Source organism: Carcharodon carcharias, chromosome 23, assembly GCF_017639515.1.
Source record: "Carcharodon carcharias isolate sCarCar2 chromosome 23, sCarCar2.pri, whole genome shotgun sequence".
In the NCBI taxonomy this organism is placed as follows: Eukaryota; Metazoa; Chordata; class Chondrichthyes; order Lamniformes; family Lamnidae; genus Carcharodon; species Carcharodon carcharias.
Genome location: NC_054489.1, coordinates 49049665 through 49310077, shown reverse-complemented (window position 1 = coordinate 49310077; position 260413 = coordinate 49049665).

Genomic DNA, 260413 nt, shown 5'->3' with positions numbered 1-260413 from the left:
GTTTGCCCTGTTGTGTGTTTGCTCTGTTGTGTGTGTGCTCCGTTGTGTGTTTGCTCTGTTGTGTGTGTATGCCCTGTCGTGTGTGTTGGCCCTGTCGTGTGTGTTTGCTCTGTTGTGTGTTTGCTCTGTTGTGGGTTTGCTCTGTTGTGGGTTTGCTCTGTTGTGGGTTTGCTCTGTTGTGTGTTTGCTCTGTTGTGTGTGTTTTCCTTGTTGTGTGTGTTTGCTCTGTTGTGTGTGTTTGCTCTGTTGTGTGTGTTTGCTCTGTTGTGTGTGTTTGCCTTGTTGTGTTTGTTTGCTCTGTTGTTTGCGTGCTCTGTTGTGTATTTGCTTTGTTGTGTGTGTTTGCCCTGTTGTGTGTGTTGTCCCTGTTGTGTGTTTGCTCTGTTGTGTGTTTGCTCTGTTGTGTGTGTATGCCCTGTTCTGTGTTTGCTCTGTTGTGTTTGTTTGCCCTGATGTGTGTGTTTGCTGTGTTGTGTGTGTTTGCCCTGTTGTGTGCTTGCTCTGTTGTGTGTTAGTCTTGTTGTGTGTTTTTGCCCTGTTGTGTGTGTTTGCCTTGTTGTGTGTGTTTGCTTTGTTGTGTGTTTGCTCTGTTGTGTGTTTGCTCTGTTGTGTGTGTGCTCTGTTGTGTGTTTGCTCTGTTGTGTGTGTATGCCCTGTCGTGTGTGTTGGCCCTGTTGTGTGTTTGCTCTGTTGTGGGTTTGCTCTGTTGTGGGTTTGCTCTGTTGTGGGTTTGCTCTGTTGTGTGTTTGCTCTGTTGTGTGTGTTTGCCTTTTTGTGTCTGTTTGCTCTGTTGTGTGTGTTGGCTCTGTTGTCTGTTTTTGCTCTGTTGTTTGTGTTTGCCCCGTTGTGTGTTTGCTCTGTTGTGTGTGTTTGCTCTGTTGCATCTGTTTGCCCTGTTGTGTGTTTGCTCTGTTGTGTGTGTTTGCTCTGTTGTGTGTTTTTGCCCCATTGTGTGTTTGCTCTGTTGTGTGTGTTTGCTCTGTAGTGTGTGTTTGCTCTGTTGTGTGTGTTTGCTCTGTTTTGTGTGTTTGCCCCCTTGTGTGTTTGCTCTGTTGTATGTCTTTGCTCTGTTGTGTGTGTTTGCTCTGTTGTGTCTGTTTGCCCTGTTGTGTGTTTGCTCTGTTGTGTGTGTTTGCTCTGTTGTGTGTTTTTGCCCCGTTGTGTATTTGCTCTGTTGTGTGTTTTTGCTCTGTTGTGTGTTTTTGCTCTGTTGTGTGTGTGCTCTGTTGTGTGTTTGCTCTGTTGTGTGTGTTTGCCCTGATATGTGTGTTTGCCCTGTTGTGTGTTTGCTCTGTTCCTTGTTTGCTCTGTTGTTTGTTTGCTCTGTTGTGTGTTTTCTCTGTTGTGTGTGTGCTCTGTTGTGTTTTTGCTCTGTTGTGTGTGTTTGCCCAGTCATGTGTGTTTGCCCTGTTGTGTTTTTGCTCTGTTGCGTGTTTGCTCTGTTGTTTGTTTGCTCTGTTGTGGGTTTGCTCTGTTGTGTGTTTGCTCCGTTGTTTGTGTTTGCCTTGTTGTGTGTGTTTGCTCTGTTGTTTGTGTTCTCTGTTGTGTGTTTGCTCTGATGTGTGTGTTTGCCCTGTTGTGTGTGTATGCTCTGTTGTGTATTTTCTCTGTTGTGTTTGTTCGCCCTGATGTGTGTGTTTGCCCTGTTGTGTGTGTTTGCCCTGTTGTGTGTTTGCCCTGTTGTGTGTGTTTGCTTTGTTGTGTGTTTGCTCTGTTGTGTGTTTGCTCTGTTGTGTGTGTGCTCCGTTGTGTGTTTGCTCTGTTGTGTGTGTATGCCCTGTCGTGTGTGTTTGCCCTGTTGTGTGTTTGCTCTGTTCCTTGTTTGCTCTGTTGTTTGTTTGCTCTGTTGTGTGTTTGCTCTGTTGTGTGTGTGCTCTGTTGTGTTTTTGCTCTGTTGTGTGTGTTTGCCCAGTCATGTGTGTTTGCCCTGTTGTGTTTTTGCTCTGTTGCGTGTTTGCTCTGTTGTTTGTTTGCTCTGTTGTGTGTTTGCTCTGTTGTGTGTTTACTCCGTTGTTTGTGTTTGCCTTGTTGTGTGTGTTTGCTCTGTTGTGTGTTTTCTCTGTTGTATGTTTGCTCTGATGTGTGTGTTTGCCCTGTTGTGTGTGTATGCCCTGTTGTGTATTTTCTCTGTTGTGTTTGTTCGCCCTGATGTGTGTGTTTGCCCTGTTGTGTGTGTTTGCCCTGTTGTGTGTTTGCCCTGTTGTGTGCTTGCTCTGTTGTGTGTTAGTCTTGTTGTGTGTTTCTGCCCTGTTGTGTGTGTTTGCCTTGTTGTGTGTGTTTGCTTTGTTGTGTGTTTGCTCTGTTGTGTGTTTGCTCTGTTGTGTGTGTGCTCCGTTGTGTGTTTGCTCTGTTGTGTGTGTATGCCCTGTCGTGTGTGTTGGCCCTGTTGTGTGTTTGCTCTGTTGTGTGTTTGCTCTGTCGTGGGTTTGCTCTGTTGTGGGTTTGCTCTGTTGTGTGTTTGTTCTGTTGTGTGTTTCCCTTGTTGTGTGTGTTTGCTCTGTTGTGTGTGTTTGCTCTGTTGTGTGTGTTTGCTCTGTTGTGTGTGTTTGCTCTGTTGTTTGTGTTGGCTCTGTTGTGTGTGTTTGCTCTGTTGTGTGTGTTTGCCCTGTTGTGTGTTTGCTCTGTTGTGTGTGTTTGCTCTGTTGTGTGTTTTTGCCCCATTGTGTGTTTGCTCTGTTGTGTGTGTTTGCTCTGTTGTGTGTGTTTGCTCTGTTGTGTGTGTTTGCCCCGTTGTGTGTTTGCTCTGTTGTGTGTGTTTGCTCTGTTGTGTGTTTTTGCCCCGTTTTGTGTTTGCTCTGTTGTGTGTGTTTGCTCTGTAGTGTGTGTTTGCTCTGTTGTGTGTGTTTGCCCTGTCGTGTGTGTTTGCCCAGTTGTGTTTGTTTGCCCTGTTGTGTTTGTTTCCCTGTCATGTATTTGCCCTGTTGTGTGTGCTTCCCTGTCATTTATTTGCCCTGTCATGTATTTGCCCCGTCATGTGTTTGCCCAGTCATGTGTGTTTTTCGCTGTCATTTGTTTGCCGTGTCATGTGTTTGGTTTGTCATGTGTGTGATTGCCCCGTCATGTGTTTGCCCTGTTGTGTGTGTTTGCCCTGTTATGTGTGTATTTGCCCTGTCGTGTGTGTTTGCCCTGTTGTATGTGTTTGCTCTGTTGTGTATTTGCTCTGTTGTGTTGTTTGCCCTGTTGTGTGTGTTTGCCTTGTTGTGTGTTTTTGCCCTGTTGTGTGTGTTTGCCTTGTTGTGTTTGTTTGCTCTGTTGTGTGTGTGCTCTGTTGTGTGTTTGCTTTGTTGTGTGTGTTTGCCCTGTTGTGTGTGTTGTCCCTGTTGTGTGTTTGCTCTGTTGTGTGATTGCTCTGTTGTGGGTTTGCTCTTTTGTTGGTTTGCTCTGTTGTTGTTTTGCTCTGTTGTGTGTGTTTGCCCTGTTGTGTGTGTTTGCCCCGTTGTGTGTGTTTGCCATGTTGTGTGTTTTTGCCCTGTTGTGTTTTTGCCCTGTTGTGTGTGTTTGCGCTGTTGTATGTTTGCTCTGTTGTTTGTCTTTGCTCTGTTGTGTGTTTGCTCTGTTGTGTGTGTTTGCCCTCTTGTGTGTTTGCTCTGTTGTGTGCGTTTGCCCGTTCTTGTGTGTTTGCCCTGTTGTGTGTTTGCTCTGTTGTGTGTTTGCTCTGTTGTTTGTTTGCTCTGTTGTGGGTTTGCTCTGTTGTGTGTTTGCTCCATTGTTTGTTTTTGCCTTGTTTTGTGTGTTTGCTCTGTTGTGTGTTTGCTCTGTTGTGTGTCTTTGCCCTGTTGTGTGTGTTTGCCCTGTTATGTGTTTGCTCTGTTGTGAGTCTTTGCCCTGATGTGTGTGTTTGCCCTGTTGTGTGTGTGCTCTGTTGTGTGTGTGCTCTGTTGTGTGTTTGCTCTGTTGTGTTTTTGGTCTGTTGTGTGTGTTTGCTCTGTTGTGTGTGTTTGCTCTGTTGTGTTTTTGCTCTGTTGTGTGTGTGCTCTGTTGTGTGTTTGCTCTGTTGTTTGTTTGCTCTCTTGTGTGTATGCTCTGTTGTGTTTGTGCTCTGCTGTGTGTTGGCTCTGTTGTGTGTGTTTGCCCTGTCATGAGTGTTTGCCCTGTTGTGTTTTTGCTCTGTTGCGTGTTTGCTCTGTTGTTTGTTTGCTCTGTTGTGGGTTTGCTCTGTTGTGCGTTTGCTCCGTTGTTTGTCTTTGTCTTGTTGTGTGTGTTTGCTCTGTTGTGTGTTTTCTCTGTTGTGAGTTTGCTCTGATGTGTGTGTTTGCCCTGTTGTGTGTGTATGCCCTGTTGTGTGTTTGCTCTGTTGTGTGTGTTTGCCCTGATGTGTTTGTTTGCCCTGTTGTGTGTGTTTGCCCTGTTTTGTGCTTGCTCTGTTGTGTTAGTGTCTTGTTCTGTGTTTCTGCCCTGTTGTGTGTGTTTGCCTTGTTGTGTGTGTTTGCTTTGTTGTTTGTTTGCTCTGTTGTGTGTTTGCTCTGTTGGGTGTTTGCTCTGTTGTGGGTTTGCTCTGTTGTGGGTTTGCTCTGTTGTGGGTTTGCTCTGTTGTGTGTTTGCTCTGTTGTGTGTGTTTGCCTTGTTGTGTGTCTTTGCTCTGTTGTGTGTGTTTGCTCTGTTGTGTGTGTTTGCTCTGTTGTGTATTTGCTCTGTTGTGTGTGTTTGCCTTGTTGTGTCTGTTTGCCCTGTTGTGTCATTGCTCTGTTGTGTTTTTTTGCCCTGTTGTGTGTGTTTGCCTTGTTGTGTGCGTGTGCTTTGTTGTGTGTTTGCTCTGTTGTGTGTTTGCTCTGTTGTGTGTGTGCTCTGTTGTGTGTTTGCTCTGTTGTGTGTTTATGCCCTGTCATGTGTGTTGGCCCTGTTGTGTGTTTGCTCTGTTGTATGTTTGCTCTGTTGTGGGTTTGCTATGTTGTGGGTTTGCTCTGTTGTGTGTTTGCTCTGTTCTGTGTGTTTGCCTTGTTGTGTGTGTTTGCTCTGTTGTGTGTGTTTGCTCTGTTGTGTGTGTTTGCTCTGTTGTGGGTGTTTGCCCCGTTGTGTGTTTGCTCTGTTGTGTGTGTTTGCTCTGTTGTGTGTTTGCTCTGTTGTGTGTGTTTGCTCTGTTGTGTGTGTTTGCCCTGTCGTGTGTTTTTGCCCAGTTGTGTGTCTTTGCCCTGTTGTGTTTGTTTCCCTGTCATGTATTTGCCCTGTTGTGTGTGCTTCCCTGTCATTTATTTGCCCCGTCATGTATTTGCCCCGTCATGTGTTTGCCCAGTCATATGTGTGTTTCGCTCTCACTTGTTTGCCGTGTCATGTGTTTGGTTTGTCATGTGTGTGTTTGCCCTGTCATGTGTTTGCCCTGTTGTGTGTGTTTGCCCTGTTATGTGTGTATTTGCCCTGTCATGTGTGTTTGCCCTGTTGTATGTGTTTGCACTGTTGTGTATTTGCTCTGTTGTGTAGTTTGCCCTGTTGTGGGTGTTTGCCTTGTTGTGTGTGTTTGCCCTGTTGTGTCGTTGCTCTGTTGTGTGTTTTTGCTCTGTTGTGTGTTTGCTCTGTTGTGTGTGTTTGCCTTGTTGTGTGTTTGCTCTGTTGTGTGTGTTTGCCCTGTTTTGTGTGTTTGCCCTGTTGTGTGTTTGCTCTGTTGTGATTTGCTCTGTTGTTTGTTTGCTCTGTTGTGTGTGTTTGCTCTTTTGTGTGTTTGCTCCATTGTTTGTGTTTGCCTTGTTTTGTGTGTTTGCTCTGTTGTGTGTTTGCTCTGTTGTGTGTCTTTGCCTTGTTGTCTGTGTTTGCCCTGTTGTGTGTTTGCTCTGTTGTGTGTGTTTGCCCTGACGTGTGTGTTTGCCCTGTTGCGCCTGTTTGGCCTGTTGTGTGTTTGCCCTGTTGTGTGTTTTCTTGGTGTGTTGTTTGCCCTGTTGTGTGTGTTTGCCTTTTTTTGTGTGTTTGCTTTGTTGTGTGTTTGCTCTGTTGTGGGTTTGCTCTGTTGTGTGTGTTTGCTCTGTTGTGTTTGTTTGCTCTGTTGTTTGTGTTTGCCTTGTTGTGTGTGTTTGCTCTGTTGTGGGTTTGCTCTGTTGTGTGTGTTTGCTCTGTTGTGTTTTTGATCTGTTATGTGTCTCTGCTCTGTTGTGTGTGTTTGCTCTGTTGTGTGTGTTTGCTCTGTTGTGTGTTTGCTCTGTTGTGTGCATGCTCTGTTGTCTGTTTGCTCTGTTGTGTGTATTTGCCCTGTCATGTGTGTGTGCCCTGTTGTGTGTTTGCTCTGTTGCGTGTTTGCTCTGTTGTTTGTTTGCTCTGTTGTGGGTTTGCTCTGTTGTGTGTTTGCTCCGTTGTTTGTGTTTGCCTTGTTGTGTGTGTTTGCTCTGTTGTGTGTTTGCTCTGTTGTATGTTTGCTCTGATGTGTGTGTTTGCCCTGTTGTGTGTGTTTGCCCTGTTGTGTGCTTGCTCTGTTGTGTCTTAGTCTTGTTGTGTGTTTCTGCCCTGTTGTGTGTGTTTGCCTTGTTGTGTGTGTTTGCTTTGTTGTGTGTTTGCTCTGTTGTGTGTTTGCTCTGTTGTGTGTGTGCTCTGTTGTGTGTTTGCTCTGTTGTGTGTGTATGCCCTTTCATGTTTGGTTGCCCTGTTGTGTGTTTGCTCTGTTTTGTGTTTGCTCTGTTGTGGGTTTGTTCTGTTGTGGGTTTGCTCTGTTGTGTGTTTGCTCTGTTGTGTGTGTTTGCTCTGTTGTGTGTGTTTGCTCTGTTGTGTGTGTTTGCTCTGTTGTGTGTGTTTGCCCCATTGTGTGTTTGCTCTGTTGTGTGTGTTTGCTCTGTTGTATTTTGGCTCTGTTGTGTGTGTTTGCTGTGTTGTGTGTGTTTGCCCTGTTGTGTGTTTGCTCTGTTGTGTGTGTTTGCCCTGTTTTGTGTGTTTGCCCTGTTGTGTGTTTGCTTTGTTGTGAGTTTGCTCTGTTGTTTGTTTGCTCTGTTGTGGGTTTGCTCTGTTGTGTGTTTGCTCCATTGTTTGTGTTTGCATTGTTTTATGTGTTTGCTCTGTTGTGTGTATGCTCTGTTGTGTGTCTTTGCCCTGTTGTGTGTGTTTGCCCTGTTGTGTGTTTGCTCTGTTGTGTGTGTTCGCCCTGATGTGTGTGTTTGCCCTGTTGTGCCTGTTTGGCCTGTTGTGTGTTTGCCCTGTTGTGTGCTTTTCTTGTTGTGTGTTTTTGCCCTGTTGTGTGTGTTTGCCTTTTTGTGTGAGTTTTCTTTGTTGTGTGTTTGCTCTGTTTTGGGTTTGCTCTGTTGTGTGTGTTTGCTCTGTTGTCTTTGTTTGCTCTGTTGTTTGTGTTTGCCTTGTTGTGTGTGTTTGCTCTGTTGTGTTTTTGGTCTCTTGTGTGTGTTTGCTCTGTTGTGTGTGTTTGCTCTGTTGTGTGTTTGCTCTGTTGTGTGTGTGCTCTGTTGTGTGTTTGCTCTGTTGTGTGTGTATGCCCTGTCATGTGTTTTTGCCCTGTTGTGTGTTTGCTCTGTTGCGTTTTTGCTCTGTTGTTTGTTTGCTCTGTTGAGGGTTTGCTCTGTTGTGTGTTTGCTCCGTTGTTTGTGTTTGCCTTGTAGTGTGTGTTTGCTCTGTTGTGTGTTTTCTCTGTTGTGTGTTTGCTCTGATGTGTGTGTTTGCCCTGTTGTGTGTGTATGCCCTGATGTGTGTTTGCTCTGTTGTGTGTGTTTGCCCTGATGTGTTTGTTTGCCCTGTTGTGTGTGTTTGCCCTGTTGTGTGTTTGCTCTGTTGTGTGTTTGTCTTGTTGTGCATTTCTGCCCTATTGAATGTGTGTTTGCCTTGTTGTGTGTGTTTACTCTGCTGTGTGTGTGCTCTGTTGTGTGTTTGCTCTGTTGTGTTTTTGGTCTGTTGTTTGTGTTTGCTCTGTTGTGTGTTTGCTCTGTTGTGTGTCTGCTCTGCTGTGTGTTTGCTCTGTTCTGTGTTTTTGTCCTGACATATTTGTTTGCCCTGACATATGTGTTTGCCCTGTTGTGTGTTTGCTCTGTTGCGTGTTTGCTCTGTTATTTGTTGGCTCCGTTGTGTGTTTGCTCTGTTGTGTGTGTGCTCTGTTGTGTGTGTGCTCTGTTGTGTGTTTGCTCTGTTGTGTGTGTTTGCCCTGTCATGTGTGTTTGCCCTGTTGTGTGTTTGCTGTGTTGTGTGTTTGCTCTGTTGTGTATTTGCTCCGTTGTTTTTGTTTACCTTGTTGTGTGTGTTTGCTCTGTTGTGTGTTTTCTCTGTTGTGTGTTTGCTCTGATGTGTGTGTTTGCCCTTTGTGTGTGTTTGCCCTGTTGTGTGTGTTTGCCCTTTTGTGTGTGGTTGCCCTGTTGTGTGTTTGCCCTGTTGTGTCCTTGCTCTTTTGTGTGTTAGTCTTGTTGTGTGTTTCTGCCCTGTTGTGTGTGTTTGCCTTGTTGTGTGTGTTTGCTTTGTTGTGTGTTTGCTCTGTTGTGTCTTTGCTCTGTTGTGTTTTTGGTCTGTTGTTTGTGTTTGCTCTGTTGTGTGTTTGCTCTGTTGTGTGTCTGCTCTGTTGTGTGTTTGCTCTGTTCTGTGTGTTTGCCCTGACATATTTCTTTGCCCTGACATATGTGTTTGCCCTGTTGTGTGTTTGCTCTGTTGCGCGTTTGCTCTGTTGTTTGTTGGCTCCGTTGTGTGTTTGCTCTGTTGTGTGTGTGCTTTGTTGTGTGTTTGCTCTCTTGTGTGTGTTTGCCCTGTCATGTGTGTTTGCCCTGTTGTGTGTTTGCTCTGTTGTGTGTTTGCTCTGTTGTGTATTTGCTCCGTTGTTTTTGTTTGCTTTGTTGTGTGTGTTTGCCCTGTTGTGTGTTTTCTCTGTTGTGTGTTTGCTCTGATGTGTGTGTTTGCCCTGTTGTGTGTGTTTGCCCTGTTGTGTGTGTTTGCCCTGTTGTGTGTGTTTGCCCTGTTGTGTGTTTGCCCTGTTGTGTCCTTGCTCTTTTGTGTGTTAGTCTTGTTGTGTGTTTCTGCCCTGTTGTGTTCGTTTTCCTTGTTGTGTGTGTTTGCTTTGTTGTGTGTTTGCTCTGTTGTGTGTTTGCTCTGTTGTGTGTGTGCTTTGTTGTGTGTTTGCTCTGTTGTGTGTGTATGCCCTTTTGTGTGTGCTTGCCCTGTTGTGTGCTTGCTCTGTTGTGTGTTAGTCTTGTTGTGTGTTTCTTCCCTGTTGTGTGTGTTTGCCTTGTTGTGTGTGTTTGCTTTGTTGTGTGTTTGCTCTGTTGTGTGTTTGCTCTGTTGTGGGTTTGCTCTGTTGTGTGTGTTTGCTCTGTTGTGTGTTTGCTCTGTTGTGTGTGTGCTCTGTTGTGTGTTTGCTCTCTTTTGTGTGTTTGCCCTGTGATGTGTGTTTGCCCTGTTGTGTGCTTGCTCTGTTGCGTGTTTGCTCTGTTGTTTGTTTGCTCTGTTGTGGGTTTGCTCTGTTGTGTGTTTGCTCCTTTGTTTGTTTTTGCCTTGTTGTGTGTGTTTGCTCTGTTGTGTGTTTTCTCTGTTGTGTGTTTGCTCTGATGTGTGTGTTTGCCCTGTTGTGTGTGTTTGCCCTGTTGTGTGTGTTTGCCCTGTTGTGTATTTGCCCTGTTGTGTGCTTACTCTGTTGTGTGTTAGTCTTGTTGTGTGTTTCTGCCCTGTTGTGTGTGTTTGCCTTGTTGTGTGTGTTTGCCCTGTCGTGTGTGTTGGCCCTGTTGTGTGTTTGCTCTGTTGTGGGTTTGCTCTGTGGTGGGTTTGCTCTGTTGTGGGTTTGCCCTGTTGTGTGTTTGCTCGGTTGTGTGTGTTTGCTCTGTTGTGTGTGTTTGCCCTGTTGTGCCTGTTTGGCCTGTTGTGCGTTTGCCCTGTTGTGTGTGTTTGCCTTTTTGTGTGTGTTTGCTTTGTTGTGTTTTTGCTCTGTTGTGGGTTTGCTCTGTTGTGTGTGTTTGTTCTGTTGTGTGTGTTTGCTCTGTTGTGTGTGTTTGCCTTGTTGTGTGTGTTTGCTCTGTTGTGTATGTTTGCTCTGTTGTGTGTGTTTGCTCTGTTGTGTGTTTGCTCTGTTGTGTGTGTGCTCTGTTGTGTGTTTGCTCTCTTTTGTGTGTTTGCCCTGTGATGTGTGTTTGCCCTGTTGTGTGCTTGCTCTGTTGCGTGTTTGCTCTGTTGTTTGTTTGCTCTGTTGTGGGTTTGCTCTGTTGTGTGTTTGCTCCTTTGTTTGTTTTTGCCTTGTTGTGTGTGTTTGCTCTGTTGTGTGTTTTCTCTGTTGTGTGTTTGCTCTGATGTGTGTGTTTGCCCTGTTGTGTGTGTTTGCCCTGTTGTGTGTGTTTGCTCTGTTGTGTATTTGCGCTGTTGTGTGCTTACTCTGTTGTGTGTTAGTCTTGTTGTGTGTTTCTGCCCTGTTGTGTGTGTTTGCCTTGTTGTGTGTGTTTGCCCTGTCGTGTGTGTTGGCCCTGTTGTGTGTTTGCTCTGTTGTGGGTTTGCTCTGTGGTGGGTTTGCTCTGTTGTGGGTTTGCCCTGTTGTGTGTTTGCTCGGTTGTGTGTGTTTGCCCTGATGTGTGTGTTTGCCCTGTTGTGCCTGTTTGGCCTGTTGTGTTTTTGCCCTGTTGTGTGTGTTTGCCTTTTTGTGTGTGTTTGCTTTGTTGTGTTTTTGCTCTGTTGTGGGTTTGCTCTGTTGTGTGTGTTTGTTCTGTTGTGTGTGTTTGCTCTGTTGTGTGTGTTTGCCTTGTTGTGTGTGTTTGCTCTGTTGTGTATGTTTGCTCTGTTGTGTGTGTTTGCTCTGTTGTGTGTGTTTGCCCCGTTGTCTGTTTGCCCTGTTGTGTGTGTTTGCTCTGTTGTGTGTTTGCTCTGTTGTGTTTTTCTGCTCTGTTGTGTGTCTTTGCTCTGTTGTGTGTTTGCTCTGTTGTGTGTGTTTGCTCTGTTGTGTGTGTTTGCTCTGTTGTGTGTGTTTGCTCTGTTGTGTGTGTTTGCCCCGTTGTGTGTTTGCTCTGTTGTGTGTTTGCTCTGTTGTGTGTGTTGGCTCTGTTGTGTGTGTTTGCTCTGTTGTGTCTGTTTGCCCTGTTGTGTGTTTGCTCTGTTGTGTGTGTTTGCTCTGTTGTGTGTTTTTGCCCCATTGTTTGTTTGCTCTGTTGTGTGTGTTTGCTCTGTTGTGTGTTTGCTCTGTTGTGAGTGTTTGCTCTGTTGTGTGTTTTTGCTATGTTTTGTGTGTTTGCTCTGTTGTGTGTGTTTGCCCTGTCGTGTGTGCTTCCCCAGTTGTGTGTGTTTGCCCTGTTGTGTTTGTTTCCCTGTCATGTATTTGCCCTGTTGTGTGTGCTTCCCTGTCATTTATTCGCCCTGTCATGTATTTGCCCCGTCATGTGTTTGCCCAGTCATGTGTGTGTTTCGCTGTCATTTGTTTGCCGTGTCATGTGTTTGGTTTGTCATGTGTGTTGTTGCCCTGTCATGTGTTTGCCCTGTTGTGTGTGTTTGCCGTGTTATGTGTGTATTTGCCCTGTCGTGTTTGTTTGCCCTGTTGTATGCGTTTGCTCTGTTGTGTATTTGCTCTGTTGTGTAGTTTGCCCTGTTGTGTGTGTTTGCCTTGTTGTGTGTGTTTGCCCTGTTGTGCCGTTGCTCTGTTGTGTGTTTTTGCTGTGTTGTGTGTTTGCTCTGTTGTGTGTGTTTGCCATGTTGTGTGTTTGCTCTGTTGTGTGTGTTTGCTCTGTTTTGTGTGTTTGCCCTGTTGTGTGTTTGCTTTGTTGTGAGTTTGCTCTGTTGTTTGTTTGCTCTGTTGTGGGTTTGCTCTGTTGTGTGTTTGCTCCATTGTTTGTGTTTGCCTTGTTTTATGTGTTTGCTCTGTTGTGTGTATGCTCTGTTGTGTGTCTTTGCCCTGTTGTGTGTGTTTGCCCTGTTGTGTGTTTGCTCTGTTGTGTGTGTTTGCCCTGATGTGTGTGTTTGCCCTGTTGTGCCTGTTTGGCCTGTTGTGTGTTGGCCCTGTTGTGTGTTTTTCTTGTTGTGTGTTTTTGCCCTGTTGTGTGTGTTTGCCTTTTTTTGTGCGTTTTATTTGTTGTGTGTTTGCTCTGTTGTCTTTGTTTGCTCTGTTGTTTGTGTTTGCCCTGTTGTGTGTGTTTGCTCTGTTGAGTTTTTGGTCTCTTGTGTGTGTTTGCTCCGTTGTGTGTGTTTGCCCTGTTGTGTGTTTGCTCTGTTGCGTTTTTGCTCTGTTGTTTGTTTGCTCTGTTGAGGGTTTGCTCTGTTGTGTGTTTGCTCCGTTGTTTGTGTTTGCCTTGTTGTGTGTGTTTGCTCTGTTGTGTGTTTTCTCTGTTGTGTGTTTGCTCTGATGTGTGTGTTTGCCCTGTTGTGTGTGTATGCCCTGATGTGTGTTTGCTCTGTTGTGTGTGTATGCCCTGTCGTGTGTGTTGGCCCTGTTGTGTGTTTGCTCTGTTGTTGGTTTGCTCTGTTGTGGGTTTGCTCTGTTGTGTGTTTGCTCTGTTGTGTGTGTTTGCCTTGTTGTGTGTGTTTGCTCTGTTGTGTTTGTTTGCTCTGTTGTGTGTGTTTGCTCTGTTGTGTATGTTTGCCCCGTTGTGTGCTTGCCCTGTTGTGTGTGTTTGCTCTGTTGTGTGTTTGCTCTTTTGTGTGTTTCTGCTCTGTTGTGTGTCTTTGCTCTGTTGTGTGTGTTTGCCCTGTCGTGTGTTTTTGCCCACTTGTGTGCGTTTGCCATGTTGTGTTTTTTTACCCTGTCAAGTATTTGCCCTGTTGTGTGTGCTTCCCTGTCATTTATTTGCCCTGACATGTATTTGCCCCGTCATGTGTTTGCCCAGTCATGTGTGTGTTTCGCTGTCATTTGTTTGCCGTGTCATGTGTTTGTTTTGTCATGTGTGTGTTTGCCCTGTCATGTGTTTGCCATGTTGTGTGTGTTTGCCCTGTTATGTTTGTATTTGCCCTGTCGTGTGTGTTTGCCCTGTTGTATGTGTTTGCTCTGTTGTCTATTTGCTCTGTTGTGTAGTTTGCCCTGTTGTGAGTGTTTGCCTTGTTGTGTGTGTTTGCCCTGTTTTGTCGTTGCTTTGTTGTGTGTTTTTGCTCTGTTGTGTGTTTGTTCTGTTGTGTGTGTTTCCCCTGTTGTGTGTTTGCTCTGTTGTGAGTTTGCTCTGTTGTTTGTTTGCTCTGTTGTGGGTTTGCTCTGTTGTGTGTTTGCTCCATTGTTTGTGTTTGCCCTGTTGTGTGTGTTTGCCCTGTTCTGTGTTTGCTCTGTTGTGTGTATTTGCCCTGATGTGTGTGTTTGCCCTGTTGTGCCTGTTTGGCCTGTTGTGTATTTTTCTTTTTGTGTGTTTTTGCCCTGTTGTGTGTGTTTGCCTTTTTGTGTGTGTTTGCGCTGTTGTGTGTTTGCTCTGTTGTGGGTTTGCTCTGTTGTGTGTGTTTGCTCTGTTGTGTTTATTTGCTCTGTTGTTTTTTTTTGCCTTGTTGTGTGTGTTTGCTCTGTTGTGTGTTTGCTCTGTTGTGCGTTTGCTCTGTTGTGTGTGTTTGCTCTGTTGTGTGTGTTTGCTCTGTTGTGTGTTTGCTCTGTTGTGTGTGTGCTCTGTTGTGAGTTTGCTCTCTTTTGTGTGTTTGCCCTGTGATGTGTGTTTGCCCTGTTGTGTGCTTGCTCTGTTGCGTGTTTGCTCTGTTGTTTGTTTGCTCTGTTGTGGGTTTGCTCTGTTGTGTGTTTGCTCCTTTGTTTGTTTTTGCCTTGTTGTGTGTGTTTGCTCTGTTGTGTGTTTTCTCTGTTGTGTGTTTGCTCTGATGTGTGTGTTTGCCCTGTTGTGTGTGTTTGCCCTGTTGTGTGTGTTTGCCCTGTTGTGTATTTGCCCTGTTGTGTGCTTACTCTGTTGTGTGTTAGTCTTGTTGTGTGTTTCTGCCCTGTTGTGTGTGTTTGCCTTGTTGTGTGTGTTTGCTTTGTTGTGTGTTTGCTCTGTTGTGTGTTTGCTCTGTTGTGTTTGTGCTCTGTTGTGTGTTTGCTCTGTTGTGTGTGTATGCCCTGTCGTGTGTGTTGGCCCTGTTGTGTGATTGCTCTGTTGTGTGTTTGCTCTGTTGTGGGTTTGCTCTGTTGTGGGTTTGCTCTGTTGTGTGTTTGCTCTGTTGTGTGTGTTTGCCTTTTTGTGTGTGTTTGCTCTGTTGTGTGTGTTTGCTCTGTTGTGTGTGTTTGCTCTGTTGTGTGTGTTTCCCCCATTGTGTGTTTGCTCTGTTATGTGTGTTTGCTCTGTTGTGTGTTTGCTCTGTTGTGTGTGTTTGCTTTGTTGTGTGTTTGCTCTGTTGTGTGTTTGCTCTGTTGTGTTTGTGCTCTGTTGTGTGTTTGCTCTGTTGTGTGTGTATGCCCTGTCGTGTGTGTTGGCCCTGTTGTGTGATTGCTCTGTTGTGTGTTTGCTCTGTTGTGGGTTTGCTCTGTTGTGGGTTTGCTCTGTTGTGTGTTTGCTCTGTTGTGTGTGTTTGCCTTGTTGTGTGTGTTTGCTCTGTTGTGTTTGTTTGCTCTGTTGTGTGTGTTTGCTCTGTTGTGTATGTTTGCCCCGTTGTGTGTTTGCCCTGTTGTGTGTGTTTGCTCTGTTGTGTGTTTGCTCTTTTGTGTGTTTCTGCTCTGTTGTGTGTCTTTGCTCTGTTGTGTGTGTTTGCCCTGTCGTGTGTTTTTGCCCACTTGTGTGCGTTTGCCATGTTGTGTTTTTTTACCCTGTCAAGTATTTGCCCTGTTGTGTGTGCTTCCCTGTCATTTATTTGCCCTGTCATGTATTTGCCCCGTCATGTGTTTGCCCAGTCATGTGTGTGTTTCGCTGTCATTTGTTTGCCGTGTCATGTGTTTGTTTTGTCATGTGTGTGTTTGCCCTGTCATGTGTTTGCCATGTTGTGTGTGTTTGCCCTGTTATGTTTGTATTTGCCCTGTCGTGTGTGTTTGCCCTGTTGTATGTGTTTGCTCTGTTGTCTATTTGCTCTGTTGTGTAGTTTGCCCTGTTGTGAGTGTTTGCCTTGTTGTGTGTGTTTGCCCTGTTTTGTCGTTGCTTTGTTGTGTGTTTTTGCTCTGTTGTGTGTTTGTTCTGTTGTGTGTGTTTCCCCTGTTGTGTGTTTGCTCTGTTGTGAGTTTGCTCTGTTGTTTGTTTGCTCTGTTGTGGGTTTGCTCTGTTGTGTGTTTGCTCCATTGTTTGTGTTTGCCCTGTTGTGTGTGTTTGCCCTGTTCTGTGTTTGCTCTGTTGTGTGTATTTGCCCTGATGTGTGTGTTTGCCCTGTTGTGCCTGTTTGGCCTGTTGTGTGTTTGCCCTGTTGTGTATTTTTCTTTTTGTGTGTTTTTGCCCTGTTGTGTGTGTTTGCCTTTTTGTGTGTGTTTGCGCTGTTGTGTGTTTGCTCTGTTGTGGGTTTGCTCTGTTGTGTGTGTTTGCTCTGTTGTGTTTGTTTGCTCTGTTGTTTTTTTTTGCCTTGTTGTGTGTGTTTGCTCTGTTGTGTGTTTGCTCTGTTGTGCGTTTGCTCTGTTGTGTGTGTTTGCTCTGTTGTGTGTGTTTGCTCTGTTGTGTGTTTGCTCTGTTGTGTGTGTGCTCTGTTGTGTGTTTGCTCTCTTTTGTGTGTTTGCCCTGTGATGTGTGTTTGCCCTGTTGTGTGCTTGCTCTGTTGCGTGTTTGCTCTGTTGTTTGTTTGCTCTGTTGTGGGTTTGCTCTGTTGTGTGTTTGCTCCTTTGTTTGTTTTTGCCTTGTTGTGTGTGTTTGCTCTGTTGTGTGTTTTCTCTGTTGTGTGTTTGCTCTGATGTGTGTGTTTGCCCTGTTGTGTGTGTTTGCCCTGTTGTGTGTGTTTGCCCTGTTGTGTATTTGCCCTGTTGTGTGCTTACTCTGTTGTGTGTTAGTCTTGTTGTGTGTTTCTGCCCTGTTGTGTGTGTTTGCCTTGTTGTGTGTGTTTGCTTTGTTGTGTGTTTGCTCTGTTGTGTGTTTGCTCTGTTGTGTTTGTGCTCTGTTGTGTGTTTGCTCTGTTGTGTGTGTATGCCCTGTCGTGTGTGTTGGCCCTGTTGTGTGATTGCTCTGTTGTGTGTTTGCTCTGTTGTGGGTTTGCTCTGTTGTGGGTTTGCTCTGTTGTGTGTTTGCTCTGTTGTGTGTGTTTGCCTTTTTGTGTGTGTTTGCTCTGTTGTGTGTGTTTGCTCTGTTGTGTGTGTTTGCTCTGTTGTGTGTGTTTCCCCCATTGTGTGTTTGCTCTGTTATGTGTGTTTGCTCTGTTGTGTGTTTGCTCTGTTGTGTGTGTTTGCTCTGTTCTGTGTTTTTGCTCTGTTGTGTGTGTTTACTCTGTTGTGTGTGTTTGCCCTGTCGTGTGTTTTTGCCCAGTTGTTTGTGTTTGCCCTGTTGTGTTTGTTTCCCTGTCATGTATTTGCCCTGTTGTGTGTGCTTCCCTGTCATTTATTCGCCCTGTCATGTATTTGCCCCGTCATGTGTTTGCCCAGTCATGTGTGTGTTTCGCTGTCATGTGTTTGCCGTGTCATGTGTTTGGTTTGTCATGTGTGTGTTTGCCCTGTCATGTGTTTGCCCTGTTGTGTGTGTTTGCCCTGTTATGTGTGTATTTGCCCTGTCGTGTGTGTTTGCCCTGTTGTATGTGTTTGCTCTGTTGTGTATTTGCTCTGTTGTGTTGTTTGCCCTGTTGTGTGTGTTTGCCTTGTTGTGTGTGTTTGCCCTGTTGTGTCGTTGCCCTGTTGTGTGTTTTTGGTCTGTTGTGTGTGTTTCCCCTGTTGTGTGTGTTTGCCCTGTTGTGTGTTTGCTCTATTGTGTGTTTGCTCTGTTGTGTGTTTGCTCTGCTGCGTCTGTTTGCCCTGTCGTGTGTGTTTGCCCTGTTGTGTGTTTTTGCCCTGTTGTGTGTGTTTGCCCTGTTATGTGTGTGTTTGCCTTGTCGTGTGTGTTTGCCCTGTCATGTGTGTTTGCTCTGTTGTGTGTTTGCTCTGTTGTGTGCTTTTGCCCTGTTGTGTGTGTTTCCCTTGTTTTGTGTGTTTGCTCTGTTGTATGTTTGCTCTGTTGTGTGTGTGTTTGCCCTGTCGTGTGAGTTTGCCCTGAAATGTGTGTTTGTTCTGTTGTGTGTGTGCTCTGTTGTGTGTGTGCTCTGTTGTGTTTGTTTGCCCTGTTTTTTGTGTTGGCCCTGTTGTGTGTTTGCTGTGTTGTGTTTGTTTGCCTAGTTGTGTGTGTTGGCCCTGTTGTGTGTTTGCTCTGTTGTGTGTTTGCTCTGTTGTGGGTTTGCTCTGTTGTGTGTGTTTGCCTTGTTGTGTGTGTTTGCACTGTTGTGTGTATTTGCCCTGTTGTGTGTGTTTGCCCGGTTGTGTGTGTTTGCCATGTTGTGTGTATTTGCCCTGTTGTGTGTTTGCCCTGTTGTGTGTGTTTGCTCTGTTGTGTGTCTTTGCCTTTTTATGTGTGTTTGCTCTGTTGTGTTTTTGCTCTGTTGTGTGTTTTCTCTGTTGTGTGTGTTTGTCCTGTTGTGTGTTTGCTGTTTTGTGTGTGTTTGCACTGTCGTGTGTTTGCTCTGTTGTGTCTGTTTGCCCTCTTGTGTGTTTGCTCTGTTGCGTGTGTTTGCTCTGTTGTGTGTTTTTGCCCCGTTGTGTGTTTGCTCTGTTGTGTGTGTTTGCTTTGTTGTGTGTTTGCTCTGTTGTGTGTATTTGCTCTGTTGTGTGTTTTTGCTCTGTTGTGTGTGTTTGCCCTGTCGTGTGTGCTTGCCCAGATGTGTGTGTTTGCCCTGTTGTGTTTGTTTCCCTGTCATGTATTTGCCCTGTTGTGTGTGTTTCCCTGTCATTTATTTGCCCTGTCATGTATTTGCCCCGTCATGTGTTTGCCCATTCATGTGTGTGTTTCGCTGTCATTTGTTTGCCGTGTCATGTGTTTGGTTTGTCTTGTGTGTGTTTGCCCTGTCATGTGTTTGCCCTGTTGTGTGTGTTTGCCCTGTTATGTGTGTATTTGCCCTGTCGTGTGTTTTTGCCCTGTTGTATGTGTTTGCCCTGTTGTGTGTTTGCTCTGTTGTGTGTGTTTGCCCTGTTGTGTGTTTGCTCTGTTGTTTGTGTTTGTTCTGTTGTGTGTTTGCTCTGTTGTGTGTGTTTGCCCTGTTGTGTGTTTGCCCTGTTGTGTGTGTTTGTCTTGTTGTTTGTTTTTGCCCTGTTGCGTGTGTTTGTCCTGCTGTCTGTGTTTGCCCTGTTGTGTGTGTTTGCTCTGTTGTGTGTTTGCCCTGTTGTGTTTGTATGCTCTGTTGTGTGTTTGCCCTGTTGTGTGTGTTTGCCCTGTTGTGTGTGTTTCCCTGTCATGTATTTGCCCTGTTGTTTGTGTTTCCTTCCCAAATATTTGCCCTGTTGTGTGTGTTTCCCTGTCATGTATTTGCCCTGTCATGTATTTGCCCTGTCATGTGTTTGCCCTGTCATCTGTGTGTTTCCCTGTCATGTGTTCGCCCTGTCATGTGTTTGGTTTGTCATGTGTGTGTTTGCCCTGTCATGTGTTTGCTCTGTTGTGTGTGTTTGCCCTGTTATGTGTCTGTTTGCCCTGTCGTGTGTGTTTGCTCTGTTGTGTTTGTTTGCTCTGTTGTTTTTTTTTGCCTTGTTGTGTGTGTTTGCTCTGTTGTGTGTTTGCTCTGTTGTGCGTTTGCTCTGTTGTGTGTGTTTGCTCTGTTGTGTGTGTTTGCTCTGTTGTGTGTTTGCTCTGTTGTGTGTGTGCTCTGTTGTGTGTTTGCTCTCTTTTGTGTGTTTGCCCTGTGAATTGTGTTTGCCCTGTTGTGTGCTTGCTCTGTTGCGTGTTTGCTCTGTTGTTGGTTTGCTCTGTTGTGGGTTTGCTCTGTTGTGTGTTTGCTCCTTTGTTTGTTTTTGCCTTGTTGTGTGTGTTTGCTCTGTTGTGTGTTTTCTCTGTTGTGTGTTTGCTCTGATGTGTGTGTTTGCCCTGTTGTGTGTGTTTGCCCTGTTGTGTGTGTTTGCCCTGTTGTGTATTTGCCCTGTTGTGTGCATACTCTGTTGTGTGTTAGTCTTGTTGTGTGTTTCTGCCCTGTTGTGTGTGTTTGCCTTGTTGTGTGTGTTTGCTTTGTTGTGTGTTTGCTCTGTTGTGTGTTTGCTCTGTTGTGTTTGTGCTCTGTTGTGTGTTTGCTCTGTTGTGTGTGTATGCCCTGTCGTGTGTGTTGGCCCTGTTGTGTGATTGCTCTGTTGTGTGTTTGCTCTGTTGTGGGTTTGCTCTGTTGTGGGTTTGCTCTGTTGTGTGTTTGCTCTGTTGTGTGTGTTTGCCTTTTTGTGTGTGTTTGCTCTGTTGTGTGTGTTTGCTCTGTTGTGTGTGTTTACTCTGTTGTGTGTGTTTGCCCTGTCGTGTGTTTTTGCCCAGTTGTTTGTGTTTGCCCTGTTGTGTTTGTTTCCCTGTCATGTATTTGCCCTGTTGTGTGTGCTTCCCTGTCATTTATTCGCCCTGTCATGTATTTGCCCCGTCATGTGTTTGCCCAGTCATGTGTGTGTTTCGCTGTCATGTGTTTGCCATGTCATGTGTTTGGTTTGTCATGTGTGTGTTTGCCCTGTCATGTGTTTGCCCTGTTGTGTGTGTTTGCCCTGTTATGTGTGTATTTGCCCTGTCGTGTGTGTTTGCCCTGTTGTATGTGTTTGCTCTGTTGTGTATTTGCTCTGTTGTGTTGTTTGCCCTGTTGTGTGTGTTTGCCTTGTTGTGTTTGTTTGCCCTGTTGTGTCGTTGCTCTGTTGTGTGTTTTTGGTCTGTTGTGTGTGTTTCCCCTGTTGTGTGTGTTTGCCCTGTTGTGTGTTTGCTCTATTGTGTGTTTGCTCTGTTGTGTGTTTGCTCTGCTGCGTCTGTTTGCCCTGTCGTGTGTGTTTGCCCTGTTGTGTGTTTTTGCCCTGTTGTGTGTGTTTGCCCTGTTATGTGTGTGTTTGCCTTGTCGTGTGTGTTTGCCCTGTCATGTGTGTTTGCTCTGTTGTGTGTTTGCTCTGTTGTGTGCTTTTGCCCTGTTGTGTGTGTTTCCCTTGTTTTGTGTGTTTGCTCTGTTGTATGTTTGCTCTGTTGTGTGTGTGTTTGCCCTGTCGTGTGTGTTTGCCCTGAAATGTGTGTTTGTTCTGTTGTGTGTGTGCTCTGTTGTGTGTGTGCTCTGTTGTGTTTGTTTGCCCTGTTTTTTGTGTTGGCCCTGTTGTGTGTTTGCTGTGTTGTGTTTGTTTGCCTAGTTGTGTGTGTTGGCCCTGTTGTGTGTTTGCTCTGTTGTGTGTTTGCTCTGTTGTGGGTTTGCTCTGTTGTGTGTGTTTGCCTTGTTGTGTGTGTTTGCACTGTTGTGTGTATTTGCCCTGTTGTGTGTGTTTGCCCGGTTGTGTGTGTTTGCCATGTTGTGTGTATTTGCCCTGTTGTGTGTTTGCCCTGTTGTGTGTGTTTGCTCTGTTGTGTGTCTTTGCCTTTTTATGTGTGTTTGCTCTGTTGTGTTTTTGCTCTGTTGTGTGTTTTCTCTGTTGTGTGTGTTTGTCCTGTTGTGTGTTTGCTGTTTTGTGTGTGTTTGCACTGTCGTGTGTTTGCTCTGTTGTGTCTGTTTGCCCTCTTGTGTGTTTGCTCTGTTGCGTGTGTTTGCTCTGTTGTGTGTTTTTGCCCCGTTGTGTGTTTGCTCTGTTGTGTGTGTTTGCTTTGTTGTGTGTTTGCTCTGTTGTGTGTATTTGCTCTGTTGTGTGTTTTTGCTCTGTTGTGTGTGTTTGCCCTGTCGTGTGTGCTTGCCCAGATGTGTGTGTTTGCCCTGTTGTGTTTGTTTCCCTGTCATGTATTTGCCCTGTTGTGTGTGTTTCCCTGTCATTTATTTGCCCTGTCATGTATTTGCCCCGTCATGTGTTTGCCCATTCATGTGTGTGTTTCGCTGTCATTTGTTTGCCGTGTCATGTGTTTGGTTTGTCTTGTGTGTGTTTGCCCTGTCATGTGTTTGCCCTGTTGTGTGTGTTTGCCCTGTTATGTGTGTATTTGCCCTGTCGTGTGTTTTTGCCCTGTTGTATGTGTTTGCCCTGTTGTGTGTTTGCTCTGTTGTGTGTGTTTGCCCTGTTGTGTGTTTGCTCTGTTGTTTGTGTTTGTTCTGTTGTGTGTTTGCTCTGTTGTGTGTGTTTGCCCTGTTGTGTGTTTGCCCTGTTGTGTGTGTTTGTCTTGTTGTTTGTTTTTGCCCTGTTGCGTGTGTTTGTCCTGCTGTCTGTGTTTGCCCTGTTGTGTGTGTTTGCTCTGTTGTGTGTTTGCCCTGTTGTGTTTGTATGCTCTGTTGTGTGTTTGCCCTGTTGTGTGTGTTTGCCCTGTTGTGTGTGTTTCCCTGTCATGTATTTGCCCTGTTGTTTGTGTTTCCTTCCCAAATATTTGCCCTGTTGTGTGTGTTTCCCTGTCATGTATTTGCCCTGTCATGTATTTGCCCTGTCATGTGTTTGCCCTGTCATCTGTGTGTTTCCCTGTCATGTGTTCGCCCTGTCATGTGTTTGGTTTGTCATGTGTGTGTTTGCCCTGTCATGTGTTTGCTCTGTTGTGTGTGTTTGCCCTGTTATGTGTCTGTTTGCCCTGTCGTGTGTGTTTGCCCTGTTGTGTGTATTTGCTCTGTTGTGTTGTTTGCCCTGTTGTGTGTGTTTGTCTTGTTGTGTGCGTTTGCCCTGTTGTGCGTTTGTTCTGTTGTGTGTGTTTGCTCTGTTGTGTGTGTTTGCCCTGTTGTGTGTGTTTGCCCAGTTGTGTGTTTGCTCTGTTGTGTGTTTGCTCTGTTGTGTGTGTTTGTCCTGTTGTGTGTTTGCTGTTTTGTCTGTGTTTGCACTGTCGTGTGTTTGCCCTGTTGTGTTTGTATGCTCTGTTGTGTGTTTGCCCTGTTGTGTGTGTTTGCCCTGTTGTGTGTGTTTCCCTGTCATGTATTTGCCCTGTTGTTTGTGTTTCCTTCCCAAATATTTGCCCTGTTGTGTGTGTTTCCCTGTCATGTATTTGCCCTGTCATGTATTTGCCCTGTCATGTGTTTGCCCTGTCATCTGTGTGTTTCCCTGTCATGTGTTCGCCCTGTCATGTGTTTGGTTTGTCATGTGTGTGTTTGCCCTGTCATGTGTTTGCTCTGTTGTGTGTGTTTGCCCTGTTATGTGTCTGTTTGCCCTGTCGTGTGTGTTTGCCCTGTTGTGTGTATTTGCTCTGTTGTGTGTTTTTGCCCCGTTGTGTGTTTGCTCTGTTGTGTGTGTTTGGCTTGTTGTGTGTTTGCTCTGTTGTGTGTGTTTGCTCTGTTGTGTGTTTTTGCTCTGTTGTGTGTGTTTGCCCTGTCGTGTGTGCTTGCCCAGTTGTGTGTGTTTGCCCTGTTGTGTTTGTTTCCCTGTCATGTATTTGCCCTGTTGTGTGTGTTTCCCTGACATTTATTTGCCCTGTCATGTATTTGCCCCGTCATGTGTTTGCCCATTCATGTGTGTGTTTCGCTGTCATTTGTTTGCCGTGTCATGTGTTTGGTTTGTCTTGTGTGTGTTTGCCCTGTCATGTGTTTGCCCTGTTGTGTGTGTTTGCCCTGTTATGTGTGTATTTGCCCTGTCGTGTGTGTTTGCCCTGTTGTGTGTTTTTGCCCTGTTGTGTGTTTGCTCTGTTGTGTGTGTTTGCCCTGTTGTGTGTTTGCTCTTTTGTGTCTGTTTGCTCTTTATTGTTTTTGCTCTGTTGTGTGTGTTTGCCCTGTTGTGTGTTTGCCCTGTTGTGTGTGTTTGTCTTGTTGTTTGTTTTTGCCCTGTTGCGTGTGTTTGTCCTGCTGTCTGTGTTTGCCCTGTTGTGTGTGTTTGCTCTGTTGTGTGTTTGCCCTGTTGTGTTTGTATGCTCTGTTGTGTGTTTGCCCTGTTGTGTGTGTTTGCCCTGTTGTGTGTGTTTCCCTGTCATGTATTTGCCCTGTTGTTTGTGTTTCCTTCCCAAATATTTGCCCTGTTGTGTGTGTTTCCCTGTCATGTATTTGCCCTGTCATGTATTTGCCCTGTCATGTGTTTGCCCTGTCATCTGTGTGTTTCCCTGTCATGTGTTCGCCCTGTCATGTGTTTGGTTTGTCATGTGTGTGTTTGCCCTGTCATGTGTTTGCTCTGTTGTGTGTGTTTGCCCTGTTATGTGTCTGTTTGCCCTGTCGTGTGTGTTTGCCCTGTTGTGTGTATTTGCTCTGTTGTGTTGTTTGCCCTGTTGTGTGTGTTTGTCTTGTTGTGTGCGTTTGCCCTGTTGTGCGTTTGTTCTGTTGTGTGTGTTTGCTCTGTTGTGTGTGTTTGCCCTGTTGTGTGTGTTTGCCCTGTTGTGTGTTTGCTCTGTTGTGTGTTTGCTCTGTTGTGTGTGTTTGTCCTGTTGTGTGTTTGCTGTTTTGTCTGTGTTTGCACTGTCGTGTGTTTGCTCTGTTGTGTCTGTTTGCCCTCGTGTGTGTTTGCTCTGTTGCGTGTGTATGCTCTGTTGTGTGTTTTTGCCCCGTTGTGTGTTTGCTCTGTTGTGTGTGTTTGGCTTGTTGTGTGTTTGCTCTGTTGTGTGTGTTTGCTCTGTTGTGTGTTTTTGCTCTGTTGTGTGTGTTTGCCCTGTCGTGTGTGCTTGCCCAGTTGTGTGTGTTTGCCCTGTTGTGTTTGTTTCCCTGTCATGTATTTGCCCTGTTGTGTGTGTTTCCCTGTCATTTATTTGCCCTGTCATGTATTTGCCCCGTCATGTGTTTGCCCATTCATGTGTGTGTTTCGCTGTCATTTGTTTGCCGTGTCATGTGTTTGGTTTGTCTTGTGTGTGTTTGCCCTGTCATGTGTTTGCCCTGTTGTGTGTGTTTGCCCTGTTATGTGTGTATTTGCCCTGTCGTGTGTGTTTGCCCTGTTGTATGTGTTTGCTCTGTTGTGTATTTGCTCTGTTGTGTTGTTTGCCCTGTTGTGTGTGTTTGCCTTGTTGTGTGTGTTTGCTCTGTTGTGTGTGTTTGCCCTGTTGTGTGTGTTTGCCCGGTTGTGTGTGTTTGCCATGTTGTGTGTATTTGCCCTGTTTTTTGTTTGCCCTGTTGTGTGTGTTTGCTCTATTGTTTGTGTTTGCCTTTTTATGTGTGTTTGCTCTGTTGTGTTTTTGCTCTGTTGTGTGTTTGCTGTTTTGTGTGTGTTTGCACTGTCGTGTGTTTGCTCTGTTGTGTCTGTTTGCCCTCTTGTGTGTTTGCTCTGTTGCGTGTGTTTGCTCTGTTGTGTGTTTTTGCCCCGTTGTGTGTTTGCTCTGTTGTGTGTGTTTGCTTTGTTGTGTGTTTGCTCTGTTGCGTGTGTTTGCTCTGTTGTGTGTTTTTGCTCTGTTGTGTGTGTTTGCCCTGTCGTGTGTGCTTGCCCAGTTGTGTGTGTTTGCCCTGTTGTGTTTGTTTCCCTGTCATGTATTTGCCCTGTTGTGTGTGTTTCCCTGTCATTTATTTGCCCTGTCATGTATTTGCCCCGTCATGTGTTTGCCCATTCATGTGTGTGTTTCGCTGTCATTTGTTTGCCGTGTCATGTGTTTGGTTTGTCTTGTGTGTGTTTACCCTGTCATGTGTTTGCCCTGTTGTGTGTGTTTGCCCTGTTATGTGTGTATTTGCCCTGTCGTGTGTGTTTGCCCTGTTGTATGTGTTTGCTCTGTTGTGTTGTTTGCCCTGTTGTGTGTGTTTGCCTTGTTGTGTGTGTTTGCCCTGTTGTGTCGTTGCTCTGTTGTGTGTTTTTGCTCTGTTGTGTTTGTTTGCCCTGTTGTGTGTGTTTGCCCTGTTGTGTGTTTGCTCTATTGTGTGTTTGCTCTGTTGTGTGTTTGCTCTGCTGCGTCTGTTTGCCCTGTCGTGTTTGTTTGCCCTGTTGTGTGTGTTTGCCCTGTTGTGTGTGTTTGCCCTGTCATGTGTGTTTGCTCTGTTGTGTGTTTGCTCTGTTGTGTGTTTTTGCCCTGTTGTGTGTGTTTCCCTTGTTTTGTGTGTTTGCTCTGTTGTATGTTTGCTCTGTTGTGTGTGTGTTTGCCCTGTCGTGTGTGTTTGCCCTGAAATGTGTGTTTGTTCTGTTGTGTGTGTGCTCTGTTGTGTGTTTGCTCTGTTGTGTTTGTTTGCCCTGTTTTTTGTGTTGGGCCTGTTGTGTGTTTGCTGTGTTGTGTTTGTTTGGCCTGTTGTGTGTGTTGGCCCTGTTGTGTGTTTGCTCTGTTGTAGTGTTTGCTCTGTTGTGGGTTTGCTCTGTTGTGTGTGTTTGCCTTGTTGTGTGTGTTTGCTCTGTTGTGTGTGTTTGCCCTGTTGTGTGTGTTTGCCCTGTTGTGTGTGTTTGCCATGTTGTGTTTGTTTCCCTGTCATGTATTTGCCCTGTTGTGTGTGTTTCCCTGTCATTTATTTGCCCTGTCATGTATTTGCCCCGTCATGTGTTTGCCCATTCATGTGTGTGTTTCGCTGTCATTTGTTTGCCGTGTCATGTGTTTGGTTTGTCTTGTGTGTGTTTGCCCTGTCATGTGTTTGCTCTGTTGTGTGTGTTTGCCCTGTTATGTGTGTATTTGCCCTGTCGTGTGTGTTTGCCCTGTTGTGTGTATTTGCTCTGTTGTGTTGTTTGCCCTGTTGTGTGTGTTTGTCTTGTTGTGTGTGTTTGCCTTGTTGTGTGTGTTTGCCCTGTTGCGTCGTTGCTCTGTTGTGTGTTTTTGCTCTGTTGTGTGTGTTTGCCCTGTTGTGTGTGTTTGCCCTGTTGTGTGTTTGCTCTATTGTGTGTTTGCTCTGTTGTGTGTTTGCTCTGCTGCGTCTGTTTGCCCTGTCGTGTTTGTTTGCCCTGTTGTGTGTGTTTGCCCTGTTGTGTGTGTTTGCCCTGTTATGTGTGTGTTTGCCCTGTCGTGTGTGTTTGCCCTGTCATGTGTGTTTGCTCTGTTGTGTGTTTGCTCTGTTGTGTGTTTTTGCCCTGTTGTGTGTGTTTCCCTTGTTTTGTGTGTTTGCTCTGTTGTATGTTTGCTCTGTTGTGTGTGTGTTTGCCCTGTCGTGTGTGTTTGCCCTGAAATGTGTGTTTGTTCTGTTGTGTGTGTGCTCTGTTGTGTGTTTGCTCTGTTGTGTTTGTTTGCCCTGTTTTTTGTGTTGGGCCTGTTGTGTGTTTGCTGTGTTGTGTTTGTTTGCCCTGTTGTGTGTGTTGGCCCTGTTGTGTGTTTGCTCTGTTGTAGTGTTTGCTCTGTTGTCGGTTTGCTCTGTTGTGTGTGTTTGCCTTGTTGTGTGTGTTTGCTCTGTTGTGTGTGTTTGCCCTGTTGTGTGTGTTTGCCCTGTTGTGTGTGTTTGCCATGTTGTGTGTATTTGCCCTGTTGTGTGTTTGCCCTGTTGTGTGTGTTTGCTCTATTGTGTGTGTTTGCCTTTTTGTGTGTGTTTGCTCTGTTGTGTTTTTGCTCTGTTTTTTGTTTGCTCTGTTGTGTGTGTTTGTCCTGTTGTCTGTTTGTTGTTTTGTGTGTGTTTGCACTGTCGTGTGTTTGCTCTGTTGTGTGTGTTTGCCCTGTTGTGTGTTTGCTCTGTTGTGTGTGTTTGCTCTGTTGTGTATTTTTGCCCCGTTGTGTGTTTGCTCTGTTGTGTGTGTTTGCTTTGTTGTGTGTTTGCTCTGTTGTGTGTGTTTGCTGTGTTGTTTGTTTTTGCTCTGTTGTGTGTGTTTGCCCTGTCGTGTGTGCTTGCCCAGTTGTGTGTGTTTGCCCTGTTATGTGTGTGTTTACCCTGTTGTGTCGTTGCTCTGTTGTGTGTTTTTGCTCTGTTGTGTGTGTTTGCCCTGTTGTGTGTGTTTGCCCTGTTGTGTGTTTGCTCTGTTGTGTGTTTGCTCTGCTGCGTCTGTTTGCCCTGTCGTGTGTGTTTGCCCTGTTGTGTGTGTTTGCCCTGTTGTGTGTGTTTGCCCTGTTATGTGTGTGTTTGCCCTGTCGTGTGTGTTTGCCCTGTCATGTGTGTTTGCTCTGTTGTGTGTTTGCTCTGTTGTGTGTTTTTGCCCTGTTGTGTGTGTTTCCCTTGTTTTGTGTGTTTGCTCTGTAGTATGTTTGCTCTGTTGTGTGTGTGTTTGCCCTGTCGTGTGTGTTTGCCCTGAAATTTGTGTTTGTTCTGTTGTGTGTGCTCTGTTGTGTGTTTGCCCTGTTTTTTGTGTTGGCCCTGTTGTGTGTTTGCTGTGTTGTGTTTGTTTGCCCTCTTGTGTGTGTTGGCCCTGTTGTGTGTTTGCTCTGTTGTGTGTTTGCTCTGTTGTGGGTTTGCTCTGTTGTGTGTGTTTGCCTTGTTATGTGTGTTTGCCCTGTTGTGTGTGTTTGCCATGTTGTGTGTATTTGCCCTGTTGTGTGTTTGCCCTGTTGTGTGTGTTTGCTCTGTTGTGTGTGTTTGCCTTTTTGTGTGTGTTTGCTCTGTTGTGTTTTTGCTCTGTTGTGTGTTTGCTCTGTTGTGTGTGTTTGTCCTGTTGTGTGTTTGCTGTTTTGTGTGTGTTTGCACTGTCGTGTGTTTGCCCTGTTGTGTGTTTGCTCTGTTGTGTGTGTTTACCCTGTTGTTTGTTTGCTCTGTTGTTTGTGTTTGTTCTGTTGTGTGTTTGCTCTGTTGTGTGTGTTTGCCCTGTTCTTTGTTTGCCCTGTTGTGTGTGTTTGTCTTGTTGTTTGTTTTTGCCCTGTTGCGTGTGTTTGTCCTGCTGTCTGTGTTTGCCCTGTTGTGTGTGTTTGCTCTGTTGTGTGTTTGCCCTGTTGTGTTTGTATGCTCTGTTGTGTGTTTGCCGTGTTTTGTGTGTTTGCCCTGTTGTGTGTGTTTCCCTGTCATGTATTTGCCCTGTTGTTTGTGTTTCCTTCCCAAATATTTGCCCTGTTGTGTGTGTTTCCCTGTCATGTATTTGCCCTGTCATGTATTTGCCCTGTCATGTGTTTGCCCTGTCATCCGTGTGTTTCCCTGTCATGTGTTCGCCCTGTCATGTGTTTGGTTTGTCATGTGTGTGTTTGCCCTGTCATGTGTTTGCTCTGTTGTGTGTGTTTGCCCTGTTATGTGTCTGTTTGCCCTGTCGTGTGTGTTTGCCCTGTTGTGTGTTTTTTCTTGTTGTGTGTGTTTGCCCTGTTGTGCGTTTGTTCTGTTGTGTGTGTTTGCTCTGTTGTGTGTGTTTGCCCTGTTGTGTGTGTTTGCCATGTTGTGTGTTTGCTCTGTTGTGTGTGTTTGCTCTGTTGTGTGTTTGCTCTGTTTTGTGTGTTTGCTCTGTTGTGTGTGTTTGCCCTGTTTTGTGTGTTTGCCCTGTTTTGTGTGTTTGCCGTGTTGTGTGTTTGCTCTGTTGTGTTTTTGCTCTGTTGTGTGTTTTTGCCCTGTCGTGTGTGTTTGCCCAGTTGTGTGTGTTTGCCCTGTTGTGTTTGTTTCCCTGTCATGTATTTGCCCTGTAGTGTGTGTTTCCCTGTCATTTATTTGCCCTGTCATGTATTTGCCCCATCATGTGTTTGCCCTGTCATGTGTGTGTTTCGCTGTCATTGGTTTGCCGGGTCATGTGTTTGTTTTGTCATGTGTGTGTTTGCCCTGTCATGTGTTTGCCCTGTTGTGTGTGTTTGCCCTGTTATGTGTGTATTTGCCCTGTTGTGTGTGTTTGCCCTGTTGTGTATTTGCTCCTTGTGTTGTTTGCCCTGTTGTGTGTGTTTGCCTTTTTGTGTGTGTTTGCCCTGTTGTGTCGTTGCTCTGTTGTTTGTGTTTGCTCTGTTGTGTGTGTTTGCCCTGTCGCTTGTGTTTGCCCTGTTGTGTGTTTGCTTTGTTCTGTGTTTGCTCTGTTGAGTGTTTGCTCTGTTGCGTGTGTTTGCCCTGTCGTGTGTGTTTGCCCTGTTGTGTGTGTTTCCCTGTCATGTATTTGCCCAGTTGTGTCTTTCCCTGTCATGTATTTGCCCTGTTGTGTGTGTTTCCATGTCATGTATTTGCCCTGTCATGTATTTGCCGCGTCATGTGTTTGCCATGTCATGTGTGTGTTTCCCTGTCATGTGTTTGGTTTGTCATGTGTGTGTTTGCCCTGTCATATGTTTGCCCTGTTGTGTGTGTTTGCCCTGTTGTGTGTGTTCCTCTGTCATGTATTTGCCCTGTTGTGTGTGTTTCCTTCCCACATATTTGCCCTGTTGTGTGTGTTTCCCTGTCATGTATTTGCCTTGTCATGTATTTGCCCCGTCATGTGTTTGCCCCGTCATCTGTGTGTTTCCCTGTCATGTGTTCGCCCTGTCATGTGTTTGGTTTGTCATGTGTGTGTTTGCCCTGTCATGTGTTTGCTCTGTTGTGTGTGTTTGCCCTGTTATGTGTGCGTTTGCCCTGTCGTGTGTGTTTGCCCTGTTGTGTGTGTGTTTGCTCTGTTGTGTTGTTTGCCCTGTTGTGTGTTTTTGCCTTGTTGTGTGCGTTCACCCTGTTGTGAGTTTGCTCTGTTGTGTGTGTTTGCTCTGTTGTGTGTGTTTGCCCTGTTGTGTGTGTTTGCCCTGTTGTGTGTTTGCTCTGTTGTGTGTTTGCTCTGTTGTGTGTGTTTGCTCTGTTGTGTGTTTGCTCTGTTTTGTGTGTTTGCTCTGTTGTGTGTGTTTGCTCTGTTCTGTGTGTTTGCCCTGTTTTGTGTGTTTGCCCTGTTGTGTGTTTGCTCTGTTGTGTTTTTGCTCTGTTGTGTGTTTTTGCCCTGTCGTGTGTGTTTGCCCAGTTGTGTGTGTTTGCCCTGATGTTTTTGTTTCCCTGTCATGTATTTGCCCTGTCATGTATTTGCCCCATCATGTGTTTGCCCTGTCATGTGTGTGTTTCGCTGTCATTTGTTTGCCGTGTCATGTGTTTGGTTTGTCAAGTGTGTGTTTGCCCTGTCATGTGTTTGCCCTGTTGTGTGTGTTTGCCCTGTTATGTGTGTATTTGCCCTGTCGTGTGTGTTTGCCCTGTTGTGTATTTGCGCTGTTGTGTTGTTTGCCCCGTTGTGTGTGTTTGCCTTGTTGTGTGTGTTTGCCCTGTTGTTTCATTGCTCTATTGTGTGTGTTTGCTCTGTTGTGTGTGTTTGCCCTGTTGTGTGTGTTTGCCCTGTTGTGTGTTTGCCCTGTTGTGTGTTTGCTCTGTTGTGTGTTTGCTCTGTTGTGTGTTTGCTCTGTTGCGTGTGTTTGTCCTGTCGTGTGTGTTTGCCCTGTTGTGTGTGTTTGCCCTGTTATGTGTGTGTTTGCCCTGTCGTGCGTGTTTGCCCTGTCATGTGTGTTTGCTCTGTTGTGTGTTTGCTCTGTTGTGTGTGTTTGCCCTGTTGTGTGTGTTTGCCTTGTTGTGTGTGTTTGCTCTGTTGTGTGTTTGATCTGTTGTGTGTGTGTTGGCCCTGTCGTGTGTTTGCTCTTTTGTGGGTGTTTGCACTGTTGTGTGTTTGCTCTGTTGTGTGTGTTTGCCCTGTTGTGTGTTTGCTCTGTTGTTTGTGTTTGCTCTGTTATGTGTTTGTCTTGTTGTTTGTTTTTGCCCTGTTGCGTGTGTTTGTCCTGTTGTGTGTGTTTGCCCTGTTGTGTGTGTTTGCCCTGTTGTGTGTGTTTGCTCTGTTGTGTGTTTGCCCTGTTGTATGTGTTTGCTCTGTTGTGTGTTTGCCCTGTTGTGTGTGTTTGCCCTGTTGTGTGTGTTTCCCTGTCATGTATTTGCCCTGTTGTGTGTTTCCCTGTCATGTATTTGCCCTGTTGTGTGTGTTTCCCTGTCATGTATTTGCCCTGTCATGTATTTGCCGCGTCATGTGTTTGCCATGTCATGTGTGTGTTTCCCTGTCATGTGTTTGCCCTGTCATGTGTTTCGTTTGTCATGTGTGTGTTTGCCCTTTCATATGTTTGCCCTTTTTTGTGTGTTTGCCCTGTTGTGTGTGTTTCCCTGTCATGTATTTGCCCTGTTGTGTGTGTTTCCTTCCCACATATTTGCCCTGTTGTGTGTGTTTCCCTGTCATGTGTTTGCCCTGTCATGTATTTGCCCCGTCATGTGTTTGCCCTGCCATCTGGGTGTTTCCCTGTCATGTGTTCACCCTGTCATGTGTTTGTTTTGTCATGTGTGTGTTTGCCCTGTCATGTGTTTGCTCTCTTGTGTGTGTTTGCCCTGTTGTGCCTGTTTGCCCTGTTGTGTGTTTGCTCTGTTGTGTGTGTTTGCCCTGACGTGTGTGTTTGCCCTGTTGTGCCTGTTTGCCCTGTTTTGTGTTGGCCCTGTTGTGTGTTTTTCTTGTTGTGTGTTTTTGCCCTGTTGTGTGTGTTTGTCTTGTTGTGTGTATTTGCTTTGTTGTATGTTTGCTCTGTTGTGGGTTTTCTCTGTTGTGTGTGTTTGCTCTGTTCTGTGTGTTTGCTCTGTTGTGTGTGTTTGCCTTGTTGTGTGTGTTTGCTCTGTTGTGTTTTTGGTCTGTTGTGTGTGTTTGCTCTGTTGTTTGTTTGCTCCGTTGTGTGTTTGCTCTGTTGTGTGTGTGCTCTGTTGTGTGTTTGCTCTGTTGTGTATTTGCTCTGTTGTGTGTGTTTGCCCTGTTGTGTGTGTTTGCCTTGTTTTGTGTGTTTGCTCTGATGTTTTTTTGCTCTGTTGTGGGTTTGCTCTGTTGTGTGTTTCCACCGTTGTTTGTGTTTGCCTTGTTGTGTGTGTTTGCTCTGTTGTGTGTTTGCTCTGTTGTGTGTGTTTGCCCTGTTGTGTGTGTTTGCCCTGTTGTGTGTTTGCTCTGTTGTGTGTGTTTGACCTGATGTGTGTGTTTACCCTGTTGTGCGTGTTTGCCCTGTTGTGTGTTTGCCTTGTTGTGTGGTTGTCTTGTTGTGTGTTTCTGACCTGTTGTGTGTGTTTGTCTTGTTGTTTGTTTTTGCCCTGTTGTGTGTGTTTGCGTTATTGTGTGTGTTGCCTCTGTTGTTTGTTTGCTCTGTTGTGCGTTTTTGCTCTGTTGTGTGTGTTTGCCCTGTTGTGTGTTTGGCCTGTTGCGTCTGTTCTCCCATTTGTGTGTGTTTGCCCAGTTGTGTGTGTTTGCCCAATTGTGTGTGTTTGCCCAGTTGTGTGTGTTTGTCCTGTTGTGTGTGTTTGCCGTGTTGTGTGTGTTTGTCTTGTTGTTTGTTTTTGCCCTGTTGTGTGTGTTTGCGTTATTGTGTGTGTTTGCTCTGTTGTGTGTTTGCTCTCTTGTGTGTTTGCTCTGTTGTGTGTGTTTGCCCTGTTGTGTGTGTTTGCCTTGTTGTGTGTGTTTGCTCTGTTGTGTGTTTGCTCTGTTGTGTGTGTGTTTGCCCTGTCGTGTGTTTTTGCCCTGAAATTTGTGTTTGCTCTGTTGTGTGTGTGCTCTGTTGTGTGTTTGCTCTGTTGTGTTTGTTTGCCCTGTTTTTTGTGTTGGCCCTGTTGTGTGTTTGCTCTGTTGTGTGTTTGCTCTATTGTGTTTTGGCCCTGTTGTGTGTTTGCTCTGTTGTGTGTTTGCTCTGTTGTTGGTTTGCTCTGTTGTGGGTTTGCTCTGTTATGTGTTGGCTCCGTTGTGTGTGTTTGCCTTGTTGTGTCTGTTTGCTCTGTTCTGTGTGTTTGCCCTGTTGTGTGTGTTTGCCCTGTTGTGTGTCTTTGCCATGTTGTGTGTATTTGCCCTGTTGTGTGTTTGCCCTGTTGCGTGTGTTTGCCCTGTTGTGTGTTTGCTCTGTTGTGTGTGTTTGCTCTGTTGTGTTTTTGCTCTGTTGTGTATGTTTGCTCTGTTGTGTGTGTTTGCCGTGTTGTGTGTGTTTGCCCTGTTGTGTGTTTGCTCTGTTGTGTGTGTTTGTCCTGTTGTGTGTTTGCTCTTTTGTGGGTGTTTGCACTGTCGTGTATTTGCTCTGTTGTGTGTGTTTGCCCTGTTGTGTGTTTGCTCTGTTGTTTGTGTTTGCTCTGTTATATGTTTGTCTTGTTGTTTGTTTTTGCCCTGTTGCATGTGTTTGTCCTGTTGTGTGTGTTTGCCCTGTTGTGTGTGTTTGCTCTGTTGTGTGTTTGCCCTGTTGTCTGTGTTTGCCCTGTTGTGTGTGTTTCCCTGTCATGTATTTGCCCTGTTGTGTGTTTCCCTGTCATGTATTTGCCCTGTTGTGTGTGTTTCCCTGTCATGTATTTGCCCTGTCATGTATTTGCCGCGTCATGTGTTTGCCATGTCATGTGTGTGTTTCCCTGTCATGTGTTTGCCCTGTCATGTGTTTCGTTTGTCATGTGTGTGTTTGCCCTTTCATATGTTTGCCCTGTTTTGTGTGTTTGCCCTGTTGTGTGTGTTTCCCTGTCATGTATTTGCCCTGTTGTGTGTGTTTCCTTCCCACATATTTGCCCTGTTGTGTGTGTTTCCCTGTCATGTGTTTGCCCTGTCATGTATTTGCCCCGTCATGTGTTTGCCCTGCCATCTGGGTGTTTCCCTGTCATGTGTTCACCCTGTCATGTGTTTGTTTTGTCATGTGTGTGTTTGCCCTGTCATGTGTTTGCTCTCTTGTGTGTGTTTGCCCTGTTGTGCCTGTTTGCCCTGTTGTGTGTTTGCTCTGTTGTGTGTGTTTGCCCTGACGTGTGTGTTTGCCCTGTTGTGCCTGTTTGCCCTGTTTTGTGTTGGCCCTGTTGTGTGTTTTTCTTGTTGTGTGTTTTTGCCCTGTTGTGTGTGTTTGTCTTGTTGTGTGTATTTGCTTTGTTGTATGTTTGCTCTGTTGTGGGTTTTCTCTGTTGTGTGTGTTTGTTCTGTTCTGTGTGTTTGCTCTGTTGTGTGTGTTTGCCTTGTTGTGTGTGTTTGCTCTGTTGTGTTTTTGGTCTGTTGTGTGTGTTTGCTCTGTTGTGTGTTTGCTCTGTTGTGTGTTTGCTCTGTTGTGTGTGTGCTCTGTTGTGTGTTTGCTCTGTTGTGTATTTGCTCTGTTGTGTGCGTTTGCCCTGTTGTGTGTGTTTGCCTTGTTTCGTGTGTTTGCTCTGATGTTTTTTTGCTCTGTTGTGGGTTTGCTCTGTTGTGTGTTTCCACCGTTGTTTGTGTTTGCCTTGTTGTGTGTGTTTGCTCTGTTGTGTGTTTGCTCTGTTGTGTGTGTTTGCCCTGTTGTGTGTGTTTGCCCTGTTGTGTGTTTGCTCTGTTGTGTGTGTTTGACCTGATGTGTGTGTTTACCCTGTTGTGCGTGTTTGCCTTGTTGTGTGTTTGCCTTGTTGTGTGGTTGTCTTGTTGTGTGTTTCTGCCCTGTTGTGTGTGTTTGTCTTGTTGTTTGTTTTTGCCCTGTTGTGTGTGTTTGCGTTATTGTGTGTGTTGCCTCTGTTGTTTGTTTGCTCTGTTGTGCGTTTTTGCTCTGTTGTGTGTGTTTGCCCTGTTGTGTGTTTGGCCTGTTGCGTCTGTTCTCCCATTTGTGTGTGTTTGCCCAGTTGTGTGTGTTTGCCCAATTGTATGTGTTTGCCCAGTTGTGTGTGTTTGTCCTGTTGTGTGTGTTTGCCGTGTTGTGTGTGTTTGTCTTGTTGTTTGTTTTTGCCCTGTTGTGTGTGTTTGCGTTATTGTGTGTGTTTGCTCTGTTGTGTGTTTGCTCTCTTGTGTGTTTGCTCTGTTGTGTGTGTTTGCCCTGTTTTGTGTGTTTGCCCTGTTGTGTGTTTGCTCTGTTGTGTTTTTGCTCTGTTGTGTGTTTTTGCCCTGTCGTGTGTGTTTGCCCAGTTGTGTGTGTTTGCCCTGATGTTTTTGTTTCCCTGTCATGTATTTGCCCTGTCATGTATTTGCCCCATCATGTGTTTGCCCTGTCATGTGTGTGTTTCGCTGTCATTTGTTTGCCGTGTCATGTGTTTGGTTTGTCAAGTGTGTGTTTGCCCTGTCATGTGTTTGCCCTGTTGTGTGTGTTTGCCCTGTTATGTGTGTATTTGCCCTGTCGTGTGTGTTTTCCCTGTTGTGTATTTGCGCTGTTGTGTTGTTTGCCCCGTTGTGTGTGTTTGCCTTGTTGTGTGTGTTTGCCCTGTTGTGTGTTTGCTCGGTTGTGTGTGTTTGCTCTGTTGTGTGTGTTTGCCCTGTTGTGTGTGTTTGCCCTGTTGTGTGTTTGCCCTGTTGTGTGTTTGCTCTGTTGTGTGTTTGCTCTGTTGTGTGTTTGCTCTGTTGTGTGTTTGCCCTGTTGTGTGTGTTTGCCCTGTTGTGTGTGTTAGCCCTGTTGTGTGTGTGTTTGCCCTGTCGTGCGTGTTTGCCCTGTCATGTGTGTTTGCTCTGTTGTGTGTTTGCTCTGTTGTGTGTGTTTGCCCTGTTGTGTGTGTTTGCCTTGTTGTGTGTGTTTGCTCTGTTGTGTGTTTGATCTGTTGTGTGTGTGTTGGCCCTGTCGTGTGTTTGCTCTTTTGTGGGTGTTTGCACTGTTGTGTGTTTGCTCTGTTGTGTGTGTTTGCCCTGTTGTGTGTTTGCTCTGTTGTTTGTGTTTGCTCTGTTATGTGTTTGTCTTGTTGTTTGTTTTTGCCCTGTTGCGTGTGTTTGTCCTGTTGTGTGTGTTTGCCCTGTTGTGTGTGTTTGCCCTGTTGTGTGTGTTTGCTCTGTTGTGTGTTTGCCCTGTTGTATGTGTTTGCTCTGTTGTGTGTTTGCCCTGTTGTATGTGTTTGCCCTGTTGTGTGTGTTTCCCTGTCATGTATTTGCCCTGTTGTGTGTTTCCCTGTCATGTATTTGCCCTGTTGTGTGTGTTTCCCTGTCATGTATTTGCCCTGTCATGTATTTGCCGCGTCATGTGTTTGCCATGTCATGTGTGTGTTTCCCTGTCATGTGTTTGCCCTGTCATGTGTTTCGTTTGTCATGTGTGTGTTTGCCCTTTCATATGTTTGCCCTGTTTTGTGTGTTTGCCCTGTTGTGTGTGTTTCCCTGTCATGTATTTGCCCTGTTGTGTGTGTTTCCTTCCCACATATTTGCCCTGTTGTGTGTGTTTCCCTGTCATGTGTTTGCCCTGTCATGTATTTGCCCCGTCATGTGTTTGCCCTGCCATCTGGGTGTTTCCCTGTCATGTGTTCACCCTGTCATGTGTTTGTTTTGTCATGTGTGTGTTTGCCCTGTCATGTGTTTGCTCTCTTGTGTGTGTTTGCCCTGTTGTGCCTGTTTGCCCTGTTGTGTGTTTGCTCTGTTGTGTGTGTTTGCCCTGACGTGTGTGTTTGCCCTGTTGTGCCTGTTTGCCCTGTTTTGTGTTGGCCCTGTTGTGTGTTTTTCTTGTTGTGTGTTTTTGCCCTGTTGTGTGTGTTTGTCTTGTTGTGTGTATTTGCTTTGTTGTATGTTTGCTCTGTTGTGGGTTTTCTCTGTTGTGTGTGTTTGCTCTGTTCTGTGTGTTTGCTCTGTTGTGTGTGTTTGCCTTGTTGTGTGTGTTTGCTCTGTTGTGTTTTTGGTCTGTTGTGTGTGTTTGCTCTGTTGTGTGTTTGCTCCGTTGTGTGTTTGCTCTGTTGTGTGTGTGCTCTGTTGTGTGTTTGCTCTGTTGTGTATTTGCTCTGTTGTGTGTGTTTGCCCTGTTGTGTGTGTTTGCCTTGTTTTGTGTGTTTGCTCTGATGTTTTTTTGCTCTGTTGTGGGTTTGCTCTGTTGTGTGTTTCCACCGTTGTTTGTGTTTGCCTTGTTGTGTGTGTTTGCTCTGTTGTGTGTTTGCTCTGTTGTGTGTGTTTGCCCTGTTGTGTGTGTTTGCCCTGTTGTGTGTTTGCTCTGTTGTGTGTGTTTGACCTGATGTGTGTGTTTACCCTGTTGTGCGTGTTTGCCCTGTTGTGTGTTTGCCTTGTTGTGTGGTTGTCTTGTTGTGTGTTTCTGACCTGTTGTGTGTGTTTGTCTTGTTGTTTGTTTTTGCCCTGTTGTGTGTGTTTGCGTTACTGTGTGTGTTGCCTCTGTTGTTTGTTTGCTCTGTTGTGCGTTTTTGCTCTGTTGTGTGTGTTTGCCCTGTTGTGTGTTTGGCCTGTTGCGTCTGTTCTCCCATTTGTGTGTGTTTGCCCAGTTGTGTGTGTTTGCCCAATTGTGTGTGTTTGCCCAGTTGTGTGTGTTTGTCCTGTTGTGTGTGTTTGCCGTGTTGTGTGTGTTTGTCTTGTTGTTTGTTTTTGCCCTGTTGTGTGTGTTTGCGTTATTGTGTGTGTTTGCTCTGTTGTGTGTTTGCTCTCTTGTGTGTTTGCTCTGTTGTGTGTGTTTGCCCTGTTGTGTGTGTTTGCCTTGTTGTGTGTGTTTGCTCTGTTGTGTGTTTGCTCTGTTGTGTGTGTGTTTGCCCTGTCGTGTGTTTTTGCCCTGAAATTTGTGTTTGCTCTGTTGTGTGTGTGCTCTGTTGTGTGTTTGCTCTGTTGTGTTTGTTTGCCCTGTTTTTTGTGTTGGCCCTGTTGTGTGTTTGCTCTGTTGTGTGTTTGCTCTATTGTGTTTTGGCCCTGTTGTGTGTTTGCTCTGTTGTGTGTTTGCTCTGTTGTTGGTTTGCTCTGTTGTGGGTTTGCTCTGTTATGTGTTGGCTCCGTTGTGTGTGTTTGCCTTGTTGTGTCTGTTTGCTCTGTTCTGTGTGTTTGCCCTGTTGTGTGTGTTTGCCCTGTTGTGTGTCTTTGCCATGTTGTGTGTATTTGCCCTGTTGTGTGTTTGCCCTGTTGCGTGTGTTTGCCCTGTTGTGTGTTTGCTCTGTTGTGTGTGTTTGCTCTGTTGTGTTTTTGCTCTGTTGTGTATGTTTGCTCTGTTGTGTGTGTTTGCCGTGTTGTGTGTGTTTGCCCTGTTGTGTGTTTGCTCTGTTGTGTGTGTTTGTCCTGTTGTGTGTTTGCTCTTTTGTGGGTGTTTGCACTGTCGTGTATTTGCTCTGTTGTGTGTGTTTGCCCTGTTGTGTGTTTGCTCTGTTGTTTGTGTTTGCTCTGTTATATGTTTGTCTTGTTGTTTGTTTTTGCCCTGTTGCGTGTGTTTGTCCTGTTGTGTGTGTTTGCCCTGTTGTGTGTGTTTGCTCTGTTGTGTGTTTGCCCTGTTGTCTGTGTTTGCCCTGTTGTGTGTGTTTCCCTGTCATGTATTTGCCCTGTTGTGTGTTTCCCTGTCATGTATTTGCCCTGTTGTGTGTGTTTCCCTGTCATGTATTTGCCCTGTCATGTATTTGCCGCGTCATGTGTTTGCCATGTCATGTGTGTGTTTCCCTGTCATGTGTTTGCCCTGTCATGTGTTTCGTTTGTCATGTGTGTGTTTGCCCTTTCATATGTTTGCCCTGTTTTGTGTGTTTGCCCTGTTGTGTGTGTTTCCCTGTCATGTATTTGCCCTGTTGTGTGTGTTTCCTTCCCACATATTTGCCCTGTTGTGTGTGTTTCCCTGTCATGTGTTTGCCCTGTCATGTATTTGCCCCGTCATGTGTTTGCCCTGCCATCTGGGTGTTTCCCTGTCATGTGTTCACCCTGTCATGTGTTTGTTTTGTCATGTGTGTGTTTGCCCTGTCATGTGTTTGCTCTCTTGTGTGTGTTTGCCCTGTTGTGCCTGTTTGCCCTGTTGTGTGTTTGCTCTGTTGTGTGTGTTTGCCCTGACGTGTGTGTTTGCCCTGTTGTGCCTGTTTGCCCTGTTTTGTGTTGGCCCTGTTGTGTGTTTTTCTTGTTGTGTGTTTTTGCCCTGTTGTGTGTGTTTGTCTTGTTGTGTGTATTTGCTTTGTTGTATGTTTGCTCTGTTGTGGGTTTTCTCTGTTGTGTGTGTTTGTTCTGTTCTGTGTGTTTGCTCTGTTGTGTGTGTTTGCCTTGTTGTGTGTGTTTGCTCTGTTGTGTTTTTGGTCTGTTGTGTGTGTTTGCTCTGTTGTGTGCTTGCTCTGTTGTGTGTTTGCTCTGTTGTGTGTGTGCTCTGTTGTGTGTTTGCTCTGTTGTGTATTTGCTCTGTTGTGTGTGTTTGCCCTGTTGTGTGTGTTTGCCTTGTTTTGTGTGTTTGCTCTGATGTTTTTTTGCTCTGTTGTGGGTTTGCTCTGTTGTGTGTTTCCACCGTTGTTTGTGTTTGCCTTGTTGTGTGTGTTTGCTCTGTTGTGTGTTTGCTCTGTTGTGTGTGTTTGCCCTGTTGTGTGTGTTTGCCCTGTTGTGTGTTTGCTCTGTTGTGTGTGTTTGACCTGATGTGTGTGTTTACCCTGTTGTGCGTGTTTGCCTTGTTGTGTGTTTGCCTTGTTGTGTGGTTGTCTTGTTGTGTGTTTCTGCCCTGTTGTTTGTGTTTGTCTTGTTGTTTGTTTTTGCCCTGTTGTGTGTGTTTGCGTTATTGTGTGTGTTGCCTCTGTTGTTTGTTTGCTCTGTTGTGCGTTTTTGCTCTGTTGTGTGTGTTTGCCCTGTTGTGTGTTTGGCCTGTTGCGTCTGTTCTCCCATTTGTGTGTGTTTGCCCAGTTGTGTGTGTTTGCCCAATTGTGTGTGTTTGCCCAGTTGTGTGTGTTTGTCCTGTTGTGTGTGTTTGCCGTGTTGTGTGTGTTTGTCTTGTTGTTTGTTTTTGCCCTGTTGTGTGTGTTTGCGTTATTGTGTGTGTTTGCTCTGTTGTGTGTTTGCTCTCTTGTGTGTTTGCTCTGTTGTGTGTGTTTGCCCTGTTGTGTGTGTTTGCCTTGTTGTGTGTGTTTGCTCTGTTGTGTGTTTGCTCTGTTGTGTGTGTGTTTGCCCTGTCGTGTGTTTTTGCCCTGAAATTTGTGTTTGCTCTGTTGTGTGTGTGCTCTGTTGTGTGTTTGCTCTGTTGTGTTTGTTTGCCCTGTTTTTTGTGTTGGCCCTGTTGTGTGTTTGCTCTGTTGTGTGTTTGCTCTATTGTGTTTGTTTGCCCTGTTGTGTGTTTTGGCCCTGTTGTGTGTTTGCTCTGTTGTGTGTTTGCTCTGTTGTTGGTTTGCTCTGTTGTGGGTTTGCTCTGTTATGTGTTGGCTCCGTTGTGTGTGTTTGCCTTGTTGTGTCTGTTTGCTCTGTTCTGTGTGTTTGCCCTGTTGTGTGTGTTTGCCCTGTTGTGTGTCTTTGCCATGTTGTGTGTATTTGCCCTGTTGTGTGTTTGCCCTGTTGTGTGTGTTTGCTCTGTTGTGTTTTTGCTCTGTTGTGTGTTTTTGCTCTGTTGTGTGTGTTTGCCCTGTTGCGTGTGTTTGCCCTGTTGTGTGTTTGCTCTGTTGTGTGTGTTTGCTCTGTTGTGTTTTTGCTCTGTTGTGTATGTTTGCTCTGTTGTGTGTGTTTGCCGTGTTGTGTGTGTTTGCCCTGTTGTGTGTTTGCTCTGTTGTGTGTGTTTGTCCTGTTGTGTGTTTGCTCTTTTGTGGGTGTTTGCACTGTCGTGTGTTTGCTCTGTTGTGTGTGTTTGCCCTGTTGTGTGTTTGCTCTGTTATGTGTTTGTCTTGTTGTTTGCTTTTGCCCTGTTGCGTGTGTTTGTCCTGTTGTGTGTGTTTGCCCTGTTGTGTGTGTTTGCCCTGTTGTGTGTGTTTGCTCTGTTGTGTGTTTGCCCTGTTGTATGTGTTTGCTCTGTTGTGTGTTTGCCCTGTTGTGTGTGTTTCCCTGTCATGTATTTGCCCTGTCATGTATTTGCCGCGTCATGTGTTTGCCATGTCATGTGTGTGTTTCCCTGTCATGTATTTGCCCTGTCATGTGTTTCGTTTGTCATGTGTGTGTTTGCCCTTTCATATGTTTGCCCTGTTTTGTGTGTTTGCCCTGTCGCGTGTGTTTGCCCTGTTGTGTGTTTGCTCTGTTCTGTGTTTGCTCTGTTGAGTGTTTGCTCTGTTGCGTGTGTTTGCCCTGTCGTGTGTGTTTGCCCTGTTGTGTGTGTTTCCCTGTCATGTATTTGCCCAGTTGTGTCTTTCCCTGTCATGTATTTGCCCTTCTGTGTGTGTTTCCATGTCATGTATTTGCCCTGTCATGTATTTGCCGCGTCATGTGTTTGCCATGTCATGTGTGTGTTTCCCTGTCATGTGTTTGGTTTGTCATGTGTGTGTTTGCCCTGTCATATGTTTGCCCTGTTGTGTGTGTTTGCCCTGTTGTGTGTGTTCCTCTGTCATGTATTTGCCCTGTTGTGTGTGTTTCCTTCCCACATATTTGCCCTGTTGTGTGTGTTTCCCTGTCATGTATTTGCCTTGTCATGTATTTGCCCCGTCATGTGTTTGCCCCGTCATCTGTGTGTTTCCCTGTCATGTGTTCACCCTGTCATGTGTTTGGTTTGTCATGTGTGTGTTTGCCCTGTCATGTGTTTGCTCTGTTGTGTGTGTTTGCCCTGTTATGTGTGCGTTTGCCCTGTCGTGTGTGTTTGCCCTGTTGTGTGTGTTTGCTCTGTTGTGTTGTTTGCCCTGTTGTGTGTTTTTGCCTTGTTGTGTGCGTTCACCCTGTTGTGAGTTTGCTCTGTTGTGTGTGTTTGCTCTGTTGTGTGTGTTTGCCCTGTTGTGTGTGTTTGCCCTGTTGTGTGTTTGCTCTGTTGTGTGTTTGCTCTGTTGTGTGTGTTTGCCTTGTTGTGTGTGTTTGCCCTGTTTTGTCATTGCTTTGTTGTGTGTTTTTGCTCTGTTGTGTGTGTTTGCGCTGTTGTGTGTGTTTGCCCTGTTGTGTGTTTGCTCTGTTGTGTGTTTGCTCTGTTGTGTGTGTTTGCTCTGTTGTGTGTTTGCTCTGTTTTGTGTGTTTGCTCTGTTGTGTGTGTTTGCTCTGTTCTGTGTGTTTGCCCTGTTTTGTGTGTTTGCCCTGTTGTGTGTTTGCTCTGTTGTGTTTTTGCTCTGTTGTGTGTTTTTGCCCTGTCGTGTGTGTTTGCCCAGTTGTGTGTGTTTGCCCTGATGTTTTTGTTTCCCTGTCATGTATTTGCCCTGTCATGTATTTGCCCCATCATGTGTTTGCCCTGTCATGTGTGTGTTTCGCTGTTATTTGTTTGCCGTGTCATGTGTTTGGTTTGTCAAGTTGGTGTTTGCCCTGTCATGTGTTTGCCCTGTTGTGTGTGTTTGCCCTGTTGTGTGTGTATTTGCCCTGTCGTGTGTGTTTGCCCTGTTGTGTATTTGCGCTGTTGTGTTGTTTGCCCCGTTGTGTGTGTTTGCCTTGTTGTGTGTGTTTGCCCTGTTGTTTCATTGCTCTATTGTGTGTGTTTGCTCTGTTGTGTGTGTTTGCCCTGTTGTGTGTGTTTGTCCTGTCGTGTGTGTTTGCCCTGTTGTGTGTGTTTGCCCTGTTGTGTGTGTTTGCCCTGTTATGTGTGTGTTTGCCCTGTCGTGTGTGTTTGCCCTGTCATGTGTGTTTGCTCTGTTGTGTGTTTGCTCTGTTGTGTGTGTTTGCCCTGTTGTGTGTGTTTGCCTTGTTGTGTGTGTTTGCTCTGTTGTGTGTTTGATCTGTTGTGTGTGTGTTGGCCCTGTCGTGTGTTTGCTCTTTTGTGGGTGTTTGCACTGTTGTGTGTTTGCTCTGTTGTGTGTGTTTGCCCTGTTGTGTGTTTGCTCTGTTGTTTGTGTTTGCTCTGTTATGTGTTTGTCTTGTTGTTTGTTTTTGCCCTGTTGCTTGTGTTTGTCCTGTTGTGTGTGTTTGCCCTGTTGTGTGTGTTTGCCCTGTTGTGTGTGTTTGCTCTGTTGTGTGTTTGCCCTGTTGTATGTGTTTGCTCTGTTGTGTGTTTGCCCTGTTGTGCGTGTTTGCCCTGTTGTGTGTGTTTCCCTGTCATGTATTTGCCCTGTTGTGTGTTTCCCTGTCATGTATTTGCCCTGTTGTGTGTGTTTCCCTGTCATGTATTTGCCCTGTCATGTATTTGCCGCGTCATGTGTTTGCCATGTCATGTGTGTGTTTCCCTGTCATGTGTTTGCCCTGTCATGTGTTTCGTTTGTCATGTGTGTGTTTGCCCTTTCATATGTTTGCCCTGTTTTGTGTGTTTGCCCTGTTGTGTGTGTTTCCCTGTCATGTATTTGCCCTGTTGTGTGTGTTTCCTTCCCACATATTTGCCCTGTTGTGTGTGTTTCCCTGTCATGTGTTTGCCCTGTCATGTATTTGCCCCGTCATGTGTTTGCCCTGCCATCTGGGTGTTTCCCTGTCATGTGTTCACCCTGTCATGTGTTTGTTTTGTCATGTGTGTGTTTGCCCTGTCATGTGTTTGCTCTCTTGTGTGTGTTTGCCCTGTTGTGCCTGTTTGCCCTGTTGTGTGTTTGCTCTGTTGTGTGTGTTTGCCCTGACGTGTGTGTTTGCCCTGTTGTGCCTGTTTGCCCTGTTTTGTGTTGGCCCTGTTGTGTGTTTTTCTTGTTGTGTGTTTTTGCCCTGTTGTGTGTGTTTGTCTTGTTGTGTGTATTTGCTTTGTTGTATGTTTGCTCTGTTGTGGGTTTTCTCTGTTGTGTGTGTTTGCTCTGTTCTGTGTGTTTGCTCTGTTGTGTGTGTTTGCCTTGTTGTGTGTGTTTGCTCTGTTGTGTTTTTGGTCTGTTGTGTGTGTTTGCTCTGTTGTGTGTTTGCTCTGTTGTGTGTGTGCTCTGTTGTGTGTTTGCTCTGTTGTGTATTTGCTCTGTTGTGTGTGTTTGCCCTGTTGTGTGTGTTTGCCTTGTTTTGTGTGTTTGCTCTGATGTTTTTTTGCTCTGTTGTGGGTTTGCTCTGTTGTGTGTTTCCACCGTTGTTTGTGTTTGCCTTGTTGTGTGTGTTTGCTCTGTTGTGTGTTTGCTCTGTTGTGTGTGTTTGCCCTGTTGTGTGTGTTTGCCCTGTTGTGTGTTTGCTCTGTTGTGTGTGTTTGACCTGATGTGTGTGTTTACCCTGTTGTGCGTGTTTGCCCTGTTGTGTGTTTGCCTTGTTGTGTGGTTGTCTTGTTGTGTGTTTCTGCCCTGTTGTGTGTGTTTGTCTTGTTGTTTGTTTTTGCCCTGTTTTGTGTGTTTGCGTTATTGTGTGTGTTGCCTCTGTTGTTTGTTTGCTCTGTTGTGCGTTTTTGCTCTGTTGTGTGTGTTTGCCCTGTTGTGTGTTTGGCCTGTTGCGTCTGTTCTCCCATTTGTGTGTGTTTGCCCAGTTGTGTGTGTTTGCCCAATTGTGTGTGTTTGCCCAGTTGTGTGTGTTTGTCCTGTTGTGTGTGTTTGCCGTGTTGTGTGTGTTTGTCTTGTTGTTTGTTTTTGCCCTGTTGTGTGTGTTTGCGTTATTGTGTGTGTTTGCTCTGTTGTGTGTTTGCTCTATTGTGTGTTTGCTCTGTTGTGTGTGTTTGCCCTGTTGTATGTGTTTGCCTTGTTGTGTGTGTTTGCTCTGTTGTGTGTTTGCTCTGTTGTGTGTGTGTTTGCCCTGTCGTGTGTTTTTGCCCTGAAATTTGTGTTTGCTCTGTTGTGTGTGTGCTCTGTTGTGTGTTTGCTCTGTTGTGTTTGTTTGCCCTGTTTTTTGTGTTGGCCCTGTTGTGTGTTTGCTCTGTTGTGTGTTTGCTCTATTGTGTTTGTTTGCCCTGTTGTGTGTTTTGGCCCTGTTGTGTGTTTGCTCTGTTGTGTGTTTGCTCTGTTGTTGGTTTGCTCTGTTGTGGGTTTGCTCTGTTATGTGTTGGCTCCGTTGTGTGTGTTTGCCTTGTTGTGTCTGTTTGCTCTGTTCTGTGTGTTTGCCCTGTTGTGTGTGTTTGCCCTGTTGTGTGTCTTTGCCATGTTGTATGTATTTGCCCTGTTGTGTGTTTGCCCTGTTGTGTGTGTTTGCTCTGTTGTGTTTTTGCTCTGTTGTGTGTTTTTGCTCTGTTGTGTGTGTTTGCCCTGTTGCGTGTGTTTGCCCTGTTGTGTGTTTGCTCTGTTGTGTGTGTTTGCTCTGTTGTGTTTTTGCTCTGTTGTGTATGTTTGCTCTGTTGTGTGTGTTTGCCGTGTTGTGTGTGTTTGCCCTGTTGTGTGTTTGCTCTGTTGTGTGTGTTTGTCCTGTTGTGTGTTTGCTCTTTTGTGGGTGTTTGCACTGTCGTGTGTTTGCTCTGTTGTGTGTGTTTGCCCTGTTGTGTGTTTGCTCTGTTGTTTGTGTTTGCTGTTATGTGTTTGTCTTGTTGTTTGCTTTTGCCCTGTTGCGTGTGTTTGTCCTGTTGTGTGTGTTTGCCCTGTTGCGTGTGTTTGTCCTGTTGTGTGTGTTTGCCCTGTTGTGTGTGTTTGCCCTGTTGTGTGTGTTTGCTCTGTTGTGTGTTTGCCCTGTTGTATGTGTTTGCTCTGTTGTGTGTTTGCCCTGTTGTGTGTGTTTGCCCTGTTGTGTGTGTTTCCCTGTCATGTATTTGCCCTGTTGTATGTGTTTGCTCTGTTGTGTGTTTGCCCTTTTGTGTGTGTTTCCCTGTCATGTATTTGCCCTGTCATGTATTTGCCGCGTCATGTGTTTGCCATGTCATGTGTGTGTTTCCCTGTCATGTATTTGCCCTGTCATGTGTTTCGTTTGTCATGTGTGTGTTTGCCCTTTCATATGTTTGCCCTGTTTTGTGTGTTTGCCCTGTTGTGTGTGTTTCCCTGTCATGTATTTGCCCTGTTGTGTGTGTTTCCTTCCCATATATTTGCCCTGTTGTGTGTGTTTCCCTGTCATGTGTTTGCCCTGTCATGTATTTGCCCCGTCATGTGTTTGCCCTGCCATCTGGGTGTTTCCCTGTCATGTGTTCATCCTGTCATGTGTTTGTTTTGTCATGCGTGTGTTTGCCCTGTCATGTGTTTGCTCTCTTGTGTGTGTTTGCCCTGTTGTGCCTGTTTGCCCTGTTGTGTGTTTGCTCTGTTGTGTGTGTTTGCCCTGACGTGTGTGTTTGCCCTGTTGTGCCTGTTTGCCCTGTTTTGTGTTTGCCCTGTTGTGTGTTTTTCTTGTTGTGTGTTTTTGCCCTGTTGTGTGTGTTTGTCTTGTTGTGTGTATTTGCTTTGTTGTATGTTTGCTCTGTTGTGGGTTTTCTCTGTTGTGTGTGTTTGCTCTGTTCTGTGTGTTTGCTCTGTTGTGTGTGTTTGCCTTGTTGTGTGTGTTTGCTCTGTTGTGTTTTTGGTCTGTTGTGTGTGTTTGCTCTGTTGTGTGTTTGCTCTGTTGTGTGTTTGCTCTGTTGTGTGTGTGCTCTGTTGTGTGTTTGCTCTGTTGTGTGTTTGCTCTGTTGTGTGTGTTTGCCCTGTTGTGTGTGTTTGCCTTGTTTTGTGTGTTTGCTCTGTTGTTTGTTTGCTCTATTGTGGGTTTGCTCTGTTGTGTGTTTCCACCGTTGTTTGTGTTTGCCTTGTTGTGTGTGTTTGCTCTGTTGTGTGTTTGCTCTGTTGTGTGTGTTTGCCCTGTTGTGTGTGTTTGCCCTGTTGTGTGTTTGCTCTGTTGTGTGTGTTTGACCTGATGTGTGTGTTTACCCTTTTGTGCGTGTTTGCCCTGTTGTGTGTTTGCCTTGTTGTGTTGTTGTCTTGTTGTGTGTTTCTGCCCTGTTGTGTGTGTTTGCTCTGTTGTGTGTGTTTGCCCTGTTGTGTGCTTGCCCTGTCATGTGTGTTTTGCCTGTTGTGTGTGTTTCTCTTGTTGTGTGTTTTTGTCCTGTTGTGTGTTTGCCCTGTTGTGTATGTTTGCTCTGTTGTGTGTGTTTGCTCTGTTGTGTCTTTTTTCCCTTTTGTGTGTGTTTGCCCTGTTGTGTGTTTGATCTGTTGTGTGTTTTTACTCTTTTGTGTGTGTTTGCTCTGTTGTGTGTTTGCTCTGTTGTGTGTGTTTGCTCTGTTGGGTGTGTTTTCCCTGTTGTGTGTGTTTGCTCTGTTGTGTGTGTTTGCCCTGTCATTTGTTTGCTCTGTTGTGTGTGTTTGCCCTGTTGTATGTTTGCTCTGTTTGTGTGTGTTTGCTCTTTTATGTGTTGGCTCTGTTGTGTGTGTTTGCCCTGTTGTGTGTTTGCCCTGTTGTGTGTTTGCTTTGTTGTGTGTGTTTGCCCTGTCATTTGTTTGCTCTGTTGTCTGTGTTTGCACTGTTGTGTGTTTGCTCTGCTGTGTGTTTTTGCTCCTTTATGTGTTTGCTTTGTTGTGTGTGTTTGCCCTGTTGTGTATTTGCTCTGTTGTGCGTGTTTGCCCTGTTGTGTTTGTGTTTGCCCTGTTGTGTGTGTGTTTGCCCGGTGGTGTGTGTTTGCCCTGTTATGTGTGTTTGCCCTGTTGTGTGTTTTTCTTGTTGTGTGTTTTTGCCCTGTTGTGTGTGTTTGTCTTGTTGTGTGTATTTGCTTTGTTGTATGTTTGCTCTGTTGTGGGTTTTCTCTGTTGTGTGTGTTTGCTCTGTTCTGTGTGTTTGCTCTGTTGTGTGTGTTTGCCTTGTTGTGTGTGTTTGCTCTGTTGTGTTTTTGGTCTGTTGTGTGTGTTTGCTCTGTTGTGTGTTTGCACTGTTGTGTGTTTGCTCTGTTGTGTGTGTGCTCTGTTGTGTGTTTGCTCTGTTGTGTGTTTGCTCTGTTGTGTGTGTTTGACCTGTTGTGTGTGTTTACCCTTTTGTGCGTGTTTGCCCTGTTGTGTGTTTGCCTTGTTGTGTTGTTGTCTTGTTGTGTGTTTCTGCCCTGTTGTGTGTGTTTGTCTTGTTGTTTGTTTTTGCCCTGTTGTGTGTGTTTGCTCTGTTGTGTGTGTTTGCCCTGTTGTGTGCTTGCCCTGTCATGTGTGTTTTGCCTATTGTGTGTGTTTCTCTTGTTGTGTGTTTTTGTCCTGTTGTGTGTTTGCCCTGTTGTGTATGTTTGCTCTGTTGTGTGTGTTTGCTCTGTTGTGTCTTTTTTCCCTTTTGTGTGTGTTTGCCCTGTTATGTGTTTGATCTGTTGTGTGTTTTTGCCCTGTTGTGTGTTTGCTCTGTTGTGTGTGTTTTTCTTGTTGTGTGTTTTTGCCCTGTTGTGTGTGTTTGCCTTGTTGTGTGTATTTGCTTTCTTGTATGTTTGCTCTGTTGTGGGTTTTCTCTGTTGTGTGCGTTTGCTCTGTTCTGTGTGTTTGCTCTGTTGTGTGTGTTTGCCTTGTGTGTGTTTGCTCTGTTGTGTTTTTGGTCTGTTGTGTGTGTTTGCTCTGTTGTGTGTGTTTGCTGTGTTGTGAGTTTGCTCTGTTGTGTGTGTGCTCTGTTGTGTGTTTGCTCTGTTGTGTGTGTTTGCCCTGTCATGTGTGTTTGCCCTGTTGTGTGTTTGCTCTGTTGCGTGTTTGCTCTGTTGTTTGTTTGCACTGTTGTGGGTTTGCTCTGTTGTGTATTTGCACCGTTGTTTGTGTTTGCCTTGTTGTGTGTGTTTGCTCTGTTGTGTGTTTGCTCTGTTGTGTGTGTTTGCCCTGTTGTGTGTGTTTGCCCTGTTGTGTGTTTGCTCTGTTGTGTGTGTTTGACCTGATGTGTGTGTTTACCCTGTTGTGCGTGTTTGCCTTGTTGCGTGGTTGTCTTGTTGTGTGTTTCTGCCCTGTTATGTGTGTTTGCCTTGTTGTGTGTGTTTGCTCTGTTGTGTGTTTGCTCTGTTGTGTGTTTGCTCTGTTGTGTGTGTTTGCTCTGTTTTGTGTGTTTGCCCTGTTGTGTGTTTGCCCTGTTGAGTGTTGGCCCTGTTGTGTGTTTGGCCTGTTGCGTCTGTTTTCCCAGTTGTGTGTGTTTGCCCAGTTGTGTGTGTTTGCCCCATTGTGTGTGCTTGCCCAGTTGTGTGTGCTTGCCCTGTTGTGTGTTTGCCCTGTTGTGTGTGTTTGTCTTGTTGTTTGTTTTTGCCCTGTTGTGTGTGCTTGCGTTATTGCGTGTTTTTGCTCTGTTGTGTGTGTTTGCTCTGTTGTTTGTGTTTGCCCTGTTGTGTTTGTTTGACCTGTTGTGTGTTTACTCTTTTGTGTGTGTTTGCTCTTTTATGTGTTGGCTCTGTTGTGTGTGTTTGCCCTGTTGTGTGTTTGCCCTGTTGTGTGTTTGCTTTGTTGTGTGTGTTTGCCCTGTCATTTGTTTGCTCTGTTGTCTGTGTTTGCACTGTTGTGTGTTTGCTCTGCTGTGTGTTTTTGCTCCTTTATGTGTTTGCTTTGTTGTGTGTGTTTGCCCTGTTGTGTATTTGCTCTGTTGTGCGTGTTTGCCCTGTTGTGTTTGTGTTTGCCCTGTTGTGTGTGTGTTTGCCCGGTGGTGTGTGTTTGCCCTGTTATGTGTGTTTGCCCTGTTGTGTGTTTTTCTTGTTGTGTGTTTTTGCCCTGTTGTGTGTGTTTGTCTTGTTGTGTGTATTTGCTTTGTTGTATGTTTGCTCTGTTGTGGGTTTTCTCTGTTGTGTGTGTTTGCTCTGTTCTGTGTGTTTGCTCTGTTGTGTGTGTTTGCCTTGTTGTGTGTGTTTGCTCTGTTGTGTTTTTGGTCTGTTGTGTGTGTTTGCTCTGTTGTGTGTTTGCTCTGTTGTGTGTTTGCTCTGTTGTGTGTGTGCTCTGTTGTGTGTTTGCTCTGTTGTGTGTTTGCTCTGTTGTGTGTGTTTGCCCTGTTGTGTGTGTTTGCCTTGTTTTGTGTGTTTGCTCTGTTGTTTGTTTGCTCTATTGTGGGTTTGCTCTGTTGTGTGTTTCCACCGTTGTTTGTGTTTGCCTTGTTGTGTGTGTTTGCTCTGTTGTGTGTTTGCTCTGTTGTGTGTGTTTGCCCTGTTGTGTGTGTTTGTCCTGTTGTGTGTTTGCTCTGTTGTGTGTGTTTGACCTGATGTGTGTGTTTACCCTTTTGTGCGTGTTTGCCCTGTTGTGTGTTTGCCTTGTTGTGTTGTTGTCTTGTTGTGTGTTTCTGCCCTGTTGTGTGTGTTTGTCTTGTTGTTTGTTTTTGCCCTGTTGTGTGTGTTTGCTCTGTTGTGTGTGTTTGCCCTGTTGTGTGCTTGCCCTGTCATGTGTGTTTTGCCTGTTGTGTGTGTTTCTCTTGTTGTGTGTTTTTGTCCTGTTGTGTGTTTGCCCTGTTGTGTATGTTTGCTCTGTTGTGTGTGTTTGCTCTGTTGTGTCTTTTTTCCCTTTTGTGTGTGTTTGCCCTGTTGTGTGTTTGATCTGTTGTGTGTTTTTGCTCTGTTGTGTGTTTGCTCTGTTGTGTGTGTTTTTCTTGTTGTGTGTTTTTGCCCTGTTGTGTGTGTTTGCCTTGTTGTGTGTATTTGCTTTCTTGTATGTTTGCTCTGTTGTGGGTTTTCTCTGTTGTGTGCGTTTGCTCTGTTCTGTGTGTTTGCTCTGTTGTGTGTGTTTGCCTTGTGTGTGTTTGCTCTGTTGTGTTTTTGGTCTGTTGTGTGTGTTTGCTCTGTTGTGTGTGTTTGCTTTGTTGTGAGTTTGCTCTGTTGTGTGTGTGCTCTGTTGTGTGTTTGCTCTGTTGTGTGTGTTTGCCCTGTCATGTGTGTTTGCGCTGTTGTGTGTTTGCTCTGTTGCGTGTTTGCTCTGTTGTTTGTTTGCACTGTTGTGGGTTTGCTCTGTTGTGTATTTGCACCGTTGTTTGTGTTTGCCTTGTTGTGTGTGTTTGCTCTGTTGTGTGTTTGCTCTGTTGTGTGTGTTTGCCCTGTTGTGTGTGTTTGCCCTGTTGTGTGTTTGCTCTGTTGTGTGTGTTTGACCTGATGTGTGTGTTTACCCTGTTGTGCGTGTTTGCCTTGTTGCGTGGTTGTCTTGTTGTGTGTTTCTGCCCTGTTATGTGTGTTTGCCTTGTTGTGTGTGTTTGCTCTGTTGTGTGTTTGCTCTGTTGTGTGTTTGCTCTGTTGTGTGTGTTTGCTCTGTTCTGTGTGTTTGCCCTGTTGTGTGTTTGCCCTGTTGAGTGTTGGCCCTGTTGTGTGTTTGGCCTGTTGCGTCTGTTTTCCCAGTTGTGTGTGTTTGCCCAGTTGTGTGTGTTTGCCCCATTGTGTGTGCTTGCCCAGTTGTGTGTGCTTGCCCTGTTGTGTGTTTGCCCTGTTGTGTGTGTTTGTCTTGTTGTTTGTTTTTGCCCTGTTGTGTGTGTTTGCGTTATTGTGTGTATTTGCTCTGTTGTGTTTTTGCTCTGTTGTGTGTGTTTGCTCTGTTGTTTGTGTTTGCCCTGTTGTGTTTGTTTGACCTGTTGTGTGTTTACTCTTTTGTGTGTGTTTGCTCTGTTGTGTGTTTGCTCTGTTGTGTGTGTTTGCTCTGTTGGGTGTGTTTTCCCTGTTGTGTGTGTTTGCTCTGTTGTGTGTGTTTGCCCTGTCATTTGTTTGCTCTGTTGTGTGTGTTTGCCCTGTTGTATGTTTGCTCTGTTTGTGTGTGTTTGCTCCTTTATGTGTTGGCTCTGTTGTGTGTGTTTGCCCTGTTTTGTGTTTGCTCTGTTGTGTGTGTTTGCCCTGTTGTGTGTTTGCCCTGTTGTGTGTTTGCTTTGTTGTGTGTGTTTGCCCTGTCATTTGTTTGCTCTGTTGTCTGTGTTTGCACTGTTGTGTGTTTGCTCTGCTGTGTGTTTTTGCTCCTTTATGTGTTTGCTTTGTTGTGTGTGTTTGCCCTGTTGTGTATTTGCTCTGTTGTGCGTGTTTGCCCTGTTGTGTTTGTGTTTGCCCTGTTGTGTGTGTGTTTGCCCGGTGGTGTGTGTTTGCCCTGTTATGTGTGTTTGCTCTGTTGTGTGTTTGCTCTGTTGTGTGTGTTTGCTCTGTTGTGTGTGTTTGCTCTGTTGTGTGTTTGCTCTGTTGTGTGTGGGCTCTGTTGTGTGTTTGCTCTGTTGTGCGTGTTTGCCCTGTCGTGTGTGTTTGCCCAGTTGTGTGTTGGATCTGTTGTGTGTTTGCTCTGTTCTGTGTGTTTGCTCTGTCGTGGGTTTGCTCTGTTGTGTGTTTGCTCCGTTGCTTGTGTTTGCCCTGTTGTGTGTGTTTGCCCTGTTGTGTGTTTGCTCTGTTGTGTGTGTTTGCCCTGTCATTTGTTTACTCTGTTTTGTGTGTTTGCCCTGTTGTTTGTTTGCTCTGTTTGTGTGTGTTTGCTCTTTTATGTGTTTGCTCTGTTGTGTATGTTTGCCCTGTTTTGTGTTTGCTCTGTTGTGTGTGTTTGCCCTGTTGTGTGTTTGCCGTGTTGTGTGTTTGCTCTGTTGTGTGTGTTTGCCCTGTCATTTGTTTGCTCTGTTGTGTGTGTTTGCACTGTTGTGTGTTTGCTTTGCTGTGTGTTTTTGCTCCTTTATGTGTTTGCTTTGTTGTGTGTGTTTGCCCTGTTGTGTATTTGCTCTGTTGTGCGTGTTTGCCCTGTTGTGTTTGTGTTTGCCCTGTTGTGTGTGTGTTTGCCCGGTGGTGTGTGTTTGCCCTGTTATGTGTGTTTGCTCTGTTGTGTGTTTGCTCTGTTGTGCGTGTTTGCCCTGTCGTGTGTGTTTGACCAGTTGTGTGTTGGATCTGTTGTGTGTTTGCTCTGTTGTTTGTTTGCTCTGTCGTGGGTTTGCTCTGTTGTGTGTTTGCTCCGTTGCTTGTGTTTGCCTTGTTTTGTGTGTTTGCTCTGTTGTATGTTCGCTCTGTTGTGTGTGTTGCCCTGTTGTGTGTGTTTGCCCTGTTGTGTGTTTGCTCTGTTGTGTCTGTTTGCCCTGATGTGTGTGTTTGCCCTGTTGTGCCTGTTTGCCCTGTTGTGTGTTTTTCTTGTTGTGTGTTTTTGCCCTGATGTGTATTTTTGGCTTGTTTTGTGTGTTTGCTTTGTGTTTTGTTTGCTCTGTTGTGGGTTTGCTCTGTTGTGTGTGTTTGCTCTGTTGTGTGTGTTTGCTCTGTTGTGTGTGTTTGCTCTGTTGTGTGTGTTTGCCTTGTTGTGTGTGTTTGCTCTGTTGTGTGTTTGCTCTGTTGTGTGTGTGTTCTGTCGTGTCTTTTCTCTGTTGTGTGTGTTTGCCCTGTCATGTTTGTTTGCACTGTTGTGTGTTTGCTCTGTTGTGTGTTTGCTCCGTTGCTTGTGTTTGCCTTGTTTTGTGTGTTTGCTCTGTTGTATGTTCGCTCTGTTGTGTGTGTTGCCCTGTTGTGTGTGTTTGCCCTGTTGTGTGTTTGCTCTGTTGTGTCTGTTTGCCCTGATGTGTGTGTTTGCCCTGTTGTGCCTGTTTGCCCTGTTGTGTGTTTTTCTTGTTGTGTGTTTTTGCCCTGATGTGTATTTTTGGCTTGTTTTGTGTGTTTGCTTTGTGTTTTGTTTGCTCTGTTGTGGGTTTGCTCTGTTGTGTGTGTTTGCTCTGTTGTGTGTGTTTGCTCTGTTGTGTGTGTTTGCTCTGTTGTGTGTGTTTGCCTTGTTGTGTGTGTTTGCTCTGTTGTGTGTTTGCTCTGTTGTGTGTGTGTTCTGTCGTGTCTTTTCTCTGTTGTGTGTGTTTGCCCTGTCATGTTTGTTTGCACTGTTGTGTGTTTGCTCTGTTGTGTGTTTGCTCTGTTGTTTGTTTGCTCTGTTGTGGATTTGCGCTGTTGTGTGTTTGCTCTGTTGTGTGTGTTTGCCTTGTTGTGTGTGTTTGCTTTGTTGTGTGTTTGCTCTGTTGTGTGTTTGCTCTGTTGTGTGTGTGCTCTGCTGTGTGTTTGCTCTGTTGTGTGTGTATGCCCTGTCGTGTGTGTTGGCCCTGTTGTGTGTTTGCTCTGTTGTATGTTTGCTCTGTTGTGGGTTTGCTCTGTTGTGGGTTTGCTCTGTTGTGTGTGTTTGCTCTGTTGTGTGTGTTTGCTCTGTTGTGTCTGTTTGCTCTGTTGTGTGTGTTTGCCTTGTTGTGTGTGTTTGCTCTGTTGTGTTTTTGGTCTGTTGTGTGTGTTTGCTCTGTTGTGTGTTTGCTCTGTTGTGTGTGTGCTCTGTCGTGTCTTTTCTCTGTTGTGTGTGTTTGCCCTGTCATGTTTGTTTGCACTGTTGTGTGTTTGCTCTGTTGTGTGTTTGCTCTGTTGTTTGTTTGCTCTGTTGTGGATTTGCGCTGTTGTGTGTTTGCTCTGTTGTTTGTGTTTGCCTTGTTGTGTGTATTTGCTCTGTTGTGTGTTTGCCCTGTTGTGTGTTTGGCCTGTTGTGTGTGTTTGCCCTGTTGTGTGTTTGCCCTGTTGTGTGTTTGGCCTGTTGTGTGTGTTTGCGCTGTTGTGTTTGTTTGCCCAGATGTGTGTGTTTGCCCAGTTGAGTGGGTTTGCCCATTTGTGTGTGTTTGCCCTTTTGTGTGTTTGCCCTGTAGTGTGTAATTGCTCTGTTGTGTGTGTTTGTCCTTTTGTGTGTGCTTTCCGTCGTGCATGTGTTTGTCTTGTGTGTTTTTGCCCTGCTGTGTGTGTTTGCCCTGTTGTGTGTGCTTGCCCTTTTGTGTGTTTGCTCTGTTGTGTGTGTTTGCCCTGTCATTTGTTTGCTCTGTTGTGTGTGTTTGCACTGTTGTGTGTTTGCTCTGCTGTTTGTGTTTGCCTTGTTTTGTGTGTTTACTCTGTTGTGTGTTTGCTCTGTTGTGAGTCTTTGTCCTGTTGTGTGTGTTTGCCCTGTTGTGTGTTTGCTCTGTTGTGTGTGTTTGCCCTGATGTGTGTCTTTGCCCTGTTGTGTGTGTTTCCCCTGTTGTGTGTTTGCTCTGTTGTGTGTGTTTGTCCTGATGTGTGTCTTTGCCCTGTTGTGCCTGTCTGGCCTGTTGTGTGTTTGCCCTGTTGTGTGTTTTTCTTGTTGTGTGTTTTTGCCCTGTTGTGTGTGTTTGCCTTGTTGTGTGTATTTGCTTTCTTGTATGTTTGCTCTGTTGTGGGTTTTCTCTGTTGTGTGTGTTTGCTCTGTTCTGTGTGTTTGCTCTGTTGTGTGTGTTTGCCTTGTGTGTGTTTGCTCTGTTGTGTTTTTGGTCTGTTGTGTGTGTTTGCTCTGTTGTGTGTGTTTGCTTTGTTGTGAGTTTGCTCTGTTGTGTGTGTGCTCTGTTGTGTGTTTGCTCTGTTGTGTGTGTTTGCCCTGTCATGTGTGTTTGCCCTGTTGTGTGTTTGCTCTGTTGCGTGTTTGCTCTGTTGTTTGTTTGCTCTGTTGTGGGTTTGCTCTGTTGTGTGTTTGCACCGTTGTTTGTGTTTGCCTTGTTGTGTGTGTTTGCTCTGTTGTGTGTTTGCTCTGTTGTGTGTTTGCTCTGTTGTTTGTGTTTGCCCTGTTGTGTGTGTTTGCCCTGTTGTGTGTTTGCTCTGTTGTGTGTGTTTGACCTGATGTGTGTGTTTACCCTGTTGTGCATGTTTGCCTTGTTGCGTGGTTGTCTTGTTGTGTGTTTCTGCCCTGTTATGTGTGTTTGCCTTGTTGTGTGTGTTTGCTCTGTTGTGTGTTTGCTCTGTTGTGTGTTTGGTCTGTTGTGTGTGTTTGCTCTGTTCTGTGTGTTTGCCCTGTTGTGTGTTTGCCCTGTTGAGTGTTGGCCCTGTTGTGTGTTTGGCCTGTTGCGTCTGTTTTCCCAGTTGTGTGTGTTTGCCCAGTTGTGTGTGTTTGCCCCATTGTGTGTGCTTGCCCAGTTGTGTGTGCTTGCCCTGTTGTGTGTATGCCCGGTTGTGTGTTTTTGCCCTGTTTTGTGTGTTTGTCCTGTTGTGTGTGTTTGCCCTGTTGTGTGTGTTTGCCTTGTTTTCTGTTTGCCCTGTTGTGTGTTTGCCCTGTTGTGTGTGTTTGTCTTGTTGTTTGTTTTTGCCCTGTTGTGTGTGCTTGCGTCATTGTGTGTGTTTGCTCTGTTGTGTGTGTTTGCTCTGTTGTGTGTGTTTGCCTTGTTGTGTGTATTTGCTCTGTTGTGTTTTTGCTCTGTTGTGTGTGTTTGCTCTGTTGTTTGTTTTTGCCCTGTTGTGTTTGTTTGACCTGTTGTGTGTTTACTCTTTTGTGTGTGTTTGCTCTGTTGTGTGTTTGCTCTGTTGTGTGTGTTTGCTCTGTTGGGTGTGTTTTCCCTGTTGTGTGTGTTTGCTCTGTTGTGTGTGTTTGCCCTGTCATTTGTTTGCTCTGTTGTGTGTGTTTGCCCTGTTGTATGTTTGCTCTGTTTGTGTGTGTTTGCTCTTTTATGTGTTGGCTCTGTTTTGTGTGTTTGCCCTGTTTTGTGTTTGCTCTGTTGTGTGTGTTTGCCCTGTTGTGTGTTTGCCCTGTTGTGTGTTTGCTTTGTTGTGTGTGTTTGCCCTGTCATTTGTTTGCTCTGTTGTCTCTGTTTGCACTGTTGTGTGTTTGCTCTGCTGTGTGTTTTTGCTCCTTTATGTGTTTGCTTTGTTGTGTGTGTTTGCCCTGTTGTGTATTTGCTCTGTTGTGCTTGTTTGCCCTGTTGTGTTTGTGTTTGCCCTGTTGTGTGTGTGTTTGCACGGTGGTGTGTGTTTGCCCTGTTATGTGTGTTTGCTCTGTTGTGTGTTTGCTCTGTTGTGTGTGTTTGCTCTGTTGTGTGTGTTTGCTCTGTTGTGTGTTTGCTCTGTTGTGTGTGGGCTCTGTTGTGTGTTTGCTCTATTGTGCGTGTTTGCCCTGTCGTGTGTGTTTGCCCAGTTGTGTGTTGGATCTGTTGTGTGTTTGCTCTGTTGTTTGTTTGCTCTGTCGTGGGTTTGCTCTGTTGTGTGTTTGCTCCGTTGCTTGTGTTTGCCCTGTTGTGTGTGTTTGCCCTGTTGTGTGTTTGCTCTATTGTGTGTGTTTGCCCTGTCATTTGTTTACTCTGTTGTGTGTGTTTGCCCTTTTGTGTGTTTGCTCTGCTGTGTGTGTTTGCCCTGTCATTTGTTTGCTCTGTTGTGTGTGTTTGCACTGTTGTGTGTTTGCTCTGCTGTTTGTGTTTGCCTTGTTTTGTGTGTTTACTCTGTTGTGTGTTTGCTCTGTTGTGTGTCTTTATCCTGTTGTGTGTGTTTGCCCTGTTGTGTGTTTGCTCTGTTGTGTGTGTTTGCCCTGATGTGTGTCTTTGCCCTGTTTTGTGTGTTTGCCCTGTTGTGTGTTTGCTCTGTTGTGTGTGTTTGCCCTGATGTGTGTCTTTGCCCTGTTGTGCCTGTCTGGCCTGTTGTGTGTTTGCCCTGTTGTGTGTTTTTCTTGTTGTGTGTTTTTGCCCTGTTGTGTGTTTTTGCCTTGTTGTGTGTATTTGCTTTCTTGTATGTTTGCTCTGTTATGGGTTTTCTCTGTTGTGTGTGTTTGCTCTGTTGTGTGTGTTTGCTCTTTTGTGTGTGTTTGCTCTGTTCTGTGTGTTTGCTCTGTTGTGTTTTTGGTCTGTTGTGTGTGTTTGCTCTGTTGTGTGTGATTGCCCTGTTGTGTTTGTTTGACCTGTTGTGTGTTTACTCTTTTGTGTGTGTTTACTCTGTTGTGTGTTTGCTCTGTTGTGTGTGTTTGCTCTGTTGGGTGTGTTTTCCCTGTTGTGTGTGTTTGCCCTGTTGTGTGTTTGCTGTGTTGTGTGATTTGCCCTGTTGTGTGTCCTTTCCCTTTTGTGTGTTTGCTCTGTTGTGTGTGTTTGCTCTGTTGTGTTTTTGGTCTGTTGTGTGTGTTTGCTCTGTTGTGTGTTTTTGCTTTGTTGTGAGTTTGCTCTGTTGTGTGTGTGCTCTGTTGTGTGTTTGCTCTGTTGTGTGTGTTTGCCCTGTCATGTGTGTTTGCCCTGTTGTGTGTTTGCTCTGTTGCGTGTTTGCTCTGTTGTTTGTTTGCTCTGTTGTGGGTTTGCTCTGTTGTGTGTTTGCACCGTTGTTTGTGTTTGCCTTGTTGTGTGTGTTTGCTCTGTTGTGTGTTTGCTCTGTTGTGTGTTTGCTCTGCTGTGTGTGTTTGCCCTGTTGTGTGTGTTTGCCCTGTTGTGTGTTTGCTCTGTTGTGTGTGTTTGAGCTGATGTGTGTGTTTACCCTGTTGTGCGTGTTTGCCTTGTTGCGTGGTTGTCTTGTTGTGTGTTTCTGCCCTGTTATGTGTGTTTGCCTTGTTGTGTGTGTTTGCTCTGTTGTGTGTTTGCTCTGTTGTGTGTTTGCTCTGTTGTGTGTGTTTGCTCTGTTGTGTATGTTTGCCCTGTTGTGTGTTTGCCCTGTTGAGTGTTGGCCCTGTTGTGTGTTTGGCCTGTTGCGTCTGTTTTCCCAGTTGTGTGTGTTTGCCCAGTTGTGTGTGTTTGCCCCATTGTGTGTGCTTGCCCAGTTGTGTGTGCTTGCCCTGTTGTGTGTATGCCCGGTTGTGTGTTTTTGCCCTGTTGTGTGTGTTTGTCCTGTTGTGTGTGTTTGCCCTGTTGTGTGTGTTTGCCTTGTTTTCTGTTTGCCCTGTTGTGTGTTTGCCCTGTTGTGTGTTTGCTCTGTTGTGTGTGTTTGCTCTGTTGTGTGTGTTTGCTCTGTTGTGTGTTTGCTCTGTTGTGTGTTTGCTCTGTTGTGTGTGTTTGCTCTTTTGTGTGTGTTTGCTCTGTTGTGTGTGTTTACTCTGTTGTGTTTTTGCTCTGTTGTGTGTGTTTGCTCTGTTGTGTGTGATTGCCCTGTTGTGTTTGTTTGACCTGTTGTGTATTTACTCTTTTGTGTGTGTTTACTCTGTTGTGTGTTTGCTCTGTTGTGTGTGTTTGCTCTGTTGGGTGTGTTTTCCCTGTTGTGTGTGTTTGCCCTGTTGTGTGTTTGCTGTGTTGTGTGATTTGCCCTGTTGTGTGTCCTTTCCCTTTTGTGTGTTTGCTCTGTTGTGTGTGTTTGCCCTGTTGTGTCTTTGTTCTGTTGTGTGTGTTTGCTCTTTTATGTGTTTGCTCTGTTGTGTGTGTTTGCCCTGTTGTGTGTTTGCTCTGTTGTGTGTGTTTGCCCTGTTCTGTGTTTGCCCTGTTGTGTGTGTTTGTCTTGTTGTTTGTTTTTGCCCTGTTGCGTGTATTTGTCCTGTTGTGTGTCTGCTCTATTTTGTGTGTTTGCCCTGTTGTGTGTGTTTGCCCTGTTGTGTGTTTGCCCTGTTGTGTGTGTTTGTCTTATTGTGAGTGTTTTCCCTGTTGTGTGTGTTTGTCCTGTTGTGTGTTTGCCCTTTTGTGTGTGTTTGTCATGTTGTGAGTGTTTTCCCTGTTGTGTGTGCTTGCCCTGTCATTTGTTTGCTCTGCTGTGTGTGTTTGCACTGTTGTGTGTTTGCTCTGCTGTGTGTTTTTGCTCTTTTATGTGTTTGCTATGTTATGTGTGTTTGCCCTGTTGTGTATTTGCTCTGTTGTGCGTGTTTGCCCTGTTGTGTTTCTGTTTGCTCTGTTGTGTGTGTGTTTGCCCGGTGGTGTGTGTTTGCCCTGTTATGTGTTTTTGCTCTGTTGTGTGTTTGCTCTGTTGTGTGTGTTTGCCCTGTTGTGTGTGTTTGTCCTGTTGTGTGTTTGCTCTTTTGTGTGTTTGCTCTGTTGTGTGTGTTTGCTCTGTTGTGTTTTTGCTCTGTTGTGTGTGTTTGACCTGTTGTGTGTTTGCCCTCTTGTGTGTTTGCTCTGTTCTGTGTGTTTGCTCTGTTGTGTTTTTGCTCTGTTGTGTGTGTTTGTTTTGTTGTTTGTTTTTGCCCTGTTGCGTGTGTTTGTCCTGTTGTGTGTGTTTGTCCTGTTGTGTGTGTTTGTCTTGTTGTGAGTGTTTTCCCTGTTGTGTGTGTTTGTCCTGTTGTGTGTGTTTGCCCTGTTGTGTGTGTTTGTCTTGTTGTGTGTTTTTGCCCTGTTGTGTGTGTTTGCCTTGTTGTGTGTGTTTGCTCTGTTGTGTGTGTTTGCTCTGTTGTGTGTGTTTGTTTAGTTGTGTGTTTTTGCCCTGTTGTGTGTGTTTGTCCTGTTGTGTGTTTGCTCTGTTGTGTGTTTGCTCTGTTGTGTGTGTGCTCTGTCGTGTGTTTGCTCTGTTGTGTGTGTTTGCCCTGTCATGTGTGTTTGCCCTGTTGTGTGCTTGCTCTGTTGTGTGTTTGCTCTGTTGTTTGTTTGCTCTGTTGTGGATTTGCGCTGTTGTGTGTTTGCTCTGTTGTTTGTGTTTGCCTTGTTGTGTGTGTTTGCACTCTTGTGTGTGTTTGCCCTGTTGTGTGTGTTTGCTCAGTTGTGTGTTGGCCCTGTTGTGTGTTTTTGTCCTGTTGTGTGTATTTTCCCTGTTGTGTGTTTGCCCTGTTGTGTGTATTTGTCTTGTTGTGTGTTTTTGCCCTGTTGTGTGTGTTTGTCCTGTCGTGTGTTTGCTCTGTTGTGTGTGTTTGCTCTGTTGTATGTGTTTGCCCTGCTGTGTGTTTGCCCTGTTGTGTGTGTTTGTTTAGTTGTGTGTTTTTGCCCTGTTGTGTGTGTTTGCCCTGTTGTGTGTTTGCTCTGTTGTGTGTTTGCTCTGTTGTGTGTTTGCTCTGTTGTGGGTTTGCTCTGTTTTGTTTTTTCTCTGATGTGTTTGTTTGCCTTGGTGTGTGTTTGCTCTGTTGTGTGTTTGCTCTTTTGTGTCTGTTTGCCCTGTTGTGTCTGTTTGCCCTGTTGTGTGTTTGCTCTGTTGTGTGTGTTTTCCGTGTCGTCTGTGTTTGCCAATTTGTGTGTGTTTGCCCTGTTGTGTGTTTGCCCTGTTGTGTGTGTTGGCTTGTTGTGTGTTTTTGCCCTGTTGTGTGTGTTTGCCTTGTTGTGTGTGTTTGCTCTGTTGTGTGTTTGCTCTGTTGTGTGTGTTTGCTCTGTTGTGTTTTTGCTCTGTTGGGTGTGTTTGCCCTGTTGTGTGTTTGCCCTCTTGTGTGTTTGCTCTGTTCTGTGTGTTTGCTCTGTTGTGTTTTTGCTCTGTTGTGTGTGTGTGTTTGTTTTGTTGTTTGTTTTTGCCCTGTTGCGTGTGTTTGTCCAGTTGTGTGTGTTTGTCTTGTTGTGAGTGTTTTCCCTGTTGTGTGTGTTTGTCCTGTTGTGTGTGTTTGCCCTGTTGTGTGTGTTTGTCTTGTTGTGTGTTTTTGCCCTGTTGTGTGTGTTTGTCTTGTTGTGTGTGTTTGCTCTGTTGTGTGTGTTTGCTCTGTTGTGTGTGTTTGCCCTGCTGTGTGTTTGCCCTGTTGTGTGTGTTTGTCTTGTTGTGTGTGTTTGCCCTGTTGTGTGTGTTTGCGTTATTGTTTGTGTTGCCTCTGTTGTTTGTTTGCTCTGTTGTGCGTGTTTGCTCTGTTGTGTGTGTTTGTCCTGTTGTGTGTTTGCTCTGTTGTGTGTTTGCTCTGTTGTGTGTTTGCTCTGTTGTGTGTGTGCTCTGTCGTGTGTTTGCTCTGTTGTGTGTGTTTGCCCTGTCATGTGTGTTTGCCCTGTTGTGTGTTTGCTCTGTTGTGTGTTTGCTCCGTTGTTTGTTTGCTCTGTTGTGGATTTGCGCTGTTGTGTGTTTGCTCTGTTGTTTGTGTTTGCCTTGTTGTGTGTGTTTGCACTCTTGTGTGTGTTTGCCCTGTTGTGTGTGTTTGCCCTGTTGTGTGTGGGCCCTGTTGTGTGTGTTTGTCCTGTTGTGTGTGTTTTCCCTGTTGTGTGTTTGCCCTGTTGTGTGTATTTGTCTTGTTGTGTGTTTTTGCCCTGTTGTGTGTGTTTGTCCTGTCGTGTGTTTGCTCTGTTGTGTATGTTTGCCCTGCTGTGTGTTTGCCCTGTTGTGTGTGTTTGTTTAGTTGTGTGTTTTTGCCCTGTTGTGTGTGTTTGTCCTGTTGTGTGTTTGCTCTGTTGTGTGTTTGCTCTGTTGTGTGTTTGCTCTGTTGTGTGTGTGCTCTGTCGTGTGTTTGCTCTGTTGTGTGTGTTTGCCATGTCATGTGTGTTTGCCCTGTTGTGTGTTTGCTCTGTTGTGTGTTTGCTCCGTTGTTTGTTTGCTCTGTTGTGGATTTGTGCTGTTGTGTGTTTGCTCTGTTGTTTGTGTTTGCCTTGTTGTGTGTGTTTGCACTCTTGTGTGTGTTTGCCCTGTTTTGTGTGTTTGCCCTGTTGTGTGTTGGCCCTGTTGTGTGTGTTTGTCCTGTTGTGTGTGTTTTCCCTGTTGTGTGTTTGCCCTGTTGTGTGTATTTGTCTTGTTGTGTGTTTTTGCCCTGTTGTGTTTGTTTGACCTGTTGTGTGTTTACTCTTTTGTGTGTGTTTACTCTGTTGTGTGTTTGCTCTGTTGGGTGTGTTTTCCCTGTTGTGTGTGTTTGCCCTGTTGTGTGTTTGCTGTGTTGTGTGATTTGCCCTGTTTTGTGTCCTTTCCCTTTTGTGTGTTTGCTCTGTTGTGTGTGTTTGCCCTGTTGTGTCTTTGTTCTATTGTGTGTGTTTGCTCTTTTATGTGTTTGCTCTGTTGTGTGTGTTTGCTCTGTTGTGTGTGTTTGCCCTGTTCTGTGTTTGCCCTGTTGTGTGTGTTTGTCTTGTTGTTTGTTTTTGCCCTGTTGCGTGTATTTGTCCTGTTGTGTGTCTGCTCTGTTTTGTGTGTTTGCCCTGTTGTGTGTGTTTGCCCTGTTGTGTGTGTTTGCCCTGTTGTGTGTTTGCCCTGTTGTGTGTGTTTGTCTTGTTGTGAGTGTTTTCCCTGTTGTGTGTGTTTGTCCTGTTGTGTGTTTGCCCTTTTGTGTGTGTTTGTCATGTTGTGAGTGTTTTCCCTGTTGTGTGTGTTTGCCCTGTCATTTGTTTGCTCTGCTGTGTGTGTTTGCACTGTTGTGTGTTTGCTCTGCTGTGTGTTTTTGCTCTTTTATGTGTTTGCTATGTTATGTGTGTTTGCCCTGTTGTGTATTTGCTCTGTTGTGCGTGTTTGCCCTGTTGTGTTTCTGTTTGCTCTGTTGTGTGTGTGTTTGCCCGGTGGTGTGTGTTTGCCCTGTTATGTGTTTTTGCTCTGTTGTGTGTTTGCTCTGTTGTGTGTGTTTGCCCTGTTGTGTGTGTTTGTCCTGTTGTGTGTTTGCTCTTTTGTGTGTTTGCTCTGTTGTGTGTGTTTGCTCTGTTGTGTTTTTGCTCTGTTGTGTGTGTTTGACCTGTTGTGTGTTTGCCCTCTTGTGTGTTTGCTCTGTTCTGTGTGTTTGCTCTGTTGTGTTTTTGCTCTGTTGTGTGTGTTTGTTTTGTTGTTTGTTTTTGCCCTGTTGCGTGTGTTTGTCCTGTTGTGTGTGTTTGTCCTGTTGTGTGTGTTTGTCTTGCTGTGAGTGTTTTCCCTGTTGTGTGTGTTTGTCCTGTTGTGTGTGTTTGCCCTGTTGTGTGTGTTTGTCTTGTTGTGTGTTTTTGCCCTGTTGTGTGTGTTTGCCTTGTTGTGTGTGTTTGCTCTGTTTTGTGTGTTTGCTCTGTTGTGTGTGTTTGCCCTGCTGTGTGTTTGCCCTGTTGTGTGTGTTTGTTTAGTTGTGTGTTTTTGCCCTGTTGTGTGTGTTTGTCCTGTTGTGTGTTTGCTCTGTTGTGTGTTTGCTCTGTTGTGTGTGTGCTCTGTCGTGTGTTTGCTCTGTTGTGTGTGTTTGCCCTGTCATGTGTGTTTGCCCTGTTGTGTGTTTGCTCTGTTGTGCGTTTGCTCTGTTGTTTGTTTGCTCTGTTGTGGATTTGCGCTGTTGTGTGTTTGCTCTGTTGTCTGTGTTTGCCTTGTTGTGTGTGTTTGCCCTGTTGTGTGTGTTTGCTCAGTTGTGTGTTGGCCCTGTTGTGTGTTTTTGTCCTGTTGTGTGTATGTTCCCTGTTGTGTGTTTGCCCTGTTGTGTGTATTTGTCTTGTTGTGTGTTTTTGCCCTGTTGTGTGTGTTTGTCCTGTCGTGTGTTTGCTCTGTTGTGTGTGTTTGCTCTGTTGTATGTGTTTGCCCTGCTGTGTGTTTGCCCTGTTGTGTGTGTTTGTTTAGTTGTGTGTTTTTGCCCTGTTGTGTGTTTGCTCTGTTGTGTGTTTGCTCTGTTGTGGGTTTGCTCTGTTTTGTTTTTTCTCTGATGTGTTTGTTTGCCTTGGTGTGTGTTTGCTCTGTTGTGTGTTTGCTCTTTTGTGTCTGTTTGCCCTGTTGTGTCTGTTTGCCCTGTTGTGTGTTTGCTCTGTTGTGTGTGTTTTCCGTGTCGTCTGTGTTTGCCAATTTGTGTGTGTTTGCCCTGTTGTGTGTTTGCCCTGTTGTGTGTGTTGGCTTGTTGTGTGTTTTTGCCCTGTTGTGTGTGTTTGCCTTGTTGTGTGTGTTTGCTCTGTTGTGTGTTTGCTCTGTTGAGTGTGTTTGCTCTGTTGTGTTTTTGCTCTGTTGGGTGTGTTTGCCCTGTTGTGTGTTTGCCCTCTTGTGTGTTTGCTCTGTTCTGTGTGTTTGCTCTGTTGTGTTTTTGCTCTGTTGTGTGTGTGTGTTTGTTTTGTTGTTTGTTTTTGCCCTGTTGCGTGTGTTTGTCCAGTTGTGTGTGTTTGTCTTGTTGTGAGTGTTTTCCCTGTTGTGTGTGTTTGTCCTGTTGTGTGTGTTTGCCCTGTTGTGTGTGTTTGTCTTGTTGTGTGTTTTTGCCCTGTTGTGTGTGTTTGTCTTGTTGTGTGTGTTTGCTCTGTTGTGTGTGTTTGCCCTGCTGTGTGTTTGCCCTGTTGTGTGTGTTTGTCTTGTTGTGTGTGTTTGCCCTGTTGTGTGTGTTTGCGTTATTGTTTGTGTTGCCTCTGTTGTTTGTTTGCTCTGTTGTGCGTGTTTGCTCTGTTGTGTGTGTTTGTCCTGTTGTGTGTTTGCTCTGTTGTGTGTTTGCTCTGTTGTGTGTTTGCTCTGTTGTGTGTGTGCTCTGTCGTGTGTTTGCTCTGTTGTGTGTGTTTGCCCTGTCATGTGTGTTTGCCCTGTTGTGTGTTTGCTCTGTTGTGTGTTTGCTCCGTTGTTTGTTTGCTCTGTTGTGGATTTGCGCTGTTGTGTGTTTGCTCTGTTGTGTGTGTTTGCCTTGTTGTGTGTGTTTGCCCTGTTGTGTGTGTTTGCCCTGTTGTGTGTGTTTGTCCTGTTGTGTGTGTTTGTCCTGTTGTGTGTGTTTGCCCTGTTGTGTGTTTGCCCTGTTGTGTGTGTTTGTCTTGTTGTGTGTTTTTGCCCTGTTGTGTGTGTTTGTCCTTTTGTGTGTTTGCTTTTTTGTGTGTGTTTTCCCTGCTGTGTGTTTGCCCTGTTGTGTGTGTTTGTTTAGTTGTGTGTTTTTGCCCTGTTGTGTGTGTTTGTCCTGTTGTGTGTTTGCTCTGTTGTGTGTTTGCTCTGTTGTGTGTTTGCTCTGTTGTGTGTGTGCTCTGTCGTGTGTTTGCTCTGTTGTGTGTGTTTGCCATGTCATGTGTGTTTGCCCTGTTGTGTGTTTGCTCTGTTGTGTGTTTGCTCCGTTGTTTGTTTGCTCTGTTGTGGATTTGTGCTGTTGTGTGTTTGCTCTGTTGTTTGTGTTTGCCTTGTTGTGTGTGTTTGCACTCTTGTGTGTGTTTGCCCTGTTTTGTGTGTTTGCCCTGTTGTGTGTTGGCCCTGTTGTGTGTGTTTGTCCTGTTGTGTGTGTTTTCCCTGTTGTGTGTTTGCCCTGTTGTGTGTATTTGTCTTGTTGTGTGTTTTTGCCCTGTTGTGTGTGTTTGTCCTGTCGTGTGTTTGCTCTGTTGTGTGTGTTTGCTCTGTTGTATGTGTTTGCCCTGCTGTGTGTTTGCCCTGTCGTGTGTGTTTGTTTAGTTGTGTGTTTTTGCCCTGTTGTGTGTGTTTGCCCTGTTGTGTGTTTGCTCTGTTGTGTGTTTGCTCTGTTGTGTGTTTGCTCTGTTGTGGGTTTGCTCTGTTTTGTTTTTTCTCTGTTGTGTTTGTTTGCCTTGGTGTGTGTTTGCTCTGTTGTGTGTTTGCTCTTTTGTGTCTGTTTGCCCTGTTGTGTCTGTTTGCCCTGTTGTGTGTTTGCTCTGTTGTGTGTGTTTTCCGTGTCGTCTGTGTTTGCCAATTTGTGTGTGTTTGCCCTGTTGTGTGTTTGCCCTGTTGTGTGTGTTTGGCTTGTTGTGTGTTTTTGCCCTGTTGTGTGTGTTTGCTCTGTTGTGTGTTTGCTCTGTTGTGTGTGTTTGCTCTGTTGTGTTTTTGCTCTGTTGTGTGTGTTTGACCTGTTGTGTGTTTGCTCTGTTCTGTGTGTTTGCTCTGTTGTGTTTTTGCTCTGTTGTGTGTGTTTGTTTTGTTGTTTGTTTTTGCCCTGTTGCGTGTGTTTGTCCTGTTGTGTGTGTTTGTCCTGTTGTGTGTGTTTGTCTTGTTGTGAGTGTTTTCCCTGTTGTGTGCGTTTGTCCTGTTGTGTGTGTTTGCCCTGTTGTGTGTGTTTGTCTTGTTGTGTGTTTTTGCCCTGTTGTGTGTGTTTGCCTTGTTGTGTGTGTTTGCTCTGTTGTGTGTGTTTGCTCTGTTGTGTGTGTTTGCCCTGTTGTGTGTGTTTGCCCTGTTGTGTGTGTTTGTTTAGTTGTGTGTTTTTGCCCTGTTGTGTGTGTTTGTCCTGTTGTGTGTTTGCTCTGTTGTGTGTTTGCTCTGTTGTGTGTTTGCTCTGTTGTGTGTGTGCTCTGTCATGTGTTTGCTCTGTTGTGTGTGTTTGCCCTGTCATGTGTGTTTGCCCTGTTGTGTGTTTGCTCTGTTGTGTGTTTGCTCCGTTGTTTGTTTGCTCTGTTGTGGATTTGCGCTGTTGTGTGTTTGCTCTGTTGTTTGTGTTTGCCTTGTTGTGTGTGTTTGCACTCTTGTGTGTGTTTGCCCTGTTGTGTGTGTTTGCCCTGTTGTGTGTTAGCCCTGTTGTGTGTGTTTGTCCTGTTGTGTGTGTTTTCCCTGTTGTGTGTTTGCCCTGTTGTGTGTATTTGTCTTGTTGTGTGTTTTTGCCCTGTTGTGTGTGTTTGTCCTGTCGTGTGTTTGCTCTGTTGTGTATGTTTGCCCTGCTGTGTGTTTGCCCTGTTGTGTGTGTTTGTTTAGCTGTGTGTTTTTGCCCTGTTGTGTGTGTTTGTCCTGTTGTGTGTTTGCTCTGTTGTGTGTTTGCTCTGTTGTGTGTTTGCTCTGTTGTGTGTTTGCTCTGTTGTGTGTGTGCTCTGTCGTGTGTTTGCTCTGTTGTGTGTGTTTGCCATGTCATGTGTGTTTGCCCTGTTGTGTGTTTGCTCTGTTGTGTGTTTGCTCCGTTGTTTGTTTGCTCTGTTGTTTGTGTTTGCCTTGTTGTGTGTGTTTGCACTCTTGTGTGTGTTTGCCCTGTTGTGTGTGTTTGCCCTGTTGTGTGTTGGCCCTGTTGTGTGTGTTTGTCCTGTTGTGTGTGTTTTCCCTGTTGTGTGTTTGCCCTGTTGTGTGTATTTGTCTTGTTGTGTGTTTTTGCCCTGTTGTGTGTGTTTGTCCTGTCGTGTGTTTGCTCTGTTGTGTGTGTTTGCTCTGTTGTATGTGTTTGCCCTGCTGTGTGTTTGCCCTGTTGTGTGTGTTTGTTTAGTTGTGTGTTTTTGCCCTGTTGTGTATGTTTGCCCGGTTGTGTGTTTGCTCTGCTGTGTGTTTGCTCTGTTGTGTGTTTGCTCTGTTGTGGGTTTGCTCTGTTTTGTTTTTTCTCTGTTGTGTTTGTTTGCCTTGGTGTGTGTTTGCTCTGTTGTGTGTTTGCTCTTTTGTGTCTGTTTGCCCTGTTGTGTCTGTTTGCCCTGTTGTGTGTTTGCTCTGTTGTGTGTGTTTTCCGTGTCGTCTGTGTTTGCCAATTTGTGTGTGTTTGCCCTGTTGTGTGTTTGCCCTGTTGTGTGTGTTTGGCTTGTTGTGTGTTTTTGCCCTGTTGTGTGTGTTTGCCTTGTTGTGTGTGTTTGCTCTGTTGTGTGTTTGCTCTGTTGTGTGTGTTTGCTCTGTTGTGTTTTTGCTCTGTTGGGTGTGTTTGCCCTGTTGTGTGTTTGCCCTCTTGTGTGTTTGCTCTGTTCTGTGTGTTTGCTCTGTTGTGTTTTTGCTCTGTTGTGTGTGTGTGTTTGTTTTGTTGTTTGTTTTTGCCCTGTTGCGTGTGTTTGTCTTGTTGTGTGTGTTTGTCTTGTTGTGAGTGTTTTCCCTGTTGTGTGTGTTTGCCTGTTGTGTGTGTTTGCTCTGTTGTCTGTGTTTCCTCTGTTGTGTTTTTGCTCTGTTGTGTGTGTTTGCTCTGTTGTGTGTGATTGCCCTGTTGTGTTTGTTTGACCTGTTGTGTGTTTACTCTTTTGTGTGTGTTTGCTCTGTTGTGTGTTTGCTCTGTTGTGTGTGTTTGCTCTGTTGGGTGTGTTTTCCCTGTTGTGTGTGTTTGCCCTGTTGTGTGTTTGCTGTGTTGTGTGATTTGCCCTGTTGTGTGTCCTTTCCCTTTTGTGTGTTTGCTCTGTTGTGTGTGTTTGCCCTGTTGTGTGTTTGCTCTTTTGTGTGTGTTTGCTCTTTATTGTTTTTGCTCTGTTGTGTGTGTTTGCCCTGTTGTGTGTTTGCTCTGTTGTGTGTGTTTGCCCTGTTGTGTGTTTGCCCTGTTGTGTGTGTTTGTCTTGTTGTTTGTTTTTGCCCTGTTGCGTGTGTTGGTCCTGTTCTGTTTTTGCTCTGTTGCATGTGTTTGCCCTGTTGTGTGTGTTTGCCCTGTTGTGTGTTTGCCCTGTTGTGTGTGTTTGTCTTGTTGTGAGTGTTTTCCCTGTTGTGTGTGTTTGTCCTGTTGTGTGTTTGCCCTGTTGTGTGTGTTTGTCTTGTTGTGAGTGTTTTCCCTGTTGTGTGTGTTTGCCCTGTCATTTGTTTGCTCTGCTGTGTGTGTTTGCACTGTTGTGTCTTTGGTCTGCTGTGTGTTTTTGCTCTTTTATGTGTTTGCTATGTTATGTGTGTTTGCCCTGTTGTGTATTTGCTCTGTTGTGCGTGTTTGCCCTGTTGTGTTTCTGTTTGCTCTGTTGTGTGTGTGTTTGCCCGGTGGTGTGTGTTTGCCCTGTTATGTGTTTTTGCTCTGTTGTGTGTTTGCTCTGTTGTGTGTGTTTGCCCTGTTGTGTGTGTTTGTCCTGTTGTGTGTTTGCTCTGTTGTGTGTGTTTTCCGTGTCGTCTGTATTTGCCAATTTGTGTGTGTTTGCCCTGTTGTGTGTTTGCCCTGTTGTGTGTGTTTGGCTTGTTGTGTGTTTTTGCCCTGTTGTGTGTGTTTGCCTTGTTGTGTGTGTTTGCTCTGTTGTGTGTTTGCTCTGTTGTGTGTGTTTGCTCTGTTGTGTTTTTGCTCTGTTGTGTGTGTTTGACCTGTTGTGTGTTTGCCCTCTTGTGTGTTTGCTCTGTTCTGTGTGTTTGCTCTGTTGTGTTTTTGCTCTGTTGTGTGTGTTTGTTTTGTTGTTTGTTTTTGCCCTGTTGCGTGTGTTTGTCCTGTTGTGTGTGTTTCTCCTGTTGTGTGCGTTTGTCTTGTTGTGTGTGTTTGCCCTGTTGTGTGTGTTTGTCTTGTTGTGAGTTTTTGCCCTGTTGTGTGTGTTTGCCTTGTTGTGTGTGTTTGCTCTGTTGTGTGTGTTTGCTCTGTTGTGTGTGTTTGCCCTGTTGTGTGTTTGCCCTGTTGTGTGTGTTTGTTTAGTTGTGTGTTTTTGCCCTGTTGTGTGTGTTTGTCCTGTTGTGTGTTTGCTCTGTTGTGTGTTTGCTCTGTTGTGTGTTTGCTCTGTTGTGTGTGTGCTCTGTCGTGTGTTTGCTCTGTTGTGTGTGTTTGCCCTGTCATGTGTGTTTGCCCTGTTGTGTGTTTGCTCTGTTGTGTCTTTTTGCTCTGTTGTGTGTTTGCTCTGTTGTGTGTGTTTGGCCTGTGTTCTGTGTTTGCTCTTTTGTGTTTGTTTACACTGTTATGTATTTGCTCTGCCGTGTGTGTTTGGCCTGTTGTGTGTGTTTGCCCTGTCTTGTGTTTGTTTGCCCTGTCATGTGTTTGCCCTGTTGTGTGTGTTTGCCCTGTTGTGTGTTTGCTCTGTTGTGCGTTTGCTCTGTTTTGTGTGTTTGCTCTGTTGTGTGTGTTTGCCTTGGTGTGTGTGTTTGCTCTGTGGTTTGTATGCTCTGTTGTGTGTTTGGTCTGTTGTTTGTGTTTGCCTTGTGTGTGTTTGCTCTGTGGTTTGTTTGCTCTGTTGTGTGTGTTTGCTCTGTTGTGTGTGTTTGCCCTGTTGTGTGTGTTTGCTCTGTTGTGTCTGTTTGCTCTGTTGTGTGTTTGCTCTGTTGTGTGTGTTTGGCCTGTTGTGTGTGTTTGCTCTTTTGTGTTTGTTTACCCTGTTATGTATTTGCTCTGCCGTGTGTGTTTGCCCTGTTGTGTGTGTTTGCCCTGTCTTGTGTTTGTTTGCCCTGTCATGTATTTGCCCTGTTGTGTGTGTTTGCCCTGTTCTGTGTGTTTGCCCTGTTATGTGTGTGTTTGCCCTGTTGTGTGTGTTTGCCGTGTTGTGTGTGTTTGCCTTGTCATGTGTTTGCCCTGTCGTGTGCGTTTGCCCTGTTGTTTTTGTTTGCCCTGTTGTGTGTTTGCTCTATTGTGTGTTTGCACTGTTGTGGGTTTGCCCTGTTGTGTGTTTGCTCTGTTGTGTGTTTTTGCCTTGTTGTGTTTGTTTGCTCTGTTGTGTGTTTGCTCTGTTGTGTGTGTTTGCTCTGTTGTGTTTGTTTGCCCTGTTTTGTGTGTTTGCCCTGTTGTGTGTTTGCTCTGTTGTGTGTGTTTGCCCTGTTGTGTGTGATTGCCCTGTTGTGTGTGTTTGCCCTGTTTTTTGTGTTTGTCTTGTTGTGTGTTTTGCCCTGTTGTGTGTGTTTGCCTTGTGTGTGTTTGCTCTGTTGTGTGTTTGCTCTGTTGTGTGTTTGCTCTGTTGTGTGTGTTTCCTCTGTTATTTGTGTTTGCCTTGTTGTTTGTGTTTGCTCTGTTGTGTTTTGGCTCTGTTGTGTGTGTTTGCTCTGTTGTGTGTGTTTGCCTTGTTGTGTTTGTTTGCTCTGTTGTGTGTTCGGTCTGAAGTGTGTGTTTGCTCTGCTGTGTTTGTTTGCCCTGTTGTGTGTGTTTTCCTTGTTGTGTGTTTGCTCTGTTGTGTGTGTTTGCCCTGTTGTGTGTGTTTGCCCTGTTGTGTGTGTTTGCCTTGTTGTTTGTGTTTGTCTTGTTGTGTGTTTTGCCCTGTTGTGTGTGTTTGCCTTGTTGTGTGTGTTTGCTCTGTTGTGTGTTTGCTCTGTTGTGTGTTTGCTCTGTTGTGTGTGTTTCTCTGTTATTTGTGTTTGCCTTGTTGTTTGTGTTTGCTCTGTTGTATTTTGGCTCTGTTGTGTGTGTTTGCTCTGTTGTGTGTGTTTGCCTTGTTGTGTTTGTTTGCTCTGTTGTGTGTTTGGTCTGTTGTGTGTGTTTGCTCTGCTGTGTTTGTTTGCCCTGTTGTGTGTGTTTGCCTTGTTGTATTTTTGCTCCGTTGTGTGTGTTTGCCCTGTTGTGTGTGTTTGCCCTTTTGTGTGTGTGTTGCCTTGTTGTGTGTTTGCTCTGTTGTGTGTGTTTGCCCTGTTGTGTGTGTTTGCCCTGTTGTGTGTGTTTGCCCTGTTGTGTGTTTGCTCTGTTGTGCGTTTGCTCTGTTTTGTGTGTTTGCTCTGTTGTGTGTGTTTGCCTTGTTGTGTTTTTGCTCTGTTGTGTGTGTTTGCCCTGTTGTGTGTGTTTGCCCTGTTGTTTGTGTTTGCCTTGTTGTTTCTTTGCCCTGTTGTGTCTGTTTGCCCTGTTGTGTGTTTGCTCTGTTGTGTGTGTTTTCAGTGTCGTCTGTGTTTGCCAATTTGTGTGTGTTTGCCCTGTTGTGTGTTTGCCCTGTTGTGTGTGTTGGCTTGTTGTGTGTTTTTGCCCTGTTGTGTGTGTTTGCCTTGTTGTGTGTGTTTGCTCTGTTGTGTGTTTGCTCTGTTGTGTGTGTTTGCTCTGTTGTGTTTTTGATCTGTTGGGTGTGTTTGCCCTGTTGTGTGTTTGCCCTCTTGTGTGTTTGCTCTGTTCTGTGTGTTTGCTCTGTTGTGTTTTTGCTCTGTTGTGTGTGTGTGTTTGTTTTGTTGTTTGTTTTTGCCCTGTTGCGTGTGTTTGTCCAGTTGTGTGTGTTTGTCTTGTTGTGAGTGTTTTCCCTGTTGTGTGTGTTTGTCCTGTTGTGTGTGTTTGCCCTGTTGTGTGTGTTTGTCTTGTTGTGTGTTTTTGCCCTGTTGTGTGTGTTTGTCTTGTTGTGTGTGTTTGCTCTGTTGTGTGTGTTTGCTCTGTTGTGTGTGTTTGCCCTGCTGTGTGTTTGCCCTGTTGTGTGTGTTTGTCTTGTTGTGTGTGTTTGCCCTGTTGTGTGTGTTTGCGTTATTGTTTGTGTTGCCTCTGTTGTTTGCCTCTGTTGTGCGTGTTTGCTCTGTTGTGTGTGTTTGTCCTGTTGTGTGTTTGCTCTGTTGTGTGTTTGCTCTGTTGTGTGTTTGCTCTGTTGTGTGTGTGCTCTGTCGTGTGTTTGCTCTGTTGTGTGTGTTTGCCCTGTCATGTGTGTTTGCCCTGTTGTGTGTTTGCTCTGTTGTGTGTTTGCTCCGTTGTTTGTTTGCTCTGTTGTGGATTTGCGCTGTTGTGTGTTTGCTCTGTTGTTTGTGTTTTCCTTGTTGTGTGTGTTTGCACTCTTGTGTGTGTTTGCCCTGTTGTGTGTTGGCCCTGTTGTGTGTGTTTGTCCTGTTGTGTGTGTTTTCCCTGTTGTGTGTTTGCCCTGTTGTGTGTATTTGTCTTGTTGTGTGTTTTTGCCCTGTTGTGTGTGTTTGTCCTGTCGTGTGTTTGCTCTGTTGTGTATGTTTGCCCTGCTGTGTGTTTGCCCTGTTGTGTGTGTTTGTTTAGTTGTGTGTTTTTGCCCTGTTGTGTGTGTTTGTCCTGTTGTGTGTTTGCTCTGTTGTGTGTTTGCTCTGTTGTGTGTTTGCTCTGTTGTGTGTGTGCTCTGTCGTGTGTTTGCTCTGTTGTGTGTGTTTGCCATGTCATGTGAGTTTGCCCTGTTGTGTGTTTGCTCTGTTGTGTGTTTGCTCCGTTGTTTGTTTGCTCTGTTGTGGATTTGTGCTGTTGTGTGTTTGCTCTGTTGTTTGTGTTTGCCTTGTTGTGTGTGTTTGCACTCTTGTGTGTGTTTGCCCTGTTTTGTGTGTTTGCCCTGTTGTGTGTTGGCCCTGTTGTGTGTGTTTGTCCTGTTGTGTGTGTTTTCCCTGTTGTGTGTTTGCCCTGTTTTTTGTGTTTGTCTTGTTGTGTGTTTTGCCCTGTTGTGTGTGTTTGCCTTGTGTGTGTTTGCTCTGTTGTGTGTTTGCTCTGTTGTGTGTTTGCTCTGTTGTGTGTGTTTCCTCTGTTATTTGTGTTTGCCTTGTTGTTTGTGTTTGCTCTGTTGTGTTTTGGCTCTGTTGTGTGTCTTTGCTCTGTTGCGTGTGTTTGCCTTGTTGTGTTTGTTTGCTCTGTTGTGTGTTTGGTCTGAAGTGTGTGTTTGCTCTGCTGTGTTTGTTTGCCCTGTTGTGTGTGTTTTCCTTGTTGTGTGTTTGCTCTGTTGTGTGTGTTTGCCCTGTTGTGTGTGTTTGCCCTGTTGTGTGTGTTTGCCTTGTTGTTTGTGTTTGTCTTGTTGTGTGTTTTGCCCTGTTGTGTGTGTTTGCCTTGTTGTGTGTGTTTGCTCTGTTGTGTGTTTGCTCTGTTGTGTGTTTGCTCTGTTGTGTGTGTTTCTCTGTTATTTGTGTTTGCCTTGTTGTTTGTGTTTGCTCTGTTGTATTTTGGCTCTGTTGTGTGTGTTTGCTCTGTTGTGTGTGTTTGCCTTGTTGTGTTTGTTTGCTCTGTTGTGTGTTTGGTCTGTTGTGTGTGTTTGCTCTGCTGTGTTTGTTTGCCCTGTTGTGTGTGTTTGCCTTGTTGTATTTTTGCTCCGTTGTGTGTGTTTGCCCTGTTGTGTGTGTTTGCCCTTTTGTGTGTGTGTTGCCTTGTTGTGTGTTTGCTCTGTTGTGTGTGTTTGCCCTGTTGTGTGTGTTTGCCCTGTTGTGTGTGTTTGCCCTGTTGTGTGTTTGCTCTGTTGTGCGTTTGCTCTGTTTTGTGTGTTTGCTCTGTTGTGTGTGTTTGCCTTGTTGTGTTTTTGCTCTGTTGTGTGTGTTTGCCCTGTTGTGTGTGTTTGCCCTGTTGTTTGTGTTTGCCTTGTTGTTTCTTTGCCCTGTTGTGTCTGTTTGCCCTGTTGTGTGTTTGCTCTGTTGTGTGTGTTTTCCGTGTCGTCTGTGTTTGCCAATTTGTGTGTGTTTGCCCTGTTGTGTGTTTGCCCTGTTGTGTGTGTTGGCTTGTTGTGTGTTTTTGCCCTGTTGTGTGTGTTTGCCTTGTTGTGTGTGTTTGCTCTGTTGTGTGTTTGCTCTGTTGTGTGTGTTTGCTCTGTTGTGTTTTTGATCTGTTGGGTGTGTTTGCCCTGTTGTGTGTTTGCCCTCTTGTGTGTTTGCTCTGTTCTGTGTGTTTGCTCTGTTGTGTTTTTGCTCTGTTGTGTGTGTGTGTTTGTTTTGTTGTTTGTTTTTGCCCTGTTGCGTGTGTTTGTCCAGTTGTGTGTGTTTGTCTTGTTGTGAGTGTTTTCCCTGTTGTGTGTGTTTGTCCTGTTGTGTGTGTTTGCCCTGTTGTGTGTGTTTGTCTTGTTGTGTGTTTTTGCCCTGTTGTGTGTGTTTGTCTTGTTGTGTGTGTTTGCTCTGTTGTGTGTGTTTGCTCTGTTGTGTGTGTTTGCCCTGCTGTGTGTTTGCCCTGTTGTGTGTGTTTGTCTTGTTGTGTGTGTTTGCCCTGTTGTGTGTGTTTGCGTTATTGTTTGTGTTGCCTCTGTTGTTTGCCTCTGTTGTGCGTGTTTGCTCTGTTGTGTGTGTTTGTCCTGTTGTGTGTTTGCTCTGTTGTGTGTTTGCTCTGTTGTGTGTTTGCTCTGTTGTGTGTGTGCTCTGTCGTGTGTTTGCTCTGTTGTGTGTGTTTGCCCTGTCATGTGTGTTTGCCCTGTTGTGTGTTTGCTCTGTTGTGTGTTTGCTCCGTTGTTTGTTTGCTCTGTTGTGGATTTGCGCTGTTGTGTGTTTGCTCTGTTGTTTGTGTTTGCCTTGTTGTGTGTGTTTGCACTCTTGTGTGTGTTTGCCCTGTTGTGTGTTGGCCCTGTTGTGTGTGTTTGTCCTGTTGTGTGTGTTTTCCCTGTTGTGTGTTTGCCCTGTTGTGTGTATTTGTCTTGTTGTGTGTTTTTGCCCTGTTGTGTGTGTTTGTCCTGTCGTGTGTTTGCTCTGTTGTGTATGTTTGCCCTGCTGTGTGTTTGCCCTGTTGTGTGTGTTTGTTTAGTTGTGTGTTTTTGCCCTGTTGTGTGTGTTTGTCCTGTTGTGTGTTTGCTCTGTTGTGTGTTTGCTCTGTTGTGTGTTTGCTCTGTTGTGTGTGTGCTCTGTCGTGTGTTTGCTCTGTTGTGTGTGTTTGCCATGTCATGTGTGTTTGCCCTGTTGTGTGTTTGCTCTGTTGTGTGTTTGCTCCGTTGTTTGTTTGCTCTGTTGTGGATTTGTGCTGTTGTGTGTTTGCTCTGTTGTTTGTGTTTGCCTTGTTGTGTGTGTTTGCACTCTTGTGTGTGTTTGCCCTGTTTTGTGTGTTTGCCCTGTTGTGTGTTGGCCCTGTTGTGTGTGTTTGTCCTGTTGTGTGTGTTTTCCCTGTTGTGTGTTTGCCCTGTTGTGTGTATTTGTCTTGTTGTGTGTTTTTGCCCTGTTGTGTGTGTTTGTCCTGTCGTGTGTTTGCTCTGTTGTGTGTGTTTGCTCTGTTGTATGTGTTTGCCCTGCTGTGTGTTTGCCCTGTCGTGTGTGTTTGTTTAGTTGTGTGTTTTTGCCCTGTTGTGTGTGTTTGCCCTGTTGTGTGTTTGCTCTGTTGTGTGTTTGCTCTGTTGTGTGTTTGCTCTGTTGTGGGTTTGCTCTGTTTTGTTTTTTCTCTGTTGTGTTTGTTTGCCTTGGTGTGTGTTTGCTCTGTTGTGTGTTTGCTCTTTTGTGTCTGTTTGCCCTGTTGTGTCTGTTTGCCCTGTTGTGTGTTTGCTCTGTTGTGTGTGTTTTCCGTGTCGTCTGTGTTTGCCAATTTGTGTGTGTTTGCCCTGTTGTGTGTTTGCCCTGTTGTGTGTGTTTGGCTTGTTGTGTGTTTTTGCCCTGTTGTGTGTGTTTGCCTTGTTGTGTGTGTTTGCTCTGTTGTGTGTTTGCTCTGTTGTGTGTGTTTGCTCTGTTGTGTTTTTGCTCTGTTGTGTGTGTTTGACCTGTTGTGTGTTTGCCCTCTTGTGTGTTTGCTCTGTTCTGTGTGTTTGCTCTGTTGTGTTTTTGCTCTGTTGTGTGTGTTTGTTTTGTTGTTTGTTTTTGCCCTGTTGCGTGTGTTTGTCCTGTTGTGTGTGTTTGTCCTGTTGTGTGTGTTTGTCTTGTTGTGAGTGTTTTCCCTGTTGTGTGCGTTTGTCCTGTTGTGTGTGTTTGCCCTGTTGTGTGTGTTTGTCTTGTTGTGTGTTTTTGCCCTGTTGTGTGTGTTTGCCTTGTTGTGTGTGTTTGCTCTGTTGTGTGTGTTTGCTCTGTTGTGTGTGTTTGCCCTGTTGTGTGTTTGCCCTGTTGTGTGTGTTTGTTTAGTTGTGTGTTTTTGCCCTGTTGTGTGTGTTTGTCCTGTTGTGTGTTTGCTCTGTTGTGTGTTTGCTCTGTTGTGTGTTTGCTCTGTTGTGTGTGTGCTCTGTCATGTGTTTGCTCTGTTGTGTGTGTTTGCCCTGTCATGTGTGTTTGCCCTGTTGTGTGTTTGCTCTGTTGTGTGTTTGCTCCGTTGTTTGTTTGCTCTGTTGTGGATTTGCGCTGTTGTGTGTTTGCTCTGTTGTTTGTGTTTGCCTTGTTGTGTGTGTTTGCACTCTTGTGTGTGTTTGCCCTGTTGTGTGTGTTTGCCCTGTTGTGTGTTAGCCCTGTTGTGTGTGTTTGTCCTGTTGTGTGTGTTTTCCCTGTTGTGTGTTTGCCCTGTTGTGTGTATTTGTCTTGTTGTGTGTTTTTGCCCTGTTGTGTGTGTTTGTCCTGTCGTGTGTTTGCTCTGTTGTGTATGTTTGCCCTGCTGTGTGTTTGCCCTGTTGTGTGTGTTTGTTTAGCTGTGTGTTTTTGCCCTGTTGTGTGTGTTTGTCCTGTTGTGTGTTTGCTCTGTTGTGTGTTTGCTCTGTTGTGTGTTTGCTCTGTTGTGTGTGTGCTCTGTCGTGTGTTTGCTCTGTTGTGTGTGTTTGCCATGTCATGTGTGTTTGCCCTGTTGTGTGTTTGCTCTGTTGTGTGTTTGCTCCGTTGTTTGTTTGCTCTGTTGTTTGTGTTTGCCTTGTTGTGTGTGTTTGCCCTGTTGTGTGTTGGCCCTGTTGTGTGTGTTTGTCCTGTTGTGTGTGTTTTCCCTGTTGTGTGTTTGCCCTGTTGTGTGTATTTGTCTTGTTGTGTGTTTTTGCCCTGTTGTGTGTGTTTGTCCTGTCGTGTGTTTGCTCTGTTGTGTGTGTTTGCTCTGTTGTATGTGTTTGCCCTGCTGTGTGTTTGCCCTGTTGTGTGTGTTTGTTTAGTTGTGTGTTTTTGCCCTGTTGTGTATGTTTGCCCGGTTGTGTGTTTGCTCTGCTGTGTGTTTGCTCTGTTGTGTGTTTGCTCTGTTGTGGGTTTGCTCTGTTTTGTTTTTTCTCTGTTGTGTTTGTTTGCCTTGGTGTGTGTTTGCTCTGTTGTGTGTTTGCTCTTTTGTGTCTGTTTGCCCTGTTGTGTCTGTTTGCCCTGTTGTGTGTTTGCTCTGTTGTGTGTGTTTTCCATGTCGTCTGTGTTTGCCAATTTGTGTGTGTTTGCCCTGTTGTGTGTTTGCCCTGTTGTGTGTGTTTGGCTTGTTGTGTGTTTTTGCCCTGTTGTGTGTGTTTGCCTTGTTGTGTGTGTTTGCTCTGTTGTGTGTTTGCTCTGTTGTGTGTGTTTGCTCTGTTGTGTTTTTGCTCTGTGGGGTGTGTTTGCCCTCTTGTGTGTTTGCCCTCTTGTGTGTTTGCTCTGTTCTGTGTGTTTGCTCTGTTGTGTTTTTGCTCTGTTGTGTGTGTGTGTTTGTTTTGTTGTTTGTTTTTGCCCTGTTGCGTGTGTTTGTCCTGTTGTGTGTGTTTGTCTTGTTGTGAGTGTTTTCCCTGTTGTGTGTGTTTGCCTGTTGTGTGTGTTTGCTCTGTTGTCTGTGTTTCCTCTGTTGTGTTTTTGCTCTGTTGTGTGTGTTTGCTCTGTTGTGTGTGATTGCCCTGTTGTGTTTGTTTGACCTGTTGTGTGTTTACTCTTTTGTGTGTGTTTGCTCTGTTGTGTGTTTGCTCTGTTGTGTGTGTTTGCTCTGTTGGGTGTGTTTTCCCTGTTGTGTGTGTTTGCCCTGTTGTGTGTTTGCTGTGTTGTGTGATTTGCCCTGTTGTGTGTCCTTTCCCTTTTGTGTGTTTGCTCTGTTGTGTGTGTTTGCCCTGTTGTGTGTTTTTCTCTTTTGTGTGTGTTTGCTCTTTTATGTGTTTGCTCTGTTGTGTGTCTTTGCCCTGTTGTGTGTTTGCCCTGTTGTGTGTTTGCTCTGTTGTGTGTGTTTGCCCTGTTGTGTATTTGCCCTGTTGTGTGTGTTTGTCTTGTTGTTTGTTTTTGCCCTGTTGCATGTGTTTGTCCTGTTGTGTGTCTGCTCTGTTTTGTGTGTTTGCCCTGTTGTGTGTGTTTGCCCTGTTGTGTGTTTGCCCTGTTGTGTGTGTTTGCCCTGTTGTGTGTGTTTGTCTTGTTGTGAGTGTTTTCCCTGTTGTGTGTGTTTGTCCTGTTGTGTGTTTGCCCTGTTGTGTGTGTTTGTCTTGTTGTGAGTGTTTTCCCTGTTGTGTGTGTTTGCCCTGTCATTTGTTTGCTCTGCTGTGTGTGTTTGCACTGTTGTGTCTTTGGTCTGCTGTGTGTTTTTGCTCTTTTATGTGTTTGCTATGTTATGTGTGTTTGCCCTGTTGTGTATTTGCTCTGTTGTGCGTGTTTGCCCTGTTGTGTTTCTGTTTGCTCTGTTGTGTGTGTGTTTGCCCGGTGGTGTGTGTTTGCCCTGTTATGTGTTTTTGCTCTGTTGTGTGTTTGCTCTGTTGTGTGTGTTTGCCCTGTTGTGTGTGTTTGTCCTGTTGTGTGTTTGCTCTGTTGTGTGTGTTTTCCGTGTCGTCTGTATTTGCCAATTTGTGTGTGTTTGCCCTGTTGTGTGTTTGCCCTGTTGTGTGTGTTTGGCTTGTTGTGTGTTTTTGCCCTGTTGTGTGTGTTTGCCTTGTTGTGTGTGTTTGCTCTGTTGTGTGTTTGCTCTGTTGTGTGTGTTTGCTCTGTTGTGTTTTTGCTCTGTTGTGTGTGTTTGACCTGTTGTGTGTTTGCCCTCTTGTGTGTTTGCTCTGTTCTGTGTGTTTGCTCTGTTGTGTTTTTGCTCTGTTGTGTGTGTTTGTTTTGTTGTTTGTTTTTGCCCTGTTGCGTGTGTTTGTCCTGTTGTGTGTGTTTGTCCTGTTGTGTGCGTTTGTCTTGTTGTGTGTGTTTGCCCTGTTGTGTGTGTTTGTCTTGTTGTGAGTTTTTGCCCTGTTGTGTGTGTTTGCCTTGTTGTGTGTGTTTGCTCTGTTGTGTGTGTTTGCTCTGTTGTGTGTGTTTGCCCTGTTGTGTGTTTGCCCTGTTGTGTGTGTGCTCTGTCATGTGTTTGCTCTGTTGTGTGTGTTTGCCCTGTCATGTGTGTTTGCCCTGTTGTGTGTTTGCTCTGTTGTGTGTTTGCTCTGTTGTGTGTGTTTGCTCTGTTGTGTGTTTGCTCTGTTGTGTGTGTTTGCCCTGTTGTGTGTGTTTGCCCTGTTGTGTGTTTGCTCTGTTGTGTGTTTTTGCGCTGTCGTGTGTTTGCCCTCTTGTGTGTGTTTGTCTTGTTGTGTGTTTGCCCTGCCGTGTTTGTTTGCCCTGTTGTGTGTTTGCTCTGTTGTGTGTTTGCCTGTTGTGTGTGTTTGCCCTGTTGGTGTTTGTTTGCCTGTGTGTGTTTGCCTTGTTGTGTGTGTTTGCTCTGTTGTGTGTTTGCTCTGTTGTGTGTTTGCTCTGTTGTGTGTGTTTGCTCTGTTGTGTGTGTTTGCCTTGTGTGTGTTTGCTCTGTTGTTTATTTGCTCTGTTGTGTGTTTGCCCTGTTGTGTGTGTTTGCCCTGTTGTGTGTTTGCTCTGTGTGTGTGTTTGCTCTGTTGTGTGTGTTTGCTCTGTTGTGTGTGTTTGCCCTGTTGTGTGTGTTTGCTCTGTTGTGTGTGTTTGCCCTGTTGTGTGTTTGCTCTGTTGTGTGTGTTTGCCTGTTGTGTGTGTTTGCTCTGTTGTGTGTGTTTGCCCTGTTGTGTGTTTGCTCGGTTGTGTGTGTTTGCCCTGTTGTGTGTGTTTGCCCTGTTGTGTGTGTTTGCCCTGTTGTGTGTTTGCCCTGTTGTGTGTGTTTGCCTTGTTGTGTGTTTGCCCTGTTGTGTGTGTTTGCCCTGTTGTGTGTGTTTGCCCTGTTGTGTGTGTTTGCCTTGTTGTGTGTTTGCTCTGTTGTGTGTGTTTGCCCTGTTGTGTGTGTTTGCCCTGTTGTGTGTTTGCTCTGTTGTGTGTTTTTGCCCTGTCGTGTGTGTTTGCTCTGTTGTGTGTTTGCTCTGTTGTGTGTGTTTGCTCTGTTGTGTATGTTTGTCTTGTTGTGTGTGTTTGCCCTGTTGTGTGTTTGCTCTGTTGTGTGTGTTTGCCCTGTTGTGTGTGTTTGCCCTGTTGTGTGTGTTTGCCCTGTTGTGTGTGTTTGTCTTGTTGTGTGTTTTTGCCCTGTTGTGTGTGTTTGCCTTGTGTGTGTTTGCTCTGTTGTGTGTTTGCTCTGTTGTGTGTTTGCTCTGTTGTGTGTGTTTGCTCTGTTATTTGTGTTTGCCTTGTTGTTTGTGTTTGCTCTGTTGTGTTTTGGCTCTGTTGTGTGTGTTTGCTCTGTTGTGTGTGTTTGCCTTGTTGTGTTTGTTTGCTCTGTTGTGTGTTTGGTCTGAAGTGTGTGTTTGCTCTGCTGTGTTTGTTTGCCCTGTTGTGTGTGTTTTCCTTGTTGTGTGTTTGCTCTGTTGTGTGTGTTTGCCCTGTTGTGTGTGTTTGCCCTGTTGTGTGTGTTTGCCTTGTTGTTTGTGTTTGTCTTGTTGTGTGTTTTGCCCTGTTGTGTGTGTTTGCCTTGTTGTGTGTGTTTGCTCTGTTGTGTGTTTGCTCTGTTGTGTGTTTGCTCTGTTGTGTGTGTTTCTCTGTTATTTGTGTTTGCCTTGTTGTTTGTGTTTGCTCTGTTGTATTTTGGCTCTGTTGTGTGTGTTTGCTCTGTTGTGTGTGTTTGCCTTGTTGTGTTTGTTTGCTCTGTTGTGTGTTTGGTCTGTTGTGTGTGTTTGCTCTGCTGTGTTTGTTTGCCCTGTTGTGTGTGTTTGCCTTGTTGTATTTTTGCTCCGTTGTGTGTGTTTGCCCTGTTGTGTGTGTTTGCCCTTTTGTGTGTGTGTTGCCTTGTTGTGTGTTTGCTCTGTTGTGTGTGTTTGCCCTGTTGTGTGTGTTTGCCCTGTTGTGTGTGTTTGCCCTGTTGTGTGTTTGCTCTGTTGTGCGTTTGCTCTGTTTTGTGTGTTTGCTCTGTTGTGTGTGTTTGCCTTGTTGTGTTTTTGCTCTGTTGTGTGTGTTTGCCCTGTTGTGTGTGTTTGCCCTGTTGTTTGTGTTTGCCTTGTTGTTTCTTTGCCCTGTTGTGTCTGTTTGCCCTGTTGTGTGTTTGCTCTGTTGTGTGTGTTTTCCGTGTCGTCTGTGTTTGCCAATTTGTGTGTGTTTGCCCTGTTGTGTGTTTGCCCTGTTGTGTGTGTTGGCTTGTTGTGTGTTTTTGCCCTGTTGTGTGTGTTTGCCTTGTTGTGTGTGTTTGCTCTGTTGTGTGTTTGCTCTGTTGTGTGTGTTTGCTCTGTTGTGTTTTTGCTCTGTTGGGTGTGTTTGCCCTGTTGTGTGTTTGCCCTCTTGTGTGTTTGCTCTGTTCTGTGTGTTTGCTCTGTTGTGTTTTTGCTCTGTTGTGTGTGTGTGTTTGTTTTGTTGTTTGTTTTTGCCCTGTTGCGTGTGTTTGTCCAGTTGTGTGTGTTTGTCTTGTTGTGAGTGTTTTCCCTGTTGTGTGTGTTTGTCCTGTTGTGTGTGTTTGCCCTGTTGTGTGTGTTTGTCTTGTTGTGTGTTTTTGCCCTGTTGTGTGTGTTTGTCTTGTTGTGTGTTTTTGCCCTGTTGTGTGTGTTTGCCTTGTTGTGTGTGTTTGCTCTGTTGTGTGTGTTTGCTCTGTTGTGTGTGTTTGCCCTGTTGTGTGTTTGCCCTGTTGTGTGTGTTTGTTTAGTTGTGTGTTTTTGCCCTGTTGTGTGTGTTTGTCCTGTTGTGTGTTTGCTCTGTTGTGTGTTTGCTCTGTTGTGTGTGTGCTCTGTCATGTGTTTGCTCTGTTGTGTGTGTTTGCCCTGTCATGTGTGTTTGCCCTGTTGTGTGTTTGCTCTGTTGTGTGTTTGCTCCGTTGTTTGTTTGCTCTGTTGTGGATTTGCGCTATTGTGTGTTTGCTCTGTTGTTTGTGTTTGCCTTGTTGTGTGTGTTTGCACTCTTGTGTGTGTTTGCCCTGTTGTGTGTGTTTGCCCTGTTGTGTGTTAGCCCTGTTGTGTGTGTTTGTCCTGTTGTGTGTGTTTTCCCTGTTGTGTGTTTGCCCTGTTGTGTGTATTTGTCTTGTTGTGTGTTTTTGCCCTGTTGTGTGTGTTTGTCCTGTCGTGTGTTTGCTCTGTTGTGTATGTTTGCCCTGCTGTGTGTTTGCCCTGTCGTGTGTGTTTGTTTAGCTGTGTGTTTTTGCCCTGTTGTGTGTGTTTGTCCTGTTGTGTGTTTGCTCTGTTGTGTGTTTGCTCTGTTGTGTGTTTGCTCTGTTGTGTGTGTGCTCTGTCGTGTGTTTGCTCTGTTGTGTGTGTTTGCCATGTCATGTGTGTTTGCCCTGTTGTGTGTTTGCTCTGTTGTGTGTTTGCTCCGTTGTTTGTTTGCTCTGTTGTTTGTGTTTGCCTTGTTGTGTGTGTTTGCACTCTTGTGTGTGTTTGCCCTGTTGTGTGTGTTTGCCCTGTTGTGTGTTGGCCCTGTTGTGTGTGTTTGTCCTGTTGTGTGTGTTTTCCCTGTTGTGTGTTTGCCCTGTTGTGTGTATTTGTCTTGTTGTGTGTTTTTGCCCTGTTGTGTGTGTTTGTCCTGTCGTGTCTTTGCTCTGTTGTGTGTGTTTGCTCTGTTGTGTGTGTTTGCCTTGTTGTGTTTGTTTGCTCTGTTGTGTGTTTGGTCTGTTGTGTGTGTTTGCTCTGCTGTGTTTGTTTGCCCTGTTGTGTGTGTTTGCCTTGTTGTATTTTTGCTCCGTTGTGTGTGTTTGCCCTGTTGTGTGTGTTTGCCCTTTTGTGTGTGTGTTGCCTTGTTGTGTGTTTGCTCTGTTGTGTGTGTTTGCCCTGTTGTGTGTGTTTGCCCTGTTGTGTGTGTTTGCCCTGTTGTGTGTTTGCTCTGTTGTGCGTTTGCTCTGTTTTGTGTGTTTGCTCTGTTGTGTGTGTTTGCCTTGTTGTGTTTTTGCTCTGTTGTGTGTGTTTGCCCTGTTGTGTGTGTTTGCCCTGTTGTTTGTGTTTGCCTTGTTGTTTCTTTGCCCTGTTGTGTCTGTTTGCCCTGTTGTGTGTTTGCTCTGTTGTGTGTGTTTTCCGTGTCATCTGTGTTTGCCAATTTGTGTGTGTTTGCCCTGTTGTGTGTTTGCCCTGTTGTGTGTGTTGGCTTGTTGTGCGTTTTTGCCCTGTTGTGTGTGTTTGCCTTGTTGTGTGTGTTTGCTCTGTTGTGTGTTTGCTCTGTTGTGTGTGTTTGCTCTGTTGTGTTTTTGCTCTGTTGGGTGTGTTTGCCCTGTTGTGTGTTTGCCCTCTTGTGTGTTTGCTCTGTTCTGTGTGTTTGCTCTGTTGTGTTTTTGCTCTGTTGTGTGTGTGTGTTTGTTTTGTTGTTTGTTTTTGCCCTGTTGCGTGTGTTTGTCCAGTTGTGTGTGTTTGTCTTGTTGTGAGTGTTTTCCCTGTTGTGTGTGTTTGTCCTGTTGTGTGTGTTTGCCCTGTTGTGTGTGTTTGTCTTGTTGTGTGTTTTTGCCCTGTTGTGTGTGTTTGTCTTGTTGTGTGTTTTTGCCCTGTTGTGTGTGTTTGCCTTGTTGTGTGTGTTTGCTCTGTTGTGTGTGTTTGCTCTGTTGTGTGTGTTTGCCCTGTTGTGTGTTTGCCCTGTTGTGTGTGTTTGTTTAGTTGTGTGTTTTTGCCCTGTTGTGTGTGTTTGTCCTGTTGTGTGTTTGCTCTGTTGTGTGTTTGCTCTGTTGTGTGTTTGCTCTGTTGTGTGTGTGCTCTGTCATGTGTTTGCTCTGTTGTGTGTGTTTGCCCTGTCATGTGTGTTTGCCCTGTTGTGTGTTTGCTCTGTTGTGTGTTTGCTCCATTGTTTGTTTGCTCTGTTGTGGATTTGCGCTATTGTGTGTTTGCTCTGTTGTTTGTGTTTGCCTTGTTGTGTGTGTTTGCACTCTTGTGTGTGTTTGCCCTGTTGTGTGTGTTTGCCCTGTTGTGTGTTAGCCCTGTTGTGTGTGTTTGTCCTGTTGTGTGTGTTTTCCCTGTTGTGTGTTTGCCCTGTTGTGTGTATTTGTCTTGTTGTGTGTTTTTGCCCTGTTGTGTGTGTTTGTCCTGTCGTGTGTTTGCTCTGTTGTGTATGTTTGCCCTGCTGTGTGTTTGCCCTGTTGTGTGTGTTTGTTTAGTTGTGTGTTTTTGCCCTGTTGTGTGTGTTTGTCCTGTTGTGTTTGCTCTGTTGTGTGTTTGCTCTGTTGTTGTGTTTGCTCTGTTGTGTGTGTGCTCTGTCGTGTGTTTGCTCTGTTGTGTGTGTTTGCCATGTCATGTGTGTTTGCCCTGTTGTGTGTTTGCTCTGTTGTGTGTTTGCTCCGTTGTTTGTTTGCTCTGTTGTTTGTGTTTGCCTTGTTGTGTGTGTTTGCACTCTTGTGTGTGTTTGCCCTGTTGTGTGTGTTTGCCCTGTTGTGTGTTGGCCCTGTTGTGTGTGTTTGTCCTGTTGTGTGTGTTTTCCCTGTTGTGTGTTTGCCCTGTTGTGTGTATTTGTCTTGTTGTGTGTTTTTGCCCTGTTGTGTGTGTTTGTCCTGTCGTGTGTTTGCTCTGTTGTGTGTGTTTGCTCTGTTGTGTGTGTTTGCCTTGTTGTGTTTGTTTGCTCTGTTGTGTGCTTGGTCTGTTGTGTGTGTTTGCTCTGCTGTGTTTGTTTGCCCTGTTGTGTGTGTTTGCCTTGTTGTATTTTTGCTCCGTTGTGTGTGTTTGCCCTGTTGTGTGTGTTTGCCCTTTTGTGTGTGTGTTGCCTTGTTGTGTGTTTGCTCTGTTGTGTGTGTTTGCCCTGTTGTGTGTGTTTGCCCTGTTGTGTGTGTTTGCCCTGTTGTGTGTTTGCTCTGTTGTGCGTTTGCTCTGTTTTGTGTGTTTGCTCTGTTGTGTGTGTTTGCCTTGTTGTGTTTTTGCTCTGTTGTGTGTGTTTGCCCTGTTGTGTGTGTTTGCCCTGTTGTTTGTGTTTGCCTTGTTGTTTCTTTGCCCTGTTGTGTCTGTTTGCCCTGTTGTGTGTTTGCTCTGTTGTGTGTGTTTTCCGTGTCGTCTGTGTTTGCCAATTTGTGTGTGTTTGCCCTGTTGTGTGTTTGCCCTGTTGTGTGTGTTGGCTTGTTGTGCGTTTTTGCCCTGTTGTGTGTGTTTGCCTTGTTGTGTGTGTTTGCTCTGTTGTGTGTTTGCGCTGTTGTGTGTGTTTGCTCTGTTGTGTTTTTGCTCTGTTGGGTGTGTTTGCCCTGTTGTGTGTTTGCCCTCTTGTGTGTTTGCTCTGTTCTGTGTGTTTGCTCTGTTGTGTTTTTGCTCTGTTGTGTGTGTGTGTTTGTTTTGTTGTTTGTTTTTGCCCTGTTGCGTGTGTTTGTCCAGTTGTGTGTGTTTGTCTTGTTGTGAGTGTTTTCCCTGTTGTGTGTGTTTGTCCTGTTGTGTGTGTTTGCCCTGTTGTGTGTGTTTGTCTTGTTGTGTGTTTTTGCCCTGTTGTGTGTGTTTGTCTTGTTGTGTGTGTTTGCTCTGTTGTGTGTGTTTGCTCTGTTGTGTGTGTTTGCCCTGCTGTGTGTTTGCCCTGTTGTGTGTGTTTGTCTTGTTGTGTGTGTTTGCCCTGTTGTGTGTGTTTGCGTTATTGTTTGTGTTGCCTCTGTTGTTTGTTTGCTCTGTTGTGCGTGTTTGCTCTGTTGTGTGTGTTTGTCCTGTTGTGTGTTTGCTCTGTTGTGTGTTTGCTCTGTTGTGTGTTTGCTCTGTTGTGTGTGTGCTCTGTCGTGTGTTTGCTCTGTTGTGTGTGTTTGCCCTGTCATGTGTGTTTGCCCTGTTGTGTGTTTGCTCTGTTGTGTGTTTGCTCCGTTGTTTGTTTGCTCTGTTGTGGATTTGCGCTGTTGTGTGTTTGCTCTGTTGTTTGTGTTTGCCTTGTTGTGTGTGTTTGCACTCTTGTGTGTGTTTGCCCTGTTGTGTGTTGGCCCTGTTGTGTGTGTTTGTCCTGTTGTGTGTGTTTTCCCTGTTGTGTGTTTGCCCTGTTGTGTGTATTTGTCTTGTTGTGTGTTTTTGCCCTGTTGTGTGTGTTTGTCCTGTCGTGTGTTTGCTCTGTTGTGTATGTTTGCCCTGCTGTGTGTTTGCCCTGTTGTGTGTGTTTGTTTAGTTGTGTGTTTTTGCCCTGTTGTGTGTGTTTGTCCTGTTGTGTGTTTGCTCTGTTGTGTGTTTGCTCTGTTGTGTGTTTGCTCTGTTGTGTGTGTGCTCTGTCGTGTGTTTGCTCTGTTGTGTGTGTTTGCCATGTCATGTGTGTTTGCCCTGTTGTGTGTTTGCTCTGTTGTGTGTTTGCTCCGTTGTTTGTTTGCTCTGTTGTGGATTTGTGCTGTTGTGTGTTTGCTCTGTTGTTTGTGTTTGCCTTGTTGTGTGTGTTTGCACTCTTGTGTGTGTTTGCCCTGTTTTGTGTGTTTGCCCTGTTGTGTGTTGGCCCTGTTGTGTGTGTTTGTCCTGTTGTGTGTGTTTTCCCTGTTGTGTGTTTGCCCTGTTGTGTGTATTTGTCTTGTTGTGTGTTTTTGCCCTGTTGTGTGTGTTTGTCCTGTCGTGTGTTTGCTCTGTTGTGTGTGTTTGCTCTGTTGTATGTGTTTGCCCTGCTGTGTGTTTGCCCTGTCGTGTGTGTTTGTTTAGTTGTGTGTTTTTGCCCTGTTGTGTGTGTTTGCCCTGTTGTGTGTTTGCTCTGTTGTGTGTTTGCTCTGTTGTGTGTTTGCTCTGTTGTGGGTTTGCTCTGTTTTGTTTTTTCTCTGTTGTGTTTGTTTGCCTTGGTGTGTGTTTGCTCTGTTGTGTGTTTGCTCTTTTGTGTCTGTTTGCCCTGTTGTGTCTGTTTGCCCTGTTGTGTGTTTGCTCTGTTGTGTGTGTTTTCCGTGTCGTCTGTGTTTGCCAATTTGTGTGTGTTTGCCCTGTTGTGTGTTTGCCCTGTTGTGTGTGTTTGGCTTGTTGTGTGTTTTTGCCCTGTTGTGTGTGTTTGCCTTGTTGTGTGTGTTTGCTCTGTTGTGTGTTTGCTCTGTTGTGTGTGTTTGCTCTGTTGTGTTTTTGCTCTGTTGTGTGTGTTTGACCTGTTGTGTGTTTGCCCTCTTGTGTGTTTGCTCTGTTCTGTGTGTTTGCTCTGTTGTGTTTTTGCTCTGTTGTGTGTGTTTGTTTTGTTGTTTGTTTTTGCCCTGTTGCGTGTGTTTGTCCTGTTGTGTGTGTTTGTCCTGTTGTGTGTGTTTGTCTTGTTGTGAGTGTTTTCCCTGTTGTGTGCGTTTGTCCTGTTGTGTGTGTTTGCCCTGTTGTGTGTGTTTGTCTTGTTGTGTGTTTTTGCCCTGTTGTGTGTGTTTGCCTTGTTGTGTGTGTTTGCTCTGTTGTGTGTGTTTGCTCTGTTGTGTGTGTTTGCCCTGTTGTGTGTTTGCCCTGTTGTGTGTGTTTGTTTAGTTGTGTGTTTTTGCCCTGTTGTGTGTGTTTGTCCTGTTGTGTGTTTGCTCTGTTGTGTGTTTGCTCTGTTGTGTGTTTGCTCTGTTGTGTGTGTGCTCTGTCATGTGTTTGCTCTGTTGTGTGTGTTTGCCCTGTCATGTGTGTTTGCCCTGTTGTGTGTTTGCTCTGTTGTGTGTTTGCTCCGTTGTTTGTTTGCTCTGTTGTGGATTTGCGCTGTTGTGTGTTTGCTCTGTTGTTTGTGTTTGCCTTGTTGTGTGTGTTTGCACTCTTGTGTGTGTTTGCCCTGTTGTGTGTGTTTGCCCTGTTGTGTGTTAGCCCTGTTGTGTGTGTTTGTCCTGTTGTGTGTGTTTTCCCTGTTGTGTGTTTGCCCTGTTGTGTGTATTTGTCTTGTTGTGTGTTTTTGCCCTGTTGTGTGTGTTTGTCCTGTCGTGTGTTTGCTCTGTTGTGTATGTTTGCCCTGCTGTGTGTTTGCCCTGTTGTGTGTGTTTGTTTAGCTGTGTGTTTTTGCCCTGTTGTGTGTGTTTGTCCTGTTGTGTGTTTGCTCTGTTGTGTGTTTGCTCTGTTGTGTGTTTGCTCTGTTGTGTGTGTGCTCTGTCGTGTGTTTGCTCTGTTGTGTGTGTTTGCCATGTCATGTGTGTTTGCCCTGTTGTGTGTTTGCTCTGTTGTGTGTTTGCTCCGTTGTTTGTTTGCTCTGTTGTTTGTGTTTGCCTTGTTGTGTGTGTTTGCACTCTTGTGTGTGTTTGCCCTGTTGTGTGTGTTTGCCCTGTTGTGTGTTGGCCCTGTTGTGTGTGTTTGTCCTGTTGTGTGTGTTTTCCCTGTTGTGTGTTTGCCCTGTTGTGTGTATTTGTCTTGTTGTGTGTTTTTGCCCTGTTGTGTGTGTTTGTCCTGTCGTGTGTTTGCTCTGTTGTGTGTGTTTGCTCTGTTGTATGTGTTTGCCCTGCTGTGTGTTTGCCCTGTTGTGTGTGTTTGTTTAGTTGTGTGTTTTTGCCCTGTTGTGTATGTTTGCCCGGTTGTGTGTTTGCTCTGCTGTGTGTTTGCTCTGTTGTGTGTTTGCTCTGTTGTGGTTTGCTCTTTTTTGTTTTTTCTCTGTTGTGTTTGTTTGCCTTGGTGTGTGTTTGCTCTGTTGTGTGTTTGCTCTTTTGTGTCTGTTTGCCCTGTTGTGTCTGTTTGCCCTGTTGTGTGTTTGCTCTGTTGTGTGTGTTTTCCGTGTCGTCTGTGTTTGCCAATTTGTGTGTGTTTGCCCTGTTGTGTGTTTGCCCTGTTGTGTGTGTTTGGCTTGTTGTGTGTTTTTGCCCTGTTGTGTGTGTTTGCCTTGTTGTGTGTGTTTGCTCTGTTGTGTGTGTTTGCTCTGTTGTGTTTTTGCTCTGTGGGGTGTGTTTGCCCTCTTGTGTGTTTGCCCTCTTGTGTGTTTGCTCTGTTCTGTGTGTTTGCTCTGTTGTGTTTTTGCTCTGTTGTGTGTGTGTGTTTGTTTTGTTGTTTGTTTTTGCCCTGTTGCGTGTGTTTGTCCTGTGTGTGTGTTTGTCTTGTTGTGAGTGTTTTCCCTGTTGTGTGTGTTTGCCTGTTGTGTGTGTTTGCTCTGTTGTCTGTGTTTCCTCTGTTGTGTTTTTGCTCTGTTGTGTGTGTTTGCTCTGTTGTGTGTGATTGCCCTGTTGTGTTTGTTTGACCTGTTGTGTGTTTACACTTTTGTGTGTGTTTGCTCTGTTGTGTGTTTGCTCTGTTGTGTGTGTTTGCTCTGTTGGGTGTGTTTTCCCTGTTGTGTGTGTTTGCCCTGTTGTGTGTTTGCTGTGTTGTGTGATTTGCCCTGTTGTGTGTCCTTTCCCTTTTGTGTGTTTGCTCTGTTGTGTGTGTTTGCCCTGTTGTGTCGTTGTTCTGTTGTGTGTGTTTGCTCTTTTATGTGTTTGCTCTGTTGTGTGTGTTTGCCCTGTTGTGTGTTTGCTCTGTTGTGTGTGTTTGCCCTGTTCTGTGTTTGCCCTGTTGTGTGTGTTTGTCTTGTTGTTTGTTTTTGCCCTGTTGCGTGTATTTGTCCTGTTGTGTGTCTGCTCTGTTTTGTGTGTTTGCCCTGTTGTGTGTGTTTGCCCAGTTGTGTTTGTTTGCCCTGTTGTGTGTGTTTGTCTTGTTGTGAGCGTTTTCCCTGTTGTGTGTGTTTGTCCTGTTGTGTGTTTGCCCTGTTGTGTGTGTTTGTCTTGTTGTGAGTGTTTTCCCTGTTGTGTGTGTTTGCCCTGTCATTTGTTTGCTCTGCTGTGTGTGTTTGCACTGTTGTGTCTTTGGTCTGCTGTGTGTTTTTGCTCTTTTATGTGTTTGCTATGTTATGTGTGTTTGCCCTGTTGTGTATTTGCTCTGTTGTGCGTGTTTGCCCTGTTGTGTTTCTGTTTGCTCTGTTGTGTGTGTGTTTGCCCGGTGGTGTGTGTTTGCCCTGTTATGTGTTTTTGCTCTGTTGTGTGTTTGCTCTGTTGTGTGTGTTTGCCCTGTTGTGTGTGTTTGTCCTGTTGTGTGTTTGCTCTGTTGTGTGTGTTTTCCGTGTCGTCTGTATTTGCCAATTTGTGTGTGTTTGCCCTGTTGTGTGTTTGCCCTGTTGTGTGTGTTTGGCTTGTTGTGTGTTTTTGCCCTGTTGTGTGTGTTTGCCTTGTTGTGTGTGTTTGCTCTGTTGTGTGTTTGCTCTGTTGTGTGTGTTTGCTCTGTTGTGTTTTTGCTCTGTTGTGTGTGTTTGACCTGTTGTGTGTTTGCCCTCTTGTGTGTTTGCTCTGTTCTGTGTGTTTGCTCTGTTGTGTTTTTGCTCTGTTGTGTGTGTTTGTTTTGTTGTTTGTTTTTGCCCTGTTGCGTGTGTTTGTCCTGTTGTGTGTGTTTCTCCTGTTGTGTGCGTTTGTCTTGTTGTGTGTGTTTGCCCTGTTGTGTGTGTTTGTCTTGTTGTGAGTTTTTGCCCTGTTGTGTGTGTTTGCCTTGTTGTGTGTGTTTGCTCTGTTGTGTGTGTTTGCTCTGTTGTGTGTGTTTGCCCTGTTGTGTGTTTGCCCTGTTGTGTGTGTTTGTTTAGTTGTGTGTTTTTGCCCTGTTGTGTGTGTTTGTCCTGTTGTGTGTTTGCTCTGTTGTGTATTTGCTCTGTTGTGTGTTTGCTCTGTTGTGTGTGTGCTCTGTCATGTGTTTGCTCTGTTGTGTGTGTTTGCCCTGTCATGTGTGTTTGCCCTGTTGTGTGTTTGCTCTGTTGTGTCTTTTTGCTCTGTTGTGTGTTTGCTCTGTTGTGTGTGTTTGGCCTGTGTTCTGTGTTTGCTCTTTTGTGTTTGTTTACACTGTTATGTATTTGCTCTGCCGTGTGTGTTTGGCCTGTTGTGTGTGTTTGCCCTGTCTTGTGTTTGTTTGCCCTGTCATGTGTTTGCCCTGTTGTGTGTGTTTGCCCTGTTGTGTGTTTGCTCTGTTGTGCGTTTGTTCTGTTTTGTGTGTTTGCTCTGTTGTGTGTGTTTGCCTTGGTGTGTGTGTTTGCTCTGTGGTTTGTATGCTCTGTTGTGTGTTTGGTCTGTTGTTTGTGTTTGCCTTGTGTGTGTTTGCTCTGTGGTTTGTTTGCTCTGTTGTGTGTGTTTGCTCTGTTGTGTGTGTTTGCCCTGTTGTGTGTGTTTGCTCTGTTGTGTCTGTTTGCTCTGTTGTGTGTTTGCTCTGTTGTGTGTGTTTGGCCTGTTGTGTGTGTTTGCTCTTTTGTGTTTGTTTACCCTGTTATGTATTTGCTCTGCCGTGTGTGTTTGCCCTGTTGTGTGTGTTTGCCCTGTCTTGTGTTTGTTTGCCCTGTCATGTATTTGCCCTGTTGTGTGTGTTTGCCCTGTTCTGTGTGTTTGCCCTGTTATGTGTGTGTTTGCCCTGTTGTGTGTGTTTGCCCTGTTGTGTGTGTTTGCCTTGTCATGTGTTTGCCCTGTCGTGTGCGTTTGCCCTGTTGTTTTTGTTTGCCCTGTTGTGTGTTTGCTCTATTGTGTGTTTGCACTGTTGTGGGTTTGCCCTGTTGTGTGTTTGCTCTGTTGTGTGTTTTTGCCTTGTTGTGTTTGTTTGCTCTGTTGTGTGTTTGCTCTGTTGTGTGTGTTTGCTCTGTTGTGTTTGTTTGCCCTGTTTTGTGTGTTTGCCCTGTTGTGTGTTTGCTCTGTTGTGTGTGTTTGCCCTGTTGTGTGTGATTGCCCTGTTGTGTGTGTTTGCCCTGTTTTTTGTGTTTGTCTTGTTGTGTGTTTTGCCCTGTTGTGTGTGTTTGCCTTGTGTGTGTTTGCTCTGTTGTGTGTTTGCTCTGTTGTGTGTTTGCTCTGTTGTGTGTGTTTCCTCTGTTATTTGTGTTTGCCTTGTTGTTTGTGTTTGCTCTGTTGTGTTTTGGCTCTGTTGTGTGTGTTTGCTCTGTTGTGTGTGTTTGCCTTGTTGTGTTTGTTTGCTCTGTTGTGTGTTTGGTCTGAAGTGTGTGTTTGCTCTGCTGTGTTTGTTTGCCCTGTTGTGTGTGTTTTCCTTGTTGTGTGTTTGCTCTGTTGTGTGTGTTTGCCCTGTTGTGTGTGTTTGCCCTGTTGTGTGTGTTTGCCTTGTTGTTTGTGTTTGTCTTGTTGTGTGTTTTGCCCTGTTGTGTGTGTTTGCCTTGTTGTGTGTGTTTGCTCTGTTGTGTGTTTGCTCTGTTGTGTGTTTGCTCTGTTGTGTGTGTTTCTCTGTTATTTGTGTTTGCCTTGTTGTTTGTGTTTGCTCTGTTGTATTTTGGCTCTGTTGTGTGTGTTTGCTCTGTTGTGTGTGTTTGCCTTGTTGTGTTTGTTTGCTCTGTTGTGTGTTTGGTCTGTTGTGTGTGTTTGCTCTGCTGTGTTTGTTTGCCCTGTTGTGTGTGTTTGCCTTGTTGTATTTTTGCTCCGTTGTGTGTGTTTGCCCTGTTGTGTGTGTTTGCCCTTTTGTGTGTGTGTTGCCTTGTTGTGTGTTTGCTCTGTTGTGTGTGTTTGCCCTGTTGTGTGTGTTTGCCCTGTTGTGTGTGTTTGCCCTGTTGTGTGTTTGCTCTGTTGTGCGTTTGCTCTGTTTTGTGTGTTTGCTCTGTTGTGTGTGTTTGCCTTGTTGTGTTTTTGCTCTGTTGTGTGTGTTTGCCCTGTTGTGTGTGTTTGCCCTGTTGTTTGTGTTTGCCTTGTTGTTTCTTTGCCCTGTTGTGTCTGTTTGCCCTGTTGTGTGTTTGCTCTGTTGTGTGTGTTTTCCGTGTCGTCTGTGTTTGCCAATTTGTGTGTGTTTGCCCTGTTGTGTGTTTGCCCTGTTGTGTGTGTTGGCTTGTTGTGTGTTTTTTGCCCTGTTGTGTGTGTTTGCCTTGTTGTGTGTGTTTGCTCTGTTGTGTGTTTGCTCTGTTGTGTGTGTTTGCTCTGTTGTGTTTTTGCTCTGTTGGGTGTGTTTGCCCTGTTGTGTGTTTGCCCTCTTGTGTGTTTGCTCTGTTCTGTGTGTTTGCTCTGTTGTGTTTTTGCTCTGTTGTGTGTGTGTGTTTGTTTTGTTGTTTGTTTTTGCCCTGTTGCGTGTGTTTGTCCAGTTGTGTGTGTTTGTCTTGTTGTGAGTGTTTTCCCTGTTGTGTGTGTTTGCCCTGTTGTGTGTTTGCCCTGTTGTGTGTGTTTGTCCTGTTGTGTGTTTTTTCCCTGTTGTGTGTTTTTGCCCTGTTGTGTGTATTTGTCTTGTTGTGTGTTTTTGCCCTGTTGTGTGTGTTTGTCCTGTTTTGTGTGTTTGCTCTGTTGTGTTTGTTTGCCCTGCTGTGTGTTTGCCCTGTTGTGTGTGTTTGTTTAGTTGTGTGTTTTTGCCCTGTTGTGTGTGTTTGTCCTGTTGTGTGTTTGCTCTGTTGTGTGTTTGCTCTGTTTTGTGTGTTTGCTCTGTTGTGTGTGTGCTCTGTTGTGTGTTTGCTCTGTTGTGTGTGTTTGCCATGTCATGTGTGTTTGCCCTGTTGTGTGTTTGCTCTGTTGTGTGTTTGCTCCGTTGTTTGTTTGCTCTGTTGTGGATTTGTGCTGTTGTGTGTTTGCTCTGTTGTTTGTGTTTGCCTTGTTGTGTGTGTTTGCACTCTTGTGTGTGTTTGCCCTGTTTTGTGTGTTTGCCCTGTTGTGTGTTGGCCCTGTTGTGTGTGTTTGTCCTGTTGTGTGTGTTTTCCCTGTTGTGTGTTTGCCCTGTTGTGTGTATTTGTCTTGTTGTGTGTTTTTGCCCTGTTGTGTGTGTTTGTCCTGTCGTGTGTTTGCTCTGTTGTGTGTGTTTGCTCTGTTGTATGTGTTTGCCCTGCTGTGTGTTTGCCCTGTCGTGTGTGTTTGTTTAGTTGTGTGTTTTTGCCCTGTTGTGTGTGTTTGCCCTGTTGTGTGTTTGCTCTGTTGTGTGTTTGCTCTGTTGTGTGTTTGCTCTGTTGTGGGTTTGCTCTGTTTTGTTTTTTCTCTGTTGTGTTTGTTTGCCTTGGTGTGTGTTTGCTCTGTTGTGTGTTTGCTCTTTTGTGTCTGTTTGCCCTGTTGTGTCTGTTTGCCCTGTTGTGTGTTTGCTCTGTTGTGTGTGTTTTCCGTGTCGTCTGTGTTTGCCAATTTGTGTGTGTTTGCCCTGTTGTGTGTTTGCCCTGTTGTGTGTGTTTGGCTTGTTGTGTGTTTTTGCCCTGTTGTGTGTGTTTGCCTTGTTGTGTGTGTTTGCTCTGTTGTGTGTTTGCTCTGTTGTGTGTGTTTGCTCTGTTGTGTTTTTGCTCTGTTGTGTGTGTTTGACCTGTTGTGTGTTTGCCCTCTTGTGTGTTTGCTCTGTTCTGTGTGTTTGCTCTGTTGTGTTTTTGCTCTGTTGTGTGTGTTTGTTTTGTTGTTTGTTTTTGCCCTGTTGCGTGTGTTTGTCCTGTTGTGTGTGTTTGTCCTGTTGTGTGTGTTTGTCTTGTTGTGAGTGTTTTCCCTGTTGTGTGCGTTTGTCCTGTTGTGTGTGTTTGCCCTGTTGTGTGTGTTTGTCTTGTTGTGTGTTTTTGCCCCTGTTGTGTGTGTTTGCCTTGTTGTGTGTGTTTGCTCTGTTGTGTGTGTTTGCTCTGTTGTGTGTGTTTGCCCTGTTGTGTGTTTGCCCTGTTGTGTGTGTTTGTTTAGTTGTGTGTTTTTGCCCTGTTGTGTGTGTTTGTCCTGTTGTGTGTTTGCTCTGTTGTGTGTTTGCTCTGTTGTGTGTTTGCTCTGTTGTGTGTGTGCTCTGTCATGTGTTTGCTCTGTTGTGTGTGTTTGCCCTGTCATGTGTGTTTGCCCTGTTGTGTGTTTGCTCTGTTGTGTGTTTGCTCCGTTGTTTGTTTGCTCTGTTGTGGATTTGCGCTGTTGTGTGTTTGCTCTGTTGTTTGTGTTTGCCTTGTTGTGTGTGTTTGCACTCTTGTGTGTGTTTGCCCTGTTGTGTGTGTTTGCCCTGTTGTGTGTGTTTGCCTTGTTGTGTGTGTTTGCCCTGTTGTGTGTTTGCTCTGTTGTGTGTGTTTCCCCTGTTGTGTGTATTTGTCTTGTTGTGTGTTTTTGCCCTGTTGTATGTGTTTGCTCTGTTGTGTATTTGCTCTGTTGTGTTGTTTGCCCTGCTGTGTGTTTGCCCTGTTGTGTGTGTTTGTCTTGTTGTGTGTTTTTGCCCTGTTGTGTGTGTTTGTCCTGTTGTGTGTTTGCTCTGTTGTGTGTTTGCTCTGTTGTGTGTTTGCTCTGTTGTGTGTGTTTGCTCTGTTTTGTGTGTTTGCTCTGTTGTGTGTGTTTGCCTTGTTGTGTGTGTTTGCCCTGTTGTGTGTTTGCTCTGTTGTGTGTTTGCTCTGTTGTGTGTTTGCTCTGATGTGTGTGTTAGCCCTGTTGTGTGTGTTTGCCCTGTTGTGTGCGTTTGCCCTGTTGTGTGTGTTTGCCCTGTTGTGTGTGTTTGTCTTGTTGTGTGTGTTTGTCTTGTTGTGTTTGTTTTCCCTGTTGTGTGTGTTTGCCCTGTTGTGTGTGTTTGTCCTGTTGTGTGTGTTTGCCCTTGTTGTGTGTTTGCCCTGTTGTGTGTGTTTGTCTTGTTGTGTGTTTTTGCCCTGTTGTGTGTGTTTGTCCTTTTGTGTGTTTGCTTTTTTGTGTGTGTTTGCTCTGTTGTGTGTGTTTGCCCTGTTGTGTGTGTTTGCCCTGTTGTGTGTGTTTGTCTTGTTGTGTGTTTTTGCCCTGTTGTGTGTGTTTGTCCTTTTGTGTGTTTGCTCTGTTGTGTGTTTGCTCTGTTGTGTGTTTGCTCTGTTGTGTGTGTTTGCTCTGTTTTGTGTTTTTGCTCTGTTGTGTGTGTTTGCCTTGTTGTGTGTGTTTGCTCTGTTGTGTGTTTGCTCTGTTGTGTGTGTTTGCCCTGTTGTGTGTGTTTGCCCTGTTGTGTGTTTGATCTGTTGTTTTGTGTGTTGTTCGTGTTGTCTGTGTTTGCCAATTTGTGTGTGTTTGCCCTGTTGTGTGTTTGCCCTGTTGTGTGTGTTTGGCTTGTTGTGTGTTTTTGCCCTGTTGTGTGTGTTTGCCTTGTTGTGTGTGTTTGCTCTGTTGTGTGTTTGCTCTGTTGTGTGTGTTTGCTCTGTTGTGTTTTTGCTCTGTGGGGTGTGTTTGCCCTCTTGTGTGTTTGCCCTCTTGTGTGTTTGCTCTGTTCTGTGTGTTTGCTCTGTTGTGTTTTTGCTCTGTTGTGTGTGTGTGTTTGTTTTGTTGTTTGTTTTTGCCCTGTTGCGTGTGTTTGTCCTGTTGTGTGTGTTTGTCTTGTTGTGAGTGTTTTCCCTGTTGTGTGTGTTTGCCTGTTGTGTGTGTTTGCTCTGTTGTCTGTGTTTCCTCTGTTGTGTTTTTGCTCTGTTGTGTGTGTTTGCTCTGTTGTGTGTGATTGCCCTGTTGTGTTTGTTTGACCTGTTGTGTGTTTACTCTTTTGTGTGTGTTTGCTCTGTTGTGTGTTTGCTCTGTTGTGTGTGTTTGCTCTGTTGGGTGTGTTTTCCCTGTTGTGTGTGTTTGCCCTGTTGTGTGTTTGCTGTGTTGTGTGATTTGCCCTGTTGTGTGTCCTTTCCCTTTTGTGTGTTTGCTCTGTTGTGTGTGTTTGCCCTGTTGTGTCGTTGTTCTGTTGTGTGTGTTTGCTCTTTTATGTGTTTGCTCTGTTGTGTGTGTTTGCCCTGTTGTGTGTTTGCTCTGTTGTGTGTGTTTGCCCTGTTCTGTGTTTGCCCTGTTGTGTGTGTTTGTCTTGTTGTTTGTTTTTGCCCTGTTGCGTGTATTTGTCCTGTTGTGTGTCTGCTCTGTTTTGTGTGTTTGCCCTGTTGTGTGTGTTTGCCCTGTTGTGTGTTTGCCCTGTTGTGTGTGTTTGTCTTGTTGTGAGTGTTTTCCCTGTTGTGTGTGTTTGTCCTGTTGTGTGTTTGCCCTGTTGTGTGTGTTTGTCTTGTTGTGAGTGTTTTCCCTGTTGTGTGTGTTTGCCCTGTCATTTGTTTGCTCTGCTGTGTGTGTTTGCACTGTTGTGTCTTTGGTCTGCTGTGTGTTTTTGCTCTTTTATGTGTTTGCTATGTTATGTGTGTTTGCCCCTGTTGTGTATTTGCTCTGTTGTGCGTGTTTGCCCTGTTGTGTTTCTGTTTGCTCTGTTGTGTGTGTGTTTGCCCGGTGGTGTGTGTTTGCCCTGTTATGTGTTTTTGCTCTGTTGTGTGTTTGCTCTGTTGTGTGTGTTTGCCCTGTTGTGTGTGTTTGTCCTGTTGTGTGTTTGCTCTGTTGTGTGTGTTTTCCGTGTCGTCTGTATTTGCCAATTTGTGTGTGTTTGCCCTGTTGTGTGTTTGCCCTGTTGTGTGTGTTTGGCTTGTTGTGTGTTTTTGCCCTGTTGTGTGTGTTTGCCCTGTTGTGTGTGTTTGCTCTGTTGTGTGTTTGCTCTGTTGTGTGTGTTTGCTCTGTTGTGTTTTTGCTCTGTTGTGTGTGTTTGACCTGTTGTGTGTTTGCCCTGTTGTGTGTTTGCTCTGTTGTGTGTGTTTGCCCTGTTGTGTGTTTGAGCTGTTGTGTGTGTTTGTCTTGTTGTTTGTTTTTGACCTGTTGCGTGTGTTTGTCCTGTTGTGTGTTTGCCCTGTTGTGTGCGTTTGTCTTGTTGTACGTGTTTTCCCTGTTGTGTGTGTTTGTCTTGTTGTGTGTTTTTGCCCTGTTGTGTGTGTTTGTAATTTTGTGTGTTTGCTCTTTTGTGTGTGTTTGCTCTTTTGTGTGTGTTTGCCCTGTTGTGTGTGTTTGCCCTGTTGTTTGTGTTTGTTTAGTTGTGTGTTTTTGCCCTGTTGTGTGTGTTTGTCCTGTTGTGCGTTTGATCTGTTGTGTATTTGCTCTGTTGTCTTGTTTGCCCTGTTGTGTGTGTTTGCCTTGCTGTGTGTGTTTGCCCTGTTGTGTGTGTTTGCCCTGTTGTGTGTTTGCTCTGTTGTGTCTTTTTGCTCTGTTGTGTGTTTGCTCTGTTGTGTGTGTTTGGCCTGTGTTCTGTGTTTGCTCTTTTGTGTTTGTTTACACTGTTATGTATTTGCTCTGCCGTGTGTGTTTGGCCTGTTGTGTGTGTTTGCCCTGTCTTGTGTTTGTTTGCCCTGTCATGTGTTTGCCCTGTTGTGTGTGTTTGCCCTGTTGTGTGTTTGCTCTGTTGTGCGTTTGTTCTGTTTTGTGTGTTTGCTCTGTTGTGTGTGTTTGCCTTGGTGTGTGTGTTTGCTCTGTGGTTTGTATGCTCTGTTGTGTGTTTGGTCTGTTGTTTGTGTTTGCCTTGTGTGTGTTTGCTCTGTGGTTTGTTGCTCTGTTGTGTGTGTTTGCTCTGTTGTGTGTGTTTGCCCTGTTGTGTGTGTTTGCTCTGTTGTGTCTGTTTGCTCTGTTGTGTGTTTGCTCTGTTGTGTGTGTTTGGCCTGTTGTGTGTGTTTGCTCTTTTGTGTTTGTTTACCCTGTTATGTATTTGCTCTGCCGTGTGTGTTTGCCCTGTTGTGTGTGTTTGCCCTGTCTTGTGTTTGTTTGCCCTGTCATGTATTTGCCCTGTTGTGTGTGTTTGCCCTGTTCTGTGTGTTTGCCCTGTTATGTGTGTGTTTGCCCTGTTGTGTGTGTTTGCCCTGTTGTGTGTGTTTGCCTTGTCATGTGTTTGCCCTGTCGTGTGCGTTTGCCCTGTTGTTTTTGTTTGCCCTGTTGTGTGTTTGCTCTATTGTGTGTTTGCACTGTTGTGGGTTTGCCCTGTTGTGTGTTTGCTCTGTTGTGTGTTTTTGCCTTGTTGTGTTTGTTTGCTCTGTTGTGTGTTTGCTCTGTTGTGTGTGTTTGCTCTGTTGTGTTTGTTTGCCCTGTTTTGTGTGTTTGCCCTGTTGTGTGTTTGCTCTGTTGTGTGTGTTTGCCCTGTTGTGTGTGATTGCCCTGTTGTGTGTGTTTGCCCTGTTTTTTGTGTTTGTCTTGTTGTGTGTTTTGCCCTGTTGTGTGTGTTTGCCTTGTGTGTGTTTGCTCTGTTGTGTGTTTGCTCTGTTGTGTGTTTGCTCTGTTGTGTGTGTTTCCTCTGTTATTTGTGTTTGCCTTGTTGTTTGTGTTTGCTCTGTTGTGTTTTGGCTCTGTTGTGTGTGTTTGCTCTGTTGTGTGTGTTTGCCTTGTTGTGTTTGTTTGCTCTGTTGTGTGTTTGGTCTGAAGTGTGTGTTTGCTCTGCTGTGTTTGTTTGCCCTGTTGTGTGTGTTTTCCTTGTTGTGTGTTTGCTCTGTTGTGTGTGTTTGCCCTGTTGTGCGTGTTTGCCCTGTTGTGTGTGTTTGCCTTGTTGTTTGTGTTTGTCTTGTTGTGTGTTTTGCCCTGTTGTGTGTGTTTGCCTTGTTGTGCGTTTTTTCCCCTGTTGTGTGTTTGCTCTGTTGTGTGTCTTGCTCTGTTGTGTGTGTTTCTCTGTTATTTGTGTTTGCCTTGTTGTTTGTGTTTGCTCTGTTGTATTTTGGCTCTGTTGTGTGTGTTTGCTCTGTTGTGTGTGTTTGCCTTGTTGTGTTTGTTTGCTCTGTTGTGTGTTTGGTCTGTTGTGTGTGTTTGCTCTGCTGTGTTTGTTTGCCCTGTTGTGTGTGTTTGCCTTGTTGTATTTTTGCTCCGTTGTGTGTGTTTGCCCTGTTGTGTGTGTTTGCCCTTTTGTGTGTGTGTTGCCTTGTTGTGTATTTGCTCTGTTGTGTGTGTTTGCCCTGTTGTGTGTGTTTGCCCTCTTGTGTATGCTTGTCTTGTTGTTTGTGTTTGCCCTGTTGTGCGTTTGCTCTGCATGTGTGTTTGCCCTGTTGTGTGTGTTTGCCCTGTTGTGTATTTGCGTTGTTGTGTGTGTTTGCCCTGTTGTGTGTGTTTGCCCTGTTGTGTGTGTTTGCCTTGTTGTTTCTTTGCCCTGTTGTGTCTGTTTGCCCTGTTGTGTGTTTGCTCTGTTGTGTGTGTTTTCCGTGTCGTCTGTGTTTGCCAATTTGTGTGTGTTTGCCCTGTTGTGTGTTTGCCCTGTTGTGTGTGTTGGCTTGTTGTGTGTTTTTGCCCTGTTGTGTGTGTTTGCCTTGTTGTGTGTGTTTGCTCTGTTGTGTGTTTGCTCTGTTGTGTGTGTTTGCTCTGTTGTGTTTTTGCTCTGTTGGGTGTGTTTGCCCTGTTGTGTGTTTGCCCTCTTGTGTGTTTGCTCTGTTCTGTGTGTTTGCTCTGTTGTGTTTTTGCTCTGTTGTGTGTGTGTTTGTTTTGTTGTTTGTTTTTGCCCTGTTGCGTGTGTTTGTCCAGTTGTGTGTGTTTGTCTTGTTGTGAGTGTTTTCCCTGTTGTGTGTGTTTGTCCTGTTGTGTGTGTTTGCCCTGTTGTGTGTGTTTGTCTTGTTGTGTGTTTTTGCCCTGTTGTGTGTGTTTGTCTTGTTGTGTGTTTTTGCCCTGTTGTGTGTGTTTGCCTTGTTGTGTGTGTTTGCTCTGTTGTGTGTGTTTGCTCTGTTGTGTGTGTTTGCCCTGTTGTGTGTTTGCCCTGTTGTGTGTGTTTGTTTAGTTGTGTGTTTTTGCCCTGTTGTGTGTGTTTGTCCTGTTGTGTGTTTGCTCTGTTGTGTGTTTGCTCTGTTGTGTGTTTGCTCTGTTGTGTGTGTGCTCTGTCATGTGTTTGCTCTGTTGTGTGTGTTTGCCCTGTCATGTGTGTTTGCCCTGTTGTGTGTTTGCTCTGTTGTGTGTTTGCTCCGTTGTTTGTTTGCTCTGTTGTGGATTTGCGCTATTGTGTGTTTGCTCTGTTGTTTGTGTTTGCCTTGTTGTGTGTGTTTGCACTCTTGTGTGTGTTTGCCCTGTTGTGTGTGTTTGCCCTGTTGTGTGTTAGCCCTGTTGTGTGTGTTTGTCCTGTTGTGTGTGTTTTCCCTGTTGTGTGTTTGCCCTGTTGTGTGTATTTGTCTTGTTGTGTGTTTTTGCCCTGTTGTGTGTGTTTGTCCTGTCGTGTGTTTGCTCTGTTGTGTATGTTTGCCCTGCTGTGTGTTTGCCCTGTTGTGTGTGTTTGTTTAGCTGTGTGTTTTTGCCCTGTTGTGTGTGTTTGTCCTGTTGTGTGTTTGCTCTGTTGTGTGTTTGCTCTGTTGTGTGTTTGCTCTGTTGTTTGTGTGCTCTGTCGTGTGTTTGCTCTGTTGTGTGTGTTTTCCATGTCATGTGTGTTTGCCCTGTTGTGTGTTTGCTCTGTTGTGTGTTTGCTCCGTTGTTTGTTTGCTCTGTTGTTTGTGTTTGCCTTGTTGTGTGTGTTTGCACTCTTGTGTGTGTTTGCCCTGTTGTGTGTGTTTGCCCTGTTGTGTGTTGGCCCTGTTGTGTGTGTTTGTCCTGTTGTGTGTGTTTTCCCTGTTGTGTGTTTGCCCTGTTGTGTGTATTTGTCTTGTTGTGTGTTTTTGCCCTGTTGTGTGTGTTTGTCCTGTCGTGTGTTTGCTCTGTTGTGTGTGTTTGCTCTGTTGTATGTGTTTGCCCTGCTGTGTGTTTGCCCTGTTGTGTGTGTTTGTTTAGTTGTGTGTTTTTGCCCTGTTGTGTATGTTTGCCCGGTTGTGTGTTTGCTCTGCTGTATGTTTGCTCTGTTGTGTGTTTGCTCTGTTGTGGGTTTGCTCTGTTGTGGGTTTGCTCTGTTTTGTTTTTTCTCTGTTGTGTTTGTTTGCCTTGGTGTGTGTTTGCTCTGTTGTGTGTTTGCTCTTTTGTGTCTGTTTGCCCTGTTGTGTCTGTTTGCCCTGTTGTGTGTTTGCTCTGTTGTGTGTGTTTTCCGTGTCGTCTGTGTTTGCCAATTTGTGTGTGTTTGCCCTGTTGTGTGTTTGCCCTGTTGTGTGTGTTTGGCTTGTTGTGTGTTTTTGCCCTGTTGTGTGTGTTTGCCTTGTTGTGTGTGTTTGCTCTGTTGTGTGTTTGCTCTGTTGTGTGTGTTTGCTCTGTTGTGTTTTTGCTCTGTTGGGTGTGCTTGCCCTCTTGTGTGTTTGCCCTCTTGTGTGTTTGCTCTGTTCTGTGTGTTTGCTCTGTTGTGTTTTTGCTCTGTTGTGTGTGTGTGTTTGTTTTGTTGTTTGTTTTTGCCCTGTTGCGTGTGTTTGTCCTGTTGTGTGTGTTTGTCTTGTTGTGAGTGTTTTCCCTGTTGTGTGTGTTTGCCTGTTGTGTGTGTTTGCTCTGTTGTCTGTGTTTCCTCTGTTGTGTTTTTGCTCTGTTGTGTGTGTTTGCTCTGTTGTGTGTGATTGCCCTGTTGTGTTTGTTTGACCTGTTGTGTGTTTACTCTTTTGTGTGTGTTTGCTCTGTTGTGTGTTTGCTCTGTTGTGTGTGTTTGCTCTGTTGGGTGTGTTTTCCCTGTTGTGTGTGTTTGCCCTGTTGTGTGTTTGCTGTGTTGTGTGATTTGCCCTGTTGTGTGTCCTTTCCCTTCTGTGTGTTTGCTCTGTTGTGTGTGTTTGCCCTGTTGTGTCGTTGTTCTGTTGTGTGTGTTTGCTCTTTTATGTGTTTGCTCTGTTGTGTGTGTTTGCCCTGTTGTGTGTTTGCTCTGTTGTGTGTGTTTGCCCTGTTCTGTGTTTGCCCTGTTGTGTGTGTTTGTCTTGTTGTTTGTTTTTGCCCTGTTGCGTGTATTTGTCCTGTTGTGTGTCTGCTCTGTTTTGTGTGTTTGCCCTGTTGTGTGTGTTTGCCCTGTTGTGTGTTTGCCCTGTTGTGTGTGTTTGTCTTGTTGTGAGTGTTTTCCCTGTTGTGTGTGTTTGTCCTGTTGTGTGTTTGCCCTGTTGTGTGTGTTTGTCTTGTTGTGAGTGTTTTCCCTGTTGTGTGTGTTTGCCCTGTCATTTGTTTGCTCTGCTGTGTGTGTTTGCACTGTTGTGTCTTTGGTCTGCTGTGTGTTTTTGCTCTTTTATGTGTTTGCTATGTTATGTGTGTTTGCCCTGTTGTGTATTTGCTCTGTTGTGCGTGTTTGCCCTGTTGTGTTTCTGTTTGCTCTGTTGTGTGTGTGTTTGCCCGGTGGTGTGTGTTTGCCCTGTTATGTGTTTTTGCTCTGTGTGTGTTTGCTCTGTTGTGTGTGTTTGCCTTGTTGTGTGTGTTTGTCCTGTTGTGTGTTTGCTCTGTTGTGTGTGTTTGCCCTGTTCTGTGTGTTTGCCCTGTTGTGTGTTTGCCCTGTTGTGTGTGTTTGTCTTGTTGTGTGTTTTTGCCCTGTTGTGTGTGTTTGCCTTGTTGTGTGTGTTTGCTCTGTTGTGTGTTTGCTCTGTTGTGTGTGTTTGCTCTGTTGTGTGTGTTTGCTCTGTTGTGTGTGTCTGCCTTGTTGTGTGTTTGCCCTCTTGTGTGTTTGCTCTGTTCTGTGTGTTTGCTCTGTTGTGTTTTTGCTCTGTTGTGTGTGTTTGTTTTGTTGTTTGTTTTTGCCCTGTTGCGTGTGTTTGTCCTGTTGTGTGTGTTTCTCCTGTTGTGTGCGTTTGTCTTGTTGTGTGTGTTTGCCCTGTTGTGTGTGTTTGTCTTGTTGTGAGTTTTTGCCCTGTTGTGTGTGTTTGCCTTGTTGTGTGTGTTTGCTCTGTTGTGTGTGTTTGCTCTGTTGTGTGTGTTTGCCCTGTTGTGTGTTTGCCCTGTTGTGTGTGTTTGTTTAGTTGTGTGTTTTTGCCCTGTTGTGTGTGTTTGTCCTGTTGTGTGTTTGCTCTGTTGTGTGTTTGCTCTGTTGTGTGTTTGCTCTGTTGTGTGTGTGCTCTGTCATGTGTTTGCTCTGTTGTGTGTGTTTGCCCTGTCATGTGTGTTTGCCCTGTTGTGTGTTTGCTCTGTTGTGTCTTTTTGCTCTGTTGTGTGTTTGCTCTGTTGTGTGTGTTTGGCCTGTGTTCTGTGTTTGCTCTTTTGTGTTTGTTTACACTGTTATGTATTTGCTCTGCCGTGTGTGTTTGGCCTGTTGTGTGTGTTTGCCCTGTCTTGTGTTTGTTTGCCCTGTCATGTGTTTGCCCTGTTGTGTGTGTTTGCCCTGTTGTGTGTTTGCTCTGTTGTGCGTTTGTTCTGTTTTGTGTGTTTGCTCTGTTGTGTGTGTTTGCCTTGGTGTGTGTGTTTGCTCTGTGGTTTGTATGCTCTGTTGTGTGTTTGGTCTGTTGTTTGTGTTTGCCTTGTGTGTGTTTGCTCTGTGGTTTGTTTGCTCTGTTGTGTGTGTTTGCTCTGTTGTGTGTGTTTGCCCTGTTGTGTGTGTTTGCTCTGTTGTGTCTGTTTGCTCTGTTGTGTGTTTGCTCTGTTGTGTGTGTTTGGCCTGTTGTGTGTGTTTGCTCTTTTGTGTTTGTTTACCCTGTTATGTATTTGCTCTGCCGTGTGTGTTTGCCCTGTTGTGTGTGTTTGCCCTGTCTTGTGTTTGTTTGCCCTGTCATGTATTTGCCCTGTTGTGTGTGTTTGCCCTGTTCTGTGTGTTTGCCCTGTTATGTGTGTGTTTGCCCTGTTGTGTGTGTTTGCCCTGTTGTGTGTGTTTGCCTTGTCATGTGTTTGCCCTGTCGTGTGCGTTTGCCCTGTTGTTTTTGTTTGCCCTGTTGTGTGTTTGCTCTATTGTGTGTTTGCACTGTTGTGGGTTTGCCCTGTTGTGTGTTTGCTCTGTTGTGTGTTTTTGCCTTGTTGTGTTTGTTTGCTCTGTTGTGTGTTTGCTCTGTTGTGTGTGTTTGCTCTGTTGTGTTTGTTTGCCCTGTTTTGTGTGTTTGCCCTGTTGTGTGTTTGCTCTGTTGTGTGTGTTTGCCCTGTTGTGTGTGATTGCCCTGTTGTGTGTGTTTGCCCTGTTTTTTGTGTTTGTCTTGTTGTGTGTTTTGCCCTGTTGTGTGTGTTTGCCTTGTGTGTGTTTGCTCTGTTGTGTGTTTGCTCTGTTGTGTGTTTGCTCTGTTGTGTGTGTTTCCTCTGTTATTTGTGTTTGCCTTGTTGTTTGTGTTTGCTCTGTTGTGTTTTGGCTCTGTTGTGTGTGTTTGCTCTGTTGTGTGTGTTTGCCTTGTTGTGTTTGTTTGCTCTGTTGTGTGTTTGGTCTGAAGTGTGTGTTTGCTCTGCTGTGTTTGTTTGCCCTGTTGTGTGTGTTTTCCTTGTTGTGTGTTTGCTCTGTTGTGTGTGTTTGCCCTGTTGTGTGTGTTTGCCCTGTTGTGTGTGTTTGCCTTGTTGTTTGTGTTTGTCTTGTTGTGTGTTTTGCCCTGTTGTGTGTGTTTGCCTTGTTGTGTGTGTTTGCTCTGTTGTGTGTTTGCTCTGTTGTGTGTTTGCTCTGTTGTGTGTGTTTCTCTGTTATTTGTGTTTGCCTTGTTGTTTGTGTTTGCTCTGTTGTATTTTGGCTCTGTTGTGTGTGTTTGCTCTGTTGTGTGTGTTTGCCTTGTTGTGTTTGTTTGCTCTGTTGTGTGTTTGGTCTGTTGTGTGTGTTTGCTCTGCTGTGTTTGTTTGCCCTGTTGTGTGTGTTTGCCTTGTTGTATTTTTGCTCCGTTGTGTGTGTTTGCCCTGTTGTGTGTGTTTGCCCTTTTGTGTGTGTGTTGCCTTGTTGTGTGTTTGCTCTGTTGTGTGTGTTTGCCCTGTTGTGTGTGTTTGCCCTGTTGTGTGTGTTTGCCCTGTTGTGTGTTTGCTCTGTTGTGCGTTTGCTCTGTTTTGTGTGTTTGCTCTGTTGTGTGTGTTTGCCTTGTTGTGTTTTTGCTCTGTTGTGTGTGTTTGCCCTGTTGTGTGTGTTTGCCCTGTTGTTTGTGTTTGCCTTGTTGTTTCTTTGCCCTGTTGTGTCTGTTTGCCCTGTTGTGTGTTTGCTCTGTTGTGTGTGTTTTCCGTGTCGTCTGTGTTTGCCAATTTGTGTGTGTTTGCCCTGTTGTGTGTTTGCCCTGTTGTGTGTGTTGGCTTGTTGTGTGTTTTTGCCCTGTTGTGTGTGTTTGCCTTGTTGTGTGTGTTTGCTCTGTTGTGTGTTTGCTCTGTTGTGTGTGTTTGCTCTGTTGTGTTTTTGCTCTGTTGGGTGTGTTTGCCCTGTTGTGTGTTTGCCCTCTTGTGTGTTTGCTCTGTTCTGTGTGTTTGCTCTGTTGTGTTTTTGCTCTGTTGTGTGTGTGTGTTTGTTTTGTTGTTTGTTTTTGCCCTGTTGCGTGTGTTTGTCCAGTTGTGTGTGTTTGTCTTGTTGTGAGTGTTTTCCCTGTTGTGTGTGTTTGTCCTGTTGTGTGTGTTTGCCCTGTTGTGTGTGTTTGTCTTGTTGTGTGTTTTTGCCCTCTTGTTCGTGTTTGTCTTGTTGTGTGTTTTTTGCCCTGTTGTGTGTGTTTGCCCTCTTGTGTGTGTTTGCTCTGTTGTGTGTGTTTGCTCTGTTGTGTGTGTTTGCCCTGTTGTGTGTTTGCCCTGTTGTGTGTGTTTGTTTAGTTGTGTGTTTTTGCCCTGTTGTGTGTGTTTGTCCTGTTGTGTGTTTGCTCTGTTGTGTGTTTGCTCTGTTGTGTGTTTGCTCTGTTGTGTGTGTGCTCTGTCATGTGTTTGCTCTGTTGTGTGTGTTTGCCCTGTCATGTGTGTTTGCCCTGTTGTGTGTTTGCTCTGTTGTGTGTTTGCTCCGTTGTTTGTTTGCTCTGTTGTGGATTTGCGCTATTGTGTGTTTGCTCTGTTGTTTGTGTTTGCCTTGTTGTGTGTGTTTGCACTCTTGTGTGTGTTTGCCCTGTTGTGTGTGTTTGCCCTGTTGTGTGTTAGCCCTGTTGTGTGTGTTTGTCCTGTTGTGTGTGTTTTCCCTGTTGTGTGTTTGCCCTGTTGTGTGTATTTGTCTTGTTGTGTGTTTTTGCCCTGTTGTGTGTGTTTGTCCTGTCGTGTGTTTGCTCTGTTGTGTATGTTTGCCCTGCTGTGTGTTTGCCCTGTTGTGTGTGTTTGTTTAGCTGTGTGTTTTTGCCCTGTTGTGTGTGTTTGTCCTGTTGTGTGTTTGCTCTGTTGTGTGTTTGCTCTGTTGTGTGTTTGCTCTGTTGTGTGTGTGCTCTGTCGTGTGTTTGCTCTGTTGTGTGTGTTTGCCATGTCATGTGTGTTTGCCCTGTTGTGTGTTTGCTCTGTTGTGTGTTTGCTCCGTTGTTTGTTTGCTCTGTTGTTTGTGTTGGCTCTTTTTTGTTTTTTCTCTGTTGTGTTTGTTTGCCTTGGTGTGTGTTTGCTCTGTTGTGTGTTTGCTCTTTTGTGTCTGTTTGCCCTGCTGTGTCTGTTTGCCCTGTTGTGTGTTTGCTCTGTTGTGTGTGTTTTCCGTGTCGTCTGTGTTTGCCAATTTGTGTGTGTTTGCCCTGTTGTGTGTTTGCCCTGTTGTGTGTGTTTGGCTTGTTGTGTGTTTTTGCCCTGTTGTGTGTGTTTGCCTTGTTGTGTGTGTTTGCTCTGTTGTGTGTTTGCTCTGTTGTGTGTGTTTGCTCTGTTGTGTTTTTGCTCTGTGGGGTGTGTTTGCCCTCTTGTGTGTTTGCCCTCTTGTGTGTTTGCTCTGTTCTGTGTGTTTGCTCTGTTGTGTTTTTGCTCTGTTGTGTGTGTGTGTTTGTTTTGTTGTTTGTTTTTGCCCTGTTGCGTGTGTTTGTCCTGTTGTGTGTGTTTGTCTTGTTGTGAGTGTTTTCCCTGTTGTGTGTGTTTGCCTGTTGTGTGTGTTTGCTCTGTTGTCTGTGTTTCCTCTGTTGTGTTTTTGCTCTGTTGTGTGTGTTTGCTCTGTTGTGTGTGATTGCCCTGTTGTGTTTGTTTGACCTGTTGTGTGTTTACTCTTTTGTGTGTGTTTGCTCTGTTGTGTGTTTGCTCTGTTGTGTGTGTTTGCTCTGTTGGGTGTGTTTTCCCTGTTGTGTGTGTTTGCCCTGTTGTGTGTTTGCTGTGTTGTGTGATTTGCCCTGTTGTGTGTCCTTTCCCTTTTGTGTGTTTGCTCTGTTGTGTGTGTTTGCCCTGTTGTGTCGTTGTTCTGTTGTGTGTGTTTGCTCTTTTATGTGTTTGCTCTGTTGTGTGTGTTTGCCCTGTTGTGTGTTTGCTCTGTTGTGTGTGTTTGCCCTGTTCTGTGTTTGCCCTGTTGTGTGTGTTTGTCTTGTTGTTTGTTTTTGCCCTGTTGCGTGTATTTGTCCTGTTGTGTGTCTGCTCTGTTTTGTGTGTTTGCCCTGTTGTGTGTGTTTGCCCTGTTGTGTGTTTGCCCTGTTGTGTGTGTTTGTCTTGTTGTGAGTGTTTTCCCTGTTGTGTGTGTTTGTCCTGTTGTGTGTTTGCCCTGTTGTGTGTGTTTGTCTTGTTGTGAGTGTTTTCCCTGTTGTGTGTGTTTGCCCTGTCATTTGTTTGCTCTGCTGTGTGTGTTTGCACTGTTGTGTCTTTGGTCTGCTGTGTGTTTTTGCTCTTTTATGTGTTTGCTATGTTATGTGTGTTTGCCCTGTTGTGTATTTGCTCTGTTGTGCGTGTTTGCCCTGTTGTGTTTCTGTTTGCTCTGTTGTGTGTGTGTTTGCCCGGTGGTGTGTGTTTGCCCTGTTATGTGTTTTTGCTCTGTTGTGTGTTTGCTCTGTTGTGTGTGTTTGCCCTGTTGTGTGTGTTTGTCCTGTTGTGTGTTTGCTCTGTTGTGTGTGTTTTCCGTGTCGTCTGTATTTGCCAATTTGTGTGTGTTTGCCCTGTTGTGTGTTTGCCCTGTTGTGTGTGTTTGGCTTGTTGTGTGTTTTTGCCCTGTTGTGTGTGTTTGCCTTGTTGTGTGTGTTTGCTCTGTTGTGTGTTTGCTCTGTTGTGTGTGTTTGCTCTGTTGTGTTTTTGCTCTGTTGTGTGTGTTTGACCTGTTGTGTGTTTGCCCTCTTGTGTGTTTGCTCTGTTCTGTGTGTTTGCTCTGTTGTGTTTTTGCTCTGTTGTGTGTGTTTGTTTTGTTGTTTGTTTTTGCCCTGTTGCGTGTGTTTGTCCTGTTGTGTGTGTTTCTCCTGTTGTGTGCGTTTGTCTTGTTGTGTGTGTTTGCCCTGTTGTGTGTGTTTGTCTTGTTGTGAGTTTTTGCCCTGTTGTGTGTGTTTGCCTTGTTGTGTGTGTTTGCTCTGTTGTGTGTGTTTGCTCTGTTGTGTGTGTTTGCCCTGTTGTGTGTTTGCCCTGTTGTGTGTGTTTGTTTAGTTGTGTGTTTTTGCCCTGTTGTGTGTGTTTGTCCTGTTGTGTGTTTGCTCTGTTGTGTGTTTGCTCTGTTGTGTGTTTGCTCTGTTGTGTGTGTGCTCTGTCGTGTGTTTGCTCTGTTGTGTGTGTTTGCCCTGTCATGTGTGTTTGCCCTGTTGTGTGTTTGCTCTGTTGTGTCTTTTTGCTCTGTTGTGTGTTTGCTCTGTTGTGTGTGTTTGGCCTGTGTTCTGTGTTTGCTCTTTTGTGTTTGTTTACACTGTTATGTATTTGCTCTGCCGTGTGTGTTTGGCCTGTTGTGTGTGTTTGCCCTGTCTTGTGTTTGTTTGCCCTGTCATGTGTTTGCCCTGTTGTGTGTGTTTGCCCTGTTGTGTGTTTGCTCTGTTGTGCGTTTGTTCTGTTTTGTGTGTTTGCTCTGTTGTGTGTGTTTGCCTTGGTGTGTGTGTTTGCTCTGTGGTTTGTATGCTCTGTTGTGTGTTTGGTCTGTTGTTTGTGTTTGCCTTGTGTGTGTTTGCTCTGTGGTTTGTTTGCTCTGTTGTGTGTGTTTGCTCTGTTGTGTGTGTTTTGCCTGTTGTGTGTGGTTTGCTCTGTTGTGTCTGTTTGCTCTGTTGTGTGTGTTGCTCTGTTGTGTTTTTGGCCTGTTGTGTGTGTTTGCTCTTTTGTGTTTGTTTGCCTGTTATGTATTTGCTCTGCCGTGTGTGTTTGCCCTGTTGTGTGTGTTTGCCTGTCTTGTGTTTGTTTGCCCTTGGTCATGTATTTGCCCTGTTGTGTGTGTTTGCCCTGTTCTGTGTGTTTGCCCTGTTATGTGTGTGTTTGCCCTGTTGTGTGTGTTTGCCCTGTTGTGTGTGTTTGCCTTGTGTTGTGTTTGCCTGTCGTGTGCGTTTTGCCCTGTTGTTTTTGTTTGCCTGTTGTGTGTTTGCTCTATTGTGTGTTTGCACTGTTGTGGGTTTGCCTGTTGTGTGTTTGCTCTGTTGTGTGTTTTTGCCTTGTTGTGTTTGTTTGCTCTGTTGTGTGTTTGCTCTGTTGTGTGTGTTTGCTCTGTTGTGTTTGTTTGCCATGTTGTGTGGTTTGCCTGTTGTGTGTTTGACTCTGTTGTGTGTGTTTGCCCCTGTTGTGTGTGATTGCCCTGTTGTGTGTGTTTGCCTGTTTTGTGTTTTTGTCTTGTTGTGTGTTTGCCCTGTTGTGTGTGTTTGCCTTGTGTGTGTTTGCTCTGTTGTGTATTTGCTCTGTTGTGTATTTTGCCTCTGTTGTGTGTGTTTCCTCTGTTTTTTGTGTTTGCCTTGTTGTTGTGTTTGCTCTGTTGTGTTTTTTGGCTCTGTTGTGTGTGTTTGCTCTGTTGTGTGTGTTTGCCTTGTTGTGTTTGTTGCTCTGTTGTGTGTTTGGTCTGAAGTGTGTGTTTGATCTGCTGTGTTTGTTTGCCCCTGTTGTGTGTGTTTTCCCTTGTTGTGTGTTTGCTCTGTTGTGTGTGTTTGCCCTGTTGTGTGTGTTGCCCTGTTGTGTTGTGTTTGCCTTGTCGTTTGTGTTTGCTCTGTTGTGTGTGTTTGCCCTGTCATGTGTGTTTGCCCTGTTGTGTGTTTGCTCTGTTGTGTCTTTTTGCTCTGTTGTGTGTTTGCTCTGTTGTGTGTGTTTGGCCTGTGTTCTGTGTTTGCTCTTTTGTGTTTGTTTACACTGTTATGTATTTGCTCTGCCGTGTTTGTTTGGCCTGTTGTGTGTGTTTGCCCTGTCTTGTGTTTGTTTGCCCTGTCATGTGTTTGCCCTGTTGTGTGTGTTTGCCCTGTTGTGTGTTTGCTCTGTTGTGCGTTTGTTCTGTTTTGTGTGTTTGCTCTGTTGTGTGTGTTTGCCTTGGTGTGTGTGTTTGCTCTGTGGTTTGTATGCTCTGTTGTGTGTTTGGTCTGTTGTTTGTGTTTGCCTTGTGTGTGTTTGCTCTGTGGTTTGTTTGCTCTGTTGTGTGTGTTTGCTCTGTTGTGTGTGTTTGCCCTGTTGTGTGTGTTTGCTCTGTTGTGTCTGTTTGCTCTGTTGTGTGTTTGCTCTGTTGTGTGTGTTTGGCCTGTTGTGTGTGTTTGCTCTTTTGTGTTTGTTTGCCCTGTTATGTATTTGCTCTGCCGTGTGTGTTTGCCCTGTTGTGTGTGTTTGCCCTGTCTTGTGTTTGTTTGCCCTGTCATGTATTTGCCCTGTTGTGTGTGTTTGCCCTGTTCTGTGTGTTTGCCCTGTTATGTGTGTGTTTGCCCTGTTGTGTGTGTTTGCCCTGTTGTGTGTGTTTGCCTTGTCATGTGTTTGCCCTGTCGTGTGCGTTTGCCCTGTTGTTTTTGTTTGCCCTGTTGTGTGTTTGCTCTATTGTGTGTTTGCACTGTTGTGGGTTTGCCCTGTTGTGTGTTTGCCCTGTTGTGTGTTTTTGCCCTGTTGTGTGTGTTTGCTCTGTTGTGTATTTGCTCTGTTGTGTTGTTTGCCCTGTTGTGTGTGTTTGCCTTGTTTTGTGTGTTTGCCCTGTTGTGTGTTTGCTCTGTTGTGTGTGTTTGCCCTGTTGTGTGTGTTTGCCCTGTCGTGTGTGTTTTCCCTGTTGTGTGTGTTTGTCTTGTTGTGTGTGTTTGCCCTGTTGTGTGTGTTTGCCTTGTGTGTGTTTGCTCTGTTGTGTGTTTGCTCTGTTGTGTGTTTGCTCTGTTGTGTGTGTTTCCTCTGTTATTTGTGTTTGCCTTGTTGTTTGTGTTTGCTCTGTTGTGTTTTGGCTCTGTTGTGTGTGTTTGCTCTGTTGTGTGTGTTTGCCTTGTTGTGTTTGTTTGCTCTGTTGTGTGTTTGGTCTGAAGTGTGTGTTTGCTCTGCTGTGTTTGTTTGCCCTGTTGTGTGTGTTTTCCTTGTTGTGTGTTTGCTCTGTTGTGTGTGTTTGCCCTGTTGTGTGTGTTTGCCCTGTTGTGTGTGTTTGCCTTGTTGTTTGTGTTTGTCTTGTTGTGTGTTTTGCCCTGTTGTGTGTGTTTGCCTTGTTGTGTGTGTTTGCTCTGTTGTGTGTTTGCTCTGTTGTGTGTTTGCTCTGTTGTGTGTGTTTCTCTGTTATTTGTGTTTGCCTTGTTGTTTGTGTTTGCTCTGTTGTATTTTGGCTCTGTTGTGTGTGTTTGCTCTGTTGTGTGTGTTTGCCTTGTTGTGTTTGTTTGCTCTGTTGTGTGTTTGGTCTGTTGTGTGTGTTTGCTCTGCTGTGTTTGTTTGCCCTGTTGTGTGTGTTTGCCTTGTTGTATTTTTGCTCCGTTGTGTGTGTTTGCCCTGTTGTGTGTGTTTGCCCTTTTGTGTGTGTGTTGCCTTGTTGTGTGTTTGCTCTGTTGTGTGTGTTTGCCCTGTTGTGTGTGTTTGCCCTGTTGTGTGTGTTTGCCCTGTTGTGTGTTTGCTCTGTTGTGCGTTTGCTCTGTTTTGTGTGTTTGCTCTGTTGTGTGTGTTTGCCTTGTTGTGTTTTTGCTCTGTTGTGTGTGTTTGCCCTGTTGTGTGTGTTTGCCCTGTTGTTTGTGTTTGCCTTGTTGTTTCTTTGCCCTGTTGTGTCTGTTTGCCCTGTTGTGTGTTTGCTCTGTTGTGTGTGTTTTCCGTGTCGTCTGTGTTTGCCAATTTGTGTGTGTTTGCCCTGTTGTGTGTTTGCCCTGTTTTGTGTGTTTGGCTTGTTGTGTGTTTTTGCCCTGTTGTGTGTGTTTGCTCTGTTGTGTGTTTGCTCTGTTGTGTGTGTTTGCTCTGTTGTGTTTTTGCTCTGTTGTGTGTGTTTGACCTGTTGTGTGTTTGCTCTGTTCTGTGTGTTTGCTCTGTTGTGTTTTTGCTCTGTTGTGTGTGTTTGTTTTGTTGTTTGTTTTTGCCCTGTTGCGTGTGTTTGTCCTGTTGTGTGTGTTTGTCCTGTTGTGTGTGTTTGTCTTGTTGTGAGTGTTTTCCCTGTTGTGTGCGTTTGTCCTGTTGTGTGTGTTTGCCCTGTTGTGTGTGCTTGTCTTGTTGTGTGTTTTTGCCCTGTTGTGTGTGTTTGCCTTGTTGTGTGTGTTTGCTCTGTTGTGTGTGTTTGCTCTGTTGTGTGTGTTTGCCCTGTTGTGTGTTTGCCCTGTTGTGTGTGTTTGTTTAGTTGTGTGTTTTTGCCCTGTTGTGTGTGTTTGTCCTGTTGTGTGTTTGCTCTGTTGTGTGTTTGCTCTGTTGTGTGTTTGCTCTGTTGTGTGTGTGCTCTGTCATGTGTTTGCTCTGTTGTGTGTGTTTGCCCTGTCATGTGTGTTTGCCCTGTTGTGTGTTTGCTCTGTTGTGTGTTTGCTCCGTTGTTTGTTTGCTCTGTTGTGGATTTGCGCTATTGTGTGTTTGCTCTGTTGTTTGTGTTTGCCTTGTTGTGTGTGTTTGCACTCTTGTGTGTGTTTGCCCTGTTGTGTGTGTTTGCCCTGTTGTGTGTTAGCCCTGTTGTGTGTGTTTGTCCTGTTGTGTGTGTTTTCCCTGTTGTGTGTTTGCCCTGTTGTGTGTATTTGTCTTGTTGTGTGTTTTTGCCCTGTTGTGTGTGTTTGTCCTGTCGTGTGTTTGCTCTGTTGTGTATGTTTGCCCTGCTGTGTGTTTGCCCTGTTGTGTGTGTTTGTTTAGCTGTGTGTTTTTGCCCTGTTGTGTGTGTTTGTCCTGTTGTGTGTTTGCTCTGTTGTGTGTTTGCTCTGTTGTGTGTTTGCTCTGTTGTGTGTGTGCTCTGTCGTGTGTTTGCTCTGTTGTGTGTGTTTGCCATGTCATGTGTGTTTGCCCTGTTGTGTGTTTGCTCTGTTGTGTGTTTGCTCCGTTGTTTGTTTGCTCTGTTGTTTGTGTTGGCTCTTTTTTGTTTTTTCTCTGTTGTGTTTGTTTGCCTTGGTGTGTGTTTGCTCTGTTGTGTGTTTGCTCTTTTGTGTCTGTTTGCCCTGCTGTGTCTGTTTGCCCTGTTGTGTGTTTGCTCTGTTGTGTGTGTTTTCCGTGTCGTCTGTGTTTGCCAATTTGTGTGTGTTTGCCCTGTTGTGTGTTTGCCCTGTTGTGTGTGTTTGGCTTGTTGTGTGTTTTTGCCCTGTTGTGTGTGTTTGCCTTGTTGTGTGTGTTTGCTCTGTTGTGTGTTTGCTCTGTTGTGTGTGTTTGCTCTGTTGTGTTTTTGCTCTGTGGGGTGTGTTTGCCCTCTTGTGTGTTTGCCCTCTTGTGTGTTTGCTCTGTTCTGTGTGTTTGCTCTGTTGTGTGTTTGCTCTGTTGTGTGTGTGCTCTGTCGTGTGTTTGCTCTGTTGTGTGTGTTTGCCATGTCATGTGTGTTTGCCCTGTTGTGTGTTTGCTCTGTTGTGTGTTTGCTCCGTTGTTTGTTTGCTCTGTTGTTTGTGTTTGCCTTGTTGTGTGTGTTTGCACTCTTGTGTGTGTTTGCCCTGTTGTGTGTGTTTGCCCTGTTGTGTGTTGGCCCTGTTGTGTGTGTTTGTCCTGTTGTGTGTGTTTTCCCTGTTGTGTGTTTGCCCTGTTGTGTGTATTTGTCTTGTTGTGTGTTTTTGCCCTGTTGTGTGTGTTTGTCCTGTCGTGTGTTTGCTCTGTTGTGTGTGTTTGCTCTGTTGTATGTGTTTGCCCTGCTGTGTGTTTGCCCTGTTGTGTGTGTTTGTTTAGTTGTGTGTTTTTGCCCTGTTGTGTATGTTTGCCCGGTTGTGTGTTTGCTCTGCTGTGTGTTTGCTCTGTTGTGTGTTTGCTCTGTTGTGGGTTTGCTCTTTTTTGTTTTTTCTCTGTTGTGTTTGTTTGCCTTGGTGTGTGTTTGCTCTGTTGTGTGTTTGCTCTTTTGTGTCTGTTTGCCCTGTTGTGTCTGTTTGCCCTGTTGTGTGTTTGCTCTGTTGTGTGTGTTTTCCGTGTCGTCTGTGTTTGCCAATTTGTGTGTGTTTGCCCTGTTGTGTGTTTGCCCTGTTGTGTGTGTTTGGCTTGTTGTGTGTTTTTGCCCTGTTGTGTGTGTTTGCCTTGTTGTGTGTGTTTGCTCTGTTGTGTGTTTGCTCTGTTGTGTGTGTTTGCTCTGTTGTGTTTTTGCTCTGTGGGGTGTGTTTGCCCTCTTGTGTGTTTGCCCTCTTGTGTGTTTGCTCTGTTCTGTGTGTTTGCTCTGTTGTGTTTTTGCTCTGTTGTTGTGTGTGTTTGTTTAGTTGTGTGTTTTTGCCCTGTTGCGTGTGTTTGTCCTGTTGTGTGTGTTTGTCTTGTTGTGTGTGTTTTCCCTGTTGTGTGTGTTTGCCTGTTGTGTGTGTTTGCTCTGTTGTCTGTGTTTCCTCTGTTGTGTTTTTGCTCTGTTGTGTGTGTTTGCTCTGTTGTGTGTGATTGCCCTGTTGTGTTTGTTTGACCTGTTGTGTGTTTACTCTTTTGTGTGTGTTTGCTCTGTTGTGTGTTTGCTCTGCGTGTGTGTTTGCTCTGTTGTGTGTGTTTGCCCTGTTGTGTGTGTTTGCCCTGTTGTGTGTTTGCGTTGTTGCGTGTGTTTGCCCTGTTGTGTGTGCTTGCCCTATTGTGTGTTTGCTTTGTTGTGTGTGTTTGCCCTGTTGTGTGTTTGCTCTGTTGTGTGTGTTTGCTCTGTTGTGTGTTTGCTCTATTGTGTGTGTTTGCCCTGTTGTGTGTTTGTTCAGTTGTGTGTGTTTGCCCTGTTGTTAATTTGCCCTGTTGTGTGTGTTTGTCTTGTTGTTTGTTTTTGCCCTGTTGCGTGTGTTTGTCCTGTTGTGTGTCTGCTCTGTTTTGTGTGTTTGCCCTGTTGTGTGTGTTTGCCCTGTTGTGTGTTTGCCCTGTTGTGTGTGTTTGTCTTGTTGTGAGTGTTTTCCCTGTTGTGTGTGTTTGTCCTGTTGTGTGTTTGCCCTGTTGTGTGTGTTTGTCTTGTTGTGAGTGTTTTCCCTGTTGTGTGTGTTTGCCCTGTCATTTGTTTGCTCTGCTGTGTGTGTTTGCACTGTTGTGTCTTTGGTCTGCTGTGTGTTTTTGCTCTTTTATGTGTTTGCTATGTTATGTGTGTTTGCCCTGTTGTGTATTTGCTCTGTTGTGCGTGTTTGCCCTGTTGTGTTTCTGTTTGCTCTGTTGTGTGTGTGTTTGCCCGGTGGTGTGTGTTTGCCCTGTTATGTGTTTTTGCTCTGTTGTGTGTTTGCTCTGTTGTGTGTGTTTGCCCTGTTGTGTGTGTTTGTCCTGTTGTGTGTTTGCTCTGTTGTGTGTGTTTTCCGTGTCGTCTGTATTTGCCAATTTGTGTGTGTTTGCCCTGTTGTGTGTTTGCCCTGTTGTGTGTGTTTGGCTTGTTGTGTGTTTTTGCCCTGTTGTGTGTGTTTGCCTTGTTGTGTGTGTTTGCTCTGTTGTGTGTTTGCTCTGTTGTGTGTGTTTGCTCTGTTGTGTTTTTGCTCTGTTGTGTGTGTTTGACCTGTTGTGTGTTTGCCCTCTTGTGTGTTTGCTCTGTTCTGTGTGTTTGCTCTGTTGTGTTTTTGCTCTGTTGTGTGTGTTTGTTTTGTTGTTTGTTTTTGCCCTGTTGCGTGTGTTTGTCCTGTTGTGTGTGTTTCTCCTGTTGTGTGCGTTTGTCTTGTTGTGTGTGTTTGCCCTGTTGTGTGTGTTTGTCTTGTTGTGAGTTTTTGCCCTGTTGTGTGTGTTTGCCTTGTTGTGTGTGTTTGCTCTGTTGTGTGTGTTTGCTCTGTTGTGTGTGTTTGCCCTGTTGTGTGTGTTGGCTTGTTGTGTGTTTTTGCCCTGTTGTGTGTGTTTGCCTTGTTGTGTGTGTTTGCTCTGTTGTGTGTTTGCTCTGTTGTGTGTGTTTGCTCTGTTGTGTTTTTGCTCTGTTGGGTGTGTTTGCCCTGTTGTGTGTTTGCCCTCTTGTGTGTTTGCTCTGTTCTGTGTGTTTGCTCTGTTGTGTTTTTGCTCTGTTGTGTGTGTGTGTTTGTTTTGTTGTTTGTTTTTGCCCTGTTGCGTGTGTTTGTCCAGTTGTGTGTGTTTGTCTTGTTGTGAGTGTTTTCCCTGTTGTGTGTGTTTGCCCTGTTGTGTGTGTTTGTCTTGTTGTGTGTTTTTGCCCTGTTGTGTGTGTTTGTCTTGTTGTGTGTTTTTGCCCTGTTGTGTGTGTTTGCCTTGTTGTGTGTGTTTGCTCTGTTGTGTGTGTTTGCTCTGTTGTGTGTGTTTGCCCTGTTGTGTGTTTGCCCTGTTGTGTGTGTTTGTTTAGTTGTGTGTTTTTGCCCTGTTGTGTGTGTTTGCCTTGTTTTGTGTGTTTGCTCTGTTGTGTGTTTGCTCTGTTGTGTGTGTTTGCTCTGTTGTGTGTTTGCTCTTTTATGTGTTTGCTCTGTTGTGTGTGTTTGCCCTTTTGTGTGTTTGCCCTGTTGTGTGTTTGCTCTGTTGTGTGTTTGCTCTGTTGTTTGTTTGCTCTGTTGTGGATTTGCGCTATTGTGTGTTTGCTCTGTTGTTTGTGTTTGCCTTGTTGTGTGTGTTTGCACTCTTGTGTGTGTTTGCCCTGTTGTGTGTGTTTGCCCTGTTGTGTGTTAGCCCTGTTGTGTGTGTTTGTCCTGTTGTGTGTGTTTTCCCTGTTGTGTGTTTGCCCTGTTGTGTGTATTTGTCTTGTTGTGTGTTTTTGCCCTGTTGTGTGTGTTTGTCCTGTCGTGTGTTTGCTCTGTTGTGTATGTTTGCCCTGCTGTGTGTTTGCCCTGTTGTGTGTGTTTGTTTAGCTGTGTGTTTTTGCCCTGTTGTGTGTGTTTGTCCTGTTGTGTGTTTGCTCTGTTGTGTGTTTGCTCTGTTGTGTGTTTGCTCTGTTGTGTTTTTGCTCTGTTGTGTATGTGTGTTTGTTTTGTTGTTTGTTTTTGCCCTGTTGCGTGTGTTTGTCCAGTTGTGTGTGTTTGTCTTGTTGTGAGTGTTTTCCCTGTTGTGTGTGTTTGTCCTGTTGTGTGTGTTTGCCCTGTTGTGTGTGTTTGTCTTGTTGTGTGTTTTTGCCCTGTTGTGTGTGTTTGTCTTGTTGTGTGTGTTTGCTCTGTTGTGTGTGTTTGCTCTGTTGTGTGTGTTTGCCCTGCTGTGTGTTTGCCCTGTTGTGTGTGTTTGTCTTGTTGTGTGTGTTTGCCCTGTTGTGTGTGTTTGCGTTATTGTTTGTGTTGCCTCTGTTGTTTGCCTCTGTTGTGCGTGTTTGCTCTGTTGTGTGTGTTTGTCCTGTTGTGTGTTTGCTCTGTTGTGTGTTTGCTCTGTTGTGTGTTTGCTCTGTTGTGTGTGTGCTCTGTCGTGTGTTTGCTCTGTTGTGTGTGTTTGCCCTGTCATGTGTGTTTGCCCTGTTGTGTGTTTGCTCTGTTGTGTGTTTGCTCCGTTGTTTGTTTGCTCTGTTGTGGATTTGCGCTGTTGTGTGTTTGCTCTGTTGTTTGTGTTTGCCTTGTTGTGTGTGTTTGCACTCCTGTGTGTGTTTGCCCTGTTGTGTGTTGGCCCTGTTGTGTGTGTTTGTCCTGTTGTGTGTGTTTTCCCTGTTGTGTGTTTGCCCTGTTGTGTGTATTTGTCTTGTTGTGTGTTTTTGCCCTGTTGTGTGTGTTTGTCCTGTCGTGTGTTTGCTCTGTTGTGTATGTTTGCCCTGCTGTGTGTTTGCCCTGTTGTGTGTGTTTGTTTAGTTGTGTGTTTTTGCCCTGTTGTGTGTGTTTGTCCTGTTGTGTGTTTGCTCTGTTGTGTGTTTGCTCTGTTGTGTGTTTGCTCTGTTGTGTGTGTGCTCTGTCGTGTGTTTGCTCTGTTGTGTGTGTTTGCCATGTCATGTGTGTTTGCCCTGTTGTGTGTTTGCTCTGTTGTGTGTTTGCTCCGTTGTTTGTTTGCTCTGTTGTGGATTTGTGCTGTTGTGTGTTTGCTCTGTTGTTTGTGTTTGCCTTGTTGTGTGTGTTTGCACTCTTGTGTGTGTTTGCCCTGTTTTGTGTGTTTGCCCTGTTGTGTGTTGGCCCTGTTGTGTGTGTTTGTCCTGTTGTGTGTGTTTTCCCTGTTGTGTGTTTGCCCTGTTGTGTGTATTTGTCTTGTTGTGTGTTTTTGCCCTGTTGTGTGTGTTTGTCCTGTCGTGTGTTTGCTCTGTTGTGTGTGTTTGCTCTGTTGTATGTGTTTGCCCTGCTGTGTGTTTGCCCTGTCGTGTGTGTTTATTTAGTTGTGTGTTTTTGCCCTGTTGTGTGTGTTTGCCCTGTTGTGTGTTTGCTCTGTTGTGTGTTGGCTCTGTTGTGTGTTTGCTCTGTTGTGGGTTTGCTCTGTTTTGTTTTTTCTCTGTTGTGTTTGTTTGCCTTGGTGTGTGTTTGCTCTGTTGTGTGTTTGCTCTTTTGTGTCTGTTTGCCCTGTTGTGTCTGTTTGCCCTGTTGTGTGTTTGCTCTGTTGTGTGTGTTTTCCGTGTCGTCTGTGTTTGCCAATTTGTGTGTGTTTGCCCTGTTGTGTGTTTGCCCTGTTGTGTGTGTTTGGCTTGTTGTGTGTTTTTGCCCTGTTATGTGTGTTTGCCTTGTTGTGTGTGTTTGCTCTGTTGTGTGTTTGCTCTGTTGTGTGTGTTTGCTCTGTTGTGTTTTTGCTCTGTTGTGTGTGTTTGACCTGTTGTGTGTTTGCCCTCTTGTGTGTTTGCTCTGTTCTGTGTGTTTGCTCTGTTGTGTTTTTGCTCTGTTGTGTGTGTTTGTTTTGTTGTTTGTTTTTGCCCTGTTGCGTGTGTTTGTCCTGTTGTGTGTGTTTGTCCTGTTGTGTGTGTTTGTCTTGTTGTGAGTGTTTTCCCTGTTGTGTGTGTTTGTCCTGTTGTGTGTGTTTGCCCTGTTGTGTGTGTTTGTCTTGTTGTGTGTTTTTGCCCTGTTGTGTGTGTATGTCCTTTTGTGTGTTTGCTCTTTTGTGTGTGTTTGCTCTTTTGTGTGTGTTTGCCCTGTTGTGTGTGTTTGCCCTGTTGTGTGTGTTTGTTTAGTTGTGTGTTTTTGCCCTGTTGTGTGTGTTTGCCCTGTTGTGTGTTTGCTCTGTTGTGTGTTTGCTCTGTTGTGTGTTTGCTCTGTTGTGTGTGTGCTCTGTCATGTGTTTGCTCTGTTGTGTGTGTTTGCCCTGTCATGTGTGTTTGCCCTGTTGTGTGTTTGCTCTGTTGTGTGTTTGCTCCGTTGTTTGTTTGCTCTGTTGTGGATTTGCGCTGTTGTGTGTTTGCTCTGTTGTCTGTGTTTGCCCTGTTGTGTGTGTTTGCTCTGTTGTGTGTTTTTGCCCTGTTGTGTGTGTTTGCCCTGTTATGTATATTAGCCCTGTTGTGTGTGTTTGTGTTGTTGTGTGTGTTTTCCCTGTTGTGTGTTTGCCCTGTTGTGTGTATTTGTCTTGTTGTGTGTTTTTGCCCTGTTGTGTGTGTTTGTCCTGTCGTGTGTTTGCTCTGTTGTGTATGTTTGCCCTGCTGTGTGTTTGCCCTGTTGTGTGTGTTTGTTTAGCTGTGTGTTTTTGCCCTGTTGTGTGTGTTTGCCCTGTTGTGTGTTTGCTCTGTTGTGTGTTTGCTCTGTTGTGTGTTTGCTCTGTTGTGTGTGTGCTCTGTCGTGTGTTTGCTCTGTTGTGTGTGTTTGCCATGTCATGTGTGTTTGCCCTGTTGTGTGTTTGCTCTGTTGTGTGTTTGCTCCGTTGTTTGTTTGCTCTGTTGTTTGTGTTTGCCTTGTTGTGTGTGTTTGCACTCTTGTGTGTGTTTGCCCTGTTGTGTGTGTTTGCCCTGTTGTGTGTTGGCCCTGTTGTGTGTGTTTGTCCTGTTGTGTGTGTTTTCCCTGTTGTGTGTTTGCCCTGTTGTGTGTATTTGTCTTGTTGTGTGTTTTTGCCCTGTTGTGTGTGTTTGTCCTGTCGTGTGTTTGCTCTGTTGTGTGTGTTTGCTCTGTTGTATGTGTTTGCCCTGCTGTGTGTTTGCCCTGTTGTGTGTGTTTGTTTAGTTGTGTGTTTTTGCCCTGTTGTGTATGTTTGCCCGGTTGTGTGTTTGCTCTGCTGTGTGTTTGCTCTCTTGTGTGTTTGCTCTGTTGTGGGTTTGCTCTGTTTTGTTTTTTCTCTGTTGTGTTTGTTTGCCTTGGTGTGTGTTTGCTCTGTTGTGTGTTTGCTCTTTTGTGTCTGTTTGCCCTGTTGTGTCTGTTTGCCCTGTTGTGTGTTTGCTCTGTTGTGTGTGTTTTCCGTGTCGTCTGTGTTTGCCAATTTGTGTGTGTTTGCCCTGTTGTGTGTTTGCCCTGTTGTGTGTGTTTGGCTTGTTGTGTGTTTTTGCCCTGTTGTGTGTGTTTGCCTTGTTGTGTGTGTTTGCTCTGTTGTGTGTTTGCTCTGTTGTGTGTGTTTGCTCTGTTGTGTTTTTGCTCTGTTGGGTGTGTTTGCCCTCTTGTGTGTTTGCCCTCTTGTGTGTTTGCTCTGTTCTGTGTGTTTGCTCTGTTGTGTTTTTGCTCTGTTGTGTGTGTGTGTTTGTTTTGTTGTTTGTTTTTGCCCTGTTGCGTGTGTTTGTCCTGTTGTGTGTGTTTGTCTTGTTGTGAGTGTTTTCCCTGTTGTGTGTGTTTGCCTGTTGTGTGTGTTTGCTCTGTTGGGTGTGTTTTCCCTGTTGTGTGTGTTTGCCCTGTTGTGCGTTTGCTGTGTTGTGTGATTTGCCCTGTTGTGTGTCCTTTCCCTTTTGTGTGTTTGCTCTGTTGTGTGTGTTTGCCCTGTTGTGTCGTTGTTCTGTTGTGTGTGTTTGCTCTTTTATGTGTTTGCTCTGTTGTGTGTGTTTGCCCTGTTGTGTGTTTGCTCTGTTGTGTGTGTTTGCCCTGTTCTGTGTTTGCCCTGTTGTGTGTGTTTGTCTTGTTGTTTGTTTTTGCCCTGTTGCGTGTATTTGTCCTGTTGTGTGTCTGCTCTGTTTTGTGTGTTTGCCCTGTTGTGTGTGTTTGCCCTGTTGTGTGTTTGCCCTGTTGTGTGTGTTTGTCTTGTTGTGAGTGTTTTCCCTGTTGTGTGTGTTTGTCCTGTTGTGTGTTTGCCCTGTTGTGTGTGTTTGTCTTGTTGTGAGTGTTTTCCCTGTTGTGTGTGTTTGCCCTGTCATTTGTTTGCTCTGCTGTGTGTGTTTGCACTGTTGTGTCTTTGGTCTGCTGTGTGTTTTTGCTCTTTTATGTGTTTGCTATGTTGTGTGTGTTTGCCCTGTTGTGTATTTGCTCTGTTGTGCGTGTTTGCCCTGTTGTGTTTCTGTTTGCTCTGTTGTGTGTGTGTTTGCCCGGTGGTGTGTGTTTGCCCTGTTATGTGTTTTTGCTCTGTTGTGTGTTTGCTCTGTTGTGTGTGTTTGCCCTGTTGTGTGTGTTTGTCCTGTTGTGTGTTTGCTCTTTTGTGTGTTTGCTCTGTTGTGTGTGTTTGCTCTGTTGTGTTTTTGCTCTGTTGTGTGTGTTTGACCTGTTGTGTGTTTGCCCTCTTGTGTGTTTGCTCTGTTCTGTGTGTTTGCTCTGTTGTGTTTTTGCTCTGTTGTGTGTGTTTGTTTTGTTGTTTGTTTTTGCCCTGTTGCGTGTGTTTGTCCTGTTGTGTGTGTTTGTCCTGTTGTGTGTGTTTGTCTTGTTGTGAGTGTTTTCCCTGTTGTGTGTGTTTGTCCTGTTGTGTGTGTTTGCCCTGTTGTGTGTGTTTGTCTTGTTGTGTGTTTTTGCCCTGTTGTGTGTGTTTGCCTTGTTGTGTGTGTTTGCTCTGTTGTGTGTGTTTGCTCTGTTGTGTGTGTTTGCCCTGCTGTGTGTTTGCCCTGTTGTGTGTGTTTGTTTAGTTGTGTGTTTTTGCCCTGTTGTGTGTGTTTGTCCTGTTGTGTGTTTGCTCTGTTGTGTGTTTGCTCTGTTGTGTGTTTGCTCTGTTGTGTGTGTGCTCTGTCGTGTGTTTGCTCTGTTGTGTGTGTTTGCCCTGTCATGTGTGTTTGCCCTGTTGTGTGTTTGCTCTGTTGTGTGTTTGCTCCGTTGTTTGTTTGCTCTGTTGTGGATTTGCGCTGTTGTGTGTTTGCTCTGTTGTTTGTGTTTGCCTTGTTGTGTGTGTTTGCACTCTTGTGTGTGTTTGCCCTGTTGTGTGTGTTTGCCCTGTTGTGTGTTGGCCCTGTTGTGTGTGTCTGTCCTGTTGTGTGTGTTTTCCCTGTTGTGTGTTTGCCCTGTTGTGTGTATTTGTCTTGTTGTGTGTTTTTGCCCTGTTGTGTGTGTTTGTCCTGTCGTGTGTTTGCTCTGTTGTGTATGTTTGCCCTGCTGTGTGTTTGCCCTGTTGTGTGTGTTTGTTTAGTTGTGTGTTTTTGCCCTGTTGTGTGTGTTTGTCCTGTTGTGTGTTTGCTCTGTTGTGTGTTTGCTCTGTTGTGTGTTTGCTCTGTTGTGTGTGTGCTCTGTCGTGTGTTTGCTCTGTTGTGTGTGTTTGCCATGTCATGTGTGTTTGCCCTGTTGTGTGTTTGCTCTGTTGTGTGTTTGCTCCGTTGTTTGTTTGCTCTGTTGTGGATTTGTGCTGTTGTGTGTTTGCTCTGTTGTTTGTGTTTGCCTTGTTGTGTGTGTTTGCACTCTTGTGTGTGTTTGCCCTGTTTTGTGTGTTTGCCCTGTTGTGTGTTGGCCCTGTTATGTGTGTTTGTCCTGTTGTGTGTGTTTTCCCTGTTGTGTGTTTGCCCTGTTGTGTGTATTTGTCTTGTTGTGTGTTTTTGCCCTGTTGTGTGTGTTTGTCCTGTCGTGTGTTTGCTCTCTTGTGTGTGTTTGCTCTGTTGTATGTGTTTGCCCTGCTGTGTGTTTGCCGTGTCGTGTGTGTTTGTTTAGTTGTGTGTTTTTGCCCTGTTGTGTGTGTTTGCCCTGTTGTGTGTTTGCTCTGTTGTGTGTTTGCTCTGTTGTGTGTTTGCTCTGTTGTGGGTTTGCTCTGTTTTGTTTTTTCTCTGTTGTGTTTGTTTGCCTTGGTGTGTGTTTGCTCTGTTGTGTGTTTGCTCTTTTGTGTCTGTTTGCCCTGTTGTCTCTGTTTGCCCTGTTGTGTGTTTGCTCTGTTGTGTGTGTTTTCCGTGTCGTCTGTGTTTGCCAATTTGTGTGTGTTTGCCCTGTTGTGTGTTTGCCCTGTTGTGTGTGTTTGGCTTGTTGTGTGTTTTTGCCCTGTTTTTTGTGTTTGCCTTGTTTTGTGTGTTTGCTCTGTTGTGTGTTGGCTCTGTTGTGTGTGTTTGCTCTGTTGTGTTTTTGCTCTGTTGTGTGTGTTTGACCTGTTGTGTGTTTGCCCTCTTGTGTGTTTGCTCTGTTCTGTGTGTTTGCTCTGTTGTGTTTTTGCTCTGTTGTGTGTGTTTGTTTTGTTGTTTGTTTTTGCCCTGTTGCGTGTGTTTGTCCTGTTGTGTGTGTTTCTCCTGTTGTGTGCGTTTGTCTTGTTGTGTGTGTTTGCCCTGTTGTGTGTGTTTGTCTTGTTGTGAGTTTTTGCCCTGTTGTGTGTGTTTGCCTTGTTGTGTGTGTTTGCTCTGTTGTGTGTGTTTGCTCTGTTGTGTGTGTTTGCCCTGTTGTGTGTTTGCCCTGTTGTGTGTGTTTGTTTAGTTGTGTGTTTTTGCCCTGTTGTGTGTGTTTGTCCTGTTGTGTGTTTGCTCTGTTGTGTGTTTGCTCTGTTGTGTGTTTGCTCTGTTGTCTGTGTGCTCTGTCGTGTGTTTGCTCTGTTGTGTGTGTTTGCCCTGTCATGTGTGTTTGCCCTGTTGTGTGTTTGCTCTGTTGTGTCTTTTTGCTCTGTTGTGTGTTTGCTCTGTTGTGTGTGTTTGGCCTGTGTTCTGTGTTTGCTCTTTTGTGTTTGTTTACACTGTTATGTATTTGCTCTGCCGTGTGTGTTTGGCCTGTTGTGTGTGTTTGCCCTGTCTTGTGTTTGTTTGCCCTGTCATGTGTTTGCCCTGTTGTGTGTGTTTGCCCTGTTGTGTGTTTGCTCTGTTGTGCGTTTGCTCTGTTTTGTGTGTTTGCTCTGTTGTGTGTGTTTGCCTTGGTGTGTGTGTTTGCTCTGTGGTTTGTATGCTCTGTTGTGTGTTTGGTCTGTTGTTTGTGTTTGCCTTGTGTGTGTTTGCTCTGTGGTTTGTTTGCTCTGTTGTGTGTGTTTGCTCTGTTGTGTGTGTTTGCCCTGTTGTGTGTGTTTGCTCTGTTGTGTCTGTTTGCTCTGTTGTGTGTTTGCTCTGTTGTGTGTGTTTGGCCTGTTGTGTGTGTTTGCTCTTTTGTGTTTGTTTACCCTGTTATGTATTTGCTCTGCCGTGTGTGTTTGCCCTGTTGTGTGTGTTTGCCCTGTCTTGTGTTTGTTTGCCCTGTCATGTATTTGCCCTGTTGTGTGTGTTTGCCCTGTTCTGTGTGTTTGCCCTGTTATGTGTGTGTTTGCCCTGTTGTGTGTGTTTGCCCTGTTGTGTGTGTTTGCCTTGTCATGTGTTTGCCCTGTCGTGTGCGTTTGCCCTGTTGTTTTTGTTTGCCCTGTTGTGTGTTTGCTCTATTGTGTGTTTGCACTGTTGTGGGTTTGCCCTGTTGTGTGTTTGCTCTGTTGTGTGTTTTTGCCTTGTTGTGTTTGTTTGCTCTGTTGTGTGTTTGCTCTGTTGTGTGTGTTTGCTCTGTTGTGTTTGTTTGCCCTGTTTTGTGTGTTTGCCCTGTTGTGTGTTTGCTCTGTTGTGTGTGTTTGCCCTGTTGTGTGTGATTGCACTGTTGTGTGTGTTTGCCCTGTTTTTTGTGTTTGTCTTGTTGTGTGTTTTGCCCTGTTGTGTGTGTTTGCCTTGTGTGTGTTTGCTCTGTTGTGTGTTTGCTCTGTTGTGTGTTTGCTCTGTTGTGTGTGTTTCCTCTGTTATTTGTGTTTGCCTTGTTGTTTGTGTTTGCTCTGTTGTGTTTTGGCTCTGTTGTGTGTGTTTGCTCTGTTGTGTGTGTTTGCCTTGTTGTGTTTGTTTGCTCTGTTGTGTGTTTGGTCTGAAGTGTGTGTTTGCTCTGCTGTGTTTGTTTGCCCTGTTGTGTGTGTTTTCCTTGTTGTGTGTTTGCTCTGTTGTGTGTGTTTGCCCCGTTGTGTGTGTTTGCCCTGTTGTGTGTGTTTGCCTTGTTGTTTGTGTTTGTCTTGTTGTGTGTTTTGCCCTGTTGTGTGTGTTTGCCTTGTTGTGTGTGTTTGCTCTGTTGTGTGTTTGCTCTGTTGTGTGTTTGCTCTGTTGTGTGTGTTTCTCTGTTATTTGTGTTTGCCTTGTTGTTTGTGTTTGCTCTGTTGTATTTTGGCTCTGTTGTGTGTGTTTGCTCTGTTGTGTGTGTTTGCCTTGTTGTGTTTGTATGCTCCGTTGTGCGTGTTTGCCCTGTTGTGTGTGTTTGCCCTTTTGTGTGTGTGTTGCCTTGTTGTGTGTTTGCTCTGTTGTGTGTGTTTGCCCTGTTGTGTGTGTTTGCCCTGTTGTGTGTGTTTGCCCTGTTGTGTGTTTGCTCTGTTGTGCGTTTGCTCTGTTTTGTGTGTTTGCTCTGTTGTGTGTGTTTGCCTTGTTGTGTTTTTGCTCTGTTGTGTGTGTTTGCCCTGTTGTGTGTGTTTGCCCTGTTGTTTGTGTTTGCCTTGTTGTTTCTTTGCTCTGTTGTGTGTGTTTGCCCTGTTGTGTGTGTTTGCCCTGTTGTGTGTTTGCTCTGTTGTGCGTTTGCTCTGTTTTGTGTGTTTGCCTTGTCATGTGTTTGCCCTGTCGTGTGCGTTTGCCCTGTTGTGTTTGTTTGCCCTGTTGTGTGTTTGCTCTGTTGTGTGTTTGCACTGTTGTGGGTTTGCCCTGTTGTGTGTTTACTCTGTTGTTTGTGTTTGTCTTGTTGTGTGTTTTGCCCTGTTGTGTGTGTTTGCCTTGTGTGTGTTTGCTCTGTTGTGTGTTTGCTCTTTCGTGTGTTTGCTCTGTTGTGTGTGTTTCTCTGTTATTTGTGTTTGCCTTGTTGTTTGTGTTTGCTCTGTTGTGTTTTGGCTCTGTTGTGTGTGTTTGCTCTGTTGTGTGTGTTTGCCTTGTTGTGTTTGTTTGCTCTGTTGTGTGTTTGGTCTGTAGTGTGTGTTTGCTCTGCTGTGTTTGTTTGCCCTGTTGTGTGTGTTTTCCTTGTTGTGTGTTTGCTCTTTTGTGTGTGTTTGCCCTGTTGTGTGTTTGCTCTGTTGTGTGTTTGCACTGTTGTGTGTTTGCCCTGTTGTGTGTTTGCTCTGTTGTGTGTTTTTGCCTTGTTTTTGTTTGCTCTGTTGTGTGGTTGCTCTGTTGTGTGTGTTTGCTCTTTTGGGTTTGTTTGCCCTGTTGTGTCTCTTTTCCTTGTTGTGTGTTTGCTCTGTTGTGTGTGTTTGCCCTGTTGTGTGTGTTTGCCCTGTTGTGTGTGTTTGCCTTGTTGTTTGTGTTTGTCTTGTTGTGTGTTTTGCCCTGTTGTGTGTGTTTGCCTTGTTGTGTGTGTTTGCTCTGTTGTGTGTTTGCTCTGTTGTGTGTTTTCTCTGTTGTGTGTGTTTCCTCTGTTATTTGTGTTTGCCTTGTTGTTTGTGTTTGCTCTGTTGTATTTTGGCTCTGTTGTGTGTGTTTGCTCTGTTGTGTGTGTTTGCCTTGTTGTGTTTGTTTGCTCTGTTGTGTGTTTGGTCTGTTGTGTGTGTTTGCTCTGCTGTGTTTGTTTGCCCTGTTGTGTGTGTTTGCCTTGTTGTGTTTTTGCTCTGTTGTGTGTGTTTGCCCTGTTGTGTGTGTTTGCCCTGTTGTGTGTGTTTGCCTTGTTGTGTGTTTGCTCTGTTGTGTGTGTTTGCCCTGTTGTGTGTGTTTGCCCTGTTGTGTGTGTTTGCCTTGTTGTGTGTTTGCTCTGTTGTGCGTTTGCGCTGTTTTGTGTGTTTGCTCTGTTGTGTGTGTTTGCCTTGTTGTGTGTGTTTGCTCTGTGGTTTGTTTGCTCTGTTGTGTGTGTTTGCTCTGTTGTGTGTGTTTGCCCTGTTGTGTGCTTGCCCTGTTGTGTGTGTTTGCTCTGTTGTGTGTGTTTGCCTTGTTGTGTTTGTTTGCACTTTTGTGTTTTTGCTCTGTTGTGTCTTTTTGCTCTGTTGTGTGTTTGCTCTGTTGTGTGTGTTTGGCCTGTTGTGTGTGTTTGCCCTGTCTTGTGTTTGTTTGCCCTGTCATGTGTTTGCCCTGTTGTGTGTGTTTGCCCTGTTGTGTGTGCTTGCCTTGTCATGTGTTTGCCCTGTCGTGTGCGTTTGCCCTGTTGTGTTTGTTTGCCCTGTTGTGTGTGTTTGCTCTGTTGAGTGTGTTTGCCTTGTTGTGTGTGTTTGCACTGTTGTGTTTTTGCTCTGTGGTGTCTGTTTGCTCTGTTGTGTGTGTTTGCTCTTTTGTGTGTATTTGCCCTGTCGTGTGTTTGCTCTGTTGTGTGTGTTTGCCCTGTTTGTGTTTGTCTTGTAGCGTGTTTTTGCCCTCTTGTGAGTGTTTGCCCTGTTGTGTCTCTTTGTCTTGTTGTGTGTTTTTGCCCTGTTATGTTTGTTTGCCCTGTTGTGTGTGTTTGCCCTGTTGTGTGTGTGTTGCCTTGTTGTGTGTTTGCTCTGTTGTGTGTGTTTGCCCTGTTGTGTGTGTTTGCCCTGTTGTGTGTGTTTGCCCTGTTGTGTGTTTGCTCTGTTGTGCGTTTGCTCTGTTTTGTGTGTTTGCTCTGTTGTGTGTGTTTGCCTTGTTGTGTTTTTGCTCTGTTGTGTGTGTTTGCCCTGTTGTGTGTGTTTGCCCTGTTGTTTGTGTTTGCCTTGTTGTGTGTTTGCTCTGTTGTGTGTGTTTGCCCTGTTGTGTGTGTTTGCCTTGTTGTATTTTTGCTCCGTTGTGTGTGTTTGCCCTGTTGTGTGTGTTTGCCCTTTTGTGTGTGTGTTGCCTTGTAGTGTGTTTGCTCTGTTGTGTGTGTTTGCCCTGTTGTGTGTGTTTGCCCTGTTGTGTGTGTTTGCCCTGTTGTGTGTTTGCTCTGTTGTGCGTTTGCTCTGTTTTGTGTGTTTGCTCTGTTGTGTGTTTGGTCTTTTCTGTGTATTTGCCTTGTTGTGTGTGTTTGCTCTGTGGTTTGTTTGCTCTGTTGTGTGTGTTTGCTCTGTTGTGTGTGTTTGCCCTGTTGTGTGTGTTTGCTCTGTTGTTTGTGTTTGCCTTGTTGTTTCTTTGCTCTGTTGTGTGTGTTTGCCCTGTTGTGTGTGTTTGCCCTGTTGTGTGTTTGCTCTGTTGTGCGTTTGCTCTGTTTTGTGTGTTTGCTCTGTTGTGTGTGTTTGCCTTGTGTGTGTTTGCTCTGTGGTTTGTATGCTCTGTTGTGTGTGTTTGCTCTGTTGTGTGTGTTTGCCCTGTTGTGTGTGTTTGCCCTGTTGTTTGTTTGCTCTGTTGTGTCTGTTTGCTCTGTTGTGTGTTTGGTCTTTTGTGTGTATTTGCCTTGTTGTGTGTGTTTGCTCTGTGGTTTGTTTGCTCTGTTGTGTGTGTTTGCCCTGTTGTGTGTGTTTGCTCTGTTGTGTCTGTTTGCTCTGTTGTGTGTTTGCTCTGTTGTGTGTGTTTGGCCTGTTGTGTGTGTTTGCTCTTTTGTGTTTGTTTACCCTGTTATGTATTTGCTCTGCCGTGTGTGTTTGTCCTGTTGTGTGTGTTTGCCCTATCTTGTGTTTGTTTGCCCTGTTGTGTGTGTTTGCCTTGTCATGTGTTTGCCCTGTCGTGTGCGTTTGCCCTGTTGTGTTTGTTTGCCCTGTTGTGTGTTTGCTCTGTTGTGTGTTTGCACTGTTGTGGGTTTGCCCTGTTGTGTGTTTGCTCTGTTGTTTGTGTTTGTCTTGTTGTGTGTTTTGCCCTGTTGTGTGTGTTTGCCTTGTGTGTGTTTGCTCTGTTGTGTGTTTGCTCTTTTGTGTGTTTGCTCTGTTGTGTGTGTTTCCTCTGTTATTTGTGTTTGCCTTGTTGTTTGTGTTTGCTCTGTTGTGTTTTGGCTCTGTTGTGTGTGTTTGCTCTGTTGTGTGTGTTTGCCTTGTTGTGTTTGTTTGCTCTGTTGTGTGTTTGGTCTGAAGTGTGTGTTTGCTCTGCTGTGTTTGTTTGCCCTGTTGTGTGTGTTTTCCTTGTTGTGTGTTTGCTCTTTTGTGTGTGTTTGCCCTGTTGTGTGTGTTTGCCCTGTTGTGTGTGTTTGCCTTGTTGTTTGTGTTTGTCTTGTTGTGTGTGTTTGCCCTGTTGTGTGTGTTTGCCTTGTTGTGTGTGTTTGCTCTGTTGTGTGTTTGCTCTGTTGTGTGTTTGCTCTGTTGTGTGTGTTTCTCTGTTATTTGTGTTTGCCTTGTTGTTTGTGTTTGCTCTGTTGTATTTTGGCTCTGTTGTGTGTGTTTTCTCTGTTGTGTGTGTTTGCCTTGTTGTGTTTGTTTGCTCTGTTGTGTGTTTGGTCTGTTGTGTGTGTTTGCTCTGCTGTGTTTGTTTGCCCTGTTGTGTGTGTTTGCCTTGTTGTGTTTTTGCTCTGTTGTGTGTGTTTGCCCTGTTGTGTGTGTTTGCCCTGTTGTGTGTGTTTGCCTTGTTGTGTGTTTGCTCTGTTGTGTGTGTTTGCCCTGTTGTGTGTGTTTGCCTTGTTGTGTGTTTGCTCTGTTGTGCGTTTGCGCTGTTTTGTGTGTTTGCTCTGTTGTGTGTGTTTGCCTTGTTGTGTGTGTTTGCTCTGTGGTTTGTTTGCTCTGTTGTGTGTGTTTGCTCTGTTGTGTGTGTTTGCCCTGTTGTGTGTTTGCCCTGTTGTGTGTGTTTGCTCTGTTGTGTGTGTGTGCCTTGTTGTGTTTGTTTGCACTTTTGTGTTTTTGCTCTGTTGTGTCTTTTTGCTCTGTTGTGTGTTTGCTCTGTTGTGTGTGTTTGGCCTGTTGTGTGTGTTTGCCCTGTCTTGTGTTTGTTTGCCCTGTCATGTGTTTGCCCTGTTGTGTGTGTTTGCCCTGTTGTGTGTGTTTGCCTTGTCATGTGTTTGCCCTGTCGTGTGCGTTTGCCCTGTTGTGTTTGTTTGCCCTGTTGTGTGTGTTTGCTCTGTTGAGTGTGTTTGCCTTGTTGTGTGTGTTTGCACTGTTGTGTTTTTGCTCTGTGGTGTCTGTTTGCTCTGTTGTGTGTGTTTGCTCTTTTGTGTGTATTTGCCCTGTCGTGTGTTTGCTCTGTTGTGTGTTTTTGCACTGTTTGTGTTTGTCTTGTAGCATGTTTTTGCCCTCTTGTGAGTGTTTGCCCTGTTGTGTCTCTTTGTCTTGTTGTGTGTTTTTGCCCTGTTATGTTTGTTTGCCCTGTTGTGTGTGTTTGCCCTGTTGTGTGTGTTTGCCTTGTTGTGAGTGTTTACCCTGTTGTTTGTGTTTGTCTTGTTGTGTGTTTTGCCCTGTTGTGTTTGTTTGCCTTGTGTGTGTTTGCTCTGTTGTGTGTTTGCTCTTTTGTGTGTTTGCTCTGTTGTGTGTGTTTCCTCTGTTATTTGTGTTTGCCTTGTTGTTTGTGTTTGCTCTGTTGTGTTTTGGCTCTGTTGTGTGTGTTTGCTCTGTTGTGTGTGTTTGCCTTGTTGTGTTTGTTTGCTCTGTTGTGTGTTTGGTCTGAAGAGTGTGTTTGCTCTGCTGTGTTTGTTTGCCCTGTTGTGTGTGTTTTCCTTGTTGTGTGTTTGCTCTGTTGTGTGTGTTTGCCCTGTTGTGTGTGTTTGCCCTGTTGTGTGTGTTTGCCTTGTTGTTTGTGTTTGTCTTGTTGTGTGTTTTGCCCTGTTGTGTGTGTTTGCCTTGTTGTGTGTGTTTGCTCTGTTGTGTGTTTGCTCTGTTGTGTGTTTGCTCTGTTGTGTGTGTTTCTCTGTTATTTGTGTTTGCCTTGTCGTTTGTGTTTGCTCTGTTGTATTTTGGCTCTGTTGTGTGTGTTTGCTCTGTTGTGTGTGTTTGCCTTGTTGTGTTTGTTTGCTCTGTTGTGTGTTTGGTCTGTTGTGTGTGTTTGCTCTGCTGTGTTTGTTTGCCCTGTTGTGTGTGTTTGCCTTGTTGTGTTTTTGCTCTGTTGTGTGTGTTTGCCCTGTTGTGTGTGTTTGCCCTGTTGTGTGTGTTTGCCTTGTTGTGTGTTTGCTCTGTTGTGTGTGTTTGCCCTGTTGTGTGTGTTTGCCCTGTTGTGTGTGTTTGCCTTGTTGTGTGTTTGCTCTGTTGTGCGTTTGCGCTGTTTTGTGTGTTTGCTCTGTTGTGTGTGTTTGCCTTGTTGTGTGTGTTTGCTCTGTGGTTTGTTTGCTCTGTTGTGTGTGTTTGCTCTGTTGTGTGTGTTTGCCCTGTTGTGTGTTTGCTCTGTTGTGTGTGTTTGCCTTGTTGTGTTTGTTTGCACTTTTGTGTTTTTGCTCTGTTGTGTCTTTTTGCTCTGTTGTGTGTTTGCTCTGTTGTGTGTGTTTGGCCTGTTGTGTGTGTTTGCCCTGTCTTGTGTTTGTTTGCCCTGTCATGTGTTTGCCCTGTTGTGTGTGTTTGCCCTGTTGTGTGTGTTTGCCTTGTCATGTGTTTGCCCTGTCGTGTGCGTTTGCCCTGTTGTGTTTGTTTGCCCTGTTGTGTGTGTTTGCTCTGTTGAGTGTGTTTGCCTTGTTGTGTGTCTTTGCACTGTTGTGTTTTTGCTCTGTGGTGTCTGTTTGCTCTGTTGTGTGTGTTTGCTCTTTTGTGTGTATTTGCCCTGTCGTGTGTTTGCTCTGTTGTGTGTGTTTGCCCTGTTTGTGTTTGTCTTGTAGCGTGTTTTTGCCCTCTTGTGAGTGTTTGCCCTGTTGTGTCTCTTTGTCTTGTTGTGTGTTTTTGCCCTGTTATGTTTGTTTGCCCTGTTGTGTGTGTTTGCCCTGTTGTGTGTGTGTTGCCTTGTTGTGTGTTTGCTCTGTTGTGTGTGTTTGCCCTGTTGTGTGTGTTTGCCCTGTTGTGTGTGTTTGCCCTGTTGTGTGTTTGCTCTGTTGTGCGTTTGCTCTGTTTTGTGTGTTTGCTCTGTTGTGTGTGTTTGCCTTGTTGTGTTTTTGCTCTGTTGTGTGTGTTTGCCCTGTTGTGTGTGTTTGCCCTGTTGTGTGTGTTTGCCCTGTTGTGTGTTTGCTCTGTTGTGCGTTTGCTCTGTTTTGTGTGTTTGCTCTGTTGTGTGTGTTTGCCTTGTTGTGTGTGTTTGCTCTGTGGTTTGTATGCTCTGTTGTGTGTGTTTGCTCTGTTGTGTGTGTTTGCCCTGTTGTGTGTGTTTCCCCTGTTGTTTGTTTGCTCTGTTGTGTCTGTTTGCTCTGTTGTGTGTTTGGTCTGTTGTTTGTGTTTGCCTTGTTGTGTGTGTTTGCTCTGTGGTTTGTTTGCTCTGTTGTGTGTGTTTGCTCTGTTGTGTGTGTTTGCCCTGTTGTGTGTGTTTGCTCTGTTGTGTCTGTTTGCTCTGTTGTGTGTTTGCTCTGTTGTGTGTGTTTGGCCTGTTGTGTGTGTTTGCTCTTTTGTGTTTGTTTACCCTGTTATGTATTTGCTCTGCCGTGTGTGTTTGCCCTGTTGTGTGTGTTTGCCCTGTCTTGTGTTTGTTTGCCCTGTCATGTATTTGCCCTGTTGTGTGTGTTTGCCCTGTTCTGTGTGTTTGCCCTGTTGTGTGTGTTTGCCCTGTTGTGTGTGTTTGCCCTGAAGTGTGTGTTTGCCTTGTCATGTGTTTGCCCTGTCGTGTGCGTTTGCCCTGTTGTGTTTGTTTGCCCTGTTGTGTGTTTGCTCTGTTGTGTTTTTGCACTGTTGTGGGTTTGCCCTGTTGTGTGTTTGCTCTGTTGTGTGTTTTTGCCTTGTTGTGTTTGTTTGCTCTGTTGTGTGTTTGCTCTGTTGTGTGTGTTTGCTCTGTTGTGTTTGTTTGCCCTGTTGTGTGTGTTTGCCCTGTTGTGTGTTTGCTCTGTTGTGTGTGTTTGCCCTGTTGAGTGTGATTGCCCTGTTGTGTGTGTTTGCCCTGTTTTTTGTGTTTGTCTTGTTGTGTGTTTTGCCCTGTTGTGTGTGTTTGCCTTGTGTGTGTTTGCTCTGTTGTGTGTTTGCTCTGTTGTGTGTTTGCTCTGTTGTGTGTTTGCTCTGTTGTGTGTGTTTCCTCTGTTATTTGTGTTTTCCTTGTTGTTTGTGTTTGCTCTGTTGTGTTTTGGCTCTGTTGTGTGTGTTTGCTCTGTTGTGTGTGTTTGCCTTGTTGTGTTTGTTTGCTCTGTTGTGTGTTTGGTCTGAAGTGTGTGTTTGCTCTGCTGTGTTTGTTTGCCCTGTTGTGTGTGTTTTCCATGTTGTGTGTTTGCTCTGTTGTGTGTGTTTGCCCTGTTGTGTGTGTTTGCCCTGTTGTGTGTGTTTGCCTTGTTGTTTGTGTTTGTCTTGTTGTGTGTTTTGCCCTGTTGTGTGTGTTTGCCTTGTTGTGTGTGTTTGCTCTGTTGTGTGTTTGCTCTGTTGTGTGTTTGCTCTGTTGTGTGTGTTTCTCTGTTATTTGTGTTTGCCTTGTTGTTTGTGTTTGCTCTGTTGTCTTTTGGCTCTGTTGTGTGTGTTTGCTCTGTTGTGTGTGCTTGCCTTGTTGTGTTTGTTTGCTCTGTTGTGTGTTTGGTCTGTTGTGTGTGTTTGCTCTGCTGTGTTTGTTTGCCCTGTTGTGTGTGTTTGCCTTGTTGTGTTTTTTGCTCTGTTGTGTGTGTTTGCCCTGTTGTGTGTGTTTGCCCTGTTGTGTGTGTTTGCCTTGTTGTGTGTTTGCTCTGTTGTGTGTGTTTGCCCTGTTGTGTGTGTTTGCCTTGTTGTGTGTGTTTGCTCTGTGGTTTGTTTGCTCTGTTGTGTGTGTTTGCTCTGTTGTGTGTGTTTGCCCTGTTGTGTGTGTTTGCCCTGTTGTGTGTTTGCCCTGTTGTGTGTTTTTGCTCTGTTGTGTGTGTTTGCCTTGTTGTGTTTGTTTGCACTTTTGTGTTTTTGCTCTGTTGTGTCTTTTTGCTCTGTTGTGTGTTTGCTCTGTTGTGTATTTTTGGCCTGTGTTCTGTGTTTGCTCTTTTGTGTTTGTTTACACTGTTGTGTGTTTGCCCTGCCGTGTTTGTTTGCCCTGTTGTGTGTGTTGGCCCTGTCATGTGTTTGTTTGCCCTGTCGTGTGCTTTCCCTGTTGTGTGTGTTTGCCCTGTTGTGTGTGTTTGCCCTGTTATGTGTGTGTTTGCCCTGTTGTGTGTGTTTGCCCTGTTGTGTGTGTTTGCCCTGTCATGTGTGTATGTGCCCTGTCATGTGTTTGCCCTGTTGTGTCTGTTTGCCCTGTTGTGTGTGTTTGCTCTGTTGAGTGTGTTTGCCTTGTTGTGTGTGTTTGCACTGTTGTGTTTTTGCTCTGTTGTGTCTGTTTGCTCTGTTGTGTGTGTTTGCTCTGTTGTGTGTTTTTGCCCTGTCGTGTGTTTGCTCTGTTGTGTGTGTTTGCTCTGTTGAGTGTTTGCTCTGTTGTTTGTGTTTGCTCTGTTGTATTTTTGCTCTGTTGTGTGTGTTTGCCCTGTTGTGTGTATGCTCTGTTGTGTGTGTTTGCCCTGTTGTGTGTGTTTGTCTTGTTGTTTGTTTTTGCCCTGTTGCGTGTGTTTGTCCTGTTGTGTGTTTGCTCTGTTGTGTGTGTTTGCCCTGTTGTGTGTTTGCCCTGTTGTGTGTGTTTGCCCTGTTGTGTGTTTGCCCTGTTGTGTGTGTTTGTCTTGTTGTGTGTTTTTGCCCTGTTGTGTGTGTTTGTCCTGTTGTGTGTTTGCTCGGTTGTGTGTGTTTGCCTGTTGTGTGTGTTTGCTCTGTTGCGTGTGTTTGCCCTGTTGTGTGTGTTTGTCTTGTTTTGTGTGTTTTCCCTGTTTTGTGTGTTTGTCCTGTTTTGTATTTGCTCTGTTGTGTGTGTTTGCCCTGTTGTGTGTGCTTGCCCTGTTGTGTCTGTTTGTCTTGTTGTGTGTGTTTGCTCTGTTGTGTGTGTTTGCCCTGTTTGTGTTTGTCTTGTAGTGTGTTTTTGCCCTGTTGTGTGTGTTTGCCCTTTTGTGTGTGTTTGCCCTGTTGTGTGTTTGCTCTGTTGTGCGTTTGCTCTGTTGTGTGTGTTTGCTCTGTTGTGTGTGTTTGCCTTGTTGTGTTTTTTGCTCTGTTGTGTGTGTTTGCCCTGTTGTGTGTGTTTGCCCTGTTGTGTGTGTTTGCCTTGTTGTGTGTTTGCCCTGTTGTGTGTGTTTGCCTTGTCATGTGTTTGCCCTGTCGTGTGCGTTTGCCCTGTTGTGTTTGTTTGCCCTGTTGTGTGTGTTTGCTCTGTTGACTGTGTTTGCCTTGTTGTGTGTGTTTGCACTGTTGTGTTTTTGCTCTGTGGTGTCTGTTTGCTCTGTTGTGTGTGTTTACTCTTTTGTGTGTATTTGCCCTGTCGTGTGTTTGCTCTGTTGTGTGTGTTTGCCCTGTTTGTGTTTGTCTTGTAGCGTGTTTTTGCCCTCTTGTGAGTGTTTGCCCTGTTGTGTCTCTTTGTCTTGTTGTGTGTTTTTGCCCTGTTATGTTTGTTTGCCCTGTTGTGTGTGTTTGCCCTATCATGTGTGTGTTTGCCCTGTTGTGTGATTTTGCTCTGTTGTGTGTGTTTGCCTTGTTGTGTGTGTTTGCTCTGTTGTGTCTTTTTGCTCTGTTGTGTGTTTGCTCTGTTGTGTATTTTTGGCCTGTGTTCTGTGTTTGCTCTTTTGTGTTTGTTTACACTGTTATGTATTTGCTCTGCCGTTTCTGTTTGCCCTGTTGTGTGTGTTTGCCCTGTCTTGTGTTTGTTTGCCCTGTCATGTGTTTGCCCTGTTGTGTGTGTTTGCCCTGTTCTGTGTGTTTGCCCTGTTATGTGTGTGTTTGCCCTGTTGTGTGTGTTTGCCCTGTTGTGTGTGTTTGCCTTGTCATGTGTTTGCCCTGTCGTGTGCGTTTGCCCTGTTGTGTTTGTTTGCCCTGTTGTGTGTGTTTGCTCTGTTGACTGTGTTTGCCTTGTTGTGTGTGTTTGCACTGTTGTGTTTTTGCTCTGTGGTGTCTGTTTGCTCTGTTGTGTGTGTTTGCTCTTTTGTGTGTATTTGCCCTGTCGTGTGTTTGCTCTGTTGTGTGTGTTTGCCCTGTTTGTGTTTGTCTTGTAGCGTGTTTTTGCCCTGTTGTGTGTGTTTGCCCTGTTGTGTGTGTTTGCCTTGTTGTTTGTGTTTGTCTTGTTGTGTGTTTTGCCCTGTTGTGTGTGTTTGCCTTGTTGTGTGTGTTTGCTCTGTTGTGTGTTTGCTCTGTTGTGTGTTTGCTCTGTTGTGTGTGTTTCTCTGTTATTTGTGTTTGCCTTGTTGTTTGTGTTTGCTCTGTTGTATTTTGGCTCTGTTGTGTGTGTTTGCTCTGTTGTGTGTGCTTGCCTTGTTGTGTTTGTTTGCTCTGTTGTGTGTTTGGTCTATTGTGTGTGTTTGCTCTGCTGTGTTTGTTTGCCCTGTTGTGTGTGTTTGCCTTGTTGTGTTTTTTGCTCTGTTGTGTGTGTTTGCCCTGTTGTGTGTGTTTGCCCTGTTGTGTGTGTTTGCCTTGTTGTGTGTTTGCCCTGTTGTGTGTGTTTGCCTTGTCATGTGTTTGCCCTGTCGTGTGCGTTTGCCCTGTTGTGTTTGTTTGCCCTGTTGTGTGTGTTTGCTCTGTTGACTGTGTTTGCCTTGTTGTGTGTGTTTGCACTGTTGTGTTTTTGCTCTGTGGTGTCTGTTTGCTCTGTTGTGTGTGTTTGCTCTTTTGTGTGTATTTGCCCTGTCGTGTGTTTGCTCTGTTGTGTGTGTTTGCCCTGTTTGTGTTTGTCTTGTAGCGTGTTTTTGCCCTCTTGTGAGTGTTTGCCCTGTTGTGTCTCTTTGTCTTGTTGTGTGTTTTTGCCCTGTTATGTTTGTTTGCCCTGTTGTGTGTGTTTGCCCTATCATGTGTGTGTTTGCCCTGTTGTGTCGTTTTGTCTTATTGTGTGTTTTTGCCCTGTTGTGTGTTTTTGCCCTGTTGTGTGTGTTTGCCCCGTTGTGTGTGTTTGTCTTGTTGTGTGTTTTTGCCCTGTTGTGTGTGTTTTCTCTGTTGTGCGCGTTTGCCCTGTTGTGTGTCTTGGCCCTGTTGTGTATTTTTGCCCTGTTTTGTGTTTTTGCCCTGTTGTGTGTGTTTGCCCAGTTGTGTGTGTTTGCCCTGTTGTGTGTTTGCCCTGTTGTGTGTGTTTGCCTTGTTGTGTGTGTTTGCTCTGTTGTGTGTTTGCTCTGTTGTGTGTTTGCTCTGTTGTGTGTGTTTGCCCTGTTATGTGTGTGTTTCCTCTGTTATTTGTGTTTGCCTTGTTGTTTGTGTTTGCTCTGTTGTGTTTTGGCTCTGTTGTGTGTGTTTGCTCTGTTGTGTGTGTTTGCCTTGTTGTGTTTGTTTGCTCTGTTGTGTGTTTGGTCTGAAGTGTGTGTTTGCTCTGCTGTGTTTGTTTGCCCTGTTGTGTGTGTTTTCCTTGTTGTGTGTTTGCTCTGTTGTGTGTGTTTGCCCTGTTGTGTGTGTTTGCCCTGTTGTGTGTGTTTGCCTTGTTGTTTGTGTTTGTCTTGTTGTGTGTTTTGCCCTGTTGTGTGTGTTTGCCTTGTTGTGTGTGTTTGCTCTGTTGTGTGTGTTTCCTCTGTTATTTGTGTTTGCCTTGTTGTTTGTGTTTGCTCTGTTGTATTTTGGCTCTGTTGTGTGTGTTTGCTCTGTTGTGTGTGTTTGCCTTGTTGTGTTTGTTTGCTCTGTTGTGTGTTTGGTCTGTTGTGTGTGTTTGCTCTGCTGTGTTTGTTTGCCCTGTTGTGTGTGTTTGCCTTGTTGTGTTTTTGCTCTGTTGTGTGTGTTTGCCCTGTTTTGTGTGTTTGCCTTGTTGTGTGTTTGCTCTGTTGTGTGTGTTTGCCCTGTTGTGTGTGTTTGCCCTGTTGTGTGTGTTTGCCCTGTTGTGTGTGTTTGCCCTGTTGTGTGTTTGTTCTGTTGTGCGTTTTCTCTGTTTTGTGTGTTTGCTCTGTTGTGTGTGTTTGCCTTGTTGTGTGTGTTTGCTCTATGGTTTGTTTGCTCTGTTGTGTGTGTTTGCTCTGTTGTGTGTGTTTGCTCTGTGGTTTGTTTGCTCTGTTGTGTGTGTTTGCTCTGTTGTGTGTGTTTGCCCTGTTGTGTGTTTGCTCTGTTGTGTGTGTTTGCCTTGTTGTGTTTGTTTGCACTTTTGTGTTTTTGCTCTGTTGTGTCTTTTTGCTCTGTTGTGTGTTTGCTCTGTTGTGTGTGTTTGGCCTGTTGTGTGTGTTTGCCCTGTCTTGTGTTTGTTTGCCCTGTCATGTGTTTGCCCTGTTGTGTGTGTTTGCCCTGTTGTGTGTGTTTGCCTTGTCATGTGTTTGCCCTGTCGTGTGCGTTTGCCCTGTTGTGTTTGTTTGCCCTGTTGTGTGTGTTTGCTCTGTTGAGTGTGTTTGCCTTGTTGTGTGTCTTTGCACTGTTGTGTTTTTGCTCTGTGGTGTCTGTTTGCTCTGTTGTGTGTGTTTGCTCTTTTGTGTGTATTTGCCCTGTCGTGTGTTTGCTCTGTTGTGTGTGTTTGCCCTGTTTGTGTTTGTCTTGTAGCGTGTTTTTGCCCTCTTGTGAGTGTTTGCCCTGTTGTGTCTCTTTGTCTTGTTGTGTGTTTTTGCCCTGTTATGTTTGTTTGCCCTGTTGTGTGTGTTTGCCCTGTTGTGTGTGTGTTGCCTTGTTGTGTGTTTGCTCTGTTGTGTGTGTTTGCCCTGTTGTGTGTGTTTGCCCTGTTGTGTGTGTTTGCCCTGTTGTGTGTTTGCTCTGTTGTGCGTTTGCTCTGTTTTGTGTGTTTGCTCTGTTGTGTGTGTTTGCCTTGTTGTGTTTTTGCTCTGTTGTGTGTGTTTGCCCTGTTGTGTGTGTTTGCCCTGTTGTGTGTGTTTGCCCTGTTGTGTGTTTGCTCTGTTGTGCGTTTGCTCTGTTTTGTGTGTTTGCTCTGTTGTGTGTGTTTGCCTTGTTGTGTGTGTTTGCTCTGTGGTTTGTATGCTCTGTTGTGTGTGTTTGCTCTGTTGTGTGTGTTTGCCCTGTTGTGTGTGTTTCCCCTGTTGTTTGTTTGCTCTGTTGTGTCTGTTTGCTCTGTTGTGTGTTTGGTCTGTTGTTTGTGTTTGCCTTGTTGTGTGTGTTTGCTCTGTGGTTTGTTTGCTCTGTTGTGTGTGTTTGCTCTGTTGTGTGTGTTTGCCCTGTTGTGTGTGTTTGCTCTGTTGTGTCTGTTTGCTCTGTTGTGTGTTTGCTCTGTTGTGTGTGTTTGGCCTGTTGTGTGTGTTTGCTCTTTTGTGTTTGTTTACCCTGTTATGTATTTGCTCTGCCGTGTGTGTTTGCCCTGTTGTGTGTGTTTGCCCTGTCTTGTGTTTGTTTGCCCTGTCATGTATTTGCCCTGTTGTGTGTGTTTGCCCTGTTCTGTGTGTTTGCCCTGTTGTGTGTGTTTGCCCTGTTGTGTGTGTTTGCCCTGAAGTGTGTGTTTGCCTTGTCATGTGTTTGCCCTGTCGTGTGCGTTTGCCCTGTTGTGTTTGTTTGCCCTGTTGTGTGTTTGCTCTGTTGTGTGTTTGCACTGTTGTGGGTTTGCCCTGTTGTGTGTTTGCTCTGTTGTGTGTTTTTGCCTTGTTGTGTTTGTTTGCTCTGTTGTGTGTTTGCTCTGTTGTGTGTGTTTGCTCTGTTGTGTTTGTTTGCCCTGTTGTGTGTGTTTGCCCTGTTGTGTGTTTGCTCTGTTGTGTGTGTTTGCCCTGTTGAGTGTGATTGCCCTGTTGTGTGTGTTTGCCCTGTTTTTTGTGTTTGTCTTGTTGTGTGTTTTGCCCTGTTGTGTGTGTTTGCCTTGTGTGTGTTTGCTCTGTTGTGTGTGTGCTCTGTTGTGTGTTTGCTCTGTTGTGTGTTTGCTCTGTTGTGTGTGTTTCCTCTGTTATTTGTGTTTTCCTTGTTGTTTGTGTTTGCTCTGTTGTGTTTTGGCTCTGTTGTGTGTGTTTGCTCTGTTGTGTGTGTTTGCCTTGTTGTGTTTGTTTGCTCTGTTGTGTGTTTGGTCTGAAGTGTGTGTTTGCTCTGCTGTGTTTGTTTGCCCTGTTGTGTGTGTTTTCCATGTTGTGTGTTTGCTCTGTTGTGTGTGTTTGCCCTGTTGTGTGTGTTTGCCCTGTTGTGTGTGTTTGCCTTGTTGTTTGTGTTTGTCTTGTTGTGTGTTTTGCCCTGTTGTGTGTGTTTGCCTTGTTGTGTGTGTTTGCTCTGTTGTGTGTTTGCTCTGTTGTGTGTTTGCTCTGTTGTGTGTGTTTCTCTGTTATTTGTGTTTGCCTTGTTGTTTGTGTTTGCTCTGTTGTCTTTTGGCTCTGTTGTGTGTGTTTGCTCTGTTGTGTGTGCTTGCCTTGTTGTGTTTGTTTGCTCTGTTGTGTGTTTGGTCTGTTGTGTGTGTTTGCTCTGCTGTGTTTGTTTGCCCTGTTGTGTGTGTTTGCCTTGTTGTGTTTTTTGCTCTGTTGTGTGTGTTTGCCCTGTTGTGTGTGTTTGCCCTGTTGTGTGTGTTTGCCTTGTTGTGTGTTTGCTCTGTTGTGTGTGTTTGCCCTGTTGTGTGTGTTTGCCTTGTTGTGTGTGTTTGCTCTGTGGTTTGTTTGCTCTGTTGTGTGTGTTTGCTCTGTTGTGTGTGTTTGCCCTGTTGTGTGTGTTTGCCCTGTTGTGTGTTTGCCCTGTTGTGTGTTTTTGCTCTGTTGTGTGTGTTTGCCTTGTTGTGTTTGTTTGCACTTTTGTGTTTTTGCTCTGTTGTGTCTTTTTGCTCTGTTGTGTGTTTGCTCTGTTGTGTATTTTTGGCCTGTGTTCTGTGTTTGCTCTTTTGTGTTTGTTTACACTGTTATGTATTTGCTCTGCCGTTTCTGTTTGCCCTGTTGTGTGTGTTTGCCCTGTCTTGTGTTTGTTTGCCCTGTCATGTGTTTGCCCTGTTGTGTGTGTTTGCCCTGTTCTGTGTGTTTGCCCTGTTATGTGTGTGTTTGCCCTGTTGTGTGTGTTTGCCCTGTTGTGTGTGTTTGCCTTGTCATGTGTTTGCCCTGTCGTGTGCGTTTGCCCTGTTGTGTTTGTTTGCCCTGTTGTGTGTGTTTGCTCTGTTGAGTGTGTTTGCCTTGTTGTGTGTGTTTGCACTGTTGTGTTTTTGCTCTGTTGTGTCTGTTTGCTCTGTTGTGTGTGTTTGCTCTTTTGTGTGTATTTGCCCTGTCGTGTGTTTGCTCTGTTGTGTGTGTTTGCTCTGTTGAGTGTTTGCTCTGTTGTTTGTGTTTGCTCTGTTGTATTTTTGCTCTGTTGTGTGTGTTTGCCCTGTTGTGTGTATGCTCTGTTGTGTGTGTTTGCCCTGTTGTGTGTGTTTGTCTTGTTGTTTGTTTTTGCCCTGTTGCATGTGTTTGTCCTGTTGTGTGTTTGCTCTGTTGTGTGTGTTTGCCCTGTTGTGTGTTTGCCCTGTTGTGTGTGTTTGCCCTGTTGTGTTTTTGCCCTGTTGTTTGTGTTTGTCTTGTTGTGTGTTTTTGCCCTGTTGTGTGTGTTTGTCCTGTTGTGTGTTTGCTCGGTTGTGTGTGTTTGCCTGTTGTGTGTGTTTGCTCTGTTGCGTGTGTTTGCCCTGTTGTGTGTGTTTGTCTTGTTTTGTGTGTTTTCCCTGTTTTGTGTGTTTGTCCTGTTTTGTATTTGCTCTGTTGTGTGTGTTTGCCCTGTTGTGTGTGCTTGCCCTGTTGTGTCTGTTTGTCTTGTTGTGTGTGTTTGCTCTGTTGTGTGTGTTTGCCCTGTTTGTGTTTGTCTTGTAGTGTGTTTTTGCCCTGTTGTGTGTGTTTGCCCTTTTGTGTGTGTTTGCCCTGTTGTGTGTTTGCTCTGTTGTGCGTTTGCTCTGTTGTGTGTGTTTGCTCTGTTGTGTGTGTTTGCCTTGTTGTGTTTTTTGCTCTGTTGTGTGTGTTTGCCCTGTTGTGTGTGTTTGCCCTGTTGTGTGTGTTTGCCTTGTTGTGTGTTTGCCCTGTTGTGTGTGTTTGCCTTGTCATGTGTTTGCCCTGTCGTGTGCGTTTGCCCTGTTGTGTTTGTTTGCCCTGTTGTGTGTGTTTGCTCTGTTGACTGTGTTTGCCTTGTTGTGTGTGTTTGCACTGTTGTGTTTTTGCTCTGTGGTGTCTGTTTGCTCTGTTGTGTGTGTTTACTCTTTTGTGTGTATTTGCCCTGTCGTGTGTTTGCTCTGTTGTGTGTGTTTGCCCTGTTTGTGTTTGTCTTGTAGCGTGTTTTTGCCCTCTTGAGAGTGTTTGCCCTGTTGTGACTCTTTGTCTAGTTGTGTGTTTTTGCCCTGTTATGTTTGTTTGCCCTGTTGTGTGTGTTTGCCCTATCATGTGTGTGTTTGCCCTGTTGTGTGATTTTGCTCTGTTGTGTGTGTTTGCCTTGTTGTGTGTGTTTGCTCTGTTGTGTCTTTTTGCTCTGTTGTGTGTTTGCTCTGTTGTGTATTTTTGGCCTGTGTTCTGTGTTTGCACTTTTGTGTTTGTTTACACTGTTATGTATTTGCTCTGCCGTTTCTGTTTGCCCTGTTGTGTGTGTTTGCCCTGTCTTGTGTTTGTTTGCCCTGTCATGTGTTTGCCCTGTTGTGTGTGTTTGCCCTGTTCTGTGTGTTTGCCCTGTTATGTGTGTGTTTGCCCTGTTGTGTGTGTTTGCCCTGTTGTGTGTGTTTGCCTTGTCATGTGTTTGCCCTGTCGTGTGCGTTTGCCCTGTTGTGTTTGTTTGCCCTGTTGTGTGTGTTTGCTCTGTTGACTGTGTTTGCCTTGTTGTGTGTGTTTGCACTGTTGTGTTTTTGCTCTGTGGTGTCTGTTTGCTCTGTTGTGTGTGTTTGCTCTTTTGTGTGTATTTGCCCTGTCGTGTGTTTGCTCTGTTGTGTGTGTTTGCCCTGTTTGTGTTTGTCTTGTAGCGTGTTTTTGCCCTGTTGTGTGTGTTTGCCCTGTTGTGTGTGTTTGCCTTGTTGTTTGTGTTTGTCTTGTTGTGTGTTTTGCCCTGTTGTGTGTGTTTGCCTTGTTGTGTGTGTTTGCTCTGTTGTGTGTTTGCTCTGTTGTGTGTTTGCTCTGTTGTGTGTGTTTCTCTGTTATTTGTGTTTGCCTTGTTGTTTGTGTTTGCTCTGTTGTATTTTGGCTCTGTTGTGTGTGTTTGCTCTGTTGTGTGTGCTTGCCTTGTTGTGTTTGTTTGCTCTGTTGTGTGTTTGGTCTATTGTGTGTGTTTGCTCTGCTGTGTTTGTTTGCCCTGTTGTGTGTGTTTGCCTTGTTGTGTTTTTTGCTCTGTTGTGTGTGTTTGCCCTGTTGTGTGTGTTTGCCCTGTTGTGTGTGTTTGCCTTGTTGTGTGTTTGCCCTGTTGTGTGTGTTTGCCTTGTCATGTGTTTGCCCTGTCGTGTGTGTTTGCCCTGTTGTGTGTGTTTGCCCTGTTGTGTGTGTTTGCTCTGTTGACTGTGTTTGCCTTGTTGTGTGTGTTTGCACTGTTGTGTTTTTGCTCTGTGGTGTCTGTTTGCTCTGTTGTGTGTGTTTGCTCTTTTGTGTGTATTTGCCCTGTCGTGTGTTTGCTCTGTTGTGTGTGTTTGCCCTGTTTGTGTTTGTCTTGTAGCGTGTTTTTGCCCTCTTGTGAGTGTTTGCCCTGTTGTGTCTCTTTGTCTTGTTGTGTGTTTTTGCCCTGTTATGTTTGTTTGCCCTGTTGTGTGTGTTTGCCCTATCATGTGTGTGTTTGCCCTGTTGTGTCGTTTTGTCTTATTGTGTGTTTTTGCCCTGTTGTGTGTTTTTGCCCTGTTGTGTGTGTTTGCCCCGTTGTGTGTGTTTGTCTTGTTGTGTGTTTTTGCCCTGTTGTGTGTGTTTTCTCTGTTGTGCGCGTTTGCCCTGTTGTGTGTGTTTGCCTGTTGTGTGTGCTTGCCCTGTTTTGTGTGTTTGCCTTGTTGTGTGTGTTTGTCTTGTTGTGTGTTTTTGCCCTGTTGTGTGTGTTTGCCCTCTTGTGTATGTTTGTCTTGTTGTTTGTGTTTGCTCTGTTGTGTGTTTGCTCTGCGTGTGTGTTTGCCCTGTTGTGTGTGTTTGCCCTGTTATGTGTGTGTTTCCTCTGTTATTTGTGTTTGCCTTGTTGTTTGTGTTTGCTCTGTTGTGTTTTGGCTCTGTTGTGTGTGTTTGCTCTGTTGTGTGTGTTTGCCTTGTTGTGTTTGTTTGCTCTGTTGTGTGTTTGGTCTGAAGTGTGTGTTTGCTCTGCTGTGTTTGTTTGCCCTGTTGTGTGTGTTTTCCTTGTTGTGTGTTTGCTCTGTTGTGTGTGTTTGCCCTGTTGTGTGTGTTTGCCCTGTTGTGTGTGTTTGCCTTGTTGTTTGTGTTTGTCTTGTTGTGTGTTTTGCCCTGTTGTGTGTGTTTGCCTTGTTGTGTGTGTTTGCTCTGTTGTGTGTGTTTCCTCTGTTATTTGTGTTTGCCTTGTTGTTTGTGTTTGCTCTGTTGTATTTTGGCTCTGTTGTGTGTGTTTGCTCTGTTGTGTGTGTTTGCCTTGTTGTGTTTGTTTGCTCTGTTGTGTGTTTGGTCTGTTGTGTGTGTTTGCCCTGTTGTGTTTTTGCCCTGTTGTGTGTGTTTGCGCTGTTGTATGTTTGCTCTGTTGTGTGTGTTTGCTCTGATCTGTGTGTTTGCCCTGTTGTGTGTTTGCTCTGTTGTGTGTGTTTGCCCTGTTGTGTGTGTTTGCCCTGTTGTGTGTGTTTGCCCTGTTGTGTGTGTTTGCCCTGTTGTGTGTTTGCCCTGTTGTGCGTTTTCTCTGTTTTGTGTGTTTGCTCTGTTGTGTGTGTTTGCCTTGTTGTGTGTGTTTGCTCTATGGTTTGTTTGCTCTGTTGTGTGTGTTTGCTCTGTTGTGTGTGTTTGCCCTGTTGTGTGTGTTTGCCCTGTTGTGTGTTTGCCCTGTTGTGTGTGTTTGTTCTGTTGTGTGTGTTTGCCTTGTTGTGTTTGTTTGCACTTTTGTGTTTTTGCTCTGTTGTGTCTTTTTGCTCTGTTGTGTGTTTGCTCTGTTGTGTGTGTTTGACCTGTTGTCTGTGCTTGCTCTTTTGTGTTTGTTTACACTGTTATGTAATTGCTCTGCCATGTGTGTGTGCCCTGTTGTGTGTGTTTGCCCTGTCTTGTGTTTGTTTGCCCTGTCATGTGTTTGCCCTGTTGTGTGTGTTTGCCCTGTTCTGTGTGTTTGCCCTGTTATGTGTGTGTTTGCCCTGTTGTGTGTGTTTGCCCTGTTGTGTGTGTTTGCCTTGTCATGTTTTTGCCCTGTCATGTGCGTTTGCCCTGTTGTGTTTGTTTGCCCTGTTGTGTGTGTTTGCTCTGTTGAGTGTGTTTGCCTTGTTGTGTGTGTTTGCACTGTTGTGTTTTTGCTCTGTTGTGTCTGTTTGCTCTGTTGTGTGTGTTTGCTCTTTTGTGTGTAGTTGCCCTGTCGTGTGTTTGCTCTGTTGTGTGTGTTTGCCCTGTTGTGTGTTTGCTCTGTTGTTTGTGTTTGCTCTGTTGTATTTTTGCTCTGTTGTGTGTGTTTGCCCTGTTGTGTGTATGCTCTGTTGTGTGTGTTTGCCCTGTTGTGTGTGTTTGTCTTGTTGTTTGTTTTTGCCCTGTTGCCTGTGTTTGTCGTGTTGTGTGTTTGCTCTGTTGTGTGTGTTTGCCCTGTTGTGTGTTTGCCCTGTTGTGTGTGTTTGCCCTGTTGTGTTTTTGCCCTGTTGTTTGTGTTTGTCTTGTTGTGTGTTTTTGCCCTGTTGTGTGTGTTTGTCCTGTTGTGTGTTTGCTCGGTTGTGTGTGTTTGCCTGTTGTGTGTGTTTGCTCTGTTGCGTGTGTTTGCCCTGTTGTGTGTGTTTGTCTTGTTTTGTGTGTTTTCCCTGTTTTGTGTGTTTGTCCTGTTTTGTATTTGCTCTGTTGTGTGTGTTTGCCCTGTTGTGTGTGCTTGCCCTGTTGTGTCTGTTTGTCTTGTTGTGTGTGTTTGCTCTGTTGTATGTGTTTGCCCTGTTTGTGTTTGTCTTGTAGTGTGTTTTTGCCCTGTTGTGTGTGTTTGCCCTGTTGTGTGTGTTTGCCCTGTTGTGTGTTTGCTCTGTTGTGCGTTTCCTCTGTTGTGTGTGTTTGCTCTGTTGTGTGTGTTTGCCTTGTTGTGTGTGTTTGCCTTGTTGTGTGTGTTTGCTCTGTGGTTTGTTTGCTATGTTGTGTGTGTTTGCTCTGTTGTGTGTGATTGCCCTGTTGTGTGTGTTTGCCCTGTTGTGTGTTTTTGCTCTGTTGTGTGTGTTTGCCTTGTTGTGTGTGTTTGCACTGTTGTGTTTTTGCTCTGTTGTGTCTGTTTGCTCTGTTGTGTGTATTTGCCCTGTAGTGTGTGTTTGCCCTGTCGTGTTTTGGCTCTGTTGTGTGTGTTTGCTCTGTTGTGTGTGTTTGCCCTGTTGTGTGTGTTTGCCTTGTTGTTTGTGTTTGTCTTGTTGTGTGTTTTGCCCTGTTGTGTGTGTTTGCCTTGTTGTGTGTGTTTGCTCTGTTGTGTGTGTTTCCTCTGTTATTTGTGTTTGCCTTGTTGTTTGTGTTTGCTCTGTTGTATTTTGGCTCTGTTGTGTGTGTTTGCTCTGTTGTGTGTGTTTGCCTTGTTGTGTTTGTTTGCTCTGCTGTGTGTTTGGTCTGTTGTGTGTGTTTGCTCTGCTGTGTTTGTTTGCCCTGTTGTGTGTGTTTGCCTTGTTGTGTTTTTGCTCTGTTGTGTGTGTTTGCCCTGTTGTGTGTGTTTGCCCTGTTATGTGTGTTTGCCTTGTTGTGTGTTTGCTCTGTGGTGTGTGTTTGCCCTGTTGTGTGTGTTTGCACTGTTGTGTGTGTTTGCCCTGTTGTGTGTTTGCTCTGTTGTGCGTTTTCTCTGTTTTGTGTGTTTGCTCTGTTGTGTGTGTTTGCCTTGTTGTGTGTGTTTGCTCTATGGTTTGTTTGCTCTGTTGTGTGTGTTTGCTCTGTTGTGTGTGTTTGCCCTGTTGTGTGTGTTTGCCCTGTTGTGTGTTTGCCCTGTTGTGTGTGTTTGCTCTGTTGTGTGTGTTTGCCTTGTTGTGTTTGTTTGCACTTTTGTGTTTTTGCTCTGTTGTGTCTTTTTGCTCTGTTGTGTGTTTGCTCTGTTGTGTGTGTTTGGCCTTTTTTTCTGTGCTTGCCCTTTGTGTTTGTTTACACTGTTATGTAATTGCTCTGCCGTGTGTGTGTGCCCTGTTGTGTGTGTTTGCCCTGTCCTGTGTTTGTTTGCCCTGTCATGTGTTTGCCCTGTTGTGTGTGTTTGCCCTGTTCTGTGTGTTTGCCCTGTTATGTGTGTGTTTGCCCTGTTGTGTGTGTTTGCCCTGTTGTGTGTGTTTGCCTTGTCATGTTTTTGCCCTGTCATGTGCGTTTGCCCTGTTGTGTTTGTTTGCCCTGTTGTGTGTGTTTGCTCTGTTGAGTGTGTTTGCCTTGTTGTGTGTGTTTGCACTGTTGTGTTTTTGCTCTGTTGTGTCTGTTTGCTCTGTTGTGTGTGTTTGCTCTTTTGTGTGTATTTGCCCTGTCGTGTGTTTGCTCTGTTGTGTGTGTTTGCTCTGTTGAGTGTTTGCTCTGTTGTTTGTGTTTGCTCTGTTGTATTTTTGCTCTGTTGTGTGTGTTTGCCCTGTTGTGTGTATGCTCTGTTGTGTGTGTTTGCCCTGTTGTGTGTGTTTGTCTTGTTGTTTGTTTTTGCCCTGTTGCATGTGTTTGTCCTGTTGTGTGTTTGCTCTGTTGTGTGTGTTTGCCCTGTTGTGTGTTTGCCCTGTTGTGTGTTTTTGCCCTGTTGTGTTTTTGCCCTGTTGTTTGTGTTTGTCTTGTTGTGTGTTTTTGCCCTGTTGTGTGTGTTTGTCCTGTTGTGTGTTTGCTCGGTTGTGTGTGTTTGCCTGTTGTGTGTGTTTGCTCTGTTGCGTGTGTTTGCCCTGTTGTGTGTGTTTGTCTTGTTTTGTGTGTTTTCCCTGTTTTGTGTGTTTGTCCTGTTTTGTATTTGCTCTGTTGTGTGTGTTTGCCCTGTTGTGTGTGCTTGCCCTGTTGTGTCTGTTTGTCTTGTTGTGTGTGTTTGCTCTGTTGTGTGTGTTTGCCCTGTTTGTGTTTGTCTTGTTGTTTGTTTTTGCCCTGTTGTGTGTGTTTGCCCTTTTGTGTGTGTTTGCCCTGTTGTGTGTTTGCTCTGTTGTGTGTGTTTGCCCTGTTGTGTGATTTTGCTCTGTTGTGTGTGTTTGCCTTGTTGTGTGTGTTTGCTCTGTGGTTTGTTTGCTATGTTGTGTGTGTTTGCTCTGTTGTGTGTGATTGCCCTGTTGTGTGTGTTTGCCCTGTTGTGTGATTTTGCTCTGTTGTGTGTGTTTGCCTTGTTGTGTGTGTTTGCACTGTTGTGTTTTTGCTCTGTTGTGTCTGTTTGCTCTGTTGTGTGTATTTGCCCTGTAGTGTGTGTTTGCCCTGTCGTGTTTTGGCTCTGTTGTGTGTGTTTGCTCTGTTGTGTGTGTTTGCCCTGTTGTGTGTGTTTGCCTTGTTGTTTGTGTTTGTCTTGTTATGTGTTTTGCCCTGTTGTGTGTGTTTGCCTTGTTGTGTGTGTTTGCTCTGTTGTGTGTGTTTCCTCTGTTATTTGTGTTTGCCTTGTCGTTTGTGTTTGCTCTGTTGTATTTTGGCTCTGTTGTGTGTGTTTGCTCTGTTGTGTGTGTTTGCCTTGTTGTGTTTGTTTGCTCTGTTGTGTGTTTGGTCTGTTGTGTGTGTTTGCTCTGCTGTGTTTGTTTGCCCTGTTGTGTGTGTTTGCCTTGTTGTGTTTTTGCTCTGTTGTGTGTGTTTGCCCTGTTGTGTGTGTTTGCCCTGTTGTGTGTGTTTGCCTTGTTGTGTGTTTGCTCTGTTGTGTGTGTTTGCCCTGTTGTGTGTGTTTGCCCTGTTGTGTGTGTTTGCCTTGTTGTGTGTTTGCTCTGTTGTGCGTTTGCGCTGTTTTGTGTGTTTGCTCTGTTGTGTGTGTTTGCCTTGTTGTGTGTGTTTGCTCTGTGGTTTGTTTGCTCTGTTGTGTGTGTTTGCTCTGTTGTGTGTGTTTGCCCTGTTGTGTGTTTGCTCTGTTGTGTGTGTTTGCCTTGTTGTGTTTGTTTGCACTTTTGTGTTTTTGCTCTGTTGTGTCTTTTTGCTCTGTTGTGTGTTTGCTCTGTTGTGTGTGTTTGGCCTGTTGTGTGTGTTTGCCCTGTCTTGTGTTTGTTTGCCCTGTCATGTGTTTGCCCTGTTGTGTGTGTTTGCCCTGTTGTGTGTGTTTGCCTTGTCATGTGTTTGCCCTGTCGTGTGCGTTTGCCCTGTTGTGTTTGTTTGCCCTGTTGTGTGTGTTTGCTCTGTTGAGTGTGTTTGCCTTGTTGTGTGTCTTTGCACTGTTGTGTTTTTGCTCTGTGGTGTCTGTTTGCTCTGTTGTGTGTGTTTGCTCTTTTGTGTGTATTTGCCCTGTCGTGTGTTTGCTCTGTTGTGTGTGTTTGCCCTGTTTGTGTTTGTCTTGTAGCGTGTTTTTGCCCTCTTGTGAGTGTTTGCCCTGTTGTGTCTCTTTGTCTTGTTGTGTGTTTTTGCCCTGTTATGTTTGTTTGCCCTGTTGTGTGTGTTTGCCCTGTTGTGTGTGTGTTGCCTTGTTGTGTGTTTGCTCTGTTGTGTGTGTTTGCCCTGTTGTGTGTGTTTGCCCTGTTGTGTGTGTTTGCCCTGTTGTGTGTTTGCTCTGTTGTGCGTTTGCTCTGTTTTGTGTGTTTGCTCTGTTGTGTGTGTTTGCCTTGTTGTGTTTTTGCTCTGTTGTGTGTGTTTGCCCTGTTGTGTGTGTTTGCCCTGTTGTGTGTGTTTGCCCTGTTGTGTGTTTGCTCTGTTGTGCGTTTGCTCTGTTTTGTGTGTTTGCTCTGTTGTGTGTGTTTGCCTTGTTGTGTGTGTTTGCTCTGTGGTTTGTATGCTCTGTTGTGTGTGTTTGCTCTGTTGTGTGTGTTTGCCCTGTTGTGTGTGTTTCCCCTGTTGTTTGTTTGCTCTGTTGTGTCTGTTTGCTCTGTTGTGTGTTTGGTCTGTTGTTTGTGTTTGCCTTGTTGTGTGTGTTTGCTCTGTGGTTTGTTTGCTCTGTTGTGTGTGTTTGCTCTGTTGTGTGTGTTTGCCCTGTTGTGTGTGTTTGCTCTGTTGTGTCTGTTTGCTCTGTTGTGTGTTTGCTCTGTTGTGTGTGTTTGGCCTGTTGTGTGTGTTTGCTCTTTTGTGTTTGTTTACCCTGTTATGTATTTGCTCTGCCGTGTGTGTTTGCCCTGTTGTGTGTGTTTGCCCTGTCTTGTGTTTGTTTGCCCTGTCATGTATTTGCCCTGTTGTGTGTGTTTGCCCTGTTCTGTGTGTTTGCCCTGTTGTGTGTGTTTGCCCTGAAGTGTGTGTTTGCCTTGTCATGTGTTTGCCCTGTCGTGTGCGTTTGCCCTGTTGTGTTTGTTTGCCCTGTTGTGTGTTTGCTCTGTTGTGTGTTTGCACTGTTGTGGGTTTGCCCTGTTGTGTGTTTGCTCTGTTGTGTGTTTTTGCCTTGTTGTGTTTGTTTGCTCTGTTGTGTGTTTGCTCTGTTGTGTGTGTTTGCTCTGTTGTGTTTGTTTGCCCTGTTGTGTGTGTTTGCCCTGTTGTGTGTTTGCTCTGTTGTGTGTGTTTGCCCTGTTGAGTGTGATTGCCCTGTTGTGTGTGTTTGCCCTGTTTTTTGTGTTTGTCTTGTTGTGTGTTTTGCCCTGTTGTGTGTGTTTGCCTTGTGTGTGTTTGCTCTGTTGTGTGTTTGCTCTGTTGTGTGTTTGCTCTGTTGTGTGTTTGCTCTGTTGTGTGTGTTTCCTCTGTTATTTGTGTTTTCCTTCTTGTTTGTGTTTGCTCTGTTGTGTTTTGGCTCTGTTGTGTGTGTTTGCTCTGTTGTGTGTGTTTGCCTTGTTGTGTTTGTTTGCTCTGTTGTGTGTTTGGTCTGAAGTGTGTGTTTGCTCTGCTGTGTTTGTTTGCCCTGTTGTGTGTGTTTTCCATGTTGTGTGTTTGCTCTGTTGTGTGTGTTTGCCCTGTTGTGTGTGTTTGCCCTGTTGTGTGTGTTTGCCTTGTTGTTTGTGTTTGTCTTGTTGTGTGTTTTGCCCTGTTGTGTGTGTTTGCCTTGTTGTGTGTGTTTGCTCTGTTGTGTGTTTGCTCTGTTGTGTGTTTGCTCTGTTGTGTGTGTTTCTCTGTTATTTGTGTTTGCCTTGTTGTTTGTGTTTGCTCTGTTGTCTTTTGGCTCTGTTGTGTGTGTTTGCTCTGTTGTGTGTGCTTGCCTTGTTGTGTTTGTTTGCTCTGTTGTGTGTTTGGTCTGTTGTGTGTGTTTGCTCTGCTGTGTTTGTTTGCCCTGTTGTGTGTGTTTGCCTTGTTGTGTTTTTTGCTCTGTTGTGTGTGTTTGCCCTGTTGTGTGTGTTTGCCCTGTTGTGTGTGTTTGCCTTGTTGTGTGTTTGCTCTGTTGTGTGTGTTTGCCCTGTTGTGTGTGTTTGCCTTGTTGTGTGTGTTTGCTCTGTGGTTTGTTTGCTCTGTTGTGTGTGTTTGCTCTGTTGTGTGTGTTTGCCCTGTTGTGTGTGTTTGCCCTGTTGTGTGTTTGCCCTGTTGTGTGTTTTTGCTCTGTTGTGTGTGTTTGCCTTGTTGTGTTTGTTTGCACTTTTGTGTTTTTGCTCTGTTGTGTCTTTTTGCTCTGTTGTGTGTTTGCTCTGTTGTGTATTTTTGGCCTGTGTTCTGTGTTTGCTCTTTTGTGTTTGTTTACACTGTTATGTATTTGCTCTGCCGTTTCTGTTTGCCCTGTTGTGTGTGTTTGCCCTGTCTTGTGTTTGTTTGCCCTGTCATGTGTTTGCCCTGTTGTGTGTGTTTGCCCTGTTCTGTGTGTTTGCCCTGTTATGTGTGTGTTTGCCCTGTTGTGTGTGTTTGCCCTGTTGTGTGTGTTTGCCTTGTCATGTGTTTGCCCTGTCGTGTGCGTTTGCCCTGTTGTGTTTGTTTGCCCTGTTGTGTGTGTTTGCCCTGTTGTGTGTGTTTGCCCTGTTCTGTGTGTTTGCCCTGTTATGTGTGTGTTTGCCCTGTTGTGTGTGTTTGCCCTGTTGTGTGTGTTTGCCTTGTCATGTGTTTGCCCTGTCGTGTGCGTTTGCCCTGTTGTGTTTGTTTGCCCTGTTGTGTGTGTTTGCTCTGTTGAGTGTGTTTGCCTTGTTGTGTGTGTTTGCACTGTTGTGTTTTTGCTCTGTTGTGTCTGTTTGCTCTGTTGTGTGTGTTTGCTCTTTTGTGTGTATTTGCCCTGTCGTGTGTTTGCTCTGTTGTGTGTGTTTGCTCTGTTGAGTGTTTGCTCTGTTGTTTGTGTTTGCTCTGTTGTATTTTTGCTCTGTTGTGTGTGTTTGCCCTGTTGTGTGTATGCTCTGTTGTGTGTGTTTGCCCTGTTGTGTGTGTTTGTCTTGTTGTTTGTTTTTGCCCTGTTGCATGTGTTTGTCCTGTTGTGTGTTTGCTCTGTTGTGTGTGTTTGCCCTGTTGTGTGTTTGCCCTGTTGTGTGTGTTTGCCCTGTTGTGTTTTTGCCCTGTTGTTTGTGTTTGTCTTGTTGTGTGTTTTTGCCCTGTTGTGTGTGTTTGTCCTGTTGTGTGTTTGCTCGGTTGTGTGTGTTTGCCTGTTGTGTGTGTTTGCTCTGTTGCGTGTGTTTGCCCTGTTGTGTGTGTTTGTCTTGTTTTGTGTGTTTTCCCTGTTTTGTGTGTTTGTCCTGTTTTGTATTTGCTCTGTTGTGTGTGTTTGCCCTGTTGTGTGTGCTTGCCCTGTTGTGTCTGTTTGTCTTGTTGTGTGTGTTTGCTCTGTTGTGTGTGTTTGCCCTGTTTGTGTTTGTCTTGTAGTGTGTTTTTGCCCTGTTGTGTGCGTTTGCCCTTTTGTGTGTGTTTGCCCTGTTGTGTGTTTGCTCTGTTGTGCGTTTGCTCTGTTGTGTGTGTTTGCTCTGTTGTGTGTGTTTGCCTTGTTGTGTTTTTTGCTCTGTTGTGTGTGTTTGCCCTGTTGTGTGTGTTTGCCCTGTTGTGTGTGTTTGCCTTGTTGTGTGTTTGCCCTGTTGTGTGTGTTTGCCTTGTCATGTGTTTGCCCTGTCGTGTGCGTTTGCCCTGTTGTGTTTGTTTGCCCTGTTGTGTGTGTTTGCTCTGTTGACTGTGTTTGCCTTGTTGTGTGTGTTTGCACTGTTGTGTTTTTGCTCTGTGGTGTCTGTTTGCTCTGTTGTGTGTGTTTGCTCTTTTGTGTGTATTTGCCCTGTCGTGTGTTTGCTCTGTTGTGTGTGTTTGCCCTGTTTGTGTTTGTCTTGTAGCGTGTTTTTGCCCTCTTGTGAGTGTTTGCCCTGTTGTGTCTCTTTGTCTTGTTGTGTGTTTTTGCCCTGTTATGTTTGTTTGCCCTGTTGTGTGTGTTTGCCCTATCATGTGTGTGTTTGCCCTGTTGTGTCGTTTTGTCTTATTGTGTGTTTTTGCCCTGTTGTGTGTTTTTGCCCTGTTGTGTGTGTTTGCCCCGTTGTGTGTGTTTGTCTTGTTGTGTGTTTTTGCCCTGTTGTGTGTGTTTTCTCTGTTGTGCGCGTTTGCCCTGTTGTGTGTCTTGGCCCTGTTGTGTATTTTTGCCCTGTTTTGTGTTTTTGCCCTGTTGTGTGTGTTTGCCCAGTTGTGTGTGTTTGCCCTGTTGTGTGTTTGCCCTGTTGTGTGTGTTTGCCTTGTTGTGTGTGTTTGCTCTGTTGTGTGTTTGCTCTGTTGTGTGTTTGCTCTGTTGTGTGTGTTTGCCCTGTTATGTGTGTGTTTCCTCTGTTATTTGTGTTTGCCTTGTTGTTTGTGTTTGCTCTGTTGTGTTTTGGCTCTGTTGTGTGTGTTTGCTCTGTTGTGTGTGTTTGCCTTGTTGTGTTTGTTTGCTCTGTTGTGTGTTTGGTCTGAAGTGTGTGTTTGCTCTGCTGTGTTTGTTTGCCCTGTTGTGTGTGTTTTCCTTGTTGTGTGTTTGCTCTGTTGTGTGTGTTTGCCCTGTTGTGTGTGTTTGCCCTGTTGTGTGTGTTTGCCTTGTTGTTTGTGTTTGTCTTGTTGTGTGTTTTGCCCTGTTGTGTGTGTTTGCCTTGTTGTGTGTGTTTGCTCTGTTGTGTGTGTTTCCTCTGTTATTTGTGTTTGCCTTGTTGTTTGTGTTTGCTCTGTTGTATTTTGGCTCTGTTGTGTGTGTTTGCTCTGTTGTGTGTGTTTGCCTTGTTGTGTTTGTTTGCTCTGTTGTGTGTTTGGTCTGTTGTGTGTGTTTGCTCTGCTGTGTTTGTTTGCCCTGTTGTGTGTGTTTGCCTTGTTGTGTTTTTGCTCTGTTGTGTGTGTTTGCCCTGTTTTGTGTGTTTGCCTTGTTGTGTGTTTGCTCTGTTGTGTGTGTTTGCCCTGTTGTGTGTGTTTGCCCTGTTGTGTGTGTTTGCCCTGTTGTGTGTTTGTTCTGTTGTGCGTTTTCTCTGTTTTGTGTGTTTGCTCTGTTGTGTGTGTTTGCCTTGTTGTGTGTGTTTGCTCTATGATTTGTTTGCTCTGTTGTGTGTGTTTGCTCTGTTGTGTGTGTTTGCCCTGTTGTGTGTGTTTGCCCTGTTGTGTGTTTGCCCTGTTGTGTGTGTTTGTTCTGTTGTGTGTGTTTGCCTTGTTGTGTTTGTTTGCACTTTTGTGTTTTTGCTCTGTTGTGTCTTTTTGCTCTGTTGTGTGTTTGCTCTGTTGTGTGTGTTTGACCTGTTGTCTGTGCTTGCTCTTTTGTGTTTGTTTACACTGTTATGTAATTGCTCTGCCATGTGTGTGTGCCCTGTTGTGTGTGTTTGCCCTGTCTTGTGTTTGTTTGCCCTGTCATGTGTTTGCCCTGTTGTGTGTGTTTGCCCTGTTCTGTGTGTTTGCCCTGTTATGTGTGTGTTTGCCCTGTTGTGTGTGTTTGCCCTGTTGTGTGTGTTTGCCTTGTCATGTTTTTGCCCTGTCATGTGCGTTTGCCCTGTTGTGTTTGTTTGCCCTGTTGTGTGTGTTTGCTCTGTTGAGTGTGTTTGCCTTGTTGTGTGTGTTTGCACTGTTGTGTTTTTGCTCTGTTGTGTCTGTTTGCTCTGTTGTGTGTGTTTGCTCTTTTGTGTGTATTTGCCCTGTCGTGTGTTTGCTCTGTTGTGTGTGTTTGCCCTGTTGTGTGTTTGCTCTGTTGTGTGTTTGCTCTGTTTTGTATTTTTGCTCTGTTGTGTGTGTTTGCCCTGTTGTGTGTATGCTCTGTTGTGTGTGTTTGCCCTGTTGTGTGTGTTTGTCTTGTTGTTTGTTTTTGCCCTGTTGCGTGTGTTTGTCGTGTTGTGTGTTTGCTCTGTTGTGTGTGTTTGCCCTGTTGTGTGTTTGCCCTGTTGTGTGTGTTTGCCCTGTTGTGTGTTTGCCCTGTTGTTTGTGTTTGTCTTGTTGTGTGTTTTTGCCCTGTTGTGTGTGTTTGTCCTGTTGTGTGTTTGCTCTGTTGTGTGTGTTTGCCCTGTTATGTATATTAGCCCTGTTGTGTGTGTTTGTCTTGTTTTGTGTGTTTTCCCTGTTTTGTGTGTTTGTCCTGTTTTGTATTTGCTCTGTTGTGTGTGTTTGCCCTGTTATGTGTGCTTGCCCTGTTGTGTCTGTTTGTCTTGTTGTGTGTGCTTGCCCTCTTGTTCGTGTTTGTCTTGTTGTGTTTTTGCCCTGTTGTGTGTGTTTGCCCTGTTGTGTGTGTTTGCCCTGTTGTGTGTTTGCTCTGTTGTGCGTTTCCTCTGTTGTGTGTGTTTGCTCTGTTGTGTGTGTTTGCCTTGTTGTGTGTGTTTGCCTTGTTGTGTGTGTTTGCTCTGTGGTGTGTTTGCTCTGTTGTGTGTGTTTGCTCTGTTGTGTGTGATTGCCCTGTTGTGTGTGTTTGCCCTGTTGTGTGTTTTTGCCCTGTTGTGTGTGTTTGCCTTGTTGTGTGTGTTTGCACTGTTGTGTTTTTGCTCTGTTGTGTCTGTTTGCTCTGTTGTGTGTATTTGCTCTTTTGTGTGTATTTGCTCTGTTGTGTGTGTTTCCTCTGTTATTTGTGTTTGCCTTGTTGTTTGTGTTTGCTCTGTTGTATTTTGGCTCTGTTGTGTGTGTTTGCTCTGTTGTGTGTGTTTGCCCTGTTGTGTGATTTTGCTCTGTTGTGTGTGTTTGCCTTGTTGTGTGTGTTTGCTCTGTGGTTTGTTTGCTATGTTGTGTGTGTTTGCTCTGTTGTGTGTGATTGCCCTGTTGTGTGTGTTTGCCCTGTTGTGTGATTTTGCTCTGTTGTGTGTGTTTGCCTTGTTGTGTGTGTTTGCACTGTTGTGTTTTTGCTCTGTTGTGTCTGTTTGCTCTGTTGTGTGTATTTGCCCTGTAGTGTGTGTTTGCCCTGTCGTGTTTTGGCTCTGTTGTGTGTGTTTGCTCTGTTGTGTGTGTTTGCCCTGTTGTGTGTGTTTGCCTTGTTGTTTGTGTTTGTCTTGTTATGTGTTTTGCCCTGTTGTGTGTGTTTGCCTTGTTGTGTGTGTTTGCTCTGTTGTGTGTGTTTCCTCTGTTATTTGTGTTTGCCTTGTCGTTTGTGTTTGCTCTGTTGTATTTTGGCTCTGTTGTGTGTGTTTGCTCTGTTGTGTGTGTTTGCCTTGTTGTGTTTGTTTGCTCTGTTGTGTGTTTGGTCTGTTGTGTGTGTTTGCTCTGCTGTGTTTGTTTGCCCTGTTGTGTGTGTTTGCCTTGTTGTGTTTTTGCTCTGTTGTGTGTGTTTGCCCTGTTGTGTGTGTTTGCCCTGTTGTGTGTGTTTGCCTTGTTGTGTGTTTGCTCTGTTGTGTGTGTTTGCCCTGTTGTGTGTGTTTGCCCTGTTGTGTGTGTTTGCCTTGTTGTGTGTTTGCTCTGTTGTGCGTTTGCGCTGTTTTGTGTGTTTGCTCTGTTGTGTGTGTTTGCCTTGTTGTGTGTGTTTGCTCTGTGGTTTGTTTGCTCTGTTGTGTGTGTTTGCTCTGTTGTGTGTGTTTGCCCTGTTGTGTGTTTGCTCTGTTGTGTGTGTTTGCCTTGTTGTGTTTGTTTGCACTTTTGTGTTTTTGCTCTGTTGTGTCTTTTTGCTCTGTTGTGTGTTTGCTCTGTTGTGTGTGTTTGGCCTGTTGTGTGTGTTTGCCCTGTCTTGTGTTTGTTTGCCCTGTCATGTGTTTGCCCTGTTGTGTGTGTTTGCCCTGTTGTGTGTGTTTGCCTTGTCATGTGTTTGCCCTGTCGTGTGCGTTTGCCCTGTTGTGTTTGTTTGCCCTGTTGTGTGTGTTTGCTCTGTTGAGTGTGTTTGCCTTGTTGTGTGTCTTTGCACTGTTGTGTTTTTGCTCTGTGGTGTCTGTTTGCTCTGTTGTGTGTGTTTGCTCTTTTGTGTGTATTTGCCCTGTCGTGTGTTTGCTCTGTTGTGTGTGTTTGCCCTGTTTGTGTTTGTCTTGTAGCGTGTTTTTGCCCTCTTGTGAGTGTTTGCCCTGTTGTGTCTCTTTGTCTTGTTGTGTGTTTTTGCCCCTGTTATGTTTGTTTGCCCTGTTGTGTGTGTTTGCCCTGTTGTGTGTGTGTTGCCTTGTTGTGTGTTTGCTCTGTTGTGTGTGTTTGCCCTGTTGTGTGTGTTTGCCCTGTTGTGTGTGTTTGCCCTGTTGTGTGTTTGCTCTGTTGTGCGTTTGCTCTGTTTTGTGTGTTTGCTCTGTTGTGTGTGTTTGCCTTGTTGTGTTTTTGCTCTGTTGTGTGTGTTTGCCCTGTTGTGTGTGTTTGCCCTGTTGTGTGTGTTTGCCCTGTTGTGTGTTTGCTCTGTTGTGCGTTTGCTCTGTTTTGTGTGTTTGCTCTGTTGTGTGTGTTTGCCTTGTTGTGTGTGTTTGCTCTGTGGTTTGTATGCTCTGTTGTGTGTGTTTGCTCTGTTGTGTGTGTTTGCCCTGTTGTGTGTGTTTCCCCTGTTGTTTGTTTGCTCTGTTGTGTCTGTTTGCTCTGTTGTGTGTTTGGTCTGTTGTTTGTGTTTGCCTTGTTGTGTGTGTTTGCTCTGTGGTTTGTTTGCTCTGTTGTGTGTGTTTGCTCTGTTGTGTGTGTTTGCCCTGTTGTGTGTGTTTGCTCTGTTGTGTCTGTTTGCTCTGTTGTGTGTTTGCTCTGTTGTGTGTGTTTGGCCTGTTGTGTGTGTTTGCTCTTTTGTGTTTGTTTACCCTGTTATGTATTTGCTCTGCCGTGTGTGTTTGCCCTGTTGTGTGTGTTTGCCCTGTCTTGTGTTTGTTTGCCCTGTCATGTATTTGCCCTGTTGTGTGTGTTTGCCCTGTTCTGTGTGTTTGCCCTGTTGTGTGTGTTTGCCCTGAAGTGTGTGTTTGCCTTGTCATGTGTTTGCCCTGTCGTGTGCGTTTGCCCTGTTGTGTTTGTTTGCCCTGTTGTGTGTTTGCTCTGTTGTGTGTTTGCACTGTTGTGGGTTTGCCCTGTTGTGTGTTTGCTCTGTTGTGTGTTTTTGCCTTGTTGTGTTTGTTTGCTCTGTTGTGTGTTTGCTCTGTTGTGTGTGTTTGCTCTGTTGTGTTTGTTTGCCCTGTTGTGTGTGTTTGCCCTGTTGTGTGTTTGCTCTGTTGTGTGTGTTTGCCCTGTTGAGTGTGATTGCCCTGTTGTGTGTGTTTGCCCTGTTTTTTGTGTTTGTCTTGTTGTGTGTTTTGCCCTGTTGTGTGTGTTTGCCTTGTGTGTGTTTGCTCTGTTGTGTGTTTGCTCTGTTGTGTGTTTGCTCTGTTGTGTGTTTGCTCTGTTGTGTGTGTTTCCTCTGTTATTTGTGTTTTCCTTCTTGTTTGTGTTTGCTCTGTTGTGTTTTGGCTCTGTTGTGTGTGTTTGCTCTGTTGTGTGTGTTTGCCTTGTTGTGTTTGTTTGCTCTGTTGTGTGTTTGGTCTGAAGTGTGTGTTTGCTCTGCTGTGTTTGTTTGCCCTGTTGTGTGTGTTTTCCATGTTGTGTGTTTGCTCTGTTGTGTGTGTTTGCCCTGTTGTGTGTGTTTGCCCTGTTGTGTGTGTTTGCCTTGTTGTTTGTGTTTGTCTTGTTGTGTGTTTTGCCCTGTTGTGTGTGTTTGCCTTGTTGTGTGTGTTTGCTCTGTTGTGTGTTTGCTCTGTTGTGTGTTTGCTCTGTTGTGTGTGTTTCTCTGTTATTTGTGTTTGCCTTGTTGTTTGTGTTTGCTCTGTTGTCTTTTGGCTCTGTTGTGTGTGTTTGCTCTGTTGTGTGTGCTTGCCTTGTTGTGTTTGTTTGCTCTGTTGTGTGTTGGTCTGTTGTGTGTGTTTGCTCTGCTGTGTTTGTTTGCCCTGTTGTGTGTGTTTGCCTTGTTGTGTTTTTTGCTCTGTTGTGTGTGTTTGCCCTGTTGTGTGTGTTTGCCCTGTTGTGTGTGTTTGCCTTGTTGTGTGTTTGCTCTGTTGTGTGTGTTTGCCCTGTTGTGTGTGTTTGCCTTGTTGTGTGTGTTTGCTCTGTGGTTTGTTTGCTCTGTTGTGTGTGTTTGCTCTGTTGTGTGTGTTTGCCCTGTTGTGTGTGTTTGCCCTGTTGTGTGTTTGCCCTGTTGTGTGTTTTTGCTCTGTTGTGTGTGTTTGCCTTGTTGTGTTTGTTTGCACTTTTGTGTTTTTGCTCTGTTGTGTCTTTTTGCTCTGTTGTGTGTTTGCTCTGTTGTGTATTTTTGGCCTGTGTTCTGTGTTTGCTCTTTTGTGTTTGTTTACACTGTTATGTATTTGCTCTGCCGTTTCTGTTTGCCCTGTTGTGTGTGTTTGCCCTGTCTTGTGTTTGTTTGCCCTGTCATGTGTTTGCCCTGTTGTGTGTGTTTGCCCTGTTCTGTGTGTTTGCCCTGTTATGTGTGTGTTTGCCCTGTTGTGTGTGTTTGCCCTGTTGTGTGTGTTTGCCTTGTCATGTGTTTGCCCTGTCGTGTGCGTTTGCCCTGTTGTGTTTGTTTGCCCTGTTGTGTGTGTTTGCCCTGTTGTGTGTGTTTGCCCTGTTCTGTGTGTTTGCCCTGTTATGTGTGTGTTTGCCCTGTTGTGTGTGTTTGCCCTGTTGTGTGTGTTTGCCTTGTCATGTGTTTGCCCTGTCGTGTGCGTTTGCCCTGTTGTGTTTGTTTGCCCTGTTGTGTGTGTTTGCTCTGTTGAGTGTGTTTGCCTTGTTGTGTGTGTTTGCACTGTTGTGTTTTTGCTCTGTTGTGTCTGTTTGCTCTGTTGTGTGTGTTTGCTCTTTTGTGTGTATTTGCCCTGTCGTGTGTTTGCTCTGTTGTGTGTGTTTGCTCTGTTGAGTGTTTGCTCTGTTGTTTGTGTTTGCTCTGTTGTATTTTTGCTCTGTTGTGTGTGTTTGCCCTGTTGTGTGTATGCTCTGTTGTGTGTGTTTGCCCTGTTGTGTGTGTTTGTCTTGTTGTTTGTTTTTGCCCTGTTGCATGTGTTTGTCCTGTTGTGTGTTTGCTCTGTTGTGTGTGTTTGCCCTGTTGTGTGTTTGCCCTGTTGTGTGTGTTTGCCCTGTTGTGTTTTTGCCCTGTTGTTTGTGTTTGTCTTGTTGTGTGTTTTTGCCCTGTTGTGTGTGTTTGTCCTGTTGTGTGTTTGCTCGGTTGTGTGTGTTTGCCTGTTGTGTGTGTTTGCTCTGTTGCGTGTGTTTGCCCTGTTGTGTGTGTTTGTCTTGTTTTGTGTGTTTTCCCTGTTTTGTGTGTTTGTCCTGTTTTGTATTTGCTCTGTTGTGTGTGTTTGCCCTGTTGTGTGTGCTTGCCCTGTTGTGTCTGTTTGTCTTGTTGTGTGTGTTTGCTCTGTTGTGTGTGTTTGCCCTGTTTGTGTTTGTCTTGTAGTGTGTTTTTGCCCTGTTGTGTGCGTTTGCCCTTTTGTGTGTGTTTGCCCTGTTGTGTGTTTGCTCTGTTGTGCGTTTGCTCTGTTGTGTGTGTTTGCTCTGTTGTGTGTGTTTGCCTTGTTGTGTTTTTTGCTCTGTTGTGTGTGTTTGCCCTGTTGTGTGTGTTTGCCCTGTTGTGTGTGTTTGCCTTGTTGTGTGTTTGCCCTGTTGTGTGTGTTTGCCTTGTCATGTGTTTGCCCTGTCGTGTGCGTTTGCCCTGTTGTGTTTGTTTGCCCTGTTGTGTGTGTTTGCTCTGTTGACTGTGTTTGCCTTGTTGTGTGTGTTTGCACTGTTGTGTTTTTGCTCTGTGGTGTCTGTTTGCTCTGTTGTGTGTGTTTGCTCTTTTGTGTGTATTTGCCCTGTCGTGTGTTTGCTCTGTTGTGTGTGTTTGCCCTGTTTGTGTTTGTCTTGTAGCGTGTTTTTGCCCTCTTGTGAGTGTTTGCCCTGTTGTGTCTCTTTGTCTTGTTGTGTGTTTTTGCCCTGTTATGTTTGTTTGCCCTGTTGTGTGTGTTTGCCCTATCATGTGTGTGTTTGCCCTGTTGTGTCGTTTTGTCTTATTGTGTGTTTTTGCCCTGTTGTGTGTTTTTGCCCTGTTGTGTGTGTTTGCCCCGTTGTGTGTGTTTGTCTTGTTGTGTGTTTTTGCCCTGTTGTGTGTGTTTTCTCTGTTGTGCGCGTTTGCCCTGTTGTGTGTCTTGGCCCTGTTGTGTATTTTTGCCCTGTTTTGTGTTTTTGCCCTGTTGTGTGTGTTTGCCCAGTTGTGTGTGTTTGCCCTGTTGTGTGTTTGCCCTGTTGTGTGTGTTTGCCTTGTTGTGTGTGTTTGCTCTGTTGTGTGTTTGCTCTGTTGTGTGTTTGCTCTGTTGTGTGTGTTTGCCCTGTTATGTGTGTGTTTCCTCTGTTATTTGTGTTTGCCTTGTTGTTTGTGTTTGCTCTGTTGTGTTTTGGCTCTGTTGTGTGTGTTTGCTCTGTTGTGTGTGTTTGCCTTGTTGTGTTTGTTTGCTCTGTTGTGTGTTTGGTCTGAAGTGTGTGTTTGCTCTGCTGTGTTTGTTTGCCCTGTTGTGTGTGTTTTCCTTGTTGTGTGTTTGCTCTGTTGTGTGTGTTTGCCCTGTTGTGTGTGTTTGCCCTGTTGTGTGTGTTTGCCTTGTTGTTTGTGTTTGTCTTGTTGTGTGTTTTGCCCTGTTGTGTGTGTTTGCCTTGTTGTGTGTGTTTGCTCTGTTGTGTGTGTTTCCTCTGTTATTTGTGTTTGCCTTGTTGTTTGTGTTTGCTCTGTTGTATTTTGGCTCTGTTGTGTGTGTTTGCTCTGTTGTGTGTGTTTGCCTTGTTGTGTTTGTTTGCTCTGTTGTGTGTTTGGTCTGTTGTGTGTGTTTGCTCTGCTGTGTTTGTTTGCCCTGTTGTGTGTGTTTGCCTTGTTGTGTTTTTGCTCTGTTGTGTGTGTTTGCCCTGTTTTGTGTGTTTGCCTTGTTGTGTGTTTGCTCTGTTGTGTGTGTTTGCCCTGTTGTGTGTGTTTGCCCTGTTGTGTGTGTTTGCCCTGTTGTGTGTTTGTTCTGTTGTGCGTTTTCTCTGTTTTGTGTGTTTGCTCTGTTGTGTGTGTTTGCCTTGTTGTGTGTGTTTGCTCTATGATTTGTTTGCTCTGTTGTGTGTGTTTGCTCTGTTGTGTGTGTTTGCCCTGTTGTGTGTGTTTGCCCTGTTGTGTGTTTGCCCTGTTGTGTGTGTTTGTTCTGTTGTGTGTGTTTGCCTTGTTGTGTTTGTTTGCACTTTTGTGTTTTTGCTCTGTTGTGTCTTTTTGCTCTGTTGTGTGTTTGCTCTGTTGTGTGTGTTTGACCTGTTGTCTGTGCTTGCTCTTTTGTGTTTGTTTACACTGTTATGTAATTGCTCTGCCATGTGTGTGTGCCCTGTTGTGTGTGTTTGCCCTGTCTTGTGTTTGTTTGCCCTGTCATGTGTTTGCCCTGTTGTGTGTGTTTGCCCTGTTCTGTGTGTTTGCCCTGTTATGTGTGTGTTTGCCCTGTTGTGTGTGTTTGCCCTGTTGTGTGTGTTTGCCTTGTCATGTTTTTGCCCTGTCATGTGCGTTTGCCCTGTTGTGTTTGTTTGCCCTGTTGTGTGTGTTTGCTCTGTTGAGTGTGTTTGCCTTGTTGTGTGTGTTTGCACTGTTGTGTTTTTGCTCTGTTGTGTCTGTTTGCTCTGTTGTGTGTGTTTGCTCTTTTGTGTGTATTTGCCCTGTCGTGTGTTTGCTCTGTTGTGTGTGTTTGCCCTGTTGTGTGTTTGCTCTGTTGTTTGTGTTTGCTCTGTTGTATTTTTGCTCTGTTGTGTGTGTTTGCCCTGTTGTGTGTATGCTCTGTTGTGTGTGTTTGCCCTGTTGTGTGTGTTTGTCTTGTTGTTTGTTTTTGCCCTGTTGCCTGTGTTTGTCGTGTTGTGTGTTTGCTCTGTTGTGTGTGTTTGCCCTGTTGTGTGTTTGCCCTGTTGTGTGTGTTTGCCCTGTTGTGTTTTTGCCCTGTTGTTTGTGTTTGTCTTGTTGTGTGTTTTTGCCCTGTTGTGTGTGTTTGTCCTGTTGTGTGTTTGCTCGGTTGTGTGTGTTTGCCTGTTGTGTGTGTTTGCTCTGTTGCGTGTGTTTGCCCTGTTGTGTGTGTTTGTCTTGTTTTGTGTGTTTTCCCTGTTTTGTGTGTTTGTCCTGTTTTGTATTTGCTCTGTTGTGTGTGTTTGCCCTGTTGTGTGTGCTTGCCCTGTTGTGTCTGTTTGTCTTGTTGTGTGTGTTTGCTCTGTTGTGTGTGTTTGCCCTGTTTGTGTTTGTCTTGTAGTGTGTTTTTGCCCTGTTGTGTGTGTTTGCCCTGTTGTGTGTGTTTGCCCTGTTGTGTGTTTGCTCTGTTGTGCGTTTCCTCTGTTGTGTGTGTTTGCTCTGTTGTGTGTGTTTGCCTTGTTGTGTGTGTTTGCCTTGTTGTGTGTGTTTGCTCTGTGGTTTGTTTGCTATGTTGTGTGTGTTTGCTCTGTTGTGTGTGATTGCCCTGTTGTGTGTGTTTGCCCTGTTGTGTGTTTTTGCTCTGTTGTGTGTGTTTGCCTTGTTGTGTGTGTTTGCACTGTTGTGTTTTTGCTCTGTTGTGTCTGTTTGCTCTGTTGTGTGTATTTGCTCTTTTGTGTGTATTTGCTCTGTTGTGTGTGTTTCCTCTGTTATTTGTGTTTGCCTTGTTGTTTGTGTTTGCTCTGTTGTATTTTGGCTCTGTTGTGTGTGTTTGCTCTGTTGTGTGTGTTTGCCTTGTTGTGTTTGTTTGCTCTGCTGTGTGTTTGGTCTGTTGTGTGTGTTTGCTCTGCTGTGTTTGTTTGCCCTGTTGTGTGTGTTTGCCTTGTTGTGTTTTTGCTCTGTTGTGTGTGTTTGCCCTGTTGTGTGTGTTTGCCCTGTTATGTGTGTTTGCCTTGTTGTGTGTTTGCTCTGTGGTGTGTGTTTGCCCTGTTGTGTGTGTTTGCCCTGTTGTGTGTGTTTGCCCTGTTGTGTGTTTGCTCTGTTGTGCGTTTTCTCTGTTTTGTGTGTTTGCTCTGTTGTGTGTGTTTGCCTTGTTGTGTGTGTTTGCTCTATGGTTTGTTTGCTCTGTTGTGTGTGTTTGCTCTGTTGTGTGTGTTTGCCCTGTTGTGTGTGTTTGCCCTGTTGTGTGTTTGCCCTGTTGTGTGTGTTTGCTCTGTTGTGTGTGTTTGCCTTGTTGTGTTTGTTTGCACTTTTGTGTTTTTGCTCTGTTGTGTCTTTTTGCTCTGTTGTGTGTTTGCTCTGTTGTGTGTGTTTGGCCTGTTGTCTGTGCTTGCCCTTTGTGTTTGTTTACACTGTTATGTAATTGCTCTGCCGTGTGTGTGTGCCCTGTTGTGTGTGTTTGCCCTGTCGTGTGTTTGTTTGCCCTGTCATGTGTTTGCCCTGTTGTGTGTGTTTGCCCTGTTGTGTGTGTTTGCCCTGTTATGTGTGTGTTTGCCCTGTTGTGTGTGTTTGCCCTGTTGTGTGTGTTTGCCTTGTCATGTTTTTGCCCTGTCATGTGCGTTTGCCCTGTTGTGTTTGTTTGCCCTGTTGTGTGTGTTTGCTCTGTTGAGTGTGTTTGCCTTGTTGTGTGTGTTTGCACTGTTGTGTTTTTGCTCTGTTGTGTCTGTTTGCTCTGTTGTGTGTGTTTGCTCTTTTGTGTGTATTTGCCCTGTCGTGTGTTTGCTCTGTTGTGTGTGTTTGCTCTGTTGAGTGTTTGCTCTGTTGTTTGTGTTTGCTCTGTTGTATTTTTGCTCTGTTGTGTGTGTTTGCCCTGTTGTTTGTTTGCTCTGTTGTGTGTGTTTGCCCTGTTGTGTGTGTTTGTCTTGTTGTTTGTTTTTGCCCTGTTGCATGTGTTTGTCCTGTTGTGTGTTTGCTCTGTTGTGTGTGTTTGCCCTGTTGTGTGTTTGCCCTGTTGTGTGTTTTTGCCCTGTTGTGTTTTTGCCCTGTTGTGTGTGTTTGTCTTGTTGTGTGTTTTTGCCCTGTTGTGTGTGTTTGTCCTTTTGTGTGTTTGCTCTGTTGTGTGTGTTTGCCCTGTTGTGTGTGTTTGCCCTGTTATGTATATTAGCCCTGTTGTGTGTGTTTGTCTTGTTTTGTGTGTTTTCCCTGTTTTGTGTGTTTGTCCTGTTTTGTGTTTGTTCTTTTGTGTGTGTTTGCCCTGTTGTGTGTGCTTGCCCTGTTGTGTCTGTTTGTCTTGTTGTGTGTGTTTGCTCTGTTGTGTGTGTTTGCCCTGTTGTGTGTTTGCTCTGTTGTGCGTTTGCTCTGTTGTGTGTGTTTGCTCTGTTGTGTGTGTTTGCCTTGTTGTGTGTGTTTGCTCTGTGGTTTGTTTGCTCTGTTGTGTGTGTTTGCTCTGTTGTGTGTGATTGCCCTGTTGTGTGTGTTTGCCCTGTTGTGTGATTTTGCTCTGTTGTGTGTGTTTGCCTTGTTGTGTGTGTTTGCACTGTTGTGTTTTTGCTCTGTTGTGTCTGTTTGCTCTGTTGTGTGTATTTGCCCTGTAGTGTGTGTTTGCCCTGTCGTGTTTTGGCTCTGTTGTGTGTGTTTGCTCTGTTGTGTGTGTTTGCCCTGTTGTGTGTGTTTGCCTTGTTGTTTGTGTTTGTCTTGTTATGTGTTTTGCCCTGTTGTGTGTGTTTGCCTTGTTGTGTGTGTTTGCTCTGTTGTGTGTGTTTCCTCTGTTATTTGTGTTTGCCTTGTCGTTTGTGTTTGCTCTGTTGTATTTTGGCTCTGTTGTGTGTGTTTGCTCTGTTGTGTGTGTTTGCCTTGTTGTGTTTGTTTGCTCTGTTGTGTGTTTGGTCTGTTGTGTGTGTTTGCTCTGCTGTGTTTGTTTGCCCTGTTGTGTGTGTTTGCCTTGTTGTGTTTTTGCTCTGTTGTGTGTGTTTGCCCTGTTGTGTGTGTTTGCCCTGTTGTGTGTGTTTGCCTTGTTGTGTGTTTGCTCTGTTGTGTGTGTTTGCCCTGTTGTGTGTGTTTGCCCTGTTGTGTGTGTTTGCCTTGTTGTGTGTTTGCTCTGTTGTGCGTTTGCGCTGTTTTGTGTGTTTGCTCTGTTGTGTGTGTTTGCCTTGTTGTGTGTGTTTGCTCTGTGGTTTGTTTGCTCTGTTGTGTGTGTTTGCTCTGTTGTGTGTGTTTGCCCTGTTGTGTGTTTGCTCTGTTGTGTGTGTTTGCCTTGTTGTGTTTGTTTGCACTTTTGTGTTTTTGCTCTGTTGTGTCTTTTTGCTCTGTTGTGTGTTTGCTCTGTTGTGTGTGTTTGGCCTGTTGTGTGTGTTTGCCCTGTCTTGTGTTTGTTTGCCCTGTCATGTGTTTGCCCTGTTGTGTGTGTTTGCCCTGTTGTGTGTGTTTGCCTTGTCATGTGTTTGCCCTGTCGTGTGCGTTTGCCCTGTTGTGTTTGTTTGCCCTGTTGTGTGTGTTTGCTCTGTTGAGTGTGTTTGCCTTGTTGTGTGTCTTTGCACTGTTGTGTTTTTGCTCTGTGGTGTCTGTTTGCTCTGTTGTGTGTGTTTGCTCTTTTGTGTGTATTTGCCCTGTCGTGTGTTTGCTCTGTTGTGTGTGTTTGCCCTGTTTGTGTTTGTCTTGTAGCGTGTTTTTGCCCTCTTGTGAGTGTTTGCCCTGTTGTGTCTCTTTGTCTTGTTGTGTGTTTTTGCCCTGTTATGTTTGTTTGCCCTGTTGTGTGTGTTTGCCCTGTTGTGTGTGTGTTGCCTTGTTGTGTGTTTGCTCTGTTGTGTGTGTTTGCCCTGTTGTGTGTGTTTGCCCTGTTGTGTGTGTTTGCCCTGTTGTGTGTTTGCTCTGTTGTGCGTTTGCTCTGTTTTGTGTGTTTGCTCTGTTGTGTGTGTTTGCCTTGTTGTGTTTTTGCTCTGTTGTGTGTGTTTGCCCTGTTGTGTGTGTTTGCCCTGTTGTGTGTGTTTGCCCTGTTGTGTGTTTGCTCTGTTGTGCGTTTGCTCTGTTTTGTGTGTTTGCTCTGTTGTGTGTGTTTGCCTTGTTGTGTGTGTTTGCTCTGTGGTTTGTATGCTCTGTTGTGTGTGTTTGCTCTGTTGTGTGTGTTTGCCCTGTTGTGTGTGTTTCCCCTGTTGTTTGTTTGCTCTGTTGTGTCTGTTTGCTCTGTTGTGTGTTTGGTCTGTTGTTTGTGTTTGCCTTGTTGTGTGTGTTTGCTCTGTGGTTTGTTTGCTCTGTTGTGTGTGTTTGCTCTGTTGTGTGTGTTTGCCCTGTTGTGTGTGTTTGCTCTGTTGTGTCTGTTTGCTCTGTTGTGTGTTTGCTCTGTTGTGTGTGTTTGGCCTGTTGTGTGTGTTTGCTCTTTTGTGTTTGTTTACCCTGTTATGTATTTGCTCTGCCGTGTGTGTTTGCCCTGTTGTGTGTGTTTGCCCTGTCTTGTGTTTGTTTGCCCTGTCATGTATTTGCCCTGTTGTGTGTGTTTGCCCTGTTCTGTGTGTTTGCCCTGTTGTGTGTGTTTGCCCTGTTGTGTGTGTTTGCCCTGAAGTGTGTGTTTGCCTTGTCATGTGTTTGCCCTGTCGTGTGCGTTTGCCCTGTTGTGTTTGTTTGCCCTGTTGTGTGTTTGCTCTGTTGTGTGTTTGCACTGTTGTGGGTTTGCCCTGTTGTGTGTTTGCTCTGTTGTGTGTTTTTGCCTTGTTGTGTTTGTTTGCTCTGTTGTGTGTTTGCTCTGTTGTGTGTGTTTGCTCTGTTGTGTTTGTTTGCCCTGTTGTGTGTGTTTGCCCTGTTGTGTGTTTGCTCTGTTGTGTGTGTTTGCCCTGTTGAGTGTGATTGCCCTGTTGTGTGTGTTTGCCCTGTTTTTTGTGTTTGTCTTGTTGTGTGTTTTGCCCTGTTGTGTGTGTTTGCCTTGTGTGTGTTTGCTCTGTTGTGTGTTTGCTCTGTTGTGTGTTTGCTCTGTTGTGTGTTTGCTCTGTTGTGTGTGTTTCCTCTGTTATTTGTGTTTTCCTTCTTGTTTGTGTTTGCTCTGTTGTGTTTTGGCTCTGTTGTGTGTGTTTGCTCTGTTGTGTGTGTTTGCCTTGTTGTGTTTGTTTGCTCTGTTGTGTGTTTGGTCTGAAGTGTGTGTTTGCTCTGCTGTGTTTGTTTGCCCTGTTGTGTGTGTTTTCCATGTTGTGTGTTTGCTCTGTTGTGTGTGTTTGCCCTGTTGTGTGTGTTTGCCCTGTTGTGTGTGTTTGCCTTGTTGTTTGTGTTTGTCTTGTTGTGTGTTTTGCCCTGTTGTGTGTGTTTGCCTTGTTGTGTGTGTTTGCTCTGTTGTGTGTTTGCTCTGTTGTGTGTTTGCTCTGTTGTGTGTGTTTCTCTGTTATTTGTGTTTGCCTTGTTGTTTGTGTTTGCTCTGTTGTCTTTTGGCTCTGTTGTGTGTGTTTGCTCTGTTGTGTGTGCTTGCCTTGTTGTGTTTGTTTGCTCTGTTGTGTGTTTGGTCTGTTGTGTGTGTTTGCTCTGCTGTGTTTGTTTGCCCTGTTGTGTGTGTTTGCCTTGTTGTGTTTTTTGCTCTGTTGTGTGTGTTTGCCCTGTTGTGTGTGTTTGCCCTGTTGTGTGTGTTTGCCTTGTTGTGTGTTTGCTCTGTTGTGTGTGTTTGCCCTGTTGTGTGTGTTTGCCTTGTTGTGTGTGTTTGCTCTGTGGTTTGTTTGCTCTGTTGTGTGTGTTTGCTCTGTTGTGTGTGTTTGCCCTGTTGTGTGTGTTTGCCCTGTTGTGTGTTTGCCCTGTTGTGTGTTTTTGCTCTGTTGTGTGTGTTTGCCTTGTTGTGTTTGTTTGCACTTTTGTGTTTTTGCTCTGTTGTGTCTTTTTGCTCTGTTGTGTGTTTGCTCTGTTGTGTATTTTTGGCCTGTGTTCTGTGTTTGCTCTTTTGTGTTTGTTTACACTGTTATGTATTTGCTCTGCCGTTTCTGTTTGCCCTGTTGTGTGTGTTTGCCCTGTCTTGTGTTTGTTTGCCCTGTCATGTGTTTGCCCTGTTGTGTGTGTTTGCCCTGTTCTGTGTGTTTGCCCTGTTATGTGTGTGTTTGCCCTGTTGTGTGTGTTTGCCCTGTTGTGTGTGTTTGCCTTGTCATGTGTTTGCCCTGTCGTGTGCGTTTGCCCTGTTGTGTTTGTTTGCCCTGTTGTGTGTGTTTGCTCTGTTGAGTGTGTTTGCCTTGTTGTGTGTGTTTGCACTGTTGTGTTTTTGCTCTGTTGTGTCTGTTTGCTCTGTTGTGTGTGTTTGCTCTTTTGTGTGTATTTGCCCTGTCGTGTGTTTGCTCTGTTGTGTGTGTTTGCTCTGTTGAGTGTTTGCTCTGTTGTTTGTGTTTGCTCTGTTGTATTTTTGCTCTGTTGTGTGTGTTTGCCCTGTTGTGTGTATGCTCTGTTGTGTGTGTTTGCCCTGTTGTGTGTGTTTGTCTTGTTGTTTGTTTTTGCCCTGTTGCATGTGTTTGTCCTGTTGTGTGTTTGCTCTGTTGTGTGTGTTTGCCCTGTTGTGTGTTTGCCCTGTTGTGTGTGTTTGCCCTGTTGTGTTTTTGCCCTGTTGTTTGTGTTTGTCTTGTTGTGTGTTTTTGCCCTGTTGTGTGTGTTTGTCCTGTTGTGTGTTTGCTCGGTTGTGTGTGTTTGCCTGTTGTGTGTGTTTGCTCTGTTGCGTGTGTTTGCCCTGTTGTGTGTGTTTGTCTTGTTTTGTGTGTTTTCCCTGTTTTGTGTGTTTGTCCTGTTTTGTATTTGCTCTGTTGTGTGTGTTTGCCCTGTTGTGTGTGCTTGCCCTGTTGTGTCTGTTTGTCTTGTTGTGTGTGTTTGCTCTGTTGTGTGTGTTTGCCCTGTTTGTGTTTGTCTTGTAGTGTGTTTTTGCCCTGTTGTGTGTGTTTGCCCTTTTGTGTGTGTTTGCCCTGTTGTGTGTTTGCTCTGTTGTGCGTTTGCTCTGTTGTGTGTGTTTGCTCTGTTGTGTGTGTTTGCCTTGTTGTGTTTTTTGCTCTGTTGTGTGTGTTTGCCCTGTTGTGTGTGTTTGCCCTGTTGTGTGTGTTTGCCTTGTTGTGTGTTTGCCCTGTTGTGTGTGTTTGCCTTGTCATGTGTTTGCCCTGTCGTGTGCGTTTGCCCTGTTGTGTTTGTTTGCCCTGTTGTGTGTGTTTGCTCTGTTGACTGTGTTTGCCTTGTTGTGTGTGTTTGCACTGTTGTGTTTTTGCTCTGTGGTGTCTGTTTGCTCTGTTGTGTGTGTTTGCTCTTTTGTGTGTATTTGCCCTGTCGTGTGTTTGCTCTGTTGTGTGTGTTTGCCCTGTTTGTGTTTGTCTTGTAGCGTGTTTTTGCCCTCTTGTGAGTGTTTGCCCTGTTGTGTCTCTTTGTCTTGTTGTGTGTTTTTGCCCTGTTATGTTTGTTTGCCCTGTTGTGTGTGTTTGCCCTATCATGTGTGTGTTTGCCCTGTTGTGTCGTTTTGTCTTATTGTGTGTTTTTGCCCTGTTGTGTGTTTTTGCCCTGTTGTGTGTGTTTGCCCCGTTGTGTGTGTTTGTCTTGTTGTGTGTTTTTGCCCTGTTGTGTGTGTTTTCTCTGTTGTGCGCGTTTGCCCTGTTGTGTGTCTTGGCCCTGTTGTGTATTTTTGCCCTGTTTTGTGTTTTTGCCCTGTTGTGTGTGTTTGCCCAGTTGTGTGTGTTTGCCCTGTTGTGTGTTTGCCCTGTTTTGTGTGTTTGCTTGGTTGTGTGTGTTTGCTCGGTTGTGTGTGTTTGCCCTGTTGTGTGTTTGCTCTGTTGTGTGTGTTTGCCCTGTTATGTGTGTGTTTCCTCTGTTATTTGTGTTTGCCTTGTTGTTTGTGTTTGCTCTGTTGTGTTTTGGCTCTGTTGTGTGTGTTTGCTCTGTTGTGTGTGTTTGCCTTGTTGTGTTTGTTTGCTCTGTTGTGTGTTTGGTCTGTTGTGTGTGTTTGCTCTGCTGTGTTTGTTTGCCCTGTTGTGTGTGTTTTCCTTGTTGTGTGTTTGCTCTGTTGTGTGTGTTTGCCCTGTTGTGTGTGTTTGCCCTGTTGTGTGTGTTTGCCTTGTTGTTTGTGTTTGTCTTGTTGTGTGTTTTGCCCTGTTGTGTGTGTTTGCCTTGTTGTGTGTGTTTGCTCTGTTGTGTGTGTTTCCTCTGTTATTTGTGTTTGCCTTGTTGTTTGTGTTTGCTCTGTTGTATTTTGGCTCTGTTGTGTGTGTTTGCTCTGTTGTGTGTGTTTGCCTTGTTGTGTTTGTTTGCTCTGTTGTGTGTTTGGTCTGTTGTGTGTGTTTGCTCTGCTGTGTTTGTTTGCCCTGTTGTGTGTGTTTGCCTTGTTGTGTTTTTGCTCTGTTGTGTGTGTTTGCCCTGTTTTGTGTGTTTGCCTTGTTGTGTGTTTGCTCTGTTGTGTGTGTTTGCCCTGTTGTGTGTGTTTGCCCTGTTGTGTGTGTTTGCCCTGTTGTGTGTTTGTTCTGTTGTGCGTTTTCTCTGTTTTGTGTGTTTGCTCTGTTGTGTGTGTTTGCCTTGTTGTGTGTGTTTGCTCTATGGTTTGTTTGCTCTGTTGTGTGTGTTTGCTCTGTTGTGTGTGTTTGCCCTGTTGTGTGTGTTTGCCCTGTTGTGTGTTTGCCCTGTTGTGTGTGTTTGTTCTGTTGTGTGTGTTTGCCTGTTGTGTTTGTTTGCACTTTTGTGTTTTTGCTCTGTTGTGTCTTTTTGCTCTGTTGTGTGTTTGCTCTGTTGTGTGTGTTTGACCTGTTGTCTGTGCTTGCTCTTTTGTGTTTGTTTACACTGTTATGTAATTGCTCTGCCATGTGTGTGTGCCCTGTTGTGTGTGTTTGCCCTGTCTTGTGTTTGTTTGCCCTGTCATGTGTTTGCCCTGTTGTGTGTGTTTGCCCTGTTCTGTGTGTTTGCCCTGTTATGTGTGTGTTTGCCCTGTTGTGTGTGTTTGCCCTGTTGTGTGTGTTTGCCTTGTCATGTTTTTGCCCTGTCATGTGCGTTTGCCCTGTTGTGTTTGTTTGCCCTGTTGTGTGTGTTTGCTCTGTTGAGTGTGTTTGCCTTGTTGTGTGTGTTTGCACTGTTGTGTTTTTGCTCTGTTGTGTCTGTTTGCTCTGTTGTGTGTGTTTGCTCTTTTGTGTGTAGTTGCCCTGTCGTGTGTTTGCTCTGTTGTGTGTGTTTGCCCTGTTGTGTGTTTGCTCTGTTGTTTGTGTTTGCTCTGTTGTATTTTTGCTCTGTTGTGTGTGTTTGCCCTGTTGTGTGTATGCTCTGTTGTGTGTGTTTGCCCTGTTGTGTGTGTTTGTCTTGTTGTTTGTTTTTGCCCTGTTGCCTGTGTTTGTCGTGTTGTGTGTTTGCTCTGTTGTGTGTGTTTGCCCTGTTGTTTGTTTTTGCCCTGTTGCGTGTGTTTGCCCTGTTGTGTTTTTGCCCTGTTGTGTGTTTTTGTCTTGTTGTGTGTTTTTGCCCTGTTGTGTGTGTTTGTCCTGTTGTGTGTTTGCTCGGTTGTGTGTGTTTGCCTGTTGTGTGTGTTTGCTCTGTTGCGTGTGTTTGCCCTGTTTTGTGTGTTTGTCCTGTTTTGTATTTGCTCTGTTGTGTGTGTTTGCCCTGTTGTGTGTGCTTGCCCTGTTGTGTCTGTTTGTCTTGTTGTGTGTGTTTGCTCTGTTGTGTGTGTTTGCCCTGTTTGTGTTTGTCTTGTAGTGTGTTTTTGCCCTGTTGTGTGTGTTTGCCCTGTTGTGTGTGTTTGCCCTGTTGTGTGTTTGCTCTGTTGTGCGTTTCCTCTGTTGTGTGTGTTTGCTCTGTTGTGTGTGTTTGCCTTGTTGTGTGTGTTTGCCTTGTTGTGTGTGTTTGCTCTGTGGTTTGTTTGCTATGTTGTGTGTGATTGCCCTGTTGTGTGTGTTTGCCCTGTTGTGTGTTTTTGCTCTGTTGTGTGTGTTTGCCTTGTTGTGTGTGTTTGCACTGTTGTGTTTTTGCTCTGTTGTGTCTGTTTGCTCTGTTGTGTGTATTTGCCCTGTAGTGTGTGTTTGCCCTGTCGTGTTTTGGCTCTGTTGTGTGTGTTTGCTCTGTTGTGTGTGTTTGCCCTGTTGTGTGTGTTTGCCTTGTTGTTTGTGTTTGTCTTGTTGTGTGTTTTGCCCTGTTGTGTGTGTTTGCCTTGTTGTGTGTGTTTGCTCTGTTGTGTGTGTTTCCTCTGTTATTTGTGTTTGCCTTGTTGTTTGTGTTTGCTCTGGTGTATTTTGGCTCTGTTGTGTGTGTTTGCTCTGTTGTGTGTGTTTGCCTTGTTGTGTTTGTTTGCTCTGCTGTGTGTTTGGTCTGTTGTGTGTGTTTGCTCTGCTGTGTTTGTTTGCCCTGTTGTGTGTGTTTGCCTTGTTGTGTTTTTGCTCTGTTGTGTGTGTTTGCCCTGTTGTGTGTGTTTGCCCTGTTATGTGTGTTTGCCTTGTTGTGTGTTTGCTCTGTGGTGTGTGTTTGCCCTGTTGTGTGTGTTTGCCCTGTTGTGTGTGTTTGCCCTGTTGTGTGTTTGCTCTGTTGTGCGTTTTCTCTGTTTTGTGTGTTTGCTCTGTTGTGTGTGTTTGCCTTGTTGTGTGTGTTTGCTCTATGGTTTGTTTGCTCTGTTGTGTGCGTTTGCTCTGTTGTGTGTGTTTGCCCTGTTGTGTGTGTTTGCCCTGTTGTGTGTTTGCCCTGTTGTGTGTGTTTGCTCTGTTGTGTGTGTTTGCCTTGTTGTGTTTGTTTGCACTTTTGTGTTTTTGCTCTGTTGTGTCTTTTTGCTCTGTTGTGTGTTTGCTCTGTTGTGTGTGTTTGGCCTGTTGTCTGTGCTTGCCCTTTGTGTTTGTTTACACTGTTATGTAATTGCTCTGCCGTGTGTGTGTGCCCTGTTGTGTGTGTTTGCCCTGTCATGTGTGTATGTGCCCTGTCATGTGTTTGCCCTGTTGTGTGTGTTTGCCCTGTTGTGTGTGTTTGCCCTGTTATGTGTGTGTTTGCCCTGTTGTGTGTGTTTGCCCTGTTGTGTGTGTTTGCCTTGTCATGTTTTTGCCCTGTCATGTGCGTTTGCCCTGTTGTGTTTGTTTGCCCTGTTGTGTGTGTTTGCTCTGTTGAGTGTGTTTGCCTTGTTGTGTGTGTTTGCACTGTTGTGTGTTTGCTCTGTTGTGTGTGTTTGCCCTGTTGTGTGTGTTTGTCCTTTTGTGTGTTTTTGCGCTGTCGTGTGTTTGCTCTGTTGTGTGTGTTTGCTCTGTTGTGTGTTTGCTCTTTTGTGTCTGTTTGCTCTTTTATGTTTTTGCTCTGTTGTGTGTGTTTGCCCTGTTGTGTGTATGCTCTGTTGTGTGTGTTTGCCCTGTTGTGTGTGTTTGTCTTGTTGTTTGTTTTTGCCCTGTTGCATGTGTTTGTCCTGTTGTGTGTTTGCTCTGTTGTGTGTGTTTGCCCTGTTGTGTGTTTGCCCTGTTGTGTGTTTTTGCCCTGTTGTGTGTTTTTGCCCTGTTGTGTTTTTGCCCTGTTGTTTGTGTTTGTCTTGTTGTGTGTTTTTGCCCTGTTGTGTGTGTTTGTCCTGTTGTGTGTTTGCTCGGTTGTGTGTGTTTGCCTGTTGTGTGTGTTTGCTCTGTTGCGTGTGTTTGCCCTGTTGTGTGTGTTTGTCTTGTTTTGTGTGTTTTCCCTGTTTTGTGTGTTTGTCCTGTTTTGTATTTGCTCTGTTGTGTGTGTTTGCCCTGTTGTGTGTGCTTGCCCTGTTGTGTCTGTTTGTCTTGTTGTGTGTGTTTGCTCTGTTGTGTGTGTTTGCCCTGTTTGTGTTTGTCTTGTAGTGTGTTTTTGCCCTGTTGTGTGTGTTTGCCCTTTTGTGTGTGTTTGCCCTGTTGTGTGTTTGCTCTGTTGTGCGTTTGCTCTGTTGTGTGTGTTTGCTCTGTTGTGTGTGTTTGCCTTGTTGTGTGTGTTTGCTCTGTGGTTTGTTTGCTCTGTTGTGTGTGTTTGCTCTGTTGTGTGTGATTGCCCTGTTGTGTGTGTTTGCCCTGTTGTGTGATTTTGCTCTGTTGTGTGTGTTTGCCTTGTTGTGTGTGTTTGCACTGTTGTGTTTTTGCTCTGTTGTGTCTGTTTGCTCTGTTGTGTGTATTTGCCCTGTAGTGTGTGTTTGCCCTGTCGTGTTTTGGCTCTGTTGTGTGTGTTTGCTCTGTTGTGTGTGTTTGCCCTGTTGTGTGTGTTTGCCTTGTTGTTTGTGTTTGTCTTGTTATGTGTTTTGCCCTGTTGTGTGTGTTTGCCTTGTTGTGTGTGTTTGCTCTGTTGTGTGTGTTTCCTCTGTTATTTGTGTTTGCCTTGTTGTTTGTGTTTGCTCTGTTGTATTTTGGCTCTGTTGTGTGTGTTTGCTCTGTTGTGTGTGTTTGCCTTGTTGTGTTTGTTTGCTCTGTTGTGTGTTTGGTCTGTTGTGTGTGTTTGCTCTGCTGTGTTTGTTTGCCCTGTTGTGTGTGTTTGCCTTGTTGTGGTTTTGCTCTGTTGTGTGTGTTTGCCCTGTTGTGTGTGTTTGCCCTGTTTTGTGTGTTTGCCTTGTTGTGTGTTTGCTCTGTTGTGTGTGTTTGCCCTGTTGTGTGTGTTTGCCCTGTTGTGTGTGTTTGCCCTGTTGTGTGTGTTTGCCCTGTTGTGTGTTTGCTCTGTTGTGCGTTTGCTCTGTTGTGTGTGTTTGCTCTGTTGTGTGTGTTTGCCTTGTTGTGTGTGTTTGCTCTGTGGTTTGTTTGCTCTGTTGTGTGTGTTTGCTCTGTTGTGTGTGATTGCCCTGTTGTGTGTGTTTGCCCTGTTGTGTGATTTTGCTCTGTTGTGTGTGTTTGCCTTGTTGTGTGTGTTTGCACTGTTGTGTTTTTGCTCTGTTGTGTCTGTTTGCTCTGTTGTGTGTATTTGCCCTGTAGTGTGTGTTTGCCCTGTCGTGTTTTGGCTCTGTTGTGTGTGTTTGCTCTGTTGTGTGTGTTTGCCCTGTTGTGTGTGTTTGCCTTGTTGTTTGTGTTTGTCTTGTTATGTGTTTTGCCCTGTTGTGTGTGTTTGCCTTGTTGTGTGTGTTTGCTCTGTTGTGTGTGTTTCCTCTGTTATTTGTGTTTGCCTTGTTGTTTGTGTTTGCTCTGTTGTATTTTGGCTCTGTTGTGTGTGTTTGCTCTGTTGTGTGTGTTTGCCTTGTTGTGTTTGTTTGCTCTGTTGTGTGTTTGGTCTGTTGTGTGTGTTTGCTCTGCTGTGTTTGTTTGCCCTGTTGTGTGTGTTTGCCTTGTTGTGTTTTTGCTCTGTTGTGTGTGTTTGCCCTGTTGTGTGTGTTTGCCCTGTTTTGTGTGTTTGCCTTGTTGTGTGTTTGCTCTGTTGTGTGTGTTTGCCCTGTTGTGTGTGTTTGCCCTGTTGTGTGTGTTTGCCCTGTTGTGTGTTTGCTCTGTTGTGCGTTTTCTCTGTTTTGTGTGTTTGCTCTGTTGTGTGTGTTTGCCTTGTTGTGTGTGTTTGCTCTATGGTTTGTTTACTCTGTTGTGTGTGTTTGCTCTGTTGTGTGTGTTTGCCCTGTTGTGTGTGTTTGCCCTGTTGTGTGTTTGCCCTGTTGTGTGTGTTTGCTCTGTTGTGTGTGTTTGCCTTGTTGTGTTTGTTTGCACTTTTGTGTTTTTGCTCTGTTGTGTCTTTTCGCTCTGTTGTGTGTTTGCTCTGTTGTCTGTGTTTGGCCTGTTGTCTGTGCTTGCTCTTTTGTGTTTGTTTACACTGTTATGTAATTGCTCTGCCGTGTGTGTGTGCCCTGTTGTGTGTGTTTGCCCTGTCTTGTGTTTGTTTGCCCTGTCATGTGTTTGCCCTGTTGTGTGTGTTTGCCCTGTTCTGTGTGTTTGCCCTGTTATGTGTGTGTTTGCCCTGTTGTGTGTGTTTGCCCTGTTGTGTGTGTTTGCCTTGTCATGTTTTTGCCCTGTCATGTGCGTTTGCCCTGTTGTGTTTGTTTGCCCTGTTGTGTGTGTTTGCTCTGTTGAGTGTGTTTGCCTTGTTGTGTGTGTTTGCACTGTTGTGTTTTTGCTCTGTTGTGTCTGTTTGCTCTGTTGTGTGTGTTTGCTCTTTTGTGTGTATTTGCCCTGTCGTGTGTTTGCTCTGTTGTGTGTGTTTGCTCTGTTGTGTGTTTGCTCTGTTGTTTGTGTTTGCTCTGTTGTATTTTTGCTCTGTTGTGTGTGTTTGCCCTGTTGTGTGTATGCTCTGTTGTGTGTGTTTGCCCTGTTGTGTGTGTTTGTCTTGTTGTTTGTTTTTGCCCTGTTGTGTGTGTTTGCCCTGTTGTGTGTTTGCCCTGTTGTGTGTGTTTGCCCTGTTGTGTTTTTGCCCTGTTGTTTGTGTTTGTCTTGTTGTGTGTTTTTGCCCTGTTGTGTGTGTTTGTCCTGTTGTGTGTTTGCTCGGTTGTGTGTGTTTGCCTGTTGTGTGTGTTTGCTCTGTTGCGTGTGTTTGCCCTGTTGTGTGTGTTTGTCTTGTTTTGTGTGTTTTCCCTGTTTTGTGTGTTTGTCCTGTTTTGTATTTGCTCTGTTGTGTGTGTTTGCCCTGTTGTGTGTGCTTGCCCTGTTGTGTCTGTTTGTCTTGTTGTGTGTGTTTGCTCTGTGGTGTGTGTTTGCCCAGTTTGTGTTTGTCTTGTAGTGTGTTTTTGCTCTGTTGTGTCTGTTTGCTCTGTTGTGTGTGTTTGCCCTGTAGTGTGTGTTTGCCCTGTTGTGTTTTGGCTCTGTTGTGTGTGTTTGCTCTGTTGTGTGTTTGCTCTGTTGTGTGAGTTTGCTCTGCTGTGTGTGTTTGCCCTGTTGTGTTTGTTTGCCCTGTTGTGTGTGTTTCCTCTGTTGAGTGTGTTTGCCTTGTTGTGTGTGTTTGCACTGTTGTGTTTTTGCTCTGTGGTGTCTGTTTGCTCTGTTGTGTATGTTTGCTCTTTTGTGTGTATTTGCCCTGTCGTGTGTTTGCTCTGTTGTGTGTGTTTGCTCTGTTGTGTGTTTGCTCTGTTGTTTGTGTTTGCTCTGTTGTATTTTTGCTCTGTTGTGTGTGTTTGCCCTGTTGTGTGTATGCTCTGTTGTGTGTGTTTGCCCTGTTGTGTGTGTTTGTCTTGTTGTTTGTTTTTGCCCTGTTGCATGTGTTTGCCCTGTTGTGTGTTTGCTCTGTTGTGTGTGTTTGCCCTGTTGTGTGTGTTTGCCCTGTTGTGTGTGTTTGTCTTGTTGTGTGTTTTTGCCCTGTTGTGTGTGTTTGTCCTGTTGTGTGTTTGCTCCGTTGTGTGTGTTTGCCTGTTGTGTGTGTTTGCTCTGTTGCGTGTGTTTGCCCTGTTGTGTGTGTTTTCCTTGTTGTGTGTTTGCTATGTTGTGTGTGTTTGCCCTGTTGTGTGTGTTTGCCCTGTTATGTGTGTTTGCCTTGTTGTTTGTGTTTGTCTTGTTGTGTGTTTTGCCCTGTTGTGTGTGTTTGCCTTGTTGTGTGTGTTTGCTCTGTTGTGTGTTTGCTCTGTTGTGTGTTTCCTCTGTTGTGTGTGTTTCCTCTGTTATTTGTGTTTGCCTTGTTGTTTGTGTTTGCTCTGTTGTATTTTGGCTCTGTTGTGTGTGTTTGCCTTGTTGTGTTTGTTTGCTCTGTTGTGTGTTTGGTCTGTTGTGTGTGTTTGCTCTGCTGTGTTTGTTTGCCCTGTTGTGTGTGTTTGCCTTGTTGTGTTTTTGCTCTGTTGTGTGTGTTTGCCCTGTTGTGTGTGTTTGCCCTGTTGTGTGTGTTTGCCTTGTTGTGTGTTTGCTCTGTTGTGTGTGTTTGCCCTGTTGTGTGTGTTTGCCCTGTTGTGTGTGTTTGCCCTGTTGTGTGTTTGCTCTGTTGTGCGTTTTCTCTGTTTTGTGTGTTTGCTCTGTTGTGTGTGTTTGCCTTGTTGTGTGTGTTTGCTCTGTGGTTTGTTTGCTCTGGTGTGTGTGTTTGCTCTGTTGTGTGTGTTTGCCCTGTTGTGTGTGTTTGCCCTGTTGTGTGTTTGCCCTGTTGTGTGTGTTTGCTCTGTTGTGTGTGTTTGCCTTGTTGTGTTTGTTTGCACTTTTGTGTTTTTGCTCTGTTGTGTCTGTTTGCTCTGTTGTGTGTTTGCTCTGTTGTGTGTGTTTGGCCTGTTGTGTGTGTTTGCTCTTTTGTGTTTGTTTACCCTGTTATGTATTTGCTCTGCCGTGTGTGTTTGCCCTGTTGTGTGTGTTTGCCCTGTTCTGTGTGTTTGCCCTGTTATGTGTGTGTTTGCCCTGTTGTGTGTGTTTGCCCTGTTGTGTGTGTTTGCCTTGTCATGTGTTTGCCCTGTCGTGTGCATTTGCCCTGTTGTGTTTGTTTGCCCTGTTGTGTGTTTGCTCTGTTGTGTGTTTGCACAGTTGTGTGTTTGCCCTGTTGTGTGTTTGCTCTGTTGTGTGTTTTTGCCTTGTTTTTGTTTGCTTTGTTGTGTGGTTGCTCTGTTGTGTGTGTTTGCTCTTTTGTGTTTGTTTGCCCTGTTGTGTGTCTTTTCCTTGTTGTGTGTTTGCTCTGTTGTGTGTGTTTGCCCTGTTGTGTGTGTTTGCCCTGTTGTGTGTGTTTGCCTTGTTGTTTGTGTTTGTCTTGTTGTGTGTTTTGCCCTGTTGTGTGTGTTTGCCTTGTTGTGTGTATTTGCTCTGTTGTGTGTTTGCTCTGTTGTGTGTTTTCTCTGTTGTGTGTGTTTCCTCTGTTCTTTGTGTTTGCCTTGTTGTTTGTGTTTGCTCTGTTGTATTTTGGCTCTGTTGTGTGTGTTTGCCTTGTTGTGTTTGTTTGCTCTGTTGTGTGTTTGGTCTGTTGTGTGTTTTTGCTCTGCTGTGTTTGTTTGCCCTGTTGTGTGTGTTTGCCTTGTTGTGTTTTTGCTCTGTTGTGTGTGTTTGCCCTGTTGTTTGTGTTTTCCTTGTTGTGTGTGTTTGCCTTGTTGTGCGTTTGCTCTGTTGTGTGTGTTTCCTCTATTATTTGTGTTTGCCTTGTTGTTTGTTTTTGCTCTGTTGTGTTTTGGCTCTGTTGTGTGTGTTTGCTCTGTTGTGTGTGTTTGCCTTGTTGTGTTTGTTTGCTCTGTTGTGTGTTTGGTCTGAAGTGTGTGTTTGCCCTGCTGTGTTTGTTTGCCCTGTTGTGTCTGTTTTCCTTGTTGTGTGTTTGCTCTGTTGTGTGTGTTTGCCCTGTTGTGTGTGTTTGCCCTGTTTTGTGTGTTTGCCTTGTTGTTTGTGTTTGTCTTGTTGTGTGTTTTGCCCTGTTGTGTGTGTTTGCCTTGTTGTGTGTGTTTGCTCTGTTGTGTGTTTGCTCTGTTGTGTGTGTTTCCTCTGTTATTTGTGTTTGCCTTGTTGTTTGTGTTTGCTCTGTTGTATTTTGGCTCTGTTGTGTGTGTTTGCTCTGTTGTGTGTTTGGTCTGTTGTGTGTGTTTGCTATGCTGTGTTTGTTTGCCCTGTTGTGTGTGTTTGCACTGTTGTGTTTTTGCTCTGTTGTGTCTGTTTGCTCTGTTGTGTGTGTTTGCTCTTTTGTGTGTATTTGCCCTGTCGTGTGTTTGCTCTGTTGTGTGTGTTTGCTCTGTTGTGTGTTTGCTCTGTTGTTTGTGTTTGCTCTGTTGTATTTTTGCTCTGTTGTGTGTGTTTGCCCTCTTGTGTGTATGCTCTGTTGTGTGTGTTTGCCCTGTTGTGTGTGTTTGTCTTGTTGTTTGTTTTTGCCCTGTTGCATGTGTTTGTCCTGTTGTGTGTTTGCTCTGTTGTGTGTTTTTGCCCTGTTGTGTGTTTGCCCTGTTGTGTGTGTTTGCCTGTTGTGTTTTTGCCCTGTTGTTTGTGTTTGTCCTGTTGTGTGTTTGCTCGGTTGTGTGTGTTTGCCTGTTGTGTGTGTTTGCTCTGTTGCGTGTGTTTGCCCTGTTGTGTGTGTTTGTCTTGTTTTGTGTGTTTTCCCTGTTTTGTGTTTTTGTCCTGTTTTGTATTTGCTCTGTTGTGTGTGTTTGCCCTGTTGTGTGTGCTTGCCCTGTTGTGTCTGTTTGTCTTGTTGTGTGTGTTTGCTCTGTTGTGTGTGTTTGCCCTGTTTGTGTTTGTCTTGTATTGTGTTTTTGCCCTGTTGTGTGTGTTTGCCCTGTTGTGTGCGTTTGCCCTGTTGTGTGTTTGCTCTGTTGTGCGTTTGCTCTGTTGTGTGTGTTTGCTCTGTTGTGTGTGTTTGCCTTGTTGTGTGTGTTTGCTCTGTGGTTTGTTTGCTCTGTTGTGTGTGTTTGCTCTGTTGTGTGTGATTGCCCTGTTGTGTGTGTTTGCCCTGTTGTGTGTTTTTGCTCTCTTGTGTGTTTTTGCCTTGTTGTGAGTGTTTGCACTGTTGTGTTTTTGCTCTGTTGTGTCTGTTTGCTCTGTTGTGTGTGTTTGCCCTGTAGTGTGTGTTTGCCCTGTCGTGTTTTGGCTCTGTTGTGTGTGTTTGCTCTGTTGTGTGTTTGCTCTGTTGTGTGAGTTTGCTCTGCTGTGTGTGTTTGCCCTGTTGTGTTTGTTTGCCCTGTTGTGTGTGTTTCCTCTGTTGAGTGTGTTTGCCTTGTTGTGTGTGTTTGCACTGTCGTGTTTTTGCTCTGTGGTGTCTGTTTGCTCTGTTGTGTATGTTTGCTCTTTTGTGTGTATTTGCCCTGTCGTGTGTTTGCTCTGTTGTGTGTGTTTGCTCTGTTTTGTGTTTGCTCTGTTGTTTGTGTTTGCTCTGTTGTATTTTTGCTCTGTTGTGTGTGTTTGCCCTGTTGTGTGTATGCTCTGTTGTGTGTGTTTTCCCTGTTGTGTGTGTTTGTCTTGTTGTTTGTTTTTGCCCTGTTGTATGTGTTTGTCCTGTTGTGTGTTTGCTCTGTTGTGTGTGTTTGCCCTGTTGTGTGTGTTTGCCCTGTTGTGTGTTTGTCCTGTTTTGTGTGTTTGTCTTGTTGTGAGTGTTTTCCCTGTTGTGTGTGTTTGCCCTGTTGTGTGTGTTTGCCCTGTTGTGTGTTTTTGCCCTGTTGTTTGTGTTTGTCTTGTTGTGTGTTTTTGCCCTGTTGTGTGTGTTTGTCCTGTTGTGTGTTTGCTCCGTTGTGTGTGTTTGCCTGTTGTGTGTGTTTGCTCTGTTGCATGTGTTTGCCCTGTTGTGTGTGTTTTCCTTGTTGTGTGTTTGCTCTGTTGTGTGTGTTTGCCCTGTTGTGTGTGTTTGCCCTGTTATGTGTGTTTGCCTTGTTGTTTGTGTTTGTCTTGTTGTGTGTTTTGCCCTGTTGTGTGTGTTTGCCTTGTTGTGTGTGTTTGCTCTGTTGTGTGTTTGCTCTGTTGTGTGTTTCCTCTGTTGTGTGTGTTTCCTCTGTTATTTGTGTTTGCCTTGTTGTTTGTGTTTGCTCTGTTGTATTTTGGCTCTGTTGTGTGTGTTTGCCTTGTTGTGTTTGTTTGCTCTGTTGTGTGTTTGGTCTGTTGTGTGTGTTTGCTCTGCTGTGTTTGTTTGCCCTGTTGTGTGTGTTTGCCTTGTTGTGTTTTTGCTCTGTTGTGTGTGTTTGCCCTGTTGTGTGTGTTTGCCCTGTTGTGTGTGTTTGCCTTGTTGTGTGTTTGCTCTGTTGTGTGTGTTTGCCCTGTTGTGTGTGTTTGCCCTGTTGTGTGTGTTTGCCCTGTTGTGTGTTTGCTCTGTTGTGCGTTTTCTCTGTTTTGTGTGTTTGCTCTGTTGTGTGTGTTTGCCTTGTTGTGTGTGTTTGCTCTGTGGTTTGTTTGCTCTGGTGTGTGTGTTTGCTCTGTTGTAAGTGTTTGCCCTGTTGTGCGTGTTTGCCCTGTTGTGTGTTTGCCCTGTTGTGTGTGTTTGCTCTGTTGTGTGTGTTTGCCTTGTTGTGTTTGTTTGCACTTTTGTGTTTTTGCTCTGTAGTGTCTGTTTGCTCTGTTGTGTGTTTGCTCTGTTGTGTGTGTTTGGCCTGTTGTGTGTGTTTGCTCTTTTGTGTTTGTTTACCCTGTTATGTATTTGCTCTGCCGTGTGTGTTTGCCCTGTTGTGTGTGTTTGCCCTGTCTTGTGTTTGTTTGCCCTGTCATGTGTTTGCCCTGTTGTGTGTGTTTGCCCTGTTCTGAGTGTTTGCCCTGTTATGTGTGTGTTTGCCCTGTTGTGTGTGTTTGCCCTGTTGTGTGTGTTTGCCTTGTCATGTGTTTGCCCTGTCGTGTGCGTTTGCCCTGTTGTGTTTGTTTGCCCTGTTGTGTGTTTGCTCTGTTGTGTGTTTGCACTGTTGTGTGTTTGCCCTGTTGTGTGTTTGCTCTGTTGTGTGTTTTTGCCTTGTTTTTGTTTGCTCTGTTGTGTGGTTGCTCTGTTGTGTGTGTTTGCTCTTTTGTGTTTGTTTGCCCTGTTGTGTCTCTTTTCCTTGTTGTGTGTTTGCTCTGTTGTGTGTGTTTGCCCTGTTGTGTGTGTTTGCCCTGTTGTGTGTGTTTGCCTTGTTGTTTGTGTTTGTCTTGTTGTGTGTTTTGCCCTGTTGTGTGTGTTTGCCTTGTTGTGTGTGTTTGCTCTGTTGTGTGTTTGCTCTGTTGTGTGTTTTCTCTGTTGTGTGTGTTTCCTCTGTTATTTGTGTTTGCCTTGTTGTTTGTGTTTGCTCTGTTGTATTTTGGCTCTGTTGTGTGTGTTTGCCTTGTTGTGTTTGTTTGCTCTGTTGTGTGTTTGGTCTGTTGTTTGTGTTTGCTCTGCTGTGTTTGTTTGCCCTGTTGTGTGTGTTTGCCTTGTTGTGTTTTTGCTCTGTTGTGTGTGTTTGCCCTGTTGTGTGTGTTTGCCCTGTTGTGTGTGTTTGCCTTGTTGTGTGTTTGCTCTGTTGTGTGTGTTTCCTCTGTTATTTGTGTTTGCCTTGTTGTTTGTGTTTGCTCTGTTGTGTTTTGGCTCTGTTGTGTGTGTTTGCTCTGTTGTGTGTGTTTGCCTTGTTGTGTTTGTTTGCTCTGTTGTGTGTATGGTCTGAAGTGTGTGTTTGCTCTGCTGTGTTTGTTTGCCCTGTTGTGTCTGTTTTCCTTGTTGTGTGTTTGCTCTGTTGTGTGTGTTTGCCCTGTTGTGTGTTTTTGCCCTGTTTTGTGTGTTTGCCTTGTTGTTTGTGTTTGTCTTGTTGTGTGTTTTGCCCTGTTGTGTGTGTTTGCCTTGTTGTGTGTGATTGCTCTGTTGTGTGTTTGCTCTTTTGTGTGTGTTTCCTCTGTTATTTGTGTTTGCCTTGTTGTTTGTGTTTGCTCTGTTGTATTTTGGCTCTGTTGTGTGTGTTTGCTCTGTTGTGTGTGTTTGCCTTGTTGTGTTTGTTTGCTCTGTTGTGTGTTTGGTCTGTTGTGTGTGTTTGCTATGCTGTGTTCGTTTGCCCTGTTGTGTGTGTTTGCCTTGTTGTGTTTTTGCTCTGTTGTGTGTGTTTGCCCTGTTGTGTGTGTTTGCCCTGTTGTGTGTGTTTGCCTTGTTGTGTGTTTGCTCTGTTGTGTGTGTTTGCCCTGTTGTGTGTGTTTGCCCTGTTGTGTGTGTTTGCCCTGCTGTGTGTTTGCTCTGTTGTGCGTTTGCTCTGTTTTGTGTGTTTGCTCTGTTGTGTGTGTTTGCCTTGTTGTGTGTGTTTGCTCTGTGGTTGTTTTGCTCTGTTGTGTGTGCTTGCTCTGTTGTGTGTGTTTGCCCTGTTGTGTGTGTTTGTCCTGTTGTGTGTTTGCCCTGTTGTGTGTGTTTGCTCTGTTGTGTGTGTTTGCCTTATTGTGTGTGTTTGCACTTTTGTGTTTTTGCTCTGTTGTGTCTGTTTGCTCTGTTGTGTGTTTGCTCTGTTGTGTGTGTTTGATCTGTTGTGTGTGTTTGCCCTCTTGTGTGTGTTTGTCTTGTTGTGTGTTTGCTCTGCCGTGTGTGTTTGCCCTGTTGTGTGTGTTTGCCCTGTCATGTGTTTGTTTGCCCTGTCATGTGTTTGCCCTGTTGTGTGTGTTTGCCCTGTTGTGTGTGTTTGCCCTGTCATTTGTGTGTTTGCCCTGTTGTGTGTGTTTGCCCTGTTGTGTGTGTTTGCCTTGTCATGTGTTTGCCCTGTCGTGTGCGTTTGCCCTGTTGTGTTTGTTTGCCCTGTTGTGTGTTTGCTCTGTTGTGTGTTTGCACTGTTGTGGGTTTGCCCTGTTGTGTGTTTGCTCTGTTGTGTGTTTTTGCCTTGTTGTGTTTGTTTGCTCTGTTGTGTGTTTGCTCTGTTGTGTGTGTTTGCTCTGTTGTGTTTGTTTGCCCTGTTGTGTGTGTTTGCCCTGTTATGTGTTTGCTCTGTTGTGTGTGTTTGCCCTGTTGTGTGTGTTTGCCCTGTTTTGTGTGTTTGCCCTGTTGTTTGTGTTTGTCTTATTGTGTGTTTTGCCCTGTTGTGTGTGTTTGCCTTGTTGTGTGTGTTTGCTCTCTTGTGTGTTTGCTCTGTTGTGTGTTTGCTCTGTTGTGTGTGTTTCCTCTGTTATTTGTGTTTGCCTTGTTGTTTGTGTTTGCTCTGTTGTGTTTTGGCTCTGTTGTGTGTGTTTGCTCTGTTGTGTGTGTTTGCCTTGTTGTGTGTTTGCCCTGTTGTGTGTGTTTGCCCTGTTGTGTGTGTTTGCCTTGTTGTTTGTGTTTGTCTTGTTGTGTGTTTTGCCCTGTTGTGTGTGTTTGCCTTGTTGTGTGTGTTTGCTCTGTTGTGTGTTTGCTCTGTTGTGTGTTTTCTCTGTTGTGTGTGTTTCCTCTGTTATTTGTGTTTGCCTTGTTGTTTGTGTTTGCTCTGTTGTATTTTGGCTCTGTTGTGTGTGTTTGCCTTGTTGTGTTTGTTTGCTCTGTTGTGTGTTTGGTCTGTTGTGTGTGTTTGCTCTGCTGTGTTTGTTTGCCCTGTTGTGTGTGTTTGCCTTGTTGTGTTTTTGCTCTGTTGTGTGTGTTTGCCCTGTTGTGTGTGTTTGCCCTGTTGTGTGTGTTTGCCTTGTTGTGTGTTTGCTCTGTTGTGTGTGTTTCCTCTGTTATTTGTGTTTGCCTTGTTGTTTGTGTTTGCTCTGTTGTGTTTTGGCTCTGTTGTGTGTGTTTGCTCTGTTGTGTGTGTTTGCCTTGTTGTGTTTGTTTGCTCTGTTGTGTGTATGGTCTGAAGTGTGTGTTTGCTCTGCTGTGTTTGTTTGCCCTGTTGTGTCTGTTTTCCTTGTTGTGTGTTTGCTCTGTTGTGTGTGTTTGCCCTGTTGTGTGTTTTTGCCCTGTTTTGTGTGTTTGCCTTGTTGTTTGTGTTTGTCTTGTTGTGTGTTTTGCCCTGTTGTGTGTGTTTGCCTTGTTGTGTGTGATTGCTCTGTTGTGTGTTTGCTCTCTGTTGTGTGTGTTTCCTCTGTTATTTGTGTTTGCCTTGTTGTTTGTGTTTGCTCTGTTGTATTTTGGCTCTTTTGTGTGTGTTTGCTCTGTTGTGTGTGTTTGCCTTGTTGTGTTTGTTTGCTCTGTTGTGTGTTTGGTCTGTTGTGTGTGTTTGCTATGCTGTGTTCGTTTGCCCTGTTGTGTGTGTTTGCCTTGTTGTGTTTTTGCTCTGTTGTGTGTACTTGCCCTGTTGTGTGTGTTTGCCCTGTTGTGTGTGTTTGCCTTGTTGTGTGTTTGCTCTGTTGTGTGTGTTTGCCCTGTTGTGTGTGTTTGCCCTGTTGTGTGTGTTTGCCCTGTTGTGTGTTTGCTCTGTTGTGCGTTTGCTCTGTTTTGTGTGTTTGCTCTGTTGTGTGTGTTTGCCTTGTTGTGTGTGTTTGCTCTGTGGTTGTTTTGCTCTGTTGTGTGTGCTTGCCCTGTTGTGTGTGTTTGCCCTGTTGTGTGTGTTTGCCCTGTTGTGTGTTTGCCCTGTTGTGTGTGTTTGCTCTGTTGTGTGTGTTTGCCTTATTGTGTGTGTTTGCACTTTTGTGTTTTTGCTCTGTTGTGTCTGTTTGCTCTGTTGTGTGTTTGCTCTGTTGTGTGTGTTTGGCCTGTTGTGTGTGTTTGCTCTTTTGTGTTTGTTTACACTGTTATGTATTTGCTCTGCCGTGTGTGTTTGCCCTGTTGTGTGTGTTTGCCCTGTCTTGTGTTTGTTTGCCCTGTCATGTGTTTGCCCTGTTGTGTGTGTTTGCCCTGTTCTGTGTGTTTGCCCTGTTATGCGTGTGTTTGCCCTGTTGTGTGTGTTTGCCCTGTTGTGTGTGTTTGCCTTGTCATGTGTTTGCCCTGTCGTGTGCGTTTGCCCTGTTGTGTTTGTTTGCCCTGTTGTGTGTTTGCTCTGTTGTGTGTTTGCACTGTTGTGGGTTTGCCCTGTTGTGTGTTTGCTCTGTTGTGTGTTTTTGCCTTGTTGTGTTTGTTTGCTCTGTTGTGTGTTTGCTCTGTTGTGTGTGTTTGCTCTGTTGTGTTTGTTTGCCCTGTTGTGTGTGTTTGCCCTGTTGTGTGTTTGCTCTGTTGTGTGTGTTTGCCCTGTTGTGTGTGTTTGCCCTGTTTTGTGTGTTTGCCCTGTTGTTTGTGTTTGTCTTGTTGTGTGTTTTGCCCTGTTGTGTGTGTTTGCCTTGTTGTGTGTGTTTGCTCTCTTGTGTGTTTGCTCTGTTGTGTGTTTGCTCTGTTGTGTGTGTTTCCTCTGTTATTTGTGTTTGCCTTGTTGTTTGTGTTTGCTCTGTTGTGTTTTGGCTCTGTTGTGTGTGTTTGCTCTGTTGTGTGTGTTTGCCTTGTTGTGTTTGTTTGCTCTGTTGTGTGTTTGGTCTGTTGTGTGTGTTTGCTCTGCTGTGTTTGTTTGCCCTGTTGTGTGTGTTTGCCTTGTTGTGTTTTTGCTCTGTTGTGTGTGTTTGCCCTGTTGTGTGTGTTTGCCCTGTTGTGTGTGTTTGCCTTGTTGTGTGTTTGCTCTGTTGTGTGTGTTTACCCTGTTGTGTGTGTTTGCCCTGTTGTGTGTGTTTGACCTGTTGTGTGTTTGCTCTGTTGTGCGTTTGCGCTGTTTTGTGTGTTTGCTCTGTTGTGTGTGTTTGCCTTGTTGTGTGTGTTTGCTCTGTGGTTTGTTTGCTCTGTTGTGTGTGTTTGCTCTGTTGTGTGTGTTTGCCCTGTTGTGTGTGTTTGCCCTGTTGTGTGTTTGCCCTGTTGTGTGTTTTTGCTCTGTTGTGTGTGTTTGCCTTGTTGTGTTTGTTTGCACTTTTGTGTTTTTGCTATATTGTGTCTCTTTGTTCTGTTGTGTGTGTTTGCCCTGTAGTGTCTGTTTGCCCTGTTGTGTTTTGGCTCTGTTGTGTGTGTTTGCTCTGTTTTGTGTTTGCTCTGTTGTGTGAGTTTGCTCTGCTGTGTGTGTTTGCCCTGTTGAGTTTGTTTGCCTTGTTGTGTGTGTTTGCACTGTTGTGTTTTTGCTCTGTGGTGTCTGTTTGCTCTGTTGTGTATGTTTGCTCTTTTGTGTGTATTTGCCCTGTCGTGTGTTTGCTCTGTTGTGTGTGTTTGCTCTGTTGTGTGTTTGCTCTGTTGTTTGTGTTTGCTCTGTTGTATTTTTGCTCTGTTGTGTGTGTTTGCCCTGTTGTGTGTATGCTCTGTTGTGTGTGTTTGCCCTGTTGTGTGTGTTTGTCTTGTTGTTTGTTTTTGCCCTGTTGCATGTGTTTGTCCTGTTGTGTGTTTGCTCTGTTGTGCGTGTTTGCCCTGTTGTATGTGTTTGCCCTTTTGTGTGTTTGTCCTGTTTTGTGTGTTTGTCTTGTTGTGAGTGTTTTCCCTGTTGTGTGTGTTTGCCCTGTTGTGTGTGTTTGCCCTGTTGTGTGTTTTTGCCCTGTTGTTTGTGTTTGTCTTGTTGTGTGTTTTTGCCCTGTTGTGTGTGTTTGTCCTGTTTTGTGTTTGCTCTGTTGTGTGTGTTTGCCTGTTGTGTGTGTTTGCGCTGTTGCGTGTGTTTGCCCTGTTGTGTGTGTTTGTCTTGTTGTGTGTGTTTTCCCTGTTTTGTGTGTTTTTCCTGTTTTGTATTTGCTCTGTTGTGTGTGTTTGCCCTGTTGTGTGTGCTTGCCCTGTTGTGTCTGTTTGTCTTGTTGTGTGTGTTTGCTCTGTTGTGTGTGTTTGCCCTGTTTGTGTTTGTCTTGTAGTGTGTTTTTGCCCTCTTGTGAGTGTTTGCCCTGTTGTGTGTCTTTGTCTTGTGTTTGTTTGCCCTGTTGTGTGTTTGCCCTGTTGTGTGTACTTGTCTTGTTGTGTGTTTTTGCCCTGCTGTGTCAGTTTGCCTTTGTTGTGTCTGTTGGCTCTGTTGTGTTTTTGCTCTTTGTGCGTGTTTGCCCTGTTGTGTTTATTTGCCCTGTTGTTTCTGTTTGCCCTGTTGTGTGACTGCTCTGTTTTGTGTGTTTGTCCTGTTTTTTGTTTGCCCTGTTGGACGTTTGGCCTGTTGTGTCTTTTTGTCCTGTTGTGTTTTTGCTCTTTTGTGTGTGTTTTTCCTGTTGTGTGTGTTTGCCCAGTTGTGTGTGTTTGCCCTGTTGTGTTTTTGCCCTGTTGTGTGTGTTTGCCCTGTTGTGTGTGTTTGCCCTGTTGTGTGTGTTTGTCCTGTTGTGTGTGTTTGCCCTGTTGCGTGTGTTTGCCCTGTTCTTTGTTTGCCCTGTTGAGGGTGTGGGTCTTGTTGTTTGTTTTTGCTCTGTTGCGTGTGTTTGTCCTGTTATGTGTTTGCTCTGTTGTTTGTGTTTGCCCTGTTGTGTGTGTTTGCCCTGTTGTGTGGGTTTGCCCGATTGTGTATTTGCCCTGTTGTGTGTGTTTGTCCTGTTGTGTTTGTTTTCCCTGTTGTGTGTGTTTGTCCTGTTGTGTGTGTTTGCCCTGTTGTGTGTTTGCCCTGTTGTGTGTATTTGTCTTGTTGTGTGGTTTTGCCCTGTTGCGTGTGTTTGTCCTGTTGTGTGCTTGCTCTGTTGTGTGTGTTTGCTCTGTTGTGTGTGTTTGTTCTGTTGTGTATTTGCTCTGTTGTGTTGTTTGCTCTGTTGTGTGTGTTTGCCTTGTTGTGTGTGTTTGCTCTGTGGTTTTTTTGCTCTGTTGTGTGTGTTTGCTCTGTTGTGTGTGTTTGCCCTGTTGTGTGTGTTTGCCCTGTTGTGTGTGTTTGCCCTGTTGTGTGTTTGCCCTGTTGTGTGTGTTTGCTCTGTTGTGTGTGTTTGCCTTGTTGTGTGTGTTTGCACTGTTGTGTTTTTGCTCTGTTGTGTCTGTTTGTTCTGTTGTGTGTGTTTGCCCTGTAGTGTCTGTTTGCCCTGTTGTGTTTTGGCTCTGTTGTGTGTGTTTGCTCTGTTGCGTGTTTGCCCTGTTGTGTGTGTTTGCTCTGTTGTGTGTGTTTGCCTTGTTGTGTTTGTTTGCACTTTTGTGTTTTTGCTCTGTTGTGTCTGTTTGCTCTGTTGTGTGCTCTGTTGTGTGTGTTTGGCCTTTTGTGTGTGTTTGCTCTTTTGTGTTTGTTTACCCTGTTATGTATTTGCTCTGCCGTGTGTGTTTGCCCTGTTGTGTGTGTTTGCCCTGTCTTGTGTTTGTTTGCCCTGTCATGTGTTTGCCCTGTTGTGTGTGTTTGCCCTGTTCTGTGTGTTTGCCCTGTTATGTGTGTGTTTGCCCTGTTGTGTGTGTTTGCCCTGTTGTGTGTGTTTGCCTTGTCATGTGTTTGCCCTGTCGTGTGCGTTTGCCCTGTTGTGTTTGTTTGCCCTGTTGTGTGTTTGCTCTGTTGTGTGTTTGCACTGTTGTGTGTTTGCCCTGTTGTGTGTTTGCTCTGTTGTGTGTTTTTGCCTTGTTTTTGTTTGCTCTGTTGTGTGGTTGCTCTGTTGTGTCTGTTTGCTCTTTTGTGTTTGTTTGCCCTGTTGTGTGTCTTTTCCTTGTTGTGTGTTTGCTCTGTTGTGTGTGTTTGCCCTGTTGTGTGTGTTTGCCCTGTTGTGTGTGTTTGCTTTGTTGTTTGTGTTTGTCTTGTTGTGTGTTTTGCCCTGTTGTGTGTGTTTGCCTTGTTGTGTGTGTTTGCTCTGTTGTGTGTTTGCTCTGTTGTGTGTTTGCTCTGTTGTGTGTGTTTCCTCTGTTATTTGTGTTTGCCTTGTTGTTTGTGTTTGCTCTGTTGTGTTTTGGCTCTGTTGTGTGTGTTTGCTCTGTTGTGTGTGTTTGCCTTGTTGTGTTTGTTTGCTCTGTTGTGTGTTTGGTCTGAAGTGTGTGTTTGCTCTGCTGTGTTTGTTTGCCCTGTTGTGTGTGTTTTCCTTGTTGTGTGTTTGCTCTGTTGTGTGTGTTTGCCCTGTTGTGTGTGTTTGCCCTGTTTTGTGTGTTTGCCTTGTTGTTTGTGTTTGTCTTGTTGTGTGTTTTGCCCTGTTGTGTGTGTTTGCCTTGTTGTGTGTGTTTGCTCTGTTGTGTGTTTGCTCTTTTGTGTGTTTGCTCTGTTGTGTGTGTTTCCTCTGTTATTTGTGTTTGCCTTGTTGTTTGTGTTTGCTCTGTTGTGTGTTTGGTCTGAAGTGTGTGTTTGCTCTGCTGTGTTTGTTTGCCCTGTTGTGTCTGTTTTCCTTGTTGTGTGTTTGCTCTGTTGTTTGTGTTTGCCCTGTTGTGTGTGTTTGCCCTGTTGTGTGTGTTTGCCTTGTTGTTTGTGTTTGTCTTGTTGTGTTTTTTGCCCTGTTGTGTGTGTTTGCCTTGTTGTGTGTGTTTGCTCTGTTGTGTATTTGCTCTTTTGTGTGTTTGCTCTTTTGTGTGTGTTTCCTCTGCTATTTGTGTTTGCCTTGTTGTTTGTGTTTGCTCTGTTGTATTTTGGCTCTGTTGTGTGTGTTTGCTCTGTTGTGTGTGTTTGCCTTGTTGTGTTTGTTTGCTCTGTTGTGTGTTTGGTCTGTTGTGTGTGTTTGCTATGCTGTGTTTGTTTGCCCTGTTGTGTGTGTTTGCCTTGTTGTGTTTTTGCTCTGTTGTGTGTGTTTGCCCTGTTGTGTGTGTTTGCCCTGTTGTGTGTGTTTGCCTTGTTGTGTGTTTGCTCTGTTGTGTGTGTTTGCCCTGTTACGTGTGTTTGCCCTGTTGTGTGACATTGCCCAGTTGTGTATGTTTGTCTTGTTGTGTGTTTTTGCCCTGTTGTGTGTGTTTGTCATGTTATGTGTTTGCTCTTTGTGTGTGTCTGCCCTGTTGTGTGTTTTTGTCTTTTTGTGTGTATTTGCCCTGTTGTGTTTGTTTGCCCTGTTGTGTGTGTTTGCCCTGTCAAGTGTGTGTTTGCCCTGTTGTTTCTGTTTGTCTTATTGTGTGTTTTTGACCTGTTGTATGTGTTTGCCCTGTTGTGTGTTTTTTCCCTGTTGTGTACGTTTGCCCTGTCGTGTGTGTTTGCCCATTTGTGTGTGTTTGTCTTGTTGTGTGTTTTTGCCCTGTTGTGTGTATTTGCCCTGTTGTGTGTATTTGCCCTGTTGTGTCTGCTTGTCTTGTTGTGTGTGTTTGCCCTGTTGTGTCTGTTTGCCCTGTTGTGTGTGTTTGCCCTGTTGTGTATTTTTGCCCTGTTTTGTGTGTTTGCCCTGTTGTGTGTGTTTGCCCAGTTGTGTGTGTTTGCCCTGTTGTGTGTTTGCCCTGTTGCGTGTGTTTGTCTTGTTGTGTGTTTTTGCCCTGTTGTGTGTGTTTGTCCTGTTGTTTGTTTGCTCTGTTGTGTGTGTTTGCACTCTTGTGTGTGTTTGCCCAGTTGTGTGTGTTTGCCCTGTTGTGTGTTTGCCCTGTTGTGTGTGTTTGTCTTGTTGTGTGTTTTTGCCCTGTTGCGTGTGTTTGTCCTGTTGTTTGTTTGCTCTGTTGTGTGTGTTTGCACTCTTGTGTGTGTTTGCCCTGTTGTGTGTTTTTGCCCTGTTGTGTTTTTGCCCTGTTTTGTGTGTTTGCCCTGTTTTGTTTGTTTGCCCTGTCAGCTGTTTGCCCTGTCATGTGTGTGTTTGCCTTGTTATGTGTTTGCCCTGTTGTGTGTATTTGCCCTGTCTTGTGTGTTTTTGCCCTGTTATGTGTGCGTTTGCCCTGTCATGTGTTTGCCCTGTTGTGTGTGTTTGCCCTGTCATGTGTTTGCCTTGTCATGTGTATGCCCTGTTTTGTGTGTTTGCCCTGTCGTGTGTCTTTGCCCTGTTTTGTGTTTACTCTGTTGTGTGTTTGCTCTGTTGTGGGTTTGATCTGTTGTGTGTGTTTGCTCTGTTGTGTTTGTTTGCCCTGTTGTGTGTTTTTGGCTTGTTGTGTGTATGCTCTGTTGTGTGTGTTTGCCTTGTTATGTGTGTTTGCCTTGTTGTGTGTGTTTGCCCTGTTGTGTGTTTGCCCTGTTGTGTGTGTCTGTCTTGTTGTGTGTTTGCTTTGTTGTGTGTTTGCTCTGTTGTGTGTTTGCTCTGTTGTGGGTTTGATCTGTTGTGTGTATGCTCTGTTGTGTGTCTTTGCCCTGTTGTGTGTGTTTGCCATGTTGTGTGTTTGCTCTGTTGTGTGTGTTTGCCCTCTTTTGTGTGTTTGCCATGTTGTGTGTGTTTGCCCTGTTGTGTGTTTGCCCTGTTGTGTGTAATTGTCTTGTTGTTTTTTTTTTGCCCTGCTGTGTGTGTATGCCTTCTTGTGTGTGTTGGCTATGTTGTGTGTTTGCTCTGTTGTGCGTGTTTGCCATGTTGTGTTTATTTGCCCTGTTGTTTCTGTTTGCCCTGTTGTGTGTCTGCTCTGTTTTGTGTGTTTGTCCTGTTGTGTGTTTGCCCTGTTGGGCGTTTGGCCTGTTGTGTCTTTTTGTCCTGTTGTGTGTTTGCTCTGTTGTGTGTGTTTGCCCAGTTGTGTGTGTTTGCCCAGTTGTGTGTGTTTGCCCTGTTGTGTTTTTGCCCTGTTGTGTGTGTTTGCCCTGTTGTGTGTGTTTGCCCTGTTGTGTGTGTTTGTCCTGTTTTGTGTGTTTGCCCTGTTGCGTGTGTTTGCCCTGTTCTGTGTTTGCCCTGTTGAGTGTGTTGGTCTTGTTGTTTGTTTTTGCCCTGTTGCGTGTGTTTGTCCTGTTATGTGTTTGCTCTGTTGTTTGTGTTTGCCCTGTTGTGTGTGTTTGCCCTGTTGTGTGGGTTTGCCCGATTGTGTATTTGCCCTGTTGTGTGTGTTTGCCCTATTGTGTTTGTTTTCCCTGCTGTATGTGTTTGTCCTGTTGTGTGTGTTTGCCCTGTTGTGTGTTTGCCCTGTTGTGTGTACTTGTCTTGTTGTGTGGTTTTGCCCTGTTGCGTGTGTTTGTCCTGTTGTGTGCTTGCTCTGTTGTGTGTGTTTGCTCTGTTGTGTGTGTTTGCCCTGTTGTGTGTTTGCCCAGTTGTGTGTCTTTGTTTAGTTGTGTGTTGTTGCCCTGTTGTGTGTGTTTGTCCTGTTGTGTGTTTGCTCTGTTTTGTGTGTTTGCTCTGTTGTGTGTGTTTGCTCTGTTGTGTGTGTTTGCCCTGTTACGTGTGTTTGCCCTGTTGTGTGAGATTGCCCAGTTGTGTATGTTTGTCTTGTTGTGTGTTTTTGCCCTGTTGTGTGTGTTTGTCATGTTATGTGTTTGCTCTTTGTGTGTGTCTGCCCTGTTGTGTGTGTTTGCCCTGTTGTGTGTGTTTGTCCTATTGTGTATTTGCCCTGTTGTGTGTGTTTCTCTTGTTGTGAGTGTTTGCCCTGTTGTGTGTGTTTGCCCTGTTTTGTGTGTTTGCCCTGTCGTGTGTCTTTGCCCTGTTTTGTGTTTACTCTGTTGTGTGTTTGCTCTGTTGTGGGTTTGCTCTGTTGTGTGTGTTTGCTCTGTTGTGTTTGTTTGCCCTGTTGTGTGTTTTTGCCTTGTTGTGTGTGTTTGCTCTGTGGTTTGTTTGCCTTGTTGTGTGTGTTTGCTCTGTTGTGTGTGTTTGCCCTGTTGTGTGTTTGCTCTGTTGTGTGTGTTTGCCCTGTTGTGTGTGTTTGTCTTGTTGTGTGTTTTTGCCCTGTTGTGTGTGTTTGCCTTGTTTTGTGTGTTTGCTCTGTTGTGTGTTAGCTCTGTTGTGTGTTTGCTCTGTTGTGTGTGTTTGCTCTGTTTTGTGTGTTTGCCTTGTTGTGTGTGTTTGTTCTGTTGTGTTTTTGCTCTGTTGTGTGTGTTTGCTCTGTTGTGTGTGTTTGCCCTGTCATCTGTTTGCCCTGTTGTGTGTGTTTGCCCTGTCATGTGTTTGCCTTGTCATGTGTATGCCCTGTTTTGTGTGTTTGCCCTGTCGTGTGTCTTTGCCCTGTTTTGTGTTTACTCTGTTGTGTGTTTGCTCTGTTGTGGGTTTGATCTGTTGTGTGTGTTTGCTCTGTTGTGTTTGTTTGCCCTGTTGTGTGTTTTTGGCTTGTTGTGTGTTTGCTCTGTTGTGTGTGTTTGCCTTGTTATGTGTGTTTGCTTTGTTGTGTGTGTCTGTCTTGTTGTGTGTTTGCTTTGTTGTGTGTTTGCTCTGTTGTGTGTTTGCTCTGTTGTGGGTTTGATCTGTTGTGTGTATTGCTCTGTTGTGTGTCTTTGCCCTGTTGTGTGTGTTTGCCATGTTGTGTGTTTGCTCTGTTGTGTGTGTTTGCCCTCTTTTGTGTGTTTGCCATGTTGTGTGTGTTTGCCCTGTTGTGTGTTTGCCCTGTTGTGTGTAATTGTCTTGTTGTTTTTTTTTTGCCCTGCTGTGTGTGTATGCCTTCTTGTGTGTGTTGGCTATGTTGTGTGTTTGCTCTGTTGTGCGTGTTTGCCATGTTGTGTTTATTTGCCCTGTTGTTTCTGTTTGCCCTGTTGTGTGTCTGCTCTGTTTTGTGTGTTTGTCCTGTTGTGTGTTTGCCCTGTTGGGCGTTTGGCCTGTTGTGTCTTTTTGTCCTGTTGTGTGTTTGCTCTGTTGTGTGTGTTTGCCCAGTTGTGTGTGTTTGCCCAGTTGTGTGTGTTTGCCCTGTTGTGTTTTTGCCCTGTTGTGTGTGTTTGCCCTGTTGTGTGTGTTTGCCCTGTTGTGTGTGTTTGTCCTGTTTTGTGTGTTTGCCCTGTTGCGTGTGTTTGCCCTGTTCTGTGTTTGCCCTGTTGAGTGTGTTGGTCTTGTTGTTTGTTTTTGCCCTGTTGCGTGTGTTTGTCCTGTTATGTGTTTGCTCTGTTGTTTGTGTTTGCCCTGTTGTGTGTGTTTGCCCTGTTGTGTGGGTTTGCCCGATTGTGTATTTGCCCTGTTGTGTGTGTTTGCCCTATTGTGTTTGTTTTCCCTGCTGTATGTGTTTGTCCTGTTGTGTGTGTTTGCCCTGTTGTGTGTTTGCCCTGTTGTGTGTACTTGTCTTGTTGTGTGGTTTTGCGCTGTTGCGTGTGTTTGTCCTGTTGTGTGCTTGCTCTGTTGCGTGTGTTTGCTCTGTTGTGTGTGTTTGCCCTGTTGTGTGCTTGCCCAGTTGTGTGTCTTTGTTTAGTTGTGTGTTGTTGCCCTGTTGTGTGTGTTTGTCCTGTTGTGTGTTTGCTCTGTTTTGTGTGTTTGCTCTGTTGTGTGTGTTTGCTCTGTTGTGTGTGTTTGCCCTGTTGTGTGAGATTGCCCAGTTGTGTATGTTTGTCTTGTTGTGTGTTTTTGCCCTGTTGTGTGTGTTTGTCATGTTATGTGTTTGCTCTTTGTGTGTGTCTGCCCTGTTGTGTGTGTTTGCCCTGTTGTGTGTGTTTGCCCTATTGTGTATTTGCCCTGTTGTGTGTGTTTCTCTTGTTGTGAGTGTTTGCCCTGTTGTGTGTGTTTGCCCTGTTTTGTGTGTTTGCCCTGTCGTGTGTCTTTGCCCTGTTTTGTGTTTACTCTGTTGTGTGTTTGCTCTGTTGTGGGTTTGCTCTGTTGTGTGTGTTTGCTCTGTTGTGTTTGTTTGCCCTGTTGTGTGTTTTTGCCTTGTTGTGTGTGTTTGCTCTGTGGTTTGTTTGCCTTGTTGTGTGTGTTTGCTCTGTTGTGTGTGTTTGCCCTGTTGTGTGTGTTTGCCCTGTTGTGTGTGTTTGCCTTGTGTGTTTGCTCTGTTGTGTGTGTTTGCCCTGTTGTGTGTGTTTGCCCTGTTGTGTGGGTTTGCCCGATTGTGTATTTGCCCTGTTGTGTGTATTTGCCCTGTTGTGTTTGTTTTCCCTGTTGTGTGTGTTTGCCTTGTTGTGTTTGCTCTGTTGTTTGTGTTTGCTCTGTTGTGTGTTTGTTCTGTTGTGTGTGTTTGCTCTGTTGTGTGTGTTTGCCTTGTTGTGTGTGTTTGCTCTGTTGTGTTTTTGCTCTGTTGTGTGTGTTTGCTCTGTTGTGTGTGTTTGCCATGTTGTGTGTGTTTGCCCTGTTGTGTGTTTGCTCTGTTGTGTGTGTTTGCCCGGTCGTGTGTTTTTGTCCTGTTGTGTTTGTTTTCCCTGTTGTGTGTGTTTGTCCTGTTGTGTGTGTTTGCCCTGTTGTGTGTTTGCCCTGTTGTGTGTATTTGTCTTGTTGTGTGGTTTTGCCCTGTTGCGTGTGTTTGTCCTGTTGTGTGCTTGCTCTGTTGTGTGTGTTTGCTCTGTTGTGTGTGTTTGCACTGTTGTGTGATTGCCCTGTTGTGTGTCTTTGTTTAGTTTTGTGTTGTTGCCCTGTTGTGTGTGTTTGTCCTGTTGTGTGTTTGCTCTGTTTTGTGTGTTTGCTCTGTTGTGTGTGTTTGCTCTGTTGTGTGTGTTTGCCCTGTTATGTGTGTTTGCCCTGTTGTGTGTTTTTGCCCAGTTGTGTGTGTTTTTCTTGTTGTGTGTTTTTGCCCTGTTGTGTGTGTTTTTCTTGTTTGTTTTTGCCCTGTTGCGTGTGTTTGTCATGTTATGTGTTTGCTCTTTTTGTGTGTCTGCCCTGTTGTGTGTGTTTGCCCTGTTGTGTGTGTTTGCCCTATAGTGTATTTGCCCTGTTGTGTGTGTTTCTCTTGTTGTGAGTGTTTGCCCTGTTGTGTGTGTTTGTCCTGTTGTGTGTGTTTGCCCTGTTGTGTGTTTGCCTTGTCATGTGTTTGCCCTGTTTTGTGTGTTTGCCCTGTCGTGTGTCTTTGCCCTGTTTTGTGTTTACTCTGTTGTGTGTTTGCTCTGTTGTGGCTTTGCTCTGTTGTGTGTGTTTGCTCTGTTGTGTTTGTTTGCCCTGTTGTGTGTTTTTGCCTTGTTGTGGGTTTGCTCTGTTGTGTGTGTTTGCCTTGTTATGTGTGTTTGCCTTGTTGTGTGTGTTTGCCCTGTTGTGTGTTTGCTCTGTTGTGTGTGTTTGCCTTGTTGTGTTTGTTTGCTCTGTTGTGTGTTTTCTCTGTTGTGTGTGTTTGCTCTGTTGTGTGTGTTTGCCCGTTGTGTGTGTTTGCCCTGTTGTGTGTTTGCCCTGTTGTGTGTGTTTGCCCTGTTGTGTGTTTGCTCTGTTGTGTGTGTTTGCCCTGTTGTGTGTGTTTGTCTTGTTGTGTGTGTTTGCCCTCTTTTGTGTGTTTGCCATGTTGTGTGTGTTTGCCCTGTTGTGTGTTTGCCCTGTTGTGTGTAATTGTCTTGTTGTTTTTTTTTGCCCTGCTGTGTGTGTATGCCTTCTTGTGTGTGTTGGCTATGTTGTGTGTTTGCTCTGTTGTGCGTGTTTGCCATGTTGTGTTTATTTGCCCTGTTGTTTCTGTTTGCCCTGTTGTGTGTCTGCTCTGTTTTGTGTGTTTGTCCTGTTGTGTGTTTGCCCTGTTGGGCGTTTGGCCTGTTGTGTCTTTTTGTCCTGTTGTGTGTTTGCTCTGTTGTGTGTGTTTGCCCAGTTGTGTGTGTTTGCCCAGTTGTGTGTGTTTGCCCTGTTGTGTTTTTGCCCTGTTGTGTATGTTTGCCCTGTTGTGTGTGTTTGCCCTGTTGTGTGTGTTTGTCCTGTTTTGTGTGTTTGCCCTGTTGCGTGTGTTTGCCCTGTTCTGTGTTTGCCCTGTTGAGTGTGTTGGTCTTGTTGTTTGTTTTTGCCCTGTTGCGTGTGTTTGTCCTGTTATGTGTTTGCTCTGTTGTTTGTGTTTGCCCTGTTGTGTGTGTTTGCCCTGTTGTGTGGGTTTGCCCGATTGTGTATTTGCCCTGTTGTGTGTGTTTGCCCTATTGTGTTTGTTTTCCCTGCTGTATGTGTTTGTCCTGTTGTGTGTGTTTGCCCTGTTGTGTGTTTGCCCTGTTGTGTGTACTTGCCTTGTTGTGTGGTTTTGCCCTGTTGCGTGTGTTTGTCCTGTTGTGTGCTTGCTCTGTTGTGTGTGTTTGCTCTGTTGTGTGTGTTTGCCCTGTTGTGTGTTTGCCCAGTTGTGTGTCTTTGTTTAGTTGTGTGTTGTTGCCCTGTTGTGTGTGTTTGTCCTGTTGTGTGTTTGCTCTGTTTTGTGTGTTTGCTCTGTTGTGTGTGTTTGCTCTGTTGTGTGTGTTTGCCCTGTTACGTGTGTTTGCCCTGTTGTGTGAGATTGCCCAGTTGTGTATGTTTGTCTTGTTGTGTGTTTTTGCCCTGTTGTGTGTGTTTGTCATGTTATGTGTTTGCTCTTTGTGTGTGTCTGCCCTGTTGTGTGTGTTTGCCCTGTTGTGTGTGTTTGCCCTATTGTGTATTTGCCCTGTTGTGTGTGTTTCTCTTGTTGTGAGTGTTTGCCCTGTTGTGTGTGTTTGCCCTGTTTTGTGTGTTTGCCCTGTCGTGTGTCTTTGCCCTGTTTTGTGTTTACTCTGTTGTGTGTTTGCTCTGTTGTGGGTTTGCTCTGTTGTGTGTGTTTGCTCTGTTGTGTTTGTTTGCCCTGTTGTGTGTTTTTGCCTTGTTGTGTGTGTTTGCTCTGTGGTTTGTTTGCCTTGTTGTGTGTGTTTGCTCTGTTGTGTGTGTTTGCCCTGTTGTGTGTTTGCTCTGTTGTGTGTGTTTGCCCTGTTGTGTGTGTTTGTCTTGTTTTGTGTGTTTGCTCTGTTGTGTGTTTGCCCTGTTGTGTGTTTGCCCTGTTGTGTGTGTCTGTCTTGTTGTGTGTTTGCTTTGTTGTGTGTTTGCTCTGTTGTGTGTTTGCTCTGTTGTGGGTTTGATCTGTTGTGTGTATGCTCTGTTGTGTGTCTTTGCCCTGTTGTGTGTGTTTGCCATGTTGTGTGTTTGCTCTGTTGTGTGTGTTTGCCCTCTTTTGTGTGTTTGCCATGTTGTGTGTGTTTGCCCTGTTGTGTGTTTGCCCTGTTGTGTGTAATTGTCTTGTTGTTTTTTTTTTGCCCTGCTGTGTGTGTATGCCTTCTTGTGTGTGTTGGCTATGTTGTGTGTTTGCTCTGTTGTGCGTGTTTGCCATGTTGTGTTTATTTGCCCTGTTGTTTCTGTTTGCCCTGTTGTGTGTCTGCTCTGTTTTGTGTGTTTGTCCTGTTGTGTGTTTGCCCTGTTGGGCGTTTGGCCTGTTGTGTCTTTTTGTCCTGTTGTGTGTTTGCTCTGTTGTGTGTGTTTGCCCAGTTGTGTGTGTTTGCCCAGTTGTGTGTGTTTGCCCTGTTGTGTTTTTGCCCTGTTGTGTGTGTTTGCCCTGTTGTGTGTGTTTGCCCTGTTGTGTGTGTTTGTCCTGTTTTGTGTGTTTGCCCTGTTGCGTGTGTTTGCCCTGTTCTGTGTTTGCCCTGTTGAGTGTGTTGGTCTTGTTGTTTGTTTTTGCCCTGTTGCGTGTGTTTGTCCTGTTATGTGTTTGCTCTGTTGTTTGTGTTTGCCCTGTTGTGTGTGTTTGCCCTGTTGTGTGGGTTTGCCCGATTGTGTATTTGCCCTGTTGTGTGTGTTTGCCCTATTGTGTTTGTTTTCCCTGCTGTATGTGTTTGTCCTGTTGTGTGTGTTTGCCCTGTTGTGTGTTTGCCCTGTTGTGTGTACTTGTCTTGTTGTGTGGTTTTGCCCTGTTGCGTGTGTTTGTCCTGTTGTGTGCTTGCTCTGTTGTGTGTGTTTGCTCTGTTGTGTGTGTTTGCCCTGTTGTGTGTTTGCCCAGTTGTGTGTCTTTGTTTAGTTGTGTGTTGTTGCCCTGTTGTGTGTGTTTGTCCTGTTGTGTGTTTGCTCTGTTTTGTGTGTTTGCTCTGTTGTGTGTGTTTGCTCTGTTGTGTGTGTTTGCCCTGTTACGTGTGTTTGCCCTGTTGTGTGAGATTGCCCAGTTGTGTATGTTTGTCTTGTTGTGTGTTTTTGCCCTGTTGTGTGTGTTTGTCATGTTATGTGTTTGCTCTTTGTGTGTGTCTGCCCTGTTGTGTGTGTTTGCCCTGTTGTGTGTGTTTGCCCTATTGTGTATTTGCCCTGTTGTGTGTGTTTCTCTTGTTGTGAGTGTTTGCCCTGTTGTGTGTGTTTGCCCTGTTTTGTGTGTTTGCCCTGTTGCGTGTGTTTGCCCTGTTCTGTGTTTGCCCTGTTGAGTGTGTTGGTCTTGTTGTTTGTTTTTGCCCTGTTGCGTGTGTTTGTCCTGTTATGTGTTTGCTCTGTTGTTTGTGTTTGCCCTGTTGTGTGTGTTTGCCCTGTTGTGTGGGTTTGCCCGATTGTGTATTTGCCCTGTTGTGTGTGTTTGCCCTATTGTGTTTGTTTTCCCTGCTGTATGTGTTTGTCCTGTTGTGTGTGTTTGCCCTGTTGTGTGTTTGCCCTGTTGTGTGTACTTGTCTTGTTGTGTGGTTTTGCCCTGTTGCGTGTGTTTGTCCTGTTGTGTGCTTGCTCTGTTGTGTGTGTTTGCTCTGTTGTGTGTGTTTGCCCTGTTGTGTGTTTGCCCAGTTGTGTGTCTTTGTTTAGTTGTGTGTTGTTGCCCTGTTGTGTGTGTTTGTCCTGTTGTGTGTTTGCTCTGTTTTGTGTGTTTGCTCTGTTGTGTGTGTTTGCTCTGTTGTGTGTGTTTGCCCTGTTGTGTGAGATTGCCCAGTTGTGTATGTTTGTCTTGTTGTGTGTTTTTGCCCTGTTGTGTGTGTTTGTCATGTTATGTGTTTGCTCTTTGTGTGTGTCTGCCCTGTTGTGTGTGTTTGCCCTGTTGTGTGTGTTTGCCCTATTGTGTATTTGCCCTGTTGTGTGTGTTTCTCTTGTTGTGAGTGTTTGCCCTGTTGTGTGTGTTTGCCCTGTTTTGTGTGTTTGCCCTGTCGTGTGTCTTTGCCCTGTTTTGTGTTTACTCTGTTGTGTGTTTACTCTGTTGTGTGTTTGCTCTGTTGTGGGTTTGCTCTGTTGTGTGTGTTTGCTCTGTTGTGTTTGTTTGCCCTGTTGTGTGTTTTTGCCTTGTTGTGTGTGTTTGCTCTGTGGTTTGTTTGCCTTGTTGTGTGTGTTTGCTCTGTTGTGTGTGTTTGCCCTGTTGTGTGTGTTTGCCCTGTTGTGTGTGTTTGCCTTGTGTGTTTGCTCTGTTGTGTGTGTTTGCCCTGTTGTGTGTGTTTGCCCTGTTGTGTGGGTTTGCCCGATTGTGTATTTGCCCTGTTGTGTGTATTTGCCCTGTTGTGTTTGTTTTCCCTGTTGTGTGTGTTTGTCCTGTTGTGTGTGTTTGCCTTGTTGTGTTTGCTCTGTTGTTTGTGTTTGCTCTGTTGTGTGTTTGTTCTGTTGTGTGTGTTTGCTCTGTTGTGTGTGTTTGCCTTGTTGTGTGTGTTTGCTCTGTTGTGTTTTTGCTCTGTTGTGTGTGTTTGCTCTGTTGTGTGTGTTTGCCATGTTGTGTGTGTTTGCCCTGTTGTGTGTTTGCTCTGTTGTGTGTGTTTGCCCGGTCGTGTGTTTTTGTCCTGTTGTGTTTGTTTTCCCTGTTGTGTGTGTTTGTCCTGTTGTGTGTGTTTGCCCTGTTGTGTGTTTGCCCTGTTGTGTGTATTTGTCTTGTTGTGTGGTTTTGCCCTGTTGCGTGTGTTTGTCATGTTGTGTGCTTGCTCTGTTGTGTGTGTTTGCTCTGTTGTGTGTGTTTGCACTGTTGTGTGATTGCCCTGTTGTGTGTCTTTGTTTAGTTTTGTGTTGTTGCCCTGTTGTGTGTGTTTGTCCTGTTGTGTGTTTGCTCTGTTTTGTGTGTTTGCTCTGTTGTGTGTGTTTGCTCTGTTGTGTGTGTTTGCCCTGTTATGTGTGTTTGCCCTGTTGTGTGTTTTTGCCCAGTTGTGTGTGTTTTTCTTGTTGTGTGTTTTTGCCCTGTTGTGTGTGTTTTTCTTGTTTGTTTTTGCCCTGTTGCGTGTGTTTGTCATGTTATGTGTTTGCTCTTTTTGTGTGTCTGCCCTGTTGTGTGTGTTTGCCCTGTTGTGTGTGTTTGCCCTATAGTGTATTTGCCCTGTTGTGTGTGTTTTTCTTGTTTGTTTTTGCCCTGTTGCGTGTGTTTGTCATGTTATGTGTTTGCTCTTTTTATGTGTCTGCCCTGTTGTGTGTGTTTGTCCTGTTGTGTGTGTTTGCCCTGTTGTGTGTTTGCCTTGTCATGTGTTTGCCCTGTTTTGTGTGTTTGCCCTGTCGTGTGTCTTTGCCCTGTTTTGTGTTTACTCTGTTGTGTGTTTGCTCTGTTGTGGGTTTGATCTGTTGTGTGTGTTTGCTCTGTTGTGTTTGTTTGCCCTGTTGTGTGTTTTTGGCTTGTTGTGTGTATGCTCTGTTGTGTGTGTTTGCCTTGTTATGTGTGTTTGCCTTGTTGTGTGTGTTTGCCCTGTTGTGTGTTTGCCCTGTTGTGTGTGTCTGTCTTGTTGTGTGTTTGCTTTGTTGTGTGTTTGCTCTGTTGTGTGTTTGCTCTGTTGTGGGTTTGATCTGTTGTGTGTATGCTCTGTTGTGTGTCTTTGCCCTGTTGTGTGTGTTTGCCATGTTGTGTGTTTGCTCTGTTGTGTGTGTTTGCCCTCTTTTGTGTGTTTGCCATGTTGTGTGTGTTTGCCCTGTTGTGTGTTTGCCCTGTTGTGTGTAATTGTCTTGTTGTTTTTTTTTGCCCTGCTGTGTGTGTATGCCTTCTTGTGTGTGTTGGCTATGTTGTGTGTTTGCTCTGTTGTGCGTGTTTGCCATGTTGTGTTTATTTGCCCTGTTGTTTCTGTTTGCCCTGTTGTGTGTCTGCTCTGTTTTGTGTGTTTGTCCTGTTGTGTGTTTGCCCTGTTGGGCGTTTGGCCTGTTGTGTCTTTTTGTCCTGTTGTGTGTTTGCTCTGTTGTGTGTGTTTGCCCAGTTGTGTGTGTTTGCCCAGTTGTGTGTGTTTGCCCTGTTGTGTTTTTGCCCTGTTGTGTGTGTTTGCCCTGTTGTGTGTGTTTGCCCTGTTGTGTGTGTTTGTCCTGTTTTGTGTGTTTGCCCTGTTGCGTGTGTTTGCCCTGTTCTGTGTTTGCCCTGTTGAGTGTGTTGGTCTTGTTGTTTGTTTTTGCCCTGTTGCGTGTGTTTGTCCTGTTATGTGTTTGCTCTGTTGTTTGTGTTTGCCCTGTTGTGTGTGTTTGCCCTGTTGTGTGGGTTTGCCCGATTGTGTATTTGCCCTGTTGTGTGTGTTTGCCCTATTGTGTTTGTTTTTCCTGCTGTATGTGTTTGTCCTGTTGTGTGTGTTTGCCCTGTTGTGTGTTTGCCCTGTTGTGTGTACTTGTCTTGTTGTGTGGTTTTGCCCTGTTGCGTGTGTTTGTCCTGTTGTGTGCTTGCTCTGTTGTGTGTGTTTGCTCTGTTGTGTGTGTTTGCCCTGTTGTGTGTTTGCCCAGTTGTGTGTCTTTGTTTAGTTGTGTGTTGTTGCCCTGTTGTGTGTGTTTGTCCTGTTGTGTGTTTGCTCTGTTTTGTGTGTTTGCTCTGTTGTGTGTGTTTGCTCTGTTGTGTGTGTTTGCCCTGTTACGTGTGTTTGCCCTGTTGTGTGAGATTGCCCAGTTGTGTATGTTTGTCTTGTTGTGTGTTTTTGCCCTGTTGTGTGTGTTTGTCATGTTATGTGTTTGCTCTTTGTGTGTGTCTGCCCTGTTGTGTGTGTTTGCCCTGTTGTGTGTGTTTGCCCTATTGTGTATTTGCCCTGTTGTGTGTGTTTCTCTTGTTGTGAGTGTTTGCCCTGTTGTGTGTGTTTGCCCTGTTTTGCGTGTTTGCCCTGTTGCGTGTGTTTGCCCTGTTCTGTGTTTGCCCTGTTGAGTGTGTTGGTCTTGTTGTTTGTTTTTGCCCTGTTGCGTGTGTTTGTCCTGTTATGTGTTTGCTCTGTTGTTTGTGTTTGCCCTGTTGTGTGTGTTTGCCCTGTTGTGTGGGTTTGCCCGATTGTGTATTTGCCCTGTTGTGTGTGTTTGCCCTATTGTGTTTGTTTTCCCTGCTGTATGTGTTTGTCCTGTTGTGTGTGTTTGCCCTGTTGTGTGTTTGCCCTGTTGTGTGTACTTGTCTTGTTGTGTGGTTTTGCCCTGTTGCGTGTGTTTGTCCTGTTGTGTGCTTGCTCTGTTGTGTGTGTTTGCTCTGTTGTGTGTGTTTGCCCTGTTGTGTGTTTGCCCAGTTGTGTGTCTTTGTTTAGTTGTGTGTTGTTGCCCTGTTGTGTGTGTTTGTCCTGTTGTGTGTTTGCTCTGTTTTGTGTGTTTGCTCTGTTGTGTGTGTTTGCTCTGTTGTGTGTGTTTGCCCTGTTACGTGTGTTTGCCCTGTTGTGTGAGATTGCCCAGTTGTGTATGTTTGTCTTGTTGTGTGTTTTTGCCCTGTTGTGTGTGTTTGTCATGTTATGTGTTTGCTCTTTGTGTGTGTCTGCCCTGTTGTGTGTGTTTGCCCTGTTGTGTGTGTTTGCCCTATTGTGTATTTGCCCTGTTGTGTGTGTTTCTCTTGTTGTGAGTGTTTGCCTTGTCATGTGTGTGTTTGCCCTGTCATTTGTGTGTTTGCCCTGTCATGTGTCTTTGCCCTGTTTTGTGTTTACTCTGTTGTGTGTTTGCTCTGTTGTGGGTTTGCTCTGTTGTGTGTGTTTGCTCTGTTGTGTTTGTTTGCCCTGTTGTGTGTTTTTGCCTTGTTGTGTGTGTTTGCTCTGTGGTTTGTTTGCCTTGTTGTGTGTGTTTGCTCTGTTGTGTGTGTTTGCCCTGTTGTGTGTTTGCTCTGTTGTGTGTGTTTGCCCTGTTGTGTGTGTTTGTCTTGTTGTGTGTTTTTGCCCTGTTGTGTGTGTTTGCCTTGTTTTGTGTGTTTGCTCTGTTGTGTGTTTGCCCTGTTGTGTGTTTGCCCTGTTGTGTGTGTCTGTCTTGTTGTGTGTTTGCTTTGTTGTGTGTTTGCTCTGTTGTGTGTTTGCTCTGTTGTGGGTTTGATCTGTTGTGTGTATGCTCTGTTGTGTGTCTTTGCCCTGTTGTGTGTGTTTGCCATGTTGTGTGTTTGCTCTGTTGTGTGTGTTTGCCCTCTTTTGTGTGTTTGCCATGTTGTGTGTGTTTGCCCTGTTGTGTGTTTGCCCTGTTGTGTGTAATTGTCTTGTTGTTTTTTTTTTTGCCCTGCTGTGTGTGTATGCCTTCTTGTGTGTGTTGGCTATGTTGTGTGTTTGCTCTGTTGTGCGTGTTTGCCATGTTGTGTTTATTTGCCCTGTTGTTTCTGTTTGCCCTGTTGTGTGTCTGCTCTGTTTTGTGTGTTTGTCCTGTTGTGTGTTTGACCTGTTGGGCGTTTGGCCTGTTGTGTCTTTTTGTCCTGTTGTGTGTTTGCTCTGTTGTGTGTGTTTGCCCAGTTGTGTGTGTTTGCCCAGTTGTGTGTGTTTGCCCTGTTGTGTTTTTGCCCTGTTGTGTGTGTTTGCCCTGTTGTGTGTGTTTGCCCTGTTGTGTGTGTTTGTCCTGTTGTTTGTTTTTGCCCTGTTGCATGTGTTTGCCCTGTTCTGTGTTTGCCCTGTTGTGTGTGTTTGTCTTGTTGTTTGTTTTTGCCCTGTTGCGTGTGTTTGTCCTGTTGTGTCTTTGCTCTGTTGTGTTTGCCCTGTTGTGTGTGTTTGCCCTGTTGTGTGGGTTTGCCCGATTGTGTATTTGCCCTGTTGTGTGTGTTTGCCCTATTGTGTTTGTTTTCCCTGCTGTATGTGTTTGTCCTGTTGTGTGTGTTTGCCCTGTTGTGTGTTTGCCCTGTTGTGTGTACTTGTCTTGTTGTGTGGTTTTGCCCTGTTGCGTGTGTTTGTCCTGTTGTGTGCTTGCTCTGTTGTGTGTGTTTGCTCTGTTGTGTGTGTTTGCCCTGTTGTGTGTTTGCCCAGTTGTGTGTCTTTGTTTAGTTGTGTGTTGTTGCCCTGTTGTGTGTGTTTGTCCTGTTGTGTGTTTGCTCTGTTTTGTGTGTTTGCTCTGTTGTGTGTGTTTGCTCTGTTGTGTGTGTTTGCCCTGTTACGTGTGTTTGCCCTGTTGTGTGAGATTGCCCAGTTGTGTATGTTTGTCTTGTTGTGTGTTTTTGCCCTGTTGTGTGTGTTTGTCATGTTATGTGTTTGCTCTTTGTGTGTGTCTGCCCTGTTGTGTGTGTTTGCCCTGTTGTGTGTGTTTGCCCTATTGTGTATTTGCCCTGTTGTGTGTGTTTCTCTTGTTGTGAGTGTTTGCCCTGTTGTGTGTGTTTGCCCTGTTTTGTGTGTTTGCCCTGTTGCGTGTGTTTGCCCTGTTCTGTGTTTGCCCTGTTGAGTGTGTTGGTCTTGTTGTTTGTTTTTGCCCTGTTGCGTGTGTTTGTCCTGTTATGTGTTTGCTCTGTTGTTTGTGTTTGCCCTGTTGTGTGTGTTTGCCCTGTTGTGTGGGTTTGCCCGATTGTGTATTTGCCCTGTTGTGTGTGTTTGCCCTATTGTGTTTGTTTTCCCTGCTGTATGTGTTTGTCCTGTTGTGTGTGTTTGCCCTGTTGTGTGTTTGCCCTGTTGTGTGTACTTGTCTTGTTGTGTGGTTTTGCCCTGTTGCGTGTGTTTGTCCTGTTGTGTGCTTGCTCTGTTGTGTGTGTTTGCTCTGTTGTGTGTGTTTGCCCTGTTGTGTGTTTGCCCAGTTGTGTGTCTTTGTTTAGTTGTGTGTTGTTGCCCTGTTGTGTGTGTTTGTCCTGTTGTGTGTTTGCTCTGTTTTGTGTGTTTGCTCTGTTGTGTGTGTTTGCTCTGTTGTGTGTGTTTGCCCTGTTGTGTGAGATTGCCCAGTTGTGTATGTTTGTCTTGTTGTGTGTTTTTGCCCTGTTGTGTGTGTTTGTCATGTTATGTGTTTGCTCTTTGTGTGTGTCTGCCCTGTTGTGTGTGTTTGCCCTGTTGTGTGTGTTTGCCCTATTGTGTATTTGCCCTGTTGTGTGTGTTTCTCTTGTTGTGAGTGTTTGCCCTGTTGTGTGTGTTTGCCCTGTTTTGTGTGTTTGCCCTGTCGTGTGTCTTTGCCCTGTTTTGTGTTTACTCTGTTGTGTGTTTACTCTGTTGTGTGTTTGCTCTGTTGTGGGTTTGCTCTGTTGTGTGTGTTTGCTCTGTTGTGTTTGTTTGCCCTGTTGTGTGTTTTTGCCTTGTTGTGTGTGTTTGCTCTGTGGTTTGTTTGCCTTGTTGTGTGTGTTTGCTCTGTTGTGTGTGTTTGCCCTGTTGTGTGTGTTTGCCCTGTTGTGTGTGTTTGCCTTGTGTGTTTGCTCTGTTGTGTGTGTTTGCCCTGTTGTGTGTGTTTGCCCTGTTGTGTGGGTTTGCCCGATTGTGTATTTGCCCTGTTGTGTGTATTTGCCCTGTTGTGTTTGTTTTCCCTGTTGTGTGTGTTTGTCCTGTTGTGTGTGTTTGCCTTGTTGTGTTTGCTCTGTTGTTTGTGTTTGCTCTGTTGTGTGTTTGTTCTGTTGTGTGTGTTTGCTCTGTTGTGTGTGTTTGCCTTGTTGTGTGTGTTTGCTCTGTTGTGTATTTGCTCTGTTGTGTGTGTTTGCCCTGTTGTGTGTGTTTGTCTTGTTGTGTGTTTTTGCCCTGTTGTGTGTTTGCTCTGTTGTGTGTGTTTGCAATGTTGTGTGTGTTTGTCCTGTTGTGTTTGTTTTCCCTGTTGTGTGTGTTTGTCCTGTTGTGTGTGTTTGCCCTGTTGTGTGTTTGCCCTGTTGTGTGTTTTTGTCTTGTTGTGTGGTTTTGCCCTGTTGCGTGTGTTTGTCCTGTTGTGTGCTTGCTCTGTTGTGTGTGTTTGCTCTGTTGTGTGTGTTTGCACTGTTGTGTGATTGCCCTGTTGTGTGTCTTTGTTTAGTTTTGTGTTGTTGCCCTGTTGTGTGTGTTTGTCCTGTTGTGTGTTTGCTCTGTTTTGTGTGTTTGCTCTGTTGTGTGTGTTTGCTCTGTTGTGTGTGTTTGCCCTGTTATGTGTGTTTGCCCTGTTGTGTGTTTTTGCCCAGTTGTGTGTGTTTTTCTTGTTGTGTGTTTTTGCCCTGTTGTGTGTGTTTTTCTTGTTTGTTTTTGCCCTGTTGCGTGTGTTTGTCATGTTATGTGTTTGCTCTTTTTGTGTGTCTGCCCTGTTGTGTGTGTTTGCCCTGTTGTGTGTGTTTGCCCTATAGTGTATTTGCCCTGTTGTGTGTGTTTTTCTTGTTTGTTTTTGCCCTGTTGCGTGTGTTTGTCATGTTATGTGTTTGCTCTTTTTGTGTGTCTGCCCTGTTGTGTGTGTTTGTCCTGTTGTGTGTGTTTGCCCTGTTGTGTGTTTGCCTTGTCATGTGTTTGCCCTGTTTTGTGTGTTTGCCCTGTCGTGTGTCTTTGCCCTGTTTTGTGTTTACTCTGTTGTGTGTTTGCTCTGTTGTGGCTTTGCTCTGTTGTGTGTGTTTGCTCTGTTGTGTTTGTTTGCCCTGTTGTGTGTTTTTGCCTTGTTGTGGGTTTGCTCTGTTGTGTGTGTTTGCCTTGTTATGTGTGTTTGCCTTGTTGTGTGTGTTTGCCCTGTTGTGTGTTTGCTCTGTTGTGTGTGTTTGCCTTGTTGTGTTTGTTTGCTCTGTTGTGTGTTTTCTCTGTTGTGTGTGTTTGCTCTGTTGTGTGTGTTTGCCCGTTGTGTGTGTTTGCCCTGTTGTGTATTTGCCCTGTTGTGTGTGTTTGCCCTGTTGTGTGTTTGCTCTGTTGTGTGTGTTTGCCCTGTTGTGTGTGTTTGTCTTGTTGTGTGTGTTTGCCCTGTTGTGTGTGTTTGTCTTGTTGTGTGTTTTTGCCCTGTTGTGTGTGTTTGCCTTGTTTTGTGTGTTTGCTCTGTTTTGTTTGCCCTGTTGTGTGTTTGTTCTGTTGTGTGTGTTTGCTCTGTTGTTTGTGTTTGCCTTGTTGTGTGTGTTTGCTCTGTTGTGTTTTTGCTCTGTTGTGTGTGTTTGCTCAGTTGTGTGTGTTTGCCCTGTTGTGTGTGTTTGCCCTGTTGTGTGTTTGCTCTGTTGTGTGTGTTTGCCCTGTCGTGTGTTTGCTCTGTTGTGTCTGTTTGCCCTGTTGTGTGTATTCTCTGTTGTGTGTGTTTGCTCTGTTGTGTGTATGCTCTGTTGTGTGTGATTGCCCTGTTGTGTTTTTGCTCTGTTGTGTATGTTTGCCCTGTTCTGTGTTTGCCATGTTGTGTGTGTTTCTCTTGTTGTTTGTTTTTGCCCTGTTGCGTGTGTTTGTCCTGTTGTGTGTGTTTGCCTTGTTGTGTGTTTGCTCTGTTGTGTGTGTTTGCCCTGTTGTGTGTGTTTGCCCTGTTCTGTGTGTTTGCACTGTTATGTGTGTGTTTGCCCTGTTGTGTGTGTTTGCCCTCTTGTGTGTGTTTGCCTTGTCATGTGTTTGCCCTGTCGTGTGCGTTTGCCCTGTCGTGTGTGTTTGCCCTGTTGTGTGTTTGCTCTGTTGTGTGTTTGCTCTGTTGTGGGTTTGCCCTGTTGTGTGTTTGCTCTGTTGTGTGTTTTTGCCTTGTTGTGTGTTTGCTCTGTTGTGGGTTTGCCCTGTTGTGTGTTTGCTCTGTTGTGTGTTTGCTCTGTTGTGTGTGTTTGCTCTGTTGTGTTTGTTTGCCCTGTTGTGTGTGTTTGCCCTGTTGTGTGTTTGCTCTGTTGTGTGTATTTTCCCTGTTGTGTGTGTTTGCCCTGTTGTGTGTGTTTGCCCTGTTGTGTATGTTTGCCCTGTTGTTTGTGTTTTTCTTGTTGTGTGTTTTGCCCTGTTGTGTATGTTTGCCTTGTGTGTGTTTGCTCTGTTGTGTGTTTGCTCTTTTGTGTGTTTGCTCTGTTGTGTGTGTTTCCTCTGTTATTTGTGTTTGCCTTGTTGTTTGTGTTTGCTCTGTTGTGTTTTGGCTCTGTTGTGTGTGTTTGCTCTGTTGTGTGTTTTTTCCTTGTTGTGTTTGTTTGCTCTGTTGTGTGTTTGGTCTATTGTGTGTGTTTGCTCTGCTGTGTTTGTTTGCCCTGTTGTGTGTGTCTGCCTTGTTGTGTGTTTGCTCTGTTGTGTGTGTTTGCCCGGTCGTGTGTTTTTGTCCTGTTGTGTTTGTTTTCCCTGTTGTGTGTGTTTGTCCTGTTGTGTGTGTTTGCCCTGTTGTGTGTTTGCCCTGTTGTGTGTATTTGTCTTGTTGTGTGGTTTTGCCCTGTTGCGTGTGTTTGTCCTGTTGTGTGCTTGCTCTGTTGTGTGTGTTTGCTCTGTTGTGTGTGTTTGCACTGTTGTGTGATTGCCCTGTTGTGTGTCTTTGTTTAGTTTTGTGTTGTTGCCCTGTTGTGTGTGTTTGGCCTGTTGTGTGTTTGCTCTGTTTTGTGTGTTTGCTCTGTTGTGTGTGTTTGCTCTGTTGTGTGTGTTTGCCTTGTTGTGTTTGTTTGCTCTGTTGTGTGTTTTCTCTGTTGTGTGTGTTTGCTCTGTTGTGTGTGTTTGCCCGTTGTGTGTGTTTGCCCTGTTGTGTGTTTGCCCTGTTGTGTGTGTTTGCCCTGTTGTGTGTTTGCTCTGTTGTGTGTGTTTGCCCTGTTGTGTGTGTTTGTCTTGTTGTGTGTGTTTGCCCTGTTGTGTGTGTTTGCTCTGTTGTGTGTTTTTGCCCTGTTGTGTGTGTTTGCCTTGTTTTGTGTGTTTGCTCTGTTTTGTTTGCCCTGTTGTGTGTTTGTTCTGTTGTGTGTGTTTGCTCTGTTGTTTGTGTTTGCCTTGTTGTGTGTGTTTGCTCTGTTGTGTTTTTGCTCTGTTGTGTGTGTTTGCTCTGTTGTGTGTGTTTGCCCTGTTGTGTGTGTTTGCCCTGTTGTGTGTTTGCTCTGTTGTGTGTGTTTGCCCTGTCGTGTGTTTGCTCTGTTGTGTCTGTTTGCCCTGTTGTGTGTATTCTCTGTTGTGTGTGTTTGCTCTGTTGTGTGTATGCTCTGTTGTGTGTGATTGCCCTGTTGTGTTTTTGCTCTGTTGTGTATGTTTGCCCTGTTCTGTGTTTGCCATGTTGTGTGTGTTTCTCTTGTTGTTTGTTTTTGCCCTGTTGCGTGTGTTTGTCCTGTTGTGTGTGTTTGCCTTGTTGTGTGTTTGCTCTGTTGTGTGTGTTTGCCCTGTTGTGTGTGTTTGCCCTGTTCTGTGTGTTTGCCCTGTTATGTGTGTGTTTGCCCTGTTGTGTGTGTTTGCCCTCTTGTGTGTGTTTGCCTTGTCATGTGTTTGCCCTGTCGTGTGCGTTTGCCCTGTCGTGTGTGTTTGCCCTGTTGTGTGTTTGCTCTGTTGTGTGTTTGCTCTGTTGTGTGTTTGCCCTGTTGTGTGTTGGCTCTGTTGTGTGTGTTTGCTCTTTTATGTGTTTGCTCTGTTGTGTGGGTTTGCCCTGTTGTGTGTTTGCTCTGTTGTGTGTTTGCTCTGTTGTGTGTGTTTGCTCTGTTGTGTTTTTTTGCCCTGTTGTGTGTGTTTGCCCTGTTGTGTGTTTGCTCTGTTGTGTGTATTTTCCCTGTTGTGTGTGTTTGCCCTGTTGTGTGTGTTTGCCCTGTTGTGTATGTTTGCCCTGTTGTTTGTGTTTTTCTTGTTGTGTGTTTTGCCCTGTTGTGTATGTTTGCCTTGTGTGTGTTTGCTCTGTTGTGTGTTTGCTCTTTTGTGTGTTTGCTCTGTTGTGTGTGTTTCCTCTGTTATTTGTGTTTGCCTTGTTGTTTGTGTTTGCTCTGTTGTGTTTTGGCTCTGTTGTGTGTGTTTGCTCTGTTGTGTGTGTTTGCCTTGTTGTGTTTGTTTGCTCTGTTGTGTGTTTGGTCTATTGTGTGTGTTTGCTCTGCTGTGTTTGTTTGCCCTGTTGTGTGTGTCTGCCTTGTTGTGTGTTTGCTCTGTTGTGTGTGTTTGCCCTGATGTGTGTTTGCCCTGTTGTGTGTCTTTGTTTAGTTTTGTGTTGTTGCCCTGTTGTGTGTGTTTGTCCTGTTGTGTGTTTGCTCTGTTTTGTGTGTTTGCTCTGTTGTGTGTGTTTGCTCTCTGGTGTGTGGTTGCCCTGTTATGTGTGTTTGCCCTGTTGTGTGTTTTTGCCCAGTTGTGTGTGATTGTCTTGTTGTGTGTTTTTGCCCTGTTGTGTGTGTTTTTCTTGTTGTTTGTTTTTGCCCTGTTGCGTGTGTTTGTCATGTTATGTGTTTGCTCTTTGTGTGTGTCTGCCCTGTTGTGTGTGTTTGCCCTGTTGTGTGTGTTTGCCCTATAGTGTATTTGCCCTGTTGTGTGTGTTTCTCTTGTTGTGAGTGTTTGCCCTGTTGTGTGTGTTTGTCCTGTTGTGTGTGTTTGCCCTGTTGTGTGTTTGCCTTGTCATGTGTTTGCCCTGTTTTGTGTGTTTGCCCTGTCGTGTGTCTTTGCCCTGTTTTGTGTTTACTCTGTTGTGTGTTTGCTCTGTTGTGGCTTTGCTCTGTTGTGTGTGTTTGCTCTGTTGTGTTTGTTTGCCCTGTTGTGTGTTTTTGCCTTGTTGTGTGTTTGCTCTGTTGTGTGTGTTTGCCTTGTTATGTGTGTTTGCATTGTTGTGTGTGTTTGCCCTGTTGTGTGTTTGCTCTGTTGTGTGTGTTTGCCTTGTTGTGTTTGTTTGCTCTGTTGTGTGTTTTCTCTGTTGTGTGTGTTTGCTCTGTTGTGTGTGTTTGCCGTGTTGTGTGTGTTTGCCGTGTTGTGTGTTTGCCCTGTTGTGTGTGTTTGCCCTGTCATGTGTTTGCTCTGTTGTGTGTGTTTGCCCTGTTGTGTGTGTTTGTCTTGTTGTGTGTGTTTGCCCTGTTGTGTGTGTTGTCTTGTTTTGTGTTTTTGCCCTGTTGTGTGTGTTTGCCTTGTTTTGTGTGTTTGCTCTGTTGTGTGTTTGTTCTGTTGTGTGTGTTTGCTCTGTTGTTTGTGTTTGCCTTATTGTCTGTGTTTGCTCTGTTGTGTTTTTGGTCTGTTGTGTGTGTTTGCTCTGTTGTGTGTGTTTGCCCTGTTGTGTGTGTTTGCCCTGTTGTGTGTTTGCTCTGTTGTGTGTGTTTGCCCTGTCGTGTGTTTGCTCTGTTGTGTCTGTTTGCCCTGTTGTGTGTATTCTCTGTTGTGTGTGTTTGCTCTGTTGTGTGTATGCTCTGTTGTGTGTGATTGCCCTGTTGTGTTTTTGCTCTGTTGTGTATGTTTGCCCTGTTCTGTGTTTGCCATGTTGTGTGTGTTTCTCTTGTTGTTTGTTTTTGCCCTGTTGCGTGTGTTTGTCCTGTTGTGTGTGTTTGCCTTGTTGTGTGTTTGCTCTGTTGTGTGTGTTTGCCCTGTTGTGTGTGTTTGCCCTGTTCTGTGTGTTTGCCCTGTTATGTGTGTGTTTGCCCTGTTCTGTGTGTTTGCCCTGTTGTGTGTGTTTGCCTTGTCATGTGTTTGCCCTGTCGTGGGCGTTTGCCCTGTCGTGTGTGTTTGCCCTGTTGTGTGTTTGCTCTGTTGTGGGTTTGCCCTGTTGTGTGTTTGCTCTGTTGTGTGTTTTTGCAATATTGTGTGTTTGCTCTTTTGTGGGTTTGCCCTGTTGTGTGTTTGCTCTGTTGTGTGTTTGCTCTGTTGTGTGTGTTTGCTCTGTTGTGTTTGTTTGCCCTGTTGTGTGTGTTTGCCCTGTTGTGTGTTTGCTCTGTTGTGTGTATTTGCCCTGTTGTGTGTGTTTGCCCTGTTGTGTGTGTTCGCCCTGTTGTGTATGTTTGCCCTGTTGTTTGTGTTTTTCTTTTTGTGTGTTTTGCCCTGTTGTGTATGTTTGCCTTGTTGTGTGTGTTTGCTCTGTTGTGTGTTTGCTCTGTTGTGTGTTTGCTCTGTTGTGTGTGTTTCCTCTGTTATTTGTGTTTGCCTTGTTGTTTGTGTTTGCTCTGTTGTGTTTTGGCTCTGTTGTGTGTGTTTGCCCTGTCGTGTGTTTTTGTCATGTTGTGTTTGTTTTCCCTGTTGTGTGTGTTTGTCCTGTTGTGTGTGTTTGCCCTGTTGTGTGTTTGCCCTGTTGTGTGTATTTGTCTTGTTGTGTGATTTTGCCCTGTTGCGTGTGTTTGTCCTGTTGTGTGCTTGCTCTGTTGTGTGTGTTTGCTCTGTTGTGTGTGTTTGCCCTGTTGTGTGTTTGCCCTGTTGTGTGTCTTTGTTTAGTTTTGTGTTGTTGCCCTGTTGTGTGTGTTTGTCCTGTTGTGTGTTTGCTCTGTTTTGTGTGTTTGCTCTGTTGTGTGTGTTTGCTCTCTGGTGTGTGGTTGCCCTGTTATGTGTGTTTGCCCTGTTGTGTGTTTTTGCCCAGTTGTGTGTGTTTGTCTTGTTGTGTGTTTTTGCCCTGTTGTGTGTGTTTTTCTTGTTGTTTGTTTTTGCCCTGTTGCGTGTGTTTGTCATGTTATGTGTTTGCTCTTTGTGTGTGTCTGCCCTGTTGTGTGTGTTTGCCCTGTTGTGTGTGTTTGCCCTATAGTGTATTTGCCCTGTTGTGTGTGTTTCTCTTGTTGTGAGTGTTTGCCCTGTTGTGTGTGTTTGTCCTGTTGTGTGTGTTTGCCCTGTTGTGTGTTTGCCTTGTCATGTGTTTGCCCTGTTTTGTGTGTTTGCTCTGTCGTGTGTCTTTGCCCTGTTTTGTGTTTACTCTGTTGTGTGTTTGCTCTGTTGTGGCTTTGCTCTGTTGTGTGTGTTTGCTCTGTTGTGTTTGTTTGCCCTGTTGTGTGTTTTTGCCTTGTTGTGTGTTTGCTCTGTTGTGTGTGTTTGCCTTGTTATGTGTGTTTGCATTGTTGTGTGTGTTTGCCCTGTTGTGTGTTTGCTCTGTTGTGTGTGTTTGCCTTGTTGTGTTTGTTTGCTCTGTTGTGTGTTTTCTCTGTTGTGTGTGTTTGCTCTGTTGTGTGTGTTTGCCCTGTTGTGTGTGTTTGCCCTGTTGTGTGTTTGCCCTGTTGTGTGTGTTTGCCCTGTTGTGTGTTTGCTCTGTTGTGTGTGTTTGCCCTGTTGTGTGTGTTTGTCTTGTTGTGTGTGTTTGCCCTGTTGTGTGTGTTTGTCTTGTTGTGTGTTTTTGCCCTGTTGTGTGTGTTTGCCTTGTTTTGTGTGTTTGCTCTGTTGTGTGTTTGCTCTGTTGTGTGTTTGTTCTGTTGTGTGTGTTTGCTCTGTTGTTTGTGTTTGCCTTGTTGTGTGTGTTTGCTCTGTTGTGTTTTTGCTCTGTTGTGTGTGTTTGCTCTGTTGTGTGTGTTTGCCCTGTTGTGTGTGTTTGCCCTGTTGTGTGTTTGCTCTGTTCTGTGTGTTTGCCCTGTTGTGTGTTTGCTCTGTTGTGTCTGTTTGCCCTGTTGTGTGTATTCTCTGTTGTGTGTGTTTGCTCTGTTGTGTGTATGCTCTGTTGTGTGTGATTGCCCTGTTGTGTTTTTGCTCTGTTGTGTATGTTTGCCCTGTTCTGTGTTTGCCATGTTGTGTGTGTTTCTCTTGTTGTTTGTTTTTGCCCTGTTGCGTGTGTTTGTCCTGTTGTGTGTGTTTGCCTTGTTGTGTGTTTGCTCTGTTGTGTGTGTTTGCCCTGTTGTGTGTGTTTGCCCTGTTCTGTGTGTTTGCCCTGTTATGTGTGTGTTTGCCCTGTTCTGTGTGTTTGCCCTGTTGTGTGTGTTTGCCTTGTCATGTGTTTGCCCTGTCGTGGGCGTTTGCCCTGTCGTGTGTGTTTGCCCTGTTGTGTGTTTGCTCTGTTGTGTGTTTGCTCTGTTGTGGGTTTGCCCTGTTGTGTGTTTGCTCTGTTGTGTGTTTTTGCAATGTTGTGTGTTTGCTCTTTTGTGGGTTTGCCCTGTTGTGTGTTTGCTCTGTTGTGTGTTTGCTCTGTTGTGTGTGTTTGCTCTGTTGTGTTTGTTTGCCCTGTTGTGTGTGTTTGCCCTGTTGTGTCTTTGCTCTGTTGTGTGTATTTGCCCTGTTGTGTGTGTTTGCCCTGTTGTGTGTGTTTGCCCTGTTGTGTATGTTTGCCCTGTTGTTTGTGTTTTTCTTTTTGTGTGTTTTGCCCTGTTGTGTATGTTTGCCTTGTTGTGTGTGTTTGCTCTGTTGTGTGTTTGCTCTGTTGTGTGTTTGCTCTGTTGTGTGTGTTTCCTCTGTTATTTGTGTTTGCCTTGTTGTTTGTGTTTGCTCTGTTGTGTTTTGGCTCTGTTGTGTGTGTTTGCCCTGTCGTGTGTTTTTGTCATGTTGTGTTTGTTTTCCCTGTTGTGTGTGTTTGTCCTGTTGTGTGTGTTTGCCCTGTTGTGTGTTTGCCCTGTTGTGTGTATTTGTCTTGTTGTGTGGTTTTGCCCTGTTGCGTGTGTTTGTCCTGTTGTGTGCTTGCTCTGTTGTGTGTGTTTGCTCTGTTGTGTGTGTTTGCCCTGTTGTGTGTTTGCCCTGTTGTGTGTCTTTGTTTAGTTTTGTGTTGTTGCCCTGTTGTGTGTGTTTGTCCTGTTGTGTGTTTGCTCTGTTTTGTGTGTTTGCTCTGTTGTGTGTGTTTGCTCTCTGGTGTGTGGTTGCCCTGTTATGTGTGTTTGCCCTGTTGTGTGTTTTTGCCCAGTTGTGTGTGTTTGTCTTGTTGTGTGTTTTTGCCCTGTTGTGTGTGTTTTTCTTGTTGTTTGTTTTTGCCCTGTTGCGTGTGTTTGTCATGTTATGTGTTTGCTCTTTGTGTGTGTCTGCCCTGTTGTGTGTGTTTGCCCTGTTGTGTGTGTTTGCCCTATAGTGTATTTGCCCTGTTGTGTGTGTTTCTCTTGTTGTGAGTGTTTGCCCTGTTGTGTGTGTTTGTCCTGTTGTGTGTGTTTGCCCTGTTGTGTGTTTGCCTTGTCATGTGTTTGCCCTGTTTTGTGTGTTTGCTCTGTCGTGTGTCTTTGCCCTGTTTTGTGTTTACTCTGTTGTGTGTTTGCTCTGTTGTGGCTTTGCTCTGTTGTGTGTGTTTGCTCTGTTGTGTTTTTTTGCCCTGTTGTGTGTTTTTGCCTTGTTGTGTGTTTGCTCTGTTGTGTGTGTTTGCCTTGTTATGTGTGTTTGCATTGTTGTGTGTGTTTGCCCTGTTGTGTGTTTGCTCTGTTGTGTGTGTTTGCCTTGTTGTGTTTGTTTGCTCTGTTGTGTGTTTTCTCTGTTGTGTGTGTTTGCTCTGTTGTGTGTGTTTGCCCTGTTGTGTGTGTTTGCCCTGTTGTGTGTTTGCCCTGTTGTGTGTGTTTGCCCTGTTGTGTGTTTGCTCTGTTGTGTGTGTTTGCCCTGTTGTGTGTGTTTGCCCTGTTGTGTGTTTGCCCTGTTGTGTGTGTTTGCCCTGTTGTGTGTTTGCTCTGTTGTGTGTGTTTGCCCTGTTGTGTGTGTTTGTCTTGTTGTGTGTGTTTGCCCTGTTGTGTGTGTTTGTCTTGTTGTGTGTTTTTGCCCTGTTGTGTGTGTTTGCCTTGTTTTGTGTGTTTGCTCTGTTGTGTGTTTGCTCTGTTTTGTGTTTGCTCTGTTGTGTGTGTTTGCTCTGTTGTGTGTGTTTGCCTTGTTGTGTGTGTTTGCTCTGTTGTGTATTTGCTCTGTTGTGTGTGTTTGCTCTGTTGTGTGTGTTTGCCCTGTTGTGTGTGTTTGCCCTGTTGTGTGTTTGCTCTGTTGTGTGTGTTTGCCCTGTTGTGTGTTTGCTCTGTTGTGTGTGTTTGCCCTGTTGTGTGTTGGCTCTGTTGTGTGTGTTTGCTCTGTTGTGTGTTTGCTCTGTTGTGTGGGTTTGCCCTGTTGTGTTTTTGCTCTGCTGTGTATGTTTGCCCTGTTCTGTGTTTGCCATGTTGTGTGTGTTTCTCTTGTTGTTTGTTTTTGCCCTGTTGCGTGTGTTTGTCCTGTTGTGTGTGTTTGCCTTGTTGTGTGTTTGCTCTGTTGTGTGTGTTTGCCCTGTTGTGTGTGTTTGCCCTGTTCTGTGTGTTTGCCCTGTTATGTGTGTGTTTGCCCTGTTCTGTGTGTTTGCCCTGTTGTGTGTGTTTGCCTTGTCATGTGTTTGCCCTGTCGTGGGCGTTTGCCCTGTCGTGTGTGTTTGCCCTGTTGTGTGTTTGCTCTGTTGTGTGTTTGCTCTGTTGTGGGTTTGCCCTGTTGTGTGTTTGCTCTGTTGTGTGTTTTTGCAATGTTGTGTGTTTGCTCTTTTGTGGGTTTGCCCTGTTGTGTGTTTGCTCTGTTGTGTGTTTGCTCTGTTGTGTGTGTTTGCTCTGTTGTGTTTGTTTGCCCTGTTGTGTGTGTTTGCCCTGTTGTGTGTTTGCTCTGTTGTGTGTATTTGCCCTGTTGTGTGTGTTTGCCCTGTTGTGTGTGTTTGCCCTGTTGTGTATGTTTGCCCTGTTGTTTGTGTTTTTCTTTTTGTGTGTTTTGCCCTGTTGTGTATGTTTGCCTTGTTATGTGTGTTTGCTCTGTTGTGTGTTTGCTCTGTTGTGTGTTTGCTCTGTTGTGTGTGTTTCCTCTGTTATTTGTGTTTGCCTTGTTGTTTGTGTTTGCTCTGTTGTGTTTTGGCTCTGTTGTGTGTGTTTGCCCTGTCGTGTGTTTTTGTCATGTTGTGTTTGTTTTCCCTGTTGTGTGTGTTTGTCCTGTTGTGTGTGTTTGCCCTGTTGTGTGTTTGCCCTGTTCTGTGTATTTGTCTTGTTGTGTGGTTTTGCCCTGTTGCGTGTGTTTGCCCTGTTGTGTGTTTGCTCTGTTGTGTGTTTGCTCTGTTGTGGGTTTGCCCTGTTGTGTGTTTGCTCTGTTGTGTGTTTTTGCCTTGTTGTGTGTTTGCTCTGTTGTGTGTGTTTGCCCTGTTGTGTGTGTTTGCCCTGTTCTGTGTGTTTGCCCTGTTATGTGTGTGTTTGCCCTGTTGTGTGTGTTTGCCCTCTTGTGTGTGTTTGCCTTGTCATGTGTTTGCCCTGTCGTGTGCGTTTGCCCTGTCGTGTGTGTTTGCCCTGTTGTGTGTTTGCTCTGTTGTGTGTTTGCTCTGTTGTGGGTTTGCCCTGTTGTGTGTTTGCTCTGTTGTGTGTTTTTGCCTTGTTGTGTGTTTGCTCTGTTGTGGGTTTGCCCTGTTGTGTGTTTGCTCTGTTGTGTGTTTGCTCTGTTGTGTGTGTTTGCTCTGTTGTGTTTGTTTGCCCTGTTGTGTGTGTTTGCCCTGTTGTGTGTTTGCTCTGTTGTGTGTATTTTCCCTGTTGTGTGTGTTTGCCCTGTTGTGTGTGTTTGCCCTGTTGTGTATGTTTGCCCTGTTGTTTGTGTTTTTCTTGTTGTGTGTTTTGCCCTGTTGTGTATGTTTGCCTTGTGTGTGTTTGCTCTGTTGTGTGTTTGCTCTTTTGTGTGTTTGCTCTGTTGTGTGTGTTTCCTCTGTTATTTGTGTTTGCCTTGTTGTTTGTGTTTGCTCTGTTGTGTTTTGGCTCTGTTGTGTGTGTTTGCTCTGTTGTGTGTGTTTGCCTTGTTGTGTTTGTTTGCTCTGTTGTGTGTTTGGTCTATTGTGTGTGTTTGCTCTGCCGTGTTTGTTTGCCCTGTTGTGTGTGTCTGCCTTGTTGTGTGTTTGCTCTGTTGTGTGTGTTTGCCCTGATGTGTGTTTGCCCTGTTGTGTGTCTTTGTTTAGTTTTGTGTTGTTGCCCTGTTGTGTGTGTTTGTCCTGTTGTGTGTTTGCTCTGTTTTGTGTGTTTGCTCTGTTGTGTGTGTTTGCTCTCTGGTGTGTGGTTGCCCTGTTATGTGTGTTTGCCCTGTTGTGTGTTTTTGCCCAGTTGTGTGTGATTGTCTTGTTGTGTGTTTTTGCCCTGTTGTGTGTGTTTTTCTTGTTGTTTGTTTTTGCCCTGTTGCGTGTGTTTGTCATGTTATGTGTTTGCTCTTTGTGTGTGTCTGCCCTGTTGTGTGTGTTTGCCCTGTTGTGTGTGTTTGCCCTATAGTGTATTTGCCCTGTTGTGTGTGTTTCTCTTGTTGTGAGTGTTTGCCCTGTTGTGTGTGTTTGTCCTGTTGTGTGTGTTTGCCCTGTTGTGTGTTTGCCTTGTCATGTGTTTGCCCTGTTTTGTGTGTTTGCCCTGTCGTGTGTCTTTGCCCTGTTTTGTGTTTACTCTGTTGTGTGTTTGCTCTGTTGTGGCTTTGCTCTGTTGTGTGTGTTTGCTCTGTTGTGTTTGTTTGCCCTGTTGTGTGTTTTTGCCTTGTTGTGTGTTTGCTCTGTTGTGTGTGTTTGCCTTGTTATGTGTGTTTGCATTGTTGTGTGTGTTTGCCCTGTTGTGTGTTTGCTCTGTTGTGTGTGTTTGCCTTGTTGTGTTTGTTTGCTCTGTTGTGTGTTTTCTCTGTTGTGTGTGTTTGCTCTGTTGTGTGTGTTTGCCCTGTTGTGTGTGTTTGCCCTGTTGTGTGTTTGCCCTGTTGTGTGTGTTTGCCCTGTTGTGTGTTTGCTCTGTTGTGTGTGTTTGCCCTGTTGTGTGTGTTTGTCTTGTTGTGTGTGTTTGCCCTGTTGTGTGTGTTGTCTTGTTTTGTGTTTTTGCCCTGTTGTGTGTGTTTGCCTTGTTTTGTGTGTTTGCTCTGTTGTGTGTTTGCTCTGTTGTGTGTTTGTTCTGTTGTGTGTGTTTGCTCTGTTGTTTGTGTTTGCCTTATTGTCTGTGTTTGCTCTGTTGTGTTTTTGGTCTGTTGTGTGTGTTTGCTCTGTTGTGTGTGTTTGCCCTGTTGTGTGTGTTTGCCCTGTTGTGTGTTTGCTCTGTTGTGTGTGTTTGCCCTGTCGTGTGTTTGCTCTGTTGTGTCTGTTTGCCCTGTTGTGTGTATTCTCTGTTGTGTGTGTTTGCTCTGTTGTGTGTATACTCTGTTGTGTGTGATTGCCCTGTTGTGTTTTTGCTCTGTTGTGTATGTTTGCCCTGTTCTGTGTTTGCCATGTTGTGTGTGTTTCTCTTGTTGTTTGTTTTTGCCCTGTTGCGTGTGTTTGTCCTGTTGTGTGTGTTTGCCTTGTTGTGTGTTTGCTCTGTTGTGTGTGCTTGCCCTGTTGTGTGTGTTTGCCCTGTTCTGTGTGTTTGCCCTGTTATGTGTGTGTTTGCCCTGTTCTGTGTGTTTGCCCTGTTGTGTGTGTTTGCCTTGTCATGTGTTTGCCCTGTCGTGGGCGTTTGCCCTGTCGTGTGTGTTTGCCCTGTTGTGTGTTTGCTCTGTTGTGGGTTTGCCCTGTTGTGTGTTTGCTCTGTTGTGTGTTTTTGCAATATTGTGTGTTTGCTCTTTTGTGGGTTTGCCCTGTTGTGTGTTTGCTCTGTTGTGTGTTTGCTCTGTTGTGTGTGTTTGCTCTGTTGTGTTTGTTTGCCCTGTTGTGTGTGTTTGCCCTGTTGTGTGTTTGCTCTGTTGTGTGTATTTGCCCTGTTGTGTGTGTTTGCCCTGTTGTGTGTGTTCGCCCTGTTGTGTATGTTTGCCCTGTTGTTTGTGTTTTTCTTTTTGTGTGTTTTGCCCTGTTGTGTATGTTTGCCTTGTTGTGTGTGTTTGCTCTGTTGTGTGTTTGCTCTGTTGTGTGTTTGCTCTGTTGTGTGTGTTTCCTCTGTTATTTGTGTTTGCCTTGTTGTTTGTGTTTGCTCTGTTGTGTTTTGGCTCTGTTGTGTGTGTTTGCCCTGTCGTGTGTTTTTGTCATGTTGTGTTTGTTTTCCCTGTTGTGTGTGTTTGTCCTGTTGTGTGTGTTTGCCCTGTTGTGTGTTTGCCCTGTTGTGTGTATTTGTCTTGTTGTGTGATTTTGCCCTGTTGCGTGTGTTTGTCCTGTTGTGTGCTTGCTCTGTTGTGTGTGTTTGCTCTGTTGTGTGTGTTTGCCCTGTTGTGTGTTTGCCCTGTTGTGTGTCTTTGTTTAGTTTTGTGTTGTTGCCCTGTTGTGTGTGTTTGTCCTGTTGTGTGTTTGCTCTGTTTTGTGTGTTTGCTCTGTTGTGTGTGTTTGCTCTCTGGTGTGTGGTTGCCCTGTTATGTGTGTTTGCCCTGTTGTGTGTTTTTGCCCAGTTGTGTGTGTTTGTCTTGTTGTGTGTTTTTGCCCTGTTGTGTGTGTTTTTCTTGTTGTTTGTTTTTGCCCTGTTGCGTGTGTTTGTCATGTTATGTGTTTGCTCTTTGTGTGTGTCTGCCCTGTTGTGTGTGTTTGCCCTGTTGTGTGTGTTTGCCCTATAGTGTATTTGCCCTGTTGTGTGTGTTTCTCTTGTTGTGAGTGTTTGCCCTGTTGTGTGTGTTTGTCCTGTTGTGTGTGTTTGCCCTGTTGTGTGTTTGCCTTGTCATGTGTTTGCCCTGTTTTGTGTGTTTGCTCTGTCGTGTGTCTTTGCCCTGTTTTGTGTTTACTCTGTTGTGTGTTTGCTCTGTTGTGGCTTTGCTCTGTTGTGTGTGTTTGCTCTGTTGTGTTTGTTTGCCCTGTTGTGTGTTTTTGCCTTGTTGTGTGTTTGCTCTGTTGTGTGTGTTTGCCTTGTTATGTGTGTTTGCATTGTTGTGTGTGTTTGCCCTGTTGTGTGTTTGCTCTGTTGTGTGTGTTTGCCTTGTTGTGTTTGTTTGCTCTGTTGTGTGTTTTCTCTGTTGTGTGTGTTTGCTCTGTTGTGTGTGTTTGCCCTGTTGTGTGTGTTTGCCCTGTTGTGTGTTTGCCCTGTTGTGTGTGTTTGCCCTGTTGTGTGTTTGCTCTGTTGTGTGTGTTTGCCCTGTTGTGTGTGTTTGTCTTGTTGTGTGTGTTTGCCCTGTTGTGTGTGTTTGTCTTGTTGTGTGTTTTTGCCCTGTTGTGTGTGTTTGCCTTGTTTTGTGTGTTTGCTCTGTTGTGTGTTTGCTCTGTTGTGTGTTTGTTCTGTTGTGTGTGTTTGCTCTGTTGTTTGTGTTTGCCTTGTTGTGTGTGTTTGCTCTGTTGTGTTTTTGCTCTGTTGTGTGTGTTTGCTCTGTTGTGTGTGTTTGCCCTGTTGTGTGTGTTTGCCCTGTTGTGTGTTTGCTCTGTTCTGTGTGTTTGCCCTGTTGTGTGTTTGCTCTGTTGTGTCTGTTTGCCCTGTTGTGTGTATTCTCTGTTGTGTGTGTTTGCTCTGTTGTGTGTATGCTCTGTTGTGTGTGATTGCCCTGTTGTGTTTTTGCTCTGCTGTGTATGTTTGCCCTGTTCTGTGTTTGCCATGTTGTGTGTGTTTCTCTTGTTGTTTGTTTTTGCCCTGTTGCGTGTGTTTGTCCTGTTGTGTGTGTTTGCCTTGTTGTGTGTTTGCTCTGTTGTGTGTGTTTGCCCTGTTGTGTGTGTTTGCCCTGTTCTGTGTGTTTGCCCTGTTATGTGTGTGTTTGCCCTGTTCTGTGTGTTTGCCCTGTTGTGTGTGTTTGCCTTGTCATGTGTTTGCCCTGTCGTGGGCGTTTGCCCTGTCGTGTGTGTTTGCCCTGTTGTGTGTTTGCTCTGTTGTGGGTTTGCCCTGTTGTGTGTTTGCTCTGTTGTGTGTTTTTGCAATATTGTGTGTTTGCTCTTTTGTGGGTTTGCCCTGTTGTGTGTTTGCTCTGTTGTGTGTTTGCTCTGTTGTGTGTGTTTGCTCTGTTGTGTTTGTTTGCCCTGTTGTGTGTGTTTGCCCTGTTGTGTGTTTGCTCTGTTGTGTGTATTTGCCCTGTTGTGTGTGTTTGCCCTGTTGTGTGTGTTCGCCCTGTTGTGTATGTTTGCCCTGTTGTTTGTGTTTTTCTTTTTGTGTGTTTTGCCCTGTTGTGTATGTTTGCCTTGTTGTGTGTGTTTGCTCTGTTGTGTGTTTGCTCTGTTGTGTGTTTGCTCTGTTGTGTGTGTTTCCTCTGTTATTTGTGTTTGCCTTGTTGTTTGTGTTTGCTCTGTTGTGTTTTGGCTCTGTTGTGTGTGTTTGCCCTGTCGTGTGTTTTTGTCATGTTGTGTTTGTTTTCCCTGTTGTGTGTGTTTGTCCTGTTGTGTGTGTTTGCCCTGTTGTGTGTTTGCCCTGTTGTGTGTATTTGTCTTGTTGTGTGATTTTGCCCTGTTGCGTGTGTTTGTCCTGTTGTGTGCTTGCTCTGTTGTGTGTGTTTGCTCTGTTGTGTGTGTTTGCCCTGTTGTGTGTTTGCCCTGTTGTGTGTCTTTGTTTAGTTTTGTGTTGTTGCCCTGTTGTGTGTGTTTGTCCTGTTGTGTGTTTGCTCTGTTTTGTGTGTTTGCTCTGTTGTGTGTGTTTGCTCTCTGGTGTGTGGTTGCCCTGTTATGTGTGTTTGCCCTGTTGTGTGTTTTTGCCCAGTTGTGTGTGTTTGTCTTGTTGTGTGTTTTTGCCCTGTTGTGTGTGTTTTTCTTGTTGTTTGTTTTTGCCCTGTTGCGTGTGTTTGTCATGTTATGTGTTTGCTCTTTGTGTGTGTCTGCCCTGTTGTGTGTGTTTGCCCTGTTGTGTGTGTTTGCCCTATAGTGTATTTGCCCTGTTGTGTGTGTTTCTCTTGTTGTGAGTGTTTGCCCTGTTGTGTGTGTTTGTCCTGTTGTGTGTGTTTGCCCTGTTGTGTGTTTGCCTTGTCATGTGTTTGCCCTGTTTTGTGTGTTTGCTCTGTCGTGTGTCTTTGCCCTGTTTTGTGTTTACTCTGTTGTGTGTTTGCTCTGTTGTGGCTTTGCTCTGTTGTGTGTGTTTGCTCTGTTGTGTTTGTTTGCCCTGTTGTGTGTTTTTGCCTTGTTGTGTGTTTGCTCTGTTGTGTGTGTTTGCCTTGTTATGTGTGTTTGCATTGTTGTGTGTGTTTGCCCTGTTGTGTGTTTGCTCTGTTGTGTGTGTTTGCCTTGTTGTGTTTGTTTGCTCTGTTGTGTGTTTTCTCTGTTGTGTGTGTTTGCTCTGTTGTGTGTGTTTGCCCTGTTGTGTGTGTTTGCCCTGTTGTGTTTTTGCCCTGTCGTGTGTTTTTGCCCTGTCGTGTGTGTTTGCCCTGTTGTGTGTGTTTGTCTTGTTGTGTGTGTTTGTCTTGTTGTGTTTGTTTTCCCTGTTGTGTGTGTTTGTCTTGTTGTGTGTTTTTGCCCTGTTGTGTGTGTTTGCCTTGTTTTGTGTGTTTGCTCTGTTGTGTGTTTGCTCTGTTGTGTGTTTGTTCTGTTGTGTGTGTTTGCTCTGTTGTTTGTGTTTGCCTTGTTGTGTGTGTTTGCTCTGTTGTGTTTTTGCTCTGTTGTGTGTGTTTGCTCTGTTGTGTGTGTTTGCCCTGTTGTGTGTGTTTGCCCTGTTGTGTGTTTGCTCTGTTCTGTGTGTTTGCCCTGTTGTGTGTTTGCTCTGTTGTGTCTGTTTGCCCTGTTGTGTGTATTCTCTGTTGTGTGTGTTTGCTCTGTTGTGTGTATGCTCTGTTGTGTGTGATTGCCCTGTTGTGTTTTTGCTCTGCTGTGTATGTTTGCCCTGTTCTGTGTTTGCCATGTTGTGTGTGTTTCTCTTGTTGTTTGTTTTTGCCCTGTTGCGTGTGTTTGTCCTGTTGTGTGTGTTTGCCTTGTTGTGTGTTTGCTCTGTTGTGTGTGTTTGCCCTGTTGTGTGTGTTTGCCCTGTTCTGTGTGTTTGCCCTGTTATGTGTGTGTTTGCCCTGTTCTGTGTGTTTGCCCTGTTGTGTGTGTTTGCTCTGTTGTTTGTGTTTGCCTTGTTGTGTGTGTTTGCTCTGTTGTGTTTTTGCTCTGTTGTGTGTGTTTGCTCTGTTGTGTGTGTTTGCCCTGTTGTGTGTGTTTGCCCTGTTGTGTGTTTGCTCTGTTCTGTGTGTTTGCCCTGTTGTGTGTTTGCTCTGTTGTGTCTGTTTGCCCTGTTGTGTGTATTCTCTGTTGTGTGTGTTTGCTCTGTTGTGTGTATGCTCTGTTGTGTGTGATTGCCCTGTTGTGTTTTTGCTCTGTTGTGTATGTTTGCCCTGTTCTGTGTTTGCCATGTTGTGTGTGTTTCTCTTGTTGTTTGTTTTTGCCCTGTTGCGTGTGTTTGTCCTGTTGTGTGTGTTTGCCTTGTTGTGTGTTTGCTCTGTTGTGTGTGTTTGCCCTGTTGTGTGTGTTTGCCCTGTTCTGTGTGTTTGCCCTGTTATGTGTGTGTTTGCCCTGTTCTGTGTGTTTGCCCTGTTGTGTGTGTTTGCCTTGTCATGTGTTTGCCCTGTCGTGGGCGTTTGCCCTGTCGTGTGTGTTTGCCCTGTTGTGTGTTTGCTCTGTTGTGTGTTTGCTCTGTTGTGGGTTTGCCCTGTTGTGTGTTTGCTCTGTTGTGTGTTTTTGCAATGTTGTGTGTTTGCTCTTTTGTGGGTTTGCCCTGTTGTGTGTTTGCTCTGTTGTGTGTTTGCTCTGTTGTGTGTGTTTGCTCTGTTGTGTTTGTTTGCCCTGTTGTGTGTGTTTGCCCTGTTGTGTGTTTGCTCTGTTGTGTGTATTTGCCCTGTTGTGTGTGTTTGCCCTGTTGTGTGTGTTTGCCCTGTTGTGTATGTTTGCCCTGTTGTTTGTGTTTTTCTTTTTGTGTGTTTTGCCCTGTTGTGTATGTTTGCCTTGTTGTGTGTGTTTGCTCTGTTGTGTGTTTGCTCTGTTGTGTGTTTGCTCTGTTGTGTGTGTTTCCTCTGTTATTTGTGTTTGCCTTGTTGTTTGTGTTTGCTCTGTTGTGTTTTGGCTCTGTTGTGTGTGTTTGCCCTGTCGTGTGTTTTTGTCATGTTGTGTTTGTTTTCCCTGTTGTGTGTGTTTGTCCTGTTGTGTGTGTTTGCCCTGTTGTGTGTTTGCCCTGTTGTGTGTATTTGTCTTGTTGTGTGGTTTTGCCCTGTTGCGTGTGTTTGTCCTGTTGTGTGCTTGCTCTGTTGTGTGTGTTTGCTCTGTTGTGTGTGTTTGCCCTGTTGTGTGTTTGCCCTGTTGTGTGTCTTTGTTTAGTTTTGTGTTGTTGCCCTGTTGTGTGTGTTTGTCCTGTTGTGTGTTTGCTCTGTTTTGTGTGTTTGCTCTGTTGTGTGTGTTTGCTCTCTGGTGTGTGGTTGCCCTGTTATGTGTGTTTGCCCTGTTGTGTGTTTTTGCCCAGTTGTGTGTGTTTGTCTTGTTGTGTGTTTTTGCCCTGTTGTGTGTGTTTTTCTTGTTGTTTGTTTTTGCCCTGTTGCGTGTGTTTGTCATGTTATGTGTTTGCTCTTTGTGTGTGTCTGCCCTGTTGTGTGTGTTTGCCCTGTTGTGTGTGTTTGCCCTATAGTGTATTTGCCCTGTTGTGTGTGTTTCTCTTGTTGTGAGTGTTTGCCCTGTTGTGTGTGTTTGTCCTGTTGTGTGTGTTTGCCCTGTTGTGTGTTTGCCTTGTCATGTGTTTGCCCTGTTTTGTGTGTTTGCTCTGTCGTGTGTCTTTGCCCTGTTTTGTGTTTACTCTGTTGTGTGTTTGCTCTGTTGTGGCTTTGCTCTGTTGTGTGTGTTTGCTCTGTTGTGTTTGTTTGCCCTGTTGTGTGTTTTTGCCTTGTTGTGTGTTTGCTCTGTTGTGTGTGTTTGCCTTGTTATGTGTGTTTGCATTGTTGTGTGTGTTTGCCCTGTTGTGTGTTTGCTCTGTTGTGTGTGTTTGCCTTGTTGTGTTTGTTTGCTCTGTTGTGTGTTTTCTCTGTTGTGTGTGTTTGCTCTGTTGTGTGTGTTTGCCCTGTTGTGTGTGTTTGCCCTGTTGTGTGTTTGCCCTGTTGTGTGTGTTTGCCCTGTTGTGTGTTTGCTCTGTTGTGTGTGTTTGCCCTGTTGTGTGTGTTTGTCTTGTTGTGTGTGTTTGCCCTGTTGTGTGTGTTTGTCTTGTTGTGTGTTTTTGCCCTGTTGTGTGTGTTTGCCTTGTTTTGTGTGTTTGCTCTGTTGTGTGTTTGCTCTGTTGTGTGTTTGTTCTGTTGTGTGTGTTTGCTCTGTTGTTTGTGTTTGCCTTGTTGTGTGTGTTTGCTCTGTTGTGTTTTTGCTCTGTTGTGTGTGTTTGCTCTGTTGTGTGTGTTTGCCCTGTTGTGTGTGTTTGCCCTGTTGTGTGTTTGCTCTGTTCTGTGTGTTTGCCCTGTTGTGTGTTTGCTCTGTTGTGTCTGTTTGCCCTGTTGTGTGTATTCTCTGTTGTGTGTGTTTGCTCTGTTGTGTGTATGCTCTGTTGTGTGTGATTGCCCTGTTGTGTTTTTGCTCTGCTGTGTATGTTTGCCCTGTTCTGTGTTTGCCATGTTGTGTGTGTTTCTCTTGTTGTTTGTTTTTGCCCTGTTGCGTGTGTTTGTCCTGTTGTGTGTGTTTGCCTTGTTGTGTGTTTGCTCTGTTGTGTGTGTTTGCCCTGTTGTGTGTGTTTGCCCTGTTCTGTGTGTTTGCCCTGTTATGTGTGTGTTTGCCCTGTTCTGTGTGTTTGCCCTGTTGTGTGTGTTTGCCTTGTCATGTGTTTGCCCTGTCGTGGGCGTTTGCCCTGTCGTGTGTGTTTGCCCTGTTGTGTGTTTGCTCTGTTGTGTGTTTGCTCTGTTGTGGGTTTGCCCTGTTGTGTGTTTGCTCTGTTGTGTGTTTTTGCAATGTTGTGTGTTTGCTCTTTTGTGGGTTTGCCCTGTTGTGTGTTTGCTCTGTTGTGTGTTTGCTCTGTTGTGTGTGTTTGCTCTGTTGTGTTTGTTTGCCCTGTTGTGTGTGTTTGCCCTGTTGTGTGTTTGCTCTGTTGTGTGTATTTGCCCTGTTGTGTGTGTTTGCCCTGTTGTGTGTGTTTGCCCTGTTGTGTATGTTTGCCCTGTTGTTTGTGTTTTTCTTTTTGTGTGTTTTGCCCTGTTGTGTATGTTTGCCTTGTTATGTGTGTTTGCTCTGTTGTGTGTTTGCTCTGTTGTGTGTTTGCTCTGTTGTGTGTGTTTCCTCTGTTATTTGTGTTTGCCTTGTTGTTTGTGTTTGCTCTGTTGTGTTTTGGCTCTGTTGTGTGTGTTTGCCCTGTCGTGTGTTTTTGTCATGTTGTGTTTGTTTTCCCTGTTGTGTGTGTTTGTCCTGTTGTGTGTGTTTGCCCTGTTGTGTGTTTGCCCTGTTGTGTGTATTTGTCTTGTTGTGTGGTTTTGCCCTGTTGCGTGTGTTTGTCCTGTTGTGTGCTTGCTCTGTTGTGTGTGTTTGCTCTGTTGTGTGTGTTTGCCCTGTTGTGTGTTTGCCCTGTTGTGTGTCTTTGTTTAGTTTTGTGTTGTTGCCCTGTTGTGTGTGTTTGTCCTGTTGTGTGTTTGCTCTGTTTTGTGTGTTTGCTCTGTTGTGTGTGTTTGCTCTCTGGTGTGTGGTTGCCCTGTTATGTGTGTTTGCCCTGTTGTGTGTTTTTGCCCAGTTGTGTGTGTTTGTCTTGTTGTGTGTTTTTGCCCTGTTGTGTGTGTTTTTCTTGTTGTTTGTTTTTGCCCTGTTGCGTGTGTTTGTCATGTTATGTGTTTGCTCTTTGTGTGTGTCTGCCCTGTTGTGTGTGTTTGCCCTGTTGTGTGTGTTTGCCCTATAGTGTATTTGCCCTGTTGTGTGTGTTTCTCTTGTTGTGAGTGTTTGCCCTGTTGTGTGTGTTTGTCCTGTTGTGTGTGTTTGCCCTGTTGTGTGTTTGCCTTGTCATGTGTTTGCCCTGTTTTGTGTGTTTGCTCTGTCGTGTGTCTTTGCCCTGTTTTGTGTTTACTCTGTTGTGTGTTTGCTCTGTTGTGGCTTTGCTCTGTTGTGTGTGTTTGCTCTGTTGTGTTTGTTTGCCCTGTTGTGTGTTTTTGCCTTGTTGTGTGTTTGCTCTGTTGTGTGTGTTTGCCTTGTTATGTGTGTTTGCATTGTTGTGTGTGTTTGCCCTGTTGTGTGTTTGCTCTGTTGTGTGTGTTTGCCTTGTTGTGTTTGTTTGCTCTGTTGTGTGTTTTCTCTGTTGTGTGTGTTTGCTCTGTTGTGTGTGTTTGCCCTGTTGTGTGTGTTTGCCCTGTTGTGTGTTTGCCCTGTTGTGTGTGTTTGCCCTGTTGTGTGTTTGCTCTGTTGTGTGTGTTTGCCCTGTTGTGTGTGTTTGTCTTGTTGTGTGTGTTTGCCCTGTTGTGTGTGTTTGTCTTGTTGTGTGTTTTTGCCCTGTTGTGTGTGTTTGCCTTGTTTTGTGTGTTTGCTCTGTTGTGTGTTTGCTCTGTTGTGTGTTTGTTCTGTTGTGTGTGTTTGCTCTGTTGTTTGTGTTTGCCTTGTTGTGTGTGTTTGCTCTGTTGTGTTTTTGCTCTGTTGTGTGTGTTTGCTCTGTTGTGTGTGTTTGCCCTGTTGTGTGTGTTTGCCCTGTTGTGTGTTTGCTCTGTTCTGTGTGTCTTTGCCCTGTCGTGTGTTTGCTCTGTTGTGTCTGTTTGCCCTGTTGTGTGTATTCTCTGTTGTGTGTGTTTGCTCTGTTGTGTGTATGCTCTGTTGTGTGTGATTGCCCTGTTGTGTTTTTGCTCTGTTGTGTATGTTTGCCCTGTTCTGTGTTTGCCATGTTGTGTGTGTTTCTCTTGTTGTTTGTTTTTGCCCTGTTGCGTGTGTTTGTCCTGTTGTGTGTGTTTGCCTTGTTGTGTGTTTGCTCTGTTGTGTGTGTTTGCCCTGTTGTGTGTGTTTGCCCTGTTCTGTGTGTTTGCCCTGTTATGTGTGTGTTTGCCCTGTTCTGTGTGTTTGCCCTGTTGTGTGTGTTTGCCTTGTCATGTGTTTGCCCTGTCGTGGGCGTTTGCCCTGTCGTGTGTGTTTGCCCTGTTGTGTGTTTGCTCTGTTGTGTGTTTGCTCTGTTGTGGGTTTGCCCTGTTGTGTGTTTGCTCTGTTGTGTGTTTTTGCAATGTTGTGTGTTTGCTCTTTTGTGGGTTTGCTCTGTTGTGTGTTTGCTCTGTTGTGTGTTTGCTCTGTTGTGTGTGTTTGCTCTGTTGTGTTTGTTTGCCCTGTTGTGTGTGTTTGCCCTGTTGTGTGTTTGCTCTGTTGTGTGTATTTGCCCTGTCGTGTGTGTTTGCCCTGTTGTGTGTGTTTGCCCTGTTTTGTCTGTTTGCCCTGTTGTGTGTGTTTGTCTTGTTGTGTGTGTTTGTCTTGTTGTGTTTGTTTTCCCTGTTGTGTGTTTGCCCTGTTGTGTGTACTTGTCTTGTTGTGTGTTTTTGCCCTGTTGTGTGTGTTTGCCCAGTTGTGTGTGTTTGCCCTGTTGTGTTTTTGCCCTGTTGTGTGTGTTTGCCCTGTTGTGTGTGTTTGCCATGTTGTGTGTGTTTGTCCTGTTGTGTGTGTTTGCCCTGTTGCGTGTGTTTGCCCTGTTCTGTGTTTGCCCTGTTGAGTGTGTGGGTCTTGTTGTTTGTTTTTGCCCTGTTGCGTGTGTTTGTCCTGTTATGTGTTTGCTCTGTTGTATGTGTTTGCCCTGTTGTGTGTGTTTGTCCTGTTGTGTGTGTTTGCCCTGTTGTGTGTTTGCCCTGTTGTGTGTGTTTGTCTTGTTGTTTGTTTTTGCCCTGTTGCGTGTGTTTGTCCTGTTGTGTGTTTGCTCTGTTGTGTGTGTTTGCTCTGTTGTGTGTGTTTGCCCTGTTGTGTGTTTGCCCTGTTGTGTGTGTTTGTTTAGTTGTGTGTTTTTGCCCTGTTGTGTGTGTTTGTCCTGTTGTGTGTTTGCTCTGTTGTGTGTGTTTGCTCTGTTGTGTGTGTTTGCTCTGTTGTGTGTGTTTGCCCTGTTATGTGTGTTTGCCCTGTTGTGTGTGTTTGCCCTCTTGTGTGTGTTTGTCTTGTTGTGTGTTTTTGCCCTGTTGTGTGTGTTTGCCCTGTTGTGTGTGTTTGTCTTGTTGTTTGTTTTTGCCCTGTTGTGTGTGTTTGTCATGTTGTGTGTTTGCTCTTTGTGTGTGTCTGCCCTGTTGTGTTTGTTTGCCCTGTTGCGTGTGTTTGCCCTATTGTGTAGTTGCCCTGTTGTGTGTGTTTCTCTTGTTGTGAGTGTTTGCCCTGTTGTGTGTGTTTGTCCTGTTGTGTGTGTTTGCCCTGTTGTGTGTTTGCCTTGTCATGTGTTTGCCCTGTTTTGTGTGTTTGCCCTGTCGTGTATCTTGGCCCTGTTTTGTGTTTACTCTGTTGTGTGTTTGCTCTGTTGTGGCTTTGCTCTGTTGTGTGTGTTTGCTCTGTTGTGTTTGTTTGCCCTGTTGTGTGTTTTTGCCTTGTTGTGTGTTTGCTCTGTTGTGTGTGTTTGCCTTGTTATGTGTGTTTGCATTGTTGTGTGTGTTTGCCCTGTTGTGTGTTTGCTCTGTTGTGTGTGTTTGCCTTGTTGTGTTTGTTTGCTCTGTTGTGTGTTTTCTCTGTTGTGTGTGTTTGCTCTGTTGTGTGTGTTTGCCCTGTTGTGTGTGTTTGCCCTGTTGTGTGTTTGCCCTGTTGTGTGTGTTTGCCCTGTTGTGTGTTTGCTCTGTTGTGTGTGTTTGCCCTGTTGTGTGTGTTTGTCTTGTTGTGTGTGTTTGCCCTGTTGTGTGTGTTTGTCTTGTTGTGTGTTTTTGCCCTGTTGTGTGTGTTTGCCTTGTTTTGTGTGTTTGCTCTGTTGTGTGTTTGCTCTGTTGTGTGTTTGTTCTGTTGTGTGTGTTTGCTCTGTTGTTTGTGTTTGCCTTGTTGTGTGTGTTTGCTCTGTTGTGTTTTTGCTCTGTTGTGTGTGTTTGCTCTGTTGTGTGTGTTTGCCCTGTTGTGTGTGTTTGCCCTGTTGTGTGTTTGCTCTGTTGTGTGTCTTTGCCCTGTCGTGTGTTTGCTCTGTTGTGTCTGTTTGCCCTGTTGTGTGTATTCTCTGTTGTGTGTGTTTGCTCTGTTGTGTGTATGCTCTGTTGTGTGTGATTGCCCTGTTGTGTTTTTGCTCTGTTGTGTATGTTTGCCCTGTTCTGTGTTTGCCATGTTGTGTGTGTTTCTCTTGTTGTTTGTTTTTGCCCTGTTGCGTGTGTTTGTCCTGTTGTGTGTGTTTGCCTTGTTGTGTGTTTGCTCTGTTGTGTGTGTTTGCCCTGTTGTGTGTGTTTGCCCTGTTCTGTGTGTTTGCCCTGTTATGTGATTGTTTGCCCTGTTGTGTGTGTTTTTCCTCTTGTGTGTGTTTGCCTTGTCATGTGTTTGCCCTGTCGTGTGCGTTTGCCCTGTCGTGTGTGTTTGCCCTGTTGTGTGTTTGCTCTGTTGTGTGTTTGCTCTGTTGTGGGTTTGCCCTGTTGTGTGTTTGCTCTGTTGTGTGTTTTTGCCTTGTTGTGTGTTTGCTCTGTTGTGTGTTTGCCCTGTTGTGTGTGTTTGTCTTGTTGTGTGTGTTTTCCCTGTTTTGTGTGTTTTTCCTGTTTTGTATTTGCTCTGTTGTGTGTGTTTGCCCTGTTATGTGTGCTTGCCCTGTTGTGTCTGTTTGTCTTGTTGTGTGTGTTTGCTCTGTTGTGTGTGTTTGCCCTGTTTGTGTTTGTCTTGTAGTGTGTTTTTGCCCTCTTGTGAGTGTTTGCCCTGTTGTGTGTCTTTGTCTTGTTGTGTTTGTTTGCCCTGTTGTGTGTTTGCCCTGTTGTGTGTACTTGTCTTGTTGTGTGTTTTTGCCCTGTTGTGTGTGTTTGCCCAGTTGTGTGTGTTTGCCCTGTTGTGTTTTTGCCCTGTTGTGTGTGTTTGCCCTGTTGTGTGTGTTTGCCATGTTGTGTGTGTTTGTCCTGTTGTGTGTGTTTGCCCTGTTGCGTGTGTTTGCCCTGTTCTGTGTTTGCCCTGTTGAGTGTGTGGGTCTTGTTGTTTGTTTTTGCCCTGTTGCGTGTGTTTGTCCTGTTATGTGTTTGCTCTGTTGTTTGTGTTTGCCCTGTTGTGTGTGTTTGCCCTGTTGTGTGTGTTTGCCCTGTTGTGTGTTTGCCCTGTTGTGTGTATTTGTCTTGTTGTGTGGTTTTGCCCTGTTGCGTGTGTTTGTCCTGTTGTGTGCTTGCTCTGTTGTGTGTGTTTGCTCTGTTGTGTGTGTTTGCCCTGTTGTGTGTTTGCCCTGTTGTGTGTCTTTGTTTAGTTGTGTGTTGTTGCCCTGTTGTGTGTGTTTGTCCTGTTGTGTGTTTGCTCTGTTTTGTGTGTTTGCTCTGTTGTGTGTGTTTGCTCTGTTGTGTGTGTTTGCCCTGTTATGTGTGTTTGCCCTGTTGTGTGTGTTTGCCCAGTTGTGTGTGTTTGTCTTGTTGTGTGTTTTTGCCCTGTTGTGTGTGTTTGCCCTGTTGTGTGTGTTTGTCTTGTTGTTTGTTTTTGCCCTGTTGCATGTGTTTGTCATGTTATGTGTTTGCTCTTTGTGTGTGTCTGCCCTGTTGTGTTTGTTTGCCCTGTTGCGTGTGTTTGCCCTATTGTGTAGTTGCCCTGTTGTGTGTGTTTCTCTTGTTGTGAGTGTTTGCCCTGTTGTGTGTGTTTGTCCTGTTGTGTGTGTTTGCCCTGTTGTGTGTTTGCCTTGTCATGTGTTTGCCCTGTTTTGTGTGTTTGCCCTGTCGTGTATCTTGGCCCTGTTTTGTGTTTACTCTGTTGTGTGTTTGCTCTGTTGTGGCTTTGCTCTGTTGTGTGTGTTTGCTCTGTTGTGTTTGTTTGCCCTGTTGTGTGTTTTTGCCTTGTTGTGTGTTTGCTCTGTTGTGTTTGTTTGCCTTGTTATGTGTGTTTGCCTTGTTGTGTGTGTTTGCCCTCTTGTGTGTTTGCTCTGTTGTGTGTGTTTGCCTTGTTGTGTTTGTTTGCTCTGTTGTGTGTTTGCTCTGTTGTGTGTGTTTGCTCTGTTGTGTGTGTTTGCTCTGTTGTGTGTGTTTGCCTTGTTTTGTGTGTTTGCTCTGTTGTGTTTTTGCTCTGTTGTGTGTTTGCTCTGTTGTGTGTGTTTGCTCTGTTGTGTGTTTTTGCCTTGTTGTGTGTGTTTGCTCTGTTGTGTTTTTGCTCTGTTGTGTGTCTTTGCTCTGTTGTGTGTGTTTGCCCTGTTGTGTGTGTTTTCCCTGTTGTGTGTTTGCTCTGTTTTGTGTGTTTGCCCTGTCGTGTGTTTGCTCTGTTGTGTCTGTTTGCCCTGTTGTGTGTTTTCTCTGTTGTGTGTGTTTGCTCTGTTGTGTGTTTGCCCTGTTGTGTGTGATTGCCCTGTTGTGTTTTTGCTCTGTTGTGTATGTTTGCCCTGTTCTGTGTTTGCCATGTTGTGTGTGTTTGTCTTGTAGATTGTTTTTGCCCTGTTGCGTGTGTTTGTCCTGTTGTGTGTTTGCTCTGTTGTGTGTGTTTGCCCTGTTGTGTGTGTTTGCCCTGTTGTGTGTTTGCCCTGTTGTGTGTGTTTGTCTTGTTGTGTGTGTTTTCCCTGTTGTGTGTTTTTGTCCTGTTGTGTGTGTTTTCCCTGTTGTGTGTTTGCCCTGTTGTGTGTATTTGTCTTGTTGTGTGTTGTTGCCCTGTTGTGTGTGTTTGTCCTGTTGTGTGTTTGCTCTGTTGTGTGTGTTTGCTCTGTTGTGTGTGTTTGCCCTGCCGTGTGTTTGCCCTGTTGTGTGTGTTTGTCCTGTTGTGTGTTTGCTCTGTTGTGTGTTTGCTCTGTTTTGTGTGTTTGCTCTGTTGTGTGTGTTTGCCCTGTTATGTTTGTTTGCCCTGTTGTGTTTATTTTTCTTCTTGTGTGTGCTTTCCCTGTTGTGTGTGTTTGTCCTGTTTTGTGTTTGCTCTGTTGTGTGTGTTTGCCCTGTTGTGTGTGCGTGTCCTGTTGTGTCTGTTTGTCTTGTTGTGTTTGCTTGCCCTCTTGTTCGTGTTTGTCTTGTTGTGTGTTTTTGCCCTGTTGTGTGTGTTTGCCCTGTTGTGTGTTTTTGTCTTGTTGTTTGTTTGCCCTGCCGTGTTTGTTTGCCCTGTTGTGTGTGTTGGCCCTGTCATGTGTTTGTTTGCCCTGTTGTTTCTGTTTGTCTTATTGTGTGTTTTTGACCTGTTGTATGTGTTTGCCCTGTTGTGTGTTTTTTCCCTGTTGTGTACGTTTGCCCTGTCGTGTGTGTTTGCCCTTTTGTGTGTGTTTGTCTTGTTGTGTGTTTTTGCCCTGTTGTGTGTATTTGCCCTGTTGTGTGTATTTGCCCTGTTGTGTCTGCTTGTCTTGCAGTGTGTGTTTGCCCTGTTGTGTCTGTTTGCCCTGTTGTGTGTGTTTGCCCTGTTGTGTATTTTTGCCCTGTTTTGTGTGTTTGCCCTGTTGTGTGTGTTTGCCCAGTTGTGTGTGTTTGCCCTGTTGTGTGTTTGCCCTGTTGCGTGTGTTTGTCTTGTTGTGTGTTTTTGCCCTGTTGCGTGTGTTTGTCCTGTTGTTTGTTTGCTCTGTTGTGTGTGTTTACACTCTTGTGTGTGTTTGCCCAGTTGTGTGTGTTTGCCCTGTTGTGTGTGTTTGTCTTGTTGTGTGTTTTTGCCCTGTTGCGTGTGTTTGTCCTGTTGTTTGTTTGCCCTGTTGTGTGTGTTTGCCCTGTTGTGTGTTTTTGCCCTGTTGTGTTTTTGCCCTGTTTTGTGTGTTTGCCCTGTTTTGTGTGATTGCCCTGTCAGCTGTTTGCCCTGTCATGTGTGTGTTTGCCTTGTTATGTGTTTACCCTGTTGTGTGTATTTGCCCTGTCATGTGTGTTTTTGCCCTGTTATGTGTGTGTTTGCCCTGTCATGTGTTTGCCCTGTTGTGTGTGTTTGCCCTGCCATGTGTTTGCCTTGTCATGTGTATGCCCTGTTTTGTGTGTTTGCCCTGTCGTGTGTCTTTGCCCTGTTTTGTGTTTACTCTGTTGTGTGTTTGCTCTGTTGTGGGTTTGATCTGTTGTGTGTGTTTGCTCTGTTGTGTTTGTTTGCCCTGTTGTGTGTTTTTGGCTTGTTGTGTGTTTGCTCTGTTGTGTGTGTTTGCCTTGTTATGTGTGTTTGCCTAGTTGTGTGTGTTTGCCCTGTTGTGTTTTTGCCCTGTTGTGTGTGTTTGCTCTGTTGTGTGTGTTTGCCCTGTTACGTGTGTTTGCCCTGTTGTGTGAGATTGCCCAGTTGTGTATGTTTGTCTTGTTGTGTGTTTTTGCCCTGTTGTGTGTGTTTGCCCTGTTGTGTGTGTTTGCCCTGTTGTGTGGGTTTGCCCGATTGTGTATTTGCCCTGTTGTGTGTGTTTGCCCTGTTGTGTTTGTTTTCCCTGTTGTGTGTGTTTGTCCTGTTGTGTGTGTTTGCCTTGTTGTGTCTGTTTGCTCTGTTGTTTGTGTTTGCTCTGTTGTGTGTTTGTTCTGTTGTGTGTGTTTGCTCTGTTGTGTGTGTTTGCCTTGTTGTGTGTTTGCTCTGTTGAGTGTGTTTGCCTTGTTATGTGTGTTTGCCTTGTTGTGTGTGTTTGCCCTGTCATGTGTTTGCCTTGTCATGTGTATGCCCTGTTTTGTGTGTTTGCCCTGTCGTGTGTCTTTGCCCTGTTTTGTGTTTACTCTGTTGTGTGTTTGCTCTGTTGTGGGTTTGATCTGTTGTGTGTGTTTGCTCTGTTGTGTTCGTTTGCCCTGTTGTGTGTTTTTGGCTTGTTGTGTGTTTGCTCTGTTGTGTGTGTTTGCCTTGTTATGTGTGTTTGCCTTGTTGTGTGTGTTTGCCCTGTTGTGTGTTTGCCCTGTTGTGTGTGTCTGTCTTGTTGTGTGTTTGCTTTGTTGTGTGTTTGCTCTGTTGTGTGTTTGCTCTGTTGTGGGTTTGATCTGTTGTGTGTATGCTCTGTTGTGTGTCTTTGCCCTGTTGTGTGTGTTTGCCATGTTGTGTGTTTGCTCTGTTGTGTGTGTTTGCCCTCTTTTGTGTGTTTGCCATGTTGTGTGTGTTTGCCCTGTTGGGCGTTTGGCCTGTTGTGTCTTTTTGTCCTGTTGTGTGTTTGCTCTGTTGTGTGTGTTTGCCCTTGTTGTGTGTTTTTGCCCAGTTGTGTGTGTTTGCCCTGTTGTGTTTTTGCCCTGTTGTGTATGTTTGCCCTGTTGTGTGTGTTTGCCCTGTTGTGTGTGTTTGTCCTGTTTTGTGTGTTTGCCCTGTTGCGTGTGTTTGCCCTTTTCTGTGTTTGCCCTGTTGAGTGTGTTGGTCTTGTTGTTTGTTTTTGCCCTGTTGCGTGTGTTTGTCCTGTTATGTGTTTGCTCTGTTGTTTGTGATTGCCCTGTTGTGTGTGTTTGCCCTGTTGTGTGGGTTTGCCCGATTGTGTATTTGCCCTGTTGTGTGTGTTTGCCCTATTGTGTTTGTTTTCCCTGCTGTGTGTGTTTGTCCTGTTGTGTGTACTTGTCTTGTTGTGTGGTTTTGCCCTGTTGCTTGTGTTTGTCCTGTTGTGTGCTTGCTCTGTTGTGTGTGTTTGCTCTGTTGTGTGTGTTTGCCCTGTTGTGTGTTTGCCCTGTTGTGTGTCTTTGTTTAGTTGTGTGTTGTTGCCCTGTTGTGTGTGTTTGTCCTGTTGTGTGTTTGCTCTGTTTTGTGTGTTTGCTCTGTTGTGTGTGTTTGCTCTGTTGTGTGTGTTTGCCCTGTTACGTGTGTTTGCCCTGTTGTGTGAGATTGCCCAGTTGTGTATGTTTGTCTTGTTGTGTGTTTTTGCCCTGTTGTGTGTGTTTGTCATGTTATGTGTTTGCTCTTTGTGTGTGTCTGCCCTGTTGTGTGTGTTTGCCCTGTTGTGTGTGTTTGCCCTATTGTGTATTTGCCCTGTTGTGTGTGTTTCTCTTGTTGTGAGTGTTTGCCCTGTTGTGTGTGTTTGTCCTGTTGTGTGTGTTTGCCCTGTTGTGTGTTTGCCTTGTCATGTGTTTGCCCTGTTTTGTGTGTTTGCCCTGTCGTGTGTCTTTGCCCTGTTTTGTGTTTACTCTGTTGTGTGTTTGCTCTGTTGTGGGTTTGCTCTGTTGTGTGTGTTTGCTCTGTTGTGTTTGTTTGCCCTGTTGTGTGTTTTTGCCTTGTTGTGTGTGTTTGCTCTGTGGTTTGTTTGCCTTGTTGTGTGTGTTTGCTCTGTTGTGTGTGTTTGCCCTGTTGTGTGTGTTTGCCCTGTTGTGTGTGTTTGCCTTGTTGTGTGTTTGCTCTGTTGTGTGTGTTTGCCCTGTTGTGTGTGTTTGCCGTGTTGTGTGGGTTTGCCCGATTGTGTATTGGCCCTGTTGTGTGTGTTTGCCCTGTTGTGTTTGTTTTCCCTGTTGTGTGTGTTTGTCCTGTTGTGTGTGTTTGCCTTGTTGTGTCTGTTTGCTCTGTTGTTTGTGTTTGCTCTGTTGTGTGTTTGTTCTGTTGTGTGTGTTTGCTCTGTTGTGTGTGTTTGCCTTGTTGTGTGTGTTTGCTCTGTTGTGTTTTTGCTCTGTTGTGTGTGTTTGCTCTGTTGTGTGTGTTTGCCATGTTGTGTGTGTTTGCCCTGTTGTGTGTTTGCTCTGTTGTGTGTGTTTGCCCTGTCGTGTGTTTTTGTCCTGTTGTGTTTGTTTTCCCTGTTGTGTGTGTTTGTCCTGTTGTGTGTGTTTGCCCTGTTGTGTGTTTGCCCTGTTGTGTGTGTTTGTCTTGTTGTGTGGTTTTGCCTTGTTGTGGGTTTGATCTGTTGTGTGTGTTTGCCTTGTTATGTGTGTTTGCCTTGTTGTGTGTGTTTGCCCTGTTGTGTGTTTGCTCTGTTGTGTGTGTTTGCCTTGTGTTTGTTTGCTCTGTTGTGTGTTTTCTCTGTTGAGTGTTTGCTCTGTTGTGTGTGTTTGCTCTGTTGTGTGTGTTTGCCCTGTTGTGTGTTTGCCCTGTTGTGTGTTTTTGCCCTGTTGTGTGTTTGCTCTGTTGTGTGTGTTTGCCCTGTTGTGTGTGTTTGTCTTGTTGTGTGTGTTTGCCCTGTTGTGTGTGTTTGTCTTGTTGTGTGTTTTTGCCCCGTTGTGTGTGTTTGCCTTGTTTTGTGTGTTTGCTCTGTTGTGTTTGCTCTGTTGTGTGTTTGTCCTGTTGTCTGTGTTTGCTCTGTTGTTTGTGTTTGCCTTGTTGTGTGTGTTTGCTCTGTTGTGTTTTTGCTCTGTTGTGTGTGTTTGCTCTGTTGTGTGTGTTTGCCCTGTTGTGTGTTTGCTCTGTTGTGTCTGTTTGCCCTGTGTGTGTATTCTCTGTTGTGTGTGTTTGCTCTGTTGTATGTATGCTCTGTTGTGTGTGATTGCCCTGTTGTGTTTTTGCTCTGTTGTGTATGTTTGCCCTGTTCTGTGTTTGCCATGTTGTGTGTGTTTCTCTTGTTTTTGTTTTTGCCCTGTTGCGTGTGTTTGTCCTGTTGTGTGTGTTTGCCTTGTTGTGTGTTTGCTCTGTTGTGTGTGTTTGTCCTGTTGTGTGTTTTTGCCCTGTTCTGTGTGTTTGCCCTGTTATGTGTGTGTTTGCCCTGTTGTGTGTGTTTGCCCTGTTGTGTGTGTTTGTCTTGTCATGTGTTTGCCCTGTCGTGTGCGTTTGCCCTGTCGTGTGTGTTTGCCCTGTTGTGTGTTTGCTCTGTTGTGTGTTTGCTCTGTTGTGGGTTTGCCCTGTTGTGTGTTTGCTCTGTTGTGTGTTTTTGCCTTGTTGTGTGTTTGCTCTGTTGTGGGTTTGCCCTGTTGTGTGTTTGCTCTGTTGTGTGTTTGCTCTGTTGTGTGTGTTTGCTCTGTTGTGTTTGTTTGCCCTGTTGTGTGTGTTTGCCCTGTTGTGTGTTTGCTCTGTTGTGTGTATTTGCCCTGTTGTGTGTGTTTGCCCTGTTGTGTGTGTTTGCCCTGTTGTGTATGTTTGCCCTGTTGTTTGTGTTTTTCTTGTTGTGTGTTTTGCCCTGTTGTGTATGTTTGCCTTGTTGTGTGTGTTTGCTCTGTTGTGTGTTTGCTCTGTTGTATGTTTGCTCTGTTGTGTGTGTTTCCTCTGTTATTTGTGTTTGCCTTGTTGTTTGTGTTTGCTCTGTTGTGTTTTGGCTCTGTTGTGTGTGTTTGCTCTGTTGTGTGTGTTTGCCTTGTTGTGTTTGTTTGCTCTGTTGTGTGTTTGGTCTGTTGTGTGTGTTTGCTCTGCTGTGTTTGTTTGCCCTGTTGTGTGTGTTTGCCTTGTTGTGTGTTTGCTCTGTTGTGTGTGTTTGCCCTGTTGTGTGTGTTTGCCCTGTTGTGTGTGTTTGCCCTGTTGTGTGTTTGCTCTGTTGTGCGTTTGCTCTGTTTTGTGTGTTTGCTCTGTTGTGTGTGTTTGCCTTGTTGTGTGTGTTTGCTCTGTGGTTTGTTTGCTCTGTTGTGTGTGTTTGCTCTGTTGTGTGTGTTTGCCCTGTTGTTTGTGTTTGCCCTGTTGTGTGTTTGCCCTGTTGTGTGTCTTTGCTCTGTTGTGTGTTTTTGCCTTGTTGTGTGTGTTTGCACTGTTGTGTTTTTGCTCTGTTGTGTCTGTTTGCTCTGTTGTGTGTGTTTGCCCTGTTGTGTGTGTTTGCCCTGTTGTGTTTTGGCTCTGTTGTGTGTGTTTGCTCTGTTGTGTGTTTGCTCTGTTGTGTGAGTTTGCTCTGCTGTGTGTGTTTGCCCTGTTGTGTTTGTTTGCCCTGTTGTGTGTGTTTGCTCTGTTGAGTGTGTTTGCCTTGTTGTGTGTGTTTGCACTGTTGTGTTTTTGCTCTGTTGTGTCTGTTTGCTCTGTTGTGTGTGTTTGCTCTTTTGTGTGTATTTGCCCTGTCGTGTGTTTGCTCTGTTGTGTGTGTTTGCTCTGTTGTGTTTTTGCTCTGTTGTTTGTGTTTGCTCTGTTGTATTTTTGCTCTGTTGTGTGTGTTTGCCCTGTTGTGTGTATGATCTGTTGTGTGTGTTTGCCCTGTTGTGTGTGTTTGTCTTGTTGTTTGTTTTTGCCCCGTTGCTTGTGTTTGCCCTGTTGTGTGTTTGCTCTGTTGTGTGTGTTTACCCTGTTGTGTGTGTTTACCCTGTTGTGTGTTTGCCCTGTTTTGTGTGTTTGTCTTGTTGTGAGTGTTTTCCCTGTTGTGTGTGTTTGCCCTGTTTTGTGTGTTTGCCCTGTTGTGTTTTTGCCCTGTTGATTGTGTTTGTCTTTTTGTGTGTTTTTGCCCTGTTGTGTGTTTTTGTCCTGTTGTGTGTTTGCTCTGTTGTGTGTGTTGGCCTGTTGTGTGTGTTTGCCCTGTTGCGTGTGTTTGCCCTGTTGTTTGTGTTTGTCTTGTTGTGTGTGTTTTCCCTCTTTTGTGTGTTTGTCCTGTTTTGTATTTGCTCTGTTGTGTGTGTTTGCCCTGTTTGTGTTTGTCTTGTAGTGTGTTTTTGCCCTCTTTTGAGTGTTTGCCCTGTTGTGTGTCTTTGTCTTGTTGTGTGTTTTTGCCCTGTTATGTTTGTTTGCCCTGTTGTGTGTGTTTGCCCTATCATGTGTGTGTTTGCCCTGTTGTTTCTTTTTGTCTTATTGTGTGTTTTTGCCCTGTTGTGTGTGTTTGCCCTGTTGTGTGTGTTTGCCCTGTTGTGTGTGTTTGCCCCGTTGTGTGTGTTTGTCTTGTTGTGTGTTTTTGCCCTGTTGTGTGTGTTTGCCCTGTTGTGTGTATTTCCCCTGTTTTGTCTGTTTGTCTTGTTGTGTGTGTTTGCCCTCTTTTGTGTGTTTGCCCTATTGTGTTTATGTATGTCTTGTTGTGCGTTTTTGTCCTGTTGTGTGTGTTTGCCCTGTTGTGTGTGTTTGCCCTGTTGTGTGTGTTTTTCTTGTGTGTTTTTGCCCTGTTGTGTGTGTTCGCCTTGTTGTGTGTTTGCTCTGTTGTGTGTGTTTGCCCTGTTGTGTGTGTTTGCCTTGTTGTGTGTGTTTGCACTTTTGTGTGTTTGCTCTGTTGTGTGTGTTTGCTCTGTTGTCTGTTTTTGCCCTGTTGTGTGTGTTTGCCCTGTTGTGTGTTTTTGTCTTGTGTGTATTTGCCCTGTTGTGTTTGTTTGCCCTGTTGTGTTTGTTTGCCCTGTGAAGTGTGTGTTTGCCCTGTTGTTTCCGTTTGTCTTATTGTGTGTTTTTGACCTGTTGTATGTGTTTGCCCTGTCGTGTGTGTTTGCCCTTTTGTGTGTGTTTGTCTTGTTGTGTGTTTTTGCCCTGTAGTGTGTATTTGCCCTGTTGTGTGTATTTGCCCTGTTGTGTCTGTTTGTCTTGTTGTGTGTGTTTGCCCTGTTGTGTGTGTTTTCCCTGTTGTGTGTGTTTTCCCTGTTGTGTGTGTTTGCCCTGTTGTGTATTTTTGCCCTGTTGTGTGTGTTTGCCCAGTTGTGTGTGTTTGCCCTGTTGTGTGTTTGCCCTGTTGTGTGTGTTTGTCTTGTTGTGTGTTTTTGCCCTGTTGCATGTGTTTGTCCTGTTGTTTGTTTGCTATGTTGTGTGTGTTTGCACTCTTGTGTGTGTTTGCCCTGTTGTGTGTTTTTGCCCTGTTGTGTTTTTGCCCTGTTGTGTGTGTTTGCCCTGTCATTTGTGTGTTTGCCCTGTCAGCTGTTTGCCCTGTCATGTGTGTGTTTGCCTTGTTATGTGTTTGCCCTGTTGTGTGTATTTGCCCTGTCATGTGTGTTTTTGCCCTGTTATGTGTGTGTTTGCCCTGTCATGTGTTTGCCCTGTTGTGTGTGTTTGCCCTGTCATGTGTTTGCCTTGTCATGTGTATGCCCTGTTTTGTGTGTTTGCCCTGTCGTGTGTCTTTGCCCTGTTTTGTGTTTACTCTGTTGTGTGTTTGCTCTGTTGTGGGTTTGATCTGTTGTGTGTGTTTCCTCTGTTGTGTTTGTTTGCCCTGTTGTGTGTTTTTGCCTTGTTGTGTGTTTGCTCTGTTGTGTGTGTTTGCCCTGTTGTGTGTGTTTGCCCTGTTGTGTGTTTGCCCTGTTGTGTGTGTTTGTCTTGTTATGAGTGTTTTCCCTGTTCTGTGTGTTTGCCCTGTTGTGTTTTTGCCCTGTTGTGTGTGTTTGTCTTGTGTGTTTTTGCCCTGTTGTTTGTGTTTGTCCTGTTGTGTGTTTGCTCTGTTGTGTGTGTTTGCCCTGTTGTGTGTTTGCCCTGTTGTGTGTTTGCCCTGTTGTGCCTGTTTGTTTAGTTGTGTGTTTTTGCCCTGTTGTGTTTGTTTGTCCTGTTGTGTGTTTTCTCTGTTGTGTGTGTTTGCCTGTTGTGTGTTTTTGCCCTGTTATGTGAATTTGCCCTGTTGTGTTTGTTTGTCTAGTTGTGTGTCTTTTCCCTGTTGTTTGTCTTTGTCGTGTTTTGTGTTTGCTCTGTTGTGTGTGTTTGCCCTGTTGTGTGTGCTTGTCCTGTTGTGTCTGTTTGTCTTGTTGTTTGTGTTTGCCCTGTTGTGTGTGTTTGCCCTGTTGTGTGTGTTTGCCCTGTTGTGTGTTTGCTCTGTTGTGCGTTTGCTCTGTTTTGTGTGTTTGCTCTGTTGTGTGTGTTTGCCTTGTTGTGTGTGTTTGCTCTGTTGTGTTTGTTTGCTCTGTTGTGTGTGTTTGCTCTGTTGTGTGTGTTTGCCCTGTTGTTTGTGTTTGCCCTGTTGTGTGTTTGCCCTGTTGTGTGTGTTTGCTCTGTTGTGTTTTTGATCTGTTGTTTGTGTTTGCTCTGTTGTATTTTTGCTCTGTTGTGTGTGTTTGCCCTGTTGTGTGTATGATCTGTTGTGTGTGTTTGCCCTGTTGTGTGTGTTTGTCTTGTTGTTTGTTTTTGCCCCGTTGCTTGTGTTTGCCCTGTTGTGTGTTTGCTCTGTTGTGTGTGTTTACCCTGTTGTGTGTGTTTACCCTGTTGTGTGTTTGCCCTGTTTTGTGTGTTTGTCTTGTTGTGAGTGTTTTCCCTGTTGTGTGTGTTTGCCCTGTTTTGTGTGTTTGCCCTGTTGTGTTTTTGCCCTGTTGATTGTGTTTGTCTTTTTGTGTGTTTTTGCCCTGTTGTGTGTTTTTGTCCTGTTGTGTGTTTGCTCTGTTGTGTGTGTTGGCCTGTTGTGTGTGTTTGCCCTGTTGCGTGTGTTTGCCCTGTTGTTTGTGTTTGTCTTGTTGTGTGTGTTTTCCCTCTTTTGTGTGTTTGTCCTGTTTTGTATTTGCTCTGTTGTGTGTGTTTGCCCTGTTTGTGTTTGTCTTGTAGTGTGTTTTTGCCCTCTTTTGAGTGTTTGCCCTGTTGTGTGTCTTTGTCTTGTTGTGTGTTTTTGCCCTGTTATGTTTGTTTGCCCTGTTGTGTGTGTTTGCCCTATCATGTGTGTGTTTGCCCTGTTGTTTCTTTTTGTCTTATTGTGTGTTTTTGCCCTGTTGTGTGTGTTTGCCCTGTTGTGTGTGTTTGCCCTGTTGTGTGTGTTTGCCCCGTTGTGTGTGTTTGTCTTGTTGTGTGTTTTTGCCCTGTTGTGTGTGTTTGCCCTGTTGTGTGTATTTCCCCTGTTTTGTCTGTTTGTCTTGTTGTGTGTGTTTGCCCTCTTTTGTGTGTTTGCCCTATTGTGTTTATGTATGTCTTGTTGTGCGTTTTTGTCCTGTTGTGTGTGTTTGCCCTGTTGTGTGTGTTTGCCCTGTTGTGTGTGTTTTTCTTGTGTGTTTTTGCCCTGTTGTGTGTGTTCGCCTTGTTGTGTGTTTGCTCTGTTGTGTGTGTTTGCCCTGTTGTGTGTGTTTGCCTTGTTGTGTGTGTTTGCACTTTTGTGTGTTTGCTCTGTTGTGTGTGTTTGCTCTGTTGTCTGTTTTTGCCCTGTTGTGTGTGTTTGCCCTGTTGTGTGTTTTTGTCTTGTGTGTATTTGCCCTGTTGTGTTTGTTTGCCCTGTTGTGTTTGTTTGCCCTGTGAAGTGTGTGTTTGCCCTGTTGTTTCCGTTTGTCTTATTGTGTGTTTTTGACCTGTTGTATGTGTTTGCCCTGTCGTGTGTGTTTGCCCTTTTGTGTGTGTTTGTCTTGTTGTGTGTTTTTGCCCTGTTGTGTGTATTTGCCCTGTTGTGTGTATTTGCCCTGTTGTGTCTGTTTGTCTTGTTGTGTGTGTTTGCCCTGTTGTGTGTGTTTTCCCTGTTGTGTGTGTTTTCCCTGTTGTGTGTGTTTGCCCTGTTGTGTATTTTTGCCCTGTTGTGTGTGTTTGCCCAGTTGTGTGTGTTTGCCCTGTTGTGTGTTTGCCCTGTTGTGTGTGTTTGTCTTGTTGTGTGTTTTTGCCCTGTTGCATGTGTTTGTCCTGTTGTTTGTTTGCTCTGTTGTGTGTGTTTGCACTCTTGTGTGTGTTTGCCCTGTTGTGTGTTTTTGCCCTGTTGTGTTTTTGCCCTGTTTTGTGTGTTTGCCCTGTTTTGTGTGTTTGCCCTGTCAGCTGTTTGCCCTGTCATGTGTGTGTTTGCCTTGTTATGTGTTTGCCCTGTTGTGTGTATTTGACCTGTCATGTGTGTTTTTGCCCTGTTATGTGTGTGTTTGCCCTGTCATGTGTTTGCCCTGTTGTGTGTGTTTGCCCTGTCATGTGTTTGCCTTGTCATGTGTATGCCCTGTTTTGTGTGTTTGCCCTGTCGTGTGTCTTTGCCCTGTTTTGTGTTTACTCTGTTGTGTGTTTGCTCTGTTGTGGGTTTGATCTGTTGTGTGTGTTTCCTCTGTTGTGTTTGTTTGCCCTGTTGTGTGTTTTTGCCTTGTTGTGTGTTTGCTCTGTTGTGTGTGTTTGCCCTGTTGTGTGTGTTTGCCCTGTTGTGTGTTTGCCCTGTTGTGTGTGTTTGTCTTGTTATGAGTGTTTTCCCTGTTCTGTGTGTTTGCCCTGTTGTGTTTTTGCCCTGTTGTGTGTGTTTGTCTTGTGTGTTTTTGCCCTGTTGTTTGTGTTTGTCCTGTTGTGTGTTTGCTCTGTTGTGTGTGTTTGCCCTGTTGTGTGTTTGCCCTGTTGTGTGTTTGCCCTGTTGTGCCTGTTTGTTTAGTTGTGTGTTTTTGCCCTGTTGTGTTTGTTTGTCCTGTTGTGTGTTTTCTCTGTTGTGTGTGTTTGCCTGTTGTGTGTGTTTGCCCTGTTATGTGAATTTGCCCTGTTGTGTTTGTTTGTCTAGTTGTGTGTCTTTTCCCTGTTGTTTGTCTTTGTCGTGTTTTGTGTTTGCTCTGTTGTGTGTGTTTGCCCTGTTGTGTGTGCTTGCCCTGTTGTGTCTGTTTGTCTTGTTGTTTGTGTTTGCCCTGTTGTGTGTGTTTGCCCTGTTGTGTGTGTTTGCCCTGTTGTGTGTTTGCTCTGTTGTGCGTTTGCTCTGTTTTGTGTGTTTGCTCTGTTGTGTGTGTTTGCCTTGTTGTGTGTGTTTGCTCTGTTGTGTTTGTTTGCTCTGTTGTGTGTGTTTGCTCTGTTGTGTGTGTTTGCCCTGTTGTTTGTGTTTGCCCTGTTGTGTGTTTGCCCTGTTGTGTGTCTTTGCTCTGTTGTGTGTTTTTGCCTTGTTGTGTGTGTTTGCACTGTTGTGTGTTTTTGTCTTGTGTGTATTTGCCCTGTTGTGTTTGTTTGCCCTGTTGTGTGTGTTTGCCCTGTGAAGTGTGTATTTGCCCTGTTGTTTCCGTTTGTCTTATTGTGTGTTTTTGACCTGTTGTATGTGTTTGCCCTGTTGTGTGTTTTTTCCCTGTTGTGTATGTTTGCCCTGTCATGTGTGTTTGCCCTTTTGTGTGTGTTTGTCTTGTTGTGTGTTTTTGCCCTGTTGTGTGTATTTGCCCTGTTGTGTGTATTTGCCCTGTTGTGTATGTTTGTCTTGTTGTGTGTGTTTGCCCTGTTGTGTGTGTTTTCCCTGTTGTGTGTGTTTGCCCTGTTGTGTATTTTTGCCCTGTTTTGTATGTTTGCCCTGTTGTGTGTGTTTGCCCAGTTGTGTGTGTTTGCCCTGTTGTGTGTTTGCCCTGTTGTGTGTGTTTGTCTTGTTGTTTGTTTTTGCCCTGTTGCATGTGTTTGTCCTGTTGTTTGTTTGCTCTGTTGTGTGTGTTTGCACTCTTGTGTGTGTTTGCCCTGTTGTGTGTTTTTGCCCTGTTGTGTTTTTGCCCTGTTTTGTGTGTTTGCCCTGTTTTGTGTGTTTGCCCTGTCAGCTGTTTGCCCTGTCATGTGTGTTTGCCTTGTTATGTGTTTGCCCTGTTGTGTGTGTTTGCCCTGTCATGTGTGTTTTTGCCCTGTTATGTGTGTGTTTGCCCTGTCATGTGTTTGCCCTGTTGTGTGTGTTTGCCCTGTCATGTGTTTGCCTTGTCATGTGTATGCCCTGTTTTGTGTGTTTGCCCTGTCGTGTGTCTTTGCCCTGTTTTGTGTTTACTCTGTTGTGTGTTTGCTCTGTTGTGGGTTTGAACTGTTGTGTGTGTTTCCTCTGTTGTGTTTGTTTGCCCTGTTGTGTGTTTTTGCCTTGTTGTGTGTTTGCTCTGTTGTGTGTGTTTGCCCTGTTGTGTGTGTTTGCCCTGTTGTGTGTTTGCCCTGTTGTGTGTGTTTGTCTTGTTATGAGTGTTTTCCCTGTTCTGTGTGTTTGCCCTGTTGTGTTTTTGCCCTGTTGTGTGTGTTTGTCTTGTGTGTTTTTGCCCTGTTGTTTGTGTTTGTCCTGTTGTGTGTTTGCTCTGTTGTGTGTGTTTGCCCTGTTGTGTGTTTGCCCTGTTGTGCCTGTTTGTTTAGTTGTGTGTTTTTGCCCTGTTGTGTTTGTTTGTCCTGTTGTGTGTTTTCTCTGTTGTGTGTGTTTGCCTGTTGTGTGTGTTTGCCCTGTTGTGTGTTTGCTCTGTTGTGTTTGTTTGTCTAGTTGTGTGTCTTTTCCCTGTTGTTTGTCTTTGTCGTGTTTTGTGTTTGCTCTGTTGTGTGTGTTTGCCCTGTTGTGTGTGCTTGCCCTGTTGTGTCTGTTTGTCTTGTTGTTTGTGTTTGCCCTGTTGTGTGTGTTTGCCCTGTTGTGTGTGTTTGCCCTGTTGTGTGTTTGCTCTGTTGTGCGTTTGCTCTGTTTTGTGTGTTTGCTCTGTTGTGTGTGTTTGCCTTGTTGTGTGTGTTTGCACTGTTGTGTTTTTGCTCTGTTGTGTCTGTTTACTCTGTTGTGTGTGTTTGCCCTGTTGTGTGTGTTTGCCCTGTTGTGTTTTGGCTCTGTTGTGTGTGTTTGCTCTGTTGTGTGTTTGCTCTGTTGTGTGTTTGCTCTGTTGTGTGAGTTTGCTCTGCTGTGTGTGTTTGCCCTGTTGTGTTTGTTTGCCCTGTTGTGTGTGTTTGCTCTGTTGAGTGTGTTTGCCTTGTTGTGTGTGTTTGCACTGTTGTGTTTTTGCTCTGTTGTGTCTGTTTACTCTGTTGTGTGTGTTTGCCCTGTTGTGTGTGTTTGCCCTGTTGTGTTTTGGCTCTGTTGTGTGTGTTTGCTCTGTTGTGTGTTTGCTCTGTTGTGTGTTTGCTCTGTTGTGTTAGTTTGCTCTGCTGTGTGTGTTTGCCCTGTTGTGTTTGTTTGCCCTGTTGTGTGTGTTTGCTCTGTTGAGTGTGTTTGCCTTGTTGTGTGTGTTTGCACTGTTGTGTTTTTGCTCTGTTGTGTCTGTTTGCTCTGTTGTGTGTGTTTGCTCTTTTGTGTGTATTTGCCCTGTCGTGTGTTTGCTCTGTTGTGTGTGTTTGCTCTGTTGTGTGTTTGCTCTGTTGTTTGTTTTTGCTCTGTTGTATTTTTGCTCTGTTGTGTGTGTTTGCCCTGTTCTGTTTTTGCTCTGTTGTGTGTGTTTGTCCTTTTGTGTGTGTTTGTCTTGTTGTTTGTTTTTGCCCTGTTGCGTGTGTTTGTCCTGTTCTGTTTTTGCTCTGTTGTGTGTGTTTGCCCTGTTGTGTGTGTTTGCCCTGTTGTGTGTTTGCCCTGTTTTGTGTGTTTGTCTTGTTGTACGTGTTTTCCCTGTTGTGTGTGTTTGCCCTGTTTCGTGTGTTTGCCCTGTTGTGTTTTTGCCCTGTTGTTTGTGTTTGTCTTTTTGTGTGTTTTTGCCCTGTTGTGTGTTTTTGTCCTGTTGTGTGTTTGCTCTGTTCTGTGTGTTGGCCTGCTGTGTGTGTTTGCCCTGTTGCGTGTGTTTGCCCTGTTGTTTGTGTTTGTCTTGTTGTGTGTGTTTTCCCTGTTTTGTGTGTTTGTCCTGTTTTGTATTTGCTCTGTTGTGTGTGTTTGCCCTGTTGTGTGTGCTTGCCCTGTTGTGCATGTTTGTCTTGTTGTGTGTGTTTGCTCTGTTGTGTGTGTTTGCCCAGTTGTGTGTGTTTGCCCTGTTGTGTGTTTGCCCTGTTGTGTGTGTTTGTCTTGTTGTTTGTTTTTGCCCTGTTGCATGTGTTTGTCCTGTTGTTTGTTTGCTCTGTTGTGTGTGTTTGCACTCTTGTGTGTGTTTGCCCTGTTGTGTGTTTTTGCCCTGTTGTGTTTTTGCCCTGTTTTGTGTGTTTGCCCTGTTTTGTGTGTTTGCCCTGTCAGCTGTTTGCCCTGTCATGTGTGTGTTTGCCTTGTTATGTGTTTGCCCTGTTGTGTGTGTTTGCCCTGTCATGTGTGTTTTTGCCCTGTTATGTGTGTGTTTGCCCTGTCATGTGTTTGCCCTGTTGTGTGTGTTTGCCCTGTCATGTGTTTGCCTTGTCATGTGTATGCCCTGTTTTGTGTGTTTGCCCTGTCGTGTGTCTTTGCCCTGTTTTGTGTTTACTCTGTTGTGTGTTTGCTCTGTTGTGGGTTTGATCTGTTGTGTGTGTTTCCTCTGTTGTGTTTGTTTGCCCTGTTGTGTGTTTTTGCCTTGTTGTGTGTTTGCTCTGTTGTGTGTGTTTGCCCTGTTGTGTGTGTTTGCCCTGTTGTGTGTTTGCCCTGTTGTGTGTGTTTGTCTTGTTATGAGTGTTTTCCCTGTTCTGTGTGTTTGCCCTGTTGTGTTTTTGCCCTGTTGTGTGTGTTTGTCTTGTGTGTTTTTGCCCTGTTGTTTGTGTTTGTCCTGTTGTGTGTTTGCTCTGTTGTGTGTGTTTGCCCTGTTGTGTGTTTGCCCTGTTGTGTGTTTGCCCTGTTGTGCCTGTTTGTTTAGTTGTGTGTTTTTGCCCTGTTGTGTTTGTTTGTCCTGTTGTGTGTTTTCTCTGTTGTGTGTGTTTGCCTGTTGTGTGTGTTTGCCCTGTTGTGTGTTTGCTCTGTTGTGTTTGTTTGTCTAGTTGTGTGTCTTTTCCCTGTTGTTTGTCTTTGTCGTGTTTTGTGTTTGCTCTGTTGTGTGTGTTTGCCCTGTTGTGTGTGCTTGCCCTGTTGTGTCTGTTTGTCTTGTTGTTTGTGTTTGCCCTGTTGTGTGTGTTTGCCCTGTTGTGTGTGTTTGCCCTGTTGTGTGTTTGCTCTGTTGTGCGTTTGCTCTGTTTTGTGCGTTTGCTCTGTTTTGTGTGTTTGCTCTGTTGTGTGTGTTTGCCTTGTTGTTTGTGTTTGCTCTGTGGTTTGTTTGCTCTGTTGTGTGTGTTTGCTCTGTTGTGTGTGTTTGCCCTGTTGTGTGTGTTTGCCCTGTTGTGTGTTTGCCCTGTTGTGTGTGTTTGTCTTGTTATGAGTGTTTTCCCTGTTCTGTGTGTTTGCCCTGTTGTGTTTTTGCCCTGTTGTGTGTGTTTGTCTTGTGTGTTTTTGCCCTGTTGTTTGTGTTTGTCCTGTTGTGTGTTTGCTCTGTTGTGTGTGTTTGCCCTGTTGTGTGTTTGCCCTGTTGTGCCTGTTTGTTTAGTTGTGTGTTTTTGCCCTGTTGTGTTTGTTTGTCCTGTTGTGTGTTTTCTCTGTTGTGTGTGTTTGCCTGTTGTGTGTGTTTGCCCTGTTGTGTGTTTGCTCTGTTGTGTTTGTTTGTCTAGTTGTGTGTCTTTTCCCTGTTGTTTGTCTTTGTCGTGTTTTGTGTTTGCTCTGTTGTGTGTGTTTGCCCTGTTGTGTGTGCTTGCCCTGTTGTGTCTGTTTGTCTTGTTGTTTGTGTTTGCCCTGTTGTGTGTGTTTGCCCTGTTGTGTGTGTTTGCCCTGTTGTGTGTTTGCTCTGTTGTGCGTTTGTTCTGTTTTGTGCGTTTGCTCTGTTTTGTGTGTTTGCTCTGTTGTGTGTGTTTGCCTTGTTGTTTGTGTTTGCTCTGTGGTTTGTTTGCTCTGTTGTGTGTGTTTGCTCTGTTGTGTGTGTTTGCCCTGTTGTTTGTGTTTGCCCTGTTGTGTGTTTGCCCTGTTGTGTGTCTTTGCTCTGTTGTGTGTTTTTGCCTTGTGTGTGTTTGCACTGTTGTGTTTTTGCTCTGTTGTGTCTGTTTACTCTGTTGTGTGTGTTTGCCCTGTTGTGTGTGTTTGCCCTGTTGTGTTTTGGCTCTGTTGTGTGTGTTTGCTCTGTTGTGTGTTTGCTCTGTTGTGTGTTTGCTCTGTTGTGTGAGTTTGCTCTGCTGTGTGTGTTTGCCCTGTTGTGTTTGTTTGCCCTGTTGTGTGTGTTTGCTCTGTTGAGTGTGTTTGCCTTGTTGTGTGTGTTTGCACTGTTGTGTTTTTGCTCTGTTGTGTCTGTTTGCTCTGTTGTGTGTGTTTGCTCTTTTGTGTGTATTTGCCCTGTCGTGTGTTTGCTCTGTTGTGTGTGTTTGCTCTGTTGTGTGTTTGCTCTGTTGTTTGTTTTTGCTCTGTTGTATTTTTGCTCTGTTGTGTGTGTTTGCCCTGTTGTGTGTATGATCTGTTGTGTGTGTTTGCCCTGTTGTGTGTGTTTGTCTTGTTGTTTGTTTTTGCCCTGTTGCTTGTGTTTGTCCTGTTGTGTGTTTGCTCTGTTGTGTGTGTTTGCCCTGTTGTGTGTGTTTGCCCTGTTGTGTGTTTGCCCTGTTTTGTGTGTTTGTCTTGTTGTGAGTGTTTTCCCTGTTGTGTGTGTTTGCCCTGTTTCATGTGTTTGCCCTGTTGTGTTTTTGCCCTGTTGTTTGTGTTTGTCTTTTTGTGTGTTTTTGCCCTGTTGTGTGTTTTTGTCCTGTTGTGTGTTTGCTCTGTTGTGTGTGTTGGCCTGTTGTGTGTGTTTGCCCTGTTGCGTGTGTTTGCCCTGTTGTTTGTGTTTGTCTTGTTGTGTGTGTTTTCCCTGTTTTGTGTGTTTGTCCTGTTTTGTATTTGCTCTGTTGTGTGTGTTTGCCCTGTTGTGTGTGCTTGCCCTGTTGTGCATGTTTGTCTTGTTGTGTGTGTTTGCTCTGTTGTGTGTGTTTGCCCTGTTTGTGTTTGTCTTGTAGTGTGTTTTTGCCCTCTTTTGAGTGTTTGCCCTGTTGTGTGTCTTTGTCTTGTTGTGTGTTTTTGCCCTGTTATGTTTGTTTGCCCTGTTGTGTGTGTTTGCCCTATCATGTGTGTGTTTGCCCTGTTGTTTCTTTTTGTCTTATTGTGTGTTTTTGCCCTGTTGTGTGTGTTTGCCCTGTTGTGTGTGTTTTCCCTGTTGTGTGTGTTTGCCCCGTTGTGTGTGTTTGTCTTGTTGTGTGTTTTTGCCCTGTTGTGTGTGTTTGCCCTGTTGTGTGTATTTCCCCTGTTTTGTCTGTTTTTCTTGTTGTGTGTGTTTGCCCTCTTTTGTGTGTTTGCCCTATTGTGTTTATGTATGTCTTGTTGTGCGTATTTGTCCTGTTGTGTGTGTTTGCCCTGTTGTGTGTGTTTTTCTTGTGTGTTTTTGCCCTGTTGTGTGTGTTCGCCTTGTTGTGTGTTTGCTCTGTTATGTGTGTTTGCCCTGTTGTGTGTGTTTGCCTTGTTGTGTGTGTTTGCACTTTTGTGTGTTTGCTCTGTTGTGTGTGTTTGCTCTGTTGTCTGTTTTTGCCCTGTTGTGTGTGTTTGCCCTGTTGTGTGTTTTTGTCTTGTGTGTATTTGCCCTATTGTGTTTGTTTGCCCTGTTGTGTGTGTTTGCCCTGTGAAGTGTGTATTTGCCCTGTTGTTTCCGTTTGTCTTATTGTGTGTTTTTGACCTGTTGTATGTGTTTGCCCTGTTGTGTGTTTTTTCCCTGTTGTGTATGTTTGCCCTGTCGTGTGTGTTTGCCCTTTTGTGTGTGTTTGTCTTGTTGTGTGTTTTTGCCCTGTTGTGTGTATTTGCCCTGTTGTGTGTATTTGCCCTGTTGTGTCTGTTTGTCTTGTTGTGTGTGTTTGCCCTGTTGTGTGTGTTTGCCCTGTTGTGTATATTTGCCCTGTTTTGTATGTTTGCCCTGTTGTGTGTGTTTGCCCAGTTGTGTGTGTTTGCCCTGTTGTGTGTTTGCCCTGTTGTGTGTGTTTGTCTTGTTGTGTGTTTTTGCCCTGTTGCGTGTGTTTGTCCTGTTGTTTGTTTGCTCTGTTGTGTGTGTTTGCACTCTTGTGTGTGTTTGCCCTGTTGTGTGTTTTTGCCCTGTTGTGTTTTTGCCCTGTTTTGTGTGTTTGCCCTGTTTTGTGTGTTTGCCCTGTCAGCTGTTTGCCCTGTCATGTGTGTGTTTGCCTTGTTATGTGTTTGCCCTGTTGTGTGTGTTTGCCCTGTCATGTGTGTTTTTGCCCTGTTATGTGTGTGTTTGCCCTGTCATGTGTTTGCCCTGTTGTGTGTGTTTGCCCTGTCATGTGTTTGCCTTGTCATGTGTATGCCCTGTTTTGTGTGTTTGCCCTGTCGTGTGTCTTTGCCCTGTTTTGTGTTTACTCTGTTGTGTGTTTGCTCTGTTGTGGGTTTGATCTGTTGTGTGTGTTTCCTCTGTTGTGTTTGTTTGCCCTGTTGTGTGTTTTTGCCTTGTTGTGTGTTTGCTCTGTTGTGTGTGTTTGCCCTGTTGTGTGTGTTTGCCCTGTTGTGTGTTTGCCCTGTTGTGTGTGTTTGTCTTGTTATGAGTGTTTTCCCTGTTCTGTGTGTTTGCCCTGTTGTGTTTTTGCCCTGTTGTGTGTGTTTGTCTTGTGTGTTTTTGCCCTGTTGTTTGTGTTTGTCCTGTTGTGTGTTTGCTCTGTTGTGTGTGTTTGCCCTGTTGTGTGTTTGCCCTGTTGTGTGTTTACCCTGTTGTGCCTGTTTGTTTAGTTGTGTGTTTTTGCCCTGTTGTGTTTGTTTGTCCTGTTGTGTGTTTTCTCTGTTGTGTGTGTTTGCCTGTTGTGTGTGTTTGCCCTGTTATGTGAATTTGCCCTGTTGTGTTTGTTTGTCTAGTTGTGTGTCTTTTCCCTGTTGTTTGTCTTTGTCGTGTTTTGTGTTTGCTCTGTTGTGTGTGTTTGCCCTGTTGTGTGTGCTTGCCCTGTTGTGTCTGTTTGTCTTGTTGTTTGTGTTTGCCCTGTTGTGTTTGCCCTGTTGTTTGTATTTGTCTTGTTGTGCGTTTTTGCCCTGTTGTGTGTCTTTGTCTTGTTTTGTGTTTTTGCCCTGTTGTGTTTGTTTGCCATGTTGTGTGTTTTTGCCCTGTTGCATGTGTTTGTCCTGTAGTTTGTTTGCTCTGTTGTGTGTGTTTGCCCTGTTGTGTGTGTTTGCCCTGTTGTGTGTTTGCCCTGTTGTGTGTTTGCCCTGTTGTGTGTGTTTGTCTTGTTTTGTGTGTTTTCCTGTTGTGTGTGTTTGCCCTGTTGTGTGTTTGCCCTGTTGTGTGTGTTTGTTTAGTTGTCTGTCTTTGCCCTGTTGTGTGTTTGTCCTGTTGTGTGTTTGCTCTGTTGTGTGTGTTTGCCCTGTCGTGTGTGTTTGCCCTGTTGTGTGTGTTTGTCTTGTTGTGTGTTTTTTCCCTTTTGTGTGTGTTTGTCCTGTTTTGTGTTTGCTCTGTTGTGTGTGTTTGCCCTGTTGTGTGTGTTTGCCCTGTTGTGTGTGTTTGCCCTGATGTGTTTGTTTGTCTTGTTGTGTTTGTTTGCCCTGTTGTGTGTGTTTGCCCTACTTTGTGTTTTTGTCTTGTTGTGTGTTTTTGCCATGTTGTGTGTGTTTGCCCTGTTGTGTGTGTTTGTCTTGCCGTGTGTGTTTTCCCCCTACTGCAATTGAAAAATCAGCTGGAATCTATGATCCATGCTAAAATTACTGAATATTTGTTGGGTAATATTAACCTGAGCTTCCTGACCGAAACAAGGCAGGTCTGAGTCCAACGACCATTTATTATGCCTTATCTAATTGTACACTCCATTGACTTAAATAGAGGGTAAAATCAGGCTCGGTGTAAAACAGGCTGAGCTAAACTCGCCTGATTGCCGCCAGCTGGGGTAAGTTAAAATGACCCTGCTGGAGAAGCTTTGAAATCAGGTCTGTTATTGTGGATTGACCTGGTGATTCATTCGCTTCTTACTCAGGAAGAGGTCTTGCTGGAGGCAATGGTCTTTGTTGAGAATACATTTATTTATGTGCTAACAATTTACAGAGGGCAAATAAGACTATGACATAGCTAGAGCCGCCCTCTGTGCTGTGACTCTGTCACCATCTCTCAGGCAGTGACATCACTGTGACACTTTTTGCATATGCTCATTATATCTATTGTTAGAGTTAACCCTTTACTCTACTACTAGAAAGCAGTTTCTTTTGACACAAAGCATAATGGAAATCTGTAACTCTCTCGCCAAAAAGTTGGGGGCCACTTTAATTGATGCGATTGGCCAGATGCCAGGATCAGCTTTCTCCCACCACTGATGTCATTGGCTTGTGCCTACCAGCCAGTGCCAATACTGGCTTGTGCCCCCTCCCCCCCCAGACTGACTTAGCCAGTATCTCCAGGGCATCCTGCCTGATGCTGGCCTGCTCCCTTTGCCACCCCGAGCCCTCACTGACCCTCTCCCAAACCCCTGCCAAGCGGTGCTCTCATCGAAGTGTGACGTGTAAGCAGAGATACTGACTGCCATTTGTGTTGTTTCTACCTGGGCTTCCATAGCACTCTAACCTAGAAAGAATTCCGTATGTCTGCTTCAGCTATTCTACAGATTTGCAGAATTTGAACAATCAGAACTCCTCAGTCATTGGCATTGAAGCCATAGACAGTACAAAGAGAGGTGTCAGTCACCCGGCCCCTGTAGGTGCAGCACCACCAGGAACAGCCATTATCATTTCCTAGACTGAAACCGACTGATTTTTCTCAGATAAGGCTACCAAGGAATGTGGAACAAAGCTGGGTAAACGGAGTTGAAGCCTGGATCTATGATAGTCTGACTGCATGGCCTTACACTGCTCAATATTATTTACATGATAATGTAACCCAGAGGATGCAGCAAAGCTCCCCTCTCAATATATGAACTTACCTTCTTCACATACCCTCCTGTGCACTTTTCCAATCCTACAGCACGTGGACTGTTTATAATTGTGTGAGCCAAACCCAAAATAAATCATCTCACAGCAAGTGTGCATAAAGGTCAGAACTTAATGCAGCAGCATTGGCCACACCAAACAACTGGAAAGACAGGCACTTGCTTGTCTCTGCTGGCCCAGGTAGCCACAATGCTATTTTACATGGCTCAGGCAATTCTTTGCCTGAATCGTGGCTTCTGTCACTCTGAGACAGGGTGTCCTGCTTACAACAGCTGCTGGCCAATCAGAGGCAGCAGCTCTTCAGTCCCAGCAGCGCTACCAGGTTTGGTGGCCACTGCTGGGACTGCAGCAGTCCCCAGTCATCGTTGGTGAACCATCGGAATCGAGGATGCTGTCCATCAGGCTTCGTGAGACTTCAGATGACTGAGGGGCTCAATTCTGGATCCACATGTTCTTCCGCAGTGGGGGTACATTGTTGCGCAGGGGAATGGAAATCGCAGCCCCTGGTTCGCTTCCTCCTCCTTCCTCTGCTGCCTCCACCCTGCCTCGCTGTCGAGTTCCTGAGCCTCAAAGTGGCTTGTGCCTTTATTGGCCAGGTGGTGCCACGCCAAGCGATCGGCAGCATTCTCCTCCCAGTCAATGGTGTTAATCCCTCCGTGCTTTAGGGTGACCTTGAGCGTGTCCTTATACCTCTTCACTGGGCTGCCCTTTGAGCATTGGCCAACTGTGAGAAGAGAAGGGAGGCCATTTCCGGGCATCCAGACGCAATGGCCCTTCCATCGAAGTCGGTTCGGCAGGGGCAGGACTTCAATGCTGGTAGCCGCAGCTTCATGGAGGACGCTCCTGTTAGCTCGGTGGTCCTCCCAGGATTCAATGCAAGTACCGCTGATGAAAGCTGTCAAGGATCTTAATGTGGCATCAATAGACAGTCCATGTTTTGCTGCAGTAGAGGTGAGTGGCCAATACAACTACCTTATAAACCAGAACCTTTGTTGATTTGCAAAGGTCCCTGTTGTCAAAGACACATTGGCACAGCTTGAGGAAGACAGTACTGGTGCAGTTGACTCGGTGTTGGACTTCCTCATGATGGTTGTCCCTTGGGAGAGGCTGTTGCTGAGATAAAGGAAGTGCTCAACATACTCCAGAGCCACCCCGTCTAGGTGAATGGTGCAGGGGTTGCTCAACTGGCCCAGGAAAGGTTGGTGAAGGGCCTTTGTCTTGGCATCGTTTAAGGACAGGCCAAGCCTCTTATACGAGGTGTTGAAAGAAGCCAAGTGTCCTTTGCGTGCCCAGTCCAGAATGAGCCATCACACAGCAGTCACCCGCAAACTGAAGGTCGTGATGTCCATGGTGGTGAGTTCTGTTTTTGCCTGGAAGTGACCAAGGTTGAAGAGCTTCCCATCCAGATGATACTGAATGTGGACACCAGGTGGGATGTCACCTCAGATGAGGTTGATGATGACGGTCAGGTAAGTGGTGAACACGGGGCCGATTGCACAACCTTGTTTGACTCCGGCCCAGATGTGAAAGATGTCAGTTTCAGATCCTCCACTCAGCCGGTGGTGGCCATGTTGTTGAGCAGGAGTCTCAAGATGGTGACAAACTTCAATGGGAACCAAAAAGTTGGAGGACGATCCATAGGGCTTCACGAGTTAAAGAATCAAACACTTTGGTCAGGTCGATGAAGGCGAGGAACAATTCTTGATTTTGGCCCTGACATTTTTCTTGGATCTGTCTAGCCACAAAGACCATGTCCACACTACCCCGGGATGGTGGGAAGCCACACTGGCTTTCCGGGTGGATCTCCTCACTGACTGGATGAAGGTGGTTCAGGGGGACACGGGGCAGGATCTTACCCGTGATGGACAGGAGAGAAATCCCCCTACAGTTTTTGCAATCAGATTTATCTGCCTTCTTGTGGATAGCAATGATGGCCATGTTCTTGAGATCCCGGGGATGTCCTCTTCATCTCAGAGGTGGAGGATGAACTTTCGTAGTCGTGAGGTGAGCTGATAGCTGCCAGCATGGTAGACCTCTGCAGGTACACCATCTGTGTTGCTGGTTTTAATCTGTTGGATGGCCCACTTAAGCTCATTGATGGTTGGTGGATTGCAGAGGGAATCCTCCACATGGTGTTGTGGGATGCGTGGAGGGTCCCCTCCAATATGGTGGAGTCCTGACTGAGGAGTAGCTCGAAGTGCTTCTTCAAACACTGATAGATGGCACTGTTGTCCTTGAGGAGCCAAGAGCCATCCTGTGGTCAGAGAGGGTTTAGTCTGGTCAGGCTGGCTCCTTACATCATTGTGGTAGCCTGGAGGAAGTTGCAGATATCGTGCTGGTCAGTGTAGCATCGCTGGAGGCCTGGAAGTCAGGTGAGTGGGGCCAACTCACAGCTAATGCGGTTGGCCCAGATAGGGGAGGTGTGGGAGCAAGGAAGCTGAGGGTGGACAGGGTGGTGGAGCTCTTACTGAACTTGCTGCTTGTGGGAGGGGGGGCCCTTGCTCCAATGTTCATAGGATCCCTAATCAGGAGGGACCTCACACCTCCATCCAAGCCCCCAGGCAGACTGCCAGGGTTTACCTGGTGACCTCATCACACATGGGACCCCACCATTACTGGTAAAAGACCAGTGGCAATGAGATGAGGCCCCTAAGTGGCCATTAATGTGCCGCCCGTCACCCACCTAGAATACCAGCAGAATCAGCACGGCAGTGAGCACAGTGTCCCCTGTCATCCCACCCAACTTTACACTCCAGCCCCCACCTGCCGGGTTGTTCCTGGGCAGGGTAGAGTAGGATAGAGCAACTGAAACAAAGATGGTGCTACACATCCCCACACCAGTGGGTTGTTTTGCTTGGCTCAGTGAAGCTTCTAACCATCCGGATCCTCTGACCCTCGGTGAAAGTGATGCCCTGTTTAAGAACATGCTGCTCAGTTTCTTGAAGGACTGCTTTTGCCGGAAAAGATCTCCCAATCACATGGGACCAAGAAGCTCCTAAGCCAATATGTGTGAGTGATTTATTGGTGTCCTGAATGCTGAGCATTGTTATGTTTTAAAATGTCCCCTTTAACTTAAGGTGAAAAAGAACATTCTGATAAGGGGGATGTTGAAGTCATGATGAACACCTGAGTTCTGAGAAATGCCCATGTGATCTGGTTGCTATGGGGAGAAAAGCTCAAACAGAAATCCATCGAGTGTGCGGGTGGCAGTTTTCACTCCTTTACACAATATCTCACAGAAAAAGTTCAGCTGCTGTTTGGGACGTGGAGACAATGGAACTGCTGCTGTGGGGAATCAGGTGGACTGTTTTTGTGATACTGAATGAACAGGATGCTGCCAGAGTTTGGTTTCCAGTCAAAAAGGGAAAACAGAACAGACAGGGCTCTTGGGGATTTCAGAAAGGGAGAGTCACCAAGGTGTGCCTGGCCAGTGGCAATTGAATCCAGGCAAACTTGGGCTGAGTGGAATGAGTGTTGAAGGGCTCTGGAAGATTCGACCATGCGTGGTAGGGAGAAGGGAATCTGCTGGAGAGCTGGGAGTAATTGTGGGACTATCCTGTAATACCAGGCGTGGAATCATCCCAAGTTTTTGGTAAGGGCAGTAGAGGGCGGAAACAGGACATTCTACCCACCGGCTGCAATGGCGGCTTTTTGCATGGTATCGTATCATTCGCATGCCGGATCACTGGTGGGGCAGCCTGTGATTTACCAGCCCCACCATCACCTCAGGCCTTCAGTAATCCAGGTGCCATATTTACAGGCTGCCCCTGCACAGAGCGAGCACTTTTCAAGCATAGGGAGCTGCTGGGAACTGATGGCTGCCCCCAGATTTAGCAACGCCTCCCTTAAGCACCTACTGGATGCATTGTGGGCCCACTGAGAAGTGCTCTACCCCCAGGCTGGGTGAAGACCAGCAAGCAAGGTCACCAACCCATCATAGGAGGTTGTC